This window comes from Poecilia mexicana, unplaced genomic scaffold (assembly GCF_051168715.1).
Source record: "Poecilia mexicana isolate PSO_F unplaced genomic scaffold, ASM5116871v1 scaffold_2, whole genome shotgun sequence".
Classification (NCBI taxonomy): domain Eukaryota; kingdom Metazoa; phylum Chordata; class Actinopteri; order Cyprinodontiformes; family Poeciliidae; genus Poecilia; species Poecilia mexicana.
Genome location: NW_028263371.1, coordinates 56023029 through 56252105, shown reverse-complemented (window position 1 = coordinate 56252105; position 229077 = coordinate 56023029). Strand labels below are relative to the sequence as shown.

General features: G+C 43.0%; 2 protein-coding genes across 6 annotated transcripts in view; one reads left to right on the top strand and one right to left on the bottom strand.

Moving 5' to 3' along the window:
• Positions 1–17548: 17548 nt before the first annotated feature.
• gulp1a (GULP PTB domain containing engulfment adaptor 1a) lies at positions 17549–166642 on the bottom strand. 5 transcript variants are annotated; one of them, XM_014987010.2, is made up of 13 exons: positions 166366–166642; positions 49811–49891; positions 39765–39822; positions 33028–33089; positions 26448–26519; positions 23284–23382; positions 22923–23060; positions 22734–22850; positions 21598–21684; positions 20459–20695; positions 19639–19777; positions 19475–19569; positions 17549–18240 (listed from the first exon to the last, which is right to left on the bottom strand). In XM_014987010.2, exons 3-13 carry the CDS (start codon positions 39790–39792, stop codon positions 18169–18171), a joined length of 1146 nt encoding a protein of 381 aa, XP_014842496.1. In that variant the 5' UTR covers positions 39793–39822; positions 49811–49891; positions 166366–166642; the 3' UTR covers positions 17549–18168. The 5 variants fall into 5 exon arrangements, with proteins under 5 accessions (XP_014842496.1, XP_014842493.1, XP_014842498.1 ...); XM_014987007.2 differs by having other exon boundaries at positions 166376–166642; XM_014987012.2 differs by lacking the exon at positions 20459–20695 and having other exon boundaries at positions 166376–166614.
• Positions 166643–214763: 48121 nt separating this feature from the next.
• Positions 214764–229077, top strand: part of tfpia (tissue factor pathway inhibitor a) — a 20636-nt gene continuing 6322 nt past the window's right edge. Inside the window, exons 1-4 of the mRNA XM_014987014.2 lie at positions 214764–214922; positions 224814–225017; positions 228463–228639; positions 229065–229077. The exon at positions 229065–229077 is cut by the window's right edge and continues 56 nt beyond it. Of these exons, the coding sequence (XP_014842500.2) occupies positions 214841–214922; positions 224814–225017; positions 228463–228639; positions 229065–229077 (476 nt within the window). The 5' untranslated portion in view covers positions 214764–214840. The remainder of the gene's footprint in view (positions 214923–224813; positions 225018–228462; positions 228640–229064) is intronic.

Below are 229077 nucleotides of genomic sequence, written 5' to 3'. Positions count from 1 at the left end.
TAAAGAATAAAGGATATGAGATCTATAATTCCAGTTCATTTTCGTTTTCCCCCATTAATTACTGTTTTTATTTGTTTCAGTTAAGAAAAACGTTTTCTCAATTTCATTTTTTTTTATTTCGTTAGTTACAATAACCTTGGTGCCCACTAAGCAGTTCTTTGAGAAAATTACTTAAAGGTTTTATACAGACATGTAAATTTGTATCTGTTGAGTAAATTTGTTTGGAAAATATTTTGTAGTAAAAACTTTTAAACAGCAACTGTCTGTGTGTAGCCAACATTGGCAGGAATAGTTACCGTACATGACAGAGGTTGAGTTTTTGTTTTGCTTGATCTCAGTGTGTCACTTGGCTTAGGGCTGAAACGATTAATCATGATTAACTGAAGTAATCGTTAATTAACTTAGTAAATGATTGTTAACTACATTAAACGTTAACATCATTTGCTGAAGGAACAACATATTCAGAGCAGTAATTAAGACAAAATTGTACAAAAAAATGTATTTTTTCTTTATTTCGTTAGTTTTAGTCAATACTAGTAACCTTGCTTCCCAGCGATGTTCCATATCTGACAGATTGTTCCTGTATTTTTGCTCTAAATAAAGTTAGCGCTAAAGCACTAAAAGAAACGTAGCTCTGCTATTAGCAGAACTAATCAAAGGGGTCAAAGTTCAGGTGTTAGCTACAGATCAGCTCTTCCCTATTTCTAACATGAAAGTCTTGTTTGACTTAGCACACGTTTCTACATCAAAAGAAGTTCAAAAGTTCAATCATTTTATTCTGTTTTAAAACAAAATCGAGTTTTTAAAGTTTTTGAGAAAAACATTCCAAAGTTTCCTTGGTGGATAACTGAGCCTCACACTGAGTCGGAAAGTTTAGCATCCATCAAGTTAAAGCAGAAAGTTTTCCCTGTCTGCCGCAGGCTCCCATCAGACGAGGCGTTCCCCCAGGCTCCCATCTCAGTCCTGTGCTTTTTCACTTTATTTTGGTTTTATTCCATTTTTATAATTTATCTCCTCAAACAGAAATCCACTTGAAGGTTATCAGGGATCTTACAAACATTTTAAAGACTGTGGCTCACACAAAACATTCTCAGAATAAAACTAATAAACCTCAAAAAGCTGAGGAAAGTGTTGCTCAGAATCCCCTAACATATTTGCATAGCTGTGCGTTACAGAGGCCGTGTTGTAAACCAAACCGATCACAATGAGCTATCTGTTGCTTTTCAACAACTTAGGTCAGAAAAGCCGATGTGGCGTAAACGTCACGCCTCGTTTCCACTGAGCGCTGCGGCACGGGTCGCTTTGGTACAAACGGTTGGAACAAAATGTTCAAAGTCGTTTGTTGCACCACAAACATCCAAGCCGACCGGTGAGAGGAAACAGCTGTTGGTGCGCTGAAAGCAGAACCAGGTGGCGGCGTCCCATCCGACCCGCCGTCTGTCGGAAGGGACGATGTGCTGAGACCCAGCTGCTTGTGGCTCCGCCCACAAAACGGACCGACCGGTTCAGCAGAGAGGCACGAAGAAGAGCAGCAGAAACAAGATGGCCGCCGCCGTTAGACCGGCTGCCAAGGAGAGAGTTGATGATGTGGGAGTGAATTTGTTTAGCTTGTGGTTTCTGCCTTGATGGCTTGTATACAAACTGAGTTGGCATTTGATTGGTTGGACAGATAACGGCAGAGCAGGCAGTGTGTTCAGCTAAACGCATGAACTGAAACAAGATGGCTCCGCTTATTTACAGTTTCTGAACAGGAAGTGCCCTCCATCAGTTCATCACAACCTCTTTCCAGAAACGGATTATTTTAAATATTTATGGTGAAACTGTTGGTAAAATCCATTAATCACGCTATTAGACAATGTCTTGTTTAATGGACTAATAACTCATTCTGTATGAGAATAAAGTAATTATGTTAACAGAATAAAGTTATAATAAGCAGAGAAAAAAGTTGTGCAAATAATTCCAGAATAGCATCATAATATTACAGGAATAAAGTCAAAATAATCAAAAATATGAGAATAAAGTTGTAATAATATGAACATAAAAGCTCAATATTCCAAAAATAATGTCATATTATGTGTATAAAGTCTGAATATTACAAGAATAATTTAGTTATAGTAAGATAATTTTAATTATTACCAAAAGTAATTTGTAATTTTATGAGAAAATGAATTTAAAGGAAGGAGATATTTTTAAAACATCAGCATCAAATTATGACCAGCAGCAGAAACGACTGAACAGCCACTGAGTTTATAACTGTCCAAGCTTCTTTCTTAATGTTTTTAATATTGTGACTTTATTCTCATCATTTAGTGTTTTGGCTCCAGTTCTCTGAAACCAACCAGTTTAAATCCAGCATAACAGTTTTTGTTGATTTTCAGAACGTTTTCCGTTTAGTTCGTTTCTGCAGGACTTTCTGCTGCAGGAGGGAAGAAATGAAGACAAACTGCAGCTGGCTTCACTCATCACTTCTCTCCTCCCACTGTGGGAAACATTTCTTTCTTCCTCCGAGTTCAGAGTGAGATCAAATTACCGTCGGCTTTTCTTCCTCAACTCAAACTGTTACAGCAGAACATTCTCCAGTAATCTGCTGATTCAGCTGAACGTCGGCAGCAACGTGTTGCCTTAAAACCTCCTGAAAACATGGCGGCGGTTCGCCTGATGTTGAGCGTTTGGTTGAGTTTCATCAGAGGCTGCTGGCGGACGTGGAGACGGGCCGTTCTCTGGTCGCTCAGCTCAGAAACGAGTCACAGAATGGAAATGATTATCTGAGTCTCCAAGGCTACGTCAGCCAAAATACTGTAAACATTCTGCTAGCCGGCGCTCAGGGAGTTTGATTCAGCCTCGTTAAGGAGATCTTCACTCTGCCTGATTGTTGTCCAACAGCAGCAACCAGGGAAAACGTTCCAGTTTGGACTGGAAACCACAACGTATGGGGAAGCTACAGCAGACATGTTTACCTTGGAGCTAAATATTTAGCTAATGAAATATTTAGCTACAAGCTAAGTATTTAGTTTGTAAACTAAAAAATTGTCAACTAAATATTTAGTTAGCAAGCTAACTGTGTAGCTTGCCAACTAGATATTTAGCTTAGAACTAAAGATTTAGCTTAGTTACCAGATATTTTGATAGCAAGCTAAGCTAAACATTTGTAAGCTAAAAATTGAGCTTTAAGTACATTAGTAAGCTAAATTTTTAGCTAACTAAATATTTAGCTTGTTAACTAAAGATTTACCTCCAAACTAAATATTTAGTTAGCAAGTTAAATGCTTATTTTATCAACTAAATATTTAGCTTATCTAAATATATGACTTGGAAACTAAATATTTAAAATGACTAAATATTTTGATAGTAAGTGAAATTTTTATTGATTAAGCTAAATACTTGTAAACTAAATATTTAGCTACAAGTTAAATATTTACTTTGGAAGCTAAATGTTTAACTTGCTAACTAAATAATCAACATGATATCCTAAAATGTATTTTCAAACTAAATATTTAACTTGCTAAACAAATATTTAGGTTGAAACTAAATATTTTGTTTACAAAGCTTTAGCTAACTAAATATTTAGTCTCCAGTTAAATATTTAGTCTGGAATTATGACATTTATATATGAATCTCTTGTGACTAGTTTTATAAATTTGTTTTGAGGAACATTGAACTGATTCATGTCTGAGGAGAAACTGGTGTCACATTCCTGAGAGTAAAACGCTCAACAGAAACATGCAGAACATTTTAGGGTTTGGGATCCGATCCCGGCTCCAAACAGAACATGAGCGGACGGCGCCAGAACAGCGTAAACCATCTGGACCCGTCCGTTCGTTTCATTCTGGATTATCAGATTTGATGAAAACGGTGAATCTTTGTTAGCTGGACGCAGAAAACCTCCCCGAATCTCCCTCTCCCCTCTCTGATGGCTGCCCTCCTCCTCCTCTCCTCTTCCTCCTCCTCCTCTTCCTTTTGAAGCTGCGAACGCTTCGGGCTGAACAGAGACAATGACAGACGCCTCGAAACAAGATGAACTCCACTGAACATGGAGAAAGTACAAAGGGTTCGACCAGAACATCAGGGCCGCACATTTTCAGTTTCAGTCTGCAGAACATCTTGGCAACTAGAATCTGTTTGGGAGTTTTATTCTTTATTTTATAAAACTGAAATGTAAACATGGATTAACCCTTTACTCTGTTAACTCAGTGACATCGGGTCTTTCTGGATAAAGTCAGAATCTGAGGTCTGCAGTTGACTTTGTGTTTTAACCCTTTGTCTGACTGGTTGTAACGCGTTCTGTGCTCTGAGTCCAGATGTTTCTTTTGCACTTTTAAGATGTTTTGCATCCAGTTTCTTCCATCTGTTGGATTCATTATTGGTTTCAGTGCTGAGCGAACTTCCACTAAGACACTAAAAGCTGAGGCGATTTCTCAACTTTAACTTCAGCTAATTACTATACTGATATAGCATATTAGCATTAGCTTTGGCTAATTACTATACTGATATAGCATATTAGCATTAGCTAATTATTATACTGATATAGCATATTAGCATTAGCTTTGGATAATTACTATACTGACATAGCATATTAGCATTAGCTTTGGCTAATTACTATACTGATATAGCATATTAGCATTAGCTAATTATTATACTGATATAGCATATTAGCATTAGCTTTGGATAATTACTATACTGACATAGCATATTAGCATTAGCTTTGGCTAATTACTATACTGATATAGCATATTAGCATTAGCTAATTATTATACTGATATAGCATATTAGCATTAGCTTTGGATAATTACTATATTGATATAGCATATTAGCATTAGCTTTGGCTAATTACTATACTGATATAGCGTATTAGCATTAGCTTTGACTAATAACTATATTTGTGTACCGCTTTAGCATTAGCTTCCACTTATTACTATGTTGGTTTAGCACATTAGCATTAGTTTTTGCTAATTATTGTGTCAGCATAGTGTATTAGCATTAGCTTCTGCTAACTGCTATATTTGTATAGCATTTAGCACCATTTACTATGTTGGTTCAGCACTTTAGCATTAGCTTCTGCTAATTACAATGTTCATGTTAGGCGCTAGCATTAGCAAAACTGATGTTTTTGATCAGTAGTTAAGGTTTAGCGCTGCTAGCAGTCCGGTTAGCCGTCGGTTCCCTCTGGTAGTTGTTCAGTTTGTGTTCTGGCCGTTCAGCTGCTTCCTAATGGATCCATTTTTCAGTTTAATCTCCCTGAATCGGCTTTGGCTTCACTTTCAGGTTCCACTTCAAAGAAAGCTGAAGTGACTCCTTGCCGCTTCCTGCTGTAAAAGTGCAGTAATTTCTGTTTTAGACGCCTTTATCTCCTCGTTGACAAGAGCAGACAGGACTTTAAATAATGATGGAGGCTTACAGGGCGGAGATTCAGACAAGCTCACACAAAGCCCTCCAGCCGAGCGGCCAATGAGACGCTGAGGACAAACACGTCTGAAGGGATTTCCCCACAAACCGGGGAGAAAGTGGATTTACAAAATCACATTTATGGAGAATTATATCCCACCAGAAAGTCACATCATGTGCTTCAGATCATAAAAACGCTTCAGTCTCATCGTGAGCTGCTGGGCTGTTGCCACGGCAACTTACAGACAGAAGAAAGCTAATTTCTGCCAAAAAACTTTTCAATTTAAGAAAAACTTGGAAATTTCACAGTTTGAAAAGTCAAAAAATTTGCTAGAAAAAACTCCCCAAATGTTAAAATTAATTTCAGCAAAAAAGTTGAGTCGAAAATCTGAACTCAAAGTTTGAGACGAATTTCATGAACTTAAAAAAATCCTTCTGATTAAGTTTGCGATGTTTGAAACTCAGAAAGTTTTAGTTTTTGTCCAGCAAATTGCTGAGATTAGTCTAAAAATTTCAGTTTTTTTCTTCCAAATATTTGACTTTTCAATCTCAGAAATTTTCAAGTTTTTCTAGAAAATTTTGGGATTTTTTTCTAGCAAATATGCAACTTTTCAAATACAGAAATTAAAAATAATTCTCACAAATTTCTGAGATTGTCAAAACTTCTGAGTTTTTTCTAGAAAATGTGACTTTTCGAACTTTTCTTGTTCTGACAGAAACGTCCTCCTGGTTTTTGCTCCCATGTGAAGTTGCCTCATCCTCCGTCAGATGTTGCTGCTCATGAATCTGGTTTTCTTCCGGCCTCCTCAGACTGAGCGTTGCTGCAGTCGGAGGTTTCTACGTGGTTGCAGGGGAAAAGATTTGCACCTTGTGGAAAATGTGAGGCGGGTTGAAGCCGCGGCGCCGTGAGTCATGGGCCAGATATCTCTGAGGGGGCCGGACGTTTCTCTGCTGGACTCACTTTGTTTAGTTTCCAGTCAAAGAGCCTGAAGGGAAACGCAGCACAACGGTTTGGCTGCATCACGTTACAGCATAAAAACACATCCAGACTAATCAGACCGAACTTGTTTCAGTTAGGATCTCTAAAGTTATCTCTAAATTAACACTAATAACACAGTTAATAAGTATCAATGTCTTTATAATCAGAAGTTTAACAGCTGCGGTGGTATTGGCGAAATGATCCGAAACGTCAGCAGGAACGCTGCAGCAACAGTTAAAACCTATTTAAAACAAAGGCTGAGGTTTTTCTGTCCAATGAAAAGTTTCAAACTCCTAAATTTTACGTTTCCATTGTTTAGTTCCAGGTTATTAAAGTTAACTAAAACAAACCAAAACTGAAAAAACATCTTTGTTAACTGAAATAATTAAAAACGGTAATTAATGAGAAAACTAACTGGAACTAAGTTTTAGTTCATAGAACTAAATAAAACACTAAACCATTCATATGATTTCCTTTGTTTTTGTGTTTATGAATCTATTTATTAGCCTTTTGAAATGATGTGAAACAGATTTCTTTCCTACACCAGCGGCCTGCTCAGCTGTCGCCTCATTAGTCCACAAATGGCATCACACAATATTCTGTGATGCTGAATAATTCATAATCTGAGATAATTTATAACAGACAGAATATGTGATTAGCATTTATTTTACATTGTTTTAGTGAGCAAGAGCTTCAGACTGGCATGAAATCCAACTGGGACTCAAAGCAAACAGCAGCCAGACTGGTGGTGAGTTACCGACTGTTTGAACAGAAACTAGATCTATTTTCATGCAGCAGGAAATTAGCTAAACATTGTCCAGAGCAGCAAAAAGTAAAATTATGTCTGAGTTTGTTGAAATTAAGTAGCAACAATGTTCTCTGAGCAAACAGAGAATAAACTGAATCCACAGCAGGAAAATATTTGATTCTGTCCTGAAAAACGGTAAAACAGCAGCCTTTCAACTTTTTCAGTTTCACTATGAAGTATTTCCTGCAGTGACAGCATGTGACCTATAGAGGGCGAACAGCTAAACTCTACCAACAGAGACCTGCTCTAAAAATGCAACTGAGTGCTTATTTTTAATCGCCATCTTGGCATCAACGCAGAAGCTAGCACCTACAGTTAGCTTATCTCCACTCTTCAGCCTTCAGCCAATCAGCAACAAGGAAAGTAAATGCTACTCCAGGTTTGGCTGGTTTTCAAATGCCAACCAATAACGTGTCAAGTAGCATTTTTAGAACATTTTAGGTAGAATCTATGGAAAAATCAGTTCCAGGATTAAAAGTTCTTTAGAAATTAAAGATTTATATATATCTTTGAGGTAATATGCCTCAAAATGACAATATTATCATTTATTACAATAATTTCTGGGACAATTTATCATCCAGCAAAACTTGTGATCATGACAGAAATAACAGCGACTTGGTTAAACTGGAAGTCAGTTTGATCAAGGTAGCTAGCTAGTTGGAAGTAAGTCACTTGAGTCAAAATGTAGTTAGCTAGCTAGTCAATTCAGACAACAATTTTTTTGGTTTCAAGTCACTAGAATCACTAAACTTATTTCTACTTGCTAAGTTCAACAATGAGAGAATTACTAGCTAGCCAGTTAACTAGTCTGATTGAACTGATTTACTTCCTTCTAGCTAGCTGAGAGTAGCTGCTAGCTATCTACTTCCTTACTAGCAGGAAGTTAGTTCTATGAAGCTAGCTGACTTGCTTTCAGCTAGCCGTTTGATAGCTAGCTGAAATTAAATCAGTTTGATCGAACTAGCTAGCTGGATCTGCACTCGCTCTTCCACTTTGTACCGGCTATATTTTCTTGCCTGCTTGTCTGCAGGATTGGACTCGCCTGTTTGCTCTGGAGGACTTCATGGCCCGAGGTTTTGCTGCTCGCCTGTCAAAACTGTTTGGAAACCGGCAGCGTGTTTCTGTACTGTAGATTTGTCGGATGGGGCCTCAGTCAGATGGGGCCTCAGGGAGGGAGAAATGCTTGACTTCAATCAGACAAACTGATTCCAAGGGGAACCCCGGTGTCGGCCAATCAGGAAGAGTCTAAACGACGACTGAGGAGAACAACTTCTACAACAACCTGGAAATCTTTGCTCTCTTCATGGTGAAGAGAGCAAAGATGGAGATGGGTTGGTCATCGGACGGTAGGAGACATTTTGGATGTTTGGTCACTCTGGGCAGTTTCTGTTCATCCATCCATTGTTCGTTGTTCACTCTGAACTGGTTGCCAGTCCACCATGAAGCAGCCTTCACTTAAATACTCTGTTTGGGGTTTCCTTGTGTTATCTTGACTGGTATTTAAATATTGGTTTTGTAACCCACCATCTACCAGTTCACCTGGTCCTCTGGGCTGGGGTTCACCATCCAAGTTCAGGAGAAGGTGATCGAGGTCTCTGGGCTCTACAGGCCAAAAATGCACCATAACAAAAAACACCCTGACCTGGAACAAGGCCAGAGTGAAGCATGTTAAAATACAGGATGCCAATATCAATTAAGCTTAAGCTACAATTCAAAGAGATCTTTCATCATTTCTCAAGTTTTTCTATGTTGTACAACAATATTCCAGTTATCAGAGTTAAATATTACCAACACATCAGTAGAACTAAAGAAATTAGCTTATATGAGGTAAATATATTTCAATCTAAACGTGCTAATGAAGTACATCTGTAACACTATATTTACTGAGCTAACTGCCGAGCTAACACCGATGCTCCGATGCTACAGGGGCTTTTTATGGGCTTCAGCCGCTCACAACGGAAGCTTTCTAAGATTTAATAAAGAGGGATTTACTATTTTGAAATTATATATTCTGGGAAACTATTTTAACATTGTTTGTCTTACCGATTTCCAAGATTCTTCATCGAATTTGACAAGATCTTCCAGGCTATTAGCCGAAGCAACCGTCAGCTCTGAGCTCTCAAGCGTGCCTGACGCAATATGAGCAAAATCTCAGCCAGGCAGTTAAAGGGGCGGGACAATCAACCTGATTGGCTCATGTAAAATCAGACTGTGCCAGCAATTGGTTGTTTAGTCCATCACTAAAATAAATCACTAAAGGCACATTTCACAGTTTTTAAAGCTTTTTAGCACATTTCATCTATATTTATGAACTTATTTTTAACTTTATTACTTTTTAACTCTTACTGTAGAATAAGACATGAAATCTATTTATACTTTTTAATCTCGTTGTAGAAGAAGATATTAAATCAACATCTATTCATTTTTTACTTGTGTTTTTAACACCGGGTTACAGTTTGATTTTCTGAAACAGAAAAAAATAGGAAATCAAGAACGGGCCAAATACTTTTAACACCATTATAGCTAAAAACTGCAAATACTTCATCAGAGGAGAGTAAAGTAATAATGTAACTAGTTACTATCCAACTCTGTACTTCACAGCCTCCATTGAAAACACTAATATCAACATATTTTACTAATTAAAATACAAAATATACGTTAATATGCACAGTGGAAACAGTGTTAGCAGAGAAGCTAGCATCTACAGAAGCTAGCATCTCGTCAACCAATGGAGCTCCTGGATTAGCTGCTTTGAAAATCCCAGCCAATAGCGTGTCTTTTTAATATTTAATGTATGGTGTAAGATAAAAACTGCAAAGAATTTGGAGTTTCCGCAGTAAAATGTGAATATGGAGCCGTAAAAAGGCGCTTCACTGTAAATGTGAGTGCATTATTGGTCCAAACGTTTACAACCACAGACATTAGAACATTTCTGCCTGCAGAAGCAGAAAAAAGTCCAGCCCACATGGAGATCTGGAAATAAAAGCTTCTGCTTCTCCACCGGGGATCAGGCCCAATCAACCCTTCAGCTGCTGGAAGAGGGACTGGGAAGCTTCACGGAAACCCAGAGAGCTTCTCCTTTTAGGGAAACTCAGAGACCTTCTGGACTCAAGGAAACCCAGAGACCTTCCGGACTCAGGGAAACCCAGAGACCTTCTGGACTCAGGGAAACCCAGAGACCTTCTCCTCTCAGGGAAACCCAGAGAGCTTCTCCTTTTAGGGAAACCCAGAGACCTTCTGGACTCAAGGAAACCCAGAGACCTTCCAGACTCAGGGAAACCCAGAGACCTTCCGGACTCAGGGAAACCCAGAGACCTTCTCCTCTCAGGGAAACCCAGAGACCATCTCCTCCCAGGGAAACCCAGAGACCTTCTGGACTCAAGGAAACCTAGAGACCTTCTCCTTTTAGGGAAACCCAGAGACCTTCTGGACTCAGGGAAACCCAGAGACCTTCTGGACTCAGGGAAACCCAGAGACCTTCCGGACTCAAGGAAACCCAGAGACCTTCCGTACTCAGGGAAACCCAGAGACCTTCCAGACTCAGGGAAACCCAGAGACCTTCCGGACTCAAGGAAACCCAGAGACCTTCTGGACTCAAGGAAACCCAGAGACCTTCTCCTCTCAGGGAAACCCAGAGACCTTCTGGACTCAAGGAAACCCAGAGATCTTCTGGACTCAAGGAAACCCAGAGACCTTCTCCTCTCAGGGAAACCCAGAGACCTTCTGGACTCAAGGAAACCCAGAGACCTTCTGGACTCAAGGAAACCCAGAGACCTTCTGGACTCAAGGAAACCCAGAGACCTTCCGGACTCAGGGAAACCCAGAGACCTTCTCCTCTCAGGGAAACCCAGAGACCTTCTGGACTCAAGGAAACCCAGAGACCTTCCGGACTCAAGGAAACCCAGAGACCTTCTCCTCTCAGGTAAACCCAGAGACCTTCTCCTCTCAGGTAAACCCAGAGACCTTCTGGACTCAAGGAAACCCAGAGACCTTCCGGACTCAGGGAAACCCAGAGACCTTCTCCTCTCAGGGAAACCCAGAGACCTTCTCCTCTCAGGGAAACCCAAAGACCTTCTCCTTTTAGGGAAACCCAGAGACCTTCCGGACTCAGGGAAACCCAGAGACCTTCTCTTCTCAGGGAAACCCAGAGACCTTCCGGACTCAGGGAAACCCAGAGACCTTCTCCTCCCAGGGAAACCCAGAGACCTTCTCCACTCAAGGAAACCCAGAGACCTTCTGGACTCAGGGAAACCCAGAGACCTTCTCCTTTTTGGGAAACCCAGAGACCTTCTCCTCCCAGGGAAACCCAGAGACCTTCTCTTCCCAGGGAAACCCAGAGACCTTCTCCTCCCAGGGAAACCCAGAGACCTTCTCTTCCCAGGGAAACCCAGAGACCTTCTCCTTTTTGGGAAACCCAGAGACCTTCTCCTTTTTGGGAAACCCAGAGACCTTCTCCTCCCAGGGAAACCCAGAGACCTTCTCTTCCCAGGGAAACCCAGAGACCTTCTCTTCCCAGGGAAACCCAGAGACCTTCTCCTCCCAGGGAAACCCAGAGACCTTCTCTTCCCAGGGAAACCCAGAGACCTTCTCTAAACTTCCTTATCATGAGCCTTTCTTTCCGTGGTGTTCCAGATGTCAGCGTGTCTCAGTGGGGGGTCTCTCCTCCAGCCCAAACTGGAATGTTCTGGACTCGTTTATCACTCTGAGGTCTGTGAGTCAAAAAGAAAAAGCCACATCTTCCAACTGAGTCTTGTTCTGTTATTCCCCTCTGCCTCCCTTGAGTCCTGAAACAAAAGTTTGACTTGATTATCTTTCAGACGCCACAGAAACGTCTTAACGCGGCGTTATTTAAGGAAAGCCGACCTGAGGCTGGTAAATATCTGATAGGTGAGTAATGACAAGCCTTCAGAGCTATTTATTCAGCCATGTCAGGACGGGGCCTGCCTGCACTTATCCGCCACTGCTTTATTCTCGTCTACCAGCCATTGGTGATGAGTTTACTTTCCTCGCCAAATATCCGCTGTGAACTCCTTCCTCCTCTTGTACCGACTTGCAGGGAAACGGAGAGAAGCTCTGAGCTTAACATGAAAATAAACAACATAAATCCTTCAGGCAACAAAACCTTCAAAGCCCTTCTGTAAAATGAAACAAAAATAAAAAGGAATAAGGATTTCGAAAAATGATCCTGACTTAAAGTTTCTCTTATCTGAAGGAATTCTGCCTTACTGTCCCAAATGTTTCCTGCTGAGAACAACCAGTCCGTTAGCCAAACATTAAATGTGGTTTTGCAAAAATGAGTCAGTATTTTTGTTTCCATTGACCATAAAACTGCACAATAAATTCAATAAACTAAAATGCATCGATTTTGTAAAAAACATGTTTCCTAATAAAAAATTGTCACTATGATGAGATTTTTTTTTAACATTTCAAAATGGTAAAAAAAAAACAGCAACTGAAAAACTTTTTCTCATCACAAGAGTCACATGGTCAACGGCAGGATGTTACCACTGGAAACGACAAAGATGAAAACAGCAGGAAGTGGTTGGAGACTGGCAGTATTTTCAAATGTTGAATGTGGGAAATTCCACATTTAGACAAAAATAGATGGCGTAAATTTACAACAAGAAAAGTTTTTCTGGAAAAAACAAGAACATTTCTGAGTTTGAAAAGTCAAAGAATTTGCTAGAAAAAATCTGAAATTTTAATGAAAAAACTCTGAAATTTCCAAATTTTTTAGACAACTAAATCTGCTGCAGTTCTCATGCCAGGCCACAAGATGGCACTGTGGTTTTCACAAATAGTCGAAATATGCATGAGCTTTAGCTTCCAAACAGGACAATACTTATTTCAGACTTTCTGTTAAAATTAAGTTAAATTAATTAGATTTCGGTCAAAAAACCGATTTGTCCTGCAGAAAGTAAACACACCCTGTGGGATGGTCAGAAAGTAAATACACCCTGTGGGATGGTCAGAAAGTAAACACACCCTCTGTGCTGGTCAGAAAGTAAACACACCCTGTGGGATGGTCAGAAAGTAAATACACCCTGTGGGATGGTCAGAAAGTAAACACACCCTGTGGGTTGGTCAGAAAGTAAACACACCCTGTGGGTTGGTCAGAAAGTAAACACACCCTCTGTGCTGGTCAGAAAGTAAACACACCCTGTGGGTTGATCTGGTCTCGCCTGCTGATCCTCTCGGCTCGTTAACTCGGTAATCGGAGACAGTTTGCTGCTCGTTAGCTAGCTGCCGTTTGTTCCTCCTCAAGCGCCTGAAATAGAAAACTTTTATTTTTTTGCTCAGCAGCTGGGTTATAGTCCAGTAACTTCAAAATAAAATGCTTCTCCTGGTGTTTCTGCAGCTCTAAACATGGGCTGGACCGCTCACCGCTGTATTTCCCCTCTTTCTTTGGACATAGCTCTTTGTTTTCCCTGCAGAGATCAGATTTCAGCTCATCTGCTGAACTCTGAGCCGTTTTGAAGGAAACCTCGACATGCAGGAGGCGTGACGGCGGAGAAAACAGAAACGTCGGCATCTGCTGGGGTTTTCACTGCGCAGGGAGCAGAAACGTTTGGAGAACATCTGCAGGGCTGCATCAGTTTAACCTCCATGAAGTGGAGCTGAGTCACAGTCTGGCGTGTTAATCAGCGAAGATCGGCTCGTCGCATTTCTTCCACATGAGCTGAACGGCTGGAGGGCGGAGAAAAAACAGGGTTAACATCAGAACATTTAGTTTTGTGTTAAAAAGAAGCTATTAGTTCTGCTTATTGCTACGGCCAGGCTAATATGCCCTTTCAAAATAAAACAACCAACTTTACTTATGATTAGAAAAATTTACACAAAGATTTATAGTTAAACGTTGCAATATTAAAAACAATAATTTAACCATTTGACAGTTTTTAAGATCTGCAGAGGAAGAAATAACACACCAGTTAAAAATGTTACATTTCAGATTACAGGAAATGCAGCACAAATGTTACAAATTATTGGCTCAGTTTATAATCTTGTTGAAAATCACAAACAACTTTCTCTAAAGTTACAGCATCATGTTAAAAAATCACCAGACTCTGACCGTCTGCATGTCTGAAAAACTAATGCATACAACATTTCATAAATATTTCATAAATATTTCAAGTACATTTAAAGAAAATAAAGTCACACAGACGTCATAATGTTGATGCTGCAATGCATCCTGGGTAGATGCCGTATGCTAGGTGCTACAGCGCTAGTTCTGTTCTACCTGAATTTTTACACAGTGATGCAGAAACCAGCGCTAGCTGCTAAGAGGTAAAGCTGACTATGGTTAGCATCAGACTCAAAACATTTAGTTAAATATAGAATAACAGTTTACTACAAAAACGTAAAAATACTTCATTGTCACTAAACATTCATTCATGAACTTCCAATTAGTTCTGATATCAAGTTAGCTAAAGCTAATGGAGTTAGCTCTAGCTAATAATGTTAGCTCTAGTCAATGGAGTTAGCTCCTGCTATTGGTGTTAGCTCTGGCTAATGAAGTTAGCACTTGCTAATAGTGTTAGCTCTGTTAATGGTGTTAGCTCCTGGTATTGGTGTTAGCTCTGGCTAATGAAGTTAGCATTAGCTAACCTAGTAAAAAGTAGATCACGTTAGCTTGTTCTAGCTAATCTCTCATATTTAACGACATACAAACTTTGAGGACATTTTCCTCAGTCTGGTTGTTTTTGTCAACGTCCACCATCTTGATTTCTTGTTCTGCCTCATCACAGGTGCGCAGGTGAAAAATGGTGACCTCTACAGGTAAAACATATAACATTCAACTTTTGAAGTAATTGAGATTTTATATATCATAAACAACTTTTAGGTTAACAGGAAAATGACCAACATGTTTGTCACGAAAAGAGTTTTGATTCCAAACCATCCAAATACTTGGACTAGACAAGATAACCTTCAGGTCAGCCGTGTGTCCAGTTTCTACTCAAAGTAGAGAGAGAGAGAGACAAACCATTTCTGACAGATTTTAGGTAATTATTTAATTTATTAATCTTATTCAAGCTGCAGGGATGTTTCATAAAAATATATTTCCTGGAACCAAACACCTGCATCAGCTTTAAACACAGCTGATAATTATCATAACGAGATGCAGCAGGAAAACAGAGAAGAGAAAGAGGAGCGAGCTGAGACTAGTTTATCAGGCAGAAACATCCGGCCTTTAATTAGGCCAACGGCAGCCATTAAATTCCTCAACACGCGGCGAAGCAGCAGGAGCCATGCTGTGTCATCCATACTGGAAACCAGTTCAGATCTGATGGTTTTAGCTGCACTCACTGTTAACGTATGGAAACATCATCAGAGGCTCAGTATCCTGTTATTCTTTAAGTTATGCTGCCACCTAGAGGAGCTATCATGTCTGATATGCTTTGCATTAAAAAAAACGTTTTAATTTGGGTTTTTACACTACAAGGTGGAGGTTCTAGAGTGGTCTAGTCAAAGCCTCTTGATCCCACAGATAATCTGTAGCTGAATTTTTAAAAAGGTTTGATCAAACAATGTTGAACATTTCAGCAAGAAGAATGGAGGAAAGCTAATAAATACTGACTTTAAGAGATGAATACTTATGTAATGACATAGTGTCATATTTTTGTCAATATTTTTGCAGGAACTGAAATTAAAAGGTTATTTTTGTTCTTTTGTCAAAAAAGACCAAATTTTGTTGGCTTTGACAGAGAAAGGGGTTGAATACTTTTTATGTACCCTGGAGCCGTTTTGTAATTAAATCCATTTTTTAGTTGTTGCATTTTAGGACATTTAGTAAAAGTGAAATCTGGCTCTGAAGAACATAAATTAAAACTTGAACATTTATAATATACATTTGTCAAGAACATGTAAACAATTTTTAACACTTTCCACCACAAAGTTGAAACACTCCGAATATTTTATTTTAGTTATTTTTTATTCATAAAAAAACACAACAACAATAAACAAAGAAAAGTCATGTTTTGTCTCTAATGTAGCCGTTTCGGACCCAGGGGCAAAAACAAACAAAAACCCCATCACCGGTTGTGACGTCAAGAGAAGGTCAGAAATGAAACGTCCGAGGCGCAGTAAAGGCATCATATGAGCAGATTTGTAACCGTGATTCTTTCACATGGTGTAAAAAATGAAAGTTTTGTTCATCAAAAATGTTTTAGATGAAAACGTTTTAACGTAACGAACCCAAATAAAGAGGTTCTACTCAGTTTTAATCCTCCGAATGGTCCAAACCTCCAGTCCAGGATCCGCCAGCAGCTCCGGCATCACTCTCCCTCCTCTGTCCGGTCAGCGGAACTCTCCCCCGGCTTCTCTCCATCATCAGTCCGCTCACCTGCGGTGGCCTCCGGCTGCTGTTCCGCCTTCTTCTCCCCGTTGTCCTCCTCACCTTCCGTCTGCTCGCTCTCGGAGCCGGAGTCGTCGTCCAGCGCCTTGGGGTCGAAAAGCCGGGGTCTCCCGGCTCGGAGCCGCAGTCCCTCCTCGTACCACTGGCGGTAGGCTTTGACCACCGCTGCCCGGGAACAGCCCACCGTCTTGGCCGTCTTGGAGACGCTCAAGCCCAGCTCCCTGGCCACTACCACCTGGCCCTTATCGAAGTCGCTCAGTTCATCATCCTCCATATTTCTCCGGCCCACCAAAGTTCGAATCAGGGCGGGTAACTGGCGAAAATCAGGCTGACTGGACCAAGATGGCGGCCAACTCTCCCTCACAGTCGCTTTCAAACGACTTCTTCTTCTTCTGTAATTATGGTTTATTTTCTGCACCGCCACCTACTGGCGGACATTTGGGACTGCATGAAAATGGGAACAAAAAATTAAATTTATTCCATAAAAACTGGCTATATTAAATTAACTTTCAGGTGATATTAATAAATTAAGATGTGATTGAGATGGAAAAGTTATAACTTTTAAGTTAAATTTAAATATTTGCACCTCTTTTAATTAAAAACAAAGAAACCATAAGATTTTATTGTTATATTTGGAAAAGGAAATTCTCTGGAGGCTACACCCTGCCAAAACTGTTAATAAAAATAGAAAGCAATAAGTGGCTTTAAAAAGTTTTTAATGTGGGAAATATTTCAGCTAAAATTTAAAAATAACTAATTTTATTGTGCGGTGTGAAATGAACCAATATTTATTATTTTCATCTATTAATTTAAATTTATAACTATTATTTATGTCTATTTTAATTCTAGCCCTTTTTATTCATATTTTTTGTTTACGTTTTTTAATTTACTGTTACATTTTTTAAATATACATTGATTTATTTTCTCCTCTCTTTACATTTTGTCTGCATTTTCTTTGCCAATTCTGGCAGGAACAGTTCTCCATAAATATCTAAACCAAAGCAGTGATAGACAGAGTCATAGAAAATGTTTTTTTTCCCCAGAAGGAGTTTCTTTAATAACTGCAAAGTAACCAAAAGTAAATAACAGGAATATTTCCGTATGGACTCGGAAAACGTAGGGGAAGAAAAATACAATGATTACAGAGTTCGGGGAGGGGGGAATTAAAAGTGGAAAATGTAAAAAAAAAAAAAGAAACAACCAACATGTGGAAGAGTCAGTGGGTTAAAAAGTTATAGCTGGAGTAATAATCTATATAAAAAGGAATAATGTGAGGTAAACCATTCAGTGAAGCTGAATGTTGGCGTTAATGGAACACTTAATGTTTGTCAGCTTTTGTTCTCCATAGAAACAGGAATGTGTCACCAACACAGAATTCACACAGATATGAAAACTCTGCCACAGAGTGTACCATTGGACATCTCAGACTATTTACAGCAAAGGTACGCAAAATGTCTCTTTCCAGAATCTTCTCAGTTCATACAAAAATAGCTCTTTACTTTAACAGATCCAAGTTTACGCTGAAATATCGAAAAACCAATCAAAATGCAAATGCATATAAACCCCAAAATGGCGGCTGTGACATCTCAACCATGGAGTGGATATTGGCACTTTTTCCATACAAACGAGTTAAAAGTTTTGTTGGCATCAGCAACGGCCGTCCAGCGGGTCCAGAGAGAAGACGGTGCCCTCCATGGTCAGTCCCATTTTGAACCCCTCCTGTGGGAAAACAGGCAGGAGGATGAACGCTGCGGATAGAGGAGCTAAACGAGCCGGATTCATCTGGAAGCTCAGAGTGACCAAAAATAACAAACAACAACCATCTGGAGTCAGACCGCTCCTACATGCAAAGTCATGCTTCACTCAACTGGATCAGAAATGACATGGCATGCTCATTGGTTTGGTGCTTTATGGTAGACTGTTATGAGTAGTCAATATCTTACCTGCAGGAGTAAACAGAATGAGCTCAGTTTGAGAAATGCTAATGGAGTCAAGCTAACAGCAAGTCTAAATCAACCTGACAGCTAATCTGAGTCAAGCTAACTCAGATTCAGGCTAAAAGTTAGCCAGAATAAAGATAAAAGCTAACTTTTTTCATACCAACAGGTAGCCACACTGAAGCTAACAGCTAACCAGAGTCAAGCTAACATCTACTCCAACTCATGCTAGCAGCTAACCAAAGTCAAGCTAATAACTAGCCAGAGTCACCAGCCAGACCAGCCAATAGGTACTCGGAGTCAGTTAACCAAATATAACCAAATATGGTTATATAAATTAACCAAAATATAACTAACCATATTCACATCAACAGCTAACCAGTGTGATGATAAAAGCTAATCTGTATAAAATTTAAAGCTAATCAGAGTGAAGCCTGATAGGCTAAAAGTTAACAAAACTAAAGGTAAAAGCTAACTTTATTCACTCCGATAGCAAGCCACAGTGAAGCTAACAGTACCTCAGGCCCAGGCTAAAAGTTAATCAGATTACACCTGAAAGCTAACTGTTTTCACATCAACAGCTACCAACACCAAAGCTAAAAGATAACCAGAGTAAAGCTAATAGCTAAACAGAGTGGAGCTAATAGTCAACCAAAGTCAAGCTCACAGCTAATCAGAATCAGGATAACAAAGCAGAGTCAAGCTAAAAGCTAACAGTCAGGTCAACAGCAACTCAGAATCAAGCTAGCAGCCACTGAGAGCAAAGCCAACAAGAGCTTAGAGGATGAGGATGTTGGTAAATATGAAAACATGCAGCAGGAAACGGCTGCAGTCGCAACACAGACAGCAAAGCAAAGGTACAAACCATCTCTGCCGCTAAGAGAGGGAAGAAGACAAGAGACACATTCAGCTGTTAATAATTCAGAAGAGAGAGAAAGGAAACACATTCAGTAGTAACGTCGCCCCCTGCTGGCGACACCAACACTGGTTATTAGGTTTGAACTCCCAGGCCTCACCTGCATCTCATCGAGCTTCGACTGGATATCTGGAGGGAAGTCGGCCGCGCCGCAGGTGAACGGGTCAAACGGCTCCGCTCCGAACAAATCTTTACCTGCAGACAGAACCACAGTCAACCCGCTTCCCTCGCTTCCACCAAACCCGAGTGGTTCTGTTGACTCACTCATGTCGGGTGGCAGGGAGGTCGGCGGTGGCGGAGGGCAGCCATTACTGGCCCTGCTGGGAACCAGCGGCGTCACTGTGGAGAAGGGAACCATGTCGAAAACATCTGTGGACTGTAGCTTCACCGAGACGCTCCCCGCCTGCACCAGAACACAAACCGTTACTGAACCGGCCAACCCGAGACACACACCACACAGGGAGAAAAGGCTACGGGAGCAGATTAGGGCCAAAAATAAATAAATTCTGACTGTTATCTCAGAATTTGAATTTTTTTCCTCACAATTCTGACATTTTTTTTACAAAGTTCTGAAAAAACAAAACAAAACAAGCTATAGAAGAGATTTTTATTTCTCTCTCACATTTTGGAATTCTGACTTTTTCTCAAAATTCCAACTTTTCTTTTTACAATTCTTACTTTTAACTCAAAATTTTGACTTTTTATAGAATCCAAATTTTTTTCAGAATTGTGACATTTTCTTTTTTACAATTTTAACTTTTTATCAAAGATTTTTTCAAAATTCTGACTTTTTTCCTCAGAATCAGAGTTGTTAAATTGTTTATGCATCATCCAGCAAATCTATTCTTAAAACTCAAATCTACCAAATAAATTTGGTAAATTTGTGTGGATAAATTGCAGGTTTACCAATCCTAAAACAAGGAAAATAGTTACACGATTATTTTCAACATAATTGACATACACCTACAAATTTTTCGGTATTTTGACACAGAATTAGAATTCAAAGTTTAAAGTCAGAATGTTTTTTTTTTTCAGTGGCCTTAATTGTCTTCCGTAGAAGAGAGCAGAAAAGAAGTTAGTTTACACGAGGCCGCGGGATGCTGCAGGCCTCGCTGGCTTTAGGAGGAAGAGGAGGAGGAAGAGGAGCGTGTTTAGCAGGCGGAGGGGTTAGTATCCCCGCGGAGACGCTGGAGTCCGGAGAGCTCATGGGCGTTAGCGTGACGGAGGAAATCTCCAGACAGGACAGCGACGACACGCTGTGAAACCAGAAGAGAGAGGACGGCCTGTGCAGCAGGAAGGACTCGCTCACCGCGTCCGGCGGCTGGGGAGAGACAGCGCACCGCCACCACAGAAGAAGAAGGGTTAGTCAGAGAGCAGCGTTACGCTAACCGCCATGCTAACCGCTATGCTAACCACACCGCTAACCGCACTGCTAGGCGGATTGAGAAATCGCTTCGTCTGCACTCTAACGAACTAACACATGAAAAATAAAACTTTCAGGTACCTTAATGAGTTTTACATTAACAATGTTTAATCGACTGAATCTTTTCCTATTCCAACTCTTCAAAATGGGAAAAACAAGAGAAAACACCTTTAAGAAAATAAGAACATCTGGATCACCTAGAGCAGGGGGGATTTTAAACCAAATGCTAATTTGACTGTCTTGACTAAATAAGGCAATTATTTCTTTTAAGCTGTTTGTAATTACATTTTTGATAAATTAAGCTAAAAAGGTAAGCTGAATGCTAAGCTAAGTAGCTACAGGAAGAGCTATGCTAAGCTAAACTGGATGCTAATTTGTCTGATGAGAAAACAAAATTCTAAAATTTTTCTTAAATGAGGCCAAAAAATGAGCAAATCAAGGTTTTTATTTCTTTGAGGTAAATTTTAGATCTATAATGGTTTTACACAAAGACAAAATAAATCTTATTTTATTTGTTTGATTAGAATATTAAACAGTGGTGACCTATTGTTTTATCGTAGTTATTGATCAGTTTGTTAATTTGATGATTTTGATGAAGACAGAAGACAAAGTCCTGTTGTGCAAACTACCACCAGCAGAGGGCGCCCCTACCTGGACAGCAATGACCTCTAAACCAGGACGGTTCTGACTGTTGGTTGTTTCAGGATTTATTTTAGGTTTTGTAAACATCTTTCTTGTGGTTCTGATTAATTTCCTGATTTCAAACCAACTGGAGTTGAACTGGGACGTTTTGTTCTTACTGGTGGCACATGAGCGATCATCAGCTGCTCCTCCAGCTCCTGCAGTTGTTTCTTCAGCTCAGCGTTTTCCGTTTCCAGTTCCTGAATCTGTGAGAACAAAACAGTTTTAATCTTCTGTTAGAGGTTTTTACATCATGTTTCAGAGAACCTCTGTGTTATGCTAAACTAAACATGAGATTTAAGCTGCTTTCAGATTAAAGGCATCAAAATTTTTAATGCAGAAAAAAACATCAATCACTATGGCAACGCCCTGCAAAAACACAAAGTCTTACAAATAATTTTGGTCTAATTTCTAGTGAAAGTTTCTTAGTTCAGTTGAAATAAGACAAAACTAACTGCTAAAGTTTTCAGCAAGATTTAAGTTTGTTTTGAGTAAATTTTAAGTTTTTTTTTTTTTTTTAGCGTTTCCAAAACCGTCACAAACTTCTCTCAGTGTAAAGGCGCCTGGTTGCCATGGTTACCGCATCCCTCTCTGCTGCTGTACATGGGAGGTTTCTGCATCGTAACCATCAGTTTCAGCCAAACTGTGGCGAACAGAACCTGATCAAACCTCATCATCTTTAGATCCGATGGAACCTCGTCTGAAGCTTTCAGACGAGGTTCCATCCAGAACAAGTTCTGGGAGGTTTGGGCGGTTCTGCCCAGCCCAGAAGGTGGACCAGGTTTTATCGGGGCAGCTGAGTTTGTTGGGGATTCGCTGCGGCTGCTTGGTTTACCTGAGCGGTACTGAACGGGTCGGTTCTGTTCAGGAAGGCGTTTAGGCGTCCAATGACAAAACATGACAAACTATAACGTGTCACGATTCTCTACGTTTCTCTGACCCCAATCGATGTGACTGATGTTTATTCCCATGAGGTGTTTCTCTGAGGAACGGAGCTCAAACCGAGGACCAGCAGGTCAGAGGTCAGTTCATCCAGGTGTTCAGCTCCTCATGCAGTCAGACCCTCTTCAGCAAACAAACCAGAGGCTTCGCCGAGTTCCCAGCAGAAATCTAATCTCAGCTTGTGGCATTAATATTCATCAGTTCACTCGCTCTGCGCTGATGAATCGAGCAGGTTGACGGATTTAAAACAATCGATAGACACAAGCTCAGCATTAATTAATAAAACCATCAATGCAGCGCCTCAACGCCGTACTCTCTTCTGCAGCCCGCCGATCTGCTTCCTCGTCTCCACGTCTTTCCCTCCAGACTCCAGAAACTTCTTGTAGGCCAAGTCGAAGGCCTGGCCGATGGTGAGGGTGATCTCCTCCGCCTGAAAGACACGATTCACCTGAAACGTCTCACAGCCTCCAGGGTTTGGGAACAAAAAGCTAAAAACACGTACACATTTTTCACTGTCGAACACGTAGCAGAGGTGCTTGTTGGACTCAGAGTCTTTGCAGATGAAGGTGAATATCCGTTTGTCCGTCTTGTCGTCGGCGCAAAACGATATCCGGTGCAGCTGACAGTTGTGCTGCACATCCTGCGACACAAATCCTCCGTTATTCACAGACTGGATCAACTGGATCTGTTCTGGAGGGAAACCACTTTCACATCGTAATGAAATCTGAATGGAGTAGATCTACATCGAAACGTGGAAAACCTTTGGTTGCCATGGTTACCCTCTGCTGTTTCATATGGGATGTTTCTGCCCCTCCACCATCAGTTTCAGTCAAACTGCGGAGAATCGACCCGTCCGGACTCACCTTGGTTTTGGGGTCCAGGATCTTGACGCCGTAGATGGAGATCTGAAGCTCCACTTTGGGAATCTTCTGGCCCTCCGACTTCTTGATGTGCCTCTGAAACTGCCAGACACAAAAAGAAAAACCACATTTTCTAGTTGTTTGGTCATGACCTTTAACCTTTGATCTGCTTCACACCTCAACGCTGGGCTGAATCTGCTGGAAATATTGTATTTAGCTTCCATGTGTAGCATTAGCGTCGGCTAAATAATGTGTTATTTAGCCGACGCTAAATAACACATTATTTAGTGTCGGCTAAATAATGCTAACATCAGTTAGCAATTTAGCATTAGCTAACTGATGTTTTTGGTTAGTGCTATAAGATCAGTGCAGCTAACTCAGTGATGCCCAATGTTGCAAAAAAACTTAAAAAACAGGATGCTAGATGTATGGAAAGCCAAACAGACCAAAGTTGTCATATTTTGTACAGTGATAAAGATTTTATTTTTTAAATATAATTATAAAATGTGTTTTTATTGTGTTTGCAGCTGACTGATAGTAACTCACTGCATGAATCTTGAAGTTTTCATACAAATTAATGGTAAATCTGACATTAATTAATTTAACTTCCCTTTGGGATTGATAAAGTATTTTTAATGTAATTAGCGATATCCTAATTTACTAATATGTCTTGCCATAAACTAATTTCAGTGTGTTGAAGATGATTTTATGGTAAAATGGCCTGCCATAGCCCTGATGACCCTCCCCAGGTTGATGGGCAGCAGCAGTTGCTGTGTGTTTTGTCACAACCTTTCAGAATAAAATACGTTTATTAATTTAACCTGAACTTTCTGTTTGGGTGTTTTACTTTGAAAGTATTCAGGCTTTTCAGAGCATGTTTTTCTGGACGTGAACTCAGAGGAGGGGTAGCTGCTGTATCTGGGATGGTAACCATGGTGACCTGGTCTCCACCGTGAGACGTGTTGCAACAATGGAGTCCTGGCGTTGGGAGAACAGGCCTCCCCATCGGCGGCCTCTCAGGATTTGGCAGGAGGCGTTGGTAAGAGGCTGGGCGGACATCTTCCCAGGCTGGGCCTGGACTGGGATGTATGCTGGGAGGAGGCCAGGTCAAAGGTCATCCACTGGGGAGTTCAGGGAAACTGGGCACTTAAATCCTGAACAACAACTGCAGTAGAGCTTCTGAGAGTTTATGACCAGTTTGCTACCAGTTTTACCAGTAAAATTAGTTTCTGCAGCTGTTTTCATTACAAATGAGAGCAAACCTTTGGCAGCATTCAGATAACGTCCACACAATTTAAACGATTTCTGTGTCTCTACTAAATAAACAATTATAATGAATAAGTCTTAATTAGAATTATAAAAACAAAACAAAAAAAAACAGACCTCATATTAGTGTTTTTGTTTGTTTTTCAGTTGGTGTTTCCATTAAGCAAATTTATTTTCAAAATGTCAAATTATGCAGTTTTATGGTCAATGGAAGCAGTTTAAGATGTGTTGGGAAAACTTGTAGGAGGGAAAATTCACGTTTATCACATTTTTATAGTTTCAAAACAATAAAAAAAAGTTATTGCTGATTTTTGGCAATAATTTAATGTGTTTTGGTAAATGAGTCATTTCAAAAAACAAAAACTCAAAGATTGTCGAGTCACACTGCACTGGAACTGGCCCGTTACCTAGCAACCCCGGCCAGGCCCAGCCCCGTTACCTAGCAACCCCGGCCAGGCCCAGCCCCGTTACCTAGCAACCCCGGCCAGGCCCAGCCCCGTTACCTAGTAACCCAAGCAGAGTTTGGTCAGCTGGTTTTGGTTATTTAATGGCTGCTGCACTGCAGAAACACAAAACCTTAGCAAGTATTTTGATCTAGTTTCTAGTGAAAATATCTTAGTACCCTTAAAATAAAACAGAACTGACTTAAAAATAACTTTTCAGCAACATATAGGAGCTTGATTCAAGTCAGTAATTCCTTAATATTTATGAATAAAGTACTGGTTATACTGGCAGATTATTTCAGTTATTATCAAGAAAGTTTTCACCAACATTAAGAAATTGACTAAAAACAAGCTTTTCTCGCTGAAAAGTTACTCATTAGTTAGTTTTTGTAATTTTTTTTAGTGTACTGAGACATTAACAGTAGAAATTAGGCCAAAAATACTTGGTAAGATTTTGTGTTTTTGCAGTGTTTTATTGTTGAAACCACTTGCTGCGTTCCTGTTGGTTGTGCAGGAGGCTCCACTTCTGCTTTTCAAAGATGTACGGTTGTTTAATTACACATCTGTTTGCAGTCATAAAGCAGCTCAAGACAGGCAGAACTAAGCAGACTAAACTCTTGATTTAGTGAAAAAATGTTTTTTATAGGCCATAAGCGGAGCTGATCGATTTAAGGCAGCATGAAATGCCACGTTTAGTGTAGGGGTTGCACCAATTAGTCGACTAATCGATTCTTTTCTCTGCAATGACTTTTTTCTGGGCCAGTCGACTAGTCGCAATCACATGACTAAACAGATTTTTCCAATGAAATGAAAGAAGGTGGACTAGGTGAGTTTGTCAGAAAGCTCAAATTGTATAAAAATTTAAATAATTTAATAATAAAGAGAAACTGTAAATTATAGCATAGGCTACCGCAATAGGGGCGTTGCGCGGCGCGGTGGTTAACAGAGTGATCTGTTTATTGCTCTTTTAATTCTGCATAATAGACTTAGTAAAAGCGGGAGAAGGGGAGGGGGTCAATATTTGCCGTGACAATAGCTGATAAAGCCTCCAAGTCGTTGTGAAGGTTTTTGCGCTTACGTCACTATGACGTCGCCACGACTAGTCGACATCGACTCGACTATTATCATGATTTAGTCAACCTTAAAAAAATTGTAGTCGTTCAACCCCTACTTTAATGTTTCCGGGTTATTCTTTATCAGATTACATCTAAGAATCAATAAATGTGTTTTTGTTGGTGAGTGCGGCCCTCGTCCAGCCAGAATGTGAGCTGAAGTTAACGATCTGAGTTTATTTTCATATTTTACTCAGAAATATCAAAGCGTTTCAGCGAAGGAGCTGATGAATAATCCATCCAGCAGAGTTTTCTGCGCTGGACGAACTGCTTATCCAGCACTTCCAGGCATCGACACCTGGAGCTGAAAACCTCCCAGGTCACCTTGCGGTCTGCTCAGCCTTACCTTCAGCTTCCTCACTGCATCCTTCACCACTTCGGTGCCTTTCGGGGCTTCCACCTCTGTGTTTCCCAGGAACTGCAGAAGAAGAAAACGTTTCTTATGCAACACAAATGCAACATTTTTCCATCTGATCCTGGATGAAATGAGAAAAAGTTTCTTCTGCTTTTTGTAAGGAAAGTTTTTCAGATTTTCACTGCAGTTATAAAATCAGACAAAGATAAGAAGTTAAAAAAGGTCTTCAAATTTTTTAATAATGATTTTTATTGGATTTGGTCAAAAACAGTTAAAAAAAAAACTTTTATAAAAAGTCACCAGAAAACAAGTTTTCATTTCTTCCATTTGTCTCCGTTGAAGTAGACTGTTTTAGCTTTAGCATTAGCTTCTGCTAAATAATGTGTTAGCATAGCAAGTTAGCATTAGCTAACTAGTGTTTCTGATTAGTGCTTTAGGTTTAGCGTAACTAATGTTTTAGTTAGCGATGCCAACCACTGCAAACACAGCACGGCAAATGTATGGAAAGCCAAACAGGTCAAAATGCGCATGCTGTGCAGTACCTGAAGTTTTCTAGTAAACATTCTGGTAAAGATTTAACTTATTAAATGTAAATGCAGATCCAGAAAATGTGTTTTTATTGTGTTTTCAGCTAACTGATAATAAATATTATTGAAAATATTTATCATAAAAAGCGTAGGAATCCTGTATTGTGCTTTTTCTCCAAAAGATGGCGCCATTTTCCTCCCGCTGAGCTCGACGTGTGCAGCTGGTTCCATTACCAGGCTTCATAAATATCAATGTTGCTCCTTTAAAGGCTGTAGAAAACAAAATAAGGAGTTCGGCCATCGGAGCAAACAGCCGTGGGTTGTCTTCAGCATCCAGGGTAAATCCTGACTCTGCTAATCCTCGTTAGCAGACGCCAACAATGTGCAGCCAAGCAACCAGGGGAAGGCTGTCCATGAAAATAAACTCTTCCTTTATAACTTTAACCAGATTTACAGCGTTAGAGAATCATCTCTGTGTCAAATGAGCCCATCTTGCATCTGATTCAGACTGGAGCAGTTTTATTTTAAATCGTTTCTGAGAAGTGAAGCGATTTATAATGAACTGTTGGAAAACAGCAGATGAAGCTTTTATGCAGAATGTCAGCGCTCCGCCTCGGCGTGACAAATGAACTCTGTGCAGAGTGGCGGTCACGTCTGCGAGAGCTGCGGCCCAGAATAGAAAAGAGCAGCGCGTGTTCTTGACCGTTGCATTGTGGGGCGGCGACTGGGGACGTTTGAGGAGGCGAATCGAGCTCCGAGGCTCATCCATCAAATGATTCACGCCGCTGAAAAACGAGCCGGCCTCCCGTCCACGTTTCCACCTCAGGCCGGCCCGAGGAGTTCATTCAGATGACACAACGAAGAGCCGAGTCCGAGTGCAGTTAGAGCTGACCGGCTCGCTTAGAGGGAGGCGCATTTAATGCGACTAATTTAACACGAAAAGCTCCGACTGTGACTTTGATGATCAACAACTCGCTTCTCTTCTGGAGACACTTTCTGGTCCCTAACTGGTCCAATAGAGCAACTTCTGAAGCAGACAGGTTTAAAACATTCCTGTAAATATCTGATGAATGTTGCATTTCTGCAGAGGATCATAGAGCAGTGAGACACAGATTATGTTTCCTTATCCCAGAGAACGACATTTGGTTCCAGTGAGCTCAGGATCTGCTGCCTCGCTTCGTTTCGGGAGGCAGCAGATCCTGATGACCTTTACTCCCGGTTGTAGGCAGATCCTGATGACCTTTACTCCCGGTTGTAGGCAGATCCCGATGACCTGAGGGGTCAACATGGACCTCTGGAGCTGAAACTTGTTTTTCAAGACCAAGACGGGACGATTAAAGGCCAAGATGAAGACCAGACCTTCAAGAACAAAACTAAACCTTCTGAGACGAAGATCAAGAGAGAACCACCATGTTATGGTTGCATGTCATTAGCATATGCTAATGCACAACGCTAACACGCTCTGTAGTCTGAGCTACGGGGAGGATATATGGAATCAAAGTGACTTAAGGAGGACTTGAGGAGGCCTGGATGCTAACAGGAGGCTAACTGGAGGCTAACTGGATGCTAACTGGAGGCTTGCTGGATGCTGACAGGATGTTAACAGGATGCTAACTGGAGGCTTGCTGGATGCTAATTGGGTGCTAACAGGAGGCTAACTGGAGGCTTGCTGGATGCTAACTGGATGTTAATAGGATGCTAACTGGATGATAAAATGAGGCTAATTTGATGCCAACTGTATGTTAACAGGATGCTAACAGGAGGCTAACTGGAGGCTTGCTGGATGCTGACAGGATGTTAACAGGATGCTAACTGGAGGCTTGCTGGATGCTGACAGGATGCTAACTGGAGGCTTGCTGGATGCTAACTGGATGTTAATAGGATGCTAACTGGATGCTAACATGAGGCTAATTGGATGCTAACTGTATGTTAACAGGATTTTAACTGGAGACTAGCTGGATGTTAACTGAATGCTAGCTGGAGCCTAACAGGATGCTAACTGGAGGCTTGCTGGATGCTAATTGGGTGCTAACAGGAGGCTAACTGGAGGCTTGCTGGATGCTAACTGTATGTTAACAGGATGCTAACTGGAGGCTAGCTGGATGTTAACAGGATGCTAACTGGAGGCTAACTGGATGTTAATAGGATGCTAACTGGATGCTAACATGAGGCTAATTTGATGCTAACTGTATGTTAACAGGATGCTAACTGGAGGCTAGCTGGATGTTAACAGGATGCTAACTGGAGGCTTGCTGGATGCTAACTGGCTGCTGGATTCAGACTCCTCTGTTTCAGACGTTTCTCCTGACTTTTAGAGCTGAATTATTCCATCTGTCAGGTTAAATCTGTAAACTCTTTGCTGCTGCTGCCTTGGACTGAACTCGCTCACTAAAAGAGATTTTAATGTCAGTGAGTTTCCTGACTATATAACACCAAATATCACATGAACCTGTAAATATCTCAAATATCTGTAGCTTCCCGCCGACCACATGCAGCACACCGTGCTCTAAACATCAACATTATGTCATGGTGATGGAGAACCTTAGCAGGTTGAATTTCTCTGTTCAGGCTTCAGATTGTTTAGCGACTGACGTAAAGAATTTGCTTGTCTGACAGACTGAGCTGCAGGTCTGTTAGCCTCACACACAGTCACTGTTTACATGTTGGGATTTCCAGCAAATTGCTGCTTAAAACTGTTTATCTCAGAGGAATTACGAGCAAACGCAGAAAATCTTCTGTTTGTTTACATCCTCGGAAATAAAACACCTGAAGAACTGCTGACCGTCCTTCTCAGTGCTAAAATACGACAAGATGGCAACAAGCTAAACAAAACCACGATTAATCATGATTAATCGATTACTGAAATAATCTGAAACTAATTTAGTAATTGATTAATCGTTAACTGGAGAATAGAGAGTCAGAAGAGCTTCAGCTGAAAGAACAGACAGACGAAATCCAGACAAAACTACGAAAATTTAGACATTTTGAGTTTAGATGAAAAACTGTTTATAAAGTTAATAATAATTCAAATAATTAATAAGATTAATTATTTTAATTAATAGAATAATTGTCAGAACAGATTAATTTGGTGGTTATTCGCATGATTAACTGATTAATTGGTAGAATAACAATCAGAATATTTGATTATTCATCAGAATAATTGTCCAAATAATTGATTAACCTTTAAAATAATCATCAGAATGATCAATTCGAATAACTGATTAGTCATTAGAAAAATTGTTAGAAAATGAGCATCAGAATATTTGATTAATCGTTAGAATAATTAACAGAATAATCAATCAGAATAATCGATTACTAAAACAATCTGTGGCTTCAGCCTGAATCCACCTGCAGCTCAAAGTGACCTTTGTTGAACTTTTAACGAGCATTTGCAGTAAGCTGAGGCTTTCACTTGTGTTTTGTTCCTTCTTGGGAAATAAAAAGATCTTAGAAAGTCTTTCTGTGAAAAGCACAACGACCTGCAGCTCTTGTTCTCCACATGCTGAGAAATTCAGAGCAACGGCAGCGGGAACTCGCGGCGCCCTGCGCTTCAGCGGTGAAAGCAGAAGGAAAGGAGCCAACAAACATGACTGCTTCAAACGACAGCAGCTCGAATCCTGATAAAAACACCCAACAGAAGCTGAGAGGCACAAACTGGACTGCAGCTCTGGCTGCTGCATAAAACAGCATAAAGCTGATTAAACTCAGCACCGAGAACCGCCGGAGCTCTGCAGCCGCCGTGACGCGTTCGCAACAGGCTCACGGTCCAAACGCCCAGATTACTCCTTCAAATTACTTCAACCAAAATACGAAGGGGCCAAAGAGAGCCGAACAGCGCGGTGATGAGCCCAGGACCCGCCAGATAAGAAGCGATGCATTAAAAATGTAAACGGTGCCGGATGTCTAGACACAGAGACGCTGGATCTATGAAACACGTTCAGGTTGTAGATGCACCTGACGCAGCGTGAAATATGCATGTAATACGTGCAACAGCAACGATTTCCGATCAGGCTTCCAATCACGTCAGGCTGGGATTCAACAAGCCAACGTAACGACCTGTAAGGTAATTTATCTCCGTCTGCAGAACGACATCACTTAGAAAAGCCTTCATCGTCTGAAACACGTCGAGATTCACAAACGGGAGCAACAAAGGTTCAAATGCAGGGGCCGGATTTTACAGAGCAGGGCAGCATGTACAGCATGTGGAGGCGAAGAAATGCTTATAACAAAGAACAGAGGATCATTTATACACATTTAAATATGAATTTTACGCTCCTTATAGCTTTCCATGGCTATAAATTACTAAGTTATCTTAGTTTACTGCGTATGCTAGCATTAGCATAGCCTACGGCATGTGATAATCTTAGCTCATTTTACCACGCGTGCTAGTTAGCTTACTTTATGGCGCATGCTACTTAGCTTACTTTATGGCGTGTGCTAGTTAGCTTACTTTATGGCGCGTGCTAGTTAGGTTACTTTATGGCACGTGCTAGTTAGCTTACTTTATGGCGCGTGCTAGTTAGCTTACTTTATGGCGCGTGCTAGTTAGCTTACTTTATGGCACGTGCTAGTTAGCTTACTTTGCTAGATTTAGCTCAGTTTACAGCTGATTCTAGTTTTTTTGGAATTAATGCAGTTTAATTGGAATCAAGACTTTATTTTAGACATTTAATTTATAACAAACTTTTTATCCTTTTATTATTTTTAATTTTCACCTGCAAAAATCAGTATGGCTGAAATTCGTCTTTAAAAGATGTAAATATTTACCTCAAATTAAACGACCTTCTGATGATCCAAGCCAATCAGCGCCGAGCGGCTTTCAGCCAATCAGTTACGTTTCTCTGACCACACAGTTAGCCACCAGCTAACTGTCAAGAGACCCACTAGTGTTAGCGTAGCCTACTTTGTGTGCTCATGCTTCCTCAGAATGGATTGGTGTCTGTAGTTTGTGGTAACATGAATAAAAACCCAATAAATAAAATATCAGAAAACGTAGATCAAAGCGTAAATCTAACCTCTAATCAGCTGCATTAAATCACAAACGTAGAAGTGAGATTGTCTCCAGAAATGGTGTCACCTTGACAAAAGGCAGCAAAATGTCTCCTTTCAGCATTTACTTTTCAGATAATTATGTTTTTCTCATTACTTGCTAAGAATGGGGGCAGCATTTCAGTGAAACAGCTGACCCAGATCCTCTCATTAGCGGCCGCATCTTCGCTTTTCTTCCACAAAGCAATAAAAGAAACTCTGAGATTAACGGAGGGAAGCGATCCAAGCGCTTCAGTCGTGCCATTACAATAAAATGAGCAAAGATAAAAACACAAAGACGCTGCTTCCTTGATGAACAAAAGAACGATTAAAGACAGAAAACATCTTCCTGACTCATTCTGGTTTCAGCAGCAAATCGTTAAGCGAGCTTGTTTTGAAAATCCGGAGAGTTTAAAACCGGAGGGAACGTTCGGCAGCGTCCTCATTACGTTGCCTGAAACTCCCTCTGCGATCGCGTTTTCACTCAGATCTCAGCAAATCTGAGCAGACGGGGAACTCATCAGAGGAAGCTGACAATCTGCTTTGATGTCAGGAAAGGTGTTTCTTTTGCCAGTTCACCACGCTTCTTTTTTATTGCAGAAAAGCAGCTGCAGCAGTTTTGAGAATCTGCTACTTTTCAGAGTTTCTCAGAGATCCGCGCCTCACCAGAGGAGAAATCTTTGTCAGAATAATAAAGCCGGGGAGTCGGAGCGCTCTTTCAAAAGTTGAGGACTTGTTGCGTAACAGAGGGAGTTGCTCAGAAGGTTGAGGCAGAAAGACGAGGCGTTTTACGTCAACAACCCCTGAAGATCCCATTAAAACCAAACAATCAAGGTTAAAACTATAAAAAAGTTTCCCAAAAACTTTGCAGCACCAAGGTAAACAGCTGCTGTGGGAGATTAATGAGCCGGCGTCACAACCCAGCTTACAGCATAAAAACATGCAAATCACCTTCAGAAAACTTTGTTTTTACTTACAGAAACCCGAGGCGATGTTTCTCAGTATTTCAGTCTTACCTTGGCATTGTAGGGAATGTAGTGCTTGGCCAGAGCCTCTGGGGTGTGCATCCACGACTTGTCTGAGAAAACAGGAAGCAAAACGTCAGAGGAAGCAGAAATATTAAATTCATCCAGATTCACCTTCATTTAGCCGCATTAAACACATGAAACAGCAAATAAATGAGTCCAAAAGTCATTTAAAATCATCAAAACAAGCTTCTTATGACCAAAACTAAAACTATAAAGCTTAGGTTAAACAGAATCAGAAGGTCTGAAGTTAGACTGAAGTGATTAATCGTGATTAATCGCTTACTGAAGTGATCGATAAATTGTTAAATAGACTATATGGAGTCAAAAAAAGGCAGTTTGGTAAAAGAACAACACATTCAGAGACATGATTAATCCACAACTGTGTATATATACATTTAATTTAAAATAATAATAAAAACGTTTATCAAAACATGAGAATAAAATGTTTTTCCATCAGTGATGAACTTAAGAAAATTATTTCACTCAAATTAATTAAAACCTTTGATGACAAAAAACCCACAAAAAACATTATAAACTTTAAACAATTAAAGTAAAACTGAAACGATTAATCACATTTAATCGTTTACTGCTTCACATGTTAGCATGGACATGCTAATGAAATACTTTGGAAAAGGTTTAATGGAAAATGACTAAAGTTCAGATACTTTGACATGCTAACTGGCTAACATGCTAAGAGGCTAAAATGCTAAGAGGCTAACATGCTTACTGGCTAACATGCTAACATTTTTCACAAATTCAAATGTGAAACTCTAACATGGTTTATGTTAATGTTTGAGAAATTATCAGTCATTAGCATGTTGCTAATGTTAATTCTAATTTCACTTTATTGCATCAAGAGTCGTTAATCAGACATCTAATTTCTTCTCTTTGGTTTGTTAACCTTCTTAATCTCTGTCATTTGGAATAAATGTTCCCATTTTTCTCGCTGTATTAAACCGTTTTCACAGACTGAAAGTGAGCCGTGAATTAGAGGTCGTCACAGGTCACTGACGGCCTAGTCCAAACCTCCCATTATTTCTCTTCACTCCTCATTTCCTGCTGATTGCGGCTGTAATGAATCTCTGGGCAGAGCCTGCATGGCTGCGACCCCAGGGCAGCAGAACTCATGTAAGCTGATTGGGGTCGCCAAAGACCTGCGAGGCGTCGATGACGCGACTCGATGCTAGCGCGTCCGCTGCACTGGAATGCTAATAACCTTGTTTACATCGGCTGGCGCTGTTGGCCAAGTGGATAACCTCATTTGAATTTCAATTAGTGTCGTTTGGTCCCAACGTTTGCTTAAATTGGATGCTTTCAGCGGCTAATCTCCAGCATTTACATGAAACTAACGGCTGAAGAGGCTGAAAAATGAAGTTTTAGGGTTTAATCAAGTTAAAATGTTCAGATATTTCATTCGAACAGAAAGAAAGCTGAAGCTAAAGCAAGAAGTGTTGGAATGCAGGAGTAATAAATCAGCATTAGGCCGGACCAGCTCATTATTTCAGCTCCAAACTGTTTAATACAAACTGGATTTTGTTGAAAGTCACACCTGAGGTATTGGCAGTGTGAGAACTCCCGCCTGCATCGTTCCGCCTGTGGGTTCCTGCTCTAATTAACCAGAGCAGACGGGCCGTTCCTCACCAGCAACATCAGGAGAAAAAAAACACTTTGTAGCTTTTAATGAAAACCAAACAGCAAAGCTAACAGAATTTAAAACACGCCTGGCTGCGGCACTGTTGCCTTTCAACGTTTCCATTAGTAGATTAATAAGAATCCCAAAACGCTGCTGGCATGTAAAACGTCTCTGAGCCTGGAGGAGACGACGACGCTGCGCCGCTTCTGGTTCCAGTCGCAAGGCAGTGCAGGTTTTCGATGGACATCAAACTTTGCTGTAGTCACTTGCTTGGTAACCATGGCAATGAGCTCAAACAGGAAGTTAGATTCAGCAGCTAAAGCTTCGTTTATGCTTGAGACGGAAAAATGACAAAACTGACAGAATCTAAAAAATGTTTTTCTAATGTTTCTGTGTAACTTAACAGGTCAGTAAAAGTTTTGATTGAAAAAATGAGGAGAAAGCGGGAAGCAGGTCAGCTCTGCTAGCTATGCTAGCTTGACTCTGACATCTTAACACGTAGCTGTGCTGTAGAATTCGATGCATTTCGGTTCACTTAACACTAAAACATGCAGCCGACACACCGACTCTGACAGATCATCGGTAGAGCAGGGGATTAAGCTACGTAATCTCTGCTCTGTTGACAGTTGTAGCTGCTGTCAGTCGGTTGCCATGGCAACGAGAACGTGTGGAGTATTTTAATTTCAATAGCTGCTTTTCTATTCAATAATTGCACAATGAGATATTTCAAAAATAAATTAGCTAAGTGGAAACACACCAGTTTAGGAGAAAAACTTGGCACTAAGATTTTTTAATTGGTTTATTTTGCTAAAATGGGAAAAAAAAATTTCGACATCACACGAGTCTCATGATCAATAACAGGATGTTGCTACTGGGGGAAACCATGAAGAAGACGACAGGAAGTGGAACTAAACGCGTGAACAAACTTTTTCTCATGTGGTTTTAATTCCGTTTCTTCTTATATGGAAACACCTGAAATCGTGTTTTTCCGACATTGGCTGAATATTTGCAGTTTTGCTCATATTTGTACTTTAAAAGGAGCTACTGTTTGGAGAAGAAATCTTGTGAAGTCTTCAAGTCTTTGTCTTAAATCAGGGGTGGAACAAAATAATTTCAAGGGCCACAAATGGCCCCCGGACCACAGCTTGGACCTCCCAACGGTAATATAACTTATAATTTATGTCCGACTCCCAGTCCTAGAAACCTCTGTTGAATATTAGCATAGCGTTGGCCTCCTGCAGCTTGAAGTCCTCACTGTAATGCATTTATTTTTATTTTTTATGTCTGGGCCACAGGAAGTGGCAGCCAATAGACTAATTCACTGCAGCGCTCAATCAATGACACAGAATGAATTTGCTGGCTGTGCACAGCTCTCCATCACGCAGAGGACAACGTTAGCGGGCCGCCAGCAGGACCGACCCAGCCAGGAGGTTCTGCTGGGAGATAAAGGTTCTGTCTGGGAATAAACACAGTCAGACAGAAATAAAGCCTCATTGAGCAGGTAGAACGTTCTGGAAAATGTTCCTCTGCAGAACAAGTGAAGCTGATCGACCGCTGAGCAGCAGCCGCTTTGTGGTGGCAGGATTGATGTTGGTTTTCTTCTAATTTCCCTCCCTCGGCGTCGGGAAGAACCATGAAGGCGTCTCACCTGGTTCTACGGGAAGCAGGAAGTTTGGGAATCGGAGCGAAAGGCTCAGCGATCGCTCACATCTGGGCTATAAAAACAACATGCTCAGGCGATGACTCGCTCTCTGTTTACAGCTCTGGACGCTCGGCTCGCATCACATGACGATGCTCTGAGCAGTCACACACACACACCCACACACACACACACACACACACACACAGACAGACAGACACAATCACACACAGACACACACACAAACAAACACACACACACACACAGACAGACACGCAATCACACACACACAGACAGACACACACACACACCCACACACACACAGACAGACAGACACAATCACACACAGACACACACACAAACAAACACACACACAGACAGACACGCAATCACACACAGACACACACACAAACAAACACACAGACAGACAGACACAATCACACACAGACACACACACAAACAAACACACACACAGACAGACAGACACAATCACACACACACAGACAGACACGCAATCACACACAGACACACACACAAACAAACACACACACAAACAAACACACACACAGACAGACACGCAATCACACACAGACACACACACAAACAAACACACACACAGACAGACAGACACAATCACACACAGACACACACACAAACAAACACACACACAGACAGACAGACACAATCACACACACACAGACAGACACGCAATCACACACAGACACACACACAAACAAACACACACACAAACAAACACACACACAGACAGACACGCAATCACACACACACAGACAGACACGCAATCACACACACACAGACAGACAGACACACACACACACACACACACACACACACACACACACACACACACACACAGGGAGGGAAACAATGAAAGCACCAGGACTCTATTTGTGCTCCGTTGAGGCTGAAGCTGTTTTGGTTCTGATCCAGATCCATTTCTAAGCTGCTGCTTGTTCTGGTGCAGCTGCTGAACGATTATTGACTGACTGAACATTTTATTGACCATTTTTAATATGAAATTCATCTTTGATGATCTAAACTTTGGCCAGCCCAGGTGTAACCTGAAGGTCGATGTAGGGTGAGACTCTGCCGTCTGATTGGTTAAGAACTCATCATTAAGTCATTGTTTCTCTGCATGAGTCCATTAACTTGTTTTACACTCGTTAGGCGAACTTTCAGAAGCTTTGTGCCGGTTTGCTGCCGTCTGGAAGAAAGAGAGAGACGGAAAGAAGCAGGAAACGTGTTTGTTTAGTTCCTGTCTGCAGGTGACTTCCTGCCGTTACTCGAGCGGGAAGCGCCGCTTCACGCCGCTTCACGCCGCTTCACGCCGCCACCGCTTCGGTTTCAGAGCTTCTGGCCGATTTGCAGACGTTTGAAACTAGCGTGAAGCACAGTGGGGCCGGAAGGCCGACCGGCGCTCTGACGAACTGAGAGAGGAGTCTGGATCGGGTCGGAGGAAAGGTTTTGTTTTTACGTCTCTGACTCGTTACGTCAAACTCCCAGCATGCATCTGTGACAAGCGGAGGAAGACACCGGAGCCGCGTTTGATTTAAAACGCAAATTCATAACAAAACAGGTTCAGTTAAGGTCTGTGTTCATGTTTCTATTATTCTGTTTTAACTTTAAGCCCCAAAACGGTCGACATAAAACAAGCTGGATTTTTATATCAGAGAAAATTATTACTGGAAAGTTGAGTGGAAGGAGAAAGTCTGGTAAACAAAGGAGATAAATAAGATAAATGCAGCTTTGAGAGCACCGGGATGCAAAATGCAAACAATCAGATCTGCTTGAGTTTCCAAGTCAATGTTTCCAGTCCACTTCTAAAAGGCAAACCAAAGTCAAGTCCCAGGTCTGACGGGGAATCCTACCGAGTCTTTTCTCCGTGTCAAAGTTTCTAACACTAAATTAAACATTTTCTCATTAAATACACATTTTTAGATCCGAGTCCAACTGCAGTCTAAAGTCTGTTTTTGAGTCACAGTTTGAAGCTCCAAGTCCAGATGTTCGAGTTGTTTTATAGTTCGAGTCATTTTGCAGTTCAAGTCGTTTTGCAGTTCGAGTCGTTTTGCAGTTCGAGTCGTTTTGCAGTTTGAGTCGTTTTGCAATTCGAGTCGTTTTGCAGTTCGAGTCGTTTTGCAGTTCGAGTCGTTTTGCAGTTCGATTAGTTTTGCAGTTCGAGTCGTTTTGCAGTTCGAGTCGTTTTGCAGTTCGAGTCGTTTTCTAGTTCGAGTCGTTTTCTAGTTCGAGTCGTTTTCTAGTTCGAGTTGTTTTGCAGTTCGATTAGTTTTGCAGTTCGAGTCGTTTTCTAGTTCGAGTCGTTTTGCAGTTCGAGTCGTTTTGCAATTCGAGTCGTTTTGCAATTCGAGTCGTTTTGCAGTTCGAGTCGTTTTGCAGTTCGAGTCGTTTTGCAGTTCGAGTCGTTTTGCAGTTCGATTAGTTTTGCAGTTCGAGTCGTTTTCTAGTTCGAGTCGTTTTGCAGTTCGAGTCGTTTTGCAGTTCGAGTCGTTTTGCAGTTCGAGTCGTTTTCTAGTTCGAGTCGTTTTGCAGTTCGAGTCGTTTTGCAGTTCGAGTCGTTTTGCAATTCGAGTCGTTTTGCAGTTCGAGTCGTTTTGCAGTTCGAGTCGTTTTGCAGTTCGAGTCGTTTTGCAGTTCGATTAGTTTTGCAGTTCGAGTCGTTTTGCAGTTCGAGTCGTTTTGCAGTTCGAGTCGTTTTGCAGTTCGAGTCGTTTTCTAGTTCGAGTCGTTTTCTAGTTCGAGTTGTTTTGCAGTTCGATTAGTTTTGCAGTTCGAGTCGTTTTCTAGTTCGAGTCGTTTTGCAGTTCGAGTCGTTTTGCAATTCGAGTCGTTTTGCAGTTCGAGTCGTTTTGCAGTTCGAGTCGTTTTGCAGTTCGAGTCGTTTTGCAGTTCGAGTCGTTTTGCAGTTCGAGTCGTTTTGCAGTTCGATTAGTTTTGCAGTTCGAGTCGTTTTCTAGTTCGAGTCGTTTTCTAGTTCGAGTCGTTTTGCAGTTCGAGTCGTTTTGCAGTTCGAGTCGTTTTCTAGTTCGAGTCGTTTTCTAGTTCGAGTCGTTTCCTAGTTCGAGTCGTTTCCTAGTTCGAGTCGTTTTGCAGTTCGAGTCGTTTTCTAGTTCGAGTCGTTTTCTAGTTCGAGTCGTTTTCTAGTTCGAGTCGTTTTGCAGTTCGAGTCGTTTTGCAGTTCGAGTCGTTTTCTAGTTCGAGTCGTTTTCTAGTTCGAGTCGTTTTCTAGTTCGAGTCGTTTTCTAGTTCGAGTCGTTTTGCAGTTCGAGTCGTTTTGCAGTTTTGCTCCAGCTGCTGGTTTGTTTTCCTGAAACCCCTCAGCGATTTGAAGCTTCTTGAAACAGAAACTGTTCTATCATCATGATCCGGACCAGAACCGGCGCAGCCCGCGGACCCGTCAGAGCCGGTTCTGCTCACCTTTCTTCCTGTTGAAAGCGCGGTTCATCGTGGAAACGAGCGTCGGCCGATTCTCCACCTGGAAAAAGGAGAGGCGAGTCAGACTAAAGGTCCACGGAAAGAATCACAACAACAAGCGATGAGGTAAAGTTTACTGAAGGAGAGACTCCAGGAAAAGGTTTATTTATATTTATGTGAAGGAAAGTGGAAAGTTTTCCTGCAACGCGGAGAGAAAAGAGCAGCTTCGGCTACAGAAACAGAGAAAATGTTGATTAAAATCAAAACTTTTCTTCCTTAGACGAATTTACAACATTCCTGACATCAAGGTCAGAATTAAAACTGCAAAACTAAAAATCACCAAGTATTTATGTCCAGTTTCTACTGCAAATATATTCATACACTTAAAACAAGATCAGACCAACTGAGTGGCAGTTTTTCACCACAGTGAATGACCTTAAGATCATGAAAATGCAAACATTCAGCTGCTTTTTACCGATATTAAGGAAATATCAACTTAACGGATTCACAGTTTTACTACTGAGATAAAAGTGAAAATATTTATTTCTGTTTTAGGAAAATGTATGGCACAACAATAATGTCACAAACGCATTCCAATTTTTAACAAGCGTCTTTAGGACACAAAGAAATGTGATTTATGTCACATTAATCACATTTAACTATATTTATTGGCATTTATTGATCAATAGTGAAAAATCAAACAATCCCAGTTTAATATGTTTTTAGACATTTATTAGAATTTAGAGACAAAGATGATGAAAGTCTTAAGTAATTTATCACAATAAATGATTCGATAAATGCTCACAATACTTAAACTTATTTATTAAAGATAAGATGATTGTTTCTAGTATAAATATCTCAGATCACTTGAAACAAGATAAAACTAACTTAAAGGTAACTTTCCATCAAGAAATAGGAGTTTATTTTCCGTCAATAATTCCTTAATATTGATGAAAAAGTATCAGTTCGATTGGCAGATAAATTTACTTCCAACATGGGGAAATCGCCTTGTTGCAAATGAACTGATCTGCCAAAGGAACTGAGACTGTAGTTCTTTAAAAAAACAGTAATTTCTTTGAAGAAACGTGAATGTGACCCCGGATTCGAGCAAAACTTCCTCCGCGAGCAATCGGCGACCCGGACAGCGACAAGGACAAACGGCCGCAGTCCGCTTCGTCACGGCCGACTCGCGACTCCACTCCTGCCAAAAACACGTCAGCCGCAGCAGGAAACCACCCAGCGACGCTTTTCCACGTGATTTTAGAGCAGGGGGTCCAAAGGGTGGCCCGGGGGCCATTTATGGTCCTTGAAATGATTTTGTTTGGCACCTGATCAAAAGTCAAAACTGTAAAAATGTGTTGGCCGAGACTACAGTGCAGGGCATTCTGGGTAAATACAACAAAGCTAATGTGTTACCTTAGCGCTAGTAGCAGAAATGGCTCCTGGTCTTTAGCCAAAGACTAAAGAGAAATCCTCCAACCACTAAAATCCTCCATCTTGTTTCCATCTGGTGAAGAAGGAAGTTGCTCTCAGTGTCTTCAGAGGTTTTTGTGTTGTTTCCTTCAGTGGTTCTTGGTGCAGCGCCCCCACAGGCCAGGAGGGGAACAGGTTGGTGTGACTCAGAGCAGCTGGAGGTGGAGCAGATGTTCTGGTTCTGGATCAAACCGGGTCGACCGGACCACCGGGTGTGAAAACACTTTAAATCTCTAAATGGTTCTGAACTCAGTGTTTTTATTTCAAGTCGACAGTTTGAAACATTAAAAGTTTTTATGCCTCGTTTTTTTGTTGATTTGTAGAGAAATATACAACCACGATTGTTGAAAAATTATGTTTTAAGACTTTAATTCAGCTGCAGCTTCACATTGAGATTAATTCACTCTAAAAAGTCTTGTAGCTCAAAGCGTTTGATGCAAACCAGATGTTGCAAACCGCCAGTCGGTTTCCCTCCTCTCCCTCTGCTTTCTGTTGCTCATGAAACGGGAAAACTTGAAGCGGCGTGAAAACTTCTCGCTGCCCGAAGCTTCCTGCGATCAGCTGCAGAGCGTCCAGGGCGGGACGTCCACGTTCCTGCATCGGCACAAAATCTCAGCCCAAAGTAAAGCTGCGGCTTCGAACCGCCAGATCTGCTGCGTCGGGATCTGCTTCCCTCACAGTTTCACCGTCTTCAGGTCGGATCAAGAGGAGCATCAGAGAAACGCATCGCCGCTCTCACTGACAGCAGGTTTTAATGGCTTCCTGTCTGGTGATTCGACAGGATCCCAGTGGGAGATCCTCTGACCCCCAACACACACACACACACACACACACAGTTAACACCAGGCTGCTAAGCTTTGCCGTGTTTACCAGCTGCAGGAGTTCAGCTTCTCAAACTGGAGAAAACACTTGAATGTTTGGATCAAAGTTCAGCAAAGTCTAAAAGTTAATAGAAAACACGATAAAGAAATCCAGAATCACATTTTCTGGAAGTGAACTGAGAAGTTTTACGGCTGGAAAACTATTTAAGAAAGATGGAGCCGAAGCAAAGTGCTGAATGCCTTCAAGCTTACTCACTAATCTCAGCCATATGTGTTAAAAACCAAACAGATTTTTCCTTTTCTACCTGAAATCTGTCAATCAGAGTCGGCCAGAGTCGCTGGGCGCTTGCTCTACCAACCCGAAGCGTCTTATGAACGAAACGACGGAGAGACGGAGGAAAGCAGGCGGACGAAACGCTGCTCACCGTCCTGGAGCCGCGGCGCAGAGCAGGAAGTTCCTAACAGGTTTCAGCTGCCGACCAGATGCTGCTGCGCCGCCGAGGACAGGATGGCGGCTCTGCCTTCACACTCAGCGGCTGACATCCACAAAGCCCACTTCCTCCGCCCAGGAGGAGCTTCAGGAAGGAGAAGGGACCGCCTTTCAGCAGGAATTCAGAGAAGAAGAAACCCTGAAATGATTAATCAGCAAAAATCCCCACAATCTGCAAACCTTGTAAACTCAGAGCTCAGATTCCAGCTCACACGGCGAGACGTTTACGCTGACGTTTCCCTTCTGACAATTATCATAAATACTCCAACGATAATCCAAGTTCGGATTCCAACCAGCTGTGTTTACTTGCTTTAATCCAACTCCAGTCCGTTTGCCTGGAAAGTCCGGTTCGGTTGGGAAAGTCTGAATGCTAACTGAACTCTGGTTCAGTTCCAATGAACGCCAACCAGGAAGTGGACTACAGCATTCTGGGTAAATACAACCAAAGACAAAAGAGAAATCGTCCAACTGCTGAAATCTGACGCCTCTCTGTTTCTGTTTAAGTTTCTTGAAGGAAGTTGGCTTAAGGACAAATAAATCATCCTAAACCAACCAGCTACACCTCAAACGGAGCGTCCAGATTTATTGTGCCAAGTCAGGAAACTCTTTACTCCAGTTTCCCTCCTCCAATAATCTTCAGTGACGCTACGATTATCAGGACGGCCATGTTACTCCAGTCCGTCTGGGGAGGCGTTATTAGCATTAGTTCAGCTAATTATGACGTTAGCCTAGCACTTACTGTTAGCTTCTGCTAAGTATGGTGTAGCGTTAACTTCCCCTAAATACCATGTTGGTATAATGCTTCCCTTGTTGGTGAACTACTGCTTATGATTAGTGCAGCTAACGTTTTGGTTAGCATTGGTCACCACTGCTGGGAAGGGTCAAAGGTCATCTCCAAACAACCTGGCCGTCCCAGCAGATTCAGCCCAACATCAGAGAAATGACCAAAATCCCAAGAGCTCCATCTCAGACTCCACAGGCATCAGTTAGCAGGTTAAAGGTTAAAGGTCATGAGTCTGAACCAGAACGGCTGCTTAGAAACAAGATGGCGGCAGGTTTCTGCATGCGGGAGCGTTTAGAGCAGGGAGGTTCTGCGTTGCCACTGGATTTTTAGCTGTATCCCAGTGCGGGTCCAGACTGGGTGGAAGTAGAAACCATGAAGCATCCTGGGTTGATCGGGAGAAACGAGCAGATCGAGTTTAACACATTCTGACTCCAATTATTTCCATCTCTTCCTGGATGAGAGTGTTTCTCTGGAAACGAGGAGCGTCTCTGTGGATGTCCATGTAAAGCTGAAGCCCAGACATGATTAGCGCTCCTTGCTAGCAGGAGAAAATGCTCCCCGGATGGACTGGAGAAAATTTCAGAACGACAAAACCTCCTGACGGACGGCTACTGAAGAAAACTTCCTAAACTTTGTGGTTTGTGTGCTTAAGAAAAAAAAATTAAAAGTTAGCAGGAAACATGACAATAAGACTGGATGTGTTAGGGCTGGACAATACATCAATAACAATATCAATAGATAATACAGCTGATAGAATATTCAATAAGTAGAATGTCAACTGAACTCTGATCCAGAACCGCACGGCATTCTGGGAGATGTAGGCAAAGGAAAGCAACCTCTCAGCTACCTAAGCTAGCTTGGTGGAATCAACTCACGCGCTGGCTCTTCGGTTGCCTAGCAACGACCTGCTGGGGTAACAAGCAGCTTCAGCTCCACCCCCACCCCCCAACCTTGGTTGCCTAGCAACAGAATGTAGAGTAACTGGCAGCAGCGCCTCGCTCCCCGACTCCTGCTGGTCTCAGCCGACAGCTGAAGAGAACAACCAATCGCTTCGCTCCGATATCGGCTGGAACAAATCAACTTTCAGTCGATCCTCCCCGACCGAAAACTCACATTCATCATCATCTTTGGACAATAAACTGCATTGTCTTTATCACCTGCCTCCTGATGGAGGTGTGTTCTGCATGAGGGCAAACAAACTACCCAAACCATGACACTTAATTGATTTATTGGTTGGTTGATTGATATACCTAACAGCCGTCACTAAAAATAAGTTGGAAAGCTTCATATTTTATTCTGTATTACATAATGTCGATTTTATATTAGACATTTTTTACAGCTAGTGACATTTTATTTATTATGCATTTCATTGTTTATTTTTATTTATTTTTTAACATTTTATTTAAAATTTTAGAATATTTATTTTCTTGAGTTTGTTCCTTTGATCATTTATTTTTATTTTGCTTTTTTAAACTTTAGTTTGAAACATATTTTTGATTTTGCTGAGTTTGTTCCTTATTGAAGGAATCAGAAACTGGGACGAACAAAGTTTGCAGCTGAATTACATAAAAATGACTGAAATTACTTTTTTGGATCATTTCTGTTGCAGAAATTCTTTGCACATATTTCATAAAACAGAATGTTTTTAACATTTATAGTAAAAATATGTTATTTCATCATTGTTTTTGGTTTTTCGGGGGAACCGGCCCGGACCAGAAGCTTCATGCATTCGTGACACGTGTGGCCAGTAAACACGTCTCAGGCTGCAGACATAAATGCAGTGAGTCTGGGCCAGCAGACGGCTTCATCATCATAACGGCACGCTGCCGCGCGGCGCCCCGGCGGCTCGGAGCAGGAAATGTTTGCCTGTCAAACTCTGAGGGAAATGGAAAAGCAGCGGCACTGGAACCAATCTGCTGTCACAATTTTACACCCAGCAGGACGAATTTCAGCTGATTCCACTTCTGCTCTAATTCATGGACACAAACACACAACTTAAAAAAAAAACTTTAAAAAGGGAATTGTTGTTGATTAAATAAGTTACAGGAGCTGCTCCATAAAAACAAGCATTTATGATTTTCATTCATCCAATAAATCTCTTGATCTCAGATGTGTGTCTGCTTTTATCAATCTGTAACAAGTCGGATTCATTTTAATGTTTCTTTAAAGACAAATCTGAATTAAAGTGTATAATAATGTCTTGACCCTGGTGCAGTACCGCCACGGCCTCCTAGAGGTTGCGGCCCCCGTGTTGAACACCTCTGACCGATACTGATGTGAAGAAGTGTCGCCCCCTACAGCCAACATGTGAGCTGCTGAGAAAAAAAACCAAAGCAATGATGACAATAATCTGCTACTAGCAAAGCTAACGCTTTGTTACGCGCTGTAGCAGTTTTGCTAACTCTGAAAACATTTAGCGCACCTAGCTTAAACAAACGTAATTCTTTAAGATAAATTCTTAAACGGTGACAGTGAAGCTGTTCTTCTTGCTAACTTTGAAAGCATGGATGTTAGCGCATCATAAGAGCAACCGCCTGCGTCTGACGCTGCGTTTGTGCTGAGCTTGCAGTGAGACTGATCTGAGCGCATGTCTGCGCTAAATTAGCAACACCACCAGCCAATCACAGACAGGACTGTAACTCACCTGCTTAAACTTTTCAATATATTCTTTGTTTGCCTTTTTTCCAAGACTATAGTTACACAGAGAGCTAGCTACCTAGCTAGCACGCTACTTCACCTACCCTGAGCTAGGCTAACATTAACTGTGCCGGTTCTGTGGCGCCAAAACTTTGGAAAAAGAAAGTGTCCAATGTTTTTGATTCTCTTTAATTCATCTTTGCTATCAGTTACAGGTGGATAAAAACAAACGAACAACAATTAGCCTGGCAGGGGGCAAGTAAAGCCTGGTCATTTGTGGCATTACTTTGTTTTCCCTCCTGCAGAAACTCGTTTCAGGTCGTAGTAAATGACGCCCCGGGATCTGGACTCATCAGTGGCCAATTTGATGTGTGAAAATTGGTTTTCTGATCCCTCCGCCCGGCTAACGGGTTGAATCCGTCCCAAATGAGACGCCGCTTACGCTTTAATAACTCGTTTACAGTCGACACATTTTCATCACCGCAGCACTTTTCCAGCTCGTTCTAAATTCTCCCAAATTAAATCCAGATGGTGATTCTTTCTCTTCCTGATGATTTAAATGTATCTGTAAGATTTGTTGCTTTTACGTTGTGGGGGATTCCCCCTGAAACTTCAGTCCAAAGGAGACACAATGAATGAAACCTTGGATAAAAACTCCCAGTAATGGCGTCTCTTCCAAGCCCGTTAAGCTGAGTCTTACTCTAATCTCTCTATAGCTAATCCAAAATGCATTTCCCCATAATCCCAATAACATTATGCTACACAAGCAACAATTTTATATCAGGGATTATTTCTTAAATTTTGGAGTTTCACAGGAGGACTTAAGCTAATTATCTTGGAGAAATAATGGCTACGGTAAGTGCAGCTGTTTGCTGCCTGAACAAAAACTGCTTCTGCTTAAAAGTCATCCAAATATCTTCAAGGAGCTCCAGTAGCAGTCAGTGTTACAATAAATGTGAAGAAGCCTCTGACTGACGGTGGTGATGACTTGCTAACAGGTCAACATCCAGGCAGCAGAGACGATATTCCACAGCAACACATTCCTCCTGATTCTGCTTGATAAATTAATTCCCACTCTGCTGTAAAAGTGCCGAGTCGTTTGGTTTCTGTTATTGTGACGAGGATTTTCCAGCTCAGGTTTATGTTTAAAGAGGAAACCCAACAGGAGCTGAAAGGTTCAAACATCCTTAGAAGTCAGAGTTACATAGAAAGAGATGGAAAAAGACGAATGAAAATGTCTTTTTCCTCACTTTCTTATCGCGTTAACCCGCTGACTGATCTGGGGAGACGATTAATTATCAGAGGAGCTGATTGTTAAATGGAGCAGGAATCACCAGAAGGCTTTTCAGTGTCTGCACAGACTAAGACTTCATGAAGCTGCAGGAAAAACAGATAAAATAGCAAAGCTTTGATCTTATTGATTTTATTATCACTTTGCTTTTCTTTCAAAATCTCCTGTGAAAAACTCTCTGTCAGTAAAGACTTTTAAAATAAATCTGGATGCTTTTATCACAACTTCTGCCCTCATATGGCGTCACATTCCTGCCAAACATTATGATGAGAGCTCTGCCAGCAGCAGGCGCTGCTTTGTGATGCTCTGTGGCAATTAATTCAATTTTAGTTTTATCAACATGACTCTTTTCTTAATCCAGTCTGGATTCAATCATCTGTACATTTCTATGAACTGATCACTGAACGGGTATTTGTTTTTTGTTTTTCTGTTATTTTGTTTCATGGGTCAACCAATCGCAGCCAAAACGAGACAAATCGTTCAGATGTACTGGCTGTGTACAAAATTAATAAAAATAAAAAAGAAAGTTATGCACATTTTTGTCATGTTGGGTTTCCTCATCACCACAATGAATGAATATTTTTCCTTTGTGGCCAACAGGCACAGAAACAAAATGAAAGTTTCTTCAAGCTGCATCTTCAGCCCAACATGGCAGAAATCCTGGTGAGCCATTAAGGAAATGTATGTTGATTTGAACTGAATATAAATGTGATTTGTTTGACCTTTACAGGCAGGTTTGTTGACTGCAGCTGGGCTCTGCGTGTCACCGAACATTTAAAGCAGCTGGGCATCCCGTACAGACACTCAGCTTCTTTACACGACGGATCAGGATTCAGACGCCTGAGCAGCACAAACCTCTGGATTTATCTTCTTCTACACGCCGGAGAAGGAAAACTCTGGGCTGAAAACCAATAAATCACACAATACATCAAAATAAGCTCATTCATTTCCATTTGCATGATTTAATGTTTTTCTCTTTTTTAAAAAGACTGGTTGATAAAAGTCTTCAGTTTGCTGCTTTGGTCTCAAACCTTTTTCTGCAGGATAATTTTATTTACATAATATTCATGATTCATTTTATTTGCCGTTTCTGTTTTATTTATTCTGTATATCTAAAATGTCTCCCAGTTCCAGAGTTAAATGTTTATTAGACATTAAAGTTTATTGATCTGTCACAACGTCTTCTTGCATTTTTATGCCTTTACATTTAAATTACTTGAAAATTGTCTCAAAACAATATTATCGTTTCTCTCAGTAACTTCTGGGAAAAACGATCGTTCAGTGTCATCATGAGAGGCTTAATAAACACCTTCCTGTAACCGGCAGACAGGAAATAAACACTCAGAGTTGGTAAAAGAAGCCGTGGGCAGCTAATTTACATATTTATAAGTTTAATAAAAATGTGAAAACTCAATAAATAACGAAGTAAACAATCCTAAAACAAAGGAAATAGTCTGATATTTGCAAACCATTGCAGGGTCTCAGCACCGGGAGCCGGTCGCGGGTCGCGGGTCGCTACGAGGGTTGCCGTGGTTACGCTCTGATAGCATCAGCTAGCATGTTGTCAGCATATTTCAAATGTTTATCACAGCATAATAAAATAAGTTCTGCAACCAAACAGACATCAGTGAATAAGAAACGTTTTCAGTATGACGAGAAAAAAATAACCTGAAGTTACCGACTAATTTACAAAACTGATAGCTGTTGATCATGATCATCATCTCTCAATGAGATGTAATCCCTCTAAATAACACAAACTAATCCGGATTAGGGATTTCCCAGAATTGTACATTTCCATAAGAGCAGAAGTTAGATTTCGCGTTCAAAGGAAAATGAAATAAGGTCTTTTCTGTTAGTCATTTTGACTGCTGGGGATTTTGCGCTGGTCCATTTTTCCAGTTTTTATGTGAAATAAAAACAAACTCTAGTTTCCAAAGAGTGTTGCTGTGTTTGTACAGATAAATTCAGTAAATGCCAGATGTGAACATCAGATTTGGCTGCAGTGATAAACTGAGGCATCAGGAGCCTCGGGTCCCTGCTGAACATAAAACCTGGGCCAGGAAAAATCACTGGACCTTTGTGATTTATTTACTATAAAATTTAAATCAAAGCACAAAAATCTGGTTAATAAAAGATAAATAGTTTGTGCTTTTAATTTTTGGAAATTTTTTAATGTGATTTTTTAAATATCTGCATCAATATCTATGCATATAAAGAGCAATGCTCTACAAAACCATTGGTTGGCTTTCTTCTGCCAAATAAAATATTGAAATTTGACAGCAGAGGAGGGATTTTCTTATCCTTCCTTTCTCTCCTGCTGTGACATTTATCTGCAGAATAAATCCTCCACAGAAGGAAGAAGAAAGGTCACCAAGGTCCTGTTTCTCCAGAGCCGATAAATAAAGCGGCTTTAAAGCGTCGCCACTCTCCCACCCAAACGGACGAACTCGTTAAACTTCTGGTTACGCCCCCTGCTGGCTGCTGCAGAACTGCGATGTGAATCGTTCTGCGCAGGAATCAGAGTTCGGTTGGTGAAGTGTTGACTGGAGATACCTCACTGCTGCTGTGGACCGCGGATGCTCAGGACTCCAGCTTGTGCTTCACTCATCGGCGCGCCGAGACGCTCCTGGCCGTCTGTGGAGACGGAAACAGAAACTTTCACACAGCTGAAAACTTTCATTTGAGTTAAAAACTGTCCGTAAGATTACTGTGTCTTTAAATAATCCTGGGAATCCCAGATAATGATGTCATAATGCTGTGAGCTTCTGATAGGTTAGTTCATATCAGCAGAGTAAAACTCAGACACATCTGCAGATTCATCACAAGTCAAGTTCAGTTTTTCAAACACTAAAAATAACAAAAAACAAAAACTGAAATTGGGAAAATATTTTTGTTAAATGAAATAAAAACAGTAACTGAATTGGAAAAACTGGAATTAATTGGAACTAAAACATACTGAAATTATACATATAAAATATTTTTTTTGTTTCGTGTTTATGAATCTATTTAACCTTTTTGAAATGGCGAAACAAAATGGCGACGACAAAAGTTTGAAGAAAACACCAGAGTTGGTCGTTCAACTTTATTTTATCGTTTTTTGAATATTTATTACTGAATCAATGTTTGCATAGTGACCATTTTAAATTCTGCACCTAAGAAATGAACCATAACATGAAAAAACTAAAAGTATTATTAAAACCTAAACAATAGTTAACAGATAACCAATAAAAACTAACAAACACGCTAAAAACTGCTTAAAACCTTTGATCACTAACAACTGGAACATCATAGTGAGTCTCTCAGTGAGATCTAATCCCTCTAAATAAAACAATATAATCCAGATTAGGGTTTTCCTAAAAATGAACATTTTTAGCCAACATAGAAAATGAAACACATTCATTTCTACCCATTTGGCCAATATGAGTCATTTTGACTGCAGGAGTTTTTATCCGTTTTAGTTCAATTTTTCCAGTCAGACATAAAACAAAATAGATTTCAGTCATAATAATAATATAACAATAAATTCTTGCTTTCTATCTGCAGGCCAGTTCTGATTTTTCTGAGTTATTATTCTATAACAGTAAAATCCAGACAGATTTGGTCTCACTAAACGTTGTTTCCGTCGGTAACAGACGGGCAGAACATGGAGCAAAATGCTAAAAGCATCGCATGGCAGTCAATCAGTTTGATTGATTTTAGACACAGCGCTCATTGGAGTTTATGCCTGGCTTCTTAATGCCACTGAATGTCGCTGGACGTCGGCCAAATCCGATAAAAGCGTCTGTCCTGCACAAGATGTGGGACGTCGTCTCGTTTTATGGGAGGAAGGGACAAAACGTCCCAACAGGGGACATGCTGCAGAACGGGTACAAAAACAAACGTGGAAAAATTCAGGCAACGTTTCAAAACAGCCAGGTTTCCACAGATGGGTAAAAAAATTTACTACAAAAGTGACTTAAGGACAAGAAAGGATGGGTATTTATCAGATCGTTTATGGTCACTATGAAACATTTCTTATGATAAGACAATAAATTCCAGCTAATGATGTCTGAAACCCCAAAAACTGCCTGAACTGTTGTAATTATATTTACAGTTTAGCTCATGTTTTGTTCCTGAGCATCAATAAATATTAAAACATTTCAAAATAAAATTAAATGCAGTTACCACGTAGAATAACCATTGGTGGACATCGCTAACTGAAACGTTAGCTGTGCTAACCCCAACGCACCAATCACAAACATTAGCATTAGTGTAGCACTAATGCTAAAGTGCTACATGAACATGCCATTTAACCAGAGCTAATGCTAATGCGCTATACCAACATAGCATGTAGCCAGAGCTAATGTTAATGCGCTATACCAACACAGCATGTAGCCAAAGCTAATGCTAAAGAGCTATACCAACATAGCATGTAGCCAGAGCTAATGTTAATGCGCTATACCAACATAGCATGTAGCCAGAGCTAATGTTAATGCGCTATACCAACACAGCATGTAGCCAAAGCTAATGCTAAAGAGCTATACCAACATAGCATGTAGCCAGAGCTAATGCTAAAGAGCTATACCAACATAGCATGTAGCCAGAGCTAATGCTAAAGAGCTATACCAACATAGCATGTAGCCAGAGCTAATGTTAATGCGCTATACCAACACAGCATGTAGCCAAAGCTAATGCTAAAGAGCTATACCAACATAGCATATAGCCAGAGCTAATGTTAATGCGCTATACCAACATAGCATGTAGCCAGAGCTAATGTTAATGCGCTATACCAACACAGCATGTAGCCAGAGCTAATGTTAATGCACTATACCAACACAGCATGTAGCCAGAGCTAATGCTAAAGAGCTATACCAACATAGCATGTAGCCAGAGCTAATGTTAATGCGCTATACCAACATAGCATGTAGCCAGAGCTAATGTTAATGCGCTATACCAACACAGCATGTAGCCAGAGCTAATGCTAAAGAGCTATACCAACATAGCATGTAGCCAGAGCTAATGTTAATGCGCTATACCAACACAGCATGTAGCCAAAGCTAATGCTAAAGAGCTATACCAACATAGCATGTAGCCAGAGCTAATGTTAATGCGCTATACCAACATAGCATGTAGCCAGAGCTAATGTTAATGCGCTATACCAACACAGCATGTAGCCAAAGCTAATGCTAAAGAGCTATACCAACATAGCATGTAGCCAAAGCTAATGCTAAAGCGCTAAAATCAACTAAGCTAACAGCCACCAGCTGTGATAAACTGAGTCCATTATATTTCTGCAAAACTTTTTCAATATTCTGCTAATTTGAAAGAAACAATTTGACATTTTCTGTGTTTCCACAACCAAAACTTCAACACAGATGTTGAACTTCATTCAACTGAAAGTAAATTAGCGCTTTAGGATTTCTGTGGGAAAATGTATTTAGCGGAAGCTAAGTGTGCTAATCGCTGTCAAAGTTTATAAAAGTAATAAATAAAAAGTAAGTCCTCCAGCAACTGTACAACAAAAATAAATATTAATAAATCTTAATAAATTCTCTTACGGTTGTGTAAAATGGACCATTAAAAAACCTCTAATTTACAACAAAGAAACACAGAAAACAATTTTCTCCTTTATTATCAGGAATAAATAATGAAATATAAATATTTCTGATGATCAAAACTGACCTGAAACAGGAAGAGTTCAGCTTCTGGTCTAAAGTTTTAAAGAATAAAACAGATAAACTGTTAAAAACAGAAAATATTCTGTGACTAAGCAGCTGATTCAGCTGTTTTCTCTCATGGGAAACATTAATAAATAAGCAGCTTAATCACTTCAAGTTCAATCAAATGTTTTACGCATTTAATCCAGATCATTTTAATCCTGTTGAGATTTCTGAGCCGTCGGTGTTTAATAAAGAAACAAAGTCATTGATCAGATGTGGACAAAATAAAAAAATCTAATGCATGATTTGTGTTTTTGCTGGGAATCCAAAAGCAAACCGTCAGTTCAGCCGATATCTGAGTGGGAAGAAAAAACTCACAGTGGAGATGAAACAGTTTGAAATGAATTAAGACAAACTTTTCTATTTCTTGGAGCCCTGCAGCGTCTCCAATGTTTTCCTCAAATGCCTCGCAGAGATTAATTTAAAAGTGCAGAAAAGAGTTCAGAGAAACTTTAAATGTAGAAGATTCTGCAAATTCATGCTTGGTTTGCACTCATTAATATTCTCCAAGCAAAAACAAGAAAATGCTGAGAAGCAGAACGTGACGAGACGAAGAATCAGAAATCCGAGTTCTGGCTTTACGTTTCTGTTTTCAGCACAAACAAACCTGGAACCCGACGTGGAAACGTTTCTGCAGATGCATTTTCTTTCACATTACACCCAATAACAGAGCGGAGGGGAAAAGCAAACGGTGGCCGCGCCAACCGAACCCACAGCTTCTGTTTCACAACTCAGGAAACTGATTTTTCAGGCTCTGCTGAGAAAAATGAAATCTAATCGATTCTGATGTTTGGAAATCAAACTGAAGGCAAGAAGAGAGAAAAACAAACAAACCAAATCTAAATACAACAACTAATAAGAAAAGACTGATCAAAAGTAAAGATAGAAACGTAAATAAACAAGAAAGAAATTATTAATCACAATTAATCGTGATTAATCGATTACTGAAGTAATCCTCAACTAATTGGTAATCGATTAATCGTTAACTGGAGCAAACAAACTTTAAAAAGACAATTTACTGAAAAAAAAACATGTTCAGAGTCAAGACAGTATAAAAATATGAACATTTTGTTTCTAAGATTTTTCATAACTCAAAAACACAAGAAACTGATTTTTTCAGCCTTCGATGAGAAAAATTAAATCCAGTCGATTCTGACGTTTGGAAATCAAACCGAAAGCAAGAAATGTGAAGAAACGGCCTAAAAAAGAGTGAAACATGATTTCATCAGTTCAGCATCTGCGTCCTGTTTGGTAAAAACGGATCAACTAAAGTCCTTCAGGACGTCTGCAGGAAATTCTGCTGAAGTAAAAGTTTGTGGCGCGTTTGTGCAGCGAGGCAGAAAGTCGACTCTTCCAGGAATGACTCGGAGGGTTCTGCATGAACCGAGGCCTGAACTCGGCTCCCGCCTGCTGAGTGAACAAAACCACAACAAAAACTATCGATTTCTCTGCAGCAACAAAAACACTTCAGGAAAGTTACGGCTAAACAATAAATTTAGGAGAGATAATGTCAGTTTCTGGTGATGATCGGATCCAAGACGCATTTCAGACTGAAGATGAAAAATTTAATGAAAATAATGAAACAAGAAAATCACAAAGCAAATTAAATACTGGGAGCTTGATTAATCTGATTAATCTGATTAATCAGATTAATCAGATTACTGAAATAATTATCAACTACTTTAGTAATTAATCGTTAAAAACAGGCAATTTGCTGAAAGAATAACACAGTTGGATCAGTAATGAAGCCAAAACTGTACAAAACATTTATACTAAGAAAAGACGGATCAGAAAGGCCGAAACATAAACAAGACAGTAATGATTAATCGCCATTAATCAATTAATCGTTAACTGGAGTACACACAGACTCAAAATAAGGTGCTTGTTAAAAATATTTTAGAGTAATTAAGTCAAAATTGTATAAACATAAGTATTTTGGATTTAAGATTAAAAAAACATTTTAGTCTGTGAAACTGGTGGAAAAGTTTTAGTTTCACCTGATTCTGATCTACTAAAGGAACTCTGTGTTTTAGGCAATACAATTTTTATTTTCTCAACTAAAAGAGGGACTGATTTGTTTATTTAAAATATTTCTAATATAAAAAGCAGCTTAAGTGATTAAATAAGGAATCTGTAGATTTTGCCATTTTTGTAATCAGATTAACTGATTAATCGACTTCTAAAAGTTGCAGCCCAGTTATCAGCGGTTGGAGTGTGAATAGAAGATGTGAATTTCTTGTCTTCCTGCTGTCGTCTAAAGCAGCGAGCGCTAACACACCATGCAGGATTCAGACACCCGGTCTGCCAGCTTCTTCCCACCGTCGCTCTGAAAGCTGATGCGTCCTGACTCCGAGCGCTGTGGCGTTAAGATGCACGCCGCGGCGCGCCGACTTCTCCACAGAGCCCTCGACAGAGCACAGGCAGAGCGCTGACCCTCAGGAAGCAGAGCCAACCGGAGCCCCTTATCTTCCTCCTCCAGCCTGAGCACGGCTGCCCACATCCTGCTGCTCAGCCACCAGGCAGTTAGCAACAGCTTCAGCAGCGCCACGCGCTAACGACGCTAACAAAGGGCTAGGTTAGCTCGACATGTGGGGGTGCCAAAACTTTCTCCAGCTGAGCAGAAACTGAAGCTACTGAGGAGGAACAATGGAAGTCAGTTACTGCAGCTGGAAACAAGAGAAGAGGCCTAAAATCTGGACCTGAACCTTCAGAGCCACATAAAGACGGTTACAAAGTCGGCCTTCTGTCACCTGAACAACATTTACAGGACTAAAGGACTCAGCAATGTCCTTTAGTCCTGTAAATGACTAAAGGAAAATAAACTTATAAAAACCATGAAGTGATCTGAAACCGCTTGCAGAACCAAAATGATGATGAAACATCCAAAACAGAGGAGCTAGTGTTTCCTTTCACCAACATCCTGGCTGATGAAACCATAAAATTTCACATTAATTTCTTAACAACAGAAATTTTCTGTCCATGAGAAATTAAAAAAGTAAACCTGGCAACCAAACAGGAGATAATATATTCATTTATTACAGAACACGACGCAGATCCTCATGTTTCCTAAAATAAAACGACTTTCCTCAGGAGCAATTAGAAGCAGAAAACCTTCTGAGATTTATTCACCCAGCAGAAAATATGCTGCATTTCTCATCTGAGTCCCAGCATGCAGAAAGGATCTGCAAGCAGAGCGAGGACAGTGAAAACGCACGCAGCTATTCATAGAAACATGCATTGTGCCCCAGCATGCGTCCTGAAACACATTATTATTATTATTAACAGAAAACAGAATGAAATGTTCATCTCCGAGTCTGAGGACGCGCTTTTTGTCGAGGCGAAAAGGGAAGAAATTCTGGAGAAAATGGAGTTTAGTTTGTGAAGAATAAAAAAACGAAGGAGGAGAGTAGATGAAGCTGCAAACTGAGTTGTTATGTAACTTTCTGCGTCTCAGAGGAAACTTTCCAGCCGTTTTTCCGCTCCTCTCCTGACCCAGTTCAACCATTAACCGCTGGTCCGTGTCGGCCGCGCCGCTCCGGACCGACGGGAATTAATCGGATTTCTCAGCTGCTGCCGGCGGGTGGGAACGCTGCCTGACAAGCAGAGGCAACGCGGGATTTGGGTTATTGATGACACATCAACCAGGAGATTCCCCGACTGATCAGGAAAACAAATAAACCGGATCAGAATGAACCGGCAGCGATCCGGTCAGGAGGCGTCCCGGGAACGTTCAGCAGCTCCGGAAGCAACGATCAACGAGTTCCTGCGTCAACCAAGTCACTGCATTTCATGCTTTAAATAAAAAGTCACTCGATCTGCTGCTCATTGCTCAGTTTTCATACAAATCTGGCCAGATTTTTTTTGAATCGCTGAATTTTTAGTCAATTTAAAAAACAAAAAGTTTTATTCCTGTTTTAAGAAATGCTAATTTGTCGTCAGTCACTCTATTGAAAAAAGCTTAGATTTGTTTCTATTTTTTAACTTAAAAATTAGAAAATTTGTGAAAGTTGCCAGATTTTTCACAGATTGCTTTACTGAAAAAAAGTTGCCAGATTTGCAGCTGGTCAATTTTGCTTCATTTGTTGTTGGTCACATTTTTACAAAAATCATCCAGATTTGTCACAACGAGCCGTTTTAGTCTCTTTATTGTCATCAGTCATTTTCTGACATTTGTTGCTGCCATCGTTTAGCAACCAAAGGCCTTTTTGGGTCTGATGGTGGGATGAGACAAAGATCCGTTTGGTTCCTCTGACAGCTGAACGGGTCCAGCTCCAGTTTCTCTCTAACGTCCAAATCAACAAGCAGAGAGAAACATGAATCTGTTGCTTTAAGCCAAATTTCACTATTTTAAAAATCACATTTACGGGTTTTATTCCCCGTTTCAGAGTCAAAGTGTTTCTCAAACCGTCTTTCTCCTGAAGTGTGGAACCTTTTCCACCTTCGTGTTTTAAGACAAATCTCCTGGCAATTTCAGAGTCCGGCGCTTAAACGGGCCACGGGCCAGAACCGCCTGCCAGGCCGATCCGTCTCTGTCAGCAAACTGTGACAGCAAACAGGCTGGAGGGTAACTAAGCTGGCATCTCCAGGCTCCTGCCAGCTTCATCTTGATTTAGCAGGTCGTCTCTGAGGTTTGGGCTGAATTTAAACTGAAAAACGGCCCGCAGTGCCGTCTGCTGCTAATTATGAAGACAAGAGGCAGAAAAAGGCGATAATAACCGAAAACGATGCAGAATCAGCAGCTGAACGAACTGGGAACAGCTTCCTCCCAGTCCAGACGACTGAAATGATCTGAAATCTGAGTAAGACATAAATCTCTGGACTGCAGGTGTTTTAGAAAACACTAAGGAGAAAAGATCCAGAGGGAAACGCGATAATCTGAGGCGCCGGTCACGCAGCAGGGCTTGGCGCTCACCTTTGTGCTGAAATACGATGTTTTTCAGGTTATTTTTCGTGCTGCAACTAAAGTAAACCAGATTCTATGTGAACGGGTCACGCCCCAAAGAGAAACTGCAGAAGTTACTGAACGTTGCTTCAGTCGTCGCTCTTTGAAAAAAGTCGTTAGATTTGTTGCTGCTCATTTTGAGAAAAGATTTCTGTAAGTGAATTTGAATCAAACGTAGTTAATTGATGCAAATCGACTCGTTAAGCAACCGACGTCCTGAAGAATCCTGTTTCAAACGAGAACAAGAACAATATTTGTGTTTGTGACGCCAAGTTGTAATAATTTTTTATCATAATTTATATCGTTATCACGATAGCAGCACCACAACATATCACAATAAAAGTCCAAGTTCATATCACCCACCCGAATTCAAGGGTCTTTATTTTTATTTTCTAAGCTACGGAAGCACATTTCTGCCATAAAATAAAAAATAAAAGCCAAACAGAAAGTCAGATTTCTAAAATAAAAGTCATATTTCAACTTTCTAAGTCAATTATGAGCCAGAAGACCAACAGACTCCTCTGGATCAACACCACAGATTTATTTTACAGTAAAACGTTTTGTTCATGTTTTAGATGTATTTGGTGCCAAACGTAGTAAAATCTGGTCCCCATGCTGTTCACCGGGAACAATAAGAGGAATTCAGAGCTAAAAATACGATGGAAAGTTCTCCTGTCAAAGGAGGAACTGTTCTCCCAAACACGGATCTGAAGACAATCCTCCCTCTATCACTGGAGAAAACTCAGATTTTCCATCAAGCTGAGCCACTCTGGCAGGAATGTCTTCCATAATAAAAGCATTTCTTAGTTAATGTCTGACAAACCGGAGCTGCTCGGTCAGCTACCCATGGCTGTAAAGCCAACCCAACAGCAGATTTATCAAAAACTCGACATGTGACGGCTGTTTTCTGAAGTTATCATCCAAACCTGCTCCGTGTTCTGCCGGCAGCAGAACCTTCCTGTAGATAAATGCTTTCAGGACTCAAACAGATCGATGCTGGGAACTTCTGCCGCCATCTGAAGATGTTAATTGGCTCATTTCTCAGTTCATGAATATCTGAGGACAACCGGCGGAGGTTTCTGCCGTTTGAACTCCCACATCGGAGGAAAAAGTCAGTCGCAGTACGAAGGAAAACACAATTAATTATAATTAAATGATCTGAAAATATCTAAATTTACCTCAGCTGTGCCAAAACAACACAAGATTTCCAACTACTACTCCTTAATAAATGATAGTGAATCTAAAATAGAAAGGTCAAAGGTCACTTAATAGCTGCAAGGTGCCAGAACAAACCTGGAACCTTTGTATTCACATAGTTTCTGTTACGCCCATAAATCTGACGCACAAGCAACATCAGCTAACAACAACAATGGACGACAAAGCCGCTTCTCTCAGCCAACAGGGAGTTAAAATCTGCTTCTGATTGGAATCTGGAAAAGACTGTTGTTGTGTTGTGCTAACAGGAGTTAACCTATCAGCAAAGCTACACTAGCTAAAAAGCTAACTGCTAACAACTAATCATGAACACGAGTTCCGCTAACGCTAAAGCCCATATACATGATGTTTAGTAGTGGAAGCTAATGCTAAAAATTTATAGACGCAGAAAATGAAAGAATGTATCTGGAAAAATAAATTTAGGGAAAGCTTAATATTTTCAAAGTTAACAAAACCGCTAAAAACTAAAATTAGCTCCTTTGTTAGCATACTAGCCAGTAGCTCCAGAGCAGCAAAAATAAAGGTGTGGCTGTGGGTTCGTTTGTGTGAAACCTGGTGAGGATTCATCACATTAAATCAACATGTTTGTTGAACATTTTGTCTGCAAAACGTCCAGATTTACAGAAAATATTCCATAAAACCTCAATCTGTGCTTTTCCCTTCGGCTTCAGCGCTCTTCAGAAACGGCTGAAGTGAAAGTGAAGCGTCTGCCATTTCTGATTCATTTCATTATGAAGAGCCAAAGAGCTGCATTTGTTCCCTTGAACATATTCACTCTAAGAGAAATAAATATATATTAAAGCTCCGCGGAGCCTCAAGCGGCCCTCGCAGCCAAGCGCCGCTCAAGCCTATAGCCACCGCGGATGTTCCAGCACCGCCTCCCGCCGGCCACCGCCGACGCTCGCGCGCCGTCCTCCATGCGATCCGCTTCGATGTCTTCGGCAGCGTTCACTGGCCATGCACCCAAAATCTGGAGCAGATTGGGCCATGTGGCAAGGAGATACAGCTGTTTGATTAACCTAGGGGGCGCAGTGGAGTCAAATTGCAATTAAACTGTATTGGGCTCCTCAGAGGTTCACAAGTTTCACTCATAAAAAGTCTGGTGCAAATAGGATGATGCGTTTGTGAATAAGAGACGATCGTATGCATATGGCGAGGGACAGCCATTTTGCCACTCCCCCACGGGTCTGTAGGCATTGACAGAGTTCATCATCATCTCATGTTATGTCAGTGTGCACAGGGTTGGAATCCATGACACACCAACATGTTTTAGAGTGTAAAAGTAAGACATACAGTATAAAAAACAGGTGACTTCCTGTCGGAAGTGGGCGGGGCTAAGGTGATGTCATCAATCGACCACCTAACTGTGATGAGGGCTGGTCTATAATGAGACATAGAAAGTCTGATGCATCTGTGACCTGGCATTAGGAAGTAATTTCACATTCATGTTTCATGATGTATATTCAAAGTTTGGGACTTAGCCACGCACCCACGGGTCAGTAGAGTTCATCACAGCAGAGTTCATCATCATTTCATTTCATGTCAGTCTGCACAGGATGAAACCCATAAGAATTAGAGAGAAAAAGTAAGACATACAGTAGAAAAAACAGGTCACTTCCTGTCGGAAGTGGGCGGGGCAAGGGTGATGTCATCAATCGACCACATAACTGTGATGAGGGCTTATCTATAATGAGACATAGAAAGTCTGATGCAGCTCTGACCTGGCATTTGGAAGTTATTTCACATTCATGTTTCATGCTGTATAGTCAAAGTTTGGGACTTAGCCACGCCCCCACGGGTCAGTCGAGTTCATCATGGGAGAGTTCATCATCATATCATGTCATGTCAGCCTACACCGGATGAAACCCATATGACTTAGAGAGTAAAAGTAAGACATACAATAGAAAAAACAGGTGACTTCCTGTCGGAAGTGGGCGGGGTTAAGGTGATGTCATCAACTGACCATCTCAATGTGATGAGGGGTGGTCTGTAGTCAGATATAATAAGTCTGATGCAGCTGTGACCTTCTATGTGGAAGTTATTGCATCTTGATGTTTCATGGCGAATAGTCAAAGTTTGGGACTTAGCCACGCCCACATGCTTTGACATAGAAAAATTCCTACGATAACTTTTCATCTTTAATGTCTCAAGTCTCTGCTGACTGAGTTTGAAGTCTCTATCTCAAAAGCTGCAGGAGGAGATAGATCAGATGCGATGTCTATGAAAAAGAGGAAATGGCTGATTTTGATCCAAAATGGCCGACTTCCTGTTGGGTTTGCACCATGGCTCCAAGAGACTTTTTTGTAGGTCCTGACATGATACACATGTGTACCAAGTTTCATAATTCTAGGTTAAAGCATGGCTTGGGGCTGATCATTTAAAAATTTCTAGGGGGCGCTGTAGAGAAATTAGGCCACGCCCATCAACGACTGTTATGGATTCCTGTTCGGGGATGGATAAGGATGCATCCTAGTGAGTTTGGTGCAGCTGGGCTGAACGATGTGGAATCTAGAGCCAAACGTATGGCGGCGGCGTTACCTCTGCTTCGCCGCGGTCCCACGGCCACGCCCTCTACAGAAGACTCTTGGCGCTTTAAAGCAAGTGACACTAACATGTTATCTGTCATCCAACACAGAATCATGTTGATTAGGTGCAGTGAGCCAGAAAGGCAGCTTTCCATGGAAAAAAAAGCACTTCCTGTTCTGAGGGGGCGGGGCTTAGATGACGTCAGACTATGACAACATAGGATCGTAGGGGACCCTACCAGGATCACTCATGTCAAGTTTGGTGCAGCTGGCCTCAAAATTGTGGAATCCACAGCCAAACGTAAGGACACGGCGTTTAGGGTCACTTCGCCACGCCGCCACGCCCACCTGCTGGATTCAAATGAGCTTGGCTTGGAATCCTCAACACACCAACATGTTTTCTGTCTGTGGACACAGTTTCACCTCGATTAGGTCAAAGGGGTCAGATAGCGACCGTTCAGCGTAAAAAATGACACTTCCTGTTATCAGGGGGCGTGGCCTAAGTGACGTCATCATTTGACCGTTGGGTATTGTAGAGCATCCCATGATGATCAATCACTGAAAGTTTGGTGCTTCTATGAGTTTTTTTCAAAGAGTTATAACAGTTTGATGTTTCATGGCGAATCGGTGACCTTTGACCCCCGGAAAGACCCCTTCAGCAAGCCCGAAAACGCAAACCTACGATAACTTTGGATCGGCCATGCCTTATGAACGATCTGACCGAGTTTGAAGCCGATCGATCGAAATCCCTAGGACAAGTTCGATCAAATGCGAACCCTGCAAACGCCCAAAATCGGGTCAAAATCGGAACTTTAATCCAAAATGGCCGACAATCTGTGATACTTGCACTATGACATTAATTGTAAATTCAGAGTGTTTTGGGGAGCTGTACAAGTGTACCAAGTTTCAAGTCTCTACGATAAAGTAAGTGAATAGGAAAGGGTCCTTTGAAAGTTGCTAGGTGGCGCCCTTGAGCCGTTTCTTGTGCGATTTTTCTGGGGACCTTAAAATACGTAAATTTTACACGGGCTCTATGCCCCCGCCAAGTTTGGTGAGTTTTTGAATATGAGAAAGCCCCCAAAAAGCCAATTCATTTGGGAAGATAAAAAAAATAATAATAATAATTAAAGCTCCGCGGAGCCTCAAGCGGCCCTCGCAGCTAGCGCTGCTCCGGCCTATAGCCACCGCGGGGGTACCAGCACCGCCCCCCGCCCGCCACCGCCGACGCTCGCGCGCCCTCATCCACGCTATCCGCTTTTACGGCTTCGGCAGAGCTCCCTGGCGATGAACCAAAAATCTGGAGCACATCGGGCCATGTAGAGAGGAGATACAGCTGTTTGATTAACCTAGGGGGCGCAGTGGAGTCAAATCACAATTAAACTCTATTGGGCTCCTTAGAGGTTCACAAGTGTCACTCATACAATGTCTGGTGCAAATCGGATGATGCGTTTGTGAATACGAGACGAACGTATGCATATTACGAGGGACAGCCATTTTGCCACGCCCCCACGGGTCAGTAGAGTTCATCATCAATGAGTTCATCATCAATAAGTTCATCATCAATAAGTTCATCATCATTTCATTTTATGTCAGTCTGCACAGGATGAAACCCATAAGAATTAGAGAGAAAAAGTAAGACATACAGTAGAAAAAACAGGTGACTTCCTGTCGGAAGTGTGCGGGGCTAATGTTATGTCATCAATCGACCACCTAACTGTCATGATGGCTGGTCTATAATGACACATAGAAAGTCTGATGCATCTGTGACCTGGCATTAGGAAGTAATTTCACATTCATGTTTCATGATGTATAATCAAAGTTTGGGACTTAGCCACGCCCCCACGGGTCAGTAGAGTTCATCACGGCAGAGTTCATCATCATTTCATTTCATGTCAGTCTGCACAGGATGAAACCCATAAGAATTAGAGAGAAAAAGTAAGACATACAGTAGAAAAAACAGGTCACTTCCTGTCGGAAGTGGGCGGGGCAAGGGTGATGTCATCAATCGACCACATAACTGTGATGAGGGCTTATCTATAATGAGACATAGAAAGTCTGATGCAGCTCTGACCTGGCATTTGGAAGTTATTTCACATTCATGTTTCATGGTGTATAGTCAAAGTTTGGGACTTAGCCACGCCCCCACGGGTCAGTAGAGTTCATCATGGGAGAGTTCATCATCATGTCATTTCATGTCAGCCTGCACAGGATGAAACCCATAAGAATTAGAGAGTAAAAGTAAGACATACAATTGAAGAAAGAGGTTACTTCCTGTCGGAAGTGGGCGGGGCTAGGGTGATGTCATCAATCGACCACCTAACTATGATGAAGGCTGGTCTATAATGAGACATAGAAAGTCTGATGCAGCTGTGACCTGGCATTTGGAAGTTATTTCACATTCATGTTTCATGCTGTATAGTCAAAGTTTGGGACTTAGCCACGCCCCCACGGGTCAGTCGAGTTCATCATGGGAGAGTTCATCATCATGTAATTTCATGTCAGCCTGCACAGGATGAATCCCATATGATTTAGAGAGTAAAAGTAAGACATACAATAGAAAAAACAGGTGATTTCCTGTCGGAAGTGGGCGGGGTTAAGGTGATGTCATCAACTGACCATCTCAATGTGATGAGGGGTGGTCTGTAGTCAGATATAGGAAGTCTGATGCAGCTGTGACCTTCTATGTGGAAGTTATTGTATCTTGATGTTTCATGGCGAATAGTCAAAGTTTGGGACTTAGCCACGCCCACATGCTTTGACATAGAAAAATTCCTACGATAACTTTTCATCTTTAATGTCTCAAGTCTCTGCTGACTGAGTTTGAAGTCTCTATCTCAAAAGCTGCAGGAGGAGATAGATCAGATGCGATGTCTATGAAAAAGAGGAAATGGCTGATTTTGATCCAAAATGGCCGACTTCCTGTTGGGTTTGCACCATGGCTCCAAGAGACTTTTTTGTAGGTCCTGACATGATACACATGTGTACCAAGTTTCATAATTCTAGGTTAAAGAATGGCTTGGGGCTGATCATTTAAAAAATTCTAGGGGGCGCTGTAGAGAAATTAGGCCACGCCCATCAACGACTGTTATGGATTCCTGTTCGGGGATGGATAAGGATGCATCCTAGTGAGTTTGGTGCAGCTGGGCTGAACGATGTGGAATCTAGAGCCAAACGTATGGCGGCGGCGTTACCTCTGCTTCGCCGCGGTCCCACGGCCACGCCCTCTACAGAAGACTCTTGGCGCTTTAAAGCAAGTGACACTAACATGTTATCTGTCATCCAACACAGAATCATGTTGATTAGGTGCAGTGAGCCAGAAAGGCAGCTTTCCATGGAAAAAAAAGCACTTCCTGTTCTGAGGGGCGGGGCTTAGATGACGTCAGACTATGACAACATAGGATCGTAGGGGACCCTACCAGGATCACTCATGTCAAGTTTGGTGCAGCTGGCCTCAAAATTGTGGAATCCACAGCCAAACGTAAGGACACGGCGTTTAGGGTCACTTCGCCACGCCGCCACGCCCACCTGCTGGATTCAAATGAGCTTGGCTTGGAATCCTCAACACACCAACATGTTTTCTGTCTGTGGACACAGTTTCACCTCGATTAGGTCAAAGGGGTCAGATAGCGACCGTTCAGCGTAAAAAATGACACTTCCTGTTCTCAGGGGGCGTGGCCTAAGTGACGTCATCATTTGACCGTTGGGTATTGTAGAGCATCCCATGATGATCAATCACTGAAAGTTTGGTGCTTCTATGAGTTTTTTTCAAAGAGTTATAACAGTTTGATGTTTCATGGCGAATCGGTGACCTTTGACCCCCGGAAAGACCCCTTCAGCAAGCCCGAAAACGCAAACCTACGATAACTTTGGATCGGCCATGCCTTTTGAACGATCTGACCGAGTTTCAAGCCGATCGATCGAAATCCCTAGGACAAGTTCGATCAAATGCGAACCCTGTAAACGGCCAAAATCGGGTCAAAATCGGAGCTTCAATCCAAAATGGCCGACAATCTGTGATACTTGCACTATGACATTAATTGTAAATTCAGAGTGTCTTGGGGAGCTCTACAAGTGTACCAAATTTCAAGTCTCTACGATAAAGTAAGTGAATAGGAAAGGGTCTTTTGAAAGTTGCTAGGTGGCGCCCTTGAGCCGTTTCTTTTGCGATTTTTTCAACGACCATAAAGTACGAAATTTTTCACCGGGCTCTATGCCCCCGCCAAGTTTGTTGAGTTTTTGAATATGATAAAGCCCCCAAAAAGCCCCCTAAAAAGGGTGGCAGAATCGTAATAATAATTAAAGCTCCGCGGAGCCTCAAGCGGCCCTCGCAGCCAAGCGCCGCTCAAGCCTAGCCACCGCGGATGTTCCAGCACCGCCTCCCCCCAGCCACCGCCTCCCCTCAGCACCACCTCCCCCCAGCCACTGCCTCCCCTCAGCACCATGTCACCCCAGCCACCGCCTACCCCCAGCCACTTCCTTGCTCTCACGGAGCTGCCAAACCCGCCCTGAAGATAGTCACCCTGTCATGTTCGACATTGCTCCCAGACAATGCACAAAAATCTGGTGTAGATCAGCTAATATCGCAAGGAGACACAGGTGTTTGATTAACCTAGGGGGCGCAGTGGAGTCAAATCACAATTAAAGTCTATTGGGCTCCTTAGAGGTTCACAAGTGTCACTCATACAATGTCTGGTGCAAATCGGATGATGCGTTTGTGAATATGAGACGAACGTATGCATATTACGAGGGACAGCCATTTTGCCACGACCCCACGGGTCAGTAGAGTACATCATCAATGAGTTCATCATCAATAAGTTCATCATCATTTCATTTTATGTCAGTCAGGACAGGATGAAACCCATAAGAATTAGAGAGAAAAAGTAAGACATACAGTAGAAAAAACAGGTGACTTCCTGTCGGAAGTGGGCGGGGCTAATGTTATGTCATCAATCGACCACCTAACTGTCATGATGGCTGGTCTATAATGACACATAGAAAGTCTGATGCATCTGTGACCTGGCATTAGGAAGTAATTTCACATTCATGTTTCATGATGTATATTCAAAGTTTGGGACTTAGCCACGCCCCCACGGGTCAGTAGAGTTCATCACGGCAGAGTTCATCATCATTTCATTTCATGTCAGTCTGCACAGGATGAAACCCATAAGAATTAGAGAGAAAAAGTAAGACATACAGTAGAAAAAACAGGTCACTTCCTGTCGGAAGTGGGCGGGGCAAGGGTGATGTCATCAATCGACCACATAACTGTGATGAGGGCTTATCTATAATGAGACATAGAAAGTCTGATGCAGCTCTGACCTGGCATTTGGAAGTTATTTCACATTCATGTTTCATGGTGTATAGTCAAAGTTTGGGACTTAGCCACGCCCCCACGGGTCAGTAGAGTTCATCATGGGAGAGTTCATCATCATGTCATTTCATGTCAGCCTGCACAGGATGAAACCCATAAGAATTAGAGAGTAAAAGTAAGACATACAATTGAAGAAAGAGGTTACTTCCTGTCGGAAGTGGGCGGGGCTAGGGTGATGTCATCAATCGACCACCTAACTATGATGAAGGCTGGTCTATAATGAGACATAGAAAGTCTGATGCAGCTGTGACCTGGCATTTGGAAGTTATTTCACATTCATGTTTCATGCTGTATAGTCAAAGTTTGGGACTTAGCCACGCCCCCACGGGTCAGTCGAGTTCATCATGGGAGAGTTCATCATCATATCATGTCATGTCAGCCTACACCGGATGAAACCCATATGACTTAGAGAGTAAAAGTAAGACATACAATAGAAAAAACAGGTGACTTCCTGTCGGAAGTGGGCGGGGTTAAGGTGATGTCATCAACTGACCATCTCAATGTGATGAGGGGTGGTCTGTAGTCAGATATAGGAAGTCTGATGCAGCTGTGACCTTCTATGTGGAAGTTATTGCATCTTGATGTTTCATGGCGAATAGTCAAAGTTTGGGACTTAGCCACGCCCACATGCTTTGACATAGAAAAATTCCTACGATAACTTTTCATCTTTAATGTCTCAAGTCTCTGCTGACTGAGTTTGAAGTCTCTATCTCAAAAGCTGCAGGAGGAGATAGATCAGATGCGATGTCTATGAAAAAGAGGAAATGGCTGATTTTGATCCAAAATGGCCGACTTCCTGTTGGGTTTGCACCATGGCTCCAAGAGACTTTTTTGTAGGTCCTGACATGATACACATGTGTACCAAGTTTCATAATTCTAGGTTAAAGCATGGCTTGGGGCTGATCATTTAAAAATTTCTAGGGGGCGCTGTAGAGAAATTAGGCCACGCCCATCAACGACTGTTATGGATTCCTGTTCGTGGATGAATAAGGATGCATCCTAGTGAGTTTGGTGCAGCTGGTCTGAATGATGTGGAATCTAGAGCCAAACGTATGGCGGCGGCGTTCCCTCTGCTTCGCCGCGCTGCCACGGCCACGCCCTCTACTGAAAACTCTTGGCGCTTTAAAGCAAGTGAGACCAACATGTTATCTGTCATCCAACACAGAATCATCTTGATTAGGTCGAGAGAGCCAGAGATGGAGCTGTACAAGTCAATAAAAGGCACTTCCTGTTCTGAGGGGGCGGGGCTTAGATGACGTCAGACTATGACGACATAGGATCGTCAGGCATCCCACCAGGATCACTCATGTCAAGTTTGGTGCAGCTGGGCACAAGATTGAGGAATCTACAGCCAAACGTATGGCGACGGCGTTACAGGTCACTTCGCCATGCCGCCACGCCCACCTGGTCCATCAAAGCCAAACAGGGTTGGAATCCATGACACACCAACATGTTTTCTGTCTGTGGACACAGTTTCATGTTTATTAGGTCAAAGGGGTCAGATAAGGACCGTTCACAGTAAAACATGACACTTCCTGTTGTCAGGGGGCGTGGCCTAAGTGATGTCATCATTTGACCATTGGGTGTTGTAGGGGACCCGTTGATGATCAATCACTGAAAGTTTGGTGCTGCTGTGAGTTTTGTTGTAAAAGTTATAACCCTTTTATTTTTCATGGCGACAAGGTGAACTTTGACCCCAGGTAACTCCATTTAGAAGAAAAAAAAACGCAAAACTCTGATAACTTTGGATCGGCCATGCCTTATGAACGATCTGACTGAGTTTGAAGCCGATCGATCGAAGTCCCTAGGACTAGTTCGAAAAAATGCGAACCCTGTGAACGGCCAAAATCGGAACTTCAATCCAAAATGGCCGACATTCTGTGATACTTGCACTATGACATTAATTGTAAATTCTGAGTGTCTTGGGGAGCTGTACAAGTGTACCAAGTTTCAAGTCTGTACGATAAAGTAAGTGAATAGGAAAGGGTCTTTTGAAATTTGCTAGGTGGCGCCCTTGAGCCGTTTCTTGTGCGATTTTTCTGGGGACCTTAAAATACGTAAATTTTCACCGGGCTCTATGCCCCCGCCAAGTTTGGTGAGTTTTTGAATATGATAAAGCCCCCAAAAAGCCAATTTATTTTACGGAAGAATAAGAATAATAATAATAATAATAATTTACAGCACAGTTTCAATAGGCTCTCGCAGCGCTTAGCTGCTCGGGCCTAATTAAAGCTCCGCGGAGCCTCAAGCGGCCCTCGCAGCTAGCGCTGCTCCGGCCTATAGCCACCGCGGGGGTACCAGCACCGCCCCCCGCCCGCCACCGCCGACGCTCGCGCGCCCTCATCCACGCTATCCGCTTTTACGGCTTCGGCAGAGCTCCCTGGCGATGAACCAAAAATCTGGAGCACATCGGGCCATGTAGAGAGGAGATACAGCTGTTTGATTAACCTAGGGGGCGCAGTGGAGTCAAATCACAATTAAACTCTATTGGGCTCCTTAGAGGTTCACAAGTGTCACTCATACAATGTCTGGTGCAAATCGGATGATGCGTTTGTGAATACGAGACGAACGTATGCATATTACGAGGGACAGCCATTTTGCCACGCCCCCACGGGTCAGTAGAGTTCATCATCAATGAGTTCATCATCAATAAGTTCATCATCATTTCATTTTATGTCAGTCTGCACAGGATGAAACCCATAAGAATTAGAGAGAAAAAGTAAGACATACAGTAGAAAAAACAGGTGACTTCCTGTCGGAAGTGTGCGGGGCTAATGTTATGTCATCAATCGACCACCTAACTGTCATGATGGCTGGTCTATAATGACACATAGAAAGTCTGATGCATCTGTGACCTGGCATTAGGAAGTAATTTCACATTCATGTTTCATGATGTATAATCAAAGTTTGGGACTTAGCCACGCCCCCACGGGTCAGTAGAGTTCATCACGGCAGAGTTCATCATCATTTCATTTCATGTCAGTCTGCACAGGATGAAACCCATAAGAATTAGAGAGAAAAAGTAAGACATACAGTAGAAAAAACAGGTCACTTCCTGTCGGAAGTGGGCGGGGCAAGGGTGATGTCATCAATCGACCACATAACTGTGATGAGGGCTTATCTATAATGAGACATAGAAAGTCTGATGCAGCTCTGACCTGGCATTTGGAAGTTATTTCACATTCATGTTTCATGGTGTATAGTCAAAGTTTGGGACTTAGCCACGCCCCCACGGGTCAGTAGAGTTCATCATGGGAGAGTTCATCATCATGTCATTTCATGTCAGCCTGCACAGGATGAAACCCATAAGAATTAGAGAGTAAAAGTAAGACATACAATTGAAGAAAGAGGTTACTTCCTGTCGGAAGTGGGCGGGGCTAGGGTGATGTCATCAATCGACCACCTAACTATGATGAAGGCTGGTCTATAATGAGACATAGAAAGTCTGATGCAGCTGTGACCTGGCATTTGGAAGTTATTTCACATTCATGTTTCATGCTGTATAGTCAAAGTTTGGGACTTAGCCACGCCCCCACGGGTCAGTCGAGTTCATCATGGGAGAGTTCATCATCATGTAATTTCATGTCAGCCTGCACAGGATGAATCCCATATGATTTAGAGAGTAAAAGTAAGACATACAATAGAAAAAACAGGTGATTTCCTGTCGGAAGTGGGCGGGGTTAAGGTGATGTCATCAACTGACCATCTCAATGTGATGAGGGGTGGTCTGTAGTCAGATATAGGAAGTCTGATGCAGCTGTGACCTTCTATGTGGAAGTTATTGTATCTTGATGTTTCATGGCGAATAGTCAAAGTTTGGGACTTAGCCACGCCCACATGCTTTGACATAGAAAAATTCCTACGATAACTTTTCATCTTTAATGTCTCAAGTCTCTGCTGACTGAGTTTGAAGTCTCTATCTCAAAAGCTGCAGGAGGAGATAGATCAGATGCGATGTCTATGAAAAAGAGGAAATGGCTGATTTTGATCCAAAATGGCCGACTTCCTGTTGGGTTTGCACCATGGCTCCAAGAGACTTTTTTGTAGGTCCTGACATGATACACATGTGTACCAAGTTTCATAATTCTAGGTTAAAGAATGGCTTGGGGCTGATCATTTAAAAAATTCTAGGGGGCGCTGTAGAGAAATTAGGCCACGCCCATCAACGACTGTTATGGATTCCTGTTCGGGGATGGATAAGGATGCATCCTAGTGAGTTTGGTGCAGCTGGGCTGAACGATGTGGAATCTAGAGCCAAACGTATGGCGGCGGCGTTACCTCTGCTTCGCCGCGGTCCCACGGCCACGCCCTCTACAGAAGACTCTTGGCGCTTTAAAGCAAGTGACACTAACATGTTATCTGTCATCCAACACAGAATCATGTTGATTAGGTGCAGTGAGCCAGAAAGGCAGCTTTCCATGGAAAAAAAAGCACTTCCTGTTCTGAGGGGCGGGGCTTAGATGACGTCAGACTATGACAACATAGGTTCGTAGGGGACCCTACCAGGATCAGTCATGTCAAGTTTGGTGCAGCTGGCCTCAAAATTGTGGAATCCACAGCCAAACGTAAGGACACGGCGTTTAGGGTCACTTCGCCACGCCGCCACGCCCACCTGCTGGATTCAAATGAGCTTGGCTTGGAATCCTCAACACACCAACATGTTTTCTGTCTGTGGACACAGTTTCACCTCGATTAGGTCAAAGGGGTCAGATAGCGACCGTTCAGCGTAAAAAATGACACTTCCTGTTCTCAGGGGGCGTGGCCTAAGTGACGTCATCATTTGACCGTTGGGTATTGTAGAGCATCCCATGATGATCAATCACTGAAAGTTTGGTGCTTCTATGAGTTTTTTTCAAAGAGTTATAACAGTTTGATGTTTCATGGCGAATCGGTGACCTTTGACCCCCGGAAAGACCCCTTCAGCAAGCCCGAAAACACAAACGTACGATAACTTTGGATCGGCCATGCCTTTTGAACGATCTGACCGAGTTTGAAGCCGATCGATCGAAATCCCTAGGACAAGTTCGATCAAATGCGAACCCTGCAAACGCCCAAAATCGGTTCAAAATCGGAACTTTAATCCAAAATGGCCGACAATCTGTGATACTTGCACTATGACATTAATTGTAAATTCAGAGTGTTTTGGGGAGCTCTACAAGTGTACCAAATTTCAAGTCTCTACGATAAAGTAAGTGAATAGGAAAGGGTCTTTTGAAAGTTGCTAGGTGGCGCCCTTGAGCCGTTTCTTGTGCGATTTTTCTGAGGACCTTAAAATATGTAATTTTCACACAGACCTGACGCGTCCGCCAAGTTTGGTGAGTTTTTGAATATGATAAAGCCCCCTAAAAGCCAATTTATTTGGCGGAAGCATAATAATAATAATAATTAAAGCTCCGCGGAGCCTCAAGCGGCCCTCGCAGCCAAGCGCCGCTCAAGCCTATAGCCACCGCGGATGTTCCAGCACCGCCTCCCGCCGGCCACCGCCGACGCTCGCGCGCCGTCCTCCATGCGATCCGCTTCGATGTCTTCGGCAGCGTTCACTGGCCATGCACCCAAAATCTGGAGCAGATTGGGCCATGTGGCAAGGAGATACAGCTGTTTGATTAACCTAGGGGGCGCAGTGGAGTCAAATTGCAATTAAACTGTATTGGGCTCCTCAGAGGTTCACAAGTTTCACTCATAAAAAGTCTGGTGCAAATAGGATGATGCGTTTGTGAATAAGAGACGATCGTATGCATATGGCGAGGGACAGCCATTTTGCCACTCCCCCACGGGTCTGTAGGCATTGACAGAGTTCATCATCATCTCATGTTATGTCAGTGTGCACAGGGTTGGAATCCATGACACACCAACATCTTTTAGAGTGTAAAAGTAAGACATACAGTATAAAAAACAGGTGACTTCCTGTCGGAAGTGGGCGGGGCTAAGGTGATGTCATCAATCGACCACCTAACTGTGATGAGGGCTGGTCTATAATGAGACATAGAAAGTCTGATGCAGCTCTGACCTGGCATTTGGAAGTTATTTCACATTCATGTTTCATGGTGTATAGTCAAAGTTTGGGACTTAGCCACGCCCCCACGGGTCAGTAGAGTTCATCATGGGAGAGTTCATCATCATGTCATTTCATGTCAGCCTGCACAGGATGAAACCCATAAGAATTAGAGAGTAAAAGTAAGACATACAATAGAAAAAACAGGTGACTTCCTGTCGGAAGTGGGCGGGGTTAAGGTGATGTCATCAACTGACCATCTCAATGTGATGAGGGGTGGTCTGTAGTCAGATATAGGAAGTCTGATGCAGCTGTGACCTTCTATGTGGAAGTTATTGCATCTTGATGTTTCATGGCGAATAGTCAAAGTTTGGGACTTAGCCACGCCCACATGCTTTGACATAGAAAAATTCCTACGATAACTTTTCATCTTTAATGTCTCAAGTCTCTGCTGACTGAGTTTGAAGTCTCTATCTCAAAAGCTGCAGGAGGAGATAGATCAGATGCGATGTCTATGAAAAAGAGGAAATGGCTGATTTTGATCCAAAATGGCCGACTTCCTGTTGGGTTTGCACCATGGCTCCAAGAGACTTTTTTGTAGGTCCTGACATGATACACATGTGTACCAAGTTTCATAATTCTAGGTTAAAGCATGGCTTGGGGCTGATCATTTAAAAATTTCTAGGGGGCGCTGTAGAGAAATTAGGCCACGCCCATCAACGACTGTTATGGATTCCTGTTCGGGGATGGATAAGGATGCATCCTAGTGAGTTTGGTGCAGCTGGGCTGAACGATGTGGAATCTAGAGCCAAACGTATGGCGGCGGCGTTACCTCTGCTTCGCCGCGGTCCCACGGCCACGCCCTCTACAGAAGACTCTTGGCGCTTTAAAGCAAGTGAGACTAACATGTTATCTGTCATCCAACACAGAATCATGTTGATTAGGTGCAGTGAGCCAGAAAGGCAGCTTTCCATGGAAAAAAAAGCACTTCCTGTTCTGAGGGGGCGGGGCTTAGATGACGTCAGACTATGACAACATAGGATCGTAGGGGACCCTACCAGGATCACTCATGTCAAGTTTGGTGCAGCTGGCCTCAAAATTGTGGAATCCACAGCCAAACGTAAGGACACGGCGTTTAGGGTCACTTCGCCACGCCGCCACGCCCACCTGCTGGATTCAAATGAGCTTGGCTTGGAATCCTCAACACACCAACATGTTTTCTGTCTGTGGACACAGTTTCACCTCGATTAGGTCAAAGGGGTCAGATAGCGACCGTTCAGCGTAAAAAATGACACTTCCTGTTCTCAGGGGGCGTGGCCTAAGTGACGTCATCATTTGACCGTTGGGTATTGTAGAGCATCCCATGATGATCAATCACTGAAAGTTTGGTGCTTCTATGAGTTTTTTTCAAAGAGTTATAACAGTTTGATGTTTCATGGCGAATCGGTGACCTTTGACCCCCGGAAAGACCCCTTCAGCAAGCCCGAAAACGCAAACCTACGATAACTTTGGATCGGCCATGCCTTTTGAATGATCTGACCGAGTTTGAAGCCGATCGATCGAAATCCCTAGGACAAGTTCGATCAAATGCGAACCCTGTAAACGCCCAAAATCGGGTCAAAATCGGAACTTCAATCCAAAATGGCCGACAATCTGTGATACTTGCACTATGACATTAATTGTAAATTCAGAGTGTCTTGGGGAGCTCTACAAGTGTACCAAGTTTCAAGTCTCTACGATAAAGTAAGTGAATAGGAAAGGGTCCTTTGAAAGTTGCTAGGTGGCGCCCTTGAGCCGTTTCTTTAGCGATTTTTCTGGGGACCTTAAAATACGTAAATTTTACACGGGCTCTATGCCCCCGCCACGTTTGGTGAGTTTTTGAGTATGATAAAGCCCCCAAAAAGCCAATTCATTTGGCTGAAGAACTATAATAATAAGAAACAGCAAGGTTTCAATAGGCTCTCGCAGCGCTTAGCTGCTCGGGCCTAATTAAAGCTCCGCGGAGCCTCAAGCGGCCCTCGCAGCTAGCGCTGCTCCGGCCTATAGCCACCGCGGGGGTACCAGCACCGCCACCCGCCCGCCACCGCCGACGCTCGCGCGCCCTCATCCACGCTATCCGCTTTTACGGCTTCGGCAGAGCTCCCTGGCGATGAACCAAAAATCTGGAGCACATCGGGCCATGTAGAGAGGAGATACAGCTGTTTGATTAACCTAGGGGGCGCAGTGGAGTCAAATCACAAATAAACTCTATTGGGCTCCTTAGAGGTTCACAAGTGTCACTCATACAATGTCTGGTGCAAATCGGATGATGCGTTTGTGAATACGAGACGAACGTATGCATATTACGAGGGACAGCCATTTTGCCACGCCCCCACGGGTCAGTAGAGTTCATCATCAATGAGTTCATCATCAATAAGTTCATCATCATTTCATTTTATGTCAGTCTGCACAGGATTAAACCCATATGAATTAGACTGTAAGACATACATTTGAAAAAACATGTTACTTCCTTTCGGAAGTGGGCGGGGCAAAGGTGACGTCATCAATCGACCACCTAACTGTGATGAGGGCTTATCTATAATGAGACATAGAAAGTCTGATGCAGCTCTGACCTGGCATTTGGAAGTTATTTCACATTCATGTTTCATGGTGTATAGTCAAAGTTTGGGACTTAGCCACGCCCCCACGGGTCAGTCGAGTTCATCATGGGAGAGTTCATCATCATATCATGTCATGTCAGCCTACACCGGATGAAACCCATATGACTTAGAGAGTAAAAGTAAGACATACAATAGAAAAAACAGGTGACTTCCTGTCGGAAGTGGGCGGGGTTAAGGTGATGTCATCAACTGACCATCTCAATGTGATGAGGGGTGGTCTGTAGTCAGATATAGGAAGTCTGATGCAGCTGTGACCTTCTATGTGGAAGTTATTGCATCTTGATGTTTCATGGCGAATAGTCAAAGTTTGGGACTTAGCCACGCCCACATGCTTTGACATAGAAAAATTCCTACGATAACTTTTCATCTTTAATGTCTCAAGTCTCTGCTGACTGAGTTTGAAGTCTCTATCTCAAAAGCTGCAGGAGGAGATAGATCAGATGCGATGTCTATGAAAAAGAGGAAATGGCTGATTTTGATCCAAAATGGCCGACTTCCTGTTGGGTTTGCACCATGGCTCCAAGAGACTTTTTTGTAGGTCCTGACATGATACACATGTGTACCAAGTTTCATAATTCTAGGTTAAAGCATGGCTTGGGGCTGATCATTTAAAAATTTCTAGGGGGCGCTGTAGAGAAATTAGGCCACGCCCATCAACGACTGTTATGGATTCCTGTTCGGGGATGGATAAGGATGCATCCTAGTGAGTTTGGTGCAGCTGGGCTGAACCATGTGGAATCTAGAGCCAAACGTATGGCGGCGGCGTTACCTCTGCTTCGACGCGGTCCCACGGCCACGCCCTCTACAGAAGACTCTTGGCGCTTTAAAGCAAGTGACACTAACATGTTATCTGTCATCCAACACAGAATCATGTTGATTAGGTGCAGTGAGCCAGAAAGGCAGCTTTCCATGGAAAAAAAAGCACTTCCTGTTCTGAGGGGGCGGGGCTTAGATGACGTCAGACTATGACAACATAGGATCGTAGGGGACCCTACCAGGATCACTCATGTCAAGTTTGGTGCAGCTGGCCTCAAAATTGTGGAATCCACAGCCAAACGTAAGGACACGGCGTTTAGGGTCACTTCGCCACGCCGCCACGCCCACCTGCTGGATTCAAATGAGCTTGGCTTGGAATCCTCAACACACCAACATGTTTTCTGTCTGTGGACACAGTTTCACCTCGATTAGGACAAAGGGGTCAGATAGCGACCGTTCAGCGTAAAAAATGACACTTCCTGTTCTCAGGGGGCGTGGCCTAAGTGACGTCATCATTTGACCGTTGGGTATTGTAGAGCATCCCATGATGATCAATCACTGAAAGTTTGGTGCTTCTATGAGTTTTTTTCAAAGAGTTATAACAGTTTGATGTTTCATGGCGAATCGGTGACCTTTGACCCCCGGAAAGACCGCTTCAGCAAGCCCGAAAACGCAAACCTACGATAACTTTGGATCGGCCATGCCTTATGAACGATCTGACCGAGTTTGAAGCCGATCGATCGAAATCCCTAGGACAAGTTCGATCAAATGCGAACCCTGTAAACGGACAAAATCGGGTCAAAATCGGAGATTCAATCCAAAATGGCCGACAATCTGTGATACTTGCACTATGACATTAATTGTAAATTCAGAGTGTTTTGGGGAGCTGTACAAGTGTACCAAGTTTCAAGTCTCTACGATAAAGTAAGTGAATAGGAAAGGGTCCTTTGAAAGTTGCTAGGTGGCGCCCTTGAGCCGTTTCTTGTGCGATTTTTCTGGGGACCTTAAAATACGTAATTTTCACGCAGACCTGATGCGTCCGCCAAGTTTGGTGAGTTTTTGAATATGATAAAGCCCCCTAAAAGCCAATTTATTTGGCGGAAGCATAATAATAATAATAATTAACAGCACGATTACAATAGGCCTTCGCAGCGCTTAGCTGCTCGGGCCTAATTAAAGCTCCGCGGAGCCTCAAGCGGCCCTCGCAGCCAAGCGCCGCTCAAGCCTATAGCCACCGCGGATGTTCCAGCACCGCCTCCCGCCGGCCACCGCCGACGCTCGCGCGCCGTCCTCCATGCGATCCGCTTCGATGTCTTCGGCAGCGTTCACTGGCCATGCACCCAAAATCTGGAGCAGATTGGGCCATGTGGCAAGGAGATACAGCTGTTTTATTAACCTAGGGGGCGCAGTGGAGTCAAATTGCAATTAAACTGTATTGGGCTCCTCAGAGGTTCACAAGTTTCACTCATAAAAAGTCTGGTGCAAATAGGATGATGCGTTTGTGAATAAGAGACGATCGTATGCACATGGCGAGGGACAGCCATTTTGCCACTCCCCCACGGGTCTGTAGGCATTGACAGAGTTCATCATCATCTCATGTTATGTCAGTGTGCACAGGGTTGGAATCCATGACACACCAACATGTTTTAGAGTGTAAAAGTAAGACATACAGTAGAAAAAACAGGTGACTTCCTGTCGGAAGTGGGCGGGACTAAGGTGATGTCATCAATCGACCACCTAACTGTGATGAGGGCTGGTCTATAATGAGACATAGAAAGTCTGATGCATCTGTGACCTGGCATTAGGAAGTAATTTCACATTCATGTTTCATGATGTATATTCAAAGCTTGGGACTTAGCCACGCCCCCACGGGTCAGTAGAGTTCATCACGGCAGAGTTCATCATCATTTCATTTCATGTCAGTCTGCACAGGATGAAACCCATAAGAATTAGAGAGAAAAGGTAAGACATACAATAGAAAAAACAGGTGACTTCCTGTCGGAAGTGGGCGGGGTTAAGGTGATGTCATCAACTGACCATCTCAATGTGATGAGGGGTGGTCTGTAGTCAGATATAGGAAGTCTGATGCAGCTGTGACCTTCTATGTGGAAGTTATTGCATCTTGATGTTTCATGGCGAATAGTCAAAGTTTGGGACTTAGCCACGCCCACATGCTTTGACATAGAAAAATTCCTACGATAACTTTTCATCTTTAATGTCTCAAGTCTCTGCTGACTGAGTTTGAAGTCTCTATCTCAAAAGCTGCAGGAGGAGATAGATCAGATGCGATCTCTATGAAAAAGAGGAAATGGCTGATTTTGATCCAAAATGGCCGACTTCCTGTTGGGTTTGCACCATGGCTCCAAGAGACTTTTTTGTAGGTCCTGACATGATACACATGTGTACCAAGTTTCATAATTCTAGGTTAAAGCATGGCTTGGGGCTGATCATTTAAAAATTTCTAGGGGGCGCTGTAGAGAAATTAGGCCACGCCCATCAACGACTGTTATGGATTCCTGTTCGGGGATGGATAAGGATGCATCCTAGTGAGTTTGGTGCAGCTGGGCTGAACGATGTGGAATCTAGAGCCAAACGTATGGCGGCGGCGTTACCTCTGCTTCGCCGCGCTGCCACGGCCACGCCCTCTACTGAAAACTCTTGGCGCTTTAAAGCAAGTGAGACCAACATGTTATCTGTCATCCAACACAGAATCATCTTGATTAGGTGGAGAGAGCCATAGATGGAGCTTTACAAGTCAAAAAAAGGCACTTCCTGTTCTGAGGGGGCGGGGCTTAGATGACGTCAGACTATGACGATATAGGATCGTCAGGCATCCCACCAGGATCACTCATGTGAAGTTTGGTGCAGCTGGGCTCAAAATTGTGGAATCTACAGCCAAACGTATGGCGACGGCGTTACAGGTCACTTCGCCACGCCGCCACGCCCACCTGCTCCTTCAAAGCGAAACAGGGTTGGAATCCATGACACACCAACATGTTTTCTGTCTGTGGACACAGTTTCATGTTGATTAGGTCAAAGGGGTCAGATAGCGACAGTTTAGAGTAAAACATGACACTTCCTGTTCTCAGGGGGCGTGGCCTAAGTGATGTCATCATTTCACCATTGTGTATTGTAGGGGACCCGATGATGATCAATCACTGAAAGTTTGGTGCTGCTGTGAGTTTTTTTTTAAAAGTTATAACCGTTTTATTTTTCATGGCGACTAGGTGAACTTTGACCCCAGGTAACCCCCCTTCAGGAAGGTCGAAAACGCAAACCTTTGATAACTTTGGATCGGCCATGCCTTATGAACGATCTGACCGAGTTTGAAGCCGATCGATCGAAGTCCCTAGGACAAGTTAGAAAAAATGCGAACCCTGTAAACGGCCAAAATCGGGTCAAAATCGGAACTTCAATCCAAAATGGCCGACATTCTGTGATACTTGCACTATGACATTAATTGTAAATTCAGAGTGTCTTGGGGAGCTCTACAAGTGTGCCAAGTTTCAAGTCTCTACGATAAAGTAAGTGAATAGGAAAGGGTCTTTTGAAATTTGCTAGGTGGCGCCCTTGAGCCGTTTCTGTAGCGATTTTTCCGGGACCCTTAAAATACGTAAATTTTACACGGGCTCTATGCCCCCGCCAAGTTTGGTGAGTTTTTGAATATGATAAAGCCCCCAAAAAGCCAATTCATTTGGGAGAATAAAAAAAATAATAAACAGTACAGTTTCAATAGGCTCTCGCAGCGATAGCTGCTCGGGCCTAATTAAAGCTCCGCGGAGCCTCAAGCGGCCCTCGCAGCCAAGCGCCGCTCAAGCCTATAGCCACCGCGGATGTTCCAGCACCGCCTCCCGCCAGCCACCGCCGACGCTCGCGCGCCGTCCTCCACGCGATCCGCTTCGATACATTCGGCAGCATTTCCTGGCCATGCACCCAAAATCTGGAGCAGATTGGGCCATGTGGCAAGGAGATACAGCTGTTTGATTAACCTAGGGGGCGCAGTGGAGTCAAATTGCAATTAAACTCTATTGGGCTCCTTAGAGGTTAACAAGTGTCACTCATAAAAAGTCTGGTGCAAATCGGATGATGCGTCTGTGAATAAGAGACGATCGTATGCATATGGCGAGGGACAGCCATTTTGTCACGCCCCCACGGGTCAGCAGGCATTTACAGAGTTCATCATCATCTCATTTTATGTCAGTCTGCACAGGGTTGGAATCCATGACACACCAACATGTTTTAGAGTGTAAAAGTAAGACATACAGTAGAAAAAACAGGTGACTTCCTGTCGGAAGTGGGCGGGGCTAACGTGATGTCATCAATCGACCACCTAACTGTTATGAGGACTGGTCTATAATGAGACATAGAAAGTGTTATGCAGCTCTGACCTGGCATTTGGAAGTTATTTCACATTCATGTTTCATGGTGATTAGTCAAAGTTTGGGACTTAGCCACGCCCCCACGGGTCAGTAGAGTTCATCATGGGAGAGGTCATCATCATTTAATTTCATGTCAGTCAGGACAGGATGAAACCCATAAGAATTAGAGAGTAAAAGTAAGACATACAATTGAAGAAAGAGGTTACTTCCTGTCGGAAGTGGGCGGGGCTAGGGTGATGTCATCAATCGACCACCTAACTATGATGAAGGCTGGTCTATAATGAGACATAGAAATTCTGATGCAGCTGTGACCTGGCATTTGGAAGGTATTTCACATTCATGTTTCATGCTGTATAGTCAAAGTTTGGGACTTAGCCACGCCCCCACGGGTCAGTCGAGTTCATCATGGGAGAGTTCATCATCATATCATGTCATGTCAGCCTACACCGGATGAAACCCATATGACTTAGAGAGTAAAAGTAAGACATACAATAGAAAAAACAGGTGACTTCCTGTCGGAAGTGGGCGGGGTTAAGGTGATGTCATCAACTGACCATCTCAATGTGATGAGGGGTGGTCTGTAGTCAGATATAGGAAGTCTGATGCAGCTGTGACCTTCTATGTGGAAGTTATTGCATCTTGATGTTTCATGGCGAATAGTCAAAGTTTGGGACTTAGCCACGCCCACATGCTTTGACATAGAAAAATTCCTACGATAACTTTTCATCTTTAATGTCTCAAGTCTCTGCTGACTGAGTTTGAAGTCTCTATCTCAAAAGCTGCAGGAGGAGATAGATCAGATGCGATGTCTATGAAAAAGAGGAAATGGCTGATTTTGATCCAAAATGGCCGACTTCCTGTTGGGTTTGCACCATGGCTCCAAGAGACTTTTTTGTAGGTCCTGACATGATACACATGTGTACTAAGTTTCATAATTGTAGGTTAAAGCATGGCTTGGGGCTGATCATTTAAAAATTTCTAGGGGGCGCTGTAGAGAAATTAGGCCACGCCCATCAACGACTGTTATGGATTCCTGTTCGGGGATGGATAAGGATGCATCCTAGTGAGTTTGGTGCAGCTGGGCTGAACGATGTGGAATCTAGAGCCAAACGTATGGCGGCGGCGTTACCTCTGCTTCGCCGCGGTCCCACGGCCACGCCCTCTACAGAAGACTGTTGGCGCTTTAAAGCAAGTGAGACTAACATGTTATCTGTCATCCAACACAGAATCATGTTGATTAGGTGCAGTGAGCCAGAAAGGCAGCTTTCCATGGAAAAAAAAGCACTTCCTGTTCTGAGGGGGCGGGGCTTAGATGACGTCAGACTATGACAACATAGGATCGTAGGGGACCCTACCAGGATCACTCATGTCAAGTTTGGTGCAGCTGGCCTCAAAATTGTGGAATCCACAGCCAAACGTAAGGACACGGCGTTTAGGGTCACTTCGCCACGCCGCCACGCCCACCTGCTGGATTCAAATGAGCTTGGCTTGGAATCCTCAACACACCAACATGTTTTCTGTCTGTGGACACAGTTTCACCTCGATTAGGTCAAAGGGGTCAGATAGCGACCGTTCAGCGTAAAAAATGACACTTCCTGTTCTCAGGGGGCGTGGCCTAAGTGACGTCATCATTTGACCGTTGGGTATTGTAGAGCATCCCATGATGATCAATCACTGAAAGTTTGGTGCTTCTATGAGTTTTTTTCAAAGAGTTATAACAGTTTGATGTTTCATGGCGAATCGGTGACCTTTGACCCCCGGAAAGACCCCTTCAGCAAGCCCGAAAACGCAAACCTACGATAACTTTGGATCGGCCATGCCTTTTGAACGATCTGACCGAGTTTCAAGCCGATCGATCGAAATCCCTAGGACAAGTTCGATCAAATGCGAACCCTGTAAACGCCCAAAATCGGGTCAAAATCGGAACTTTAATCCAAAATGGCCGACAATCTGTGATACTTGCACTATGACATTAATTGTAAATTCAGAGTGTTTTGGGGAGCTCTACAAGTGTACCAAGTTTCAAGTCTCTACGATAAAGTAAGTGAATAGGAAAGGGTCTTTTGAAAGTTGCTAGGTGGCGCCCTTGAGCCGTTTCTTTTGCGATTTTTGCAACCACCATAAAATACAAAATTTTTCACCGGGCTCTATGCCCCCGCCACGTTTGGTGAGTTTTTGAATATGATAAAGCCCCCAAAAAGCCCCCCAAAGAAGGTGGCAGAAAAATAATAATAATTAAAGCTCCGCGGAGCCTCAAGCGGCCCTCGCAGCCAAGCGCCGCTCAAGCCTAGCCACCGCGGATGTTCCAGCACCGCCTCCCCCCAGCCACCGCCTCCCCTCAGCACCACCTCCCCCCAGCCACTGCCTCCCCTCAGCACCATGTCACCCCAGCCACCGCCTACCCCCAGCCACTTCCTTGCTCTCACGGAGCTGCCAAACCCGCCCTGAAGATAGTCACCCTGTCATGTTCGACATTGCTCCCAGACAATGCACAAAAATCTGGTGTAGATCAGCTAATATCGCAAGGAGACACAGGTGTTTGATTAACCTAGGGGGCGCAGTGGAGTCAAATCACAATTAAAGTCTATTGGGCTCCTTAGAGGTTCACAAGTGTCACTCATACAATGTCTGGTGCAAATCGGATGATGCGTTTGTGAATATGAGACGAACGTATGCATATGGCGAGGGACAGCCATTTTGCCACGACCCCACGGGTCAGTAGAGTACATCATCAATGAGTTCATCATCAATAAGTTCATCATCATTTCATTTTATGTCAGTCAGGACAGGATGAAACCCATAAGAATTAGAGAGAAAAAGTAAGACATACAGTAGAAAAAACAGGTGACTTCCTGTCGGAAGTGGGCGGGGCTAATGTTATGTCATCAATCGACCACCTAACTGTCATGATGGCTGGTCTATAATGACACATAGAAAGTCTGATGCATCTGTGACCTGGCATTAGGAAGTAATTTCACATTCATGTTTCATGATGTATATTCAAAGTTTGGGACTTAGCCACGCCCCCACGGGTCAGTAGAGTTCATCACGGCAGAGTTCATCATCATTTCATTTCATGTCAGTCAGCACAGGATGAAACCCATAAGAATTAGAGAGAAAAAGTAAGACATACAGTAGAAAAAACAGGTCACTTCCTGTCGGAAGTGGGCGGGGCAAGGGTGATGTCATCAATCGACCACATAACTGTGATGAGGGCTTATCTATAATGAGACATAGAAAGTCTGATGCAGCTCTGACCTGGCATTTGGAAGTTATTTCACATTCATGTTTCATGGTGTATAGTCAAAGTTTGGGACTTAGCCACGCCCCCACGGGTCAGTAGAGTTCATCATGGGAGAGTTCATCATCATGTCATTTCATGTCAGCCTGCACAGGATGAAACCCATAAGAATTAGAGAGTAAAAGTAAGACATACAATTGAAGAAAGAGGTTACTTCCTGTCGGAAGTGGGCGGGGCTAGGGTGATGTCATCAATCGACCACCTAACTATGATGAAGGCTGGTCTATAATGAGACATAGAAAGTCTGATGCAGCTGTGACCTGGCATTTGGAAGTTATTTCACATTCATGTTTCATGCTGTATAGTCAAAGTTTGGGACTTAGCCACGCCCCCACGGGTCAGTCGAGTTCATCATGGGAGAGTTCATCATCATATCATGTCATGTCAGCCTACACCGGATGAAACCCATATGACTTAGAGAGTAAAAGTAAGACATACAATAGAAAAAACAGGTGACTTCCTGTCGGAAGTGGGCGGGGTTAAGGTGATGTCATCAACTGACCATCTCAATGTGATGAGGGGTGGTCTGTAGTCAGATATAGGAAGTCTGATGCAGCTGTGACCTTCTATGTGGAAGTTATTGCATCTTGATGTTTCATGGCGAATAGTCAAAGTTTGGGACTTAGCCACGCCCACATGCTTTGACATAGAAAAATTCCTACGATAACTTTTCATCTTTAATGTCTCAAGTCTCTGCTGACTGAGTTTGAAGTCTCTATCTCAAAAGCTGCAGGAGGAGATAGATCAGATGCGATGTCTATGAAAAAGAGGAAATGGCTGATTTTGATCCAAAATGGCCGACTTCCTGTTGGGTTTGCACCATGGCTCCAAGAGACTTTTTTGTAGGTCCTGACATGATACACATGTGTACCAAGTTTCATAATTCTAGGTTAAAGCATGGCTTGGGGCTGATCATTTAAAAATTTCTAGGGGGCGCTGTAGAGAAATTAGGCCACGCCCATCAACGACTGTTATGGATTCCTGTTCGGGGATGGATAAGGATGCATCCTAGTGAGTTTGGTGCAGCTGGGCTGAACGATGTGGAATCTAGAGCCAAACGTATGGCGGCGGCGTTACCTCTGCTTCGCCGCGGTCCCACGGCCACGCCCTCTACAGAAGACTCTTGGCGCTTTAAAGCAAGTGACACTAACATGTTATCTGTCATCCAACACAGAATCATGTTGATTAGGTGCAGTGAGCCAGAAAGGCAGCTTTCCATGGAAAAAAAAGCACTTCCTGTTCTGAGGGGGCGGGGCTTAGATGACGTCAGACTATGACAACATAGGATCGTAGGGGACCCTACCAGGATCACTCATGTCAAGTTTGGTGCAGCTGGCCTCAAAATTGTGGAATCCACAGCCAAACGTAAGGACACGGCGTTTAGGGTCACTTCGCCACGCCGCCACGCCCACCTGCTGGATTCAAATGAGCTTGGCTTGGAATCCTCAACACACCAACATGTTTTCTGTCTGTGGACACAGTTTCACCTCGATTAGGTCAAAGGGGTCAGATAGCGACCGTTCAGCGTAAAAAATGACACTTCCTGTTCTCAGGGGGCGTGGCCTAAGTGACGTCATCATTTGACCGTTGGGTATTGTAGAGCATCCCATGATGATCAATCACTGAAAGTTTGGTGCTTCTATGAGTTTTTTTCAAAGAGTTATAACAGTTTGATGTTTCATGGCGAATCGGTGACCTTTGACCCCCGGAAAGACCCCTTCAGCAAGCCCGAAAACGCAAACCTACGATAACTTTGGATCGGCCATGCCTTATGAACGATCTGACCGAGTTTGAAGCCGATCGATCGAAATCCCTAGGACAAGTTCGATCAAATGCGAACCCTGTAAACGGCCAAAATCGGGTCAAAATCGGAACTTCAATCCAAAATGGCCGACAATCTGTGATACTTGCACTATGACATTAATTGTAAATTCAGAGTGTCTTGGGGAGCTCTACAAGTGTACCAAGTTTCAAGTGTCTACGATAAAGTAAGTGAATAGGAAAGGGTCTTTTGAAAGTTGCTAGGTGGCGCCCTTGAGCCGTTTCTTGTGCGATTTTTGTGGGGACCTTAAAATACGTAAATTTTACACGGGCTCTATGCCCCCGCCAAGTTTGGTGAGTTTTTGAATATGAGAAAGCCCCCAAAAAGCCAATTCTTTTGGCACAATAAAAATAATAATAATTAAAGCTCCGCGGAGCCTCAAGCGGCCCTCGCAGCTAGCGCTGCTCCGGCCTATAGCCACCGCGGGGGTACCAGCACCGCCACCCGCCCGCCACCGCCGACGCTCGCGCGCCCTCATCCACGCTATCCGCTTTTACGGCTTCGGCAGAGCTCCCTGGCGATGAACCAAAAATCTGGAGCACATCGGGCCATGTAGAGAGGAGATACAGCTGTTTGATTAACATAGGGGGCGCAGTGGAGTCAAATTGCAATTAAACTCCACTGGGCTCCTTAGAGGTTCACAAGTGTCACTCATAAAAAGTCTGGTGTAAATCGGATGATGTGTCTGTGAATAAGAGATGATCGTATGCATATGGCGAGGGACAGCCATTTTGCGACGCCCCCACGCATCAGTAGGCATTGACAGAGTTCATCTTCATGTCATTTTATGTCAGTCTGCACAGGATGAATCCCATATGACTTAGAGTGTAAAAGTAAGACATACAGTAGAAAAAACAGGTGACTTCCTGTCGGAAGTGGGCGGGGCTAAGGTGATGTCATCAATCGACCACCTAACCGTGATGAGGACTGGTCTATAATGAGACATAGAAAGTCTGATGCAGCTGTGACCTTGTATGTGCATGTTATGTCACTTTGATGCTTAATGGTGAATAGTCAAAGTTTGGGACTTTGCCACGCCCACACGCTTTGACACACAAAAATTCCTGTGATAACTTCAGACCTTTATTGTCTCAACTCTCTGCTGACTGAGTTTGAAGTCTGTATCTCGAAAGCTGTAGGAGGAGATGGATCAGATGTGACGTCTATGAAAAACAGTAAATGGCGGATTTTGATCCAAAATGGCCGACTTCCTGTTGGGTTTGCACCATGGCTCCAAGAGACTTTTTTGTAGGTCCTGACATCATACACATGTGTACCAAGTTTCATAATTCTAGGTTAAAGCATGGCTTGGGGCTGATTATTTAAATAATTCTAGGGGGCGCTGTAGAGAAATTAGGCCACGCCCATGAACGACTGTTATGGATTCCTGTTCGGGGATAAATAAGGATGCATCCTAGTGAGTTTGGTGCAGCTGGGCTGAACGATGTGGAATCTAGAGCCAAACGTATGGCGGCGGCGTTCCCTCTGCTTCGCCGCGCTGCCACGGCCACGCCCTCTACTGAAGACTCTTGGCGCTTTAAAGCAAGTGAGACCAACATGTTATCTGTCATCCAACACAGAATCATCTTGATTAGGTTGAGAGAACCATAGATGGAGCTTTACAAGTCAAAAAAAGGCACTTCCTGTTCTGAGGGGGCGGGGCTTAGATGACGTCAGACTATGACGACATAGGATCGTAAGGCATCCCACCAGGATCACTCATGTGAAGTTTGGTGCAGCTGGGCTTAAAATTGTGGAATCTACAGCCAAACGTATGGCGACGGCGTTTAGGGTCAGTTCGCCACGCTGCCACGCCCACCTGCTCCATCAAAGCGAAACAGGGTTGGAATCCATGACACACCAACATGTTTTCTGTCTGTGGACACAGTTTCATGTTGATTAGGTCAAAGGGGTCAGATAGCGACCATTCACAGTAAAAAATGACACTTCCTGTTCTAAGGGGGCGTGGCCTAAGTGATGTCATCATTTGACCATTGGGTATTGTAGGGGACCCGATGATGATCAATCACTGACAGTTTGGTGCTGCTGTGAGTTTTTTTGTAAAAGTTATAACCGTTTTATTTTTCATGGCGACTAGGTGAACTTTGACCCCAGGTAACCCCCCTTCAGGAAGGTCGAAAACGCAAACCTACGATAACTTTGGATCGGCCATGCCTTATGAACGATCTGACCGAGTTTGAAGCCGATCGATCGAAATCCCTAGGACAAGTTCGAAAAAATGCGAACCCTGTAAACGGCCAAAATCGGGTCAAAATCGGAACTTCAATCCAAAATGGCCGACATTCTGTGATACTTGCACTATGACATTAATTGTAAATTCTGAGTGTCTTGGGGAGCTCTACAAGTGTACCAAGTTTCAAGTCTCTACGATAAAGTAAGTGAATAGGAAAGGGTCCTTTGAAATTTGCCAGGTGGCGCCCTTGAGCCGTTTCTTGTGCGATTTTTCTGAGGACCTTAAAATACGTAAATTTTACACGGGCTCTATGCCCCCGCCACGTTTGGTGAGTTTTTGAATATGATAAAGCCCCCAAAAAGCCAATTCATTTGGCACAAGAACTATAATAATAATAATAATTAAAGCTCCGCGGAGCCTCAAGCGGCCCTCGCAGCCAAGCGCCGCTCAAGCCTATAGCCACCGCGGATGTTCCAGCACCGCCTCCCGCCGGCCACCGCCGACGCTCGCACGCCGTCCTCCATGCGATCCGCTTCGATGTCTTCGGCAGCGTTCACTGGCCATGCACCCAAAATCTGGAGCAGATTGGGCCATGTGGCAAGGAGATACAGCTGTTTGATTAACCTAGGGGGCGCAGTGGAGTCAAATTGCAATTAAACTGTATTGGGCTCCTCAGAGGTTCACAAGTTTCACTCATAAAAAGTCTGGTGCAAATAGGATGATTCGTTTGTGAATAAGAGACGATCGTATGCATATGGCGAGGGACAGCCATTTTGCCACTCCCCCACGGGTCTGTAGGCATTGACAGAGTTCATCATCATCTAATGTTATGTCAGTGTGCACAGGGTTGGAATCCATGACACACCAACATGTTTTAGAGTGTAAAAGTAAGACATACAGTATAAAAAACAGGTGACTTCCTGTCGGAAGTGGGCGGGGCTAAGGTGATGTCATCAATCGACCACCTAACTGTGATGAGGGGTGGTCTGTAGTCAGATATAGGAAGTCTGATGCAGCTGTGACCTTCTATGTGGAAGTTATTGCATCTTGATGTTTCATGGCGAATAGTCAAAGTTTGGGACTTAGCCACGCCCACATGCTTTGACATAGAAAAATTCCTACGATAACTTTTCATCTTTAATGTCTCAAGTCTCTGCTGACTGAGTTTGAAGTCTCTATCTCAAAAGCTGCAGGAGGAGATAGATCAGATGCGATGTCTATGAAAAAGAGGAAATGGCTGATTTTGATCCAAAATGGCCGACTTCCTGTTGGGTTTGCACCATGGCTCCAAGAGACTTTTTTGTAGGTCCTGACATGATACACATGTGTACTAAGTTTCATAATTGTAGGTTAAAGCATGGCTTGGGGCTGATCATTTAAAAATTTCTAGGGGGCGCTGTAGAGAAATTAGGCCACGCCCATCAACGACTGTTATGGATTCCTGTTCGGGGATGGATAAGGATGCATCCTAGTGAGTTTGGTGCAGCTGGGCTGAACGATGTGGAATCTAGAGCCAAACGTATGGCGGCGGCGTTACCTCTGCTTCGCCGCGGTCCCACGGCCACGCCCTCTACAGAAGACTGTTGGCGCTTTAAAGCAAGTGAGACTAACATGTTATCTGTCATCCAACACAGAATCATGTTGATTAGGTGCAGTGAGCCAGAAAGGCAGCTTTCCATGGAAAAAAAAGCACTTCCTGTTCTGAGGGGGCGGGGCTTAGATGACGTCAGACTATGACAACATAGGATCGTAGGGGACCCTACCAGGATCACTCATGTCAAGTTTGGTGCAGCTGGCCTCAAAATTGTGGAATCCACAGCCAAACGTAAGGACACGGCGTTTAGGGTCACTTCGCCACGCCGCCACGCCCACCTGCTGGATTCAAATGAGCTTGGCTTGGAATCCTCAACACACCAACATGTTTTCTGTCTGTGGACACAGTTTCACCTCGATTAGGTCAAAGGGGTCAGATAGCGACCGTTCAGCGTAAAAAATGACACTTCCTGTTCTCAGGGGGCGTGGCCTAAGTGACGTCATCATTTGACCGTTGGGTATTGTAGAGCATCCCATGATGATCAATCACTGAAAGTTTGGTGCTTCTATGAGTTTTTTTCAAAGAGTTATAACAGTTTGATGTTTCATGGCGAATCGGTGACCTTTGACCCCCGGAAAGACCCCTTCAGCAAGCCCGAAAACGCAAACCTACGATAACTTTGGATCGGCCATGCCTTTTGAACGATCTGACCGAGTTTCAAGCCGATCGATCGAAATCCCTAGGACAAGTTCGATCAAATGCGAACCCTGTAAACGCCCAAAATCGGGTCAAAATCGGAACTTTAATCCAAAATGGCCGACAATCTGTGATACTTGCACTATGACATTAATTGTAAATTCAGAGTGTTTTGGGGAGCTCTACAAGTGTACCAAGTTTCAAGTCTCTACGATAAAGTAAGTGAATAGGAAAGGGTCTTTTGAAAGTTGCTAGGTGGCGCCCTTGAGCCGTTTCTTTTGCGATTTTTGCAACCACCATAAAATACAAAATTTTTCACCGGGCTCTATGCCCCCGCCACGTTTGGTGAGTTTTTGAATATGATAAAGCCCCCAAAAAGCCCCCCAAAGAAGGTGGCAGAAAAATAATAATAATTAAAGCTCCGCGGAGCCTCAAGCGGCCCTCGCAGCCAAGCGCCGCTCAAGCCTAGCCACCGCGGATGTTCCAGCACCGCCTCCCCCCAGCCACCGCCTCCCCTCAGCACCACCTCCCCCCAGCCACTGCCTCCCCTCAGCACCATGTCACCCCAGCCACCGCCTACCCCCAGCCACTTCCTTGCTCTCACGGAGCTGCCAAACCCGCCCTGAAGATAGTCACCCTGTCATGTTCGACATTGCTCCCAGACAATGCACAAAAATCTGGTGTAGATCAGCTAATATCGCAAGGAGACACAGGTGTTTGATTAACCTAGGGGGCGCAGTGGAGTCAAATCACAATTAAAGTCTATTGGGCTCCTTAGAGGTTCACAAGTGTCACTCATACAATGTCTGGTGCAAATCGGATGATGCGTTTGTGAATATGAGACGAACGTATGCATATGGCGAGGGACAGCCATTTTGCCACGACCCCACGGGTCAGTAGAGTACATCATCAATGAGTTCATCATCAATAAGTTCATCATCATTTCATTTTATGTCAGTCAGGACAGGATGAAACCCATAAGAATTAGAGAGAAAAAGTAAGACATACAGTAGAAAAAACAGGTGACTTCCTGTCGGAAGTGGGCGGGGCTAATGTTATGTCATCAATCGACCACCTAACTGTCATGATGGCTGGTCTATAATGACACATAGAAAGTCTGATGCATCTGTGACCTGGCATTAGGAAGTAATTTCACATTCATGTTTCATGATGTATATTCAAAGTTTGGGACTTAGCCACGCCCCCACGGGTCAGTAGAGTTCATCACGGCAGAGTTCATCATCATTTCATTTCATGTCAGTCAGCACAGGATGAAACCCATAAGAATTAGAGAGAAAAAGTAAGACATACAGTAGAAAAAACAGGTCACTTCCTGTCGGAAGTGGGCGGGGCAAGGGTGATGTCATCAATCGACCACATAACTGTGATGAGGGCTTATCTATAATGAGACATAGAAAGTCTGATGCAGCTCTGACCTGGCATTTGGAAGTTATTTCACATTCATGTTTCATGGTGTATAGTCAAAGTTTGGGACTTAGCCACGCCCCCACGGGTCAGTAGAGTTCATCATGGGAGAGTTCATCATCATGTCATTTCATGTCAGCCTGCACAGGATGAAACCCATAAGAATTAGAGAGTAAAAGTAAGACATACAATTGAAGAAAGAGGTTACTTCCTGTCGGAAGTGGGCGGGGCTAGGGTGATGTCATCAATCGACCACCTAACTATGATGAAGGCTGGTCTATAATGAGACATAGAAAGTCTGATGCAGCTGTGACCTGGCATTTGGAAGTTATTTCACATTCATGTTTCATGCTGTATAGTCAAAGTTTGGGACTTAGCCACGCCCCCACGGGTCAGTCGAGTTCATCATGGGAGAGTTCATCATCATATCATGTCATGTCAGCCTACACCGGATGAAACCCATATGACTTAGAGAGTAAAAGTAAGACATACAATAGAAAAAACAGGTGACTTCCTGTCGGAAGTGGGCGGGGTTAAGGTGATGTCATCAACTGACCATCTCAATGTGATGAGGGGTGGTCTGTAGTCAGATATAGGAAGTCTGATGCAGCTGTGACCTTCTATGTGGAAGTTATTGCATCTTGATGTTTCATGGCGAATAGTCAAAGTTTGGGACTTAGCCACGCCCACATGCTTTGACATAGAAAAATTCCTACGATAACTTTTCATCTTTAATGTCTCAAGTCTCTGCTGACTGAGTTTGAAGTCTCTATCTCAAAAGCTGCAGGAGGAGATAGATCAGATGCGATGTCTATGAAAAAGAGGAAATGGCTGATTTTGATCCAAAATGGCCGACTTCCTGTTGGGTTTGCACCATGGCTCCAAGAGACTTTTTTGTAGGTCCTGACATGATACACATGTGTACCAAGTTTCATAATTCTAGGTTAAAGCATGGCTTGGGGCTGATCATTTAAAAATTTCTAGGGGGCGCTGTAGAGAAATTAGGCCACGCCCATCAACGACTGTTATGGATTCCTGTTCGGGGATGGATAAGGATGCATCCTAGTGAGTTTGGTGCAGCTGGGCTGAACGATGTGGAATCTAGAGCCAAACGTATGGCGGCGGCGTTACCTCTGCTTCGCCGCGGTCCCACGGCCACGCCCTCTACAGAAGACTCTTGGCGCTTTAAAGCAAGTGACACTAACATGTTATCTGTCATCCAACACAGAATCATGTTGATTAGGTGCAGTGAGCCAGAAAGGCAGCTTTCCATGGAAAAAAAAGCACTTCCTGTTCTGAGGGGGCGGGGCTTAGATGACGTCAGACTATGACAACATAGGATCGTAGGGGACCCTACCAGGATCACTCATGTCAAGTTTGGTGCAGCTGGCCTCAAAATTGTGGAATCCACAGCCAAACGTAAGGACACGGCGTTTAGGGTCACTTCGCCACGCCGCCACGCCCACCTGCTGGATTCAAATGAGCTTGGCTTGGAATCCTCAACACACCAACATGTTTTCTGTCTGTGGACACAGTTTCACCTCGATTAGGTCAAAGGGGTCAGATAGCGACCGTTCAGCGTAAAAAATGACACTTCCTGTTCTCAGGGGGCGTGGCCTAAGTGACGTCATCATTTGACCGTTGGGTATTGTAGAGCATCCCATGATGATCAATCACTGAAAGTTTGGTGCTTCTATGAGTTTTTTTCAAAGAGTTATAACAGTTTGATGTTTCATGGCGAATCGGTGACCTTTGACCCCCGGAAAGACCCCTTCAGCAAGCCCGAAAACGCAAACCTACGATAACTTTGGATCGGCCATGCCTTATGAACGATCTGACCGAGTTTGAAGCCGATCGATCGAAATCCCTAGGACAAGTTCGATCAAATGCGAACCCTGTAAACGGCCAAAATCGGGTCAAAATCGGAACTTCAATCCAAAATGGCCGACAATCTGTGATACTTGCACTATGACATTAATTGTAAATTCAGAGTGTCTTGGGGAGCTCTACAAGTGTACCAAGTTTCAAGTGTCTACGATAAAGTAAGTGAATAGGAAAGGGTCTTTTGAAAGTTGCTAGGTGGCGCCCTTGAGCCGTTTCTTGTGCGATTTTTGTGGGGACCTTAAAATACGTAAATTTTACACGGGCTCTATGCCCCCGCCAAGTTTGGTGAGTTTTTGAATATGAGAAAGCCCCCAAAAAGCCAATTCTTTTGGCACAATAAAAATAATAATAATTAAAGCTCCGCGGAGCCTCAAGCGGCCCTCGCAGCTAGCGCTGCTCCGGCCTATAGCCACCGCGGGGGTACCAGCACCGCCACCCGCCCGCCACCGCCGACGCTCGCGCGCCCTCATCCACGCTATCCGCTTTTACGGCTTCGGCAGAGCTCCCTGGCGATGAACCAAAAATCTGGAGCACATCGGGCCATGTAGAGAGGAGATACAGCTGTTTGATTAACATAGGGGGCGCAGTGGAGTCAAATTGCAATTAAACTCCACTGGGCTCCTTAGAGGTTCACAAGTGTCACTCATAAAAAGTCTGGTGTAAATCGGATGATGTGTCTGTGAATAAGAGATGATCGTATGCATATGGCGAGGGACAGCCATTTTGCGACGCCCCCACGCATCAGTAGGCATTGACAGAGTTCATCTTCATGTCATTTTATGTCAGTCTGCACAGGATGAATCCCATATGACTTAGAGTGTAAAAGTAAGACATACAGTAGAAAAAACAGGTGACTTCCTGTCGGAAGTGGGCGGGGCTAAGGTGATGTCATCAATCGACCACCTAACCGTGATGAGGACTGGTCTATAATGAGACATAGAAAGTCTGATGCAGCTGTGACCTTGTATGTGCATGTTATGTCACTTTGATGCTTAATGGTGAATAGTCAAAGTTTGGGACTTTGCCACGCCCACACGCTTTGACACACAAAAATTCCTGTGATAACTTCAGACCTTTATTGTCTCAACTCTCTGCTGACTGAGTTTGAAGTCTGTATCTCGAAAGCTGTAGGAGGAGATGGATCAGATGTGACGTCTATGAAAAACAGTAAATGGCGGATTTTGATCCAAAATGGCCGACTTCCTGTTGGGTTTGCACCATGGCTCCAAGAGACTTTTTTGTAGGTCCTGACATCATACACATGTGTACCAAGTTTCATAATTCTAGGTTAAAGCATGGCTTGGGGCTGATTATTTAAATAATTCTAGGGGGCGCTGTAGAGAAATTAGGCCACGCCCATGAACGACTGTTATGGATTCCTGTTCGGGGATAAATAAGGATGCATCCTAGTGAGTTTGGTGCAGCTGGGCTGAACGATGTGGAATCTAGAGCCAAACGTATGGCGGCGGCGTTCCCTCTGCTTCGCCGCGCTGCCACGGCCACGCCCTCTACTGAAGACTCTTGGCGCTTTAAAGCAAGTGAGACCAACATGTTATCTGTCATCCAACACAGAATCATCTTGATTAGGTTGAGAGAACCATAGATGGAGCTTTACAAGTCAAAAAAAGGCACTTCCTGTTCTGAGGGGGCGGGGCTTAGATGACGTCAGACTATGACGACATAGGATCGTAAGGCATCCCACCAGGATCACTCATGTGAAGTTTGGTGCAGCTGGGCTTAAAATTGTGGAATCTACAGCCAAACGTATGGCGACGGCGTTTAGGGTCAGTTCGCCACGCTGCCACGCCCACCTGCTCCATCAAAGCGAAACAGGGTTGGAATCCATGACACACCAACATGTTTTCTGTCTGTGGACACAGTTTCATGTTGATTAGGTCAAAGGGGTCAGATAGCGACCATTCACAGTAAAAAATGACACTTCCTGTTCTAAGGGGGCGTGGCCTAAGTGATGTCATCATTTGACCATTGGGTATTGTAGGGGACCCGATGATGATCAATCACTGACAGTTTGGTGCTGCTGTGAGTTTTTTTGTAAAAGTTATAACCGTTTTATTTTTCATGGCGACTAGGTGAACTTTGACCCCAGGTAACCCCCCTTCAGGAAGGTCGAAAACGCAAACCTACGATAACTTTGGATCGGCCATGCCTTATGAACGATCTGACCGAGTTTGAAGCCGATCGATCGAAATCCCTAGGACAAGTTCGAAAAAATGCGAACCCTGTAAACGGCCAAAATCGGGTCAAAATCGGAACTTCAATCCAAAATGGCCGACATTCTGTGATACTTGCACTATGACATTAATTGTAAATTCTGAGTGTCTTGGGGAGCTCTACAAGTGTACCAAGTTTCAAGTCTCTACGATAAAGTAAGTGAATAGGAAAGGGTCCTTTGAAATTTGCCAGGTGGCGCCCTTGAGCCGTTTCTTGTGCGATTTTTCTGAGGACCTTAAAATACGTAAATTTTACACGGGCTCTATGCCCCCGCCACGTTTGGTGAGTTTTTGAATATGATAAAGCCCCCAAAAAGCCAATTCATTTGGCACAAGAACTATAATAATAATAATAATTAAAGCTCCGCGGAGCCTCAAGCGGCCCTCGCAGCCAAGCGCCGCTCAAGCCTATAGCCACCGCGGATGTTCCAGCACCGCCTCCCGCCGGCCACCGCCGACGCTCGCGCGCCGTCCTCCATGCGATCCGCTTCGATGTCTTCGGCAGCGTTCACTGGCCATGCACCCAAAATCTGGAGCAGATTGGGCCATGTGGCAAGGAGATACAGCTGTTTGATTAACCTAGGGGGCGCAGTGGAGTCAAATTGCAATTAAACTGTATTGGGCTCCTCAGAGGTTCACAAGTTTCACTCATAAAACGTCTGGTGCAAATAGGATGATGCGTTTGTGAATAAGAGACGATCATATGCATATGGCGAGGGACAGCCATTTTGCCACTCCCCCACGGGTCAGTAGGCATTGACAGAGTTCATCATCATGTCATGTTATGTCAGTCTGCACAGGGTTGGAATCCATGACACACCAACATGTTTTACAGTGTAAAAGTAAGACATACAGTATAAAAAACAGGTGACTTCCTGTCGGAAGTGGGCGGGGCTAAGGTGATGTCATCAATCGACCACCTAACTGTGATGAGGGCTGGTCTATAATGACACATAGAAAGTCTGATGCATCTGTGACCTGGCATTAGGAAGTAATTTCACATTCATGTTTCATGATGTATATTCAAAGTTTGGGACTTAGCCACGCCCCCACGGGTCAGTAGAGTTCATCACGGCAGAGTTCATCATCATTTCATTTCATGTCAGTCTGCACAGGATGAAACCCATAAGAATTAGAGAGAAAAAGTAAGACATACAGTAGAAAAAACAGGTCACTTCCTGTCGGAAGTGGGCGGGGCAAGGGTGATGTCATCAATCGACCACATAACTGTGATGAGGGCTTATCTATAATGAGACATAGAAAGTCTGATGCAGCTCTGACCTGGCATTTGGAAGTTATTTCACATTCATGTTTCATGGTGTATAGTCAAAGTTTGGGACTTAGCCACGCCCCCACGGGTCAGTAGAGTTCATCATGGGAGAGTTCATCATCATGTCATTTCATGTCAGCCTGCACAGGATGAAACCCATAAGAATTAGAGAGTAAAAGTAAGACATACAATTGAAGAAAGAGGTTACTTCCTGTCGGAAGTGGGCGGGGCTAGGGTGATGTCATCAATCGACCACCTAACTATGATGAAGGCTGGTCTATAATGAGACATAGAAAGTCTGATGCAGCTGTGACCTGGCATTTGGAAGTTATTTTACATTCATGTTTCATGCTGTATAGTCAAAGTTTGGGACTTAGCCACGCCCCCACGGGTCAGTCGAGTTCATCATGGGAGAGTTCATCATCATATCATGTCATGTCAGCCTACACCGGATGAAACCCATATGACTTAGAGAGTAAAAGTAAGACATACAATAGAAAAAACAGGTGACTTCCTGTCGGAAGTGGGCGGGGTTAAGGTGATGTCATCAACTGACCATCTCAATGTGATGAGGGGTGGTCTGTAGTCAGATATAGGAAGTCTGATGCAGCTGTGACCTTCTATGTGGAAGTTATTGCATCTTGATGTTTCATGGCGAATAGTCAAAGTTTGGGACTTAGCCACGCCCACATGCTTTGACATAGAAAAATTCCTACGATAACTTTTCATCTTTAATGTCTCAAGTCTCTGCTGACTGAGTTTGAAGTCTCTATCTCAAAAGCTGCAGGAGGAGATAGATCAGATGCGATGTCTATGAAAAAGAGGAAATGGCTGATTTTGATCCAAAATGGCCGACTTCCTGTTGGGTTTGCACCATGGCTCCAAGAGACTTTTTTGTAGGTCCTGACATGATACACATGTGTACCAAGTTTCATAATTCTAGGTTAAAGCATGGCTTGGGGCTGATTATTTAAAAATTTCTAGGGGGCGCTGTAGAGAAATTAGGCCACGCCCATCAACGACTGTTATGGATTCCTGTTCGGGGATGGATAAGGATGCATCCTAGTGAGTTTGGTGCAGCTGGGCTGAACGATGTGGAATCTAGAGCCAAACGTATGGCGGCGGCGTTACCTCTGCTTCGCCGCGGTCCCACGGCCACGCCCTCTACAGAAGACTCTTGGCGCTTTAAAGCAAGTGAGACTAACATGTTATCTGTCATCCAACACAGAATCATGTTGATTAGGTGCAGTGAGCCAGAAAGGCAGCTTTCCATGGAAAAAAAAGCACTTCCTGTTCTGAGGGGGCGGGGCTTAGATGACGTCAGACTATGACAACATAGGATCGTAGGGGACCCTACCAGGATCACTCATGTCAAGTTTGGTGCAGCTGGCCTCAAAATTGTGGAATCCACAGCCAAACGTAAGGACACGGCGTTTAGGGTCACTTCGCCACGCCGCCACGCCCACCTGCTGGATTCAAATGAGCTTGGCTTGGAATCCTCAACACACCAACATGTTTTCTGTCTGTGGACACAGTTTCACCTCGATTAGGTCAAAGGGGTCAGATAGCGACCGTTCAGCGTAAAAAATGACACTTCCTGTTCTCAGGGGGCGTGGCCTAAGTGACGTCATCATTTGACCGTTGGGTATTGTAGAGCATCCCATGATGATCAATCACTGAAAGTTTGGTGCTTCTATGAGTTTTTTTCAAAGAGTTATAACAGTTTGATGTTTCATGGCGAATCGGTGACCTTTGACCCCCGGAAAGACCCCTTCAGCAAGCCCGAAAACGCAAACCTACGATAACTTTGGATCGGCCATGCCTTATGAACGATCTGACCGAGTTTGAAGCCGATCGATCGAAATCCCTAGGACAAGTTTGATCAAATGCGAACCCTGCAAACGCCCAAAATCGGGTCAAAATCGGAACTTTAATCCAAAATGGCCGACAATCTGTGATACTTGCACTATGACATTAATTGTAAATTCTGAGTGTTTTGGGGAGCTCTACAAGTGTACCAAGTTTCAAGTCTCTACGATAAAGTAAGTGAATAGGAAAGGGTCCTTTGAAAGTTGCTAGGTGGCGCCCTTGAGCCGTTTCTTTAGCGATTTTTCTGGGGACCTTAAAATACGTAAATTTTACACGGGCTCTATGCCCCCGCCACGTTTGGTGAGTTTTTGAGTATGATAAAGCCCCCAAAAAGCCAATTCATTTGGCTGAAGAACTATAATAATAAGAAACAGCAAGGTTTCAATAGGCTCTCGCAGCGCTTAGCTGCTCGGGCCTAATTAAAGCTCCGCGGAGCCTCAAGCGGCCCTCGCAGCCAAGCGCCGCTCAAGCCTAGCCACCGCGGATGTTCCAGCACCGCCTCCCCTCAGCACCTCCTACCCCCAGCCACCGCCTCCCCTCAGCACCACCTCCCCCCAGCCACCGCCAACGCTCGCGCGCCGTCCTCCATGCGATCCGCTTTGATGCCTTCGGCAGCATTCCCTGGCGATGCACCCAAAATCTGGAGCAGATTGGGCCATGTGGCAAGGAGATACAGCTGTTTGATTAACATAGGGGGCGCAGTGGAGTCAAATTGCAATTAAACTGTATTGGGCTTCTTAGAGGTTCACAAGTGTCACTCATAAAAAGTCTGGTGTAAATCGGATGATGCGTTTGTGAATAAGAGACGATCGTATGTATATGGCGAGGGACAGCCATTTTGCCACGTCCCCACGGGTCAGTAGGCATTGACAGAGTTCATCATCATCTCATGTTATGTCAGTGTGCACAGGGTTGGAATCCATGACACACCAACATGTTTTAGAGTGTAAAAGTAAGACATACAGTATAAAAAACAGGTGACTTAATGTCGGAAGTGGGCGGGGCTACGGTGATGTCATCAATCGACCACCTAACTGTGATGAGGGCTGGTCTATAATGAGACATAGAAAGTCTGATGCATCTGTGACCTGGCATTAGGAAGTAATTTCACATTCATGTTTCATGATGTATATTCAAAGTTTGGGACTTAGCCACGCCCCCACGGGTCAGTAGAGTTCATCACGGCAGAGTTCATCTTCATGTCATTTTATGTCAGTCTGCAAAGGATGACACCCATGTGAAATAGAGAGAAAAAGTAAGACATACAGTAGAAAAAACAGGTGACTTCCTGTCTGAAGTGGGCGGGGCTAAGGTGACGTCATCAATCGACCACGTAACTGTGATGAGGGCTTATCTATAATGAGACATAGAAAGTCTGATGCATCTGTGACCTGGCATTAGGAAGTAATTTCACATTAATGTTTCATGATGTATATTCAAAGTTTGGGACTTAGCCACGCCCCCACGGGTCAGTAGAGTTCATCACGTCAGAGTTCATCATCATTTCATTTCATGTCAGTCAGGACAGGATGAAACCCATAAGAATTAGAGAGAAAAAGTAAGACATACAGTAGAAAAAACAGGTGACTTCCTGTCGGAAGTGGGCGGGGCTAATGTTATGTCATCAATCGACCACCTAACTGTCATGATGGCTGGTCTATAATGAGACATAGAAAGTCTGTTGCAGCTGTGACCTGGCATTAGGAAGTTATTTCACATTCATGTTTCATGGTGTATAGTCAAAGTTTGGGACTTAGCCACGCCCCCACGGGTCAGTAGAGTTCATCATGGGAGAGTTCATCATCATTTCATTTCATGTCAGCCTGCACAGGATGAAACCCATAAGAATTAGAGAGTAAAAGTAAGACATACAATTGAAGAAAGAGGTTACTTCCTGTCGGAAGTGGGCGGGGCTAGGGTGATGTCATCAATCGACCACCTAACTATGATGAAGGCTGGTCTATAATGAGACATAGAAAGTCTGATGCAGCTGTGACCTGGCATTTGGAAGTTATTTCACATTCATGTTTCATGCTGTATAGTCAAAGTTTGGGACTTAGCCACGCCCCCACGGGTCAGTCGAGTTCATCATGGGAGAGTTCATCATCATATCATGTCATGTCAGCCTGCACAGGATGAAACCCATATGACTTAGAGAGTAAAAGTAAGACATACAATAGAAAAAACAGGTGACTTCCTGTCGGAAGTGGGCGGGGTTAAGGTGATGTCATCAACTGACCATCTCAATGTGATGAGGGGTGGTCTGTAGTCAGATATAGGAAGTCTGATGCAGCTGTGACCTTCTATGTGGAAGTTATTGCATCTTGATGTTTCATGGCGAATAGTCAAAGTTTGGGACTTAGCCACGCCCACATGCTTTGACATAGAAAAATTCCTACGATAACTTTTCATCTTTAATGTCTCAAGTCTCTGCTGACTGAGTTTGAAGTCTCTATCTCAAAAGCTGCAGGAGGAGATAGATCAGATGCGATGTCTATGAAAAAGAGGAAATGGCTGATTTTGATCCAAAATGGCCGACTTCCTGTTGGGTTTGCACCATGGCTCCAAGAGACTTTTTTGTAGGTCCTGACATGATACACATGTGTACCAAGTTTCATAATTCTAGGTTAAAGCATGGCTTGGGGCTGATCATTTAAAAATTTCTAGGGGGCGCTGTAGAGAAATTAGGCCACGCCCATCAACGACTGTTATGGATTCCTGTTCGGGGATGGATAAGGATGCATCCTAGTGAGTTTGGTGCAGCTGGGCTGAACGATGTGGAATCTAGAGCCAAACGTATGGCGGCGGCGTTACCTCTGCTTCGCCGCGGTCCCACGGCCACGCCCTCTACAGAAGACTCTTGGCGCTTTAAAGCAAGTGAGACTAACATGTTATCTGTCATCCAACACAGAATCATGTTGATTAGGTGCAGTGAGCCAGAAAGGCAGCTTTCCATGGAAAAAAAAGCACTTCCTGTTCTGAGGGGGCGGGGCTTAGATGACGTCAGACTATGACAACATAGGATCGTAGGGGACCCTACCAGGATCACTCATGTCAAGTTTGGTGCAGCTGGCCTCAAAATTGTGGAATCCACAGCCAAACGTAAGGACACGGCGTTTAGGGTCACTTCGCCACGCCGCCACGCCCACCTGCTGGATTCAAATGAGCTTGGCTTGGAATCCTCAACACACCAACATGTTTTCTGTCTGTGGACACAGTTTCACCTCGATTAGGTCAAAGGGGTCAGATAGCGACCGTTCAGCGTAAAAAATGACACTTCCTGTTCTCAGGGGGCGTGGCCTAAGTGACGTCATCATTTGACCGTTGGGTATTGTAGAGCATCCCATGATGATCAATCACTGAAAGTTTGGTGCTTCTATGAGTTTTTTTCAAAGAGTTATAACAGTTTGATGTTTCATGGCGAATCGGTGACCTTTGACCCCCGGAAAGACCCCTTCAGCAAGCCCGAAAACGCAAACCTACGATAACTTTGGATCGGCCATGCCTTATGAACGATCTGACCGAGTTTGAAGCCGATCGATCGAAATCCCTAGGACAAGTTCGATCAAATGCGAACCCTGTAAACGGCCAAAATCGGGTCAAAATCGGAACTTCAATCCAAAATGGCCGACAATCTGTGATACTTGCACTATGACATTAATTGTAAATTCAGAGTGTCTTGGGGAGCTCTACAAGTGTACCAAGTTTCAAGTCTGTACGATAAAGTAAGTGAATAGGAAAGGGTCTTTTGAAAGTTGGTAGGTGGCGCCCTTGAGCCGTTTCTTGTGCGATTTTTGCAGGTACCTTAAAATACGTAAATTTTACACGGGCTCTATGCCCCCGCCAAGTTTGGTGAGTTTTTGAATATGATAAAGCCCCCAAAAAGCCAATTAATTTGGCTGAAGAACTATAATAATAAGAAACAGCAAGGTTTCAATAGGCTCTCGCAGCGCTTAGCTGCTCGGGCCTAATTAAAGCTCCGCGGAGCCTCAAGCGGCCCTCGCAGCTAGCGCTGCTCCGGCCTATAGCCACCGCGGGGGTACCAGCACCGCCACCCGCCCGCCACCGCCGACGCTCGCGCGCCCTCATCCACGCTATCCGCTTTTACGGCTTCGGCAGAGCTCCCTGGCGATGAACCAAAAATCTGGAGCACCTCGGGCCATGTAGAGAGGAGATACAGCTGTTTGATTAACCTAGGGGGCGCAGTGGAGTCAAATCACAATTAAACTCTATTGGGCTCCTTAGAGGTTCACAAGTGTCACTCATACAATGTCTGGTGCAAATCGGATGATGCGTTTGTGAATACGAGACGAACGTATGCATATTACGAGGGACAGCCATTTTGCCACGCCCCCACGGGTCAGTAGAGTTCATCATCAATGAGTTCATCATCAATAAGTTCATCATCATTTCATTTTATGTCAGTCTGCACAGGATGAAACCCATAAGAATTAGAGAGAAAAAGTAAGACATACAGTAGAAAAAACAGGTGACTTCCTGTCGGAAGTGTGCGGGGCTAATGTTATGTCATCAATCGACCACCTAACTGTCATGATGGCTGGGCTATAATGACACATAGAAAGTCTGATGCATCTGTGACCTGGCATTAGGAAGTAATTTCACATTCATGTTTCATGATGTATAATCAAAGTTTGGGACTTAGCCACGCCCCCACGGGTCAGTAGAGTTCATCACGGCAGAGTTCATCATCATTTCATTTCATGTCAGTCTGCACAGGATGAAACCCATAAGAATTAGAGAGAAAAAGTAAGACATACAGTAGAAAAAACAGGTCACTTCCTGTCGGAAGTGGGCGGGGCAAGGGTGATGTCATCAATCGACCACATAACTGTGATGAGGGCTTATCTATAATGAGACATAGAAAGTCTGATGCAGCTCTGACCTGGCATTTGGAAGTTATTTCACATTCATGTTTCATGGTGTATAGTCAAAGTTTGGGACTTAGCCACGCCCCCACGGGTCAGTAGAGTTCATCATGGGAGAGTTCATCATCATGTCATTTCATGTCAGCCTGCACAGGATGAAACCCATAAGAATTAGAGAGTAAAAGTAAGACATACAATTGAAGAAAGAGGTTACTTCCTGTCGGAAGTGGGCGGGGCTAGGGTGATGTCATCAATCGACCACCTAACTATGATGAAGGCTGGTCTATAATGAGACATAGAAAGTCTGATGCAGCTGTGACCTGGCATTTGGAAGTTATTTCACATTCATGTTTCATGCTGTATAGTCAAAGTTTGGGACTTAGCCACGCCCCCACGGGTCAGTCGAGTTCATCATGGGAGAGTTCATCATCATGTAATTTCATGTCAGCCTGCACAGGATGAATCCCATATGATTTAGAGAGTAAAAGTAAGACATACAATAGAAAAAACAGGTGATTTCCTGTCGGAAGTGGGCGGGGTTAAGGTGATGTCATCAACTGACCATCTCAATGTGATGAGGGGTGGTCTGTAGTCAGATATAGGAAGTCTGATGCAGCTGTGACCTTCTATGTGGAAGTTATTGTATCTTGATGTTTCATGGCGAATAGTCAAAGTTTGGGACTTAGCCACGCCCACATGCTTTGACATAGAAAAATTCCTACGATAACTTTTCATCTTTAATGTCTCAAGTCTCTGCTGACTGAGTTTGAAGTCTCTATCTCAAAAGCTGCAGGAGGAGATAGATCAGATGCGATGTCTATGAAAAAGAGGAAATGGCTGATTTTGATCCAAAATGGCCGACTTCCTGTTGGGTTTGCACCATGGCTCCAAGAGACTTTTTTGTAGGTCCTGACATGATACACATGTGTACCAAGTTTCATAATTCTAGGTTAAAGAATGGCTTGGGGCTGATCATTTAAAAAATTCTAGGGGGCGCTGTAGAGAAATTAGGCCACGCCCATCAACGACTGTTATGGATTCCTGTTCGGGGATGGATAAGGATGCATCCTAGTGAGTTTGGTGCAGCTGGGCTGAACGATGTGGAATCTAGAGCCAAACGTATGGCGGCGGCGTTACCTCTGCTTCGCCGCGGTCCCACGGCCACGCCCTCTACAGAAGACTCTTGGCGCTTTAAAGCAAGTGACACTAACATGTTATCTGTCATCCAACACAGAATCATGTTGATTAGGTGCAGTGAGCCAGAAAGGCAGCTTTCCATGGAAAAAAAAGCACTTCCTGTTCTGAGGGGCGGGGCTTAGATGACGTCAGACTATGACAACATAGGTTCGTAGGGGACCCTACCAGGATCAGTCATGTCAAGTTTGGTGCAGCTGGCCTCAAAATTGTGGAATCCACAGCCAAACGTAAGGACACGGCGTTTAGGGTCACTTCGCCACGCCGCCACGCCCACCTGCTGGATTCAAATGAGCTTGGCTTGGAATCCTCAACACACCAACATGTTTTCTGTCTGTGGACACAGTTTCACCTCGATTAGGTCAAAGGGGTCAGATAGCGACCGTTCAGCGTAAAAAATGACACTTCCTGTTCTCAGGGGGCGTGGCCTAAGTGACGTCATCATTTGACCGTTGGGTATTGTAGAGCATCCCATGATGATCAATCACTGAAAGTTTGGTGCTTCTATGAGTTTTTTTCAAAGAGTTATAACAGTTTGATGTTTCATGGCGAATCGGTGACCTTTGACCCCCGGAAAGACCCCTTCAGCAAGCCCGAAAACACAAACGTACGATAACTTTGGATCGGCCATGCCTTTTGAACGATCTGACCGAGTTTGAAGCCGATCGATCGAAATCCCTAGGACAAGTTCGATCAAATGCGAACCCTGCAAACGCCCAAAATCGGTTCAAAATCGGAACTTTAATCCAAAATGGCCGACAATCTGTGATACTTGCACTATGACATTAATTGTAAATTCAGAGTGTTTTGGGGAGCTCTACAAGTGTACCAAATTTCAAGTCTCTACGATAAAGTAAGTGAATAGGAAAGGGTCTTTTGAAAGTTGCTAGGTGGCGCCCTTGAGCCGTTTCTTGTGCGATTTTTCTGAGGACCTTAAAATACGTAATTTTCACACAGACCTGACGCGTCCGCCAAGTTTGGTGAGTTTTTGAATATGATAAAGCCCCCTAAAAGCCAATTTATTTGGCGGAAGCATAATAATAATAATAATAATAATAAGAATAATAAACAGCGCGATTACAATAGGCCTTCGCAGCGCTTAGCTGCTCGGGCCTAATAATAATAAGAATAATAAACAGCGCGATTACAATAGGCCTTCGCAGCGCTTAGCTGCTCGGGCCTAATTAAAGCTCCGCGGAGCCTCAAGCGGCCCTCGCAGCCATCGCCGCTCGAGCCTATAGCCACCGCGGATGTTCCAGCACCGCCTCACGCCAGCCACCGCCGACGCTCGCGCGCCGTGCTCCACGCGATCTGCTTTGATGCCTTTGGCAGAGCTCCCTGGCGATGAACCAAAAATCTGGAGCACATCGGGCCATGTAGAGAGGAGATACAGCTGTTTGATTAACCTAGGGGGCGCAGTGGAGTCAAATCACAATTAAACTCTATTGGGCTCCTTAGAGGTTCACAAGTGTCACTCATACAATGTCTGGTGCAAATCGGATGATGCGTTTGTGAATACGAGACGAACGTATGCATATTACGAGGGACAGCCATTTTGCCACGCCCCCACGGGTCAGTAGAGTTCATCACGGCAGAGTTCATCATCATTTAATTTCATGTCAGTCAGCACAGGATGAAACCCATAAGAATTAGAGAGAAAAAGTAAGACATACAGTAGAAAAAACAGGTGACTTCCTGTCGGAAGTGGGCGGGGCTAAGGTGACGTCATCAATCGACCACCTAACTGTGATGATTGCTGATCTATAATGAGACACAGAAAGTCTGATGCAGCTGTGACCTGGCATTTGGAAGTTATTTCACATTCATGTTTCATGGTGTATAGTCAAAGTTTGGGACTTAGCCACGCCCCCACGGGTCAGTAGAGTTCATCATGGGAGAGTTCATCATCATTTAATTTCATGTCAGTCAGGACAGGATGAAACCCATAAGAATTAGAGAGAAAAAGTAAGACATACAGTAGAAAAAACAGGTGACTTCCTGTCGGAAGTGGGCGGGGTTAAGGTGATGTCATCAACTGACCATCTCAATGTGATGAGGGGTGGTCTGTAGTCAGATATAGGAAGTCTGATGCAGCTGTGACCTTCTATGTGGAAGTTATTGCATCTTCATGTTTCATGGCGAATAGTCAAAGTTTGGGACTTAGCCACGCCCACATGCTTTGACATACCAAAATTCCTGTGATAACTTCTGACCTTTAATGTCTCAACTCTCTGCTGACTGAGTTTGAAGTCTCTATCTCAAAAGCTGTAGGAGGAGATAGATCAGATGCGATGTCTATGAAAAAGAGGAAATGGCTGATTTTGATCCAAAATGGCCGACTTCCTGTTGGGTTTGCACCATGGCTCCAAGAGACTTTTTTGTAGGTCCTGACATGATACACATGTGTACCAAGTTTCATAATTCTAGGTTAAAGCATGGCTTGGGGCTGATCATTTTAAAATTTCTAGGGGGCGCTGTAGAGAAATTAGGCCACGCCCATCAACGACTGTTATGGATTCCTGTTCGGGGATGGATAAGGATGCATCCTAGTGAGTTTGGTGCAGCTGGGCTGAACGATGTGGAATCTAGAGCCAAACGTATGGCGGCGGCGTTACTTCTGCTTCGCCGCGGTCCCACGGCCACGCCCTCTACAGAAGACTCTTGGCGCTTTAAAGCAAGTGAGACTAACATGTTATCTGTCATCCAACACAGAATCATGTTGATTAGGTGCAGTGAGCCAGAAAGGCAGCTTTCCATGGAAAAAAAAGCACTTCCTGTTCTGAGGGGGCGGGGCTTAGATGACGTCAGACTATGACAACATAGGATCGTAGGGGACCCTACCAGGATCACTCATGTCAAGTTTGGTGCAGCTGGCCTCAAAATTGTGGAATCCACAGCCAAACGTAAGGACACGGCGTTTAGGGTCACTTCGCCACGCCGCCACGCCCACCTGCTGGATTCAAATGAGCTTGGCTTGGAATCCTCAACACACCAACATGTTTTCTGTCTGTGGACACAGTTTCACCTCGATTAGGTCAAAGGGGTCAGATAGCGACCGTTCAGCGTAAAAAATGACACTTCCTGTTCTCAGGGGGCGTGGCCTAAGTGACGTCATCATTTGACCGTTGGGTATTGTAGAGCATCCCATGATGATCAATCACTGAAAGTTTGGTGCTTCTATGAGTTTTTTTCAAAGAGTTATAACAGTTTGATGTTTCATGGCGAATCGGTGACCTTTGACCCCCGGAAAGACCCCTTCAGCAAGCTCGAAAACGCAAACCTACGATAACTTTGGATCGGCCATGCCTTTTGAACGATCTGACCGAGTTTCAAGCCGATCGATCGAAATCCCTAGGACAAGTTCGCTCAAATGCGAACCCTGTAAACGGCCAAAATCGGGTCAAAATCGGAACTTCAATCCAAAATGGCCGACAATCTGTGATACTTGCACTATGACATTAATTGTGAATTCAGAGTGTCTTGGGGAGCTCTACAAGTGTACCAAGTTTCAAGTCTCTACGATAAAGTAAGTGAATAGGAAAGGGTCTTTTGAAAGTTGCTAGGTGGCGCCCTTGAGCCGTTTCTTGTGCGATTTTTCTGGGGACCTTAAAATACGTAAATTTTACACGGGCTCTATGCCCCCGCCAAGTTTGGTGAGTTTTTGAATATGAGAAAGCCCCCAAAAAGCCAATTCATTTGGGAGAATAAAAAAAATATTAAAGCTCCGCGGAGCCTCAAGCGGCCCTCGCAGCCAAGCGCCGCTCAAGCCTAGCCACCGCGGATGTTCCAGCACCGCCTCCCCTCAGCCACCGCCTCCCCTCAGCACCACCTCCCCCCAGCCACTGCCTCCCCTCAGCACCATGTCACCCCAGCCACCGCCTACCCCCAGCCACCGCCTTGCTCTCACGGAGCTGCCAAACCCGCCCTGAAGATAGTCACCCTGTCATGTTCGACATTGCTCCCAGTCAATGCACAAAAATCTGGTGTAGATCAGCTGATATCGCAAGGAGACACAGGTGTTTGATTAACCTGGGTGCGCAGTAGAGTCAAATTGCAATTAAACTCTATTGGGCTCCTTAGAGGTTCACAAGTGTCAGTCATAAAAAGTCTGGAGCAAATGGGATGATGCGTTTGTGAATAAGAGACGATCGTATGCATATGGCGAGGGACAGCCATTTTTGCCACACCCACAAGGGTCAGATGCCATTGACAGAGTTCATCTTCATGGCATTTTATGTCAGTCTGCACAGGATGAAACCCATATGACTTAGAGAGTAAAAGTCAGACATACAGTAGAAAAAACAGGTGACTTCCTGTCGGAAGTGGGCGGGGCTAAGGTGATGTCATCAATCGACCACCTAACTGTGATGAGGACTGGTCTATAATGAGACATAGAAAGTCTGATGCAGCTGTGACCTGGCATTAGGAAGTTATTTCACATTCATGTTTCATGCTGTATAGTCAAAGTTTGGGACTTAGCCACGCCCCCACGGGTCAGTCGAGTTCATCATGGGAGAGTTCATCATCATATCATGTCATGTCAGCCTACACCGGATGAAACCCATATGACTTAGAGAGTAAAAGTAAGACATACAATAGAAAAAACAGGTGACTTCCTGTCGGAAGTGGGCGGGGTTAAGGTGATGTCATCAACTGACCATCTCAATGTGATGAGGGGTGGTCTGTAGTCAGATATAGGAAGTCTGATGCAGCTGTGACCTTCTATGTGGAAGTTATTGCATCTTGATGTTTCATGGCGAATAGTCAAAGTTTGGGACTTAGCCACGCCCACATGCTTTGACATAGAAAAATTCCTACGATAACTTTTCATCTTTAATGTCTCAAGTCTCTGCTGACTGAGTTTGAAGTCTCTATCTCAAAAGCTGCAGGAGGAGATAGATCAGATGCGACGTCTATGAAAAAGAGGAAATGGCTGATTTTGATCCAAAATGGCCGACTTCCTGTTGGGTTTGCACCATGGCTCCAAGAGACTTTTTTGTAGGTCCTGACATGATACACATGTGTACCAAGTTTCATAATTCTAGGTTAAAGCATGGCTTGGGGCTGATCATTTAAAAATTTCTAGGGGGCGCTGTAGAGAAATTAGGCCACGCCCATCAACGACTGTTATGGATTCCTGTTCGGGGATGGATAAGGATGCATCCTAGTGAGTTTGGTGCAGCTGGGCTGAACGATGTGGAATCCAGAGCCAAACGTATGGCGGCGGCGTTACCTCTGCTTCGCCGCGGTCCCACGGCCACGCCCTCTACAGAAGACTCTTGGCGCTTTAAAGCAAGTGACACTAACATGTTATCTGTCATCCAACACAGAATCATGTTGATTAGGTGCAGTGAGCCAGAAAGGCAGCTTTCCATGGAAAAAAAAGCACTTCCTGTTCTGAGGGGGCGGGGCTTAGATGACGTCAGACTATGACAACATAGGATCGTAGGGGACCCTACCAGGATCACTCATGTCAAGTTTGGTGCAGCTGGCCTCAAAATTGTGGAATCCACAGCCAAACGTAAGGACACGGCGTTTAGGGTCACTTCGCCACGCCGCCACGCCCACCTGCTGGATTCAAATGAGCTTGGCTTGGAATCCTCAACACACCAACATGTTTTCTGTCTGTGGACACAGTTTCACCTCGATTAGGTCAAAGGGGTCAGATAGCGACCGTTCAGCGTAAAAAATGACACTTCCTGTTCTCAGGGGGCGTGGCCTAAGTGACGTCATCATTTGACCGTTGGGTATTGTAGAGCATCCCATGATGATCAATCACTGAAAGTTTGGTGCTTCTATGAGTTTTTTTCAAAGAGTTATAACAGTTTGATGTTTCATGGCGAATCGGTGACCTTTGACCCCCGGAAAGACCCCTTCAGCAAGCCCGAAAACGCAAACCTACGATAACTTTGGATCGGCCATGCCTTATGAACGATCTGACCGAGTTTGAAGCCGATCGATCGAAATCCCTAGGACAAGTTCGATCAAATGCGAACCCTGCAAACGCCCAAAATCGGGTCAAAATCGGAACTTTAATCCAAAATGGCCGACAATCTGTGATACTTGCACTATGACATTAATTGTAAATTCTGAGTGTTTTGGGGAGCTGTACAAGTGAACCAAGTTTCAAGTCTCTACGATAAAGTAAGTGAATAGGAAAGGGTCTTTTGAAAGTTGCTAGGTGGCGCCCTTGAGCCGTTTCTTGTGCGATTTTTCTGGGGACCTTAAAATACGTAAATTTTACACGGGCTCTATGCCCCCGCCAAGTTTGGTGAGTTTTTGAATATGAGAAAGCCCCCAAAAAGCCAATTCTTTTGGCACAATAAAAATAATTAAAGCTCCGCGGAGCCTCAAGCGGCCCTCGCAGCCAAGCGCCGCTCAAGCCTATAGCCACCGCGTATGTTCCAGCACCACCTCCCCCCAGCCACCGCCTCCCCTCAGCACCACCTCCCCCCAGCCACTGCCTCCCCTCAGCACCATGTCACCCCAGCCACCGCCTACCCCCAGCCACCGCCTTGCTCTCAAGGAGCTGCCAAACCCGCCCTGAAGATAGTCACCTGTCATGTTCGACATTGCTCCCAGACAATGCACAAAAATCTGGTGTAGATCAGCTGATATCGCAAGGAGACACAGGTGTTTGATTAACCTGGGTGCGCAGTGGAGTCAAATTGCAATTAAACTCTATTGGGCTCCTTAGAGGTTCACAAGTGTCACTCATAAAAAGTCTGGAGCAAATGGGATGATGCGTGTGTGAATAAGAGATGATCGTTTGCATATGGCGAGGGACTGCCATCTGGCCACGCCTCCACGGGTCAGTAGGCATTTACAGAGTTCATCTTCATGTCATTTTATGTCAGTCTGCAAAGCATGAAACCCATATGACTTAGAGAGTAAAAGTCAGACATACAGTAGAAAAAACAGGTGACTTCCTGTCGGAAGTGGGCGTGGCTAAGGTGATGTCATCAATCGACCACCTAACTGTGATGAGGTCTGGTCTATAATGAGACATAGAAAGTCTGATGCAGCTCTGACCTGGCATTTGGAAGTTATTTCACATTCATGTTTCATGGTGTATAGTCAAAGTTTGGGACTTAGCCACGCCCCCACGGGTCAGTAGAGTTCATCATGGGAGAGTTCATCATCATGTCATTTCATGTCAGCCTGCACAGGATGAAACCCATAAGAATTAGAGAGTAAAAGTAAGACATACAATTGAAGAAAGAGGTTACTTCCTGTCGGAAGTGGGCGGGGCTAGGGTGATGTCATCAATCGACCACCTAACTATGATGAAGGCTGGTCTATAATGAGACATAGAAAGTCTGATGCAGCTGTGACCTGGCATTTGGAAGTTATTTCACATTCATGTTTCATGCTGTATAGTCAAAGTTTGGGACTTAGCCACGCCCCCACGGGTCAGTCGAGTTCATCATGGGAGAGTTCATCATCATATCATGTCATGTCAGCCTACACCGGATGAAACCCATATGACTTAGAGAGTAAAAGTAAGACATACAATAGAAAAAACAGGTGACTTCCTGTCGGAAGTGGGCGGGGTTAAGGTGATGTCATCAACTGACCATCTCAATGTGATGAGGGGTGGTCTGTAGTCAGATATAGGAAGTCTGATGCAGCTGTGACCTTCTATGTGGAAGTTATTGCATCTTGATGTTTCATGGCGAATAGTCAAAGTTTGGGACTTAGCCACGCCCACATGCTTTGACATAGAAAAATTCCTACGATAACTTTTCATCTTTAATGTCTCAAGTCTCTGCTGACTGAGTTTGAAGTCTCTATCTCAAAAGCTGCAGGAGGAGATAGATCAGATGCGATGTCTATGAAAAAGAGGAAATGGCTGATTTTGATCCAAAATGGCCGACTTCCTGTTGGGTTTGCACCATGGCTCCAAGAGACTTTTTTGTAGGTCCTGACATGATACACATGTGTACCAAGTTTCATAATTCTAGGTGAAAGCATGGCTTGGGGCTGATCATTTAAAAATTTCTAGGGGGCGCTGTAGAGAAATTAGGCCACGCCCATCAACGACTGTTATGGATTCCTGTTCGTGGATGAATAAGGATGCATCCTAGTGAGTTTGGTGCAGCTGGTCTGAATGATGTGGAATCTAGAGCCAAACGTATGGCGGCGGCGTTCCCTCTGCTTCGCCGCGCTGCCACGGCCACGCCCTCTACTGAAAACTCTTGGCGCTTTAAAGCAAGTGAGACCAACATGTTATCTGTCATCCAACACAGAATCATCTTGATTAGGTCGAGAGAGCCAGAGATGGAGCTGTACAAGTCAATAAAAGGCACTTCCTGTTCTGAGGGGGCGGGGCTTAGATGACGTCAGACTATGACGACATAGGATCGTCAGGCATCCCACCAGGATCACTCATGTCAAGTTTGGTGCAGCTGGGCACAAGATTGAGGAATCTACAGCCAAACGTATGGCGACGGCGTTACAGGTCACTTCGCCATGCCGCCACGCCCACCTGGTCCATCAAAGCCAAACAGGGTTGGAATCCATGACACACCAACATGTTTTCTGTCTGTGGACACAGTTTCATGTTTATTAGGTCAAAGGGGTCAGATAAGGACCGTTCACAGTAAAACATGACACTTCCTGTTGTCAGGGGGCGTGGCCTAAGTGATGTCATCATTTGACCATTGGGTGTTGTAGGGGACCCGTTGATGATCAATCACTGAAAGTTTGGTGCTGCTGTGAGTTTTGTTGTAAAAGTTATAACCCTTTTATTTTTCATGGCGACAAGGTGAACTTTGACCCCAGGTAACTCCATTTAGAAGAAAAAAAAACGCAAAACTCTGATAACTTTGGATCGGCCATGCCTTATGAACGATCTGACTGAGTTTGAAGCCGATCGATCGAAGTCCCTAGGACTAGTTCGAAAAAATGCGAACCCTGTGAACGGCCAAAATCGGAACTTCAATCCAAAATGGCCGACATTCTGTGATACTTGCACTATGACATTAATTGTAAATTCTGAGTGTCTTGGGGAGCTGTACAAGTGTACCAAGTTTCAAGTCTGTACGATAAAGTAAGTGAATAGGAAAGGGTCTTTTGAAATTTGCTAGGTGGCGCCCTTGAGCCGTTTCTTGTGCGATTTTTCTGGGGACCTTAAAATACGTAAATTTTCACCGGGCTCTATGCCCCCGCCAAGTTTGGTGAGTTTTTGAATATGATAAAGCCCCCAAAAAGCCAATTTATTTTACGGAAGAATAAGAATAATAATTAAAGCTCCGCGGAGCCTCAAGCGGCCCTCGCAGCTAGCGCTGCTCCGGCCTATAGCCACCGCGGGGGTACCAGCACCGCCCCCCGCCCGCCACCGCCGACGCTCGCGCGCCCTCATCCACGCTATCCGCTTTTACGGCTTCGGCAGAGCTCCCTGGCGATGAACCAAAAATCTGGAGCACATCGGGCCATGTAGAGAGGAGATACAGCTGTTTGATTAACCTAGGGGGCGCAGTGGAGTCAAATCACAATTAAACTCTATTGGGCTCCTTAGAGGTTCACAAGTGTCACTCATACAATGTCTGGTGCAAATCGGATGATGCGTTTGTGAATACGAGACGAACGTATGCATATTACGAGGGACAGCCATTTTGCCACGCCCCCACGGGTCAGTAGAGTTCATCATCAATGAGTTCATCATCAATAAGTTCATCATCATTTCATTTTATGTCAGTCTGCACAGGATGAAACCCATAAGAATTAGAGAGAAAAAGTAAGACATACAGTAGAAAAAACAGGTGACTTCCTGTCGGAAGTGTGCGGGGCTAATGTTATGTCATCAATCGACCACCTAACTGTCATGATGGCTGGTCTATAATGACACATAGAAAGTCTGATGCATCTGTGACCTGGCATTAGGAAGTAATTTCACATTCATGTTTCATGATGTATAATCAAAGTTTGGGACTTAGCCACGCCCCCACGGGTCAGTAGAGTTCATCACGGCAGAGTTCATCATCATTTCATTTCATGTCAGTCTGCACAGGATGAAACCCATAAGAATTAGAGAGAAAAAGTAAGACATACAGTAGAAAAAACAGGTCACTTCCTGTCGGAAGTGGGCGGGGCAAGGGTGATGTCATCAATCGACCACATAACTGTGATGAGGGCTTATCTATAATGAGACATAGAAAGTCTGATGCAGCTCTGACCTGGCATTTGGAAGTTATTTCACATTCATGTTTCATGGTGTATAGTCAAAGTTTGGGACTTAGCCACGCCCCCACGGGTCAGTAGAGTTCATCATGGGAGAGTTCATCATCATGTCATTTCATGTCAGCCTGCACAGGATGAAACCCATAAGAATTAGAGAGTAAAAGTAAGACATACAATTGAAGAAAGAGGTTACTTCCTGTCGGAAGTGGGCGGGGCTAGGGTGATGTCATCAATCGACCACCTAACTATGATGAAGGCTGGTCTATAATGAGACATAGAAAGTCTGATGCAGCTGTGACCTGGCATTTGGAAGTTATTTCACATTCATGTTTCATGCTGTATAGTCAAAGTTTGGGACTTAGCCACGCCCCCACGGGTCAGTCGAGTTCATCATGGGAGAGTTCATCATCATGTAATTTCATGTCAGCCTGCACAGGATGAATCCCATATGATTTAGAGAGTAAAAGTAAGACATACAATAGAAAAAACAGGTGATTTCCTGTCGGAAGTGGGCGGGGTTAAGGTGATGTCATCAACTGACCATCTCAATGTGATGAGGGGTGGTCTGTAGTCAGATATAGGAAGTCTGATGCAGCTGTGACCTTCTATGTGGAAGTTATTGTATCTTGATGTTTCATGGCGAATAGTCAAAGTTTGGGACTTAGCCACGCCCACATGCTTTGACATAGAAAAATTCCTACGATAACTTTTCATCTTTAATGTCTCAAGTCTCTGCTGACTGAGTTTGAAGTCTCTATCTCAAAAGCTGCAGGAGGAGATAGATCAGATGCGATGTCTATGAAAAAGAGGAAATGGCTGATTTTGATCCAAAATGGCCGACTTCCTGTTGGGTTTGCACCATGGCTCCAAGAGACTTTTTTGTAGGTCCTGACATGATACACATGTGTACCAAGTTTCATAATTCTAGGTTAAAGAATGGCTTGGGGCTGATCATTTAAAAAATTCTAGGGGGCGCTGTAGAGAAATTAGGCCACGCCCATCAACGACTGTTATGGATTCCTGTTCGGGGATGGATAAGGATGCATCCTAGTGAGTTTGGTGCAGCTGGGCTGAACGATGTGGAATCTAGAGCCAAACGTATGGCGGCGGCGTTACCTCTGCTTCGCCGCGGTCCCACGGCCACGCCCTCTACAGAAGACTCTTGGCGCTTTAAAGCAAGTGACACTAACATGTTATCTGTCATCCAACACAGAATCATGTTGATTAGGTGCAGTGAGCCAGAAAGGCAGCTTTCCATGGAAAAAAAAGCACTTCCTGTTCTGAGGGGCGGGGCTTAGATGACGTCAGACTATGACAACATAGGTTCGTAGGGGACCCTACCAGGATCAGTCATGTCAAGTTTGGTGCAGCTCGCCTCAAAATTGTGGAATCCACAGCCAAACGTAAGGACACGGCGTTTAGGGTCACTTCGCCACGCCGCCACGCCCACCTGCTGGATTCAAATGAGCTTGGCTTGGAATCCTCAACACACCAACATGTTTTCTGTCTGTGGACACAGTTTCACCTCGATTAGGTCAAAGGGGTCAGATAGCGACCGTTCAGCGTAAAAAATGACACTTCCTGTTCTCAGGGGGCGTGGCCTAAGTGACGTCATCATTTGACCGTTGGGTATTGTAGAGCATCCCATGATGATCAATCACTGAAAGTTTGGTGCTTCTATGAGTTTTTTTCAAAGAGTTATAACAGTTTGATGTTTCATGGCGAATCGGTGACCTTTGACCCCCGGAAAGACCCCTTCAGCAAGCCCGAAAACACAAACGTACGATAACTTTGGATCGGCCATGCCTTTTGAACGATCTGACCGAGTTTGAAGCCGATCGATCGAAATCCCTAGGACAAGTTCGATCAAATGCGAACCCTGCAAACGCCCAAAATCGGTTCAAAATCGGAACTTTAATCCAAAATGGCCGACAATCTGTGATACTTGCACTATGACATTAATTGTAAATTCAGAGTGTTTTGGGGAGCTCTACAAGTGTACCAAATTTCAAGTCTCTACGATAAAGTAAGTGAATAGGAAAGGGTCTTTTGAAAGTTGCTAGGTGGCGCCCTTGAGCCGTTTCTTGTGCGATTTTTCTGAGGACCTTAAAATACGTAATTTTCACACAGACCTGACGCGTCCGCCAAGTTTGGTGAGTTTTTGAATATGATAAAGCCCCCTAAAAGCCAATTTATTTGGCGGAAGCATAATAATAATAATAATAATAATAAGAATAATAAACAGCGCGATTACAATAGGCCTTCGCAGCGCTTAGCTGCTCGGGCCTAATTAAAGCTCCGCGGAGCCTCAAGCGGCCCTCGCAGCCAAGCGCCGCTCAAGCCTAGCCACCGCGGATGTTCCAGCACCGCCTCCCCTCAGCACCTCCTACCCCCAGCCACCGCCTCCCCTCAGCACCACCTCCCCCCAGCCACCGCCAACGCTCGCGCGCCGTCCTCCATGCGATCCGCTTTGATGCCTTCGGCAGCATTCCCTGGCGATGCACCCAAAATCTGGAGCAGATTGGGCCATGTGGCAAGGAGATACAGCTGTTTGATTAACATAGGGGGCGCAGTGGAGTCAAATTGCAATTAAACTGTATTGGGCTTCTTAGAGGTTCACAAGTGTCACTCATAAAAAGTCTGGTGTAAATCGGATGATGCGTTTGTGAATAAGAGACGATCGTATGTATATGGCGAGGGACAGCCATTTTGCCACGTCCCCACGGGTCAGTAGGCATTGACAGAGTTCATCATCATCTCATGTTATGTCAGTGTGCACAGGGTTGGAATCCATGACACACCAACATGTTTTAGAGTGTAAAAGTAAGACATACAGTATAAAAAACAGGTGACTTAATGTCGGAAGTGGGCGGGGCTACGGTGATGTCATCAATCGACCACCTAACTGTGATGAGGGCTGGTCTATAATGAGACATAGAAAGTCTGATGCATCTGTGACCTGGCATTAGGAAGTAATTTCACATTCATGTTTCATGATGTATATTCAAAGTTTGGGACTTAGCCACGCCCCCACGGGTCAGTAGAGTTCATCACGGCAGAGTTCATCTTCATGTCATTTTATGTCAGTCTGCAAAGGATGACACCCATGTGAAATAGAGAGAAAAAGTAAGACATACAGTAGAAAAAACAGGTGACTTCCTGTCTGAAGTGGGCGGGGCTAAGGTGACGTCATCAATCGACCACGTAACTGTGATGAGGGCTTATCTATAATGAGACATAGAAAGTCTGATGCATCTGTGACCTGGCATTAGGAAGTAATTTCACATTAATGTTTCATGATGTATATTCAAAGTTTGGGACTTAGCCACGCCCCCACGGGTCAGTAGAGTTCATCACGTCAGAGTTCATCATCATTTCATTTCATGTCAGTCAGGACAGGATGAAACCCATAAGAATTAGAGAGAAAAAGTAAGACATACAGTAGAAAAAACAGGTGACTTCCTGTCGGAAGTGGGCGGGGCTAATGTTATGTCATCAATCGACCACCTAACTGTCATGATGGCTGGTCTATAATGAGACATAGAAAGTCTGTTGCAGCTGTGACCTGGCATTAGGAAGTTATTTCACATTCATGTTTCATGGTGTATAGTCAAAGTTTGGGACTTAGCCACGCCCCCACGGGTCAGTAGAGTTCATCATGGGAGAGTTCATCATCATTTCATTTCATGTCAGCCTGCACAGGATGAAACCCATAAGAATTAGAGAGTAAAAGTAAGACATACAATTGAAGAAAGAGGTTACTTCCTGTCGGAAGTGGGCGGGGCTAGGGTGATGTCATCAATCGACCACCTAACTATGATGAAGGCTGGTCTATAATGAGACATAGAAAGTCTGATGCAGCTGTGACCTGGCATTTGGAAGTTATTTCACATTCATGTTTCATGCTGTATAGTCAAAGTTTGGGACTTAGCCACGCCCCCACGGGTCAGTCGAGTTCATCATGGGAGAGTTCATCATCATATCATGTCATGTCAGCCTACACCGGATGAAACCCATATGACTTAGAGAGTAAAAGTAAGACATACAATAGAAAAAACAGGTGACTTCCTGTCGGAAGTGGGCGGGGTTAAGGTGATGTCATCAACTGACCATCTCAATGTGATGAGGGGTGGTCTGTAGTCAGATATAGGAAGTCTGATGCAGCTGTGACCTTCTATGTGGAAGTTATTGCATCTTGATGTTTCATGGCGAATAGTCAAAGTTTGGGACTTAGCCACGCCCACATGCTTTGACATAGAAAAATTCCTACGATAACTTTTCATCTTTAATGTCTCAAGTCTCTGCTGACTGAGTTTGAAGTCTCTATCTCAAAAGCTGCAGGAGGAGATAGATCAGATGCGATGTCTATGAAAAAGAGGAAATGGCTGATTTTGATCCAAAATGGCCGACTTCCTGTTGGGTTTGCACCATGGCTCCAAGAGACTTTTTTGTAGGTCCTGACATGATACACATGTGTACCAAGTTTCATAATTCTAGGTTAAAGCATGGCTTGGGGCTGATCATTTAAAAATTTCTAGGGGGCGCTGTAGAGAAATTAGGCCACGCCCATCAACGACTGTTATGGATTCCTGTTCGGGGATGGATAAGGATGCATCCTAGTGAGTTTGGTGCAGCTGGGCTGAACGATGTGGAATCTAGAGCCAAACGTATGGCGGCGGCGTTACCTCTGCTTCGCCGCGGTCCCACGGCCACGCCCTCTACAGAAGACTCTTGGCGCTTTAAAGCAAGTGAGACTAACATGTTATCTGTCATCCAACACAGAATCATGTTGATTAGGTGCAGTGAGCCAGAAAGGCAGCTTTCCATGGAAAAAAAAGCACTTCCTGTTCTGAGGGGGCGGGGCTTAGATGACGTCAGACTATGACAACATAGGATCGTAGGGGACCCTACCAGGATCACTCATGTCAAGTTTGGTGCAGCTGGCCTCAAAATTGTGGAATCCACAGCCAAACGTAAGGACACGGCGTTTAGGGTCACTTCGCCACGCCGCCACGCCCACCTGCTGGATTCAAATGAGCTTGGCTTGGAATCCTCAACACACCAACATGTTTTCTGTCTGTGGACACAGTTTCACCTCGATTAGGTCAAAGGGGTCAGATAGCGACCGTTCAGCGTAAAAAATGACACTTCCTGTTCTCAGGGGGCGTGGCCTAAGTGACGTCATCATTTGACCGTTGGGTATTGTAGAGCATCCCATGATGATCAATCACTGAAAGTTTGGTGCTTCTATGAGTTTTTTTCAAAGAGTTATAACAGTTTGATGTTTCATGGCGAATCGGTGACCTTTGACCCCCGGAAAGACCCCTTCAGCAAGCCCGAAAACGCAAACCTACGATAACTTTGGATCGGCCATGCCTTATGAACGATCTGACCGAGTTTGAAGCCGATCGATCGAAATCCCTAGGACAAGTTCGATCAAATGCGAACCCTGTAAACGGCCAAAATCGGGTCAAAATCGGAACTTCAATCCAAAATGGCCGACAATCTGTGATACTTGCACTATGACATTAATTGTAAATTCAGAGTGTCTTGGGGAGCTCTACAAGTGTACCAAGTTTCAAGTCTGTACGATAAAGTAAGTGAATAGGAAAGGGTCTTTTGAAAGTTGGTAGGTGGCGCCCTTGAGCCGTTTCTTGTGCGATTTTTGCAGGTACCTTAAAATACGTAAATTTTACACGGGCTCTATGCCCCCGCCAAGTTTGGTGAGTTTTTGAATATGATAAAGCCCCCAAAAAGCCAATTAATTTGGCTGAAGAACTATAATAATAAGAAACAGCAAGGTTTCAATAGGCTCTCGCAGCGCTTAGCTGCTCGGGCCTAATAAAACAGTACAGTTTCAATAGGCTCTCGCAGCGCTTAGCTGCTCGGGCCTAATAAGAAGAATAATAAACAGCGCGATTACAATAGGCCTTCGCAGCGCTTAGCTGCTCGGGCCTAATTAAAGCTCCGCGGAGCCTCAAGCGGCCCTCGCAGCCAAGCGCCGCTCAAGCCTATAGCCACCGCGGATGTTCCAGCACCGCCTCCCGCCGGCCACCGCCGACGCTCGCGCGCCGTCCTCCACGCGATCCGCTTCGATGTCTTCGGCAGCGTTCACTGGCCATGCACCCAAAATCTGGAGCAGATTGGGCCATGTGGCAAGGAGATACAGCTGTTTGATTAACCTAGGGGGCGCAGTGGAGTCAAATTGCAATTAAACTGTATTGGGCTCCTCAGAGGTTCACAAGTTTCACTCATAAAAAGTCTGGTGCAAATAGGATGATGCGTTTGTGAATAAGAGACGATCATATGCATATGGCGAGGGACAGCCATTTTGCCACTCCCCCACGGGTCAGTAGGCATTGACAGAGTTCATCATCATGTCATGTTATGTCAGTCTGCACAGGGTTGGAATCCATGACACACCAACATGTTTTAGAGTGTAAAAGTAAGACATACAGTATAAAAAACAGGTGACTTCCTGTCGGAAGTGGGCGGGGCTAAGGTGATGTCATCAATCGACCACCTAACTGTGATGAGGGCTGGTCTATAATGAGACATAGAAAGTCTGATGCATCTGTGACCTGGCATTAGGAAGTAATTTCACATTCATGTTTCATGATGTATATTCAAAGTTTGGGACTTAGCCACGCCCCCACGGGTCAGTAGAGTTCATCATGGGAGAGTTCATCATCATGTCATTTCATGTTAGCCTGCACAGGATGAAACCCATAAGAATTAGAGAGTAAAAGTAAGACATACAATTGAAGAAAGAGGTTACTTCCTGTCGGAAGTGGGCGGGGCTAGGGTGATGTCATCAATCGACCACCTAACTATGATGAAGGCTGGTCTATAATGAGACATAGAAAGTCTGATGCAGCTGTGACCTGGCATTTGGAAGTTATTTCACATTCATGTTTCATGCTGTATAGTCAAAGTTTGGGACTTAGCCACGCCCCCACGGGTCAGTCGAGTTCATCATGGGAGAGTTCATCATCATATCATGTCATGTCAGCCTACACCGGATGAAACCCATATGACTTAGAAAGTAAAAGTAAGACATACAATAGAAAAAACAGGTGACTTCCTGTCGGAAGTGGGCGGGGTTAAGGTGATGTCATCAACTGACCATCTCAATGTGATGAGGGGTGGTCTGTAGTCAGATATAGTAAGTCTGATGCAGCTGTGACCTTCTATGTGGAAGTTATTGCATCTTGATGTTTCATGGCGAATAGTCAAAGTTTGGGACTTAGCCACGCCCACATGCTTTGACATAGAAAAATTCCTACGATAACTTTTCATCTTTAATGTCTCAAGTCTCTGCTGACTGAGTTTGAAGTCTCTATCTCAAAAGCTGCAGGAGGAGATAGATCAGATGCGATGTCTATGAAAAAGAGGAAATGGCTGATTTTGATCCAAAATGGCCGACTTCCTGTTGGGTTTGCACCATGGCTCCAAGAGACTTTTTTGTAGGTCCTGACATGATACACATGTGTACCAAGTTTCATAATTCTAGGTTAAAGCATGCCTTGGGGCTCATCATTTAAAAATTTCTAGGGGGCGCTGTAGAGAAATTAGGCCACGCCCATCAACGACTGTTATGGATTCCTGTTCGGGGATGGATAAGGATGCATCCTAGTGAGTTTGGTGCAGCTGGGCTGAACGATGTGGAATCTAGAGCCAAACGTATGGCGGCGGCGTTACCTCTGCTTCGCCGCGGTCCCACGGCCACGCCCTCTACAGAAGACTCTTGGCGCTTTAAAGCAAGTGAGACTAACATGTTATCTGTCATCCAACACAGAATCATGTTGATTAGGTGCAGTGAGCCAGAAAGGCAGCTTTCCATGGAAAAAAAAGCACTTCCTGTTCTGAGGGGGCGGGGCTTAGATGACGTCAGACTATGACAACATAGGATCGTAGGGGACCCTACCAGGATCACTCATGTCAAGTTTGGTGCAGCTGGCCTCAAAATTGTGGAATCCACAGCCAAACGTAAGGACACGGCGTTTAGGGTCACTTCGCCACGCCGCCACGCCCACCTGCTGGATTCAAATGAGCTTGGCTTGGAATCCTCAACACACCAACATGTTTTCTGTCTGTGGACACAGTTTCACCTCGATTAGGTCAAAGGGGTCAGATAGCGACCGTTCAGCGTAAAAAATGACACTTCCTGTTCTCAGGGGGCGTGGCCTAAGTGACGTCATCATTTGACCGTTGGGTATTGTAGAGCATCCCATGATGATCAATCACTGAAAGTTTGGTGCTTCTATGAGTTTTTTTCAAAGAGTTATAACAGTTTGATGTTTCATGGCGAATCGGTGACCTTTGACCCCCGGAAAGACCCCTTCAGCAAGCCCGAAAACGCAAACCTACGATAACTTTGGATCGGCCATGCCTTATGAACGATCTGACCGAGTTTGAAGCCGATCGATGGAAATCCCTAGGACAAGTTCGATCAAATGCGAACCCTGCAAACGCCCAAAATCGGGTCAAAATCGGAACTTTAATCCAAAATGGCCGACAATCTGTGATACTTGCACTATGACATTAATTGTAAATTCTGAGTGTTTTGGGGAGCTCTACAAGTGTACCAAGTTTCAAGTCTCTACGATAAAGTAAGTGAATAGGAAAGGGTCCTTTGAAAGTTGCTAGGTGGCGCCCTTGAGCCGTTTCTTTAGCGATTTTTCTGGGGACCTTAAAATACGTAAATTTTACACGGGCTCTATGCCCCCGCCACGTTTGGTGAGTTTTTGAGTATGATAAAGCCCCCAAAAAGCCAATTCATTTGGCTGAAGAACTATAATAATAAGAAACAGCAAGGTTTCAATAGGCTCTCGCAGCGCTTAGCTGCTCGGGCCTAAATAAACAGTACAGTTTCAATAGGCTCTCGCAGCGATAGCTGCTCGGGCCTAATTAAAGCTCCGCGGAGCCTCAAGCGGCCCTCGCAGCCAAGCGCCGCTCAAGCCTATAGCCACCGCGGATGTTCCAGCACCGCCTCCCGCCGGCCACCGCCGACGCTCGCACGCCGTCCTCCATGCGATCCGCTTCGATGTCTTCGGCAGCGTTCACTGGCCATGCACCCAAAATCTGGAGCAGATTGGGCCATGTGGCAAGGAGATACAGCTGTTTGATTAACCTAGGGGGCGCAGTGGAGTCAAATTGCAATTAAACTGTATTGGGCTCCTCAGAGGTTCACAAGTTTCACTCATAAAAAGTCTGGTGCAAATAGGATGATTCGTTTGTGAATAAGAGACGATCGTATGCATATGGCGAGGGACAGCCATTTTGCCACTCCCCCACGGGTCTGTAGGCATTGACAGAGTTCATCATCATCTAATGTTATGTCAGTGTGCACAGGGTTGGAATCCATGACACACCAACATGTTTTAGAGTGTAAAAGTAAGACATACAGTATAAAAAACAGGTGACTTCCTGTCGGAAGTGGGCGGGGCTAAGGTGATGTCATCAATCGACCACCTAACTGTGATGAGGGGTGGTCTGTAGTCAGATATAGGAAGTCTGATGCAGCTGTGACCTTCTATGTGGAAGTTATTGCATCTTGATGTTTCATGGCGAATAGTCAAAGTTTGGGACTTAGCCACGCCCACATGCTTTGACATAGAAAAATTCCTACGATAACTTTTCATCTTTAATGTCTCAAGTCTCTGCTGACTGAGTTTGAAGTCTCTATCTCAAAAGCTGCAGGAGGAGATAGATCAGATGCGATGTCTATGAAAAAGAGGAAATGGCTGATTTTGATCCAAAATGGCCGACTTCCTGTTGGGTTTGCACCATGGCTCCAAGAGACTTTTTTGTAGGTCCTGACATGATACACATGTGTACCAAGTTTCATAATTCTAGGTTAAAGCATGGCTTGGGGCTGATCATTTAAAAATTTCTAGGGGGCGCTGTAGAGAAATTAGGCCACGCCCATCAACGACTGTTATGGATTCCTGTTCGGGGATGGATAAGGATGCATCCTAGTGAGTTTGGTGCAGCTGGGCTGAACGATGTGGAATCTAGAGCCAAACGTATGGCGGCGGCGTTACCTCTGCTTCGCCGCGGTCCCACGGCCACGCCCTCTACAGAAGACTGTTGGCGCTTTAAAGCAAGTGAGACTAACATGTTATCTGTCATCCAACACAGAATCATGTTGATTAGGTGCAGTGAGCCAGAAAGGCAGCTTTCCATGGAAAAAAAAGCACTTCCTGTTCTGAGGGGGCGGGGCTTAGATGACGTCAGACTATGACAACATAGGATCGTAGGGGACCCTACCAGGATCACTCATGTCAAGTTTGGTGCAGCTGGCCTCAAAATTGTGGAATCCACAGCCAAACGTAAGGACACGGCGTTTAGGGTCACTTCGCCACGCCGCCACGCCCACCTGCTGGATTCAAATGAGCTTGGCTTGGAATCCTCAACACACCAACATGTTTTCTGTCTGTGGACACAGTTTCACCTCGATTAGGTCAAAGGGGTCAGATAGCGACCGTTCAGCGTAAAAAATGACACTTCCTGTTCTCAGGGGGCGTGGCCTAAGTGACGTCATCATTTGACCGTTGGGTATTGTAGAGCATCCCATGATGATCAATCACTGAAAGTTTGGTGCTTCTATGAGTTTTTTTCAAAGAGTTATAACAGTTTGATGTTTCATGGCGAATCGGTGACCTTTGACCCCCGGAAAGACCCCTTCAGCAAGCCCGAAAACGCAAACCTACGATAACTTTGGATCGGCCATGCCTTTTGAACGATCTGACCGAGTTTCAAGCCGATCGATCGAAATCCCTAGGACAAGTTCGATCAAATGCGAACCCTGTAAACGCCCAAAATCGGGTCAAAATCGGAACTTTAATCCAAAATGGCCGACAATCTGTGATACTTGCACTATGACATTAATTGTAAATTCAGAGTGTTTTGGGGAGCTCTACAAGTGTACCAAGTTTCAAGTCTCTACGATAAAGTAAGTGAATAGGAAAGGGTCTTTTGAAAGTTGCTAGGTGGCGCCCTTGAGCCGTTTCTTTTGCGATTTTTGCAACCACCATAAAATACAAAATTTTTCACCGGGCTCTATGCCCCCGCCACGTTTGGTGAGTTTTTGAATATGATAAAGCCCCCAAAAAGCCCCCCAAAGAAGGTGGCAGAAAAATAATAATAATTAAAGCTCCGCGGAGCCTCAAGCGGCCCTCGCAGCCAAGCGCCGCTCAAGCCTATAGCCACCGCGGATGTTCCAGCACCGCCTCCCGCCAGCCACCGCCGACGCTCGCGCGCGCGCCGTGCTCCACGCGATCCGCTTTTATGCCTTCGGCAGCGTTCCCTGGCCATGCACCCAAAATCTGGAGCAGATTGGGCCATGTGGCAAGGAGATACAGCTGTTTGATTAACCTAGGGGGCGCAGTGGAGTCAAATTGCAATTAAACTGTATTGGGCTCCTCAGAGGTTCACAAGTGTCAGTCATAAAAAGTCTGGTGCAAATAGGATGATGCGTTTGTGAATAAGAGACGATCGTATGCATATGGCGAGGGACAGCCATTTTGCCACTCCCCCACGGGTCAGTAGTCATTGACAGAGTTCATCATCATCTCATGTTATGTCAGTCTGCACAGGGTTGGAATCCATGACACACCAACATGTTTTAGAGTGTAAAAGTACGACATACAGTAGAAAAAAGAGGAGACTTCCTGTCGGAAGTGGGCGGGGCTAAGGTGATGTCATCAATCGACCACCTAACTGTGATGAGGACTGGTCTATAATGAGACATAGAAAGTCTCATGCAGCTGTGACCTTGTATGTGCATGTTATGTCACTTTGATGATTAATGGTGAATAGTCAAAGTTTGGGACTAAGCCACGCCCACATGCTTTGACACACAAAAATTCCTGTGATAACTTTGGACCTTTAATGTCTCAACTCTCTGCTGACTGAGTTTGAAGTCTGTATATCGAAAGCTGTAGGAGAAGATAGATCAGATGTGACGTCTATGAAAAACAGTAAATGGCGGATTTTGATCCAAAATGGCCGACTTCCTGTTGGGTTTGCACCATGGCTCCAAGAGACTTTTTTGTAGGTCCTGACATCATACACATGTGTACCAAGTTTCATAATTCTAGGTTAAAGCATGGCTTGTGGCTGATTATTTAAATAATTCTAGGGGGCGCTGTAGAGAAATTAGGCCACGCCCATGAACGACTGTTATGGATTCCTGTTCGGGGATGAATAAGGATGCATCCTAGTGAGTTTGGTGCAGCTGGTCTGAATGATGTGGAATCTAGAGCCAAACGTATGGCGGCGGCGTTCCCTCTGCTTCGCCGCGCTGCCACGGCCACGCCCTCTACTGAAAATTCTTGGCGCTTTAAAGCAAGTGAGACCAACATGTTATCTGTCATCCAACACAGAATCATCTTGATTAGGTTGAGAGAGCCATAGATGGAGCTTTACAAGTCCAAAAAAGGCACTTCCTGTTCTGAGGGGGCGGGGCTTAGATGACGTCAGACTATGAATACATAGGATCGTCAGGCATCCCACCAGGATCAGTCATGTCAAGTTTGGTGCAGCTGGGCTCAAAATTGTGGAATCTGCAGCCAAACGTATGGATATGGCGTTACAGGTCACTTCGCCATGCCGCCACGCCCACCTGCTCCATCAAAGCCAAACAGGGTTGGAATCCGTGACACACCAACATGTTTTCTGTCTGTGGACACAGTTTCATGTTGATTAGGTCAAAGGGGTCAGATAGCGACCGTTCACAGTAAAACATGACACTTCCTGGTCTCAAGGGGCGTGGCCTAAGTGATGTCATCATTTGACCATTGGGTATTGTAGGGGACCCGATGATGATCAATCACTGAAAGTTTGGTGCTGCTGTGAGTTTTTTTGTAAAAGTTATAACCGTTTTCTTTTTCATGGCGACTAGGTGAACTTTGACCCCAGGTAACTCCATTTAGAAGAAAAAAAAATGCAAAACTGTGATAACTTTGGATCGGTCATGCCTTATGAACGATCTGACCGAGTTTGAAGCCGATCGATCGAAGTCCCTAGGACTAGTTCGAAAAAATGCGAACCCTGTGAACGGCCAAAATCGGAACTTCAATCCAAAATGGCCGACATTCAGTGATACTTGCACTATGACATTAATTGTAAATTCTGAGTGTCTTGGGGAGCTCTACAAGTGTACCAAGTTTCAAGTCTGTACGATAAAGTAAGTGAATAGGAAAGGGTCTTTTGAAATTTGCTAGGTGGCGCCCTTGAGCCGTTTCTTGTGCGATTTTTCTGGGGACCTTAAAATACGTAAATTTTCACCGGGCTCTATGCCCCCGCCAAGTTTGGTGAGTTTTTGAATATGATAAAGCCCCCAAAAAGCCAATTTATTTTACGGAAGAATAAGAATAATAATAATAATTAAAGCTCCGCGGAGCCTCAAGCGGCCCTCGCAGCCAAGCGCCGCTCAAGCCTAGCCACCGCGGATGTTCCAGCACCGCCTCCCCTCAGCCACCGCCTCCCCTCAGCACCACCTCCCCCCAGCCACTGCCTCCCCTCAGCACCATGTCACCCCAGCCACCGCCTACCCCCAGCCACCGCCTTGCTCTCACGGAGCTGCCAAACCCGCCCTGAAGATAGTCACCCTTTCATGTTCGACATTGCTCCCAGTCAATGCACAAAAATCTGGTGTTGATCAGCTGATATCGCAAGGAGACACAGGTTTTTGATTAACCTGGGTGCGCAGTAGAGTCAAATTGCAATTAAACTCTATTGGGCTCCTTAGAGGTTCACAAGTGTCACTCATAAAAAGTCTGGAGCAAATGGGATGATGCGTTTGTCAATAAGAGACGATCGTATGCATATGGCGAGGGACAGCCATTTTTGCCACACCCACAAGGGTCAGATGCCATTGACAGAGTTCATCTTCATGGCATTTTATGTCAGTCTGCACAGGATGAAACCCATATGACTTAGAGAGTAAAAGTCAGACATACAGTAGAAAAAACAGGTGACTTCCTGTCGGAAGTGGGCGGGGCTAAGGTGATGTCATCAATCGACCACCTAACTGTGATGAGGACTGGTCTATAATGAGACATAGAAAGTCTGATGCAGCTGTGACCTGGCATTAGGAAGTTATTTCACATTCATGTTTCATGGTGAATAGTCAAAGTTTGGGACTAAGCCACGCTTAGTCCCAAACTTAGCAGTAGGCATTTACAGAGTTCATCATCATCTCATTTTATGTCAGCCTGCACAGGGTTGGAATCCATGACACACCAACATTACTTAGAGAGTAAAAGTCAGACATACAGTAGAAAATAGAGGTGACTTCCTGTCGGAAGTGGGCGGGGCAAGGGTGATGTCATCAATCGACCACATAACTGTGATGAGGGCTTATCTATAATGAGACATAGAAAGTCTGATGAAGCTGTGACCTGGCATTTGGAAGTTATTTCACATTCATGTTTCATGGTGTATAGTCAAAGTTTGGGACTTAGCCACGCCCCCACGGGTCAGTAGAGTTCATCATGGGAGAGTTCATCATCATGTCATTTCATGTCAGCCTGCACAGGATGAAACCCATAAGAATTAGAGAGTAAAAGTAAGACATACAATTGAAGAAAGAGGTTACTTCCTGTCGGAAGTGGGCGGGGCTAGGGTGATGTCATCAATCGACCACCTAACTATGATGAAGGCTGGTCTATAATGAGACATAGAAAGTCTGATGCAGCTGTTACCTGGCATTTGGAAGTTATTTCACATTCATGTTTCATGCTGTATAGTCAAAGTTTGGGACTTAGCCACGCCCACATGCTTTGACATAGAAAAATTCCTACGATAACTTTTCATCTTTAATGTCTCAAGTCACTGCTGACTGAGTTTGAAGTCTCTATCTCAAAAGCTGCAGGAGGAGATAGATCAGATGCGATGTCTATGAAAAAGAGGAAATGGCTGATTTTGATCCAAAATGGCCGACTTCCTGTTGGGTTTGCACCATGGCTCCAAGAGACTTTTTTGTAGGTCCTGACATCATACACATGTGTACCAAGTTTCATAATTCTAGGTTAAAGCATGGCTTGGGGCTGATCATTTAAAAATTTCTAGGGGGCGCTGTAGAGAAATTAGGCCACGCCCATCAACGACTGTTATGGATTCCTGTTCGGGGATGGATAAGGATGCATCCTAGTGAGTTTGGTGCAGCTGGGCTGAACGATGTGGAATCTAGAGCCAAACGTATGGCGGCGGCGTTACCTCTGCTTCGCCGCGGTCCCACGGCCACGCCCTCTACAGAAGACTCTTGGCGCTTTAAAGCAAGTGACACTAACATGTTATCTGTCATCCAACACAGAATCATGTTGATTAGGTGCAGTGAGCCAGAAAGGCAGCTTTCCATGGAAAAAAAAGCACTTCCTGTTCTGAGGGGGCGGGGCTTAGATGACGTCAGACTATGACAACATAGGATCGTAGGGGACCCTACCAGGATCAGTCATGTCAAGTTTGGTGCAGCTGGCCTCAAAATTGTGGAATCCACAGCCAAACGTAAGGACACGGCGTTTAGGGTCACTTCGCCACGCCGCCACGCCCACCTGCTGGATTCAAATGAGCTTGGCTTGGAATCCTCAACACACCAACATGTTTTCTGTCTGTGGACACAGTTTCACCTCGATTAGGTCAAAGGGGTCAGATAGCGACCGTTCAGCGTAAAAAATGACACTTCCTGTTCTCAGGGGGCGTGGCCTAAGTGACGTCATCATTTGACCGTTGGGTATTGTAGAGCATCCCATGATGATCAATCACTGAAAGTTTGGTGCTTCTATGAGTTTTTTTCAAAGAGTTATAACAGTTTGATGTTTCATGGCGAATCGGTGACCTTTGACCCCCGGAAAGACCCCTTCAGCAAGCCCGAAAACGCAAACCTACGATAACTTTGGATCGGCCATGCCTTTTGAACGATCTGACCGAGTTTGAAGCCGATCGATCGAAATCCCTAGGACAAGTTCGATCAAATGCGAACCCTGCAAACGCCCAAAATCGGGTCAAAATCGGAACTTCAATCCAAAATGGCCGACAATCTGTGATACTTGCACTATGACATTAATTGTAAATTCTGAGTGTTTTGGGGAGCTCTACAAGTGTACCAAGTTTCAAGTCTCTACGATAAAGTAAGTGAATAGGAAAGGGTCTTTTGAAAGTTGCTAGGTGGCGCCCTTGAGCCGTTTCTGTTGCGATTTTTCCCGGGACCTTAAAATACGTAAATTTTACACGGGCTCTATGCCCCCGCCAAGTTTGGTGAGTTTTTGAATATGATAAAGCCCCCAAAAAGCCAATTCATTTGGGAAGATAAAAAAAATAATAATAATTAAAGCTCCGCGGAGCCTCAAGCGGCCCTCGCAGCTAGCGCTGCTCCGGCCTATAGCCACCGCGGGGGTACCAGCACCGCCCCCCGCCCGCCACCGCCGACGCTCGCGCGCCCTCATCCACGCTATCCGCTTTTACGGCTTCGGCAGAGCTCCCTGGCGATGAACCAAAAATCTGGAGCACATCGGGCCATGTAGAGAGGAGATACAGCTGTTTGATTAACCTAGGGGGCGCAGTGGAGTCAAATCACAATTAAACTCTATTGGGCTCCTTAGAGGTTCACAAGTGTCACTCATACAATGTCTGGTGCAAATCGGATGATGCGTTTGTGAATACGAGACGAACGTATGCATATTACGAGGGACAGCCATTTTGCCACGCCCCCACGGGTCAGTAGAGTTCATCATCAATGAGTTCATCATCAATAAGTTCATCATCATTTCATTTTATGTCAGTCTGCACAGGATGAAACCCATAAGAATTAGAGAGAAAAAGTAAGACATACAGTAGAAAAAACAGGTGACTTCCTGTCGGAAGTGTGCGGGGCTAATGTTATGTCATCAATCGACCACCTAACTGTCATGATGGCTGGTCTATAATGACACATAGAAAGTCTGATGCATCTGTGACCTGGCATTAGGAAGTAATTTCACATTCATGTTTCATGATGTATAATCAAAGTTTGGGACTTAGCCACGCCCCCACGGGTCAGTAGAGTTCATCACGGCAGAGTTCATCATCATTTCATTTCATGTCAGTCTGCACAGGATGAAACCCATAAGAATTAGAGAGAAAAAGTAAGACATACAGTAGAAAAAACAGGTCACTTCCTGTCGGAAGTGGGCGGGGCAAGGGTGATGTCATCAATCGACCACATAACTGTGATGAGGGCTTATCTATAATGAGACATAGAAAGTCTGATGCAGCTCTGACCTGGCATTTGGAAGTTATTTCACATTCATGTTTCATGGTGTATAGTCAAAGTTTGGGACTTAGCCACGCCCCCACGGGTCAGTAGAGTTCATCATGGGAGAGTTCATCATCATGTCATTTCATGTCAGCCTGCACAGGATGAAACCCATAAGAATTAGAGAGTAAAAGTAAGACATACAATTGAAGAAAGAGGTTACTTCCTGTCGGAAGTGGGCGGGGCTAGGGTGATGTCATCAATCGACCACCTAACTATGATGAAGGCTGGTCTATAATGAGACATAGAAAGTCTGATGCAGCTGTGACCTGGCATTTGGAAGTTATTTCACATTCATGTTTCATGCTGTATAGTCAAAGTTTGGGACTTAGCCACGCCCCCACGGGTCAGTCGAGTTCATCATGGGAGAGTTCATCATCATGTAATTTCATGTCAGCCTGCACAGGATGAATCCCATATGATTTAGAGAGTAAAAGTAAGACATACAATAGAAAAAACAGGTGATTTCCTGTCGGAAGTGGGCGGGGTTAAGGTGATGTCATCAACTGACCATCTCAATGTGATGAGGGGTGGTCTGTAGTCAGATATAGGAAGTCTGATGCAGCTGTGACCTTCTATGTGGAAGTTATTGTATCTTGATGTTTCATGGCGAATAGTCAAAGTTTGGGACTTAGCCACGCCCACATGCTTTGACATAGAAAAATTCCTACGATAACTTTTCATCTTTAATGTCTCAAGTCTCTGCTGACTGAGTTTGAAGTCTCTATCTCAAAAGCTGCAGGAGGAGATAGATCAGATGCGATGTCTATGAAAAAGAGGAAATGGCTGATTTTGATCCAAAATGGCCGACTTCCTGTTGGGTTTGCACCATGGCTCCAAGAGACTTTTTTGTAGGTCCTGACATGATACACATGTGTACCAAGTTTCATAATTCTAGGTTAAAGAATGGCTTGGGGCTGATCATTTAAAAAATTCTAGGGGGCGCTGTAGAGAAATTAGGCCACGCCCATCAACGACTGTTATGGATTCCTGTTCGGGGATGGATAAGGATGCATCCTAGTGAGTTTGGTGCAGCTGGGCTGAACGATGTGGAATCTAGAGCCAAACGTATGGCGGCGGCGTTACCTCTGCTTCGCCGCGGTCCCACGGCCACGCCCTCTACAGAAGACTCTTGGCGCTTTAAAGCAAGTGACACTAACATGTTATCTGTCATCCAACACAGAATCATGTTGATTAGGTGCAGTGAGCCAGAAAGGCAGCTTTCCATGGAAAAAAAAGCACTTCCTGTTCTGAGGGGCGGGGCTTAGATGACGTCAGACTATGACAACATAGGTTCGTAGGGGACCCTACCAGGATCACTCATGTCAAGTTTGGTGCAGCTGGCCTCAAAATTGTGGAATCCACAGCCAAACGTAAGGACACGGCGTTTAGGGTCACTTCGCCACGCCGCCACGCCCACCTGCTGGATTCAAATGAGCTTGGCTTGGAATCCTCAACACACCAACATGTTTTCTGTCTGTGGACACAGTTTCACCTCGATTAGGTCAAAGGGGTCAGATAGCGACCGTTCAGCGTAAAAAATGACACTTCCTGTTCTCAGGGGGCGTGGCCTAAGTGACGTCATCATTTGACCGTTGGGTATTGTAGAGCATCCCATGATGATCAATCACTGAAAGTTTGGTGCTTCTATGAGTTTTTTTCAAAGAGTTATAACAGTTTGATGTTTCATGGCGAATTGGTGACCTTTGACCCCCGGAAAGACCCCTTCAGCAAGCCCGAAAACACAAACGTACGATAACTTTGGATCGGCCATGCCTTTTGAACGATCTGACCGAGTTTGAAGCCGATCGATCGAAATCCCTAGGACAAGTTCGATCAAATGCGAACCCTGCAAACGCCCAAAATCGGTTCAAAATCGGAACTTTAATCCAAAATGGCCGACAATCTGTGATACTTGCACTATGACATTAATTGTAAATTCAGAGTGTTTTGGGGAGCTCTACAAGTGTACCAAATTTCAAGTCTCTACGATAAAGTAAGTGAATAGGAAAGGGTCTTTTGAAAGTTGCTAGGTGGCGCCCTTGAGCCGTTTCTTGTGCGATTTTTCTGAGGACCTTAAAATACGTAATTTTCACACAGACCTGACGCGTCCGCCAAGTTTGGTGAGTTTTTGAATATGATAAAGCCCCCTAAAAGCCAATTTATTTGGCGGAAGCATAATAATAATAATTAAAGCTCCGCGGAGCCTCAAGCGGCCCTCGCAGCTAGCGCTGCTCCGGCCTATAGCCACCGCGGGGGTACCAGCACCGCCACCCGCCCGCCACCGCCGACGCTCACGCGCCCTCATCCACGCTATCCGCTTTTACGGCTTCGGCAGAGCTCCCTGGCGATGAACCAAAAATCTGGAGCACATCGGGCCATGTAGAGAGGAGATACAGCTGTTTGATTAACCTAGGGGGCGCAGTGGAGTCAAATCACAATTAAACTCTATTGGGCTCCTTAGAGGTTCACAAGTGTCACTCATACAATGTCTGGTGCAAATCGGATGATGCGTTTGTGAATACGAGACGAACGTATGCATATTACGAGGGACAGCCATTTTGCCACGCCCCCACGGGTCAGTAGAGTACATCATCAATGAGTTCATCATCAATAAGTTCATCATCATTTCATTTTATGTCAGTCAGGACAGGATGAAACCCATAAGAATTAGAGAGAAAAAGTAAGACATACAGTAGAAAAAACAGGTGACTTCCTGTCGGAAGTGGGCGGGGCTAATGTTATGTCATCAATCGACCACCTAACTGTCATGATGGCTGGTCTATAATGACACATAGAAAGTCTGATGCATCTGTGACCTGGCATTAGGAAGTAATTTCACATTCATGTTTCATGATGTATATTCAAAGTTTGGGACTTAGCCACGCCCCCACGGGTCAGTAGAGTTCATCACGGCAGAGTTCCTCATCATTTCATTTCATGTCAGTCTGCACAGGATGAAACCCATAAGAATTAGAGAGTAAAAGTAAGACATACAATTGAAGAAAGAGGTTACTTCCTGTCGGAAGTGGGCGGGGCTAGGGTGATGTCATCAATCGACCACCTAACTATGATGAAGGCTGGTCTATAATGAGACAAAGAAAGTCTGATGCAGCTGTGACCTGGCATTTGGAAGTTATTTCACATTCATGTTTCATGCTGTATAGTCAAAGTTTGGGACTTAGCCACGCCCCCACGGGTCAGTCGAGTTCATCATGGGAGAGTTCATCATCATATCATGTCATGTCAGCCTACACCGGATGAAACCCATATGACTTAGAGAGTAAAAGTAAGACATATAATAGAAAAAACAGGTGACTTCCTGTCGGAAGTGGGCGGGGTTAAGGTGATGTCATCAACTGACCATCTCAATGTGATGAGGGGTGGTCTGTAGTCAGATATAGGAAGTCTGATGCAGCTGTGACCTTCTATGTGGAAGTTATTGCATCTTGATGTTTCATGGCGAATAGTCAAAGTTTGGGACTTAGCCACGCCCACATGCTTTGACATAGAAAAATTCCTACGATAACTTTTCATCTTTAATGTCTCACGTCTCTGCTGACTGAGTTTGAAGTCTCTATCTCAAAAGCTGCAGGAGGAGATAGATCAGATGCGATGTCTATGAAAAAGAGGAAATGGCTGATTTTGATCCAAAATGGCCGACTTCCTGTTGGGTTTGCACCATGGCTCCAAGAGACTTTTTTGTAGGTCCTGACATGATACACATGTGTACCAAGTTTCATAATTCTAGGTTAAAGCATGGCTTGGGGCTGATCATTTAAAAAATTCCAGGGGGCGCTGTAGAGAAATTAGGCCACGCCCATCAACGACTGTTATGGATTCCTGTTCGGGTACGAATAAGGATGCATCCTAGTGAGTTTGGTGCAGCTGGGCTGAACGATGTGGAATCTAGAGCCAAACGTATGGCGGTGGCGTTACCTCTGCTTCGCCGCGGTCCCACGGCCACGCCCTCTACAGAAGACTCTTGGCGCTTTAAAGCAAGTGAGACTAACATGTTATCTGTCATCCAACACAGAATCATGTTGATTAGGTGCAGTGAGCCAGAAAGGCAGCTTTCCATGGAAAAAAAAGCATTTCCTGTTCTGAGGGGGCGGGGCTTAGATGACGTCAGACTATGACAACATAGGATCGTAGGGGACCCTACCAGGATCACTCATGTCAAGTTTGGTGCAGCTGGCCTCAAAATTGTGGTATCCACAGCCAAACGTAAGGACACGGCGTTTAGGGTCACTTCGCCACGCCGCCACGCCCACCTGCTGGATTCAAATGAGCTTGGCTTGGAATCCTCAACACACCAACATGTTTTCTGTCTGTGGACACAGTTTCACCTCGATTAGGTCAAAGGGGTCAGATAGCGACCGTTCAGCGTAAAAAATGACACTTCCTGTTCTCAGGGGGCGTGGCCTAAGTGACGTCATCATTTGACCGTTGGGTATTGTAGAGCATCCCATGATGATCAATCACTGAAAGTTTGGTGCTTCTATGAGTTTTTTTCAAAGAGTTATAACAGTTTGATGTTTCATGGGGAATCGGTGACCTTTGACCCCCGGAAAGACCCCTTCAGCAAGCCCGAAAACGCAAACCTACGATAACTTTGGATCGGCCATGCCTTATGAACGATCTGACCGAGTTTGAAGCCGATCGATCGAAATCCCTAGGACAAGTTCGATCAAATGCGAACCCTGTAAACGCCCAAAATCGGGTCAAAATCGGAACTTCAATCCAAAATGGCCGACAATCTGTGATACTTGCACTATGACATTAATTGTAAATTCAGAGTGTCTTGGGGAGCTCTACAAGTGTACCAAGTTTCAAGTCTGTACGATAAAGTAAGTGAATAGGAAAGGGTCTTTTGAAAGTTGCTAGGTGGCGCCACTGAGCCGTTTCTTTTGCGATTTTTCCGGGGACCTTAAAATACGTAAATTTTACACGGGCTCTATGCCCCCGCCAAGTTTGGTGAGTTTTTGAATATGATAAAGCCCCCAAAAAGCCAATTCATTTGGCTGAAGAACTATAATAATAAGAAACAGCAAGGTTTCAATAGGCTCTCGCAGCGCTTAGCTGCTCGGGCCTAATTAAAGCTCCGCGGAGCCTCAAGCGGCCCTCGCAGCCAAGCGCCGCTCAAGCCTATAGCCACCGCGGATGTTCCAGCACCGCCTCCCGCCGGCCACCGCCGACGCTCGCGCGCCGTCCTCCATGCGATCCGCTTCGATGTCTTCGGCAGCGTTCACTGGCCATGCACCCAAAATCTGGAGCAGATTGGGCCATGTGGCAAGGAGATACAGCTGTTTGATTAACCTAGGGGGCGCAGTGGAGTCAAATTGCAATTAAACTGTATTGGGCTCCTCAGAGGTTCACAAGTTTCACTCATAAAAAGTCTGGTGCAAATAGGATGATGCGTTTGTGAATAAGAGACGATCGTATGCATATGGCGAGGGACAGCCATTTTGCCACTCCCCCACGGGTCTGTAGGCATTGACAGAGTTCATCATCATCTCATGTTATGTCATTGTGCACAGGGTTGGAATCCATGACACACCAACATGTTTTAGAGTGTAAAAGTAAGACATACAGTATAAAAAACAGGTGACTTCCTGTCGGAAGTGGGCGGGGCTAAGGTGATGTCATCAATCGACCACCTAACTGTTATGAGGGCTGGTCTATAATGAGACATAGAAAGTCTGATGCATCTGTGACCTGGTATTAGGAAGTAATTTCACATTCATGTTTCATGATGTATATTCAAAGTTTGGGACTTAGCCACGCCCCCACGGGTCAGTAGAGTTCATCACGGCAGAGTTCATCATCATTTCATTTCATGTCAGTCTGCACAGGATGAAACCCATAAGAATTAGAGAGAAAAAGTAAGACATACAGTAGAAAAAACAGGTGACTTCCTGTCGGAAGTGTGCGGGGCAAGGGTGATGTCATCAATCGACCACATAACTGTGATGAGGGCTTATCTATAATGAGACATAGAAAGTCTGATGCAGCTCTGACCTGGCATTTGGAAGTTATTTCACATTCATGTTTCATGGTGTATAGTCAAAGTTTGGGACTTAGCCACGCCCCCACGGGTCAGTAGAGTTCATCATGGGAGAGTTCATCATCATGTCATTTCATGTCAGCCTGCACAGGATGAAACCCATAAGAATTAGAGAGTAAAAGTAAGACATACAATTGAAGAAAGAGGTTACTTCCTGTCGGAAGTGGGCGGGGCTAGGGTGATGTCATCAATCGACCACCTAACTATGATGAAGGCTGGTCTATAATGAGACATAGAAAGTCTGATGCAGCTGTGACCTGGCATTTGGAAGTTATTTCACATTCATGTTTCATGCTGTATAGTCAAAGTTTGGGACTTAGCCACGCCCCCACGGGTCAGTCGAGTTCATCATGGAGAGTTCATCATCATATCATGTCATGTCAGCCTACACCGGATGAAACCCATATGACTTAGAGAGTAAAAGTAAGACATACAATAGAAAAAACAGGTGACTTCCTGTCGGAAGTGTGCGGGGTTAAGGTGATGTCATCAACTGACCATCTCAATGTGATGAGGGGTGGTCTGTAGTCAGATATAGGAAGTCTGATGCAGCTGTGACCTTCTATGTGGAAGTTATTGCATCTTGATGTTTCATGGCGAATAGTCAAAGTTTGGGACTTAGCCACGCCCACATGCTTTGACATAGAAAAATTCCTACGATAACTTTTCATCTTTAATGTCTGAAGTCTCTGCTGACTGAGTTTGAAGTCTCTATCTCAAAAGCTGCAGGAGGAGATAGATCAGATGCGATGTCTATGAAAAAGAGGAAATGGCTGATTTTGATCCAAAATGGCCGACTTCCTGTTGGGTTTGCACCATGGCTCCAAGAGACTTTTTTGTAGGTCCTGACATGATACACATGTGTACCAAGTTTCATAATTCTAGGTTAAAGCATGGCTTGGGGCTGATCATTTAAAAATTTCTAGGGGGCGCTGTAGAGAAATTAGGCCACGCCCATCAACGACTGTTATGGATTCCTGTTCGGGGATGGATAAGGATGCATCCTAGTGAGTTTGGTGCAGCTGGGCTGAACGATGTGGAATCTAGAGCCAAACGTATGGCGGCGGCGTTACCTCTGCTTCGCCGCGGTCCCACGGCCACGCCCTCTACAGAAGACTCTTGGCGCTTTAAAGCAAGTGAGACTAACATGTTATCTGTCATGCAACACAGAATCATGTTGATTAGGTGCAGTGAGCCAGAAAGGCAGCTTTCCATGGAAAAAAAAGCACTTCCTGTTCTGAGGGGGCGGGGCTTAGATGACGTCAGACTATGACAACATAGGATCGTAGGGGACCCTACCAGGATCACTCATGTCAAGTTTGGTGCAGCTGGCCTCAAAATTGTGGAATCCACAGCCAAACGTAAGGACACGGCGTTTAGGGTCACTTCGCCACGCCGCCACTCCCACCTGCTGGATTCAAATGAGCTTGGCTTGGAATCCTCAACACACCAACATGTTTTCTGTCTGTGGACACAGTTTCACCTCGATTAGGTCAAAGGGGTCAGATAGCGACCGTTCAGCGTAAAAAATGACACTTCCTGTTCTCAGGGGGCGTGGCCTAAGTGACGTCATCATTTGACCGTTGGGTATTGTAGAGCATCCCATGATGATCAATCACTGAAAGTTTGGTGCTTCTATGAGTTTTTTTCAAAGAGTTATAACAGTTTGATGTTTCATGGCGAATCGGTGACCTTTGACCCCCGGAAAGACCCCTTCAGCAAGCCCGAAAACGCAAACCTACGATAACTTTGGATCGGCCATGCCTTATGAACGATCTGACCGAGTTTGAAGCCGATCGATCGAAATCCCTAGGACAAGTTCGATCAAATGCGAACCCTGCAAACGCCCAAAATCGGGTCAAAATCGGAACTTTAATCCAAAATGGCCGACAATCTGTGATACTTGCACTATGACATTAATTGTAAATTCAGAGTGTCTTGGGGAGCTCTACAAGTGTACCAAGTTTCAAGTCTCTACGATAAAGTAAGTGAATAGGAAAGGGTCTTTTGAAAGTTGCTAGGTGGCGCCCTTGAGCCGTTTCTTTTGCGATTTTTCCGAGGACCTTAAAATACGTAAATTTTACACGGGCTCTATGCCCCCGCCACGTTTGGTGAGTTTTTGAGTATGATAAAGCCCCCAAAAAGCCAATTCATTTGGCTGAAGAACTATAATAATAAGAAACAGCAAGGTTTCAATAGGCTCTCGCAGCGCTTAGCTGCTCGGGCCTAATTAAAGCTCCGCGGAGCCTCAAGCGGCCCTCGCAGCCAAGCGCCGCTCAAGCCTATAGCCACCGCGGATGTTCCAGCACCGCCTCCCCTCAGCCACCGCCTCCCCTCAGCACCACCTCCCCCCAGCCACTGCCTCCCCTCAGCACCATGTCACCCCAGCCACCGCCTACCCCCAGCCACCGCCTTGCTCTCACGGAGCTGCCAAACCCGCCCTGAAGATAGTCACCCTTTCATGTTCGACATTGCTCCCAGTCAATGCACAAAAATCTGGTGTAGATCAGCTGATATCGCAAGGAGACACAGGTGTTTGATTAACCTGGGTGCGCAGTAGAGTCAAATTGCAATTAAACTCTATTGGGCTCCTTAGAGGTTCACAAGTGTCACTCATAAAAAGTCTGGAGCAAATGGGATGATGCGTTTGTCAATAAGAGACGATCGTATGCATATGGCGAGGGACAGCCATTTTTGCCACACCCACAAGGGTCAGATGCCATTGACAGAGTTCATCTTCATGGCATTTTATGTCAGTCTGCACAGGATGAAACCCATATGACTTAGAGAGTAAAAGTCAGACATACAGTAGAAAAAACAGGTGACTTCCTGTCGGAAGTGGGCGGGGCTAAGGTGATGTCATCAATCGACCACCTAACTGTGATGAGGACTGGTCTATAATGAGACATAGAAAGTCTGATGAAGCTCTGACCTGGCATTTGGAAGTTATTTCACATTCATGTTTCATGCTGTATAGTCAAAGTTTGGGACTTAGCCACGCCCCCACGGGTCAGTCGAGTTCATCATGGGAGAGTTCATCATCATATCATGTCATGTCAGCCTACACCGGATGAAACCCATATGACTTAGAGAGTAAAAGTAAGACATACAATAGAAAAAACAGGTGACTTCCTGTCGGAAGTGGGCGGGGTTAAGGTGATGTCATCAACTGACCATCTCAATGTGATGAGGGGTGGTCTGTAGTCAGATATAATAAGTCTGATGCAGCTGTGACCTTCTATGTGGAAGTTATTGCATCTTGATGTTTCATGGCGAATAGTCAAAGTTTGGGACTTAGCCACGCCCACATGCTTTGACATAGAAAAATTCCTACGATAACTTTTCATCTTTAATGTCTCAAGTCTCTGCTGACTGAGTTTGAAGTCTCTATCTCAAAAGCTGCAGGAGGAGATAGATCAGATGCGATGTCTATGAAAAAGAGGAAATGGCTGATTTTGATCCAAAATGGCCGACTTCCTGTTGGGTTTGCACCATGGCTCCAAGAGACTTTTTTGTAGGTCCTGACATGATACACATGTGTACCAAGTTTCATAATTCTAGGTTAAAGCATGGCTTGGGGCTGATCATTTAAAAATTTCTAGGGGGCGCTGTAGAGAAATTAGGCCACGCCCATCAACGACTGTTATGGATTCCTGTTCGGGGATGGATAAGGATGCATCCTAGTGAGTTTGGTGCAGCTGGGCTGAACGATGTGGAATCTAGAGCCAAACGTATGGCGGCGGCGTTACCTCTGCTTCGCCGCGGTCCCACGGCCACGCCCTCTACAGAAGACTCTTGGCGCTTTAAAGCAAGTGACACTAACATGTTATCTGTCATCCAACACAGAATCATGTTGATTAGGTGCAGTGAGCCAGAAAGGCAGCTTTCCATGGAAAAAAAAGCACTTCCTGTTCTGAGGGGGCGGGGCTTAGATGACGTCAGACTATGACAACATAGGATCGTAGGGGACCCTACCAGGATCACTCATGTCAAGTTTGGTGCAGCTGGCCTCAAAATTGTGGAATCCACAGCCAAACGTAAGGACACGGCGTTTAGGGTCACTTCGCCACGCCGCCACGCCCACCTGCTGGATTCAAATGAGCTTGGCTTGGAATCCTCAACACACCAACATGTTTTCTGTCTGTGGACACAGTTTCACCTCGATTAGGTCAAAGGGGTCAGATAGCGACCGTTCAGCGTAAAAAATGACACTTCCTGTTCTCAGGGGGCGTGGCCTAAGTGACGTCATCATTTGACCGTTGGGTATTGTAGAGCATCCCATGATGATCAATCACTGAAAGTTTGGTGCTTCTATGAGTTTTTTTCAAAGAGTTATAACAGTTTGATGTTTCATGGCGAATCGGTGACCTTTGACCCCCGGAAAGACCCCTTCAGCAAGCCCGAAAACGCAAACCTACGATAACTTTGGATCGGCCATGCCTTATGAACGATCTGACCGAGTTTGAAGCCGATCGATCGAAATCCCTAGGACAAGTTCGATCAAATGCGAACCCTGCAAACGCCCAAAATCGGGTCAAAATCGGAACTTTAATCCAAAATGGCCGACAATCTGTGATACTTGCACTATGACATTAATTGTAAATTCTGAGTGTTTTGGGGAGCTGTACAAGTGTACCAAGTTTCAAGTCTCTACGATAAAGTAAGTGAATAGGAAAGGGTCCTTTGAAAGTTGCTAGGTGGCGCCCTTGAGCCGTTTCTTGTGCGATTTTTCTGGGGACCTTAAAATACGTAAATTTTACACGGGCTCTATGCCCCCGCCAAGTTTGGTGAGTTTTTGAATATGAGAAAGCCCCCAAAAAGCCAATTCTTTTGGCACAATAAAAATAATAAAACAGTACAGTTTCAATAGGCTCTCGCAGCGCTTAGCTGCTCGGGCCTAATAATTTACAGCACAGTTTCAATAGGCTCTCGCAGCGCTTAGCTGCTCGGGCCTAATAAGAAACAGCAAGGTTTCAATAGGCTCTCGCAGCGCTTAGCTGCTCGGGCCTAATAATTAAAGCTCCGCGGAGCCTCAAGCGGCCCTCGCAGCCAAGCGCCGCTCAAGCCTAGCCACCGCGGATGTTCCAGCACCGCCTCCCCCCAGCCACCGCCTCCCCTCAGCACCACCTCCCCCCAGCCACTGCCTCCCCTCAGCACCATGTCACCCCAGCCACCGCCTACCCCCAGCCACTTCCTTGCTCTCACGGAGCTGCCAAACCCGCCCTGAAGATAGTCACCCTGTCATGTTCGACATTGCTCCCAGACAATGCACAAAAATCTGGTGTAGATCAGCTAATATCGCAAGGAGACACAGGTGTTTGATTAACCTTGGTGCGCAGTGGAGTCAAATCGCAATTAAACTCTATTGGGCTCCTTAGAGGTTCACAAGTGTCACTCATACAATGTCTGGTGCAAATCGGATGATGCGTTTGTGAATACGAGACGAACGTATGCATATTACGAGGGACAGCCATTTTGCCACGCCCCCACGGGTCAGTAGAGTACATCATCAATGAGTTCATCATCAATAAGTTCATCATCATTTCATTTTATGTCAGTCAGGACAGGATGAAACCCATAAGAATTAGAGAGAAAAAGTAAGACATACAGTAGAAAAAACAGGTGACTTCCTGTCGGAAGTGGGCGGGGCTAATGTTATGTCATCAATCGACCACCTAACTGTCATGATGGCTGGTCTATAATGACACATAGAAAGTCTGATGCATCTGTGACCTGGCATTAGGAAGTAATTTCACATTCATGTTTCATGATGTATATTCAAAGTTTGGGACTTAGCCACGCCCCCACGGGTCAGTAGAGTTCATCACGGCAGAGTTCATCATCATTTCATTTCATGTCAGTCAGGACAGGATGAAACCCATAAGAATTAGAGAGAAAAAGTAAGACATACAGTAGAAAAAACAGGTCACTTCCTGTCGGAAGTGGGCGGGGCAAGGGTGATGTCATCAATCGACCACATAACTGTGATGAGGGCTTATCTATAATGAGACATAGAAAGTCTGATGCAGCTCTGACCTGGCATTTGGAAGTTATTTCACATTCATGTTTCATGGTGTATAGTCAAAGTTTGGGACTTAGCCACGCCCCCACGGGTCAGTAGAGTTCATCATGGGAGAGTTCATCATCATGTCATTTCATGTCAGCCTGCACAGGATGAAACCCATAAGAATTAGAGAGTAAAAGTCAGACATACAGTAGAAAAAACAGGTCACTTCCTGTCGGAAGTGGGCGGGGCAAGGGTGATGTCATCAATCGACCACATAACTGTGATGAGGGCTTATCTATAATGAGACATAGAAAGTCTGATGCAGCTCTGACCTGGCATTTGGAAGTTATTTCACATTCATGTTTCATGCTGTATAGTCAAAGTTTGGGACTTAGCCACGCCCCCACGGGTCAGTCGAGTTCATCATGGGAGAGTTCATCATCATATCATGTCATGTCAGCCTACACCGGATGAAACCCATATGACTTAGAGAGTAAAAGTAAGACATACAATAGAAAAAACAGGTGACTTCCTGTCGGAAGTGGGCGGGGTTAAGGTGATGTCATCAACTGACCATCTCAATGTGATGAGGGGTGGTCTGTAGTCAGATATAGGAAGTCTGATGCAGCTGTGACCTTCTATGTGGAAGTTATTGCATCTTGATGTTTCATGGCGAATAGTCAAAGTTTGGGACTTAGCCACGCCCACATGCTTTGACATAGAAAAATTCCTACGATAACTTTTCATCTTTAATGTCTGAAGTCTCTGCTGACTGAGTTTGAAGTCTCTATCTCAAAAGCTGCAGGAGGAGATAGATCAGATGCGATGTCTATGAAAAAGAGGAAATGGCTGATTTTGATCCAAAATGGCCGACTTCCTGTTGGGTTTGCACCATGGCTCCAAGAGAGTTTTTTGTAGGTCCTGACATTATACACATGTGTACCAAGTTTCATAATTCTAGGTTAAAGCATGGCTTGGGGCTGATCATTTAAAAATTTCTAGGGGGCGCTGTAGAGAAATTAGGCCACGCCCATCAACGACTGTTATGGATTCCTGTTCGGGGATGGATAAGGATGCATCCTAGTGAGTTTGGTGCAGCTGGGCTGAACGATGTGGAATCTAGAGCCAAACGTATGGCGGCGGCGTTACCTCTGCTTGGCCGCGGTCCCACGGCCACGCCCTCTACAGAAGACTCTTGGCGCTTTAAAGCAAGTGAGACTAACATGTTATCTGTCATCCAACACAGAATCATGTTGATTAGGTGCAGTGAGCCAGAAAGGCAGCTTTCCATGGAAAAAAAAGCACTTCCTGTTGTGAGGGGGCGGGGCTTAGATGACGTCAGACTATGACAACATAGGATCGTAGGGGACCCTACCAGGATCACTCATGTCAAGTTTGGTGCAGCTGGCCTCAAAATTGTGGAATCCACAGCCAAACGTAAGGACACGGCGTTTAGGGTCACTTCGCCACGCCGCCACGCCCACCTGCTGGATTCAAATGAGCTTGGCTTGGAATCCTCAACACACCAACATGTTTTCTGTCTGTGGACACAGTTTCACCTCGATTAGGTCAAAGGGGTCAGATAGCGACCGTTCAGCGTAAAAAATGACACTTCCTGTTCTCAGGGGGCGTGGCCTAAGTGACGTCATCATTTGACCGTTGGGTATTGTAGAGCATCCCATGATGATCAATCACTGAAAGTTTGGTGCTTCTATGAGTTTTTTTCAAAGAGTTATAACAGTTTGATGTTTCATGGCGAATCGGTGACCTTTGACCCCCGGAAAGACCCCTTCAGCAAGCCCGAAAACGCAAACCTACGATAACTTTGGATCGGCCATGCCTTATGAACGATCTGACCGAGTTTGAAGCCGATCGATCGAAATCCCTAGGACAAGTTCGATCAAATGCGAACCCTGCAAACGCCCAAAATCGGGTCAAAATCGGAACTTCAATCCAAAATGGCCGACAATCTGTGATACTTGCACTATGACATTAATTGTAAATTCTGAGTGTTTTGGGGAGCTCTACAAGTGTACCAAGTTTCAAGTCTCTACGATAAAGTAAGTGAATAGGAAAGGGTCTTTTGAAAGTTGCTAGGTGGCGCCCTTGAGCCGTTTCTTGTGCGATTTTTCTGGGGACCTTAAAATACGTAAATTTTACACGGGCTCTATGCCCCCGCCAAGTTTGGTGAGTTTTTGAATATGAGAAAGCCCCCAAAAAGCCAATTCTTTTGGCACAAGAACTATAATAATAAACAGCAAGGTTTCAATAGGCTCTCGCAGCGCTTAGCTGCTCGGGCCTAATAAACAGCAAGGTTTCAATAGGCTCTCGCAGCGATAGCTGCTCGGGCCTAATAAGAATAATAAACAGCGCGATTACAATAGGCCTTCGCAGCGCTTAGCTGCTCGGGCCTAATTAAAGCTCCGCGGAGCCTCAAGCGGCCCTCGCAGCTAGCGCTGCTCCGGCCTATAGCCACCGCGGGGGTACCAGCACCGCCACCCGCCCGCCACCGCCGACGCTCGCGCGCCCTCATCCACGCTATCCGCTTTTACGGCTTCGGTAGAGCTCCCTGGCGATGAACCAAAAATCTGGAGCACATCGGGCCATGTAGAGAGGAGATACAGCTGTTTGATTAACCTAGGGGGCGCAGTGGAGTCAAATCACAATTAAACTCTATTGGGCTCCTTAGAGGTTCACAAGTGTCACTCATACAATGTCTGGTGCAAATCGGATGATGCGTTTGTGAATACGAGACGAACGTATGCATATTACGAGGGACAGCCATTTTGCCACGCACCCACGGGTCAGTAGAGTTCATCATCAATGAGTTCATCATCAATAAGTTCATCATCATTTCATTTTATGTCAGTCTGCACAGGATTAAACCCATATGAATTAGACTGTAAGACATACATTTGAAAAAACATGTTACTTCCTTTCGGAAGTGGGCGGGGCAAAGGTGACGTCATCAATCGACCACCTAACTGTGATGAGGGGTGGTCTGTAGTCAGATATAGGAAGTCTGATGCAGCTGTGACCTTCTATGTGGAAGTTATTGCATCTTGATGTTTCATGGCGAATAGTCAAAGTTTGGGACTTAGCCACGCCCACATGCTTTGACATAGAAAAATTCCTACGATAACTTTTCATCTTTAATGTCTCAAGTCTCTGCTGACTGAGTTTGAAGTCTCTATCTCAAAAGCTGCAGGAGGAGATAGATCAGATGCGATGTCTATGAAAAAGAGGAAATGGCTGATTTTGATCCAAAATGGCCGACTTCCTGTTGGGTTTGCAACATGGCTCCAAGAGACTGTTTTGTAGGTCCTGACATCATACACATGTGTACCAAGTTTCATAATTCTAGGTTAAAGCATGGCTTGGGGCTGATCATTTAAAAATTTCTAGGGGGCGCTGTAGAGAAATTAGGCCACGCCCATCAACGACTGTTATGGATTCCTGTTTGGGGACGAATAAGGATGCATCCTAGTGAGTTTGGTGCAGCTGGGCTGAACGATGTGGATTCTAGAGCCAAACGTATGGTGGCGGCGTTACTTCTGCTTCGCCGCGGTCCCACGGCCACGCCCTCTACAGAAGACTCTTGGCGCTTTAAAGCAAGTGAGACTAACATGTTATCTGTCATCCAACACAGAATCATGTTGATTAGGTGCAGTGAGCCAGAAAGGCAGCTTTCCATGGAAAAAAAAGCACTTCCTGTTCTGAGGGGGCGGGGCTTAGATGACGTCAGACTATGACAACATAGGATCGTAGGGGACCCTACCAGGATCAATCATGTCAAGTTTGGTGCAGCTGGCCTCAAAATTGTGGAATCCACAGCCAAACGTAAGGACACGGCGTTTAGGGTAACTTCGCCACGCCGCCACGCCCACCTGCTGGATTGAAATGAGCTTGGCTTGGAATCCTCAACACACCAACATGTTTTCTGTCTGTGGACACAGTTTCACCTCGATTAGGTCAAAGGGGTCAGATAGCGACCATTCAGCGTAAAAAATGACACTTCCTGTTCTCAGGGGGCGTGGCCTAAGTGACGTCATCATTTGACCGTTGGGTATTGTAGAGCATCCCATGATGATCAATCACTGAAAGTTTGGTGCTTCTATGAGTTTTTTTCAAAGAGTTATAACAGTTTGATGTTTCATGGCGAATCGGTGACCTTTGACCCCCGGAAAGACCCCTTCAGCAAGCCCGAAAACGCAAACCTACGATAACTTTGGATCGGCCATGCCTTTTGAACGATCTGACCGAGTTTCAAGCCGATCGATCGAAATCCCTAGGACAAGTTCGATCAAATGCGAACCCTGTAAACGGACAAAATCCGGTCAAAATCGGAACTTCAATCCAAAATGGCCGACAATCTGTGATACTTGCACTATGACATTAATTGTAAATTCAGAGTGTTTTGGGGAGCTCTACAAGTGTACCAAGTTTCAAGTCTCTACGATAAAGTAAGTGAATAGGAAAGGGTCTTTTGAAAGTTGCTAGGTGGCGCCCTTGAGCCGTTTCTTGTGCGATTTTTCTGGGGACCTTAAAATACGAAATTTTTCACCGGGCTCTATGCCCCCGCCACGTTTGGTGAGTTTTTGAATATGATAAAGCCCCCAAAAAGCCCCCTAAAAACGGTGGCAGAATCGTAATAATAATTAAAGCTCCGCGGAGCCTCAAGCGGCCCTCGCAGCCAAGCGCCGCTCAAGCCTAGCCACCGCGGATGTTCCAGCACCGCCTCCCCTCAGCCACCGCCTCCCCTCAGCACCACCTCCCCCCAGCCACTGCCTCCCCTCAGCACCATGTCACCCCAGCCACCGCCTACCCCCAGCCACCGCCTTGCTCTCACGGAGCTGCCAAACCAGCCCTGAAGATAGTCACCCTGTCATGTTCGACATTGCTCCCAGTCAATGCACAAAAATCTGGTGTAGATCAGCTGATATCGCAAGGAGACACAGGTGTTTGATTAACCTGGGTGCGCAGTAGAGTCAAATTGCAATTAAACTCTATTGGGCTCCTTAGAGGTTCACAAGTGTCAGTCATAAAAAGTCTGGAGCAAATGGGATGATGCGTTTGTGAATAAGAGACGATCGTATGCATATGGCGAGGGACAGCCATTTTTGCCACACCCACAAGGGTCAGATGCCATTGACAGAGTTCATCTTCATGGCATTTCATGTCAGTCTGCACAGGGTTGGAATCCATGACACACCAACATGTTTTAGAGTGTAAAAGTAAGACATACAGTAGAAAAAACAGGTGACTTCCTGTCGGAAGTGGGCGGGGCTAAGGTGATGTCATCAATCGACCACCTAACTGTGATGAGGGCTGGTCTATAATGAGACATAGAAAGTCTGATGCATCTGTGACCTGGCATTAGGAAGTAATTTCACATTCATGTTTCATGATGTATATTCAAAGTTTGGGACTTAGCCACGCCCCCACGGGTCAGTAGAGTTCATCACGGCAGAGTTCATCATCATGTCATTTCATGTCAGCCTGCACAGGATGAAACCCATAAGAATTAGAGAGTAAAAGTAAGACATACAATTGAAGAAAGAGGTTACTTCCTGTCGGAAGTGGGCGGGGCTAGGGTGATGTCATCAATCGACCACCTAACTATGATGAAGGCTGGTCTATAATGAGACATAGAAAGTCTGATGCAGCTGTGACCTGGCATTTGGAAGTTATTTCACATTCATGTTTCATGCTGTATAGTCAAAGTTTGGGACTTAGCCACGCCCCCACGGGTCAGTCGAGTTCATCATGGGAGAGTTCATCATCATTTCATTTCATGTCAGCCTGCACAGGATGAAACCCATAAGAATTAGAGAGTAAAAGTAAGACATACAATTGAAGAAAGAGGTTACTTCCTGTCGGAAGTGGGCGGGGCTAGGGTGATGTCATCAATCGACCACTTAACTATGATGAAGGCTGGTCTATAATGAGACATAGAAAGTCTGATGCAGCTGTGACCTGGCATTTGGAAGTTATTTCACATTCATGTTTCATGCTGTATAGTCAAAGTTTGGGACTTAGCCACGCCCCCACGGGTCAGTCGAGTTCATCATGGGAGAGTTCATCATCATATCATGTCATGTCAGCCTACACCGGATGAAACCCATATGACTTAGAGAGTAAAAGTAAGACATACAATAGAAAAAACAGGTGACTTCCTGTCGGAAGTGGGCGGGGTTAAGGTGATGTCATCAACTGACCATCTCAATGTGATGAGGGGTGGTCTGTAGTCAGATATAGGAAGTCTGATGCAGCTGTGACCTTCTATGTGGAAGTTATTGCATCTTGATGTTTCATGGCGAATAGTCAAAGTTTGGGACTTAGCCACGCCCACATGCTTTGACATAGAAAAATTCCTACGATAACTTTTCATCTTTAATGTCTCAAGTCTCTGCTGACTGAGTTTGAAGTCTCTATCTCAAAAGCTGCAGGAGGAGATAGATCAGATGCGATGTCTATGAAAAAGAGGAAATGGCTGATTTTGATCCAAAATGGCCGACTTCCTGTTGGGTTTGCACCATGGCTCCAAGAGACTTTTTTGTAGGTCCTGACATGATACACATGTGTACCAAGTTTCATAATTCTAGGTTAAAGCATGGCTTGGGGCTGATCATTTAAAAATTTCTAGGGGGCGCTGTAGAGAAATTAGGCCACGCCCATCAACGACTGTTATGGATTCCTGTTCGGGTATGGATAAGGATGCATCCTAGTGAGTTTGGTGCAGCTGGGCTGAACGATGTGGAATCTAGAGCCAAACGTATGGCGGCGGCGTTACCTCTGCTTCGCCGCGGTCCCACGGCCACGCCCTCTACAGAAGACTCTTGGCGCTTTAAAGCAAGTGAGACTAACATGTTATCTGTCATCCAACACAGAATCATGTTGATTAGGTGCAGTGAGCCAGAAAGGCAGCTTTCCATGGAAAAAAAAGCACTTCCTGTTCTGAGGGGGCGGGGCTTAGATGACGTCAGACTATGACAACATAGGATCGTAGGGGACCCTACCAGGATCACTCATGTCAAGTTTGGTGCAGCTGGCCTCAAAATTGTGGAATCCACAGCCAAACGTAAGGACACGGCGTTTAGGGTCACTTCGCCAGGCCGCCACGCCCACCTGCTGGATTCAAATGAGCTTGGCTTGGAATCCTCAACACACCAACATGTTTTCTGTCTGTGGACACAGTTTCACCTCGATTAGGTCAAAGGGGTCAGATAGCGACCGTTCAGCGTAAAAAATGACACTTCCTGTTCTCAGGGGGCGTGGCCTAAGTGACGTCATCATTTGACCGTTGGGTATTGTAGAGCATCCCATGATGATCAATCACTGAAAGTTTGGTGCTTCTATGAGTTTTTTTCAAAGAGTTATAACAGTTTGATGTTTCATGGCGAATCGGTGACCTTTGACCCCCGGAAAGACCCCTTCAGCAAGCCCGAAAACGCAAACCTACGATAACTTTGGATCGGTCATGCCTTTTGAACGATCTGACCGAGTTTCAAGCCGATCGATCGAAATCCCTAGGACAAGTTCGATCAAATGCGAACCCTGTAAACGCCCAAAATCGGGTCAAAATCGGAACTTTAATCCAAAATGGCCGACAATCTGTGATACTTGCACTATGACATTAATTGTAAATTCAGAGTGTTTTGGGGAGCTGTACAAGTGTACCAAGTTTCAAGTCTCTACGATAAAGTAAGTGAATAGGAAAGGGTCTTTTGAAAGTTGCTAGGTGGCGCCCTTGAGCCGTTTCTTGTGCGATTTTTCTGGGGACCTTAAAATACGTAAATTTTACACGGGCTCTATGCCCCCGCCAAGTTTGGTGAGTTTTTGAATATGAGAAAGCCCCCAAAAAGCCAATTCTTTTGGCACAAGAACTATAATAATAAACAGCAAGGTTTCAATAGGCTCTCGCAGCGCTTAGCTGCTCGGGCCTAATAATAATAAACAGCACAGTTTCAATAGGCTCTCGCAGCGCTTAGCTGCTCGGGCCTAAATATTCTGCAAACATGTACAGAAAGAAACAGCATAAGTAACTGGAGATGAATGGGCGCCTCAGAGCATCACACAAATCGAACCGTTTTATTTATGCCGCTCCGGGAAACGCTGAGCCAGCACAAAGAAACTCAGGTTTTTCTCTAAGTGCATCTGAGGGAAATATTCCTGCTTCAGTGAGCAGGCAGCCGGACTGTTCAGGTAGCGACGTGCGGACCTCGGCCTGATCTCACCTGGTCTGATCTCACCTGATCCCACCTGGCCTGATCTCACCTGGCCTGATCCCATCTGACCTGATCTCACCTGATCCCACCTGGCCTGATCTCACCTGATCCCACCTGGCCTGATCTCACCTGATCCCACCTGGCCTGATCCCACCTGATCCCATCTGGCCTGATCCCACCTGGCCTGATCTCACCTGGCCTGATCCCACCTGACCTGACCTCACTTGGCCTGCTCTCACCTGATCCCACCTGGCCTGATCCCACCTGGCCTGATCTCACCTGATCCCACCTGGCCTGATCTCACCTGGCCTGATCCCATTTGACCTGATCCTGATCTCACCTGGCCTGATCCCATCTGACCTGATCTCACCTGGCCTGATCCCACCTGGCCTGATCCCACCTGGCCTGATCTCACCTGATCCCATCTGGCCTGATCTCACCTGATCCCATCTGGCCTGATCTCACCTGATCCCACCTGGCCTGCTCTCACCTGATCCCACCTGGCCTGATCTCACCTGGCCTGATCCCATTTGACCTGATCCTGATCTCACCTGGCCTGATCCCATCTGACCTGATCTCACCTGGCCTGATCCCACCTGGCCTGATCTCACCTGATCCCATCTGGCCTGATCTCACCTGATCCCATCTGGCCTGATCTCACCTGATCCCATCTGGCCTGATCTCACCTGATCCCACCTGGCCTGATCCCACCTGGCCTGATCCCATCTGGCCTGATCTCACCTGATCCCACCTGGCCTGATCCCACCTGGCCTGATCCCATCTGGCCTGATCCCACCTGGCCTGATCCCACCTGGCCTGATCTCACCTGGCCTGATCTCACCTGATCCCACCTGGCCTGATCCCACCTGGCCTGATCCCATCTGGCCTGATCCCACCTGGCCTGATCCCACCTGGCCTGATCCCACCTGGCCTGATCTCACCTGGCCTGATCTCACCTGGCCTGATCCCACCTGGCCTGATCCCACCTGGCCTGATCCCATCTGGCCTGATCTCACCTGATCCCACCTGGCCTGATCCCATCTGGCCTGATCCCACCTGGCCTGATCCCACCTGGCCTGATCCCACCTGGCCTGATCCCATCTGGCCTGATCCCACCTGGCCTGATCTCACCTGATCCCACCTGGCCTGATATCACCTGGCCTGATCTCACCTGATCCCACCTGGTCTGATCCCATCTGGCCTGATCCCACCTGGTCTGATCCCACCTGACACTAAGATCAGTGGAGAACCAATAAGTCGTTTCATGTCCTTCATGTTAGGAGATCAGCCGATACTCGAGAGAGAAACTGATCCAACCTGCTGATCATTTGATGCTGATGTGTAAAAAATGAAGAATTTCCTTATTTGTACTGAAGCAGAAATTTGTTACAAATAAGATGCTCAACTTTCCTCATTTTAACACAACATTGTGAAGCATTTCTGATAAAATTACAACTTATTCTCATGTTATTATTGATTTATTCTCGTATTTTACTTTATTCTCGCAAAATAACCACTGTTCTTAGTGTGACTTTAACAGCATATTACGACTTCATGACAGAAAATAACTGACAGTTTCGGGTTCAGAGAGCCGTCAAACATGGCAGAGTGGATTTTAATAAATCAGTCCAGGGGCTAAAAATGACCCAAAAGCTGCATTTCGTCTGGTGGACCATCCTGCTGTAAAACATCTGAAGAAACATTTTCCCAACCTTGATCTGATTCGGAGCCTTAAGGGTTAATAAATATCATGCTTCTTAAGGAAAACCTTCAGATTTCAGGATCTGAGCCAATAAACCGACACTGTGGTCCAAACCGACGCATCAGAAACACAAACCCGCTTCAAACCCAAACAGAATGAATGTAATGAGTCCAAATAAATCCAATTAGTTTAATGTGAGTGATCTTTATGGGGGAGGCTTTCTGACTGATAGCAAAAGAAGGAAATAATAAAACGAGGTGTTTACTCTGCAGCTCTGCCTGCGAGTCGGAGATAATGCAGCCTGAAAATTGGAGCGAGAGAAGAAACCATCATCTGAGAAACACCCAGAAACCCACAGAAGTGCTGCCAGTTTGCTTCCCGGTGCGGCCATGTTGGACAAAGGAAACGTTCCCTGCAGAGAAATTAACGGCGCTCATCAAGGAATAAAAGAGCCGTAAAGCGCCGAGCCGTTCTCAGCGGCTCGGGGGGAAATTAATGGACAGGACGGGTTTTTCAGCGCTGCTGATGTTAAATGTACGCAGAATGTCATGAATAAAACAGAAACGCATCCGTCTAATGTTCCCTTTAAATGAGTTTTACGCCCATCAACCAGGATCTTCATCACCCAGATGTGCTCCTCTTCATCTTCTGACCAGGAAGCATTCAGACTTTCACACGCTGCAAAGCTGCTGCGACAAAAACAAACTGATTTCACTCATCATTGCACAGACTTCACAAAACGACCTTGAAATGTCATTATTGTTTATTATTCAACTCATTTTAAATAAATAAAAAATAAGACAATAAAAAAACGCAAAAAAAAATCTACAAATATTAAACCAGAATTCCATAATTAAAGGTTTATTAAAAATAAATACTAATAAAAAACAAATCACTGAAATTCAACCAGCCACAAAGTTATTTACAATTGTGATGATCAGAAGTCAAAAATATTAGTTTGGACAATTTCTCCAAACGTCAGAGCTGCTCTTATTAAACAAATGATGGTTTTGTTCACCAATGAAAACTAAATTCTGTCACATGAACTAAAATGAAAAAGAAAAGTTTATTGATTCTTTTGGAGAAACAAACTGAATTAAGGTTCTGAATTAAAGCTCATTTCCACAGCAAAATCTTGACACTTGTAGCGCCCCCTGCTGTTTGCTCAGAGTACTGCTGCAGAGAACTGAGCAGAGGAGACAGGAATCATGTTTTCAGATGAAGGAGTGAACAGAAACACGGCCGAAGCTTCAGAGCTGCTCTTATTAAAGCTGTGAACGGTGAGCAGAGTCAGCAGCCGTCCTGAAGTTCAACAGGAAAGTCTTTGTTCTGGATGCAGAACCCGGCCAGAACCAGAGCATCAGCAGTAAACTCCTGTTGTGAAACAATACACAGGGAGCCATTTTGCTTCTGGCTAATGCTTCACTGTCTTCATGCTGCAGCGTTTCTACATCCTGGTCATAATTTAACGTCCATCAGAATTATTTTAAAGTTTCTGCCAACTCAAAGGCAGAAGGAGTAGAAAGTAAAAACACCAGGTTCTAAAATTATTCAATTTGAACCAAAATTCACAAAAATCCAATGATTAGCTATAATTTTAACCAGAAAATTGTGAAAATTACAAAAATTAATTCACTTCCTGCAATGACAATTTTGGAGAAAAAACAAACTCATGTTTTTGATAAAAGACTTGGCACTGGGAGGCGGCGTTTTTTTTTTCCGGCTGTATTTTAATTGGTTTATTTTGTAAATCTGCAATCGAAACACTTTTCCCCCATCAAACGAGTCACATGATCAACAACAGGATGTTTCTACTGGTAGAAATGCCGAAGAGGACCATGAAGGATGATGGCACATGAACAAACTTAATCACTTATTGAATTTTGTGAATATTCTACTATCAAAAAATTATTTCAAAATTGCGATGTTTCCATTAAATAAGAAATGGCATCATCCTCCAACTACTTCCTGTCTTCTTCTTTGTGGTTTACGCCAGTAGTACATCCTGTTGTTGATCATGCGACTCGTCTGATGGGGATGAAAAATGTTCTGTTGCAATTTTGCTACATAAACCAAAAACCAACCTCATCCAATGCCAAACGTTTTTATCAAACACGTGTTTCTTTTAAACTGAAGTGTTTCCATTAAGCACATTTATTTTCAAAGTGTCAAATTGTGCAATTGTATGTTGAATGGAAAAGCAGCTCCTGCGGTTCACTGGAGTGCCAGAGATTTAGAAATGGCTTTGATTTGTTCCTGAATTTCTTTGGAGGTCTTCTAATATCTGGAGCATGTTGTGTTACTTGTGTTGTCTTAACTAATATTTACTGTTCTGAAACACTAAAGTGTAACAAAGATGCAAAAGAATAGGATATCAGGAGGGGGGCAAACACTTTTTCATGCCGCTGCGTTTCAGTTGTTGTAGGATATTGTTTTCTATTACTTAACCCGACTAAACCCCAGTAGCTCATTTGGTTTCAGTCCTTTCCCTCGGCTGTAATTTCATTTCTAAGTGTCTGGCTCTTATTAGAGATGGAGGAGAGGCTCGTGTTTGAGTGGAGATGCTGCCGCCGGCTGCTGAATGCAGACTGCATCAGCGGCGAGGTCGTGACCCCAAACAGACCGAAGGGAGGATCAGAGAAAACATGAACCCACTTCCAGTTGGTTCCAAGCAAACAGTGGCGAATAAAACAGGCTTCCAGCTGATTTATCATTCAGCCCAGATGTGCGCTCGCTCTATTTATGGCTGCAGCTGTGATTAAAACTTGATAGGTGTAGTGCTAACCGTTTCTCATCCCATTAGCTTATCTCTCACAGCGACAGACTCCAATTCATCAGGAAATTGCCTTGCAGAGACATCAATTAATCAAAACGGACAACCTTAACCGTGAGGAGATGTCTTTGTGACATTCAGGAGGAGGAAGATCTTGAAAGGGTTAAAACCAGAGATAAAACAGGAACACATCAGGCGTCGTTATTTGGTTCTGATCAGAGGAAGTGTTTGGTCGTAATCGCTGTTAGCTCGTCGACCTCGCACACCGAGCTTTAAATGTCAACGGCTGACAGACGGTTCTGAATACAGAACACATTTCTGGGTTCAAAGAGGTTCACTCACTCCAAACCTTTAGAGAGTATCCTGCTTTGAACTGGACTTTAATAAAAGGAAAAGCAGAGATGAAGGTTTAAAACTGATACAAGGACAGTTTTAAGATAACCAGGAGAACAACATTTACGCCGCTCAGATTGAGGAATATTTTCCATTTTCTACATTCAACATATTAAGGGTTTATTCCCTCCAGTCCTGTTTAGTCCGGTTCAATTTAACTCCAGTCCGTGGTTCTGGAAAGTCCGGTTCGGTTGGGGAGGGTGAAGTCGACAAAAAACATGTAACTCTGGTCCGCCTACAAACCTCAGTTTGGTTGAAGTGAACTCTGGTGCGGTTCAGATGCATGTGAACGCCAAGCAGACCAGAAACAGGAAGTGGACTACAGCACAGGGCATTCTGGGTAAATACAACTAAACAAATGTGTTAGCTTAGCGCTAGCGGCAGAAATGGCTTGTGGTCTTTAACCAAAGACAAATAACCGCTAAAATCTATTGGCTCCATTTTTGTTTGAAGGAAGTTCACCTGTGAAGAAGACCTGCGTCTCCTTTAAATGACATGAAACAACATCAGTGGTTCTTGGTACAGCGCCCCCACAGGCCAGGAGGGGAACAGGTTACTCAAAGGGTTTGGTTGGTTCGACAGAAAATGGAGCAAATGTTACAGTTTTCTTCCACAATGGAATCAAAAAATTTTATAATTCAAAACACCAAATAAAACCTTAATATGCATTAATGGGCACAGTGGAAACTGTCTTGTTGTTACTGCAGAACCTAACAGTAAGCAGCCGACAGTGTGTGAAGTAGCACCGAGTCCAAATATTTCATGTTCCTAACCTGCATCTTCTATGAATAAAAACCAGAAAATCCACACTGGATGCTGTAACACTGAGATCTTACATCCAGCAGCTGAAACTGGGTATTAAGTTTAAAAGTAAAAATAAAAAAATACACTTCATTCAAAGTTTTATTTTACTGTTGAGACCTCATTTTTAAAATAATCCCAAAACTATTAAAATGTATTCAGTTATTTATAGATATTAAAGAAGAATCAGAATCTGATCTCATTTTCTCTCTTAAATTTTCATTTAATTTCTCATTTTCTGACCAACGTTACTGCTGAAGGTTTAGCCAATCAGAGTGAAGACCTGTTACTGGGTAAAAAAGTACATTTTATTTATTCTCCAGGCTGTTAAAGACATTATTTGTATCATTATTTTAACTGTTTTTTCCGGGTCAAACATCATCAGAAAACCTGGGAAATAGATTCATCTCCATCGCTGCTGCTGACCTTCAGCCGCAGATTGAGTTTGCTCAGTTGTCATGGCGATCGTCGAGTCTGAACTTCAGCCTCAATCTACCTGAGAGCGCTGATAAATTTCTCCGAAGTAGATTGAAATGCATCCATTTTGCTGCTCAAACACTCTGCTGCCCTCTCCGCCTGGAGGGTTCTGCTGCGGCCCGTTTGGACCCGCTCCTAAACACTTTCAGCTGCTTGGTGTCAGAGAGGAACAGGGAGGATGGATGGCAGGAGAGATGACCGGACTGTTACCGAAACCTGGAGGTTTATTCAGAGTTTCTAACGTGTTTTAAAACCAGTTTATATTTCTGCAGTTTGATTTTCTCCAGCTGCCCTAAAAACTCACTGCTGATGCTAAATAAATGATTCTAACATTTATCATAAATGCACAAGAACAATTATGATTGTATTTATTTTACCACACATACCTCAATAATAGATTTAACCGACTCCTAGAAAAGATCTTAATTAGCAAAAACGATAAAGCGCTAAACCAAAACTTAGCTTAGCTAACTCTGAAATCACTTAGCATACCTAGCTACGAATTTTTCTAGATAAATTCTTATTTACTTCAATGTTATGTAAACTTTGAATTGAATAAAGTTTGATTTGGTTAGATGTTTATTTTTATGCTCTTATTTTGAAAGGAGTGAAGACTGTTTACACAACAGCTTGTTTTATTACACTATGTTGGTATGTTGTTTTAGCATTAGCCTCTATTCAATACATTTGTACAGCGCTTTAGCATTAGCTTGCAATAAATACAATGCTGGTATCACACTGACATACCATGTTGGTAAAGCGCTATGGCGCTTCGGCATTAGCAAATGTTTGTAATGTAAGGTTACCATAGCTACAGCTAAAGTGCTAAAGCGCTTTAGCTTTAGTTTCTGCTATGCACTTAGTTTTTTTAGAAGCTTAGTTTCATCTAGAGCCACATTACAAGAAATTCTATAATTACAGAAATTTGTTTGAATCATGAAAAGCAAAAGGTGAAACAAAAATACTGACCCCAGCAGGTTCCTATTCTGATTTTAACTGTACTCAACAAACCGTTTATCAGTCTTTTTAACGTCTGAGGTTCACAAAGCCTTTACAAACATCTCTCTCTTTTCCTCTTCAGTTTTAAAAATGCTCTATAAATTCAAAGGCTTCAGTTCCTCATGCAGCAAAGTCAAGGATCCTGTTTTCTCTGCAGCTGACCTTTCAGAGAGTCGCCTGCTGGAGGGAAACCGCTGCTAGCAGAGAGCAGAGAGGAGCCACTCTGTTAGTTTAACTCTGAAACGCGTCGCAGCGCTGCAGAAACCCTGATCAGCTCAGACAGGAACAGGAAGCAGACGCGCCGTCCAGCTTGGAGGTCCATCCATCACGCTGAGAGTTTTCATTAGGACCAACTCCTGCTTCCGATCGCTAATTAGGGAGAGTTATTTACCTTCAGCTCATTAAACTTTCTGTGCAGACAGAAGGAGCAGCCGTGTTTTTTCACAGGCTAAAGTGTTTTCAACTTTTAGCTTCAAAACGTAGATTTTACTCATTTAGACTCTTCCTCGTCCTGCTGCAGAGGTCGTCTGTTTCTGCTGCATCAGCGACTTTACGTTACCTGCACATCAATTCTCCGATAACCGCACCATGAAGATCTGCCTCTGAATCACAACGCGCCGCCAAAACTGGACCGTGCGACGTGTTCGAACGCTCGTTAATTAAACGATGATGTCATCCAACCTGAGCTGCACCTCCTTCCTGCTCAGGTCGCAGACCAAACCTCACCCAATTAATGAGTTAACGAACAAAGAGATTACTGGTAAAACAAACATGTCAGCAAAAAGGCAAATCAAACTGCTCCACATGATGAAAAGACAACAAACTGTGAAAACAGCAACAAACATTTCGGTTTATCACCAAATATGTTGGTCAATGTTCAAGTTATTATGAACCAAATCTGAACATTTGGGCTTGAAGGAGCTCAGTGTTTCAGCTGTTTTACCGTTTTCTGGAAGTTTGTTCTAGATTTGTGGTGCATAGAAGCTGAATGCTGCGTCTCCATGTTTGGTTCTGGTTCTGGAACCAGAAGAGCTGACAGGTCTGCACAGAACCCAAAAATTATCCTCATGTTAAATTAAAAAGTAACTGGTCAAATTATAATCATTTAATAATTAAAAATGACATCATCAGACGGATCAAAATATAAAGTTAGGTGGAAATGTTGCTGTTGTAAAGACCAAAATGACAATAATTTATATAATGTACAAAAAAATAACAAGTCAGGCAAAAGAAAATGTTTTCAAATCAGTTTCTTTGAATAAAAAACTTCAGAAACTTTAACAGAAACTGCAGGTGTGAGTCTGTTTCACTCAGTGGGTAGAAAACCCAGAAATTTTACTCAAGTAGAAACTTCAGAGTAAAATTACTCAAGTAACTGAATCCAGTTACTGTGAAGCTCTGGCAGGTCGAAGCAGCAGCAGCAGATCTTTAATGTTTAAACCGGTTAGTCATTTATAAACTAAAACCGTATTTTAAAGTTTATTCTCAGAGTTTCATCTCGCTGGGACGTCAGTCCTCTGATCCTGGAGATGTTCTGCAGGTGATGGAAGGCCGACTTTGTAACTGACTTTATGTGACTCTGAATATTCTGGTCAGAGGTCATCACTATCCCCAGCTTTCAGGTTAGTTTTATTTTGAAGGGCCAGTCTGCTAACAGAGGCCTGATGATCCTTTCTGTCTGTTTTGGTTTTTTATTTGGTAGCGCTTTGTGTGAAGGGGTTTACAGAAGACTGACGTGAGCATGAAGGCGTCTTCATAAACATTTACAACTGATGACACTTTAGTAACGTTACATTAAAATCGTCATTATTTACCGAATGACGCTTCATGAAAACAGTCATGAAGACGCCTTCATGTTGGTGTCAGTCTGATCCTTCAAATTAAGCGTCACCATTTGTTTATTTTGGATATTTATCTTCCAGTTCCAGCGTTTAATTAGTTTATTGATATTTGAGAACGTGTTCTTGGGTTTTCATCCAACAAAATTATTTATAGCGACCAGCCTGACCGGGGATTTGTGGACTTCAGTCACAATCGCAGAGTTCAACTGGAATCCAAACTTTTAAAGTACGGAGGACAGCAAAGGTCAAAAAACTACATTCAAATTTACTTTATGGATCCCAAACAGAAACTAAATGTTGTTGTAGCTCCTATTAATTCATAATTTTGGAAGCATGGGAGGATTTCTGTCCTACCGTCACAAACATCAACATGTGGAGCTTTGGTCAGCTTTTTAGCGACTCGGACTCCAGAAGGATTTGATACGAAACAAAAGGACGTTTATCTGATTGCTGTGGTGGAGGATCTGTGATGCTGTGGGCCTGTTTCTGTTCCAGGATATCCGTACGAGGCTGCAGCACTTTCTCTCTCTGGCATTGTATTCAGACATCAAAGCACTAAATATAAACCTTCATTACTGACGGGGCTGAAGCTGCTCTTATTTATTTATTTAGTCTCTTTGTAGGTCTTAATATTCTCTCATTTGGAGAACAAAGAAGCTCCATTAGCAGCGGAGAGAGAGGCTCCAGTTAAAGAAAACAATACGGGGCTCATCAAAAGCAAAGAGAAAGTGAGACAAAGACGCGAGATGAGAGGACAGAAACCAGAACCGGCACTAATTAAGGAGTCTGCTAACCGAACACAGGCCTCCTTCAGGCGGCGGCGCTGCTGGACGTCAAGCAGGACGGACAATAAACTCAGAGGAACCGAATCCCAAACAGCAGGCAGAGCTGAGTCTGCAGTAAAAACTGCTAAAAATGATGAGCATTCAGTTCATGTCATCAGTTTATCGATGCACACATTTACATGCACTTGGCGTGTGGAGGGAATTTATTAAAAATGTTTAAATCAAATTAATTTCATTGTGTGTAAACACAACATTTTCATTCTTCTGATAAATCAATTAATAAAGAAACATATGAGCTCGACAGCAAATATATTTATAGTTTTAATCTGTTATTCAACCATCAGACTGGAGCTAGCTGCTCCGGAGCTAGTGGCTAACGCGCTAACAGAAGAGCTAACTTTAGCTTACTGCTTTAGCGGTTTTGCTAGCTTTGAAAATGTTTAGCATACTTAAAATAATTTTTCCAAACATATTTTTATTTATTTTCTGCATCTATAAATTCCTTAGCATTAGCTTCCACTAAATATTGTAAATATAGCAAAAAGATATGATTACTTAAAGTCCCGACCCAATATTTCTATTTAATTAATAAATGATAATTCCTTTTATGAATTTAAAATATGTAATAGAATTAATTCACCATAAAATTATTCTAAATTATGTATAAAATTATTATAGATGCGTTTTTAAACTATATTCTTAATACAATCAACATTTTGTTATATCAGAAAATAAATATTTTCAAAACTAAAAAAAAACTAAATTAAATATGAATACATATTCAACATATTTTAATAATTTTTAAAAATGTAACTAGTTTTTAGATTATATAATTGATTATTCTAGTGTATTGTTTCAGAATAATAAATATTTATATTGACTTAAACTGTTGATGTGTTTACAATTGTTTTTATTGAAATTAAAAACTAAATTAAAAATGACAGTAATAATGCTTTTAAATTTTAAATTTTCTACTTTGAATATCTAATTGTCATTAATAATAATTTCTACAAAGTAAATTATGCGACTTTAACGAGCTGCTGTGGGACGGTTTGACTGTTGGACCACATATTCGTGGTCTTTAGATCCAGCAGAGAGATGTTGGATCATTAAACAGTAAAATGAAAACATTAGAGGTTTAAACAATCCTTTGATCCGGAAGCTTCTGTCTGGTTGAGCCCAGCAGGGAATCAGCTGCACCTTCAAACCACTTTGTCTGTCAGGGATTTCTCTGCAGGTCGTCCAAAACGCAGAATAAATCATTTCCACTGAAAACTTTCCTGCTGCTTCTTTGGCTCAGACCTGGTCCAATCAGAACCTCGTCAGGCGAAATCACAGGACCGCCTGCGTTATCTCCTTCCAGCTCCGACACCCAGGCATTCAGACACCCCTTCTGCCCATTTCTGTTGTTTTACTGGGTGTAAACATGAATAAATGCAGATTACAACTTATTTTAGCTTCATGTTTCGTTCTGTTTTTAAGCCCTTATGATCTGAATTCGCTTAAAACATTTAAAAATTACATAATCTGTTTTTGACATCTAAATTACATAGATTGTTGATCTGAATTCGGAATATAGGAAGCATATACATTTAAAAACAATTTAAATTTAAACTCCGACCACTAGGTGGCAGCAGAGAGTGTCCACTTCGTGGCTAACATGTCCTGGTTGAGGTTTGGAGCAAACTTTAGCTTTTTTGGCTTTGCAAACATCGTCAGTTTATTATTATCCAGTATCTCAATTCTAATTTCATGTTCAGGTTTATTTTTAAAAATGGGACAATACGTGTTAATGAATGTAAATACATGAGACGTTAGCCATGTGGCTAATATCCATCTTTAGTCCCATTGGCAGGTTGAAATTATAAAGGATGCAATAACTGCCCATTTCAAAATAAAAGTGTGAAGCACAAATATGAAGCTCTGAATTCTGAATGCATCAGAGCTGATTTCAATGGCTCAGCGTGATTTTACCTCCAAAATGTTAAAAGGTGACAGGAAGTTTGAAAATATCACTGTATTTTATTATTCAACAACATTATTGGCAATACTTAAACATCTAAAGAGTCTTTAAAAAAGTTAAATACAGAGAAGTAAATGTAATTTTTTGTGCTTTAGTTAAATCACACATTTAAATGGAAAATGGACTGAACTTATATAACGCTTTACACTAGAGTCACATTCACCCATAAACACTCACACATTTATACACTGATACACAGATTGGGGTTGGGTGACATGAGGCAGGATCAAGCTGGAATTGAACCTACAACCTTCTGATCACAAGACGACTACTCTACCCACAGAGCCACAGTCGCCCCTGTCATATCACCTAAAATGGACAAAGACGAGAATGTATTTCTATGCTTTAATAAATATACTTCATTTTATAGAAAAATGCCTAGAAATCAACTGAAGGTTTTAATCAACCTTCAGTTGATTAAAAAAATGACTTAAATGAAATCTGACTATAATTTAATGTTTTGAAATCGGGTATCTGTCTCTTTAAGAAGCTCCTGCGTTCAGCATCACAACAATGCTCCTCCATGATGCCATTAATACCGCTCTTAGGAGCATTGGACTGAGATGTAGTTAGCTTAGCGGATGCCGCTTGCGCGTCAGATTTACTGCAGTACCAGAAACGAGTGAAAACAAAGGTTTTCACCGGAACTAAAAATGCAATTAATCATGTTAAAATCTGTGAAATTATTAATTAAAATGAACAAGTATATTAATAATAATAATAAGTAGCTTGACACCAGCAGGAAAATGAATTGACACACCTGTCTGCAGCCTACTGTACAAATTACTGCATATTTAACACATTTTAATAAAACAATCAGAATAATCATAATGTTCAGTTTTCATGCTGTTGCATCACCACATGCATACAGTCTGAGGCATAAAGAAAGCAGAAAGGCATGCATGTGCCTGTCAGGAAGTATCAGTGATGCTGTTTATTTGCAGTTTGAACCTGCAGATATTTAGGATATTCAAATGTAATTGCATTTGCATTTTGCGGCAATTTTTCCAGGCAACAATGCGGAAAACCTGCTAAACCTTCATTCCCACTGCGTCTATTTTCCCCTAAAAACCTGCGACAGCCCGGCAAGAAGTTCAGATGGACTTTATAATCATTTACCAGAGAAATCAGAGTTTAAAATCAACCCGAACCGAACTCATTGCACAACCGGATCCAATGGTTCAGGCGCAAAACAAAAAGCAGAAGTCCCTGAAACATTTCCGAACCCGCTCCAGCGGTTCCGACGAGCTGCACATGAAGGAATGCGTCCCATTTCTCTCCATCTAAGCCGATTATGATTCGAATAAAGTCGACTTCATGTTCCACATGCTGGGATTTACAGCAACAACCTGCAACTGACTGACAAACCCAGCGTGGCACTTTGAGAAATATCCAAACATTCTGCGCCAAAAACAAACAGCGGCATTCAGCGCCACCTGAGAGCGCATTCTGCGCAGCAGAGGAAGCAGATCCGCACATTTCAAACGGAAAAAATAAAAGATTCCTGGACCGAAACCGAGCCAAGACTCGACATTTCAGCGGAGCCACTCCGAGCTGCACTTTGCAGCGACTTGAGCAACAAAAGTTTCCCGTTAGGTTCGGCCACGAACTCCAAACCCGACCAGAAAGCGTCAGAACCGGACCGGGTTCGGATTAAAAAATAATAATAAAATAAAATCAAACCACCTGTACTCACAGAGAAACCCGCGGAGGTCCGGAGAAACCCAGAAAGCTCCACATCCAGCGCTCTCATCTCCTCCTCTTCCTCAGCTCGCCTCCACAGCTGCTGGAAGTTCACTGACGTCAGCTCTCCGCTCCAAACGGGAATAATGCGAGGAAGAGGAGGGACGGGGGGAGGAAGACGCCCGGAAACAATCAGGGGGGCGGGGGCCACATCAGAGCCGCTCATTCAACACAATGGCCGCCTGAAAAGAAAACATAAAGCCGGTATGATGCCTGCGCAGAAACTGCAGCAGCTTTTCACTGAAATTCATCTGGAAAGCTCAACAGCAGGGGCGAAGCTACGGTCTGAGAACACGGGGGCCTCAGCCCTGCACACAAAGATTTAGTTTTTTAAAAAGTGATTCATCTTTTGTGTTTTTAATATTACATTTAATTTGTGTTTAGGGTTGCTATAATATTACTTATTTACATTGATTATGGGGAGTCATTTCATTGAAATCAATCAATCAAATCAAATTTTACTTGCATAGCACATTTCAGCAGCAAGGCATTTCAAAGTGCTTTACATAATTAAAATAAAAACAGCCTGTGACATTGAATAAACAGTGAGAAAGAGAAAGACATTTTGAAAAAGATTTAAAAAGATAAAAACATTAAAACCCCTTTTAGGACTTCAGTTAAATATTGTTTAACTGGGACTCCAACCCTCTGGGACTTTAGTCAAAAACACCGTTTGACAAGGACTCCAACCTCTAGGATTTTAGTTGAAACGCCGTCAACTGGGACTCTAAACCCCGAAGGACTTTAGTTAAACGTCGTTTAACAAGGATTCTCACACCCCTAGATATAGATTCGTTGAACTGGGACGTTTTCCGGGGGGCTTTACATAGACAGTGTGAAAGAGAAATAAAAAGAAGTTAATAACTAGATGAAAAGTAAAGATAAAAACATTAAAAACATCGAAGACATCAAAACCCGCAATTTAGCCATAAGCAACTCCAACCAGGTGGGTTTTAAGTTGAGATTTAAAGGCTCTCAGTGTTTCAGCTGTTTTACAGTTTTCTGGAAGTTTGTTCCAAATTTGTGGTGCATAGAAACTGAATGCTGCTTCAAAATTAAACTAATTATTAATAAAAAAATAAGTAGTAGAAAAATATATTTAATGGGCTCATTTTTCAATTTTTATAAAATATATTTTTTTACACATTTGTTGAAAGTGTCACTAGTGATGGTGTCAGGCAGATAATCTGAAAAATAAATAAATAAATTCTAGAGAACAGACTGAGCAGCACAGCTAACCCTTACAGGAAGTTAGAAAACAAGCATTATGATGTGTTTATAAACCATTGCTTCAAAATTCATTGTTTTAGCAATGTTTTAACCACATTACATATTTCTTAAACCTTTGGTTGCTTTCATTCTGGATAAAGAACCTACTATACGTTTCAGGAAGAGTTTTGACAAACGTAAAACAGTTTTAAGTGCAAAGGAAACAGATACAGATGTGCCCAAATGTTTAATATTCTTAACAACATGTACCCACAATAAGAATCACACATATTTAAATAACCCATGATGGGCATTTTGATGCATTTTTAATTGTTTACTAATCAACTAGGAGGTCATTTAATTTGCTATTTCAATTAAAACGATAATATTTAATATTGGAAATCCTTCAAAGACTCAAAGAACACAAAGGAAAGTCACTGAATGTGACCATTACGGCAGATTGACAAGTCTCCTTCAAAGCAATCAATGGAATATTTTGTTTTTGCCCCCAGCAGCCTGTGTGTGTGGATATTACACAGAGGGATTAAAAAGCTGTTTTATGAAAGCTGGCAGGTTGACAGTTTCCTTCTAATGACCTTCTGCGCCTCAAAGTTTGAGGTGAAAAAGTGCGGGCGTCAGAGGAGGCTCACCTCGGGTGCCGTCTCCGTATTTATAGGCCGGGCGACTCCAGGGACCGTTCTGATGACACCGCAGATAAATTATGAGCCTCCAGGTTTCAGTTAAAGACGTGTTCCAATATGGCCGCCTTAACAAGTTCACGACAGCTAAAAATACCAAGATGGATCACCTCCGACTCCACCGCAGCGCTCCTGCTGGGCTCCACCTCCCCGCCGTAAATCTGACGACTTTCTGCACCACAACTGACAAACATAAATACTGTCAAATTCACTAAGTTACAATAACCATCCTGACGGCCGTGAAGCAGCTGCTAAACAGATTTTTCATTAAACTACATTTCTGTATTAATTTATTATGTAAATGTCAACTTTTCATTAGCTGTAAGTGGAAAACATTATAATTAACAGAAATATAAGTTTTTATAATGAGTTGTGATGAAGTTCCTGAAATAAATGGACTCTCCATAATATTGTAATTTATTGGGTTTCTGTATTTTGCCAAGCTGTCAAAGAGTTGAGCCATGTTTTAAACGTTGCCCAGTTTTTTGCGACGTTAACTGCAGCAGTTGTTTTCCTTTTCATTCTCACATTAGACATGAATAACATTTCCACGATGAGTCGCGTCAACCGAACGTTAAGCTGCGCATGTACACTGTAGAAAACTTGAGCCGCATTTCATTCTTTAAGAAAATGTCAAAGTTTAAAACTCAAATTATCTGATCAAATCTGATTTTTTTCCTCAGAATTTTCAATTTTTCCTAAATTCTTACTTCTTTTCGGAATTCTGTTTTTCAGAAATTTTTACCAGAATTCTGACATTTTTTTTCTCAAAATTTGACTTTTCTCAGAATTCAGACTTTTCTTTTAAATTGAGGCTTTTTTCCAGGTATTTTGTAGGTTTTATTAGTACCTGGCAGGTCGCCCCAGCAGCCTGTATGTGTGGATATTACTCAGAGGGATTCGGTGTCCAGCTGTTTCGTGGCGCCACGTTGACCGTTTCCTGTGACGCTGTGCTTCGTGCTGCTGTCTCTGCTTTTTAAGAGGAATCCAATTCTCAATGCACAGCGCAGCGTTCTGTTAAAATATATGTTATCATCAGCGAGATGAATTCCCCTGTTTGTAATTGAAGAGATGAAGGTCTACATTAGGACTGGCCCACTTATCCATCAGCAGAGCAGTTATTGACTGAAGGTGGAAAAGCGTTTCTGCCTCCACGCTGCTCAGCAAGCAGAGATGATAAGGAAATGATGCTCTGTCTGTTTTCAGGAGGAGAATGTGAAAATGAAATGTGAGCTTGGCTGATATCAGACACTTCTACTGGGTTCTGGTGAATTAGCTTCACTGCTGGGTTTAAACGTTTCTACATGCAGTATTCTCTGGAAAAGTGCATCTTTCTTAATTATCATGTATAAATAAAGGAAATCCATTAAAATGCATTGAAAATACTCATTATTTCCTTTGTATCAGCTTCTATCTGCAGGATATTTAAGATTCTGCAGCATCTGCTGGATTGATGTAATACCAGGAAACAGTTTGGGAAGTCAGTTCCTTCTTTCTGTGATTATCATAACTTGCCTTCTTGTTTCTACTTTGAATTAAAAGCGCTGTCGTTGCTGGACGTGTTGGCTAGTCTGTCTGCGTTGTAAAGCTGCTGATCAGAGTTAATAAACCCAGAGAAGGAAATGTTATTCTCCTTATAGAGGAGCAGACAGGTGCAGCCTACATGCCAGGCCTGGTGGCAACATCTTAATAGCTTCACTCGGCATGGAAAATGGCCTCTCATGAATCACTGGGGAACGGAGAGTTACAACGCAGTGGCAGCACCATAATGGAGTACTTGGGAGACGTGACAGAAGAGACCTGGTGAGCGCCACCATCAGGATAAACAGCATCGTAAAGCTTCATTCAGCCGCCAGGCTTCTCAGATCCATAATTTCATAAACCAGTTCGTTGGTGATGCAAAGCCTCATGAGGGTAAATCACTGCCACTCCCAGCTGCTTTCACTTCTGGTTTTTTGTATGACTAACAAGTTACTTTGGGTCAAACTTTGAAAACAAACTCAGAAACTGCACTTCTGTGGCGTTGAAACTGGTGCGAGCGCATTTAGCTGTAAGCAAACAATAACTTGTGGTGTTGAACGTTTAAATCCAGAAATGTTAACATTTTTAAAACAATTTACCACTTTTTTAACATACAAGAATCCCAAGCTGGAACCTTCATATTGTGTTTCTGGTCCGTCTGTAAATCTGACGCACAAACTATATTATCTTTGTTGTTGAGCTGAATTCTCATTTTATTCAATAATTTAGCAACAAAAATGTTTTCTGAATTGAAAATGTTGCGTATATAGTTTTCAATTAAAATCTGATTAATAGATTGTAATCCCTGTTCAAGTTGTGCCATCACTAGTTGAATATATAAAACAATTAGCATGTGGAAAGAAGCAGAAGTGCTATAAAAGGTGTTTTCATGCAGTCAGTCGCCTCAGATTCAGCTCTCCCGTTCTGCTGTTGGACTGTAATTGTAAACAAACAATAACCTGAAATATGTCTGAAAATAGTCCATGCAGTTATAAAAATACAGGGTTTATACAGTGAATACATTGTTTTGAGGGACTGGAAGCTTCAAACAGGAGAGGAAAGTTATGCTGCTTCCTGTCCCTGCTGCAGATGTTGCATAAATATTGTAATGCTGTGGAGTTTTAGTCATTTTAAAGGCACTTTAAAATTCAGTTCCTACAGTTTCTCTGTGAAACCTGGGAGAAATCTCTGTGAGAGATGAAAGCCTGTTCTCCATCTCTGCTCACATTTTCTCAGAGCGACGTTTTAGCCCAGATCTGGGTTAAGGTTGCCATATTAGCCAAGCCAGCTCGCTTTCCTTCTTAATAACCCACTGCATACTTTAATTGTAATTTTGAGGGGGGAAAAGAACCTGTGCTTTTCTTTTTCTTGTTGAGATGAAAGAATTGTGCAGCTCTGGAAAATAAGGCAGAAAAAAATGAAAAGAGAGATGAGAAGCCATTGTAGCGCTGGCCTCAGGCAACACAGACCCAGAGGGCAGATCTGAGTAAATCAAATCTCCATTACTGAGCTGAAGAGCTTGTGTGCTGGAGATGTTATTACCCTCGTTACTGTGCACAAAAGAGAACAAGCTGGAGGTCTGAGGCTCATTTCAGACTTTATAAATTGACAAAGTTACAGGAAAAATATCTAAAATGATCTGAATGCTCTAACATTCCAAAATATAACTTCTGATTATGCTTTTCCACTCGCTGTGACAAGGAAACGCTCTGCCCTTCAGATAACAGATTGCACAGGGGGATGATTTAAAACCTCATTTGTGTAATTTTAATGGACTGTCTGAAAAGAAACGACCAATTTCTGCTGCTGTTATCGGAGGACCTGCAGGCCTGAGGAGCCCCGGAGCGACAGGGACAAATTCCCGACCCAGCAGCCTGATGATGCAGGAATTACAACCAGTGAGCCGCCGCCATTCATTACATGGGTTATTGCTGACAGGAGGCTAAACAAAACAGCAACATAATATTTAAGCCATAAAGATGTGAAATTATAATAAATATTGGAGAATGATGAGTCCACCAGAGGGCGCATTGACGTTAGCTACTAGCTAACAGTTAGAATAATCTTTTAAATAAATCAGGACAATTATCATTCATTAAGAGAATTATCAAAGAGTAGTTTAATAAATATAAATAGTCTAATTTATTATAACGCAGAAGCATTTCTTCAGCGCATGCGCAAGTGAGCAAATGGTACGACGGTGCTTCCGGAAAAGATCGTTACTGATTAAATAACCGATCCCGTTGGTTTTAGCTTTCATTCCCCCCTTCAGTAATCAAATCATCATTTGGAACTGCTTTCATAATTCATTCAGGCTACAACACAGTAAAAACAGAAGAAATATGCGAAGGAGCGAGTATTTTAGCTCCTTTTATTCGATCCAAAAGTGGCACAGACAAGCTGTCAGTGAAAGCGGCGGGCCCTGCTTCTCTTTATCATCACATTACGATGAAAGGATGTCGCTGCCGTTGTAACGCTGAAGGTGTGAGCCAGTTGGCCGCTGCTCCTGCTGAATCAGGTGTTCCGGCGGACCCAGCGCCTCCGCTAGCAGCCGCCGGCCGGATTAGACCAGCTCACCGCCGTTTAGCTTCAGGCTCGGCTCTTGATCTCAGCAGGAGCAGCAGCTTTAAATCTCTGCACCAAAGTGACGTTCAAGTCCAGAATTAAAGCACCGAACTGTGACGACAGGCAGAAAAAAAAGCTCAACAGGAAACTCGTCTTCAGAACCACACAGTGCAAGGATAGAAAAAAAACATAATTATAACAGTAATATAACTTACTGATCTGTTGGGTGGATAAACTTGTCAAATGCATATTCTCTCCAGTCCTCTTCTCTGTTTTTTAAATCCTAAAGTAAAGAGCAGTGACGAAACATCGATTCACAAAAGAATTGCGATTCTCACTACGATTCTGACTTGACATAAAATGTACCAAACTACTGGGGAAAAAAGAAAAAAACAAACCATGCCCTCCTCCATTTTGAAACTACGCGGGCGTTGTGACGTCACGACGTACACAGTACTGGAACGTACGCATGGAAGGGAAGCACTCGAACAAAGAGGAAAATACAGAGAGAGAGAGAGAGAGAGAGAGAGAGAGAGAGAGAGATGGATTCAGTCGACCCGTCTTCGTTGAAGACAAACATTTGAACTAATTTTGTTTTTGTTTTGTTTGGGGTTTTTCCCCTTATTCCCTGGAATACCGAGCTGGACATGAGCTTTACTGTGTGCAAAGTTCGCAAAATGAAGATTCATCACGTCGGAAACGCCGCTAACAAACGGAGCTAAGCTACAGCGTAGTCAAGGTACGTCATAGCCTATGTTTCGGCCTGTTGTGATTGGTCGGAAGTTTGTTGCCATGTTTATGCGGAAATTCCCTTGGATAGTGATGTCGGTATTTCGCAGTAACTAGCCGTTGGTTTTTGTATCTGCAGAGGCGACATGAATATGAGGAATCATGTAATTTTATTATTATTATTCACTAAATACCTTCAAACAATGTCAAATAAGCTAAAACTCTTGGATGGAAATTGCAACGTTATCATCCATGGAGGAGGTTGTCTTTAGAAAGGTGGCGCTCTCCTTCAAAGCAAAATGGAGGGAGTAATTCCAACTAAACATTGATTAATTTTAAAGCTTAAAAACGTGATACTTTAATGTTTTAATTTTGTCTTCCAAACCAGATTGGAGTAGATTGTGAAGATCTTTATAGATTAAAGCAAAAATCATTATGAATAATCGTTTTGGATCGTAAATTGATCTTGATTCTAATCATAGTTCAACCCTGGTAATGAAAAAAGTAGTAAATGTTTTTATATATCCCATCTGATCTGGAAACATCTTGGGATTGCCTAGAATGAGCTGGATGATGTTCTTTTAAATATTTCACTCCAAACTAAATATTTAGCTAGCTAAGTATTTAGCCAGCTGTGTCCACAGAGCCACAGGTAGCAGACCGCTGTCCAAACCTGTTGGAGTTCATTCATTTTGTCTCTGTGCTCCACCAGGTCCGTTAACCAGTTTCAGGACCCGACCAGAACCCCTGAGTGTAAATGATAATGAGATTTGATTATATTTAAAAGCAGGCTTTAATGCCCAAAAATGATCAAATGTTATAAGTCATACATGTCATACAAATGGATCAGAAACAGTTTCATTCACTGTCCAGCGCTGGGCCACACTGAGCTCACCTTATGGATGAAACCAAGTCAGGCAAAGATTGTAGAGTTTAGCTTTTTATTCATCTCTGCAATCTGTACCCTCCCTAAAGGGTAGACTAATCAGCTTCAGTCTGTTTATGTATGCCTGTGGGCAGACATACATAAACATGGTTATGTAAGCTGCAGCGTGTAAGCAGTTAAAAGAAGCTACAAGAGATGGAGGAAAAGTCAAAACCTGCAACAATCTCCTCCTAATTTTTATAGCTACGTGATGATAAGTAGTAAATAATGCTTCTGGACTGGCTAATTAACTATTGTGTTAGCTTAGCAAGCTAAGCTAAATATTTAGTTAACTAGCTAGCCAAATATTTTGCTGGCTAATTAAATATGTTATGTGATATTTGTACAATAACTAATAATGTGTTAAAAATATAACTTTGAAAAAATGTGCCTCCATTTTTTCTCTTTTTTCAGGTTAATAACCCAAATTATTTCCGTTAATTACAAACAGAATCAGGTAGTTTCAGTCATTCTGTTGTTCACATTCAACGCAAATATTCTGTCAAACACCCGAAGAGCCACAGGTTGCATTTTCCTTTGTTTTGTTTTATTTTGTCTTCTCCACCAACCTCAGTGTGTAACGCTTCAACATCTAACATTAAATGATATTATATAACAAACGGTTTCCAGCCTGGAACTATTTTTACAGTTTCCCCGTCTCCCTGTCTGTTGTGAGGCGTCGTGTCCGTGTGACGGGACGAGGATCTCTGGAGAGCGATGGCAGCTCAGGCTCTGTGCTTTTAAACTCTGAAGCGTCTGAGCTGAAATGTTCATCCTGTGTTTCTGCACAAGCTGAACCAGGTCTGGAGCCCAGACAGCTTTAACTGCTAGCGTTTCTGTAGAAGGCTTAGCGAGCTAGAGACTATGGTGAAGGAATAATCATCCGGCGGAGAGGAGAGGTCTGGTAGCTCCTTAAATCCTCTCTTGACTGATGATCCAACGAGCTTCAGGCGTGCAGCTCCACTCCAGGCCACTCCCCAACGGGGAGCCGAAGGGGAGAGACACTTTTCTTAAAAGAAAAGCCCAGAACCTGACACCCTGCCTGTGAAATGAATCCACTCCGAGATGCATTATTTACAGCCGCTATGTCTGATCCAGACGACCTTTCATCTGGATCAGACGGTCAGTACCTGCAGAAACGCTCTGAAGATGCAGCTAGCAACAAACATGAAGCCGTTTCAGACTCCATTAGACCTGCAGCCATCTGTGGGTTCAGCTGTTAATAGATTCATTCATTTTCTCTGATGATTTCAACCAAATCATTTATTTTTCTGACTGTCTTCTCCAGCCACACTGCAGCTGATTGAGATCCAAACATTTCTCCTTTTAGCTCCAGGTAGATGCTTGGCTTGAGTGACAGAAGCAACTCTCTGAATCCTGGTGTCTCAGGCTACTTCCTGTTTCACTTTTTCACAGCGAAATGATCGGCCCGATTCCAATGGCTTTCCACAAAAAGAAAAATCTGATCTGATTCAGGAAGTTACTACTGGTGGAAGCAACAAAGAAGAAGTAGTTCAAGAATTATAGTGACTTATCGCGTGAACTTATTTACATGTGATTTTTAATAGTGTTTCTTATTTAATGGAAATACCGCAGCTGCAAAATTGTGTGTGTGTTTTTTTTTTTGACATTAGCAGAATATTGACAAAGTTTTGCAAACTTTTGGATAATTTATCAATTTTTTCTTTCTACCAAAAACTGGATGATAAAAATCTCCAGTCTGCTGCTTTGGTCTCAGTTAGGCCTTTATTTTGAAGAACATTTTAGTTTACATAGACTTCATAATTAATTTTGTCGTTTTTGTTTTTTTTTATTTAATTTTTTTTATTTTGGATATTTAAAATGTCTTCCAGTTCCAGTGTTAAATATTTATTAGAATTTAAACTTTATTCATCTTTGAGAATGTGTAAAACGTAAAAACCTGGAAAACTGAGAATCTTGTTTGGTTTGAGACGATAAAACATTTTTTAAAACGTTTATACAGTGATTCTTGAGAACAGGGACAAAATGGGTTTTAATTTTCCCATATTTTTTTTTAATTATTTCTCAACCTTATGTATGCAAATATGACAAATAATGTTTAGAAAATATGAAGATGCTAAGGTACAGGCTCCCAGTTGCGAATTTTTAAAAAAAAATTAAATTTTTAATCGACCTGACCCAAAACTTTGTCATCACCATCTGACAAAAATAAATCTAAAATGATTTTTAAAATACCCCATTAGTGATATTTTTACTCAATTTACAGACAAATGCTTCTCAAGAAATAAAATAAATATTATTTAAAACAAAAAACAAGAAAAAGTCCATCTGATGGAGTTGACACAGAACTGAAGGTGGTGACAAACTAGTGAGTAAAATGAAAAACTTGGTACATGTGAAGTAATGCAATTCATGTAAAATACATTAAAATGAATTAATTGCACAATTAAGTGAGATTTGACAACAATTTCACTGAAAGAGTCAGAAAAACTCTGATGGAGTTGACGAAATGCCAAATTACCTCAATTTATATGATGTTATTCTGAAGGAGGCCATATTGTAGCTCATCAGGTCCATGAAATCTTTACAGTTTACTAAAATTAAGATTTATTTCACAAAATTTCACCAAGGTTTTGAAAATTGTCAGTTATGGAGTTGACAGTGACAAGCAACTTAGGAATAAAACAGAAGAAAAAACTAAAGAATAACTTAAGCTAACCGGAGCTAACTAGCCCTCTTAGCAAAGGAAGAGAAAAGACGACGTCATGGGGTCCTCAGAAGTTCTGGTGCCCCCCAATAATGCCTGATTTTTTTTTACATTCTTTTCATTTCTGACGGTGTTGACAAAAACTAAGGACAAATTTCAACGGAGTCGGAAAATATCTAAAAATTATTTTTAATTCAATTTATCGATACTTTTATAATTATTTATATGACTACTTATACTTAATTGTCATAATATATAATTTTAGTATTTCTTTAATTGTTCTAAACTATTATAATGTGTTGAGTTCTGCTCCTGGACAAGGGCTTTTACAGGCATCATCCACCGACTACAATGTTTAAAATAAAAAATATTCAGCAAAAAAAAGAAAAATATACATTGTTGTGCTCACATGACCCAGGTTAGTTTAGTTAGATATTTGAAAAAAATATATTTTGTGTATATTTTATTCAAATTTCATGCTTTATCCATAGGACCTGTTTTGTCCCTATTCTCAAGAATCACTGATATACAGTGACGAGTTTTGTGGGCAGTTGTCCAGGGCGTTATCAGAAAGGGAGGAACGCCACAGAACTAGAAAATAAAATATACATTATTTACCTGTCAGTTTCTCCTGAATGAGTTTCCTACTGCTAACCTGCATGTTTATCTGTGTAAGTTTCCCCTAGTTGCTGTTGATCATTTCTGGCATTTTAATTGGTTGGAGCTACTTGATTGACAGCACTACTTTTTTTCTTACTCTGTTGGTGCAAATTAAAGAAACCATCTACAAATCAAGAAGTAATTCAAAAAATAAATGGAAATAAAACTCCTTGTTCCGACCTTCCATCTTCTAGAAGCAGAAAACTAAAATAAACTCGTATCTCTGCCTGCCTCGCTGGCCGAACATGTCCCCACACAGGACGGCGCCGCCAGGCTCAGAACCCGTGCAACTGGAAATCCCATTAGCAAACGGCGCCGCTGATAAGGCAGACGAGTGCACAGCGCTCCAAGTGATTCCTAATTTCACACCCAGATTTCCATTTAGCGCCGGGACGAGACAACAACAAACTGCAGCAGGAAAAGCTGCAGCTCAGATGATTGATGGTCATTAGAGTTTTACCTGCAGGAGGACAAAATGTTGAATTATTTACACATTATTTATAAAGATTTGGTGTTAAGAAACTTCCACCTGATGAAACCTGCATAAAACCAGCTGCAGGGCTCATCAGACCCTCTGAAACCCAAACGGAGGAGCTGAGATCCGTCCGCAGTGATTTATGGCTCTAAGTGTCTTTTGGCCCTGATGGAGCAGCTGAGACTTTTTGTTTGGAACAATTATGATGATGGAAAACAATCCCTGCACATCATAGACTTGGCCAAGCAGCCAGAGGGCTACAGCTCTGGATGCGTCGGTGCTTAAATCACAGATGGCTGTTGGAAATAATATTCCCACCCTGCAGACACAGAGTCAGAGGTTCCTGCAGGTTCACAGGTTTGCAAACATTTCAGATTCACAGAAAAACGTGAGTGAATGAATGAAACGGAGCCATTTTACAGCTTTGGCTGTCGTTTGTAAAGTTACAGGCTAAAATTGATAGCAGTGATTTATGCTGCTCTGAGAGACAACATGGAGGTTCATTTTTCACAATGTTATGAATTCATTTAATTAACACAGTGAATATTTTAGTTATCAAGCAAAATATTTAGTTATATAAATTAACTAAATATGTAGCTTGTAAACTCAATAGTTAGGTGTGAGTTAAATATTTAGTTGGCAAGTTAAATGTTAAGATTACAATATAAATATTTAGCTCCAAACTAACTAAATATTTTAGTTATCAAGTTAAATCTTTAGCTTGGAGATAAATATTTAGATATTTAGCTTCACATTAAATATGTAGCTCAGAACTCATACATTGCTAAATAGATATCTAAATATTTTGTAAATATTTAGCTTCAAACTAAATATTAAGTATTCAGTCTAAAGTTTACAAACTAAATATTTTATTTAGCCGGGTAAACTTTTAGCTTGGAGGTAATAAATATTTAGATATTTAGCTTGCTAACTAAATATTTATCTCAGAGCTAATGGCTTACTAAGTGTCTATCTAAATATTTAGTTGGGAAGCTAAATATGTGTTAACTAAAACGTGACTTGCTATTTAGTTAGGAAGTTGGATATTTAGCACTAAATGTTTGGCTCAGAGTTCTATATTTAGTTTCAAGCTAATTTAGATTAAAAACTGTTTATTAATGAATAATATGCTGAAAATATGACTTTAAAAGAGGAACCCCGTTTCTTCCCCTTGTGAGGCAGAATAACACAAATAATTGGAGTTAATTGTTGACTGTAGCTGCAGCAGGTGGGTGTGAGAGCAGGAAACTGTTAACTCTGAATCCATCAAACGGAGCGTAACTCCAGTCTGAACGAGATGAGGAGTCGTCTCCACCTGGGGAAACGTTCATCTGGATGAGTCACAGTCACGTAGGAAGTGAAACTTCCTTCTTCTTCTGCTTCGTTAAAAACCCAGACGAAATGCAGGAGTCAGCAGAAACGAGCCGTTCCTCCTGACGGTTGAGAAACTTTTCTGACTGCAGGGGAAACGGCGCGTCTCCCTGCAACACGAGTTCATCTGTCCTGACCTCCACCGGGTCGTTGGCCGACGGGGGACCGTGTTGTCGTGGCGATGGCGACATGTGAAGGGTGAATGATGACTCTTGATAAAATGGTCCACAGCACAGAATCTTTGTTTAAAGCTAAATATTTAACTCACTGATTAAATATTTAGTCATTGAGCCAAATGGTTTGCAAGCTAAGTATTTAGTTTGGCAAGTCCATGTTTAGTTTGGCAAACACACCTCCATCTTCTTTTCTCTGCTAAATATTTAGTTGCCAAACTAAATATTTAACTTGCTTACTGAAAATTTAGCTTCAGTTTAAATATTTGGACTAGAACTAAATATTTAGGTTCCAAGCTCAATGTTTAGTTAGCAAACAAAATATTTAGTTAGCAAATGTAACACTTCAAACTAAATATTTAGCTTGTTAAGTAGATATTTAGTTAGGAAGCGAAGCATTTAGCTTAGTCACAGTAACAGGGATCCGTTCATCCTGAGCCCAATCCGGTGTTGGGTTGTCATGGCGATATCTAAGGGGTGAGTTGTGCCTCTGTGAGGTTAAACCGTTTTGGGCCCAGAACGCGGCGCTCCTTGTTTCCCGCCGTGTCGCCCGGCTGCCAGCAGTCAGTCATTACGGCGGGTCGCCATCGATTTCCTCCTCCTGCCTCTTGAAGGCTCAGCATCCTGCCAGGAAACCTCAAGGACATTTCAGCCTCCGTTCGCCGCCTCCGCTCAAACCCTCCTGACTTTTCCTCCTCACCTACAACCAGGACGGTGTTAAACATTTCACAGCGTTTCCAACGTCAGAGGCCGTGTTGGTTGACATTTCTCCTCACCAGGAGTGTGGTCTTCGTTTGTACGTCGAGGCGCCGCCGTTCGCCTCGTTAGGAGCAATCAGGGCGTGAACGGCTTCGCCGCCACCAGAACCGGCTGCCCCGCCGTCCAGGAGCTGCTGAGTAAATCAGCCTCGTAAAATTCTCACTTCCTGCCCGTCACCCGGTTTATTAAATGTGATGAAGCAGCTAAAATGCTTGTTTAATGCATATTTATTCAGGTCAACGAGCGCCACCGCCGTAATTAATTACTGGAGATTTCCCAGGAGGAGGGAAAGAAAACACACCTCCATCTTCTTTCCTCTGCTGAATGTTGCAGCACGACGAGCCGGTCAGCGCCGTTACCGTGACAACGTCATGGCAGCTCCTCCTGGAAGAAAACATCAATTCATCCGCAATGCAACTATAAAACCAACAACCAAACAGTTTCCAGTCTGGGCTTTGACTAGGCCATTTTCCAGCCATTTTGCTGTAGATCTGCTGCTGGGTTTTGAATCGTTGTTCTGCTGATGGATGCAGTTTGTTGGAAGACTTTGGTCCAGTCAGCAGCTGCCTTTCCATTGTACTTATTTTTACCCATAAGGGCTTTTTGCGATCATTTCACTCCCATAAAACTCAGATTTAATGTGTAAAACTAAACCGTATTTGATCGTTTTCAAAGCCTCCTCAGTCGGGTTGCCTTAAAACCAACTTTTACGTTAAAATGATATGAGACATGAATCATATTTCTGCACCAGTTTACGCCCGGTACGTTTGGACATAAACAATGGCTGAAGATTATTACAGAGTCTGTCGATAGCTGGAACTGTTGGTATCTGTAGTCAAGAATTATTTACTTAAAATAAGATGATGTGGCTGAAAAGTTACTTTACTAGATTCTAGATCAAATTTAGCGGTAAGATTTTTGTTTTTGTTTTTTGCCTAATTAGTGTTTGTTTTTTTGCAAAACTGCAATGGAAATGCTTTTTTTCTTTTGCAACACACGGGTCACATGATCAACAACAGGAAGTTACTACTGTGGGGAACGACAAAGAAAACGACAACAGGAAGTGGTTGAAGTATCATGGCTGGTGACTTATTCCATGAACAAACTTATTCACGTGTGATTTTAATTGTGTTTCTTATTTAATGGAAATACCGCAATTGCAAAATTGTTTTTTTTTTTTTTTTTACATTTATCACCAAAGTTCTGCAAACATTTCTACAGGAAATGCAGCTTTTGAGTCACATGAATTAAAGCCCCACGAACACAAATACCGCTCTTGAAAAACATTCCTATTTGTAAAACATTTTTAGGAGACCAGTCACAGAAAGAAGTCTGATTTGTATCTGCACACTTTATGTTCTAATTTATTGCTATTAATTGATGTTTTAATTGAACAAACAGTGGAGAAAATAGTAAAACAAACAATAAAAACTATATGGACATATTAAACATTGTAAACTGGAATTGTGACAGCAGCAGCAAAATGCAACTTTTCCTCTTAAATCTGACAAAAGCAGAAAGGATGTACTTCAGTTTTCAAAGCATCATCATCCTTTTCACCTCCAGGCTCTTCAGAGTGAATACTCCACAACCCAAAGGGACTCCAGTTATACAAAGCTCCACTTGGAGATTTATTCAATCCATTATCCCACTTTGGCTTTTGGCTTCGCTTTAAACACAAAATAAAATAGAAAAAAGACACATATCTGTTGGGTTTATTCCTCTCTGGGTGGAAATCATCCCCCGGTTCAGTCACAGCTCCTAAATCTCTGGATGTTATCAGGAGGTTAAAGCCGGGATGCCCAGAGGGAAGCAGCTCAGGCCTTCCCAGTGTGATGTCTAAGTGGCAGCTATCACCAAGGCCATCTAACTCTGCCTCACTTCTGGGATCACCGAGGCCAACTTTTCCGCTTTCTTCTGCTCTGTGAGAGCATGCAGAGCTGAAACCAGAGGGGAAATCTGAACCACAACAAAGCTGGTGATGTCTGAGGCTGAGGAGGAGCGAGGAGCGGGGCTTTAAAGGAAGTTGGCAGGTTACCAGGAGAGCATGGCCTCCACGGATTGACCCACTAACTAAAGACAAAAGAGTGATGATTTGAGGCTTTCCTCCCCCCGAAGCTGAACGGACCAGCAGCGCCGGCCGGCCCAGTTCTGGAGACTCACATGAATGAAGCATTGAGGCTTTTAGCAGAGAGCAACAACCAGGCCTCAAATAAGAAGCGCAGTGTTTATTATCAGAGAGCAGGACTGGAAATCACACGAGGTGGAACCAGTTCCAGAGCTAAACTGGTGTTTTTTCTGCTTCAGCAAATGACAGGAGCAACTCTGGCACCAACGAAACCCATTAACTCATTCACCCAGGAAAACCCATTAACTCATTCACCCAGGAAAACCCATTAACTCATTCACCCAGGAAAACCCATTAAAACACAGATTAACCGACACCCTGTGGTGGGTTAGGGTTAGTTAACCCTGAATGGCTACACCAACACGGTATTTAACAGAAGCTAATGCTAAAGCTAACATCAGTTCTAATTATGTTTTTCAGTGATGGGCACAGCTAACTAAAAATAGTTGAGCTAACCTTAAATTACTAATAATAATATTAGTTACGCTCATGCTAATTGGTACAACAACACCGATTTAGCCTTACTGTGTGCTAATGCTAAATTGCTAATGCTAAAGCACTAAACTTAATTCAATTTATATATTTCAGTGAAGGGCGCTAACAAGAAAGCTAGTTACACTAATACTGAACCCAACAACGTAGAGGAGGCTAATGCTAAAGTGCTAACTTAGATTCAAATTACGTCATACCTTGAAAGGCTACTAAACCTTTTCAGTTAGCAAAAGTGCTAAATCTAAGATTTAGCTCCATTTTTAGCTCATTAGTGGAAATGCGCCTGATTAAATCGTTGTGAACTCATAGTTTGAAACGTCTGATTTAGTTTTCCGTTCAGACAGAAACACGTCGGCACGCCGCCGCTAATAAAAGTCAGATTAGCTGCAGAACAACAGGAGCTCATTGTTTCTCAGCTTCCTGAGTTTTGTCTTAGTCACCGTCTATAAACGGCGCTTAGACAGATGTGAGGATGTGAGGATTTGAAGCCGCTGCAGAGGGAGACATCAGGCAGGAAATGATGTCAGAGGGAGGGGGCCGCAAAGGTTCACTGAAGATTTAATTTTAATAAAATGACTGGAAACCAAACACTGATCTCTTGTTTTTCTGTTAACCTCTGAAGTGAAAGCTCCAGGTTGCTGTAAATAATTGGATTTCTCATGAGAACCTGAAGTGACAGACAGCAACAAGATGATTGTTTCAGTTTAATTCAAACTAAATTGAAATTTAAGCATTTTCTTGTTATGCAGCATAAACCAGAGCAGCAGGAGTTCAGACTCGTTATTGGTTTGTTTTTTATTCTGTTGAGCCACATTTTGAAAGCAATGTTTGATTTTCTCTGCTTAATTTATTTGCTTTTCTTCATTATTTTGTCAGATTGAAGTGATTTGTTTTGTTCATCCATGTTTCTCTGTGACCAGTTCAGCCCAGAAACATCAACTTGTTTCCTTTCTCTACCTGAACGTCTCTGCTTGTTGAGCCTCAATGTGATGCTCTGCAGCCATTTGTGTTGCCTGGCAACAGGATCTGGGATGCTGATTGTAAATGATGCTTCAATAAATGGAGAAAATCAACATGTCAGCCAAACCGCTCTGATGATACTCTGAACATTTTTGCTCCAGTGAAGGCAGAAAGAAGAAACAACGCCTCCTGCTGCAGAGGTTTATTTTTTATTTGTCTTATTAAAAGAAAATTACATTATTTGGAGAACAAAATAGAAAAACTGTCTTATTTCAATTTAACTTTTAATGATTTGATCTGATGAGAGAATAAATCCTGAGTGAAGTTTCTCCCTCCACCTTCAATTGGTGTCAAACTTTTGTGCAGCAAAAATGTTTTGTTTGTGCTGCAACCATTTTAAAAATATTAAGTGTCTTCATTAAAGATATTAGATATTAATAAGTGTTTACAGAGGTCATAGAGGTCAGCCAGCCAACCAAAATTAAACTAATTTGGTGACAATAAACTCTGCTGTTTTTGTGCAGCAAAACAGCTTATTTGTGCTGCTTTTGCTTTGAAAATATTAATGAAAGTTTAGAGGTTAAAATGTTTATTAATATTGTAAAATGATAGTGACACAAACAAAAATCTTTGCAGCAAAAACGTAGCACAAATGTTTGAAGCCAATGAATTGGGTAATGTGGCGGTGCTGGTTGACCTTTTGACCTTTAAACTTTTGTTATCTTCAGAGCAAAAGCAGCACAAACAAAAAATGTTGCTGCACAAACGTAGCACAAATGTTTGACACCAGTTTTGTTAAAAGGCGGGGAGCGGCTTGACTCAGGTGAGACCAGAGGAAACGATGAGCGGCAGCAGAGTAGCTGCAGCGGTTCTGTTTCATCCCGGCCTCTCCGGAGCAGATGTCCTCCTGTGGGACCTGCGGCGTGACGCAGGCTGCAGCAGCTGCTGAGGTTTCGCCCCTGAGGCGCCGCAGCGTCGCCCCAGGCAGCAGGTACGACGGCGCGCGGCAGGAAACACCCGGCGTGTGAGCTGACAACCTCCATCGCTCCCCACCGGGTTCCTGTCAGAGACGGAATGAAATGTTCCCTGGAAAACGGAGAATATTAATGATCATCACAGGTACGAGTCACATCCAGTTCAGTTTATTATGTAGATATAATATCTGAAATACACAGAAGCTGCTTCATCCAAATACAGTAAATATTCTAATGAAACACCTGTAGACCAATGAGATCACAGCCTCTCCAGATGTCACCTGTACAGTCACTGCTGCTGCTGCTGATCAAGCATGTGGCGACAGTGGAGAGGAACCACCAGGAAGGAAACTTTCATTACTCTTACTGTGTGTTCATTTAATATAAAACTGTTGTGCTGATTAATTCAGTTTGTGTAACTCTGAGTGGCTGCATTTAATAACTGAAACATTAGTTTACTATAATTATTAGTTTGACACCAGGAAGTAGCTTTTATTAACACTTTTTCCATTAATTTTTCCATTTTATGGTGTCCAATATTAGTTGAACTCTAATTATTTGGTGTTTGTCTTGGAGGATTTGGTTTTGGAAGAACCAGTAGAAAACTGGTGCTGCCATGACCAAACACAAAGGTAAACAACAATACAAGAATGTTTTTCATGTTTCTGGTAGCAGACAGGCGGCTGACGCTTCCGTCTGGAAAGAGACCAGGACTCCTTTCTACGGGGAAACAAAGCTAATGACAGCAGTAGCATCAGAAAGCAGCGCTGAGCGTCGCTGCTAACTGAACTTCAGAGAAAGATGCCGCCTGATCTGGAAAGACCTTAATTATTCCCCCTGTAGTTTTTATATGAACTCAAACAGAAAACAAAATGGAGATGTTTTTATGGTAAATGAGCTTCAACCCACCAGGGTGTTATAATCAACCCTCAGAGACTCTGGATGCATCCAGTAATTATCGGCAGTGTGTGAAGCAAACACACATTCATGTTCAGATCTCCTCAGAAGACGGGAAGATTATTTATCGACCTTCTCTAATCACACGAAGTAAATCACCAGGCATTTTACTGCTTGGAGGGACGGAGTCTGAAAGAATGGACCGGAACACCGGAAGATCTATTAAATAAAATATAGAGATAAAAACGTACAAAAACAATCCTGACTGACAGAAGCGGAAACACTAAAGACGATGAGAAGGAGAGCAGAGGATATAGAAAAGATAATCAGTACTTTCAAAATAAAACAGGAAACAGGGTTCTAATGGGAAACAATAATAGAAATCATTCATATTTAGCTAAATTAGGTTGTTCAAAAAAGATGTTTAAGCTTTAAAAAAACAGTTTGAAATTTAAAAATAATTTTAAAACTGAAAAATAATTCTGAATTTGAAAAATAATTTTGAAACATAAAGAATAACTGGAAGAAACCTTTTAATCTGAAAAGTAGATGTGAGCTTTTTTATTCAGTTTCATTTTTTTCTTTCATTTTCCAATTTTATTTTTTTTTTAACAAATTTTTTGGCACCAATTTAGCTCCATACATATGTCTTCAGATACTATGCCCAGCCTAATCAAAGCCCAAACTGTAACATGTCCAGTAAATAAAAGGCAGGAAGAGTTTTCTGAATAATTCAAACATCTGGAAGAATCTGGAAAAGTTTAGAAAATTCTCCCCTCGGGCGCCCCCTAGTGGCAAAATCAGGATAGAAAGGCAAGAAAAGAAAAGAACAACTTATCAAATCAACTACCAAATTACAAGATTAGAGATCAACTTTAGTAAAATGAAAACTTTTTATTTTAAAGGTGAAACAATTAGAGAAAAGACAGAAACAGTCTTAAAAATGCTTTATTCCTCTGAGATACAGAAAGGACGTACCAACCAGTTAGCTACTTAGCTCGAGCTAAATATTTAGCTGACATGCTAATCCTCTTGCTGAGAACCGGAAGTCGACTACCAAAACAAAAGATTGGTCTTGGAAACCTTTAGATCAAACCAAACTACGGCCCGCCTCCTCATTTGGTCCGGCCCCCTGAACAATACCAGAGAGCATCCAGTGTTTTTTTTCATATATATGTGGATTTTCCTTCAACCACCAGGGGAGCTCTTGAGCAGATATGAAACTTTCCCTCAATGGAATATATACTTGTCAGCGCCGTTTCGCTCACGGTTTTTTTCCATTTGCATTCTGGGTAAAAATCTATGTACAAACGCGAATATGTCGGCAGTAATCCAGCCCCCCCCCGTCAACAAAACTTTTCTAAGGTTTCTTTCTCGAAAAACTAAGACCGGCCCCCGACCAGAGAAGGGAGCAGTTATGTGGCCCTCGCAGGAAAAAGTTTGGGGACCCCTGCTTTGGATAAACTGCTGGTGTTTCAATTTAATTGTTTCTAATCGTTTCTTTTCCACTCAACATTCAGTATTTCAGCTTAAGTTAAATTAAGTTTAGCTTACAGCTCTATATTTAGCTGGCTAACTAAACATTCAGCTTAGAGCTATATGTTTAGCTACATATTTCCTAGCAAAATATTGAATTTGGAGCCAAATATTTAGCTTGAAAATGTGACATTTATAAATAAATGAATAACACTGTAGAAATACGATGTTACCACTGATTATTTTTGTCTGTATTTTTACAGACGGAGCTCCATACTGGACTGTGATGTATTATTGCAGCAATCCGTCCCCAGATCTCTTCTTCATGGATGAGTTCACCACCGTGGAGCGGCGGCGCTTAGCCGCCTCTTCTCCATCTCAGTTCCCCTCATCGCCGCGTTTCCGAGCCGTCTGCTTCCGTCTCATTTGTTTCTCTCCCGTTCTGACGGTGCGGACGTCCTTGGGAATCACTCACTTCGCGCCCAGACGTCGTCTGTCAGCGCTGGCGGCGGCCGCCGGCTCGGGAACCGGGCGCCTTGTTGAACCTGTTGTGAAGCAGAGCTTCATTCATCACCGCCTGGCTTTGGACATGTTGATAGATTCTCATACGTCTCATCGAAAGGCGGCTGATGTTGAACTCAGCTTTAACATGGAGACGATGTTTTCTTTTCCACTTTCAGTGTTTCAACACAACATAATGAAATTTAACATCAACTAATTGGTTTCCTGTTATCCGTCACGTATCTCCAGTGAAAGAGACCAAAGATCGGGGAAAATTAAAATCCTTTTATTTCACCTGGATATTTTCAATATTCAGTTTTGACCACTCCAGCTATACATGTGTTTCCCTTAAATTTTAACGTTTAGAAATGAAATTTGCTTAATAGAAAAACACCAACTTAGAAATAAGTCTTGTTTTTCAATAAAAAGTTTTGGTGCTAGAATGAAGTGTGTAGTCGTATCAAAATTGGTTTATTTTGCTGTTTTGCATCACACAAGTTATGTGATCAACAACAGGATGTTGCTACTGGCAGAAACAACAAAGATGATGAAGACAGGAAGTAGCTGGAGGATGGCATGTTTTTTAATGACGTATCGCTTTTTTAATGACGTTTTTTAATGACGTATCGCTTAAATAAATGTATTCACATGTGATTTCAATTCTGTTTCTTACTTAATAGAATCGCCTCAGTTGCAAAATTGTTGTTTTTTTTTACATTTGCGGAATATGGACAAAGTTTTGAACACATTTGTAATGTAAACGCAGCTTGTGACGTTAACACATAGCATGAACATCCAGCCGTCCACCAATCAGATCTCACTAAGTTCATCAAATTTTCAGACAAAGTCCGAAAAAGGAGAGAAAAAATTAACATAAAAAAGTTTAAATTATTGAGGCAGATTCAGATTTTAAATTGACTCCATTAACCAACTGGTTTTAAATCGTTGACTCCTTCAAACAGAACCAAACAGTTTGCAATCTAAAGCTAAATGTATGTGGATTTTAATTTGTTGTTTTCAAATTAATAATCTCTGCTTCATCTGGAAGCTGTTTGAGAACAAAAGTACTTATTTTAATTGTTCATGTTAGCTCATTTTAGCAGTAAATGGTTAAATTTGCTAAAATCTTTTCTCACTGAAGCTAACCGAACCTAAAAACTCTGCATGTGGGTGAATACTGAGCATTTTGAAAGCTGTTTGTAACATTTTGACATGCTCCTAATCCTGCTTTGTTGCATCTTTATCACATCCAGAGCATATATGTTTCATTTCAATGGTAGATTGACATTTGAATGCAGGTTCTTTACTGTAGGGAAGAGGTGGAATAAAAACAAAGCTGGAATAACGCTGACAGCCTCAGTGGCACGCAGGTGTTCATCAACGCTCACTAAGCTTAGAGAAAACATCAGTTCCAGCAGAGGCGGTTATCCTGGTGACTCTTCAGAGAGCCTGCGTAACTCGAGCTACTTCTGGTCAAATTATGTTTCCGTCCATAAAAAGCCACAACGCCGGAACCCAGAAACATACTCTTCAGCAGATAAGTGAGATGGTCTTTTAAAGATTAATAGATATTTAAATGTTGCGCGGCCCCAGTCATCCATATAGAACAGAGTTTCCCTGCATATAGATGATGTTCCTCCCAGCAGATGTGGGGAATCAATATGAGTGAGAAGCTGCTTCATGCTGATGCATCAGAAAGGTTTTCATTTACATACTGAGGAGAAATCTTTCACGCTCTGATTCTGGAGAAACTTCTACACATTTTTATCCATCTTGGTTTTGTCAGCGGACAAACAAACGACTTTTTAAAGAGTCAGCTGCTTTTTATTCACGTTCAATACAGTTAAGTCATCATTTACACTCTGAAAACTGAGGCATAACACTAATCAGAAACATTAGCAACGCCTTACCAACATGGAAGTTAGCAGAAGCTAATGCTAAAGTGCTAAATTAAATTATGTTGAGTAGTGGGAAATGCTAGCTAAAAAGTTAGCTCTGTTCACCCCAAAGCACTAACAATAAACATTAGCTTTGCTAAGGTACTATATCAACATGGAAGTTAGCAGAAGCTAACACACTAAATTCAACCTTTTTGAGTAGTTAGCACTGCTAACTGAAACATTAGCTGTGCTAACCTTAAAGCATTAATCATAAACATTAACTTAAACACACACATAACGTACAGTTTGGACTTCAGGAAGGTTGTTTGTGTTGTGTTTCGGCTAATTGACCACAGCAGAGCTCCAGTCGGATAGCATGAAGGACATCAGTAGATTTTAAACGGTTTACTGTAGAGCAGTGATGCATTCTGGGTACAGAGGAAGCACCAGGCAGGAGAGAAAATAAACAGCAAGCAGAACTGAGTTGTGGTTCCTCAGGGGTCCACGCAACGGCTACTTTTATTTAACATCTACATGATTTCCTTAAATAAAAGGACATGATTATTTAACTAGGCCAGAATATAAAGTGTTTCAGCATCTTGTGTGTCATTAATTTAACTTTTTGTTCCACGATGGAACAACTGTGGGAAAAATTCAGACAAAATGTTTTAGATATTTCCCTTTATTAGTGATTTATTAATAACATAACCTGTAGAAGATACTGGATTATTTATTCAATAATAAATAGATTTACTGGTGATTCTATTTAAGAAAATCTGTTTTTACTTTTACATACATTATTACAGTATAATAAGTAAAATGCTTGTAAATAAGCAACTCCAGAATTTAGTCATAAAACAACCAAGCAGCCAGTTTTCTGCTGACACTGAGTGAAACAATCAGACCACCAGGATAAATATGGCCAGAAAGGTTTCCCTTAATCTAATCCCATCACTCTAATCTCTCCTCATTAATCTGACTGATTCTCATCTCAAAGCAGGAGCAGAAATTAATTTACATCATCATGTTTACTGTTTCCTCCACATTTTACATCAGAAACCCCCCGATACCAAACATTTACTACCAATTATTGAAATTCAGACACATTTAGCTCAGACAAATATGAAACAGTCAAAACATTTAATCTGACCAAATAACCAAAGCTTGTCTCTAAAATAACTGTAAAATTATGAACCAGAGAAAGTCATCAACAGAAAAGTCTCATTTCAGTTTTTCTTTGACTTCATAGTTTGAATATTGACACTTTATCTCAGATGTTTTAGAAATAAGTTTCATTTCTGGTGAAAGAGCCATGAGTTTTAATTAAAACTAATGGAAATAATGTCAGAGTGACTGATTTTCTTGTTTATTACACTGAATAGCATCATTTCTTTGACTACAGAGGAGAAAAAGACAAATCTAACTTAGAAGAACATTTTAACAATATATAGGAGCTTGTTTTAACTAAATAATTCATAATTATTGACTAAAAAATACGTCTTCCACTGGCAGATTATTTCATTTATAACAACATTTATTAGATGTTAGCAAAGTAATCTGCTGGTGGAGTTAGTACTTTTCATTAGATTTTAAACAGTGATGCATTCTGGGTAAAGAACGTGTGGAGAGGAAGTGGAACTGCTGCGTAAACAGTGTTCATGCCCTTCAAAATAAGAGCGAGAACATGTGCGTCTGTTATAACCAGATGTTGAACTTTATTCAACTGAAAGTTTACAAAACATCCAAGGATCAGAGTTTAAATTCATTTGATGGAAACACCAAACATTTTCAGAGTTATTAGCATATTAGCGTATGTGTGCCCACCGCTGCTCCCTTGTAAATCCGGTGCAGATCAGAAGGAACAAATGGTGGGTAAAGGGTGGAGCTCATGGGAGAGCTGTGTGAGCTCCGGTTTGTTCCTGGATCTCTGCAGTTCGTTTGGCCGGCTCAGATCCTGCAGCCACAGCGAGCGGCTGATTCTGCTCCATCACCGTTTGGGTTTATCCTCCTGGCTCTTTCCACCAGTGTGACCATATTTCTGCAATCTCACTTTTGGGTTTCAGTATTTCTCTGAGATTCTTCTCCTCCATGGGGTGCATTGCCTTTTTTAAAGTAAGGCAACTATTTTATTCTAAAGATGAGATTAAAATGTGTCTGTGTGGGTTGGCTTTTCTCTTAATCCTCTTAAAATTATCGGTCACTGCTGCCGCTGCTCCTTTATGCCATATTAATAAATCCTTTTCAAATGAGACTGGGTTTCACTGGGCTGCACATCTGGACTGAAAACTGAAAATAAACACTTTTATCCCGGCGTCAGTGAGAGAGAAGAAATAGAAATGTGATATTTCACAGAGAGCTGGGAGGATTAAGTGAAATAACAACATGGCTTTTCTGAAGAGGCGCCACGCTCAGAGACGTGAACCTTGTCAGAACCGTGGAGTTTTTTATTAAATCAAACGAGTCGCCCAGTCGTCCCGACAAGGCAGCACCGAGTCATCTCTGATAAGCTACAAATAATATTTGTTGTTCCCTGCTGCTGGAGTCGGGTACAGAGAGACGGAAAGGACAAATAAACACAACAAGGCAGGAAGGAACGACAGGAGATCAACAAGGTGATAAAAACACCAGAAGTTTCTGTTTTTCATTTAACTTTAGGGCTTTGGGATATTCCTGTAGTCTCAGTTTGATTTGGGACCAAAACATTTGTTACATTTTCTGCTGCTGTGGTTCTCAAACCAACCAAAACCTGTTCCTCTCCTGGCCTGTGGGGGCGCTGCTCCAAGAACCACTGAAGGAAACGACACAAGAACCTCTGAAGACACTGACAGCAACTTCCTGTTTCACAAGATGGAAACAAGATGGAGGCGTCAGATTTTAGCGGTTGGAGGATTTATCTTTAGTCTTCGGCTAAAGACCAGGAGCCATTTCTGCTGCTAGTGCTAGGCTAGCACTTTAGCTTTGCTTGTATTTACCCAGAATGCCGTGCTCTGTAGTCCACTTCCTGCTTTTGGAGCAGCCTCCGGTTTGCTTGGCGTTCACATATCCGTTCTGTCATGTTGGCGTACAGTTTAGCGTTAGCTTCCTCTAAATATCATGTTGGTGTAGCGTTTAGCTTCTGCTAACTGCCTTATTTATGTATTGCATTAGCATAAATGATGTTTGTTACTTGTGCTTTAGAGTTAGCACAGTTAACCTGTTAGCTAGCGGTGTCCACCATTGAAATATCCCTTGTAGTTTTGATGTAGCAGCAAAGTTACAGCCAAATATAAGATTCAAATTAAATGAAGTTAGAGTGAAATGCTGAGTACAGTCCAGTGGTGTTTGGGTTAGACAACCAGTGGAAACCTTTCCAGCTAGCTAGCTAACGCTAGCTTGTAGGGTCAACAAGCCCCTGATGTTCTGATACGTTTCTCAGTCTTTAGTGCCTCCATATTTTGTTTTCAGGGACTCGGCTCTTGATGCTGCGCTCCATATCTTCCTGACTTCCTGTCAAAGGCTTCAACAACATGACTAATGGAGTAAATATTTAAATCTCAGCCCTTCTGCTTTAAGCTCCATCCCTGCCTCCCCTCTCATGTCCTTTTAACAAGATGAGAGGATGCTCCACCGTTCTGTGATCTATTTTGAGCTTATGTTTCCTCGATGCTTCTGCCAAGCCTCATCAAGGAGCATCAGCACGGAGAGCCGCCCTGCAGAGACGAATACATTCCTTCATATTAAGTGCAGTTTTTCTAATGCAGCATGAGCAAATCTGAAATGATCTGACCTTCCATAAAACCAAAAATATCTCCCATCCTGCTTAACGTGTCGCGTTTCATTTTGTTTTCAACGTCATTTTAAAAACTTTTACAGCTTTAAAGGGTGAAAATAATCAGTTAGACTAAACATCCGTACCAGCAGCTGTGAGTTAATCTTCCTGAGCACCAGGAAGACATGAGCGCTGGCGTAGGAAGATGATGAAAACCCAAATGAAATGAAATTGGGTTTATTTATGGAGGCCATCTAAACAAATTACTGTTGAACAAAGTGCTCTGCAGAACATTAAAGACAGCAAAAATAAAGTAGAAAAGCTGCAGTAATAAAAAATACACACCAGGTTTTAAATGCTTATGCCAGCAGATCTCCGAGGTGCATGTTCCTGCATTTCGCCTCAGTTTTTTCAATTATTATGAATCCTTATGCAAATAACACAAGAGGTTTTCTAAATTTAGTCAGTGTCAAAATTAATCTGTAGATTCCAGGAAGCAACATGAAAGTTTTCCTAAAGTAAACTTTAAGTTCCCAAAAGGAAACCTGCCGGTTCCTGTAGGTAGACCTGGGTGTTCAGTTCTCCAGCAGAGGGCGCCATCGGGCTGGTACCTGTAGGGTGGAACTCAGCAGGTGAGAGTTCAGTCTAGTGGTAAAACCTGAGCGCTCTGCATTTCCCTTCTGCTGAGCGGTTTTGTGCGATTCTTCCTCTTGATCAAATCTTTGGACCATCAACACCTGTTAGTCCTCTTCAAGAAACCACCAGGCTGCGTTCACACCAGCCCCGTTTAATCCGCTTTAATCCAACTCCAGTTGGTTTGCCTAGAAGGTCCGGTTTGCTTTGGGGAAGTATGAACGAACCGAACTCTGGACCGCCTGGAAACCTCCGTCTGGGTTCGGTTGAAGTGAATTCTGGCTCGGTTTGAATGCATGTGTGAACGCAAAGCGGACCAGAAGCAGGAAGCAGACTACAGCGCAGGGCATTCTGGGTAAATAGAACACAACCAAACATGATAGCTTGGCGCTAGCGGGAGAAATGGTGGGTAGTTTTAGTCAAAACCAAATAAAAATCTTACAACCGCTAAAATCTGACGAATCCATTTCTGTTTACATTTTGTGTAAATGGAAGTTTGGTTGACCCAGTTCTACTGGAACCAGAACATCTGCTCCACCTCCAGCTGCTGTGGTTCTATGAGTCAAACCAACCTGTTCCCCTCCTGGCCTGTGGGGGCGCTGCTCCAAGAACCACTGAAGGAAATGACACAAAAACCTCTGAAGACACTGAGAGCAACTTCCTTCTTCACCAGATGGAAACAAGATGGAGGCGTCAGATTTTAGCGGTTGGAGGATTTCTCTTTAGGCTAAAGACCAGGAGCCATTTCTGCTGCTAGCGCTACGCTAGCATGTTAGCTTCGGTTGTATCTACCCAGAATGCCGTGCTTCCTGCTGTTGGAGCGTCTCCATATGCATTCAAACCGAACCAGAGTTCCCTTCAACAGAAGACCGAGGTTTTAAGGCGGAGCAGAGTTTGGTTTTTGGTTTGCTTAGCGTTCGTTCCTCCCCAAATGAACCGGACTGTCCAGGCAAACAGACTGGAGTTGGTTTAAAGTGGACTGAACTGAGCTGAACAGCACCATAAGTTTCAAGAATCAACTTGTTATGACTCAAGAGAAACAAGAATCCTGTAACACCTGGACTCTGTAAGCAGTCTGTAAAAGGAATGTCTCCATTTTCCTTTGCTAAAAATAACAGCAGAGCCAGTTATGGTAAATAAGTCGGTCAGAGAAGCGTTTGCAGAGAGATAATTAATGTAATGAAGCTTTCTCCCGCTGCTGACCTTATCTGGCTGACAGGTTCCTCTCTGCTCGTCATCGGCGAAGCGGAGGAAGGCTTCATCTCCAATAAACCCAGCAGCTCATGTGTTGCTGCTGATGCGTTCACCTGTAACACAATTACAGCCGACGACTGAATCCAGCCTGGAGCTGGGGAATCAATTTCAGGCTGTCTGTCGGCAGCGCCGGGTCCGGCGGTGTCAGGAGGTGACGAGCTGCTGCTCATCACACCTGGAGGTGGAACCAGACGGTGCAAATGATTACATGGAGCGCTCATAAACATCAGCAGCACTGGATTAGCCTGACCTGAGATGGAGGCTGAATGTTTGAACAGAGCGACTTCCCCAGCTCCACAGGAAAGTTTGTGATGTGGAAACAAACACAGCGAGGCCTTGGAGGAGTCTGACAGAGCGCCGGGAGCTAAAGGGCAACGCCAGACGCTTTGTACACATGACCTTTAAAAACAAAATGTCTGACTCCAAACAAAAGGAACTTCAATTCAAAGCTCAACACAGACGCACCAAATCCAGCCAGCAGTAAAGGAGTGTCTTTGAACGCACCACTCTGAGGAAGGTTAGCGAGCTAAACGTTTAGCTTGAGGGGAAATATGTAGCTCCAGCCTGGATGTTTAATTAGCAAACTAAATATTTAGCTGCAAACTAAATCATTCATTTAAAGGTTCTGTGGTTGGATTCGCCACAGAATGAAGTTCATAAACTTCATTTAATTTACTAAGCTAAATATGTTTTATAAGCCGCATATTTAGCTCCAAACTAAATGTTTAGCTAGGAAGATCATTTTTAGTTTGAAAACTAAATATTTAGCATTGAGCTGAATATTTAGCAAGCTAACTATTTAGCTTAGTTATAAGTAAATTAATAAAATGATGAAAATATCTTTGAAAACTGAACTTTCGTTTTGTTTCCTGTTATAAGATCAAATTATTGCTGTTAATTTCTGACTGTAACTTTACAAAGGCTTCCAAAACGGCTCCTAAGAAAACAAAATACATTTTTAAAAATTTATTTTATCACTTTAGTGTCACAACAGAATTAAGAAAAAGCATTTTGCATAATTTACAGACATTTTTGTGGAACTTGAGACATTTTCTTTCAAACTTGTTACATTTAATCAGACTGTCCTGGTGTAAACTTTAATATAAACTATTACCTGATTTATTAAGAAGGTTTACATGTTTAACTAAGACATCTGTTTAAATTTAGTTTTTTCTCTTTGTCTTTTTGTGATGATCTGCGTCCTGAACCTTCACCAACCTGCTGCACCATCTGACGCGGAACGGCGCTGCTGGCTGCTTACACTGTCAGGACTCAGCACTTAAAAAGAAAAACCTTCTGTTTTTTCTTTTTTCATTTTCATTTTAAGGTGACAAACATTTTAATTTAGCTTCGTAGGGGGGCTTTTATGTCCTGGATAATGGAGGTCGCAGCAGAAACAACCAATATGATTTTAAATCTGGAGGAAACTCATTTTTGAGCACCAACATAAAGCATTCACCAGGTTTTATTACTTCACCTAAACTACATCCAGGCATGCAGCGTGTTTGTAGAGTAACCGAATGCTTTAACGCAGCAATGATCTAATAAAACGCTCACACTTTTCTCTCCCAGATTTGTCCTTGAGCCTCTCGGTGATTCCATAATGGGAACGCTCTGCAGCGGAGATCCATTCATCTCCCAGAGTGGGATGTCACTTCGGACATCTGAGCCTCTCGTTTAATGTCTTCTTAGCGATAAGAGCCGCTTTAAATCCAGGAGTTTTTCTCTATCAGAGCAAAACACTGGAGACAAAGACCGAAACACAACTACAGCAGAACAGACAAACAACAAGAAGCGGAGCGATAACATCAGACACAAAGCTGCTGGCTGCTGCAGAGGAAGGAAAGTTTACAGGAGAAACGATGTCTGGTTCTGTTTTCAGTCGAAAACCTTCAGCAGCTTCTGGAAGAAAACACAAAGTGAACAAGCGCTGCATCAGAAAACCGGTTTTTAAACTAGAACTAGTGTTAAAAATTCACTGTTTTCACATTTTTCTGTTTCTACTAATTCTGGAAACAATAAAAAACATTCAGACAGTTTTTGGTGACTAGTAAATGTTTAAGTCTGGAAAATGATTATTTAGTCATAATTGTTGAGCATCAAGCAAATTAGCAAGCTAAATATTTAGCTTTTATTAAACTAAATACTTAGCTTGCAAAGTAAACATCTTGTTTGGAGAAAAACTTTTAGCTACAAGAACTTGGAGATTAAATAACTCCAAACTAGACTCCAAATATTTAGCATTGTTTGCTAAATATTGCTTATTTAGCAAACAATGTTTGGTTGCTAAATTTTAGCTAGCAATACTTGCTAACTAAACATCTTGTTTGCAGCTAATATTTACCCCAAAAGCTAAACATTTAAATATTTTAGATTGTAAATCAACAAAAGCTCAGTGAGAAACTAACCTGAGAAGGAGGAAGTGACATCACAGCTTCTGGATGAAAATAAAATTAAGAAAATAAGAGAATTATTTTTGATGGAATGGGCTCTTTGCACCTCAGCTTCCGCGTTCGGGGTAAAGCGGCTCGATTGTTTCCGATCCAATACAAATATAATTTACATTAGATGCTTGCAGGGCTTGGCCAAGGTTTGTACATCGATCCGAAGCCCCAACAAGTCAGCTGGAGAGAGGTTTTAAGATGTTCGCCTCGTTATACATTCACTGACATGAAGGTGAGTTTTACTTAAACTTTGTGGCTAACATTAACGTTAGCTTATGCTAGTAGGCAATATTCTCGGACATTGTTCTTGTAAAATGTGCTATTTAAGTATCTAAACATTCTAACGGACAATGTTTTTACCTTATTTTCAAGTATATTATGTGTGTTTATTGTCGTTAGTGTCACAGACTAACGGGGTTCGGTTACGGTTCGGACTTTTTACTTCCGAAGCCTGACGGAGCTCAACAAGCCTCATAGCTTGACAGTAGCGCAGCTCTGGTGTCAGAGATCTGGTTCAGCTGTTCAGGTTCAAAGTTGCTGCTTTTAGAAAAATATGACCGTGTTGCTTCATGTCTCCGTGTTATTTCGTTTTATTACCTTTGCATGTTTCTTGTGGAGAGCTCAGATAGGACGGTGTTTACAGCAGGATGTACAGGCGGATCAGTTGCTCGGCTGTCTGGCTCTGGTCTGCTCTCTCGTTCCCATAAACTCTTTCAGGCTGAATATAGAAGTGATTCCATGGAAATAACTCAGGGAGGCTCCTTTATTTACCATCCGTATCCCTGGTAGTTTTAGGCTGATCCGGAGTGAAGTGAAGGCTGCAAACTTTGTGTTGTGCAGCGATAGCTTTAACTGGTAATGACGGAAATTTACAAGCCATCTTCTTAATTCAGGATCGCTTGGAAATTAATGAAAACTTAAAAGCCCATTATATTAGGAAGTCAACAACTTCCTAATATTATAACATAGTATTGCTTTTTTTGCATCAAAAACAGGACTTAGTCTTTTCTACCAGTCATGGTAACTCAAAGCGGAAACAAGTGAGCTCCTGGAGATGTGACGTCAACGCCTTAGGTGCAAAGAGCCCATTGACTGTTCTTTTTCCTCATTGCTTCATAAAGTATGAACACTGATATAGGGGGCGTGGCCTGCAGCAGTTCATTTGCATAAAAGCGACAGAACCCTAAATTAGCTCATCCTGAAAGGAGCTCAAGAGAAGCAGAACTGAGGCGGTGAAGTCTGATTTTCTAAGGATGATTTTGGTTAAAAAGTGTGAAGATCCTGTTTTCTGGAGCCCATAAATTGATGCTAGCTTGTTCATGGAAGTGTGATGGTTTTCCTGTAAGGTCTCATCCTGTCAAAGTGAATGTTTCCATTTGTGTCTGCTGATTGTTGTGGAGACGTTTCAGCCCAGAGGTGTTATCCTCCAGCTGTTTCGTTATCGTTTTCCATCCGCGGTAAAATGAGGACTCGTCCAGAGTCTGCAGGCTGGTTCCCTTCAGAACCAGAAACGCTTCGGTTTCATCCTCAGGAAATGATTAATTCATTTAACGACAGCTGTCGATTGAGTTCAGTCGACATAACAATCCTCCGCTGGTCACGTCTGCCTGAGCAGCCTGATGAATGCAGGCAGTCGTCGTCTGATCCATTGATTTTGCTTTACCTTTCCGCGGTTCGTGTGCATTCAGATCACATGAACTAATTTGCTGCGGCGGCCTTTCCCCGCCTGACCTTTCAGTGATTAATGCACAGCCTGTGGATCTGCGTTAACCTCCTCACACCGCCGCCACTCAGCCGGATCGCGCCGCTAACAGCCCGACGCTATCAATGAGCCGCTGGGGCGCGGGGGGTCAGGGCATTATGGGTAGGGGGTAATTAATATATATGACAACATATTAAATGGAGAGCACTTGAAGACTCTAACAGCTCCCTGAGGAATTATGCATCTGCTGTTCAACCATTCTTACCTTGTTTCCAGCTGCTCTTTATGGTTAGCGAACGCTGAGCATCTGGTTAGCATTCTGAACGTTTCTGCGCGGTTAATTTAAAGGCCTGTTTCAGCGACTGCAGACCGGCGCCGGCAGCTGGACTCTAAATCCTGACTGGAAAGCAATGAAGAGTAAATTTGCTAAACAGAATTTCACACATGTTGTTTCTTTGGAGTGTAGCACAGTTCTGAGACAGCGTTGGAGAAGCGTTAAGCTAAACGGATGCTAACGGCGATGCAGCTAAAACTCCTGTTTTGGTTTGAGCCGATCTGAAGGAGGCTTCGGACACAAAATAGTTTCTGCTAAACTAGTTCAGATCTGATTTAACAAAATAAAAATTACTTTGTGTTTCAGTGAGTGTCTTTAGTCAGAGGCTTCTTCTGATTCAGTGCAACACAGACTGCTACAGGAGATCTTTCCTGCCGATAATAATCTGATACACAATGACATTTAATTTTAATTTCGGATCAATAACATTTTTAATTTGAATTGAATTGGTGAATATGGATTGTGGAGTTCCTCAAGGGTTTATTCTTGGGACACTTTCATTTAATTTTCACAATAGCTCTTAATAATTTGGCTAAATGCTAAATGGAGCCAGTTATTGTTTTTAAATACAGATCTAATAAATTATTTTTTTTTTAAACAATTAAAAAAAAATTTTTCTGCAATATTTCCATGAATTTCCTCAAAGAATGACCCTACATTACAGGTGTAGGGTCATTCTTTGACCCTACATTTCTACAATTACCCTAATACCCTAATACCAGTGAAGTATTAGGGTAAGTAAGTAAGTAAGTCCTAATACCCTACAATTCTAATGTCAAAGAATTCTTTGACATTCTTTGACACACTAATTCTTTGTCAATTAGTGTGGCATCTGTTTATTTATATCCATTCTCTTTGATGTTTATCTTTATGTTTATCTCCTAAAAATAAAATGCCGACTCATTATTGGCCATATTTGATCATCTGGAGGCATCTGGCCGCAGCCTGAGTCATGAAAACTGTTACAAACAGCTCAAAGCTGCAGTTTTCCACAGTTTAATAAGAATAAACTGAAAATAACTAAAAGTAGTCAAAAAGCCACTTCAGCTGGAAAATCTGCATTTCTCTGTGAGCTGTTTAAGCTTTGAACAACGTTTCCGCTGTAAATTATTCCTGAAGCCGCAGGATGCTTATATGTGTCCGAGCTGTTAGCATAGTTAGCATGTAAGCTAGCAGCATCATGCATTAGCTGTTTTACTCTGAGCAGTGGTGTGTTGAATACAGCTCTGTAATGAGCTGTTCATGCTTCATCACTGAGAAGAGTAATCTGTCAGTAATAATTACAGTTTCTTCAGAATATTCCAGATCCAGGCGCGGTGTGATGGACTCATCCGGCTGGTCAGAGACTGAGAACATGAACAAAACACGCCGTCTAACGTCTCCCCGGTTCAACAGAACGTGACGAAGCAAAAGTGCAAACTAAATGAGAATTATTCGACTCGCCTCATGGATTCAATGCAAGCTGCTCGTTTCCTGAGGCTCAATTATGCACGACTCAAAGTCACTGTGAACAGCATGTAATTAGTTTTACCGCAACGTGATTACACACCTTTAAATCAGGCATGAAATTAGGATCACTGACAGGTGAGGACAAACATCCGTGATTTTGTTGGAATTAAAACAGACGATTTAACAGATGACAACATAAACTGCTGAGCTACAGCAGTAGTTACTTTACAGTCAGTGAATCTCTGCAGTATTATTTGTCAAACAACCAGACAGAGACGGGGCCAGAGGGGCCCTGAGGCTAATGGGGTTCAGACACTGGGAGCAACACATGTGGGTGAAAAGCTACAGTTTTCCACCAATTAGGTTGATCCCAACACACAGAACCTGATACCCACAGCAGCAAGTCGAACATTTTTAACTTTCTTGTGTTCATGTCAATGTTTACAAACTTTCACATCAATAAGTTTTACCGGTCGCTTGGCTGCAGAAGGTCAAACAAGGCCAACCAGGAGGCAACCACCAGCCAACTGGACTCTGAAGGACCAGTCTGGGGTCAGGGGTCATTACCATCCCACTTGGTGAGCTTAACGTCACCAGAGGGCGTAAAGCCCACCAGAGCTCAGCGTGGCTCTTCAAAATGGAGGAAAGCTCTCAATAAAACTGCCGTCTGGAGTAGTTTGCCAAGTGAGACTATAACTTGTAATAGTTATAAAATGTTTGAACATTTGGCAGAAATACGGCTAATAAATAAACAGATTTGACTCATCATCGATGAAGGCAGAGACATGTTTTCATGGGCCGTCTGTTGGGTTGTGGTTTGACTGGTTGCACTGAGATCTGAACTGATTATTTTACTGGTTTTTCACCAGTTCATAATCTGTTAAATCTTGATTACCAACAAAATGTCGGGGCCTGAAGCTGGAAATTAACTTTTTTGCTACAAAGTGGTCCCATGCATCAATCCTTTCTAAAAGGTTAATAAAATGTCGTACACACTTTGTGTAAATAAACGGTGAAATTGCTTCTCCAAGAAATAAATGTATTTATATTTTTGACCTTTTATGCACAATTTTCCTCCTGTGTGAATTAGAGAAAATACTTCATAAATTGCGCTAAACTTTTTTTTTTTATAATTGCTGTTTCTTGCAGCATAATCATCCCATGCTGGTAAAAAATGGCTCAAATAAATCATTAAAAGCCCCAAATTTAATGTAACATTAATGTCTGTGAAGAATGGAGTGAAAGCGGAGCTGCAGGGGAGGATAAGCAGCGCTAACAGAGAGAAACCAGCAAACAGGCGCTGACCTGAGAGCAGCACTTCCCCCGAGTGTTTCCAGCAATTTGTTGGAGTCTGTAAACAAGAAGGAGGTTAATAAACCGCAAACAGTGATGGGGTCGCAGAGGGCAGCTGCTGCAGCTCAGGAAGGTCCACGGCCTCCAACACGTTAAACACCGACTGCAGTTCAACATTAACACCGTTTTCTGCTCCCCACGTTAAACATCACTGGGAGAAAACAATGGCTCTGAAAGCAATCTGGAGGGGAAATCTCCAAATTAAATATTCACTTCTATCATCCTCTCACCTCTAAACTACTGAGATATATTCAAACATCTAATAAGCCAATCCACTGGGGGGCGCTAGCAACTGAGCTGTTATTTTATTTAGTGTTTTTACTAATTCTGAAAATATTTAGTTCACTCATCTTTTCCTAAATTAACATTTCTGGACTAAATTATAAAGTGCTAATTCAACTTTCAGTTGAATAAAGTTTGGCTTGAAGTTTTAGTTTCCCCCGTTAAGAATTCTTCAAGTAGCTTGATGTTTATATTCGTGCTCTTATTTTGAAGTCTCTCAGCAGTTCTGTTTCCTTTCACATTCTCTCTTTTATTCCCAATAACTTTATTTAAAACAGGAAACATACAGGAACAAAATAAATCACTGACAGCAGAGAACGAGAGGTAAATGTAAATATCTTAGGGAATTATAGAACATGTCATTTACGTCAAAATTAAATTGGTGCTGAAAGGTTGTAGTCTTTATATTTTGAATTGACGTTAGCGCTTCAGCATTAGCTTCAACTAAACTCCATGTTGATGTAGCACTTTAGCATTAGCAAAACTAATGCTTATGATTAGTGCTTTAGGGTTAGCATAGCTAGCTTTTTAGTTAGCTGTGCCCACCATTGAGGAAATCATAGGAAGTCGTATTCATGGTGGTTGCTGACCTCAACCCCCAACAAATACACGAGACCGGCTCTAAAATGCTAATAACTGCAGTTTAAACACCAAACATACTTCAGTTTGCATTAATATGCACAGTGGAAACTGTATTATCTCTACGACAGAAGCTAAGGTCTTTGGAGGAAGGCTCTTATCTCTGCAACCAATCAGTGCCAATGAAATATGTAAATAGGTGGGGATCTATCATATTTATAAAAGATGATTCAGAGTTAATTGATCGGATGAAGGTCTTAGCTTCGCTGGGTTTGGGTCCAAATCCTCACCAATGATCCATCCTACAACCAGGGCAACCACCATGGAGACTGAGGAAGGTCAAATTCAGGCAGGGCCTCGGCGGTCTAATGTTTTACTAATCATTAAGTCAGTTACACGCATTCCCAACGTCTTTCTGCTCTCACCCTCCTGACTAAAATCTGCAGCAGCAGCTCAGTCAGCTTGATGTGAAACATTGTCCAGAGACGAGCTGTCAGGATGTCTGCAGCAGCGAGTTAAAGGCTGGTTATTCCCCTGAGGCGCTGCAGCCTCCAACAGATCTGTATACACACAGAGGGTGAGTGAAGAAGCTAAAATCTCTGGGCTGTCTGACTGGGAAGCCCACAACTTTTTGTCTGACATCCTGTGGAAATCTTTCTCTGACGTTAAATCGATCTGAAGGCAGACAAGCTTCTGTTCTAAGAAACAGAGAAATCCACCATCTTGTGACTTGATTTACTCTCAAACATCGTCAAAAATCTGCAGCCATGGCTTTAAAACTGTTGCAACAAACAGACACTTCACATCTTTACTAAATCAGGTTGAAGATGATTCTTGATCTAATAATGAACTTTAACTATGCCGTTTTACATGATGATGTTTTAGGAATCTGGGTGTAAAGTCATTGGCGTTGGATGGAGGACATCGCCAATGAACAGGTCCAGAGGGAGCCAATGTTACCTGTGCTGGCTTAAGTTCGGATTAAATTGGGATTCCTTTCAACTGGAGCATCTCAGTGGGAGCTGGTTGACAGGTTGGTAAAGTGACAGGCATCCCTCTACCGAACCATACCACCGTATGGCATAATCAGCACTGAGACCCCAAGGTCTGGTCCATTTTAGACTAGGAAGAGGCTCAATGCTTTGCTGAAAATGGATAAATAGCTCCTCCACTGTTCCAGGATGAGCAGCATATTCTCCTTTTGAATCAGAAATTCAACAATCAGTTGACACATCCTTTCCCCTGAGACCAGACTCCCAGAGGTACAATCCTTTCAATTCAAACATTTGATCCAGGTGTCTTGTAGCCCAGTTGCTTCCTAGACATCTAGGATGCTTCCTCGATATCTAGGATACTTCCTAGATATCGAGGAAGCATCTAGACGTCCTCAAAGAACCTTAGAGAAAACTTTACCAGGAAGGCTGAGAAATATCCCTCAAAGATTTGAAGGCTCTCTTCATTCACCTTTCTAAAAACCTGGGACCTCCAGCCCAGTTTACCACTTGGCCAGTGTTGTTCAGTCCTCCGTGTCACATTGACGTATCCTGCCAACCCCAGCAGTCCGGAGCTTCTTGGTGAAGAACATCCACTCCTGGCAGCAGAGTCTTCATCATTTTCTGAGGATTTCGTGACACAGAACAGTGTACGTGAATCTCTCTTGCTAGTGATGAGTGTCAACATGTGTCTTCTGATCCTTAAGGGAAGATTTGAAATCACCTGCTGATTTCCAAAACTTGAGAGACCACACAGGGCGAGGAAAGATCTTAGGTATAACAGGTTTGGTCTTACAGTGTGACAAACCGATTTCACTCACCAACACTCAGGCATCAGACGGGAAATCCTATAAAACCTCTTGAGACCAAATGCGAGTTCACAGAAAACAAACATGGCCGACTGGGAAGAAGCAACGATAATAGTTTGTAGCCGATATTTAACAGAGAAAAACGAACTGATATGAACCGATACGACGTCCACTGGGCTTTCAGGCAGTAGTTTTGTCTTCTGTATTTTGTTTTTCCCTCCGTGTTTCCATCATTTCGCTTTCTGGTTCATCAGACTGCGTTCAGGAACACTTCAGACAACAAGCCAGTCCAAAATGTTAAACATCCCCTAGCGGTCCCAAAGTCCTTCTGAGGAGACCAGATCACTCTTCACACCTGGCAGGAAGATTCCTTAAGATTATATTTAGAGCCATCAAGATAATTGGGGCATCCCTCCGATTTTTGACAATAATTGGATTGAAAATATTGCCGTGTGAAGCAGGCATTAGGAAAGAGCTGCTCAACCAACAGAACCGGTTGTGTGGACTGGACCGTCAGGAGCAGAGACGTTAACAGGCTTACTGACTAATACTGGCTCTGAAAGGATCACAACAACATCGATCAAACTCCAAGAAAGGACTAATAACCTTTAGCAGCCTTTGCTTTGTGTTTTTGCTCAATGGGGAGGCATTCATGAGGATTTGTTGTGGCTGATGAAAAGTCTGTAACTGTATTTAAATGTCTTTAAACCTTGTGGCGAATCTCAATCTCTTGCTTTATAGTTCTGACATCTTCCTGTCCTCACTCTGGGTTATCAGGAGGTAATTATTCTCAGATAGTTTAAGGATTTTCTGCTGTCAGATTGGATTTCTAGAAACCTATTTTTACTTTTGCCCTAAAACCATTTCCAGATATCTGTAGCTCAGGGTTTGAACAAAAACTATGAATGCACAGTGAACCCGATCTGTAGGAAGTAATGGAGTGAGCTGAAAATCCCCTCAAGCTCCTTTTATTTGACTTCAGCCGGAAACGTTAAACCATTTTAATTGCGTTCCAGAGGAGTTCTCCGTTAATGCGGTGATGTAATGTGACACAGAAACATGTTTTGTTACATGGGGAGCTTCTCTGAACCTGATCATTTTAGCAGCAGTGTGCAGAGAGAAACCACAGACAGATAATCATGACTGCAGGGCCCAGGAACATGTAAACAGGGGCCCATCAGGACTCATGAAAACAAACCTTCATGCGTTTAGAGCCAGTGAGTTTGAGTCAGTTAGCTTCTCTAGAGCTCATGTGAATCTCATTGAGCTGGTCACAGTTCTACTAAATTAATCATAATTTAGTATAATTAAAATGAGGGAACACAGTTTGGCTGTTGTACCGCGGTACACCACAGGGTGGCAGTGCTTCCCTAGAGACGGGTTGGTAAACCTCTTTCTCTGCTTTGCTCAGTCAGAGTTACACAAGAGGTCTAGTTTAGATTTTGTTTAATTACAGGCTAGTAAAGTCTATCCGGCGCCACAAATGTGATTATCATACAGTTTTCATCAAATATCCCAAAGTTTACCAGTCTTGTATAGATTCTGTTGTATTGTGTTTTCATTTCGGCGCTAGCATGCTAGCTGCCCCGCTAGCTTAGCAGCTAACTAGTGTATCCTGGGTTGTTTCTGCCTTATTCTGGATTAACGGTTGTTTACCCACATCTACATGAAAGTAGATTTATTGTGCGTAGACTTGCTGGTTCCAGACTGTATATAAAGCTCTCCCTGTACGTTCAAATGATGTGTAATATGTTAGTTCTGCTAAATAGAAGATTGGACAGTAAATGTTATTTGGAAAATATTTCATGTATAAATGCGTCATAATATCAATACGGAATTGAATTAGAGCCACTGAAAGAAAAAACGGATTCTGATTTTAATCCCATTTTCTCAGAGTTTTGACTTTTTTGAGAGAGGGGAGTCAAAATTCAGAGGAAAAAAGTTCAAATTCTGTGAAAAAATTTTTTTAATTCTGGTAACAAAGTCAGAATTTTGATATTAAAGTCTGAATTATTTTGGATCAGACATCTGTAATTCTGCATTTAATTGTTTATGGAGCGAAACAGAGAAGGACAGAAAGCAGCAAATCGTTTCCATCTCATCGTTTAATTACTCAGGTTCTGTGGTGATTTCATCGGGTCAATACCTGGTGCAGGTGTGTCTCTGCACATCTGGGGCACTCCAGATGCAGATGCTCACCAACCCAGAGGACTCAGTCAATCAGGCAGAAATGCCCATAAAATGTCGATGAGGGCCGTAAAATCTGGGGATTTATAAAAGATTCGTCTCTGCATGGCAGGTTCACACAGGCTGGTGGAAAAAAACGCAGCTATTAAGCTAATATCAGGTGTTTACACAGTGAGTCAGAGCCAATTATCCTTAAATGATAGAAGTTCTGGTGCGTTCCTGGGAGCATGCACATCCTTTGGGGGGGATTTATGTGGTCAGAGGTAAATTAATTCAGAGGAGGTGAGTCACAGATGCAACACCTGCAGGCCGCCTGGAGTCTGCCTCAGATTATCCTCATCTCTGAGGAAGTTATTTCTGCTGTCCTCTGACAGGCGGGTGGCAGGTAGACGAAGCCGCTCATCATCCACGAAGTTCTTTGTTTTTGGAGGCAGACAGACGAAATTACATGTACATTAGAGTTTACATCTGATTACAGCAGGCGCTCTGATCTCGGAGCCGCTCTGCGTCATTTCAGGGGGAAGAAGAGCTTCTGTTGTTCTAAAAATAAAACCAGGTGAAGCTGCTGCTGCTGCAGTGATGGAGATGGAAAACTTTCCTTTCAGCTCAAAAATCCCCTTTCCTGTCGAGACGAAGCTCTGGCAGCCATTGCATCACTTTGATTCTTCTCTTTCTCAGCTGTTCTGTCGCAGATCTGGTTTCATTTTCTCCAGCTGTTGGATGGATCAGCTCACATTTGACTCTAGAAAACAGGAGTTTACAGTCAATAGATGGGTTTCCATCAGCGCTTATTATCACCTTTATTTTGAGGAAAAGCTCGATGGAAACGTCAAAACTAAATAATTTCTACGTTTGCTTGACATGGTTTTCTGAAAAATGGTTACCGTACAAAAGGAGAGATGGAAACAAAACCTGTCACAGAAACCAATTAATCAATACATCGTTCCCACAAGTCTGAACTGGAAGTGATCCGTTACGCTGATCCGCCATCTTGGTAGGCAAACAGAGATGAACCACAGCTTCCAAACCAACGAAGAGAAAATATATTGACACTGTGGACCATTGTTCAAGATAAATGGCTGCTGTCGCGATCGACCCATATGAGACACGATGTGGACGAGCTGCCTCTGAAAACAAATAAGTTCTGACGTAGAAAACGTCTCCTGGTGGATCTGTACCTTACCAGAGGCACCAAACTATCATTTTTATTTATTTTCAAAATTCCAATTTTTAAATTATATTCTATTATGTACAATATCAGATTAGCAAACTTATTTGCATGTGATTTTAATTTAATTTCTTATTTAAACAAAACACAGCAGTTGTGAAATTGTGCTTTTTCAAACATTAGTGGATATTGACAAAAATTTGCACATTTTGAAAAAAAATTGGCATTTATAACTTCCCATAATAACTTCACAGTTTTAATTAATGTAAAAAAGCAAGTTAATCTCAAAGTTTGATGCCTATATTTTGCATTAAACATATATTTCAATAAGAATAAAATCTAACTGGAAGAACTGTGTTTGATTTTTCCATCTTATGTTCTTGTTTATTTTCTATTTTTAGTAAATATCTAGCAGTAAAAATAGTCAGAATATTTTTTTTAGTGCTGATACATAAAATGGAAACCAATCTTCAGTGTCAGACAGAAGAAAGTGACTGAAAAACAAACAGCGTCTCCCTTTATCTATCAGCTGCAGAGTCACAGATCTCCAAACTCTGAACATATTGAGGTCAAGACATTGTGGGAAAATTTGCACACAGGAAATTCCCGCAGAGCTTTTCTGCGGATCGGGAAGTTCGACTTTTGCTTGTCTTTCTTGTCTTCTTTAACTCGCCACACAGAGCGGCTCCGTTTCCCTGAACAGTGTGAGTAATTTCTCTGCAACATTCGACTCACAGACAGGCACATTCTTGTCGGCTGACATCTTGAACAAAAGCTCACACAAAAAAAGCACACTCACTAAGAAACGAGGTGCCAACACTGCGGTCTGATGTTACCACAAATGAATCATCCTCATTTCTGCCTCCAAGGCTCATTTTTTTAAAACAAGGGGAAGGACAGTCTGTTTCATGGAGAAGCCAGCTGTGTTTGGCTTTTGTTTGTTCTGGAAACGCGAAAAGCAGACGTTTCCATCCCAACAGGAGCCAGAATATTTGGCTTTAGTTCTCCGACTGTTCTGCAAATTCAAAGTCTACAAACTGATTAATTTAAATTGACAGCAGTGACAAAGTGTGAGTGACAGAAATTCCAGTAAAATGAAGTTTAAAGACACTTCATGGTGTCATTTTTGATTAAATAAATTACGATTTCACTACGATAAACGTTTTTGTGTTCAGATTATTCATTAATTTTGTGTGACTTCGGCCTAAATCTGAAGTTGGGCTGAGCAATTCCTTTTTGTCCATTTCTGTTGTTATTTGCAAGTCTACAAGCTAATGAGCGCACATCAGCTAGCTAGCACTGATTAGCATGCTAATTGCAATCATTAAAAAAGTACATTTTACACTAGCATGCAAATATTCAGCAAATTTTCACTTTCACTGGATTTTCAGTTTAATTTATCATTTTAATTTAAACTCAGGCTCAGCAATTTCTCCTTTTAGCAACATTTGTAATCGGTAAGTTGCGACAAGCTAATTATCACGTATCTATTAGCATCAAATAGCAGACTGGTTGTAATCGTTAGCATGCTACCAGCGTTTTGCTACAGTTTTGGTTTAGTTGTAGCTTCCTGACAGAAAGTCTACAAGTTATAAATTTATTGGTTCAGTTGAACCGTTTATTCATGTTAACATGTTTGTAAATGGTTTTCACAGAAGCTACGTTATGCTAATTAGCATGCTAAAAATGATTGATTACCATGCTTGTGCTCTTTTCTTGTTGGTGTTTCTGAATTTTGGGTTTATGAGTCAACTCAGTTAAACTTATAGTTCTGATTCTATATATCATACAATTCCTATGTAACTGTATTGGTTATTTATTAAAAGCTAGTAAGTTATTGTAAGAGAAATTTGTGTGAAAATAAAGGAAGATCAAAGTGTTTTTGTTGTAGCTCTGCATCATTCATCCAACAACTGGAGCAGACGCTGTGAATGATCCGGCGCTGGCCGGGATCCAGACGGTCCCAAAGTCCTCACACACGGCTGGTATGAAAACAGAGGGAGATTGATTAGACAAAGCCCACAGCAACACCAATCAGCCTCTCCTAGCTTTGCTCCCTGGAGCGTTTCCTTCTCTAATTCCTGCCCTGAAGCCAAACCTCATCACCGCCACCAAACACTCACTGCCTCTTCTCTAAACTGCCATTATTGTCGCCTTTTCTACATTTTTAAAGCATGAACTTCTTTTAATGTGAAGTTTCAGTCGTAAGAGTCGAATATTCACTTACTTTAGTTTTGTTTTGGTCTCATCTGATAAGATCAGCTCAGGTTATCAGCTGCTGGTGGTTTTATCAGCTGTACGCTTGTTAGGGAGTCCCTTGTGAAACTCTGGATGTTTGCAATACACAGTCAAGTTAATTAGAGAAGAGAGCAAATAATAAAAATGTTCCTGGAGCTGTAAAAGCCAGTCAGTGAACTTACTGGAGTGGAACTCCTTGGCAACCTGCAGCGTCAAAAGTCATTACAGCTTCAAGAAGAGCCTCTTTTCTAGATCATACCAAACATTTTGGCCAAACGGCAAAGTGAACTCCTTTATTGTTGCTCCAAACTGAACCATTAAGTTTAGCTTAATGGTTCAGTTATGGAGATTACACTCTAAAACTCTGGTAAAGTCACCATAAAAGCTGGAGCAAGTTTTATATGTCGAGTATTTCACAGATGAGGACTTCAGGATTTGGTCACATTTAGTGTAGAAAACAGAAAAGATTGTTTTAGTGCCAACTTTAGCCAGCAAACTGAAATAATCTTATTTTTTATGAACTGTAGGTGTGAATGTCAGAGAATAAAAGCTGGTATCTGTTGTGTTTTTAGTGTTTAGCAGAGATGAAGGACTTCAGGTCGCTGTTAAACGTCAATCAGCGCTAAATAGGAACTGATGGGAAATGATTTCTGACCCAGAGAAGCAGCTCATAATGCAGGAATCAGACATTGACCTGTGCGGTCGAAGCGTCATAGTTTACTCAGGGTGTGTTGACGTCATCTAAACTGACTCATTTTATCCTCACCCTCAGCCATTTCATCCATATTCAGAGACATCAGCTCCTGTTTTCTCTTTCTTACTGTCAGATGTCCTCATGACCCGACCGGAGCTCTTATTTACCAGCTTCGCACTGCGCCGTTTCCTGGGGGAGAAAAAGCTAATATTACATTTTCCTCCGTCAGCCTGGACCCTCCGTCTCTATCAGAGAGGAATAAAGCAAACAGAAAACTGATTCCTTCCCTGAATCGCTTCATGAAAAGCAGAAAATCAGGATTTTCAGAGTGAATCAACAGCTAGACCGGAGTTCCCACCTTTAGTGATTTCATACTTACAGATAAATACTCAGATTAATTTAATAATTTCACACATTTAATTGTGAAAAACATTAGCTCAGATATCACATTGCTTTAGTCTAATTTGTATTGTTTTTGTTATTTATCATTTATCTACAATTAAATGTAACTCATATCCAGGTTTCTTTAAAGTGTTGCTGTAGTTGCTAATGGCTGTGAGCAGGAAGGCTCTCCTGTAGAGGCCTGTATTACAGTGCAATGACACAGCCTCTGACTGAAGACACTCAGTGTTTGTATTATTATAACATTCTGATGAAGAGGATGCTCAGGTTTGTCCGTAATGTTCTTCGTTTGATGAAATGATGCAGTTTGTTACATGTTTTGTCAGAATTTCAGGCAGGAAAGTTGAAGGTTTTCCACCAAAGTAGATCTGAAAAACATTTAGGTGTCTGCAGTTTAATAACCACAGTGCTTCTAACCGTTTCTGGTTCAGTGTGTAACAGGAAGTTACTGTGTTTGAAAGGACAGAATTTAAAAACTGCAGGTTGTTGGCTTGGATGACTAAGTGTAGAAAACCTGATTCCTGACCAAACTGATGGGAAAATCTGGTTTGGAGACAGAAGTGGTGGGTCTGCTAATCTGCTAACAGCGGAGCAAAGCGTTTTTGTTTCGCACGTTAGCATTTTTGCTAAGTGAAAATGTTTAGCGCTTTTAGCTTCCCCTCATTTTTCTGGATGAAGCACTAATGCACTTTGCTGTTCTGACATCTGTGTTGAAGTTTTGGTTATCGACTGTTAATAATTCTTCAAGGAGTTAGCTGTTTATATTCATGCTCTTATTCTGAAGGGGGTGAAGACTTTTTACGCAGCAGGTCCGTTTCCTCTCCTTGTGTTCTCCAACTGTGATGCGATTCGGCAGATGACGTTTATTCTGTATTTAGTGCTTTAGCTTCCGCTAAATTCCATGTTAGTTTAGCATTAGCAGAACTAATGTTTAGGATTAGCGCCTCAGGGTTAGCACAGCTAGCTTTTTAGCTAGCGATGCCCATCACTCCTAAGTCAAATTGATTTAAGGAATTAGTTTCTCTTTTCTATCCTGGTTTACACAAACTATGACAGTGAAATCAGGGCCGTTGCAGATAGAAAAAATGTGTCACTTTTTGTGAATCTAGATCACAGCTTGGAAAAGCAGAAATTTGTAAAGTCAGAAATTTAATAATAAAAATTCAGGAATTTGAAATTAATCTGATTTCTTTTTACAAAATCCAAGGAAATTTCTAAGTGTGAAAGTTGAAAATTTGCTAAGAAAAAAATGAGAAATTTTGAGGTTCATTTCTGAAATTTTCAAGAAAACAACTTGGAAAAGCAGAAATTTTGACATTAATCTTGAAAACGTGAGAAAAACATGGAAATTTCTGAATTCTGATTTCAATCTCGGGCAATTTCTGAAAGTCAAAGATTTTCAACTTTTAATCCTCAGAAATATTTTTGTTTTTTCTTGAAAATTTCTGAGATTATTCTCAAAGTTTCTCAGTTTTTGGCTGAAATTTGCTCCTTTGTGTTTTCTGTCTAAACCCTTGAATTTAGCTAGTTAGCGCTGAAGAGACTCCAGGCCTCCGAACATCAGACCTCCTGTTGGTTTCTCTGGCTGAGGCTTTCTGGGCTTCAGCTGCGAGCGTCTCGTTACGCAGAGATGGATCACAGCAGGTAGGCGGCCGAAACGTAAACGAGCCGGTGGAGAAACGAAGTTTCACATCTTTAATTTAAACAACTTTTAACTTGAGGTTCTTCCATCTGCTACATGAATGCAGCTTGTATCTGGAAATGAATCGGTCATAGTTTCACCATCACATTTCTTCATTGTCACAAAACCAAATATTTTATAATTAGTAAACTAAATGTATAGTTAGCAAGCTAAATGTTTAGCTTACATTTAGCTAAACATATTTAGGCCCAACATAAATATATAATTAGTCATTTAAATACTAAACTTACCAGCTAAACACTTAGATCCAAACCAAATATTTAGCTCGTAGCTTACTAGCTAAGTATTTAACTTACCAAATAAATATTTAGCTATAAACTAGATATTGAGCTCTAAGCTTATATTTAGCTCATTTGCAAATTCACTTGCTGGTAACCGGAAGTTGATTTTCAAAATAAAAGCTGGGTCTTGAGAACTTCTATACAAATACATAGTTTGTACACAAATATTTAACTTGCTAATTAAATATTTAGTTTGAAACTGTGTCATGTGATTAAAACCGGATGTTACTACTGGCGGAAACCAGACAACAGGAAGTAGTTAGAGGATGATGGCGCCAGTGTTTTTTAATGACTGATGGCGTGAATAGCGTTATCCCTGTGTTTATTTTAATTTATTAATTTTATTTACTGCAAATGCAGTTGTGTTTTTTCGACATTAGCGGAATATCGACCAAGTTTTGCGCAAACGCAGTCGTTTGCCGTCAGAAAGTACCGATGGCTGTTTAATCACCAGGGCAACAGCAGCGAGCCGCCCTCTGATCCGATTTGGACCGCAAGATATGAACTTTATCGATTTATTATTTATTAATCTTAATGTCAGCTGGAATGGTTTTATTTGGAAGCAAAGCTGTAAGGGAACTATTGGTAATTTTATTTAATGTGACGTTCTTATCAAAACGGAAGTACACACCCTTTGACACTCACACACACGCACACACACACACACGTTTGTTTTGCTATCTTTGTGGGGACTTTCCATTGACTTCCATTCATTTCTACTAATTTCTACAGCCTAAACCTGACCTTTACCCTTTTCCTAACCCTAGCCATCACATACCTAACCCTAACCCTAACCAAAACTCAATTCATACCTTAGCCCTAACTCTGACCCCTGACCCAAAAACAGGGTTTCCCCTCGTGGGGACCAGGCTCCGGTCCCCACAACGTAGCATATGTCAGGAAAATCGTCCTCACAAGGTATTACAAACAAACGCACACACACACACACACACACACACACACACACACACACACACACACACACACACACACACACACACACACACACACACACACAGTTGCGCTGTAAAACTTGAAGTTTTCCTGCTAACTTTCCAGTCGCTGGGATCAGCAGTGGCAGCAGCATGTCTGGCTCTCCGTCCTGGATCCTGAGCGCCTTCTGGCTCAGCTGCCTGCTCGGCTCGGCCGCCTGCAGACGCGGCAGAGGTAACGTGTGTGTGTGTGAGAGAGAGAGAGATGCAGAGAGTGTGTGTGTTGTTAGTTTTAGCTGAGGTTCGCCTTCTTTGCCTGACTTGTTGTTGTTGGTGAGCGGAGAAAGTTTCTGCGCGTCACAGTGGATCAGCGCGCGCAGCTGTGGACTCACTCCACGAGCTGCTGTGTTTTGGTTCCGTGGTCGGTTCGGTTCGGTTCGGGTGGGTTTTAAAGTTCGGTATGCTGAATTTGAATCAGATGCAAGTAGGCAAATCACTAAAAGAGTTTCTGTAGTTTGTCTCTTATTTTGTTCGGTTCGGTGGCAGCAGAATCCTTCTAAGTCCCGGTCAAAGTCCAAACCGACACCCGAATCCCCGAACCGCCCCTGCGGCGATCTGCCTTCAGCATTTCTGCTCCCGGAGCTTAAAAGAGATTTTAAAAAGTTTATTTTTCCTTGTTTTAAGCCAGGAAGCAGATCGGTTCTGGTTCTGGTTCTGGTCGTGCGGGTCACTGAATGGCACTGCCTGCTCCTCTTACCTGACATTCAGCTGATGCCACGGAACATGTTCAGGCTACTAACTAACTAAAACTAGCATCTTATTTAGAATATTTATATTCCAATGATGTCAGATTAATCAACATTTATCCGACACGTGATGGAGAGTCGAGCTGATCGATTAAATCGGCTTCTGTCCTGAAGGCTGCAGGTTCGCCGATTGATTTCCAGCCTCTCTGATTTCTGGACTGTTTCTAAATAACTCAGATTCAGTTTTTATGTCCGTAGAATGATCCTGTTATTTGGTCATTCCTCAGTTTTTGTTTTGTTTCCTCACATGAAGAGACTGATAGCAGAAACTTAGACTCCTAATATAATAATACTAAATAAAAGCTAACTTCAAACAATACGCAGCTCTGACTCAGAATCAAACATATATGGGCTTTGTGAAGTTTATTATTTTATGAATGACATTAAACTAAATATTTAATTACCAAACTAAACATTTTCCTCCAATATAAATACATGCATCAGCTAGCTTAATATTTATTTAACAAACAAAATACATAGTTAGCAAACTAAATATTTAGCTGATATGGAAATCCACTGGCACATAAGCAGAAGTGGACAATAAAACAGCTGATATTTATTTATTCATTTATAAATGTCAAAGATTTAGATTAAAGCTAAGTATTTACATCTGAGCTAGCTAAATGTTTAAACTACTTTGATTGATCAGCGCAAAATATTTTGCTAATATGCAACAAAAGTGGTCTATCAAAATAATTGATAGATATCACACCTTTTAATATTTAATTAAAAAGGATTGAATAAAAATTAAATATACAGGCTGCACAGTGGCGCAGTGGAGTCTTTCTGCATGGAGTCTGCATGTTCTCCCTGTGCCTGGTGGGTTTTCTCCGGTTTCCTCCCTCAGTCCAAAAACATGACTGACAGGTTAAATGGCCTCTCCAAATTATCCCTAGGTGTGAATGTGTGTGTGTGCATGGTTGTGTGTCTCTGTGTTGCCCTGCAACAGACTGGCGTCCTGTCCAGGCGTCCTGTCCAGGCGTCCTGTCCAGGCGTCCTGTCCAGGCGACCTGTCCAGGCGACCTGTCCAGGCGTCCTGTCCAGGCGTCCTGTCCCGGCGACCTGTCCAGGCGTCCTGTCCAGGCGACCTGTCCAGGCGTCCTGTCCAGGCGACCTGTCCAGGCGTCCTGTCCCGGCGACCTGTCCAGGCGTCCTGTCCAGGCGTCCTGTCCAGGTCACCTGTCCAGGCGTCCTGTCCAGGCGTCCTGTCCAGGCGTCCTGTCCAGGCGACCTGTCCAGGCGTCCTGTCCCGGCGACCTGTCCAGGCGTCCTGTCCAGGTCACCTGTCCAGGCGTCCTGTCCAGGCGTCCTGTCCAGGCGTCCTGTCCAGGTCACCTGGTCGCCTCTCGCCCTGAACATTAGCTGGAGAGGCAGCAGCTCCCGACCCCACTAAGGGTGTAAAGAAGATGGACGGATAAATATTTAGTGCCAAAATGAATATTTAGCTTAATCCTAAATATTTAGTTAGCAAACTAGATATTTAGTTTACTACACATTTAGTTTGTATGTTAAATATCTAGCTTGCTAATTATGTATTTAGTTTGAATATTTATTTGAAGCTCATCCAGTTAGCTTATAGCTCTGAGCTAGATGAATATTTAGTTTGTAAACTCATTTAGCTGCTACCTGAGTACTCAGTCTGAAAGTGTGACGTTTATAAATATTACTTTAAAATGTTAACCCATATCTCAGTCTTGTTTACCGGCTAATTAATCCAATTTATTGCTGATAATTTGTGACCGGCCCTTTAAGGCTCGTTGGCGGGACCTCAACGTGTCTTCTTTTGTTTTCTTGCTCTCCGTTTTTTTTTACGATGTCTCTGTTGTTTTGTTGCAGTTTTAATTTCCCTATAATCTGGAATTTATTGATGCGTCTGCAGACGTTTCATCAGCAGGTCCCTCATGCAGATAAATACACTAAATACTTAATAGGTTTACTCTGGGAAAACCACGACGTTCCCAATGGGGGGAATAATAAAGATTTCCAACAGTAAATAATGTTTTTAATCCCTCAGACATGAAGCCACGGGCGGCTCGGATCAGCTGTTTCTGTCAGATTATTACATGAGGGAAGTTTTTGAGGAGGCGGCTGCTCGCCTCTGCTGTTTGCGTTTCATTAATCTGCCGTCTCCTGAGTCTGGAGCATCAGCGGCGCTTGTTGCCACGGTGATTGTCTCATGGAGGCGTAAACACCGGCGCTCATTAATTTGCAGAGAAATTTAATTACTCTGCGTTTGAAGTGGTCCTTGTTGTTTGAGCCTCCGGGCCACAGGCGAAGAAGAAAACTTTGAAGTGTCTTAATTATCACTTGCAGGAAGCTGCCGACCTCAGAGCTGAGATGATGCTGCAGCTGAGAATCATGAGAGATGAATGTCCTGACAAACGGGACCCATAAGGACAGTCCAGCCTGCAGAGCGCCCCTATGTGGAGAAACCTGAAGCAGTAACATGGAGACCAAAACCAAATGTTTGTCTTCAATTCACTTTGTAGGTTTTAGTTTACAGATTTTAACCATTAATTAGGATGAACTCTGACCTCTGTGTTGCTTCATATGGGTTCTGTTAATGTAAAAAGTGTCCATTTTGGAAAAAACCCATACAGTTCCCAGTTAACTGCACATTATGGCAGTGTTAGCTTGAACTGCTAACCGTCACTTATGGGGCCCTTTGCTACCCACAAACACATTTTGACCAGTAAATATATTTATTTTGCATAAATAGTTAGTATTTCTCAATACATGCTACTCAGCCTGTGAGCGTAATCCAACACGCCAATTGTAACATTTAAGCTAACATTGGCGTCTTGTTAAATTGGAAAGTGTCTTCCTAAATGTACCAGAATTTATTTCTATTAAATAAATTCATCCGTTATGGTTTTCCTTCAGTAACTCGTTGGTTGTTATGGTCATTCTGGTCACTAACTGAACCACTTCCTGTTTGTTACTAAACCACTTCCTGTTTGTTACTGAACCACTTCCTGTTTGTTACTAAACCACTTCCTGTTTGTTACTGAACCACTTCCTGTTTGTTACTAAACCACTTCCTGTTTGTTACTGAACCACTTCCTGTTTGTTACTGAACCACTTCCTGTTTGTTACTAAACCACTTCCTGTTCCAGTTCATTTGAAGCTAATGAGCCGATATTCTGGTGGTTGCCGTGGTAACAGGTGTTTTCCTCCCTGTTTGATTTTGACGCGTTTCGTTGCTGCAGCTTGGTTCTGCTGCAGCTTGGTTATTGGTTCTGCTGCAGCTTGGTTATTGGTTCTGCTGCAGCTTGGTTCTGCTGCAGCTTGGTTATTGGTTCTGCTGCAGCTTGGTTCTGCTGCAGCTTGGTTATTGGTTCTGCTGCAGCTTGGTTATTGGTTCTGCTGCAGCTTGGTTCTGCTGCAGCTTGGTTATTGGTTCTGCTGCAGCTTGGTTCTGCTGCAGCTTGGCTATTGTTTCTGCTGCAGCTTGGTTCTGCTGCAGCTTGGTTCTTGGTTCTGCTACAGCTTGGTTCTGCTTCAGATTGGTTCTGCTGCACCTTGGTTCTGCTGCAGCTTGGTTCTTGGTTCTGCTACAGCTTGGTTCTGCTGCAGCTGGGTTCTTGGTTCTGCTACAGCTTGGTTCTGCTGCAGCTGGGTTCTTGGTTCTGCTGCACCTTGGTTCTGCTGCAGCTTGGTTCTTGGTTCTGCTACAGCTTGGTTCTGCTGCAGCTGGGTTATTGGTTCTGCTGCAGCCTGGTTCTGCTTCAGATTGGTTCTGCTGCACCTTGGTTCTGCTGCAACTTGGTTCTGCTGCAGCTTGGTTATTGGTTCTGCTGCAGCTTGGCTATTGTTTCTGCTGCAGCTTGGTTCTGCTGCAGCTTGGTTCTGCTGCAGCTTGGTTCTTGGTTCTGCTACAGCTTGGTTCTGCTGCAGCTGGGTTATTGGTTCTGCTACAGCTTGGTTCTGCTGCAGCTGGGTTATTGGTTCTGCTGCACCTTGGTTCTGTTGCAGCTTGGTTCTGCTGCAGCTTGGTTATTGGTTCTGCTGCAGCTTGGTTATTGGTTCTGCTGCAGCTTGGCTATTGTTTCTGCTGCAGCTTGGTTCTGCTGCAGCTTGGTTCTGCTGCAGCTTGGTTCTTGGTTCTGCTACAGCTTGGTTCTTGGTTCTGCTACAGCTTGGTTCTTGGTTCTGCTGCAGCTTGGTTCTGCTGCAGCTGGGTTATTGGTTCTGCTACAGCTTGGTTCTGCTGCAGCTGGGTTATTGGTTCTGCTACAGCTTGGTTCTGCTGCAGCTTGGTTCTTGGTTCTGCTGCAGCTTGGTTCTGCTGCAGCTTGGTTCTTGGTTCTGCTACAGCTTGGTTCTGCTGCAGCTTGGTTATTGGTTCTGCTGCAGCTTGGTTCTGCTGCAGCTTGGTTCTTGGTTCTGCTACAGCTTGGTTCTGCTGCAGCTTGGTTATTGGTTCTGCTGCAGCTTGGTTCTGCTGCAGCTTGGTTATTGGTTCTGCTGCAGCTTGGTTCTGCTGCAGCTTGGTTCTGCTGAATCCTCCAGCATCTTTGATCTCCTGTTTGGTGTCACCTGATTGGCTCTCTGCTCCGGCTCCGACTCGACGCTCGGATTCAGGCTAATCCTCCAGCTCAACGCCAAACTTCAGCTTTTACTTCAGTTAAAACACGGAAAACGTCTGCAGAGGAAGAAAGGCTCTGCAGACTTTCTGAGTCGCTGCAGAAAGTTGAGGATGAGAAGACAGGAAGTCCTGAGTCTGACAGATTACAGAGAACAGCGGCGATAAGACGCTCTGCTAAAACACGCTGCATGTTTCAGGCCTCCCGTTTCTGGCTTTACTGACCCGTTGCTGACCCATCAGGCCGGCCCTTAGAAAGCTGATCTAATGTTATTATCATCTCTTTCATTATTATTTATACATGTATTTATTGATTTACTTTTGTCCATTCTGGGCCTCCATACAGTTGGGAGTTAGTTTCAGCAGCTGACAGAAAGCTGGACTGGTGTTTGTTTTGTCCAGATTCTGATTCTGTAAAATGTTCAGAAATCTTTTTATGTTTGAATTTACTTTCAAGTCCAGAGTTTTGTCTCCACATGAACAGTTTATTCACCTAAACGTTGCTGTTTTCCTTTCATTTTTATGGTTTTCTTTGGTTAAACCAAAGTTTTTACAGGCTTTTCGTGTTTATTTGTATGGAGGACTTCCTTGTTTTGGCAGATGGAGCCGTTCTACTTTCTCCCTATGACGCCACGTAGAGCTGCAGGCAAACTTATGTCCACATCCCTGTTTTCCATTTCTGCTTCTGGGCAGAGAAGCAGGCGACGTCTGTCACGTTAAAGGGGTCAGAGGAATATTTTGACCTCCACGGAGGGAGGGCTGAATTATTATGCAACGTAACTGGGAGAATTTTAAAAACAAAACTGGGTCATCATCCGTTTCTACTGGTGGACGGCTGCAGGTTTCAGCTCAGTTTGCAGATTCTTCCCTTCTGCTCAGGTCACGATGGAAGAGAGCGAATCCTAAAGCACTAATCAAAAACAGTAGTTCGGTTAAAGCACTATGCTAACAAAGCTAATGCTAAATCATTATGCTAACAAATTATTTAATGGAAGCTAATGCCAAAAGCTCTGTGCCAACAAGGTACTAAGTGCTAGCTAAGAAGTTAGCTACTCCTAAAGCACTAATCAAAAATATTAGCTCTGCTAATGCTACAATGCTATGCTAACATGCTATTTACTGATGCATTGTGAGTACAATGTCTTTTACTTCAAAATAAGAGCATGAATATAAATGTTTCAGCACTTGCAGAATTTCTAGCAGTCGAAAACCCAAAAGTTAACTTAGGGGAAGCTAACTTTACTAAGCATTTTTAAAGTTAGCTAAAACAAAAGATTAGCTCTGCTGTTAGCGGCGTTATATCAGTATAATGTATGAATATATCTGAGCCTGTGGGTTTGATTTTAGATGATCCAACCCTGGAAAATTACCAGTGAATGACCAGACTGGTTTTGCTGGTCACCCGTTGCAGAACAGCAGAGTCTGAAACTAACCGACTGATTGACTCACCAGAGCAGAGACTCGGTTGAATCACTGAGACAGAACAGGAGCAGGAGCTCTGCTTCACACTTTCTCCAAGTATCTTCAAAGATTTCCTGTAGCAGTCAGTCTTACAGCGACTCCGAAGAGGCCTCTGATGACACGCTAACAGCTAAATATCTGGGCAACACAGATGAAAACAAATTTACTGAGATAAATGAAAATGTTGTTTTGAGACCATTTTCAAGTAATATAATGCTAATTCTAATGAACATTTAACTGGAAAACATTTTAAAGGTCCAAAATAAAACAGCAGAAACAAATAAATCAATTATGGATCTCTGTAAACAAAACTGTCCTTAACAAACGGCTAGTTGAGACCAGAGCAACAGACTGAAAATCATTTATTGTTTAGAGACCTAACAATGACATCATTAGCTAGTAGCTAACTCTGCTAATCCACCTCCTTTGCTTTTGCAGCTCCTCTGTAAGTGTTGGAGTCAGGAAAACTGAACTTCCTTCTTGTCGCGCTGCATCCTTTCAGATGCTAATCCGTTAAAGTAATACACCTTGTTGCTACGGTTACGGATCACAACACCTATCCAAAGGTGAAAAAGTGAAACAGAAAGTTTGGTGTGACCACGAAGTGTCGGTCTGTGGGCCGAACGGCGAGTATTGATCGCCGTTCGGTTTCTGCTCCAGTGGAGAAACAGTTAATCAGCTGGTTTAGCTTTTCCTCCGACCACCTGCCTCAACGACAGCCGCTCTTTCAAAATGGACGCCTGGCTCCTCGTTTCCCCGCAGCACCGGGTAGCTCGGCTCAGGGCGGTCCGGTCCGCGTTTCCAAAGCTGATTGTTTTCCAGAACCTGCTGGTTGCTGGTTCTGATCCGGTCAGGAACAATCTCTCCATCCGTCCGTCTGTTTTTAGGTTTATTCTTCGTCTTGAGTCTCGGCTGATTTTTCCTGTCCTTGTTTTAGTCCTTCATGTCACACTTTCCTGATTCCTGATAGTTCACTGTATGTGTGAACAACTAAATATTTAGTTTAAAGATAAATATTTAGCTAGCAAGCTAACTAAATATTTCTCTGTTAGCTGCAGCTAGCTACTGCAGAGCTGAATATGTAGGTTAGCATACTACACATTTAGCTTCAAACTAAATATTAGAAGTTTAAAGTTAAATATTTAGTTAGTATGCAAAGTAAATATTAACAATTATCTTCAAGTAAATTTGCATATTAAATATTTAGGTCTGAGTGAAATATTAATTTAAAAAAAATGTAGCTTGCTAACTAAATATTTGTTAGCAAGCTACACATTTAGATTAAATCTGGATATTTCAAGCTAATCAAGCTAAATATTTACAATTATCAGCAAATGAATGTATTAGTTTAGAACTAAATAGTTAACTGGCTCATTAATATTTATGGCTGAGCTAAATTATAATTTGGAAACAAAATATTTAGCCTGCTAATTATTTAACTTCAAACTACGATGCTAAATGTTTAACTTAAACCAAATACTTACTTACAAAGCTACATTTTATCTCTCAATACTTAATTTAGCTTTGAAAATATCAAACATGCTTAGCAGCAAATAGCAGAGCCTTCAGAGTTTTCCTGTTTCTGAAGTGAAGTTCACTCTGAGGCCTCGTTTCAGTTCATGACTTCATGTTTCATTTCTACTCCTCTGAACTTCCCTCCCCTGCAGAAGAAAACCTCATGGTTTGACCTTTTGACCCCAGTGTAGGGTTACGCCCTTCGCATGAGGCTGAGGGAGTTCAGCAGTAAAATGCTGGGCTCGGCTCTGACTCAGCTGCAGCTCTTTGTTCGCCCAGGGTTCGGCTCTGACGCCTCATAAAGGCATAAATGCAGCAAAACCAACCGGCATGTGAGACGACCAGCAGTAACGAATGGTTCATAAACCGTTACACAACAAACCCCATGTTCCACTGAATCATGTGTTCTGTAATAAAATCGTGTGAAATGAGATTTTAATCAGAAAATTGGCCCCGCTGTCGTGTTTAAGCCAATTATTGTTATCGTTTTTTCATTTAGAGGATTCAGCATGGCCTCATTCCTGCAGAAAACGGAGCCTCTGTTCCTGGCAGACATGTTGGCTCTGTTTCTGTTACTGAGTTGGGCCGGTTCGTGACCTCGGACCCACAGAGGCATTCCCAGATGTTTGGGGTCACGACCCTGCTGGGTGCCAAGAAAAATGGTGTTTAACCGACACATGACTGCAAAATGCTAACATTAGCTAATATCTGATGCCTCCATCTTGTTTCCATCTGGCGAAGAAGGAAGTTCCTCTCAGCGTCTTCAGAGGTTTTTGTTTCGTTTCCTTCGGTGGTTCTTGGTGCAGCGCCCCCACAGGCCAGGAGGGGAACAGGTTGGTTTGATAAAGTGGCACAGTTAATATTTAGCTTCAAGCTGAAAGTTTAGCATGAAACTGTGACATTTCTAAATGACTAAATAAGATGGTGAAATTAAAATTAACAGTTTTTTTTCCTCTTGTGATGCACAAAGCCCGTTAAATCCGGAACTTTTCAACCCGGGGAAAACGTGACGCATCAGATTATTTTGAAGTTTCTCTTCCAAATGTTTCCATTCTGCGTGTTTTGACTTCACGCCCCTGAACATGTTGGGAAACTCTTTCTGCACTGTTAAACGCAGAGGTGTGTTTTTAAACGGTGAGCAGCTCGTGATGAAGCTGCTTTGAGGGACAGATAACGGCCGGCTGATCGGATCGGATCCAGAGATCAAACCGGGTTTCATATCAGCCTGATTATCAGCCTGTGTGGAGAAGAAACGATTCACTGCAGCTCAGCGTGTCTCTGCAGGCTACAAGGGTTTCACTTCCAGCTCTGTTCTAAACAAAGTAAATAAACCAACAACTGCAGGCAAAGGTCACTGCAGCTCTGCAGGAGGACAGAAAGCTGGAGTCGTTTCTCATCCTCAGGTTCTGACCTGATTTCTTCCTCTGCAGAAATTATTATTATTAAACTGTTTTTAAAGCTGCAGCAACTTTTACAGAAAATATTTATTGAAACTGTGACAGTTTGGCATGAGACAGACAACATGAGGAAAACCGTCTTCTCCCAGTGGTAACAACCAATCAGAGCTGGGAGGCGGGTCTTAGTGCCGCCAATCACCTTCTGTTTCTGAATGCTGATGCTAGTTAGCATAGCCACTCATGACAACGGATTAACGGTTTTCCTGTTTGTCCTCCGTTAGCCTAAACCAAAGTTAAAAGCTAATGCTAACCGCTAAAGTTAAACTGTTTTTTTAAAGTTTGTCGTTTCTTCCTCTGGGCAGGTCATGGCGGCCATCATAGCCCCATCATCTTTAACGATTTCTGCGCCATGAAAGACGAGTCGGGGCCGTGCAAGGCCATCAAGGAGCGCTTCTTCTTCGACGTTAACACTGGGAGCTGCGAGCGCTTCGAATACGGCGGCTGCAGCGGAAACGCCAACAACTTCGAGACGATGGAGGAATGTGAGGAGGCGTGCGTCTTCTCAGGTGGGACAGAAATATAAAAACTTCTCAGGTTTAAACGACGTCTGTTTGTTTTATCTCCTGCTCCTTTCCCAGCTGCATCCACTCACCTGTAATTAGCTCATTTCCCTTTTTGCTGTTGTTTTATTCATCATGCTTCACCGCCAACCTCCTGCGTTTTGGTCCGATCGTACCGCGCCCATCATCACATATGTGATGTTTTTATGATAGTATAATCTCTCACATCATGGATTTTATCACCACCTTGGGCAGAAAAGGTTATTTTATAACGAGCAGCGAACGCAGATCTCTGCCAGCTCTGATTTCTCAACAGTTTTGCTGAAGGCTATAACTTCTGTTGAAAGCAGTTTGCTGATACTTGACTCTAAAACAGAGATAAATAAAAGACGATTTCATCATAATTCACGACGGTGCTTGAACATTTATTATATTTAAACAGTGGTGAGCATTGCTAGCCAAAGCGTTAGCTGCACCGACCCTGGAACAGGCATAATAAACATTAACTCTGCTAAAGCTAAAGTGCTAAATCAGCATGGTTTTCAACAGAAGCTAATGGTGAACCACTAAATGTAACTATTTATAGCAGTGGCTACCACCAAGCAAGAGGACAGGAAACAGAACTGCATCCCCTTCAAAATAAGAGCACAGATATAAACTTCTCACTACTTGAGGGATTATTAACTAAAATATTAGCATGTGAAACTTTATTCAACTGAAAGTTTGAAACAGCCACATAAAGTAGTGGTTTAGAACGAGCTGGGGGATGCTAATGGTGCTTAAAATGTTCAAAGTTAGAAAAATGCTAACATGCTAAATGAATATTAGCTCTATTATTATTAGTGCATTAATTAATTTAATTTTAAACAACAAATTAAAAGGAGTAAATCCCTTCTCTTCCTTTTTAGCTTGATCTTTATGAGAACAAACACTTTAACAACACACAGCATGATGCTGCCACCACCAAACCTGGCAACCTTTAGCAGCTCAGCTGTGTTTTAGCCTCTTTCATATGATAAGGAGTGTAAATGTCAGTCAGTCAGTAAAAACACGCAGCCTGCTGGATCGTGAAGGTGGAGGCAGCGGTTTGTTCTGGTTCTGCTTTCTGAGTCCCAGATGGAAAGTTTTGCTCACCTGTTCTCCTCCCATTCCTGCTGAAAGCCACAAGTTGGAGCACGCACCTGCGATATCTCAGCGTTCTTTGGCCTGCATGGCGTGACTGAGCTTCATGGGTACAGCGAGGCCACAACAAAAGATCCGGATCCATTTCAACACTTTCTCCAGCCGTAAACATGAAATCTGATGAAGCTGCAATCTGCCTCAACAACTTTGTGCTCATTTTTGATTTTCTGCACATTGTTTTGTGGAGTTTTATTTCTTTACTCATCTACCTGTAATCACCTTTCAGTGAATTTTCTCCTGATTTGTCAGATCCACCAGTTTTCCTCCTCGTGTCCACTGATCTTTATGCTAGCTTGTTAGCACCGGAACACAGTGCTTGCAGAAGAAAACCTCATGGAACTCAGTCGGATGTGATGATTGTCAAAGTGTCACCTCGACGTCCCCACTTACCCTGAATTATGATGTTGATGCGCCGTAATTCAGCACCAGAAGAAGACAGACATTGTAAATCTGGACCTAAACAGTAGCTACGTTTCCACCAGTCCAAAAATTAGCAAATTCAACTTTTGAAATGTCAGAAAAAAAGTAAAGAGGGAAATTGAAACGGTTTCTTACCCAGCAGGCTGTTGCTAGGCAACCGAAGGGCGAGAGAGTGAGTTGATAAAACTCACCAAACCTTCAACTTGATAAAACAACAAGAACAAATCAGATTTTCCCTTCAGAAGTGCAGAGAATGGAGCCAGAAAGTTAAAATTTTTATCTAAAAATAAGAAATATTCTCATTTTTAAGGCAAAATCTAAAGTTTCTTTTATATATGAAGTTTATTCGTCTACAGCCCATATTCTACTCAGAAAAAGTTCAGGATATTTGGCTTTCAGGTGAAATTTGTGGAAAAAATCAAGAGAATCAGAGAAACGGTACCTGGCCCGTTTATTGGAGTAGACATTTCGCCCCCTAGTGGCCGCTGTTGGTCTCACACCCTAACTTCATGTATGTTTTGCTGTCTGTAAATAAAATCCTTTATAAAGGAGTAAATCACGTGAAGCATCAGGTGAAGAGCTTTAGCTGTCCTCGTTTCTCTGCAGATCAGAATGGCCCAAACAATCCCGGTATTCAGATTAAACGGATTGTTTTCTGTCATCCTGCAGTAATCCGGACTCCTCCGCGCTGATTGGCTGTCAGACGCAGGTTTTCTCTGGGGAGCCGCTACCTGCTGCTGTCGTCTCCGCGCAGCGTTAGCGCCAAGCTGACAGATAATTCCTCCACAGCTTCAACAGATAATAACGTTTTCTGAATTATTCATCGGCGCGTTGCTCTGGAGAAAGAGCACAATGCTGCAGTCTCCTCACACATCTGTTTGCCCGGAGCTTTGAGCCAAAGTCACCTCATGAAATGCATTTTACAGCGATAGCGTTGTAATGGCGGCCGGCCCTCGGCGGAGGGCGGCTGTTAAACAGATTAGCAAACAGAAGGTGTGCAGATGTGATGCATTCATGGACGGTTGGCTCACAGAAACTTCAGTTTGGCAGAAGCTGAATTCTTCTTCTGCCGTCTTGATTGATGAATAACTCTCTGCGGTCCAGAGGAGAGCCTAAAACAACTACGGGGTCCAACCAAGTATTTACATAAATTCATCAGCACCTCTGCTGCTTTCCTGAAAGGTAAAAGTTTACTCTGACATTTCTTTCTTTAAACACTTTGGGAAAACGCCGTGACTGGCAAGTCGGCAAAACGTTACCAAAACACTAATCATACGCTTTACCTCTGCTAATGCTATACCAACATTTAGCTAATGCTAACGTGCTAACGTCAAACCTGGTGAGTAGAAGGAGCCGCTAACTAAAACATTAGCTGTACTGTTTTCAGAGAGCTAAACAAAAGAACTAGATCTGTTAGCACTAAACACTGTTCCAGCATGGCAGTTAGCAGAAGCTAATGCTAAAGTGCTGCATTCAACCATTTGGAGTAGAAGACATGACTTCCCTAACCCTAAAACACTAATCATAAACATTACCTCTGCTAATGCTAAAGCAATACATCACCATGATATTTAGCAAAAGCTAATGCTAAACTCAGCATTGAGTAGAAGGAGCTGTTAGCTGAACCGTTAGCTGCTCCAGATTTGCTGGGGTTTTAATAACCAAACAGAATATAGATTTTGGGATTATAATTAATGTTGTGACTTCCCCCCCTCCCCCCGTCCCTCCCGGGCTGCTGCTGTAAGTTTCTGATTGGTTCAGCTGATCCTCAGAGGTCATCTCAGCATGTTGGAGCTAAAGTCAGTCTGTGCTTCCTGCTGCTGACGTCTCTCTGTTGTGTCTTTGTCAGACGATAAGAACCCGTGTCACCTGCCGGAGGCCCCGGGCCCCTGCCGAGGTTTGGTGAGGCGCTTCTTCTTCGACAGCCAGACTCAGCAGTGCAGACATTTCTACTACGGCGGCTGCTTCGGCAACGCCAACAACTTCAGGAGCATGGCCGACTGCCAGGCGAGATGCCTCAACCCAGGTCAGCATCGCTGCGTCCTAGTCAAAGCATCGGTTTGTGGTCTGCAGCTGCAGAATGTGAATGAGGAACGTTGTTTCTGTCCTTTACCTCGAAGCATCGACCGCATTTCAGAGAAGCGGCGTAATCAAAACAGCTCAACCTCAGATAATTAACTTTGTGATGAATTCTCAGCTGAGCATGAAATCACTTTTCATTTTGATTTAAATCGTTTTAACTGACCGGAGCGACTCAATTACGCTCAGCTTGCAGGCAGAAGTAATGTGGGAGCTGAGATTGTCAGGAAATAAGAGAAGAAGCAACTATTTCACTCTGCGATGCGTAGAAAAATCAACTAGTCTTAAACATTCTGGCTGTTTTATAAGATGATGAACTTTAATGATGAAAATAGTTTCCTTTCCTTTTTGCTTCTTGTTTTGGTTTTACAGACGAACCTGCGGC

What these genes read in the sequence shown, in the direction of transcription:
- gulp1a (XM_014987010.2), bottom strand. Translation starts at nt 39,792, where the DNA reads ATGAACCGCGCTTTCAACAGGAAGAAAG. An exon ending in ACATTCCCTACAATGCCAAG is followed by an intron (nt 26,520 to 33,027) that starts GTAAGACTGAAA and finishes CTTCTTCTGCAG; the next exon opens with TTCCTGGGAAACACAGAGGT. An exon ending in TGTTCGACAGTGAAAAATGT is followed by an intron (nt 22,851 to 22,922) that starts GTACGTGTTTTT and finishes CGTGTCTTTCAG; the next exon opens with GCGGAGGAGATCACCCTCAC.